Source organism: Dermochelys coriacea, chromosome 8, assembly GCF_009764565.3.
Source record: "Dermochelys coriacea isolate rDerCor1 chromosome 8, rDerCor1.pri.v4, whole genome shotgun sequence".
Lineage (NCBI taxonomy): Eukaryota > Metazoa > Chordata > Testudines > Dermochelyidae > Dermochelys > Dermochelys coriacea.
The window spans coordinates 26,202,433-26,490,790 of NC_050075.1; positions in this window are offsets into that span (position 1 = coordinate 26,202,433).

The window sequence follows — 288,358 nt, forward strand, 5'->3', positions numbered from 1 at the left end:
ATTAGAGCATTGATCTATTGTAACTTTGGTTATAGCATCTTTGGAAATGATGGGCACTCTTACTAGATAATTGGCACTGTTCTAAGTAGATAGAAATGGTGATTCTTTTAGACCTGGGATTACTGTAATCACAATTAAAAGAAATTGGGTGTCTAGGAAGACAATATAAGTCATTTTTATCAGACCATCTTGGATCTTTGTTCTGTCTGGCTTGCTCTGCAGACAAAGCTGTGTATTTCTATATGTAAGTGAATCTTCTCTAGGTCAAGTTATTCAGAAAAAGGAGAGAGACTGAATTGTGCACATGTCAAGAACTGAGAATCCCCTGCATTTTCTTTGAAGCTTTTGTGTACATGATGAGCTAGAATAACCTCCCTGAACTGAATTATCCTTCCATACTATGGTTCAGTGAATATCATTATATTTCAGCACAGCTTGAGTGATTTTTAATGCCAAAAACATCAGGAAGAAATACAAATGTTACAAAAAATATTGAAACAATACCATAAAAAAGCCCAGCATCATAAATACTTTACTTTGCAAGGTCTCAAAGGTCAACATAGCTATAGTGTGGAAAATTAAAATGCTCTCCGTGTGAATACCTTTGGGGAAAAAATGCAGTGGTTTACTCTAAAAATGCAAAATTCCATTCCCCAAATCTATTTGAGGCCGATTAACAAGAAAAACTATTTTCCTGGTAGTTGGAACTGATAAAGTTATTCACCTGTGATTATTCTGAATGTTCTCCAGTATAGTACTAAATACAATTTAATTAAAATTGAAAAACAGCGACAGCTGTCTTGTGCATGATGTACTTGTCCATACAAAGGAACACAGAGAGCACTCAGAAGTCAGAGGTTTTTATCAGAATAAAATCAAACATGTTCATAAGTGAGAAAAGAGATTTGTGACAAGCTTTGATGCTGGGCATCTCTCTGCAACCGTGTGTTTTATCCACATGCAGCCCTTGTGAATAGAACAAGAACATATGTAAACTGGATTAAGGGGACGGATAGGGAAGAAGCTGTGATATCCATCATACAATCTCAAGTGGATTTCAGCAACTACCCTCTATCCTGAGCTACCTCCTTGTAACTAGAACTAGCCTTTGCCCTGTACGTTTGAACAGCCTTGCCACTAATGGTGCAAGGGCCTTCTCCTTTGCAACTCCTGCTGTATTGGCCACCTTTCTCCATTCCTTTAATTGATTGCTGTTTCAAATGATATCTCATCTGAAAACATCTCTCCCTTACCTATAACTCTTAATATTTCTCTCTTTGAATTGTTATTTATCAGTAGCTGATAGTGGTCCTCTCTTGAGGTGGATAATGCTGTCAGTGTGGGTGCCTAAGTCATCCTCTCTGAGCTCTGACTTCTAAATATTGCAATGTTATTTAGCTTTCTTATATTAATTAATAAATACAAGGAGGCTCTTTTTTCAATCATTAATCCCTTATTCATATCTATGTAGCTTTTCAGCCTCCTGGCAGTTCTCCTTATTTGTTTTCAAAACATGGATCAAGTGGAATGAAGTGATATCAGCCACACCAGTTTACAGAAGCAATTAGTCTAATTTGTGTACATTGTTACCTCTAACACGTGTGTAGGAGTACTTGGACAGATAATGGTCAATAATAAAGATTGATGACCTTTTGGTGACCGCTGGTGGAACGGTTGAATATTACATTTGGATTCGTCCGCCCCCATATTTAACGGCCTATAATGTGCAACTGTGCCAAATGTCAAGATTCTTCTTTGAGTGCTGGTCCCTATGAATATTCCACAAATGAGTCCTCAGGTGGGCCAGAGCAGAAATTCTAACATAAGCATCTGTTGGCTCGCACATGCTCAGTAGCTCACTATGTGCTCCAGACCAAGGGCATAAGAGAAATGAACGTCAACGCCTCTCCAATTTCTTCGTACCACCACATGGCCTGAGTTGGAATCCCTTTGTCCACAGATTTCTACAGCTTTTACTATTATTACTCTGTAAATAAATTTGTAAGTAGATTATAGTTCATATTAGCATGGTTAGAGTTTTTAGTATAGATAGTTTCCCTCCCTCTTACTGGAGATTTCCTCCCAGCAGCTTGGGACTGTGCCTCCTGCCCTCGCTCCTTCTCAGTGAGTGACGAAAACCAACACTGTCTCTACTGTCTAGGAGAGAGGCATATTCCTGAAAAGTGCAGCATCAATTGCTGTTTTCCACCACAAACTCATGGAGTTTGTAAGCTTAGATTATGAAAATGCCTTATGAAGAAAGCTATGAAGCCTTCCTCTGATCTGGGTCAGGGAGATCCCCTTGTACATTGGTCCCATCAGAAGAGCAGTGCCCCTCTGAGCATGAGTTTAGGAGCAGAGTCTACAGCTGCTAAGCCCAATGACTCTTCTTGCTGGATTTCCCATAAGAATAAGGGGCACTCTCATGGTTGCAAAGACAGATCCCCATCCAGATCTGCCCATAAAAGAAAAGAACGTCCCCGAGCTTGTCCAGGCCAGATGAGCCTTTGCATACGGATATGATGGATCTAGAACTGCAAAAGACCCCAATCTGGAGAGTAAAACATGCAAAAAGGGGAATCCGTTGGTATCATTGGTGGCTCCAGCTCCAAAACACAAAGACTGACACTAACCAGCCTCACCTGGGAGTTTTGGACATGATTCTTCTTTGACACCATCCCGTCCTCCAAAGAACTGCCTGGCTACAACTTCCTAGGTCATGTCAGAACTGTCAGCCCTGTCTGTCAGAATGCCTCGAATGCTGGGTAATATGGACTCTTACACTACACCAGAGGATATTTTCCTCCCTTACCCACAGTCTCCTCTACTCTGTGGCCCAGTCCTTCTGAGAAACATTGCTTCATGGAGGATGAAACTGCATTGGTGTCACTGGAGACCTCCTCTGTCCCACTCTCAGGCAGGAGCATCCGTTCTCTGGTAGCATAGGCCCTACCAATGGAGACAGAGGAGTCATCAGACTCAGGTGCATCAGATGCTCCAGATGGTTTGTCATTTCCTCATGAAGAGCTGAGCCCTGATAAACAGTCAGGGAGAGTTGAGCGCCATTCTCCCAAGATATGACTTCTCACCACTGGTAACTGGTGCTGTGGGGTTCCTCATATCCAGTTGGTCTCTCCTTTTGGCCTTATTGAGACAGTGGGAACCCCTCTGGATGAGGTCCCCGATCAGTTCATAAGACATACCACAATTCTCCTACTTGGCACACACCAGATCCAATGGAGTATGAGGAGGAGGACATAGTCCTGGATCTGCAGGTACTGATGGCAGTCTCATCCTCATCTCCAGATGAAGCTGTCACTCCATCCTCACCATCTCTACTGGATGACTATAGGCAATACAGGGGATAGCCAATGACCTCCAGGTAACTTTGAAGGAGGTCCAGGACAACCAACATTGGCTCATGGATATTCTGTAGCCTACAAATCCAAGAAAGGTGGAGTTCCCAGTTTAAAAGGCAATCATGGAGCTAACCAGAGAGGTCTGGCACACTTCAGACTCATGTGTCTTCATACCTGAAAGGGCAAAGCGATGCTATTTCATCCCTGCCAAAGAGTTTGACTTTTTCTTCTCCCACTGAGTGCCCATCTCCATGGTGGAACATGCGGCAGTGGAAAAAGCAAGTTCTCAGCACTCCTGACCATCCTGGCTGACAAGGGCTCAAAAGGTTGGGCCTTTTAGGGAGAAAGGTCTTTTTTTCTAAAGTCTACAATTCCGTATCAGGCCTTGCTAGCAAAATATGACTTAACAGTTATTCCAGGCTGGCTGATTCCCCCTGACAGGGCCCAGTTTCAGTCTCCCCTTAGAGGAGGGCAAATTAGTAACTAAGACTTCCCTGCAAGCTGCTGTAGATGCAGCTGACACTGCATCCAGAGGCTTAGCTGCTGGCATACTCATGAGGCTGGAATCTTGGCTTCACTCCTTTGAGCTCTCCAGGGAGATCCAGAACACACCATGCATTCGTTCAGTAAGAAAATGGATGAGTCCCTTCACTCATTGAAAGACAAGTTGACTATGTGCTCCTTGGGGATTTACACCTCACCCCTGAGGAGGAAGCAGCAGAGAGACGTATAAACCAAGGCTGCCCCCTCTACAGGTTTTCCACCATCAACACCTAGCCAAGCCCCCATGTAAACAACAGAGGATTCAGAGACCTCAATTTTCAGCCATCTTTACTGCCACAACCTCTGCTTATTCCCAGCCCCCTGCTAAGGGCTACTTTTGATGTCATGGTCAAGATCTGCCCACCCACCTCTACCTCCATTATTTTTGGAGGACACCTTGTACTTTTCACTCAGAATTGGGACTCCATTACAATAGACAGTTGGGTCTGAGAAATTATCCATCAAGGGTTCTCCATAGGGTAGACTGGAGTAGATTCCATCTCTCTCCCTTCACACATATCTCATTCCCAGTCTCCTTCAGGGACCACTCTCTCAAAGTGATTATTCTCCAGGAGGCAGGCACCCTCCTCCTGTGAGGGACAATAGAGCAAGTGCCATCTCAGTGTCAAGGAAGAGGGTTCTATACTATGGTCTCCATGTCAGCAAATAGAAAAGGAGTACTTGTGGCACCTTAGAGACTAACAAATTTATTAGAGCATAAGCTTTCGTGAGCTACAGCTCACTTCATCGGATGCATTTGGTGGAAAAAACAGAGGAGAGATTTATATACACACACACAGAGAACATGAAACAATGGGTTTATCATACACACTGTAAGGAGAGTGATCACTTAAGATAAGCCATCACCAACAGCAGGGGGGGGAAGGAGGAAAACCTTTCATGGTGACAAGCAGGTAGGCTAATTCCAGCAGTTAACAAGAATATCAGAGGAACAGTGGGGGGTGGGGTGGGAGGGAGAAATACCATGGGGAAATAGTTTTACTTTGTGTAATGACTCATCCATTCCCAGTCTCTATTCAAGCCTAAGTTAATTGTATCCAGTTTGCAAATTAATTCCAATTCAGCAGTCTCTCGTTGGAGTCTGTTTTTGAAGCTTTTTTGTTGAAGTATAGCCACTCTTAGGTCTGTGATCGAGTGACCAGAGAGATTGAAGTGTTCTCCAACTGGTTTTTGAATGTTATAATTCTTGACGTCTGATTTGTGTCCATTCATTCTTTTACGTAGAGACTGTCCAGTTTGGCCAATGTACATGGCAGAGGGGCATTGCTGGCACATGATGGCATATATCACATTGGTAGATGCGCAGGTGAACGAGCCTCTGATAGTGTGGCTGATGTGATTAGGCCCTATGATGGTATCCCCTGAATAGATATGTGGACAGAGTTGGCAACGGGCTTTGTTGCAAGGATAGGTTCCTGGGTTAGTGGTTCTGTTGTGTGGTGTGTGGTTGCTGGTGAGTATTTGCTTCAGATTGGGGGGCTGTCTGTAAGCAAGGACTGGTCTGTCTCCCAAGATCTGAGAGAGCGATGGCTCGTCCTTCAGGATAGGTTGTAGATCCTTGATGATGCGTTGGAGGGGTTTTAGTTGGGGGCTGAAGGTGATGGCTAGTGGCGTTCTGTTGTTTTCTTTGTTGGGCCTGTCCTGTAGTAGGTGACTTCTGGGTACTCTTCTGGCTCTGTCAATCTGTTTCTTCACTTCAGCAGGTGGGTACTGTAGTTGTAGGAATGCATGATAGAGATCTTGTAGGTGTTTGTCTCTGTCTGAGGGGTTGGAGCAAATGCGGTTATATCGTAGCGCTTGGCTGTAGACAATGGATCGAGTGGTATGATCTGGATGAAAGCTAGAGGCATGTAGGTAGGAATAGCGGTCAGTAGGTTTCCGATATAGGGTGGTGTTTATGTGACCATCGCTTATTAGCACCGTAGTGTCCAGGAAGTGGATCTCTTGTGTGGACTGGTCCAGGCTGAGGTTGATGGTGGGATGGAAATTGTTGAAATCATGGTGGAATTCCTCAAGAGCTTCTTTTCCATGGGTCCAGATGATGAAGATGTCATCAATGTAGCGCAAGCAGAGTAGGGGCATTAGGGAACGAGAGCTGAGGAAGCGTTGTTCTAAGTCAGCCATAAAAATGTTGGCATACTGTGGGGCCATGCGGGTACCCATCGCAGTGCCGCTGATTTGTTTCATGTTCTCTGTGTGTGTGTATATAAATCTCTCCTCTGTTTTTTCCACCAAATGCATCCGATGAAGTGAGCTGTAGCTCACGAAAGCTTATGCTCTAATAAATTTGTTAGTCTCTAAGGTGCCACAAGTACTCCTTTCCTACCTTGCTTGTCACCATGAAAGGTTTTCCTCCTTTCCCCCCCCTGCTGCTGGTGATGGCTTATCTTAAGTGATCACTCTCCTTACAGTGTGTATGATAAACCCATTGTTTCATGCTCTCTGTGTGTGTGTATATAAATCTCTCCTCTGCTTTTTCCACCAAATGCATCCGATGAAGTGAGCTGTAGCTCACGAAAGCTTATGCTCTAATAAATTTGTTAGTCTCTAAGGTGCCACAAGTACTCCTTTTCTTTTTGCGAATACAGACTAACACGGCTGCTACTCTGAAACCTGTGATGTCAGCAAATATAAGAGTGTAAATAGGGTCAGGCGCAGTGAGGGCCTATAGGAACTGTCTAAACATATTGACTGGTCCCAGTACATTGCAGAAGTAGCCTGGAGGTATTAGTGCTCTTTCAGTCCATGGGCTGGAGTAGCAGTTTCAGGGTAGCTGCACTGCTTCATGGTGCATTAATCTCATGTTGGACTTGCAGATTACACTTCCCCAGCCCATCTACATTTCACCTTCCTCTAGCCTAATTTCTGACTCTTTATGTAGATAATGTCACCTGAGCTGCTCACTTGTTAAGTATTTCGGGCCACTACTCCAGAATCCAGCAAGTTTGGGAGCATTATGAAAATGAGGAGAAACCAGAATAGCTCTAGTATTGTTGCTTGTGAAAATAGCCACAATCCTTATTTATCTGCATTTGGCTCAATCACAAACTGTCTCTGAAAGCACAGGGTCATCACACTTTCCTATTAGGTAGACAAATTTGGTTAAAAATAAAGTTGTAGGATAGAACAATTTTCAGAAAAGAAGTTTTATTTCTCTTTTTATTGTCTGCAAAATATAAGGTAAGTTCGAAATGAATAGTAACTTTAATATAAAAGGGAATAGGAAATGATAGAAACGTTTATTGCCTGAGAAAACTCCATTTTGCCTTCACTTTTTACAGTAGTACATTTTGCAAACATTAGGAACCTTCCCTATCTTTTTAAACTCAGTTCTGTAGACACGCCACCTATATTGTACAATGAAATGGAGTTCAACTTTTTAAACAGTCCCTACTGTTTGGTGTAATTCTGTTGTCAGCAGGAATAAAATTTCCCACCAAGGGAAAGTAAAAAAAGTCAGATGCTATTCCAGAGTATGCCATCAACTGTATATACTGAGACCACTCTTTGCCGAGGCCTGTCTTGTTTCCTTCCCACATGGAGTAAAAGTGCTTTAGTCCAAAGCACATTGCTCAAAAGCTATTGACTGTTATGAACCAGAATCCAAGGCCGCTAAAGTACCATTTTGTCTCTCTTTACTCAAAGAAAAATTGCTTCTCTGATCTGGAAAATAGAGCCCTTGGTCACTTTTCAAAATGCCAAGACCAATGTTCAGGTTATAATAACTACCTCTTAAGTGAGCTAACTTTCATTTCTCATGGGCTTATTGTATATAAAAAGGTTTGTTGCCCATTGGCTGTATGGTAAAATTTAGAACACTGGCTTCCACACGTTTCTTTTGTACTGTATGAAATTCATTATCATCCTTTTAGATCATGGAGGGATACAAGCAGCTGCTTTGCAGTTTAATCTCCTTAACCATGGTAAGTAAACCGCTAGGAAAATATTAAATGATTGGAAAATACCATTGGAAATTATATGTGTAATTACTTGATAATGTCATGATGTTTGGGAAAATAAAAGCACTAAGTCGACAATGCTAACTTTATTTTTGATCTGTGGCTCAGAACACAATGTATGCTCAAAGGGGTTGACAATCACTGACTGATGGTCATTACTAATTTAATAAGCAGCCCTCAAAGCTCTTGCAGATACAAAGGGATCTGGCTTTACATGTGTAATATGCAGTGTGTGTGAAATACTTAGTGCTGTTCTCTTTGAAACCTAGAGGACAGTTATTAAAATTTTATGGTGCAAATTAAAATTTAAGATTAAAATACAAGATCAAAAGAATCAATTTTTTTCTCAATGCTATTAGGAATAAGTCTTTTGGAATAGAGCAGCTCAATGTCTTAATGTCATGTCCTTCTCCTCTGGAGAGCTAGATTAGAACTAATCATAGCTGACTAGAGAAACATATCTTTTTTGTAAAGAGAAGAACAAGCTTCTTTTACTTTTTAATGGATTATGCCATTGTAGAGTCATACAGTAGTGAATGAAACTCTGCAATCTGTGTGACATCTTTTGAAGAAGCACAGTTTGATTTGGGAGCAGAAGAGAAATGCAAGGTGGTGGTACTGTAAAAATCATGGAGGATGCTAAAATACGAAGGATGCTAGAAGATTTGCCTTACGACTAAAATAAAGAAGAAGGGTGGATCTACTACAGTAACTCAGTCTGATTAATACCCTGTTGCAGTGCTTAACTCTGTAAGGCTGTAGGCCATTAATATGTCTCCCAGTGTCAAGTTCAGTTGCTTTGCTACCTTGACGAATTGATGGTTCACAAGAGTGGCCTTACAGGAAAAGGCCCTGCTATATCTTAACTCCAAATATAAAACAATTCCCACTTCTGATTTATGATTTTCATTGATATGCTACATTTTCTCTATCTTTCACTTGTAAGGCCCCCTGATATTGTATCTAACTGTCACTAAGAACAGCAGCAGGTATGTTCCAAAGCCAATATCAGTGTTATGCCATAGATCAGAGGGTTAGGGGTGCATTACCAGCCCAGTGACTTCTTTTTAGTCTCTAACAACAAGCTCATCATGAGACTGATCCAAAGCCCATAAAAGTCAATGAAAAAACTTCCATTGAAGTCAACGGGCTTTGGAGCAGTTGAAGTCGATGGGAGCTGCATATGCATATTCAAAACTGGAAATCTGTTTTTGGGGTTTTTTTGTTTTTTTTTTTCTTCTCAGCTTGTAGCTGTAATGAGGCCAGGGCTGGCTCTAGGATTTTTGCCGCCCCAAGCCAAAAAATGTTTGGCCGGCCCCGCTTTTTTTTCTTGTCCCCCTGCCCCTGGCTCCGCCCCAACTCTGCCCCTTCCCAACCCCTTCCCCAAATCCCCAGCCCCGCCTCCTTGCCCGGATGTGCCACATTCCGCCCCCCATTGCTTCCTGGGCCTCACAACCCCAGCTCACCTTCGCTCCGCCTGCTCCCCTGAACAGGCTGCCGCTGCGCTTCTCCCCCCTCCCTCTCAGGCGATGGTGAGGCAGCGCGTTCAGGGGAGCAGGTGGAGCGGAGGGGGGGTGGAGGAACCGCTCCCCACCTCAGCTCACCTCCGCTCCACCACCACCGCCTCCCCCGAGCATGCCACTGCTCGGCTTCTCCCTCCCTCCCAGGCTTGCCGCATGAAACAGCTGTTTCATGCGTGGCAAGCCTGGGAGGAAGGGGGGAGAAGCAGAGCAGCGGCGGCATGCTCAGGGGAGCAGGCGGAAGCACATTTCTAGGGGTGGCATGGCCGGCGCCGGAATGCCGCCCCTAGAAATGTGCCACCCCTAGCACCTGCTTGTTTTGCTGGTGCCTAGAGCTGGCCCTGAATGAGGCTGAGCATACATTAAGTGAGCAAATTGTATCCAGAGCTAGGTTAAGGTCACAGTTTTTCCCATCATTGTCAAAAATACCGCCAAATATGTTGCATTGCAAAATTTCACTCATTTTGCACATTTTGTAGTGATATGCCTCAAACTCACAAACATTAGAACATTAGCAAAGCAAAATTTCACCAGTCTGCACCACCCATAAGATATTTGTTCATCCATTTGGGTAAATGTTAAAAAACCAATACTTGTTAGTTTAATTTTTTAATGCAAATCATTTGAACACCACTTTACATCTGTTCCTCTAAGGCTGGGACATAACCCGTTCGATTCTATTATGATGTTTTAAAGGATAAGGAAATTTCTGGATTAGCATCAAGTAAATGAAAACAATATGCACAAAGACTGATCAAACAGAATTAAGCCTTTCAAACTGTCTATATAAATCATCAAATTATAAAGCAGGAGAAAATGATTTAAGCTCTTGCTATTTCAGTGAAGAGCTTATCAAGAACTGGCTCACCAATGTGAGTTGCAGTATAGCATTAATTGAGCAGATTTGGTATAATCCAGTTCTGCATTTGTTGAGAGTTTCAGAATAAAGAACATTATCAGGGTTTCACTGGCAAATTCCTCGTACTGACAAGCATTTGTAATAACAGTAAAAGAAACAAACTGCATGAAACCATAGGCTACAAAATTCATTAAGATCCTTAAAAAATGAGACCTAGAGATTCCTCTTATCATAGAAGCCAAAGCCTGACCATCTGTGGTTATCAGTTTTTCAGACATGTGCATCACTGAAGCTAGATTGATGAAGAGGCAGACCAGACTGAAGAGAAAAAAATTCTCTTTTATAATAGAAAGGGAGTGGGGGATGGAGTGAGATTGAGTGAGAGAAAAGGAGCTAGAAGAACAAATAGGAAAGAAAAAAGTGTTGTCACTCTAAAGAGTGAGAATATAGAGGAAAGGTAGTATTGACAACAGGATTAAGATGGTTTCCAGGATAAACAGCCAAGAATCAGTACCTAAAATAGATCATACGGGGTTCAATTTTGCTCTCAGATATAAGGGTGCAACTCCCTTTAAAATTAGTGAGAGCTATAGATGTGTACAGGAGGACAGAATTGGACTCTATAAATGAAATTCACCCCAGAGAGGGGGACCCATAGAAAGCCTTCGACAGTATTTAGGAATTGTGTTAGCTATGTACTAGGGTGACCAGATAGCAAGGGTGAAAAATCAGGATGGGGTGGGGAGTAATTGGCAACTATATAAAAAAAACCCAAATATCAGGACTGTCCCTATAAAATCGGGACACCGGGTCACCCTACAGGTTTCAGAGTAGCAGCCGTGTTAGTCTGTATTCTCAAAAAAGAAAAGGAGTACTTGTGGCACCTTAGAGACTAACAGATTTATTTGAGCATAAGCTTTCATGAGCTATAGCTCACTTCATCGGATGCATTCCACCCTACTCTGTACAGGGCGGCAAAAAGACTGATGGAGCTATCATATGGGGCCCACTCTACCTGGTATTGGCCATATAAGGGGGTGCAGCTCTGCTAGTACAAGATAGTGCAGAGTGGGTGGGATCATGGAATGAAACCATTGACTCTTCACTTATACCCCTCTGAGATCCCTCTGTAGGGAGTGCATGGGGGAAGTGGATGTTATTCTTCCATAGGTTAAATAATGACCACAGAAGGGCTGCATTACAGATATGAAGCCTGCCCGTGGGTTGTGAAGAAAATTCCATCCCACCCAATCCTCACTTAGTTCCTGATAGCAGAGCCCAATTACTCAGGCTTTATGCAGGAATCAGTGAATTTCATCTTGTAGGTTTATATTTCATCTTCCTTTATAATTGTGCAATTCCATTGCCTTCAGCAGGTGAAGGCAAATAGGTGAAACTGAAGGCAAAATTTCCCCATTTATATTTGAATTGATCACAATGCTGGGGGCTAGTCATGTAAGCCAGCACAGTTGTTACTTAATGGAACCTTTTGGTTTGTTTGTTACTGTTGTTAACTTTGCTTGTTCGGATAAATCTGAAGAGCTGGAGTTACTAGATACAGTGAAGTGTCTAATGTTTCTTTTTTGCTCTTTGTAGTTTCTTTATACAATAAAATTATACAGAAAAATGTACAATTAGGTCAGCTTCTTTCTGCAGCATCATTTTTTCTATGCTCCCCATTGATTTGTTACATGGTATAACAAAAAGAAGACTGGATTTTGAAAAAGCCTGAGCAGCCATCAAGCTTATGCTCTAATAAATTTGTTAGTCTCTAAGGTGCCACAAGTACTCCTTTTCTTTTTGCGAATACAGACTAACACGGCTGCTACTCTGAAACCTGAGCAGCCATCTATATCTTCTGAGAATGTCTTGAGTTGCTGGAGAATCCTGGTGTCCTAACCAGTTATAGGGAAACTAGCATTTCCTCCTCTCTGCAGGAGAGTTAGGTTGGCTGGCCTTGTCCACTATCTGCCTGATGGTTCCCCTCATAACCCAGACCTCCCCAAAAGTGTTGTCCCTGTGCCAAGATGGGCATACAGACCAGGTGCAGTACCATCCCTTTGAACTGTTGTATGGAATCTAGGCCAGAGTTTTTCTAAGTTCAGGTCATGACCCAGTACTTGGTTGCAGCATGTAAGGCACAGGGTCACTCTAGTCAGCACCGCTGACTGGGACATTAAAAGTCCCATCGGCGGTGCTGCCCAGCTAAGGCAGGCTAGTGCCTACCTGTTCTAACACCATGCTGTGCCCTGGAAGCAGCCAGCAATGGGTCTGGCTTTTAGGCAGGGGAGCCATGGGGCTCTACATGCTGCCCCTGCCCCGAGCACCAGCTCTGCATTCCCGGCCACTGGGAGTGGGGGTGGTAGTGCCGCGGGCGAGAGCCACACAGAGCCACTTGCATACCTCCGCCTAGGAGCCGGACCTGATGCTGGCCGCTTCAGGTGCAGCGTGGACTGCGGTGCTAGGATAGGCTGTGCCACTGACCAGGAGCCGTTGGAGGTAAGTCCACGCCCCAACCCCATGCCCCAATCCTCTGCCCCAACCCTGAGCCCTTCCCAAACCCAGAACCCCTCACACCCCAAACCGCTGCCCAAGCCTAGATCCCCCTCCCACACTCTGAACCCCTCATTCCTGGCTCCACACTGCATCCCTCAGGCCCCAGCCCTGAGCCCCTCCCATACCCCAAACCCCTCATCCCCAGCTTTCTTGGGTCGCGGGTATCAACAATTTTCTTCAGATGGGTTCCCAGAAAAAAAGTTTGAAAACCACTAGTCTAGACACTATAATTCCTAGCTTCCCACACATGCTAGTAATATTTAGGTTTTGGAAAACCTCTGAAAACATGCACAGGGCATGCAACAATTACAATGGAAAACTGGGACCCAGCACAGACCCAAGCTGGCCCCATAATAATCTTATTGAAGGAAGTTCTGGTCTTTTAAAATCATCCTCTCCTGCAGGAAGAGTTTGTGTCTGTCACAGGCTCAGGGCTGTTCATTGGAATACATCATGCATGACAGGAAATCAGGCACATAGGGCTAAAAATTTGAGAGGGAATACTAGGAGGTCTGTAGAGGACAGGGGATCTTTGAGAGAGGTAGAAAATATGAGATTCTGGAAGCTGGGTAAGAGAGAATGAAGAGAACCTTTATCCCCATAGGAAATGAGGGAAGAGGGAGGAAGTGATAACCAGAGAATAGAAAAATCTCCCCCAAAGTGTTTCAGTTTTATTTAGCTTAGTTGTTGATGAAGTATAGAGAACTGTACTTTGGTGAAGACACAATATATATGGATACATAGATTGATTAAACAGTTGCTGTTCAATTAATTCACCTGCATGATAACTGAATTTTTGCTAGCATATTAAAACCTCTGTAAAGGCTCAAGAAACCATTAACCATATCTCAGTTGAAAAATTAACTTGTTTGAGAAGATACACAGTAGTTAACTGCTTTGATTTCAACTCAGTTAATACTAAAACAACACACATTTATTATTAATCAACATTTTAGAAATTGCAGAAAGATTTTCAGGCAAAACAAATATATTAAAATAAATTAAAAGTAATATATCTGTTCACCTTTCACCAGTTCTTCAGAATTTTCCATCTGACTGTTGCTAGTTCTTAAAAACACATCTATTTAATTAAATTTTCTGACCATAACAATCTGTCTTCCCTTTCATAGTCTTTCCAGGAATGCAGAAATCCAAATTGTTGTCATCCAAACAATTTCCGTTCCAACTGGTATTTTTGAACTTAGGTCATTTTTGGTATAAACTACTTTAAAAAAAAGGAAAAATTTCCCCCAAAATGTTTTTTAGAAGATGTTTTATTTTTCCTAACATTTTTTATTGAAATTTGTTACCATAATAATTATCAAAATATTTTATTTTTGAAAACCAAAGTTTGGGGAAATTTTGGTAACCATTTTGATAAAAAAATAGAAATTCCAATTAAAATTTTGATTAAAATTTCTCTCACATTTTTGGGAAAAATGAAAAATAGGTGAATTCTAACCTTGCAAAATGGAAACAACATTGTAATTTTAAATTTTTGTTTAAATAAAATAAAAAAAAAACCATCTGTAATTGCAAGATACATACTTAATAAACTCTAGGGAAGGAATTTGTAGGCAGATTGTTTAGTAGAAGATCCTTGGCCAGAGTGTCTAGACCTGAAGAAGGGAAAGTAGATGGAAGGAAAATGGTTGGTGATGGAGAAATACATTCATGAATCATCACTGCAGAGATTATATTTGAATCAGTGTAGCTAGATAAGATCTCTCAGAGACAAGGAGTAAAAAAAAGAGGAAAGTGCAAAGAACTAGACTCAGAGCCGTGCTCTAAGTAGGCAATTAAAATGTCAGAATCAAGTTAGAGCTAGAGAATGAGAATTTTAAAGATACAGTGTACAATGGGAGCAACTCCCATATATATTACTGAGAGAAGAAATGGGCTGGCCTTACAGCCTATTGTCTGAATTATGTCCAAATGACACACAAAATGTTTACATGCTTATGTAGTTGTCTTAAAAAGAGCAGTTCAATCAATATAGAAGATCAATATTGTGTGCTCATCTGGAGGACGGTAGATTGCAAAAGTTCACTGGTAGGATGAATTATATTCTAAATAATGTTATATTGATCCTTTCACATTGTGTGCATATCCCATCTTTTAAAAAATTGTATTGGGTAACTGAGATCTACAAATCAGTTCTAATAGATTTGAAATATTCTACTTTGTGTCGGCATTGTTTTAAATTGTATTAGAAAACCTTGAATTTTGAAAGAAGATTTTGGGCTGGATCGTAAGCCCATTAAAGAAAATGTGAATTTTTCCACTGAGTTCAATGAGGTTTAATCTTACTTGCCTTATGGAGATATAGGGCTGATCCAAAGTCAGTTGAAGTCAGTAGGAATCTTTCCATAGTCTTCACTGGGCTTTGGATAAATTCCGTGGCAGGGATAACATTTAATTTGATTCAGAAGCTCAGCTTGCTGAAACAGCAAATGGTGCCAGGTGGACATTACAATATGCTGAAAATGAATTTTCCATGGATAACTGGCAAAATAAGAAGGAAACCTAATAAAAGACTTAAAAGAAAAGCAGGTTTTATCACTCTAAAAAGAAAGTTATTTTGAATTAATTTGATTAAACAGAATATTTCATTTGACTGTTTTAATTTATTTATAAATCATACACACTGAGTAAATGTAATATTTGTAATACCAGTAAACTATTAAAATGTAATTTCTTTTCTACCCTGAGTGAATTATGTGATAGGTATAGAATACTTTTACTTTTTTTTCTTATTAGAGTTTTAGAATGTAATTATTTTCCAATTACTTGTTAATCTCTTGGGGTAAAATTTCTAAAAGCTTTAAGTGACCTAGAAGCCAAAGTCCCACATTCAAAAGTGATTTAGGAACTTAGGGTGTGATTGACAAAGATATTTAGGACCCAATTCTCATTGATTTCAATGACAGTATACACCTAAATAGTACCTTTTTTGAATCCCACCCTATGTCTCATTGGCTTTCAGTTAAACTTAGGGCCCTAAGTGCCAAGTCACTTTTAAAAATGGGACTTAATAGTCTATTTCACATAGCAACACAGCCTTGCAACGCTGAGAGGAGCAACATCAAAATACCTTTAAAAATCTGGGCATCAGCTCTAAAATTTAAAAAAGGATTTGTAATAACTTCTTTGAATTCTTCAACTACCACAGGAATTTACTTGTAACATTTCAGAAAATTTAAGTTCTATATCCTCAGCTGGTGTAAATCAGTGTAGTTCAATTGAGATTAATGCAACACAGCTCCATGCCTTGACCTCAATGCTGCTGCACCAATTTACACCAGCTGAGGCTATGACTGTGGGGGCACGGGTACAGTGCCCCAAGTTTGGACTAAGGAGATGAGAATAGTAATGTGCACCAAAGTGCTTTCCTGTAACTCACCCATGTGGATGCTGCAGGCACAAACTAAAAGGTCCTCAGTTGGTATTAATGTAGTCTTCAATTTGTTTGCATCTGCGTCCACACAGGGCAGTAACAGTACTTGGTGTGCACTGCTATTCACACCCCATCATCCAAACTGCGGGGCAATGTAGACATGCCCAAAGTCTTTTCCTTTGGAGTAAGTGTTGTAATTTTGGTAATGGTTGGTAAATTCTATGCCTCACAAAGAAATTTAAGACTCATTTCAATTGAGAAACTGAATACAAGGGTTAGTGTGAAGCTGCTAGTGATGCCGTCACAATGACTGTTCTTTTTAAAGAGCAACTGAAAAATGGCCAATATATATTGAAACATAGAAGAAAATTCTAAGTTGTCTATTGACTTAAATGGCGTTATAACAGGGAAGCTGATGAGTTTACAGTCTAAATAGACAGGACAGACAAAGATTTCTGAAGCATCAGCTCTGTTTAATTAACAAATAAATAAATCGAAATAGATTGATTGAGCTGTATTGCAGCACTGCACGGTGCAACATGTGGCAGTATAAATCCATAAATAGATCAATTCATAACCTGCTCAGCTAGCCACTGTATCCACTATCCAACTGATATGGCAGGATTCCAACAACACAAACAGATTGAATCAGTATGGGAACATCTCTGAGTATGACCAGTATAATCACAGATTCTAGTCTTACAAACACTGTGCCCTAATATCCATTAATGAGGGTAGTACCATTTGGCGGTAGAATCCCTTTACAACTCACATGGACCTTTTGCTGCTGCTTACGTGATTTGAAATCTTCTATACTCACTAATGACTTTAACATCTGATTATACTTTTAACAGCTGCTTTATTGATGCCTGATCTTTGCACACTGTAGCTCTCATTGGCATTGCAGTTTTGGGTGAACAAGATGAGTAACATGCACCCTGATGAAGACTGTGCGATACAAGGTTAGGCCAAGATTTTCAAACCTGACTAGTGATTTTGGGTTCCCAACTTGAACAACTGGAAAGTTGCCTGATTTTCAGAGGGTGGATGCTTAGCACTCTCTGAAAATGAGGCTCTTTTAAGGTGTCTCTTATTTGGTACTCCAAAAATTGAAGTATAAGTCACATGTTTGCACTGGAGCATTTAGTGATGTAAATAAGGGAAGAAACAGTGAGGAGGAGACAGTCTTTGTTTCAGTTTTAGGGGAATGTGTGTGCATCCAGACTTGCCAGACCGAGGGTGTATGTATGTGTGTGTGTCTCTACTGGATGGGCCAGAATCATCCAGCAATTGGGTGTGTGGGCACTAGTTGTGCTCATTAGTTGTTTAAAGCTACTTGGGTGATTTCCATTGTGGGCAAGCAGCCTGGAAAGAGAGACCCACAGTCACTTTCTGAGAATGCAATGAATGGATTTGGGGAGGAGGAGGAGTTTATAAATAAGATGAGTGGCAGCCAGAGTGGAAAGTTCACTGATGGAGCAGTACAGGGGTGAGATGGATCTGCTGTAAGAATTATGTTCCAAGGATTTTGCCAGTTTGTTGGATTAGACTGTGGGCTCCCTCCCCCACACCCACTGGAGAAAAGGAGGAGGAGGATGAGAATTTGCTGCAAGCTGTGGAAATTGCAGAGACTCAAAGGGAGTTTGAAGGAGAGAGTGGGACTGTCATTTTCCCCCAGATTTATGAAGCTGGCCTGTCCTACAGAGAGTTTGGATACCATTCCACAGAGACTTGGAAGGATAAATCCTCCCAGAGAAGAGCTCTGGAGGATTGCATGTATGTGCATGTGCATGATCATATTTTGCATTTGAACTTGTGATAGCAACAAGTTTGAAAAGTTTTGTGCATTGAAGTTGCAGTTTGAGCTAGAGATCAGGCTCTGAAGCCCAACCCTTATTACATAAACCTATTAAATAACTTATTAAATAAACCTCTCTCTTTTTAATGAAACAAACTTGTTTTACTTTTTATCTAAACTAACTCAGTACTTTGATTCAATTGAAGTGATGGTAAACAGCAGTCAAGATAACAAGCTCTTGTTTCTGTCTCTTTAAAGGAACAGAAAACTTAATCTTCTGAGCATGTACAGTGATGGGGCTGTACATTGCAGAGACACTTCTCTGAGGGTCTGGAGTTCTCTGATTTGGGCTGGGAGAACCGTGGGGAATTTACTGGCAAAGCAGACATGCTGGTTTGTCCTGCACTGAGTCGGAGAGGTTTAGACAGTGTCTCTCAGCCCTGGGTATCCCCAGTAGCTTGTCACAGAGCATACACACAGTAGGTCTCATCAACTTTAATGATATAACAATTCATCTAATAAGTGAATCAATCACTTGCCAGCTACTAGGAATCCTTTACTTAATTTTCTATTATTTCAATTTAATAACAAATCTTTGCCTTGAAAAAAAACATTCCTTCCTCTTACATTTCTGGTGTGTGCATGTTTTAGAAGATAATTACATATTGCAGTGAATGTTGCCTGTGTTCTACATTAGGATTATTACACGTGACCATGAAACAAGCTGATTTCATTGTTTTATCAGGGTAGAACTGGTCCTTATAGGGTCTTAACTATATGTAAGAGAAACAGAAATCTGCCGGGCACTCATCTGATAGGTCGTTTAAATGATATATTAATACCATGAGTCATATGTGTTCAAAATAAAGTATAAGTCCTTAAATTACAGAGCAGGGACAATTTTGGACACACAGAAATATAGTGAAATATTAATTGTATTCATAAAGGTGTCCAAGTAACTTTGAAAAGAAATATATTCTTCTTATTTGGATTTGGGGCTGACTGTAATCAACTTTAAAGTTCAACTGGTGAGTGATTTTTTCAACTTTTTAACTTTTCTTCCTTTATATCTATAATTGTAAAATCTCTATTTCTGTTATACTATCATGATAATTTATGTTCTTATTTTAATAAAATCAAAGTGGTCTGTCTAGCAAGGAAGCCAATTTTTTTGTGATTAGATTTTGAAAAGCAGAAAGGATATCTTATTTTATAAAGCATTCTGCGGATTCTAATGTTTGACTGTTAAAAACAAGAAAATAAAATTACAAAAATTCAAAAATAAAAACTTATATTGATTTTAAAGTATTTGAGAAAACAAATTCCTTTAATATTTAAGGACTTCTTTTTCTAGTAAAACTATAATACATTGAGATTATTTTACCTTTTGATGAAAAATATAAACATTCATTTGGAAGTTAATGTCATTATCACTGTATTTCTTTAAAAAAAAACAAAAAAAGTTATGCAACTGTGGGATTATTGACTTGGAGCTATGTCAGGGTTTCAGAGTAATGTTGTGTGTACAATTTATCTTATAAACAAGTAGATTTTTAAATCTAATTTAAATTTAATTTTAAAATTCTCTCGTGATTTTGAGATGAGTCAGATTCTGATCTTAGTTACACAGGTAACTCCTGTTTTCTCCTGATTTACACCTATGTAACTGAGATCAGTGATTATCCTACCATGTTACTATCTGTGCCATTAAAAATACTGCAAATAATCCTTTGCACTCTTAAAGTATCTTCCATTTGAGGATCTCAAAGCACTATACAAACATAAATAAATGGTGCTTCATCAATACCTTGACAACTGTTAAGCAGTAGTATCCCCATTTTATAGATGAGGGTGTTAAGTGGAAACACTTTTCTAAGCCCAGCCTAGAGGCTGAAGAGTGGAGTCGACCACTGCAGAGTGGCTGGCCCAGAGTGCCTTTCAAAACAGTGAAGATTGCTGAGGGAGGGTCTCTGTGAAGCCTCCAGGCAGAGCTTAGAATGGTGCTTGTACTTAACATCCTCATCTATAAAATGGGGATACTGCTGCTTAACAGCTGTCAAGGTTGTGATGATGATGTATGGTTTCCATCCAGCACATTGCACAAGTGGCTCAGTGAGGCTGCAACTCAGTCCCATGTCCTAGGCCAATGTCAGGGAATTGGATTTCTACACCTCAGGGCCCCTTATCATACTTCTTCCATGTGAAGCCTTATTATTTAGGGACATAGTCACACCTCACTATTTTGTGTGTGTGGCTAAGGATATAATTCCCTTCTCTCTTATAAAATCCAGCCATCATTCTTCTGTTGACCTAGCCATTGCCACTAAAGGAGATGTATTACCTACCTTCATGGGGAAAAAACCTCTTCCATTGATGTAGGAAGCGTCTACGCTATGGGCTCTACAGAAGTATAGCTTGTGTGCTGGAGGGCGGTGCTTCTGTAGCACCCAGTGTGTAGACAAGCCCTTATTTTCTAGAAATAAAAATCATTTTAAGGGCCCAGATACCTGAAGCTTTCTGCTTGAGAACATATTACTGAGGCTAAAAATACTTGCAAAACAGGGTAACAGATAACGCTAAAGACCAAATTTTATTTGACAGTGTTGAGATTTTTTCAATGACTGCACAAAAGCATTAAATGGGAATGGCCTAGTGACGGACATTGAATCAATATGTACCAGTAAGTTTGTGAAATCAATTTTTTTCTCTTCACATACACGAAAATTGATGCAGCCAATGCTGTGTAACTCCTATTAATTGCCCAGAGTGACACAAAAATTATCAATTACTTATTGACTTCTTTGAAGCAATAGGGGAAAAAAATGGCAATAGCTGCAAGGTTAACTGTGTAGTACCGAAGCATCCTGACTGAATGGATATGTAAATATAAGCACAGCGAACTGTTGAGAGCTGCAGAATTTGTATCTATCCAGCCACACACACATTCATCAGTAAAATTTTTACTAAAATGTTTGCTTTTGCAAGTAAATTGAGTAATAGTATTATTATTCCCTAAGTTTAGTGTGAAGGAAATTCATAAGGAAAACTATGAACATTGCAGTGATGTTAATCACTCACAAAAATGTTTGTAAAGAATTTAATGGTGACCGTATATACAGATCTGACATTTTGGCCCCTTTAATAAGAGAAGTATGCCTAGAAATAAAAATCAAATGTGACTGGTTGTTCTGGGCCAAGGTGCTCGAAGCACCACAGGCCTGGCAGGAGTACTCTGAGAAGAACGAGGCTTACACACAGCTGTGAGTTATTGGCTTTACTGAAGGTTAGTGACCCACCCACAATGGGGACTCCAAGCGTTGCAGTCATGGAGGCGGGGAACCCAGCACACCGGAGCTCTGCCTGGGACGGAGTCCAACGGAGGGGCAGACAGTCAGCGTTAATAAGCACTACACAAAAACAGCTCATGAATATAGAATTAGGTACTTCCCAAAGGGGGCTTTCCGCTACCTGGTGAAAGGCCATGCAAAGCAGCTGGGACCAGTCAATGGCCAGTTCCAGCTGGTTTCTTGTGTCCTTCAGTAACTTTCTATGTCCTACAGTAACCTCTCGGCTCGAGAAAGCGGAAGTCCCTAGCTAAGCCGTAACAAAGTTTACCGCAGTCCCTTATAATGGTGATTTGGGGGGATCAGTTTCTAGGTGCCCACCTTTGGAATGCTACACTTAAGGGCTCTGATTTTCAGAAAGTGCTGAATGGCTGCCTTCTGGAATTCCAGCCCTGTAAAGTATTTCAAGTTGGACACCTAAAATTACTAGTCCATTTTGAAAATCTCAGCCTTGGCCTCTTTCTGTCTCTCCTTATGCTCCCATTTCAGTCAGTGGTAAAACTCCATTTAACTTCAGTGACAGTAGAATTAATCCCTTCCTTTACCCCTCTTTTATCCTATATTTACTTTCCTCTTATGGTTTCTGTGTTTCAGATTCCCTTGGCCTAACACTATCTCCCTCTTTATTTCCTTCTGTTCCCATGCACTTCAACTTCATGAACTCTCTTTATTTTCCATGCTTTCTTTCCTCTTCCTCCTCCACAAACTGCTACTCCTCCACCTTGCTTTTGCTTTACAGCCTTTGGACTCTTCTAATTCCCTCCAAAATCCGCAGAGAACCATTGCATTGGATATTGTTGTCTGTAGTAAGAGTTAGGATAAGAAGGCAAAATGCCAAATTACCAGTAACTATAGTTTGGTCCTAATACAGTACTTCAGATCCCTTCAGATGTGTACGTGTACATATGAGTATAGAGAGGCTGTATTCACTTAGATTGCCTGACCTCCATACTTAAAAAAAATAAATACAATACAATCTGAGCTCTTCTCAAAAGAAGGATGGTCTTGTGATGAAGGCACGGGATCATGACTCAGGAAACACAGGTTCAGTTCCCAGCTTTGCCACAGCTTTTTTGAGATACCTTGTTTAAAACACTGATTCAGCTACACACTTAATTTCAACTTCAGTATCTCTTAAGCACATGCTTAAAGTTATGCATGTTCTTACACATTTTGCTGAATAGTAGTTTAAGAAAGTGTTTAAAACTAAAGAAATATTTATGTGCTTTGGTGAATCAAGGCCTCAGATATTGCCTCAGTTTCCCCACTGTAAAATGTGAGTAATGATATTTTATTTTTTCCACTCTTGTCCATTACCAGATTATGATTCCCTTACTCACATTGAGTAGTTCCTTACTCCACAAGTATTCAGTGGGACTACTTATGGCATAAGATATTATTCTTCAGGAAGAAGGGATCCCAATGTGTCTCTTAGCACTCTTTGTAAGGGTAATTACTAGCATGTTAGAAGCACAGTGGTTCAGATCTAATGGTTTTGAATGTTGGTAGAACTTCTGCCACTGCATACAATCCTACTCCTCTAGGTTTGAGAAGTGAAGAGAGCTCATTAAACTACTAAGAAAGGAAAAATGTTAAATATCTATATATCTATATATCTTCCAAGGCATAAAGAAAATGCTGTGGAATATTAGCTAAACATAAATGTGACACAAGATAAAAAGAAAGGCTGCAAAAAGCAAAGGGAGAAAAAGGCTGTGTTTTAGGGCTAATAAACTTTCCACTGAAAGATATACCTGACATTTCAAAGTGAAAGCACAGACCTACTTTTTGCACCTATAACAAATCACAAATTAACAGAGCTTATTTTGCAATAATAAATAATTGGAATTTCTAATGTATTATTCCACAGCATTTTTGTCATAAGAAATATTTGTTTTCTTTTGCTGAATACAGTTAAAAATCATCATTCACAGCCCCTCTGAGTCTAGCTAATCTTCTTCCTTTTATCTCTAACTCACTTCTAACACCTCTTTGAGGTAGTAAATCTATCCAATACCCTTGGTATGAATGCAGACAAGCACCTTGCAGTAAGTTCATCATACCCTCACATTTTCCCTGCTTTCTAGCATAGAGGCTACATTTCAAAAACTGGTTGAAAATAATCCTCTGTAATAGGATTTTAATGGTAACAAATTACGGCTAACCCTTCTGTGTAACAGTTAGACCATCAACACACAATCAAAGGGGATAATGTATTCAAGGGTAAATTAAACAGATATTTGTAGGTAATATTCTATGATGAATGAAATATATAATGGATGTGGAAGCCATTGATTAATTTAGGGCTCACAGCAGAGACAAAGACAGAGATAAATTTAAGCCACTTGAGACAAGCCTTTTTTAAAAAGGCTTGAATATATAAAATAAATAGCATAATCAATAATTTAAAGCAACATCAATAACAGATGTATAGGCAAAAATAGCAGCTCCACCTCCAGCTGTTCAGAGCATTGTACAAATAAAAAGAAAATTCGAGTTTGGTGGAAAAAGGACTTAACATATTGATTGCGGGGGGAGAAAGGAAAGAGCTAGAACCAAGAAGTGTCACGATGAGCTATTAGTTTTAAGGGTTGATTAGACAAGAGAGAGTTGAAGCTGAAAGCTCCTTCAACCTGCTGAACGCTTTTTCTCTTCAAAAGAAGCAGATTTTTAAAAAAGGGATACATAGGCATCTTTGGGGAGCCACAGTTGTGTAAACTTCCTCTATCTTCTGGAAAAACACTTTCAAGCACAGGACATTTTGGAGTAAATCTCATCCCACATTACATGCTAGCCAATGGGTAATCATAAGGTAGGTAATGGAATGGGCCGTTTGTCAACATTTTGCTCCAGTGCTCACAGTGGGCTAAAATATTTGGGTTTGCTCCAAATAGCCAAGCAAGGGGGCAGCAAGTTATGTTCTGGGGTGTGTACACAGCAGCTGGAAGGTGTAATTTTCAGCTCGGGTAGACATACATGCATTAGCTCTGCTCAAGCTAGTGTACTAATAATATCATTGTGAGTGGGTCAGCATGGACAGCAGTTGGACTAGATACCCAAATATGTACCAAGAGGTTATGTGGGATTGTACCCAGGTGGCTAGCTTGAGCCATCATCCATGCCACTGTAGACACACTGTTATTTTAACACTCTAGCTCTTCTCAAATGAGCATATATGTCTCTACCAGGACTGGGAATTACACCTCCCCACTGTAGTGTAGGCATATTCAGTGTGTCCCCTTCCCAATGTGTCTGCCTCCATCAGCTGTCCCACATCTTATACTTAGATTGTAAGCTCTTTGAATCAGGGACCATCTTTTTGTTTTGTATTTGTACAGTGCCTAGCACAATGGGGCCCTGATCCATGACCCAATGTACATACTAAATAATAATGTTGTGCTTTACCAGCAGTAGCCAAGGAAGCAGATTGTGAATCCCTTACTTCCACTGGAAAACAGTTACTCTCATGGGTTGACCTATTTGAGTCAATGGGACTACTTGTATTAGTAATTGCTCACCCATGGCAATAAGGTGTTTACAATCTGGCCTTCACTTGGATACATAAACATGAAGTTTCCTAGCACAAATTGTGCACAAAACTGCAGGAGCAAATTTAGCAGCCATTGAAAAATGTACCAGTTGAAATCTTACTAGAACCAAGGCATACATTTTTAATCAGAGTAATTAACAGTTGGAACAGTTGACGTAGGGATGTGGTGACTTCTCCATCACTTGAAGTCTTGAAATCAAGATAGGATGTATTTCTAACACACATATTCAAGCTGAAATAGCTGCTGAGGGCTTGATGCAGAATCCCTGGGTGAGATTCCGTGCTCTGTCATTCAGAAGGTCAGACTAGATTATTATAATGGTCCCTATTGGCCTTAAAATTTATGACTCTATTAATCTTACTAGAAATGCTGCTCTGATTCTCATTTACACTATGACCTGTATGTACCACGTTGGCAGTGTAAAACAGACGTAAAGTAAGAGCAAATGTAATATATGGCCACTTTAAGTCTCCTATGCACAGATAGAATAGTGTACAGGGGATTTAATATAAATAAGAATAAGGCCCACAGTTCTGGTCTATTTTCATGCTTCTCTTCAAATTATTTGAAAAATGGCTTCCCTTTCAAATCTCTCTCTCTCTCTCTTTTTTTAAAATCAGATTCTGGTTTCTTAAAATCCGAAACTAAAAATCACTCATTCTATTCTAAAGATAAGGGAAAAGCCACTGATGCATTTTTATCCTTGTTTTTATTCAGGGCCAATATTTTTGACCTAAAGATGAGCCAGATTTTAATCTTTTGTGCTTCTATTTCACTTTGAATCTTTCCCCAACTTTAAAAAAATATTCATACTTGCATTGTGGAGCCAAATTTTTCAGGGTGATCCTTGGTGAATAGGATTAAACAGCTGAGGTCAAACTACTTACTTAATCACTGTACATTCTTCATGCAAGTATATTTCATACACCATTCTTTCCAGTCTGAAGATTTAGTATTTTAAGAGAAGAAAGATGAAAGGCAAATATCATGACTTTTTGTATCCCAATGACCTGCAACTAGAGATGGGTTGCAGTCTAAATACTAAATTATTCCCTACTTTTATAGTATCTGTAGGCACTTGCAATATGCACCTGGGACATTCAGGACAGGAGGTTTATAATGTAATATCCTCCCAGGGAGCAGAGTTATGAAAATTGTCAGATTTTCATTTGTAAGTTAAGGTACTTCCTGATGAAAATTCATAAATTTGATCAAGAAGGAAAAGTACCATGTCTCCAGTGAGCAAAGATGTTGTTTTTTGTTCTTTGTGCATGTGCAGTTCCCCCTATTTCCAGTGGTAAATGGATGGTTGATGGTACAATTTCTTTATGGAAAAAAATCACAGTTTTCCACATCTTTGCCTCAAGCAAAACGTTGTCGTTTAACTCAAAGATAATCTATTAAAGATGAAAGTGTCCGTGTCAGTTTCCACACAACACCCTTCAGCAGGATGAATGAGCAGAAAAATAGCTGCTTCACCTGTGATTCCACACCAGCCCAGTATGCATATGTAGAGAAGGGTGAATCCACACCACCGTGATGTCATCCTCTCTGATCTCACAAGCTAAGTAGAATGAAGCAACAACAGTATTTAGATGCTGCAGGAAGTAAGAACTTTCTCTCTACAACCCCAAAAAAGCAGGATATCCACTTGAGGGCCCTCCTCATGGAGGCTGCTCTTCGTCCTGTGTCAGAGCCCCCAGCTTGGATCCCCCGCTGAGCATTTCGGCATCGGTGTGGAGTGCACCACCAGCGCCAGGCTCTGCCCGGCACCGTTCCACTTCACTGGTGGTGAAGAAGCAACAAAAGAAGAAGAGCCCCCCAGCACCAGAAGGGAAAGGGGCCTCAGGCAAAGAACCTATGTCAAGCTATGTGACCGCCCCAGGGCTTCAAGGGGTACCACTGAGGTCAGATCCCCCAGCCAGCCAGGTATCCTCCTCTTACTCCCAGCTTCTCCTTGGGCCCTCATTGCCCAAAGTGTCCCCAGCGGTTAAAGAACAATAGATACAAAAGGCAGGTAACCATTTTATCTTCAAGGGATGCCATTACAGGGAGTGAAGCATCTCTAATAGCAGATTGTGGCAGTCCCTCATCATACTAACGCTAGACATGAAAGCCAAGATTTTAAAATATGACTATTTGGGTGCTTCAGATTTTTGGGTGGCCAACTTGAGACCCCTCAATTTTCAGGAATTGTTGTGCATCCTCTCTCTGAAAATCAGGCTTCTATAAAGTGTCTCAAATTGAGCACCCAAAATCATTATTCACATTTGAAAATCATCAGTGAGGTTCATCTTGTTTCTTTTTCTTTCTTCTCACAGTTTTCAACTGTTTCCTTCTAGCCAGTTTTGTAAATATCTCATTATTTACAGATTTGGGAAGCAGATGTATTTCTCCTTGAAGCCAACTTGAACAATGGACCATTTCGTGGCTTGGTCATAAGAGTCTTCCAAGCAAATCGGTCTTAGTTCTTAGCAGACCTTCATCTTGAAACTGTCCATCTTTATGAATCTGAAGGCTTATAAAGGAGGTTGAACAAGGTGAGACTTCCATTTTATTTAAAATTACCTGGGTGTACCATTCATAGTTGGTATATTTTGAGAGATCATACCCCTCTCTTCCTATTTCAGTTTCTAATAATTTCTGATCTGTAGTTAGATGCAATTGAATTTTTTTGTCTTAAGAAATTTGAGTGAAATCCATGTGAGAGAAGTCCGATTGTGCAACAGCATTCTGTACAATTCTCTCCAGAACTCCAGTTCTCCTGACTGTTTTGCTATAACTATAATTTGCCTGCTCAGTGAGATCCCAGAATCTATAAATGTTAAATCCCAAATGTTGTGTATTGACAAGAGGAATAAGTACTACTTGCTGTATTCAGAGTATTAGATTATACAGAACTATGTAGGGTAATTTATAGTCTCTGTACTGTTCTTTATATACCAGGCATCCCTTCTCTCCTGCATGGGCACACTCACAGAGTCTCCATCTGGCCCATAGTTATCAGTTATGTATCCTGACCTAAAAAAATAAAAATTAGGAGCAATTTAACTTGTATTTCTGGGCAAATAGCTGGAGGGAGGAGGTGACTGGCCACCAGATGTCACATTTGTCCATGGTGAGACAGTACAGCATTAGATATCTCAGCTGGTGCAGATAACGCAGGAAGAGAGAGAAAGAGGTTTAACATTCAGAAGATCTTTTTAGGTCCTCACCTGGAAGGTGTAACATAGCCAGTGTTGCAGTTATGTGCTTTCTTTCCACTTCATTCCAGGTAGAGTCCTAGCAAGGGAGCTATGCTCTCCTAAATTTGTGTGTGGGGAGACCAGCAAAATTGGTTATATGATATTCTAATTGATACTGCTGCAATCGATGCAGCAGGGATCGATTTTGCAGGTTTAGGGAAGACCCGCTAAATTTATGGCAGAGTGCTCTCCGGTCGACTGCTCTCCGGTCCAGCTCTCAGAGAAAAGTAAGAGAACTCAACCAGAGAGCTCCTCTTGTTGACTCAGCACTGTGAAGACACCGGGATAAATTGACCTAAGCTACATTGACTCCACCTGTGTTATTCATGTAGCTGGATTAGCGTAATTTAGGTTGATTTACCCTGAAGATAAGCCCTAAGCAAGCAGGAGGTAGATTTTACGACAGCAAATGTGCCATTCAAATGTAAAAGCAGAATCTAACTGTATTTTGGTGTCTGTATCCAGGAGTGACAGCTATAAATATGAGCCACTGACAGATGTCGATATGCAAGAAATCGTTTTATTTTGATTGAATTGTATTTTTAGACGTTCCTAGACATCCATTCCTTAGACAAGAAGATATCACTATACATGCAAAAGAAAAAAATTTTGTATATCATATTTTAATGTTCCCTCTTTACTTATATCCTATATAACAGTGCAGTTAAACATAGCCTTCAAATACTATACATACTGCTGCAGTTAGAAGTCCTTTAAACATGTTAACACATGAGACTTGAAAGAGCTTTTTTTTAAAATTTGCTCAGTGGGTCAGGTTTTCAGACTGTTATGGAGACAGCTTGTGTCTGTAATCTGTTTTATGTGACATAAAGCACATCTCTCAGGCACTGTGTGTGAAGGCAATCCCATGTACATAACCCCTTGAAGGAAGTAATTTCAGCCAAATCCTGAGGTCCCTTTAATATGGATCTGCTGTCGTCTTGCCTGCAGACTTCGAGAGTTCTTCAGATTACAATCTTGTCTACAATTACTCAGGTGTCAGTTGGTGTGATTCACATTCTCGATATACATGAATATAGGAGCAGGGCTATTGGCTAGATATTCTCCAAGTCTGCAGTCCGAATTTTGCTTGTAAAGCTTGATGGAAACTCATATGTATCTTATGAAAGTCTCTTTGTCTAACTTATTTATGTATTATTAGAGATTTGTATTACTGTAGGCCCTAGGAGTCCTAGTCCCAGTATGCGCATTACTGTAGTATCCAGGAGCAATATCTTGTGAATTCCAGCCTATATTCAAACAAACTTACAGTTGCCACCATCTTGTTGGGCTCAAACACTGAGTATCATTATAACAATCTGCAATTTTGTTTACAAATATGCTACGTTGGTAACAACAGTGTTTCTCACGTCAGCTTACAAGTATTCCCACCTCACCAATTCCTCATAACTAAATACAACAATCCAAAAAGTTAAACAGGAATGGACAGGTGGAGAATGTCAGAAATGGATTCTGACGGGGTCTTGTGTTACTCTTACATGACTTTCCAGTCTGCTTATTGATGGATTAGCACAAACAGGCAAAATCCCTGGAATAATGATGCAGGCACGAGTTCAGTAAATAATAGAACCACGTTTATTTATTAGTGGAAAAAGATACAGAGCCAACTCCCCTCTTGCTGCTGGTGTTGCTGTAACAAAGCAATTTCCCTCACTCCAAAAGGCAGGAAACAGACCTACCCCTGAATGTCCTCTCAGAATTTCTTCCTGAGCCCAATACTAGTTGCAATATTTGTTATTTTTCTGAAAGCCCGATTCTTGGAGTCATGTAGTTACATGAGAATCTTTGTTTTGAAAACATGAACCCTAAAGGCTCAAAAACCAGAAGGCAAATGAAAAGGACCCCAAATAATTCCCTACTGAATTATTTTAGAACTCCCATCATTTTTAAGCTATGATTTTGTGGGCCTGACTTATAACTTTTGAATGCTCAGGGTTGGTGTTACAGTGAGCCAGGAGTTCCTTCTTCTATGGGAGGAACTACACCCTACAGGAGCTCTGTGCTGAGAAACTCTCATTCAGTCAGCCAGCACCATAACCCCATTACAGTACTTCATACGAAGGAGATTATAGAACCATAAATGACATCATGAACCGGATTCTCTTCTCCTGTTGGTGTTATACCAGTGTAACTCCACAGACCTCAGTGGAGTTTGTCTGGATTTACACTGATGTAAGTGAAAGCAGAATCGGGTCTTCGTAGTGTACCAATAAATAAACCTTGAATTTAGCTTAGTTTGTTAAGAAAACAAAAATAGAATGAGAAATAAATGGATATTTTTGAAGCAAGAATCATGCTCTGTGTCTCAGTTTACCCATCTGTAACATGAGTATATTAATACTTCACTTAAGGAAAAGTCCTGTTGAATTTAACAGAAAATGGTAACTGTACTTTTTTGAGTTTTGTAGACCTGTCTACAGAATTCAATGGAAAAAAATATTTCCATGCTGTATACTATAGGGAAAAAATATTCACTATTGAATTGTATAGGGGATTTTCAGTAGAACTCTGTTCAGTTTGTATAGATCTGTGTTGGGTTATTCTTAATAAATTCTATAGGATTTTTCCATCCAACTCATAGATGAGACTGAATTAATTAATATTAAAAAAGTTTGTAAACTGCTTTGAGATCCTGTTGTGGGGATCTGTGGGCCTTCCACACCACTGTATGACAGCTTTGGAGAAGCAGGGAAGAGAAGCCTATGAACCCTACGGGTTCAAGAACCACTGACTGTGCTGCCCACAGAGGTCCTGACTTTTGGAGCCTACTGCATTCCCTGATTGTCCCACACTCACTATTTAAGGCCCAGAGAAAACACCTGGAGGCTGTCTGTGCAACTAGGTGTATCCCTGGCTTGCTGCTGCAAACAGACCTTGCTGTGTAGTCCTGATTCATAGATACTAAGGTCAGAAGGGACCATTCTGATCATCTAGTCCGACCTCCTGCACAGGGCAGGCCACAGAATCTCACCCACCCACTCCTATGATACCCTTCCATGCTCCCGGTTTCTGACCCCAGTCAGTTCTTGGTCCCCCTCTCTGCTCCTGACTTCTTGCCTGGCCTCTGTTCCACTAACCCTAATTTAACTGACTCACTTGGCTCCCACCCAGTGCAGCTCTTTGACTTTGACTCCGACCTGATCCTGTGACATGACATTGGTACAGACGGCTGCTTCTGACCTTGACCCTTTTGACTGAATTTGGACCACATTTTCAAGTCCTGTCCAACCCAGGCTCTGGCCTGACCCGCATCCTTATAGCCAGGCTCCTGACACCTGGAAGAAAAGGAATGTGTATAAATATAAAATACTAATTCCTTGAAGAAAAGGAAAGTTACCTCTTCTGAAAACAACTGTGAGAAGAGACTCCAGTATAAATAGGGCATAGTGAAAAGGAATGATTGAATCAATTGTTCCTACTCTTCCTTCCCTTAAAATTGAATTTTTCATTATTTCCTAATAAAAAACAAAGCCTAAACCATTCTTCTTTTTCCTAAGACCTCATTGAAATTGCATATGAAAAAAAAATCTATACATAGGAAGCATCCACAGATTCTCTGACTGATTAGCATACTTTTAGACTCTTGTGTTTTGTGTCTTCTGTGGGTTTCCATTTGAAAGCAAAATCAGATGCTGTTTCTCAATTGAAGTTTAAACCTTATCGCTGTATTTCTTTAGATGTTTTCAAATGATGGCTTCGTGCCATTTTCCTTTTAGAGTTGTGGTGATATTATAATTTTGTTCTATTTCAGATTCAGTTTTCTCCTCATCAACTTGCATTAGCCTAGATTGATAGAGTAGAAAAAAATATAGTGCGCGAATATAAAATATTTTAGTCTCTCCAAAGCCTAAATGTGTTACTTGGAATGCTGTAAAAAGGAGTAACATTACTATAGAATAATGTACTTCTAAGTGGGTGGTTAGCATCCCTTCCATATGTGAATGTAACTCCTAGTGATAGTAACTGAGAATAGTGGGTGTTATGCATGTGTTTGGGGCATATCCCAGTAAACTATAATTATGTTTCATTACAGAATATTTTCAGGTAAAAAAATTGGCAACTTCTGCAGCAGAGTGGGTTATAGGAATGAATGCTTGCATCCAATTGAAACTGACTAGGTAACAACTATAGGACCATCCAGAAATATTTAAGATGATGAGGGTCACATTGTTCACCTAGCAATAATCTCCCTGAAACACTTCAGCTATTCATTGTTCTATACAGGAAGGAACATAGCTAGCAGGGACACTTTCATTGTAGAGGGAGAAGCAATGTCTCAGAAAGCTAGGGCAGTCCCATGGAGAGCTTTGAATTTTGGGATAGAGACACAACAGAACACTCAGGTAATGTGTGATTTGTGTGGCTAAACAAACAGGCTGCTGCATTTTGAACCTTTTCATTTTCAGGTTGTCTGGATTAATTCTTACAAAAGATTTGAAATAATAAAGCTTGGAAGACATGAATTGATGGATTGATGGGAGGTGTATTTGATAGAATGGCTTTCTATATATAAATCGACATGATTTCAACTTGGGAATTTTGGGTCTGTCAGGGCTATGAATGAGACCAATATCCCATTGAGAAGGGAGAATCTCCTATCCCAAGAGTATGAAGTCAGTAATTCTAGTTCTTTTAGAAGTCTAAAGGATATTGGACTTTATATCTTGCACTGACTCAGTACTGAATCTTACCCAACCGGTGCCTCTGGAAGGGGTAAGAAGGGTGAAATTCCACATTAGAGGGGAAAAGGAAGGAATATTTCTTCGAGATGTTTTAAAATAAATGGTGGATGCTTTAATTTGCTTAGTTGAGTGGAATGTTAGAATAAGACTCAGGGGAATGTGGAATAAGTAGGCAGTAAGGCAGTGAAAGGTGCATGAAAAAAAATTATCACATGATTCTGCAATTTCTCTTGAGGATTTCACCTTCACATGCAGGGGTGGGTTTGTGTATACAGAGAGAGTGAGTGTGTACATGTGATACAAGGTGTATCATTTATACATATGCGAACACATACATACTTTTGTAATTATGTTGCAAAAGTATATTTTAAAATATCATTTAAATAATAAGAAAAGTGTTCCTTTGCTATTTCATAAGTTTTAGAACATTTTCCTGCTTGAAAAGAAAAAACTTCCTCTGGCTTGCAGTAGCCTGTGAGTGTTGTCTTCCCATGTTAAGAAAAATTAAAATTCATATCAGCAATATCCAACCTTCACTGTGGTTAGTGAAAAAATATTCATTTGCATCTTTAGATGATGATTTTGCACCAAAGAAGCAGCTGTTGCCTGTCCATTGTGCTGGGAAAACATTCTTCATCTTTATTTATGTTCAGAGAACATCTTGTACAATATTTTTCTGTCTTAATTTATGACCTATAGCAATAATCATCATCAGTATAATGCACTAATAAGATTCATTATGGTTATTGCATGTTTTTGTAATTGCTGTCATAATCATTGTGAGGAAAAGTGTAAATATTAGGAATCAAGAATTCTAATATCACCATTCTAATTAATAGTCTGCGAGCACTTCCACTGTAAACCCAAGTTATGAAATCTTAATAATGGAATGATTTAAATTTAAAATTCAGTTGACGTTCCATTTGGAGATTTTCAACCTCCTATATGTTCCCCCTCCATATTCTTTTTTGAGGGCTGCAGCCATTTTTGAGCTAGAGGAAAACTGGCTGAATTTTGATAAACATGATTTTGTTAGTCCTTTCTTCAGCTAGTGTTTTCCATTAGTGATAAATTTGACTGAGATTTTCAAAGCCTCCTAGAGGATTTAGACACCATATTCCCATTGACTGAAATATTTGAAAGGCTGCCAAACATCCTACAACTTTGTTGTGCATGGACTTGTCACTGCATCTGGGGAAAGCTCTACTGGCTTCAGTTTATATAAAACACGTGTGTGCATGTGCGTGCGTGTGTGTGTGTGCTTGAGAGACGGGGTGAACTCACCCCGCACTGGACAGAGAAGGGTTAACTCCTCACCGTGGTCAAAGGAAGCTACGACCCCACATCCCTACTGGGCATGCTCCAGATGTAGCACCAGTGTAAGAGGAAGCAGACCAGCTCAGTCTGAGCTGACCACTGGAGAAGAAGGGCACTCCTTACTGGCTCCAGCCCAGGAACCCCAGAAGCCAGAGGCAGTGAGACCCAAGCGGATGTCCAGCTACCTGTGGATGTCCCAGGGATGTCTGAGTTACAGGGAGTTGCATTGGTCTAGACACCTGGAGATCCCAAAGATACACAGACTGCCACCAAGAAAAGCACAGTAGGAAATAGCCCAGTGGGGAACTAGCCATTGTCCTGAGGAGGGTCAGTGTGTTGTGGGTGGATCCCCACTGACCCAGTAGCGGACACACTCATCACTGACAGGGCTCTGGGCTGGGACTCAGTGGAGGAGGGAGGGCCTGGGTCCCCCTACTTGGCTGCCACACCCTCCCCCCCCAAGTGGTGGCCCCCTGGAGGGCAACTCTATTGACTCTGGCTGCTAGGCCATACAGCCCCACCCAGAGGGTGGCTCTATTGACTCCGGCCATTAGGCTGTACAGCCCTGCTCGGAGGGTGACTCTATTGACTCTGGCCACTAGACCTCAGTACCTTGTGAACCCAGGGTGTTTCTCTAGACTCGGGCCACTAGGCCTCACTGCTCTGCAGAGAAGGGCCAACCCCTTCTCTTGTGTATCAGGTTGACTATATAGATTCCAGACTAGGGACTGAATGGCTCAGCAGCAGTTCTGCAGAAAAGGACCTAGGGGTTACAGTGGATGAGAAGCTGGATATGAGTCAACAGTGTGCCCTTGTTGCCAAGAAGGCCAGTGGCATTTTGGGATGTATAAGTAGGGGCATTGCCAGCAGATCGAGGGACGTGATTGTTCCCCTGACATTGGTGAGGCCTCATCTGGACTACTGTGTCCAGTTTTGGGCCCGACACTACAAGAAGGATGTGGAAAATTGGAAAACGTCCAGCAGAGGGCAACAAAAATGATTAGGGGACTGGAACACATGACTTATGAGGAGAGGCTGAGGGTACTGGGATTGTTTAGAGAAGAATGAGGGGGGATTTGATAGCTGCTTTCAACTACCTGAAACGGGGTTCCAAAGAGGATGGATCTGGACTGTTCTCGGTGGTAGCAGATGACAGAATGAGGAGTAATGATCCCAAGTTGCAGTGAGGGAGGTTTAAGTTGGATATTAGGAAAAACTTTTTCTCTAATGGTGAAGCACTAGAATGTGTTACCTAGGGAGGTGGTGGAATCTCCTTCCTTAGAAGTTTTTAAGGTCAGGCTTGACAAAGCCCTGGCTGGGATGATTTAGTTGGGGATTGGTCCTGCTTTGAGCACGGGGTTGGACTAGATGACCTCTTGAGGTCCCTTCCAACCCTGACATTCTGTGATTCTATGATTCATTGGGCCATAGAGCCCTGCGAACCAGGGCAACTATATGGACTTCAGCCCTTAAGTCTCATTGCCTAGAGACAAAGGGCAGTTCGAAGGATGGGATGGACTCAAACCGCATGGGATAGGATCCTGCCCCCCACAGCACAGTGTGTCTGTGTCTATATATATATGGATTGAAGGGTATGTGTGCATGATAGATTGGCTTTCAACAGGGCTTTACATGAGTGCAGGGGTCAGCTCACAAAGTCATTTGTAGTATCAGGACCTATTTGTGTAACAAAAGTCAACAACCAAAATGATCAGAGATGCAATGGTGTTATTTTAATATTTTTAAAATCTATTACCCGCATCCTGATCCTGCAATCTCCTCTGCCCAGAGAACTCCCAGTGACTTTGGTGAAAACTCTGCATGAAGGTCCTAATCCAAAGCCCACTGGGAGTTTTTCCACTGACTTTGATAGGCTTTGGATCAGACTCTGGAAGGGAAGGTGGGGCTTGTGGGATTGTTCCTATAATGGATATTTTATTCTGTGTGGAGAGGAAGAGGGGGTTGTAAACAATTAACTTACTTAGAGTTTGAGCTTGGGTTGATTCAAGGTTTAGGACATTTCTTATTTTAACCGAAAACCTTTATCTTTGTCCTTATCTTTCTTTTTAATACTTGGATGTTTTTATTGACGCTTTCCTTCACTTGGCTGATAGGACTTCTCATGTCTTTTTGCCCTTTTTTCCTCAGTAAATTTTTGATGCTGTTCTATAATCCTGCCTCCTCTTGCATTTCAAAGTAGCTGGCCAGGTGCACAGGTGGGGATAAACTGCCTCACTAAAAAGTGTGAATTAACTCACAATTTATTCTCTGATCTGGTCCTGTGCAGTGCAGCTGCACACTGCCCCTCACTCAGCTTGTAGAGTTACAATCTAGCCCTGTGAAGTCAGTGGAGCTACATGTGGGCCCAATCCTGCATTGGAATCCACTAGTGTGCACCCTTGCACTTGTGTGGAGTCTGGGATCTTCAGGGACTCAAGAATCTTCACCAGCAGACTGAGATGCAGTCAGGGCTAATATGAGTCAGGGCTTCCAGGGTCAGTCAAATTTTATTTTGTCTAAAGGCTTTTTATTTTCCCTATCTACTAGAAATACTAAGACAATCAATATTTATTAGTGTCCCTCAGACACAATCACCGTCCTTGAACCTGCTTATTTGTCTTATTACCCTGTTCACTATTCCTTTACATGGATGAAAATCCTCCAGTCCACACTGAGTTTGAGGAAAGTTTTGGGTGCTGTGAGTATGCCAGATTGGATCCTTCAGTTCTGAGTTTCAAAATGCTTTGAAATCAATGAGCAATGCCAGTAAGATTTGGCCCCAAATTTTTAGAGCTATACCACTATTTATAAACAAACAAAAACACAGTTAATGTGTTACTAATGTTCTTACTTATTTTGTATTAAGGTGCATATATTTCCACAAGTATATTTACATACATATGTATGTACATGCCCTTTACTCTTTACATACCTATACGCTACAGTATATCTGTTCCCAGAATCTGAAAACTATATTTAGTACTGAACTGTAAAAGAAGAGGTCTGTATTTTCTTTGATCTCGTACATTACTCACATAAGATAAAAAAACATAAAAGCCAAAGACAGACAAACAGGAAAAAGGTAAGCCAATTAAACGTAAAATAAAAGGATCAAAACTCTTCAACACTGGAATTTGGAGAATATTCAAAAAGTATAAAACAAAAATATAGGCAGAAATGGCCTGTGTGAATGAGAATGTGATGCATAGGAGAAGAGTAATATTAAAACACAATTTTGGTGAAAACATCGAGAAATAAAATAGAGTGGTGACTGCTGTTCCCTCTTTTGTGAATATACAAAGACATCTGTGTACAGATATAGTCACTGATTATAATTAGTTGAAGATTTTATTTCCATCTTTTAAATGCAAATTAATAGTTTCTATGACAAAAAGAGTCCTTGATACCTCTTGAAGAAGGATTCAAGTAAAATGAATAATCAGTTGAGATGAGCAGCCAAAAGTTATAATGAAAAGATAGGCCCTTCTTTCCAATAAAGCAGACTAACACTGTTGAAAGATTTCAGAGTAGCAGCCATGTTAGTCTGTATTCGCAAAAAGAAAAGGAGTACTTGTGACACCTTAGAGACTAACAAATTTATTAGAGCATAAGCTTTCGTGAGCTACAGCTTAAGTGAGCTGTAGCTCACGAAAGCTTATGCTCTAATAAATTTGTTAGTCTCTAAGGTGCCACAAGTACTCCTTTTCTTTTTACTGTTGAAAGATAACACTAATTTCAAAAGACCCAATTCATTATGAATAGGTAAAAAAAAATCTAATCATTTTCAATATAATGCTTGGGTGCACATGGTTGGAGTCTGGGTTTTCCAATGCTAGGTGCTCACTTCTCAATTATTACAGAGGACTTAAAATTGATTAGTAAGTACTGTACAAAAATCTAAATTATTGTAACATTAGAACTAATTCTGTAATCATGTCTTTCAAATACTACCATGTACTTAAAAATGGACAAAAACCTGTGATTTAATTGCTTTTCTAGGAAGATAATTATCTTCATGAACAAGTCTAACTCATGTCTGATGCTCATTTGAATGAAGTATTTACAAAGCTGATTTTCTAACTTTGTTCTCTCTCTCGTATCTGGGGCGTGATTTATCTTTGTTTTTCTTTTTCTCATTTATCCGAATTTTTACCCCCTTTTTGTTTCACAGATATTGCAGGCAGTGTTGAACAAACCTCAGGTTTCAAAATGCACTGACTTAACTTCTTGTGCAGTTCTCGTTGGTTTCAATAGGGTATAAGTGAGTGCAGAAGTCAACCCTGTATGTTCTGAGGTTTGGGTTGAAATGCTTAACTCAGTTTATTTCAAGGGCTTGATCTTGCAAAGTACTGAGCATCACTGACTTCCATGAAAGGTGAGGGCACTTGTTTGAGGAGGTGTTCAACAATTTGCAGGATTATTCCCCAAAACCTCATGAGCTTGTGCTTTCTTGAGAGTTTTTCAGTACTTCTGGGATTATGATAGGCTGAAAATACCACAAGACCATCCTTCCTATTAGTATTTAGGTATTGCTGCTTCTAGTCATGGCAACAACCAAGAAGTGTGCAGCTAACATAAAAGAGAATCCAAAATGTTCAGGTTCATTCTTAATGTGTTTGATTTCTAGTTTCAGTCTTGGAAATGAAACAATGGCTCTACTTGGAAATGGTAATTATATTGTTTCAAAAGGCTTTCCCTTTGCCAAGTCCTGTATTATTCGGTGGCTGCTCTGCATATTCACTGGCATAAGGTTTGTCAAAATACTTTGTCCTCTGGACTTTTTTGTCCCCCAACAGAGGGCAATCAAGGAGACACTCTTAATCTGGGGAATCAAGACATATTGCTTTTGACAGTGGTTTTGAATGTGACTATTCAGCTGATAGTACTGAACGCTGAACTGCGATTGTCAACAGCCATAAAACTCTGTGTGTTAATATCATAGTTCAGTGAACCATTGCAGCTGTTACATATTTATAAAATACTACATTGTGTAACAGATCCACCTTTCTATCTCCTAGAACATTTACGGAAATAAGTATTGTTTCTCTTGACTGTATGTAATGATAAATTATGTCACTGCCAAGGGATATTCCAGTGTTGATCATTGTGCCTTTTTATTGTCTACAAACATATGGTAGGCAACTAGTCAGTGGCTGAAAAATACAATGGTTTACATGCATTACTAGACTTAAATTAGTGCCCAAGAGAATGAAGTACAATAGGCAGCAGACTGAATTATACTGTGCTGGTGATGACTGTGTATTCCACCTTTGAAGGTCTGTGACATTCGTGACTGAGGGAGTCATTGGTTGTTATTTTTCAAGTGAGATTTTTGTGTCCTACAATAATTTCAGCACAGCCCAAGCCAGTTCCATACCGTGAACACTCCAGTATATATATTGGAAAGACGTTGGGGTGAGACTCTGTGCTGCAGCTCTTACTGAACTCAAAGCCCAAGCTGGTGGTGCTGGTGGGGGCGGGGGAGAGGGAGGTTCTGAAGTACTTGGCTGATCTTGGGTTGCTCTCAGGATTAGAAAAGTCCCAGCAAGCCTGTAAATTATGGCAGCCTCTGAACTGCAGTATGGCCCAGAAGCTCCACAGGGCTTTGCCCTGCAATCAACATGCTCCTCCAACTCTGAACCTGCCCCCTGGCATGCCCCCTGTGACTGGGCTTGTGAGGGGGTCCTCAGAGCCAGTCTTTTGGCTGACTTCCACCATGCTTGGGCCAAACAAATCCTTCCCTTTCTGGATACTGGATTTTTTTAGGGCTCTTTATGAGGATGCAGCTCTTTTAGCTGGCTCAGGAGTGAGATAGACACCCTAGTTGCCTTCTCACCACAGGACAATGGCATGAGATATAATGTAGTTTGGTTAGGTTTGTACCTGAATAATTGTTAGCATTGACATTTAATTTGTTTCATGGCACATGCATAATAGTCACCTCACTAGCAAATTTACAGTATGATGCAAACTGGGTTGGCCAAATTAACACACAGGTGTATTGAGTATCACTGTAAAGCCGTGCATTATATAAAACAATACCTGATTCAGTGGACTATCCACATGCCTAAAGTTAGGCACATACTTAAATACTTTGCTGATTTGCAGCCAAAGCCCCTTGATGGGGCAGTGCCTGTAGATGGTTGGAGACAACTCTTAGAACCAATTTGGGTATAGTTGCTGGTTCTTGGGTACACCAAATCCTTCCATAATTTTTATAAATTGAAAAAGAAATGACTCTTGAGAGCAGCAATGGCAGCTGATATAATTATACTGATGAACTAGAAAAGCGAAACTGTGTGATGCAGTGATTTATGGACTGCTGCTTTCCTGGGATATTACAAAATGTGAGAAAAATCCCTTTATGACTATTAATCAGATTTTCTATGGTAGCCATTTCTGGAGATGTATTGTGTATAGATGGTATCTGGGATGGCCCGATCTCTGCAAGTCTGTCATGTTTGTTCATTTGACCTATTTGTTTTGGGAGTTACGGTGAATAATGAATTTTGGTGCAGGGTTTTTTTTCCCTAACCTGCCTCTATTATCTTCTCTCCTGTACTCTTTTGTTATAAATCAGGCATTATATAATTATATAGTTGTTTTATTTATATAATGTGATCTCTCAGTACCCTATTTTCCACACTAGGAAAGATACATTTGCATTTTCGTGTTAAGAGATTTCAGTGAAAGTAAAGTCAAAGAATGCAGATGTCTCTGTGGATGTAGCCCTTATTTTATTCATATCAGAATAAAAGTTGTAAAGAATTTACAGTCATGTTACAGTTATTTTTTATTCACCTGTTATCTTGTGTCTTGAATAAATTGTGAGCTCTGAAACAGGGACTGTCTTGAGTAGACTTATGTGTGTCTAGCACAATGGGGCTCTGATCATTGTTCAGAGTGTCCAGGAGTCGTCATGATCATCATCATAATAATAGTTCATAATTAGACCATTTTCTTCACGTTAGCATCTTTTTTACAAGTTCCATTGAGAACTCCTGGCCAGATGTCACAGGCTGTGATAAGAGGCATTGTGAGAATAATTTTCAGACTAACATCTGAAGAAACTGATGTGTCAGCAGTCACTCTCTGTCAGGGCAAGCCCTTTGCAGAGGATAGCATTGGTGGAATAGGTTCAGTACAAATAAAACAAGGTGAAGGATTATAAAGTACAAACTGTGCTCTTGACCCAAGAAGATGAGAAACAGCTAATGGTACAAAATTTTGTCTGATCCTTTCTTTAACATTTAATGCTCTGTCATAAGATGGAAAAGTAAAAAATGAGACTTAGTTTAGGTTACATTTCCCTAGAATCCTTACTTAGGTCCCAGACCAGGCAAAATTCCTAATGACTTCAAGAAAAGTTTTGCCTGGAAGACTGAGTCCTTTGTCTATGCTCTGATACTATGTGTCTGTCATGGGGGTCTCCCCAAAAATAACTAATGAGTGTGGTGGAGTATGTGTGACAGGAGACTAGTTATTTGCTCGACAGGAGGGGGGAGGGCAAAACTTGATGTTTCATTGTGAATCAGGTCAGTTTCACTGAGTTTCCATTGAGATTAATTTGGAGTAATGGAGCTACCATGAAATTGAAATTCAAAGTGAGCTTCCCAGGTGGCTCTTTGTGAGATCCAAATCCAGCATGTTGCAAAGAGAAATGTATGAGTTTTGCACAGTTTTAGGGTTTTGAAGTTAATTTCAAAGTGTAGTCCCTTAACCAGATTATAATGCTGCTCTTTGTTTGTGCATTTACTTTTCTAAATTTTGGATTAGAGGGTAGCTAGGCAGGCTAATTTATTTACTGACATAAAGTTGTAAATATGAGCCATATGATTTGTCATTCTTGTTCCATTATATTTTGGGGTTAAAAAAACAAACAGATCTATTTTGTAAAGTCTTGCCTTGTTTTTCCATTTCAGCCACACTGTGAATTCTAAAGACTTCAATCTTTTTATGTACAATTTAGGAAAAGGCAAATGCACCTGGAAAATGAGAACACTTTGCCAATGTGTGTGAGATAAACATGAACAACAATAAGTTAGCTCATTCATATAATAACACACCAATTTATATTTAGATATGAAGACACTCTGGTGTTGGAAAGGCCTCAAGTAGATTGGTAAACTGATTATGAATCCTGAAAATGTATGTCTAATATTTGCATTTCACCTCCACACCTAGCACAGAATGATTTCAGAATTCAATAAAATCCACAGCAAAGTTGTAGTACCTCAAACTTGACTATAAAGGAGGCTTTTTATGTGCAATTTCACAATCACTCAATAGGTAAATCGAACATATTTGATTTAGTTGTGCTATTTTTAAATTGTGTTACCTGACAAATTTAGTACAGAATAAATAATTAGATCATGCTAGGGTATTTATGATAATGAATGTTGCATTTGGAATACTTGAAGTCTTACGTTAGACAGGTAATTAATTTTTGATGGCTGTTTCTGACAGGTAACATTTTTTATCTTGCGCATAAATCTGTCCAGGAATTCTATTTCTGCTCTCAGCTCATATATAGTATATTACAAGTTGACTTTTAACTTGAGGAGTTGAGCAAGTATTTTATTTTACAAACACATGAGTTTTAAAAAAAATATTTCTGTCTAATTAGTTTTCTTATCATGCAACTTCATGTACAGTACAAGACAAGCCTATGGGCATACAAAATTATGGTTTTTTTCCAAACATCATTTTTTTCAAGAAACAAAAGACTTTTGAAGTACAAAGAAAAACTGTTTGTAATGTTTATTTAGGATTAATGGAGTAAAAATGAGTGAAATGGAAAAATCTGCCAGTTTGGATTGGATGAGTTTGACTTGGGTCTGTGTCTTTGAAATACCTTAGGCATATCATTTTCCACTTTAATTTCAGTAGGTAGGAGAGAAGCAAAGAGCATGTGAAGATGACTATAAAGAGAGAGAGAATATAAGGGTCTAAACCTGATATGTTCAGAACACCTTTCTTTCTCAGGAGGTGGTCTGCACCTCCTGGAGTTGGGCCTCTTGGTAATGATCCTAAGTGGTACTAAACATCTCCTACTCACTTCAACATTCCTATGACTCACAACTCCTGTGGTTTTCTGTTGGTACTGTGGGTGTTCAGCACACCCCTGAACCATGCCTTTCCCAATTTTCAAAGTTGCTGAGTACCTGCAAGCACAATTGAAGTTCACAAGAACCGGGAGAGAAGATCACAAGCAAATTGTTTATTACTAGATCTGCAGTGAAGATAATTCCCAACAGTTGGATTCATGGAGCCAACTTCTGCTCCCAGCTAGACTTGCATAACCCTTTTTGGATATTGGTCTCCACCTTCCAGTCAGCAAAAGTGCATAAATGTAAAAAAATAATTTTCAGTCATTTTGCAGAAAGCCATTTTAAAATATCATGTAAAGCTTGGAGCCAATCTTTGAGGTGGTTGTTGTAACTGGGAACAAAAATGAGAAAGGAGGTCATACAGAGAGAAGCTGATCATTACATGTCCTTCTAGCTAGGAATGGTTTGACATGGTATCTTTGGATTCAGCAACATAGCTCCTTATTCAATCACAGGTGGGCAATTAAGAACAGAAGAAGGTGATCCTTCCCTGCAACGGTTTAGAGTTCTGCTTCTATAGAGCTCCCGTCCCTTGTAGGCTCAGTAATCAAGGGCCTGATCCAAAGTCCAGTACAGTCAATGGAAAGACTCCCATTGACCTAAAATTGGCTTTGGGTCAGGCCTCCAGGGAGAAAGTAGCTGAGAATTTTAATAAACTTCTCTTCCTTCAAAATGTTATAGAAGGTACACAAGTTTACCATTGGGAGCTTGAAGAGTATGCATACAGGTACATGGAAGAGTAGGATATCTAAAAATAAGTCTGAGAAGGAGAAGATTATATTTATTATAAAGCAATTGGGAAATCCTGTGTGTCTGTGAATCAGGTACTAACTCTTTTTTCTTATCTGTGAACAAATAACTGGAGAAACACTGGGACTTCCTTTCCTGTGCGTTTTGCATTCCAACTTGTAAATGGAAAAGTCTCTCAAACTCATGAAACAGTGACACAACAGTGATATTACCTATAGGCTAAAATGTCTTCATTATGTTTCACTTAATCAAATTAAAGCTTTTTTAACATGGCTTTGAAAAAAAACCCACACAAACCAAAGGCAAAAGAACAATTAGCACAACTTCTCTGGGACCTTGAGCACAGATACTGTACTCTCCAAGATCACATGCGGTCAGAATTTACTGCCCTTATAGTCTGAAACATGAATATTTTATTCTAAATACTTTGGTTAAAATCTGTATCTCACGGTATGGTAGAATTTAATGAACGTGTTTTTCCCAATAATTTTATATCTTGTAGTGCTTTAGTGAAAAGGTGGTGGCACTTAATTCTCAGCTGTGTCAAGTAAATGTATAGTGCTGATTATTTAAATTGTACTTTGAATCACTAGTGCCATATCTCTGCAGTTAATTAACAACTCCTGCATCTTGGTTTCTTCATTGAACAGTTCTCCTAGATTTTGTTTCTGAATTTTATAACTCTTCCACTCACCATTTCTTCTAAGTTTCTAAGAATTGCTAAAAAAATTCAGAGGCAAACAATAGTGCAGAATGGTGATGGCGGACAGCAAATGGGTGGTGGAGGGGAGGTATAATGGGAACAGTTTCAAGGATAACTCAGCCATTAGCTGATGGAAAAATTGGTCTTCAAAAATATTTAGATGCTGAGGTGGGGATGACCATTTCATCCTAGTGCATAAGAAATAAGAAGTCCTGTTTATTGCTGATAGAAATTATGGAGGACACCTTGCATGGTACACTGAGAATTCAAAGCTATAGCTGACAAAACCTCTCTGGAGAAGTAGTAGTTGCCCCTCACATTTCTTTTAAACTTTTAAGGTGTCAGACCTGATCCTGCAAAGCTGTAAGAACGGGGGCTACTCACATAATAAAGATACCGTTGTGCTTGAATCTTTGCAGAATTGGTCCCTCAGTTTGTGAGACTAAATCAGGAAAGGACAAACTGCTTTGATTAAATAACTTTTGCTGAATCCAAATGGAGCCTTCATTAATGGTATGTGGTGGTCTCTTAGGAGAGAATGGGTGAAATCTTGACCAAATTGTAGTCAATGGCAAAATTCCCATTGCCTTCAGTGGGGCCCGGTTTTCATCCAGCATTTTTTGTGAGGCATTGGGTTGAAAGGCAGAGTGCCATTTGTCAAAATTTAGGGCAAGTTCATAGCTTGGATTGCATAGCCTGCCCACCCTGAGGTACAGCATAGTGGGAGGAACACCTTCCAGTGCCCTCCCATGCAGTGTAGTGAAGTTGGCAGCAGGGATGGGGAGTGGGTGCAGCTTTGACATATCGATAAGCCTGCACAGAGGAGGAAATCTGGAGTAGCTCCTACCTGGAGCCAGGTGGGAGCCAGCTTCCAGCTGGGACATCACTAATCACAGTTCAGTCTCTGGAGAAATGTAGCTACCTGATATTCTTCCTCAGGGATCTTGGTAATGCCACCTCCAGCCTAGAAAGAAGAACAGAGGAAAAAAACCCCGAATTTCCAGTTAAATAAAAACCAGTTTGAAAGAAAATACCCTGTTAAAATAAACAAAAAAACCCAACCTAGACAAAACTAAATGCATCTCTATTATTCAAAGTCTATTATTCAATGTCCCAGAGGACACAGCAGGTAAGAAACAGAAGTCCAAACAGCTGCCTCAGCAGATCAGAAAGTAAACAGCACATTCACAAAACAAACTCAGCCAAAAATTTCAGCAGGTTGGACAGAATGTTGGGCTCTTTTATTATTTAGAAAGATAACAGTCAGTGTGGTGGTCACAAAATGTATATTGGAAATTGCTGAGAGGATAGGCAGGGACAGAATTGTTCTAATCCTCCCATGCGCATCTCTCCAATCAAGCCTCCCACTGTCCCTTGAGGCCTGATTCTGATCTCACACTTATTTTACATCAATGGAAGGACTCTATTAACTGAGTTACCTCTTATTCACATCAGTGTAACTGAGAGCAGAGTCCAGCATTGATTGCTTCTCACTCATCTTGGAGAGGAAGGACTCACTGGGACTTAGGAGATCTGGGTTCAAGTCTCAACTCAGCCACAGGCTTCCTGTGTGACCTTGGGCAGGTCACTTATGGTCCAACCAAAAGTACATTCAAATAAATGGAAAAACGCCAATTGACTCCAGCGGGCTTTGGATTAGCCCCTCAGTTTATCTGGGCTTCAGTTCCTCTCTGCATAAAAAAGACGGTTGATAATACATCCTTTCCTCTACCCTCTGTCTGTCTTCTCAATTTAAATAATAAGCACGTAGGCCATGGACTGTCTTTATGTTTTTACAGTGCCCCCTAGACCAATATAAACTCAGTGGGACTGGCGCAGAAGTCCACCACAGCACCTATGTCCCCCTAACATGCAGAGAGAATAGCTGGAGCAGGCGTCAACTCTGCCAGCATTATGCCACCAAAGAGTTATTCTCCACCAGCAGAATGCTCTGCTAACCCTGACTTTCTCTGCTGGCCACTTAAGCCAGAATTAGGCCCCTTTCCATCATTCATGCAGCACATAGGAGCCTGAAGGAAAATAAGAATCTGGTATATTAATGGCATCACTTGGGACCACACAAGTTGTTTGGACTGGTAAAACCTTTGTAAATAGGAGTACATTTTGTGCCAGTAGCATGTGGTGATAGTAGCCGCACAGCACAAAATATTATGGACAAACTGTGGGCCATTTCTCAGAACAGTGAGAATTTGCTCATTTGAATGCTCATCATATCTAATAATCAATCAAATTATTTTAGTGCCTAAATGTGGATGTAGAGTCTAAATTCAGACACCTCTTTTTGGAACCACAGTGATAGCCAATCCTTTAGTAACTAAAAACTAAAAGTTTATTCATATAAAAAAAAGGGAGAGAATTATTAAGAGGTTAAAATCAAATCATATACATTACAGATGATTTCAGAGTTGGTAGATCAGAATAATAGCAGTGATGTTAAATCTGCTAGTTTGCAATGAGTCTCTCTGGATCATCAAAAAAGATTGGGGGATCATCAATCCTTTGTTCAAAGCTTCCTTTGTTAGAAATCATAGTCTGGAGATGTGGAGCAGGAATGAAGATCAAGAATGGTGTCAAAGTCTGCAATTTATACCTCTTAGTCCATGAGCATGGAAAGTTACTGGCACAAACATGGAGTCCTGGGTCACATGTGCCTTGCTGAGTCATGAGGCATTCATTGCCTCTATGCTGCTTGAAGAAACCTTGGGAGGGGTCCCTGGATTGTCCTTAATGGGCTATCAAGATGGCTAGCTAGCCTTGATGTAAATCTGTTTTGGGGGTGTTACCCAGAAATACATCAGGTTTGAGATAAAAACACGTAGCAAAGTTTCATAATGTCATATACAATGACAATACAAGCATGTAAACAGGATAATCATACTTAGCACACTATAACTTTTCCCTTACTATTTTACACAACGTACTTTGTACAAGATTTATCACAATTGTGCATCAGTGGTGATCCGTGTAAACATGATCACCTTTCTTTTATATAGCATCACATCAGATGTTCTAAATCTTTTATCATTTTTGTTGCTCTCCTCTGAGCTCTCCAATTTGTCCTCAGCTTTCCTAAATTATGCAACCCAGAATTGGACACACTACTCCAGCTGAGGCTAATACACCCCAGAAATGATATTAGCCTTTTTCACAGCTGCATCACATTATTGACTCATATTCAATTTATAATCCACCAGATCCTTTACAGCGGTACTACCACCTAGCTAGTTATTCCTCATTTGGTAGTTGTGCATTTGATTTTTCCTTCCTAAGTGAAATACTTTTCACTTGTCTTTATTGAATTTCATCCTGTTATATTCAGACCAATTTTAAAATTTGTCAATATCATTTTGAATTCTAATAATGTCCCCCAAATTGCTTGTAACCCTAATAGTTCTTATGCAACTCAGTCAGCCTCTGATAAAACTCAGATGGCAAAAATGGACAAAAAAATTCAATCATAATACCAAAAAGTAGGCCTGGCAACAACCAAAGAAAACCATGGAAGTATATGTGACAGACTTCCCCAGGGTGCAGTCAGGAACTGGGGTACCTCTGGCATACCAATCTGGGTCCCCTCTCACACTGTGAGGTGATGACAAGCTGCAGACCACTCCTGGTCCTGCACACACACACACCTTTACACAGGTGGGGACACACCCAACTGCAGTTACATGAAGGCTTCTCCTCAACCACTCCTGAGCTAACAATAAAGAGATTCCAACCAGCTCATCCCTGCAGCTCCACAACCTAGGACCCCAGAGCTGTACTGTCTTACCCTGGTCAAAAATCTGGCCAGTATAAGTTTGTTACTCAGTCCGCCACTCCCTCAAAGTGGAGAGGACAATGCACCAGTTTTTGTCCCTGAGCAGATTCCCCAAGCATTTCTAGCAAAACACACTGTTTTAGGTAAAAAATACAAAACAGATTTATTAACTACAGAAAGTTAGATTTTATGTGATTATAAGTAGTAAGCATACAGATCAAAGCAAATTACCTAAGAAATAAAACAAAATGCAATCTAAGCTTTATAAACTAGATAGGATTTGAATCAAGCTGTCTCTCACCCTGTTACCTAGTACAAGCAGGTTAAAATCACGAGTGGTATAGAGAAAGTAAATAAGGAAGTGTTATTTACTCCTTATCATAATACAAGAACAAGGGGCCACCAAATGAAATTAATAGGTAGCAGGCTTAAAACAAACACAAGAAAGTATTTTTTCACACAACGCACTGTCAACCTCTGGAACTCCTTGCCAGAGGGTGTTGTGAAGGCCAATACTATAATGGGGTTCAAAAGAGAGCTAGATAGATTCATGGAGGATAGGTCCATCAATAGCTATTAGCCAGGATGGACAGGAATAGTGTCACTAGCCTCTGTTTGCCAGAAAATAGGATTGGGTGACAGGGCATGGATCACTTGATGATAACCTGTCTGTTCATTCCCTTTGGGGCACCTGCCATTGGTTACTGTCAGAGGACAGGATACTGGGCTTGATGGACCTTTGGTCTGACCCAGTATGGCCATTCTTATGTACCTATGTTACAGCTTTTGCATTCATGGGCAGGAATTCTTCTGTCCCGTCTGGAACCCCCTTCCCCAGTTCAGTCTTTGTTGCTCAGATGTTGACAGATATTGTGTTATAGGGCGAGTGAGACCCAGTGATGATGTCGCTTCACCCTTTTACATCTTCTTCCAGCTTGCTGGAAAGGTCTTTTGCTGTGACATGAATCAAACAGTCTCCATTGCTGCGTGCTCACTCTGAGAGGTTTACATTGTTCACAGTTCCTGAGCTAATCCTTGTGAGTGTTTGTATTCTCCTCAATGGGCCATCAACACTGTTCGATCTTTTTATTGTTGAAAGACTGCTTCACAACATGTTTCAGTGGCACATACATAACAAAACTTCGTAACTTCATATACAATGATAGCACATACAATTTAACAGGACATTAATGTTTAACCGATTAAAACTTTTAAAATGATACCTCACAAGGCATACTTTGTACAAAACATATAATAATTATATCACCATGGTGAATATGGGGTACAAAGTGTCACTTTGGTGCACAGAGTATCACATCACAGAAATATCAGAGGAACATGTGAGCAAACACAAGAAGGGGCCATGCTATATTCTGTTTTCATAATTGAGTGGTGGCCTCATCTGCAGAATTCCAGATGAAATATGGATAATTTTAGGTCTGTAAATGCATGTGAATGAATGAGGATCCAGTTCTGCTGACTATCTGATCTTCCTTGAGGAAAGAATGAGAAGGTTTCCTAGCTATTTATTGTTATTGTCTGTTAATATGTAAGCCATCCACGTGCTATTATGGTCTGAACTTCAAAAGTGAGATCTGGATCTATACTTCCAAATTTTCTGGGATGGTCAGATCTGGGCTTCAGAATTTCTACCTATCCCAGGTAGAGGGGCAATCTGTGGCATCTGGGTCAAGACCAAAAGTGATTTCAAAAGTTCATTGTGTTTGGAGCCAATGTTTTGGCTCTGGTATGGCTCTGGTTCAGAAGTTGTGTTAAGTACTCAGAAATTCAGGTGCTTAGTTGAACTTATCTATACATCTTGAATCAGCAAACATAAGGTTGGAAATCTTGCAAGTGTGAGTTTGCTTATGAAATACCTGAGATTCACTGCCTGTCCCAGATGAAAAAGAAAAATACACAGGCATACAAGAGAGATTAAAATATAATATTCTATCTCTTTCATCTTTTTTTTTTAAATCCAGGTTCACCCTGCCACAAAACAAATACAGAAACAAAAGCTGCAGGTCCAGATTCTTTGTGCTAGAAAAACATCATCCGTTGCCTTCAGTGGAGTTAAACCAAAGCTTCATTGAGGACCAAATTATTTGCTGGTGAAACTCTATTTGTTGACTTCCGTATATGTCTACTAGCAAGGAATTTGGCCCTAAGTACAGATTTGGTTTATGAGGTAGATAATATGCACGGTCAGTTTTTATTTTATCTGATCTGGTTGGACCGTCCCCAATATTAATCTTATTAAAGCGTGCAACCACAACTACGAATATCGTTTTCTGCTCAATAATTTACATTACTTCCATGCTTCTAATCTTGCTTTTATGGTTGTATGGCATTTTGTTTTGTTTGTTTTTTAACTTTATGCATATGTTTACCCAAGAAAACAGGAACAGTCATCTTAGTTTTTTCTCCTCAGCCTCTTGTATAGTTCAATTACAAATGTAGACATTTAACATTGAGTTAAAAAATAGCATTAGCCAATGTCTGCTCTAGTGCCTTTTATTATTATTTTTCTGTTTTAATTTTAAACCATCCCTTTGAACAGCTGGAGGCTAACAGGAGCACAACTGACAAGAATTCAATTAACTCATTTAACTAGAGACCAGTGGTTGAATTGCTGGAAGCGTTATTTAGTGGCATTACAGTCCCTAAGCTTTAAACACTTCAAGATGAAATATGAGTAATCCTGTGCTATTTCCACTCTCTCTTAGATCTCTAGCTACAGTATTCTTCTTACAGCTTTCCTATTTATACCCATACTACTGGGGGAGGAAGAAGGAAAGAAAGATACAAATAAAGTAAAATAAGAACATCTATCCCAAGTGGACTCTCCTCTGCCAAAGAAAGTCAAAGAGCAAAATATTTACATGCCTTAATCCTTGTGTATATCTTGGTGTGCGCACAGGATTCAACCTGAGTTTGGGGCAAAGGTGGCTGTCTGACACCGTTGCTATATTTGGGACTGCCAGGAGCCACTTTGCTGCCAAGTGTAAATTAAAGCAGCCTCAGCTTGCTTTGACTTACATTGTCAGGTAGTTATCAGTGGTTCAGTATCAAACTGGGAGGACATATCTAGTGGGGTCCTGCAGGGCTAGTCCTGCATCTGAATACTATTCAGTATTTTCATTAATGACTTGGATAACCGAGTGGAGAGGGTGCTTATAAAATTAGCAGATGACACCAAAATGGGGAGGGGTTGCAAGCACTTTGGAGGATAGGATTAGAATAAAAATGACCTTGACAAATTCCAGAATTGCTCTGAATTCAATAAAGAGGATATTCAATAAAGTGCAAAGTACTTCACTTAGGAAGGAAAAATCAAATGCACAACTACCAAATGGGAAATAACTGGCTAGGTGGTAGAATTGCAAAAAAGATCTGGGGACTATAGTGGATTACAAATTGAATAAGAGAAAAAATATGATGCAGCTGCAAAAACGACAAATATCATTCTGGGGTCTGTTAACAGGACATATGTAAGACATGGGAGGTAACTGTCCTGCTCTACTTGGCACTGGTGAGGCCTCAGCTGGAATACTGTGCCCAGTTCTGGGGACCACGGAAAGATGGTGGACAAATTGGACAGAGTCCAGAGGAGAGCAAAAGAAGTGATAAAAGGGATAGAAAACCTGACCTACAAGGAAAGGTAAAAAGAACCTGGCTATGTGTAGAGAAAAGAAAACTGAGGGTGACCTGATCACACTCCTTTTTATAACAGCCCTTAACGTAATTTAAAGACTATTATCAATTATTCTCCATGTATCGTGAATGTAGAACAAGAAATAATGGTATCGAGAATGTAGAACAAGAAGTACTGGGCTTAATCTGCAGCAAGAGAGATTTAGGTTAGATATTAGGAAAAACTCTCTAACTATAAGGGTAGTTGAGTGCTAATTATACTCAATCACCAGTCGAAATTCTTGACCTCATGTTGTACAATTAATCAATCCAGATGAATGAATAGAGTATATTTACTAGAGCTGGTTGGAAACTGGAAAAAAAATTTGGATGCATTTTTTCTTTTGAGATTTTGTATTCTTTGAAAAGATACTTTAAATTTCCATACCCAAATTCAGGGGAAGGTTTGGGAGTCAAGAGTGGAGCTAGAACACTGAGATTCTATCAGACTAGCTCCCACCATCTAATCAAGAAATTACTCTATCAAAGCAACACTCCACTGCTAAATATAATTTTTCATCCAGGTCCCATTGGGCCAGTCTAGAACCTGAGTTTAAAGTTTTTAAATAACATTTAATGCTTGGCCTTTATTTGAACATTCCTCTAGGAAAAAATAAAGTCATCTCCAGATAACACAAAACCATACTGTACTCTATCACATTCCAGTGAGATAGTCTAGGAAGCTGGCAGTGCTGATAAAAAGTTAAGCTTCTCCTTACTTAAAAGAGCTGAACTACCTGTATAAATCTTCAGATGTGAAGGGACACGAGGAGATGAGTTCTCCAGTGTCTCCGATTAAATACAATAAATTAGTGGAACTACACTGCTGAGCTTTAATCTTGCCATCTAAGAAAAGTTTAGGACTTGTGTGAGACTATGAAATGTAAATGAATTGCAGTCTCTGACTACCCTGAATCTTAGTTAAAAAAAATATGGTAGAGGAAAGCTTCAGATAAAGCTCCAGGAAGGAACAGGTGGAGTTATGTGATTCACATTCATATTAGAGGCAAGGTAATCTGCAGGAATTTCCTTGTATTGATAAACAAGAATAACGATCCCAGTCGCAGCAGGTTGGTATATCAGAGGTATCCATGTGACTAGTTAATGACTGAAGTGCCTATATGTCTGGAGACCTCCATACTCTAATACTGTGAAAGGGAGACTCTTATCATCACCTAAAGTTCTGACTAATAAGGATGAGGGAAGAGAAGTGAGCAGCCCTGGTGCCCCCAGAACAGGCCCAAACATAGATTGGAACCAGAGCTTAGGTTGGCTGAGAGAGCAGTCCAAGTGCACAACCAGCCTGGCAGAGAGATCCAGACTCAATGGAGAGAGCCCTGGCAAGAACAGATACCTGGTGATGCAGTGGAGACTGGCACTCACCCCTCTAAATTCACACCACACCCAAGCATCAGTGACCCTGGCAACAGGAAAGAGGTACCCTATTTTGGACTTAAGGGCTTGAGACTGGAGTGTATTTTGGGCTATTTATTATATATATATATATATATATTTTATATTTATTATATATATATATACAAACCATGACCTATATCTAGAAATATATACATATATATATATATAAAACCTTATTATTGTGACGCACATGTTTCTCTGATTGCAAATATTCCTGCCAGCATTATTCCTGAACTCGTGCATCTTAAACACCATCACTTACTCTAGTCTTATACAGAAAGTTGAAAATTCAGTGTGTTCTGTTTCCAAGACAATACTAATCCCACTTCAAATCTAAAGGTTTCAGGTATAATTGAAACATCAAATTATGTGTTTTATTTGTGATAGGCTAATAATTATATACATACACAGACATATTTATGCACACTATTTATTTCTGTGTAAATTCCTGTCTTCCCAAAAGTAGTGGATAGAGAGAGAGATTTGGGCCTAATGGGAAGCAAGTGGTTTTTTTTCCACCCGAGAAACATGCATTGGAAACTGGCAATAGTTTAGCACACCAGGGTGGCTGCCCTACATATGTATATAGGCACAATCTCACTATACCTCATATATACCTCATTACAAGACTGATGCTCAAGCATGCCTTGACTCGGGGGGATGGTAGATGTAATGTGTTTGCTGGAGATGTATATATATGTACCACTGTTCTCCACTGGAAGGAATCCAACCTAATCTAATATTTGTGACTGTCTTGCCTTCTATTGGTGAATGTCTGGAGAGAGAATACAGGTGTGTGTTTAATACTACCTGCCCTGTTTCTACCACCATCAATTAATGGACATTCTCCTTCAACTCATATCACGAAGACCTATGTTGTCACCCTGGGGATCTGTACATATGGCTACACATGTGTAGAGTGCACTCACACGCTGAGAGAAAAGTACTTAAAGTTTAGCCATTAGAAATCAATTAATAAGGACATGAACACTCTCTTTTTAAATATAAAAGTGCAATATTTAGAGAAATCTGAAGAAACATTCTGGTGCAATCTCCCCAAATACCAATATATCCTTCATAACAACATCATCAGTCCCCAGTACAGCAGTACTATGCCCTTGTATATTTTCAACAAAGAACACTTAGCTGTTCCTTCTTCTGATCTTTAATATTGGTCTATTGGTTAATTTCATTTTTATTTCCTTTGGTTTTTAATTGCAGCATGTCCATCTCAGCTTTATGTGGCATACAGGCTGGGAATGCTATGAATGAGCAAAAGAGCACACAGTAATGCCCCCAGCTGCGAACCCCTTCCAGGGAGATTAAGTTTTCTTTGGAATCACTGTAGGCACCCAACAAGACAATCTGAATACATGCATGCCAAAATACCCTTTAGCAGAGCACTGGAGACTAGCTAATTAGAGGAACTTGTACAGCCCACAAAGATAATGAGGTTCCGCCTCTACTAGGGTTGCCAACTTTCTAGTCTCACAAAACAGAACACCATAGCCCTGCCCCTTCCTTGAGGCCCCTCTCCTTCCCCACCCCTTCCCCAAGGCCCCACCCCTGCTCACTACATTTCTCCTCCCTCTGTGACTCACTCTCCCCAACCCTCACTCACTTTCACTGGGCTGGGGCAGGGGGTTCGGGTGTAGGAGGGGGCAAGAGCTCGGACTGAGGGAGCGGGCTCTGGGGTGGGGTTGGAGATGAGGGGATTGGGGTGCAGGAGGGGGCTACAGGTTGAGGCAGTTTGGAGTGCAGGAGGGGGGCTATGGGTTTGGGGTAGGGGAGTTGGGTGTGGGGTTACCTAGGCAGTGGGGTGTGGGGTTGCCTAGGACCCAGAAGCAGCCAGCAGGTCCAGGTCTGAGGCCAGGGGGAGGGGAGCAGGAGGCTCCACGTGCTGCTCTCACCTGCAGGCACCCCTCCACAGCTCCTATTGGCTTGTTCCTGGCTAATGGGAGTGCGAAGCCAATGCTCAGGGCTGGGGGGGCAGCATGCAGAGCCCCATGGCCCCCTGCCTAGGATCCAGACCTGCTGGCTGCTTCCAGGGTACACGCAGCATGATGCGAAGACAAGCAGGTAGCCTGCCTTAGCCCCCCTGCCTTAGCTGCGACACTGACTGAGAGCTGCCTAAGGTAACCCCAACTCCCTACCCCAGCTGTGAGCACCCCCAAACCCAGAGCCCCCTACTGCACTGCAAACCCCTCATCCCTAACCCCAACGAACTTTTAATGGCCCGGTCAGCAGTGCTGACTGGAGCCATCAGGGTCCCTTTTCAACCGCGTGTTCCGGTCAAAAACCAGACACCTGGTGACCCTAGCCTCTACGTCCATAGATGGGACAAGCAGTGGAGCAGAAAGGACCTTACTGCTTATGGAGGCATAAACCTGTCAGAGGACTTATTTTCTTTTGAGATTCACTCCTCTACGTACTGGTTCTTTTAGTTCTTCTGATTGTCATGCCTGTACTGCTTCCTCTCTCATAGTCCATGCCATCTTCTGACAGGATTGCATTCCCATTACAAGTTGAACTTAAAGAGGAAGGCAGAGCTGCTCACCCTACCTACCAATGCAATTTTGTAAGGTTTTCCAATGTGCTGCAGGGTTTTTCCATTTTATTCCTAGCGACCTCCTCCAAGCAGGTGCTAAGTGGGCTCAAAAACTTTTTGTCCTGCCCCACTGTTGATTTATAGCATGTTCATCTTGGATTTCACATGGCTCCCTAATGAATATACATGCTGTGAATGAAAAAAGAACCAACTTTTGATTGCCAGTGATAAACATCTAGGCCAGGGATCGGCAATCTTTGGCACGCGGCCCGCCAGGATAAGCCCTTTGGCAGTCCGGGCCAGTTTGTTTAGTTGCCACGTCCACTGGCCTCGATTAGCTGTTCCAGGCCAATGAGGACTGCGGGAAGTGGCACAGGCCGAGGGATGTTCTGGCCACCACTTCCTGCAGCCCCCATTGTCTTGGTGAGGTGAACCGGGGCCAGTGGGAGCTGTGATTGGCTGAACCTGTGGACACAGCAGGTAAACAAACCAGCCCGGCCCACCAGGGGGACGCGTGCCAAAGGTTGCCAATTCCTGATCTAGGCCAAATCTTTGAAAAATAGGCGCCCAAAGTTAGCTCTAAAATCCATAATTAGGTACTGAGGTGTCACAAGCCCCACTGACCCCAGTGGGAGCTGGAGATGCTCAATGCATTTTAAATCAGGCAATATTACTTACATTGTGAGCTCTTGGTGACAGGGACTATTTTTGTGTTCTATTTCTGTTCAGTGCCTAACACAATGGGGCCCTGGTATATGATTGGGACTTGTAGGTGAAACCTCAATACAAGTAAATAATAATTATTAATAACAACAATGATAATATTGTAGGTGACTAAATACAGACTCAGGAGCCTAACTTTGAGCACCCAGATTTGAGAAGGCTGGCCCTAGGTACTAATTCTACAGCACCATTGAAATTAATAGGGTTCAAAGTGAGTAGCAACTACAGAATTGTGCCCCCCCAAAAGGAAAAGTTAAATGATCTTATTAACAAGAGAGAGCAGGAGTAGAAGTGTGTTTGGTTGATATTTCTCACCAATCTATACCAGCCAGCACAATATTCCTATTAGGATATACATTGCAAAGACAGTGCTAATAAATCTAGATTGGCTCTCAGCCAAGAAAAGTTATCACTCAAAGATCTTGGCTTCTCCTCAGGAAATAAAAAAAGCCTCATTCTTGTACATTTCTAGCTGCACAGTTTACATTAAATTAAAATATATGTTTCATCCATTTAGTAGACTGAATCATAAAAGCTGTATACCGCGGCACTTGCTCTTTGCTATGCATTTCAATAACAGGTTTGTGACTAGACCTGAATTTTAACTGCACTTCAAATATTTTTTTTAATTCATTACAGATATTTTATTTATTTTTTTAAAGTTGGGGTAAATAGTGTATAAGCTTTTAATAATTTCTATGAAAGAGGATTAAAGAGGAAAATATTGAAATTATATGTTTTCAGATTGGGAAGCATAATCATTTTGCCAGAACATGATTCAAATAACTGTCTAAATATTTGGAACATCTTCAAATAAAAATCTATCCAACCTGCTTTTGACATTTAAATTAATTTGAGCAGAAAACGTGACATTCAGTTCAAAAGAAGGTGTTAAACCATAGAGTACTATGTTGTTCTCTACCTGGAATTATAATTTAGCATTCAGACAGACTTTTGAATGTTGGTGCATTTTACCAGCTGCTTAGCTAGTCAGTCTAAGCCATCGAAACAAAATGACAATAAGAACTGTGCAAGGCTGTTTTCACTGATGGTGAAATCAGCAAAACAAAATAGATACAAGAACAAAATATGCAAATAGCAAGCTTTTTTCACCTCAATATCTTTCCAAATAGAAAATGCAGTGTCTGTAGCAGGAAATCCATCATTTATTCATGGAAAGACTCAAAGATTAAAAATTGTTAAATTCACGCAGTTTGCGCTTGTGTAAAGTGGGATGTTGTCCCTTTAAGAATCTTAAGTATAAAGGATCATCCTTTCTGGTGACATCATTTCGCTGCACATGTGGAACAAACATAGGTTCTAAAGATTCCATGGCCCGACACCAGTCTTTACAGTTATCATAGGGGAGAGATTTTCTGCTTTAAAACTTGAGCTACCTACCATATGAGCCAAAGGCAAATCTGTCAACCACATAGTTTACGTATGAGCTGAGATGGATGAAGCAGGGGGGCAATGACTAGAGGAGAAGTGATAGTGATTTCGTGGCAATTCAGACCAATTATGACATAAAGAATATTTTAAATCCTGTGTTGTGGCTATGAAGGAGGCAAAGAAATGTTCCTTTGTCTTCACTATAGCATCTGTGCCATCTTGCACTGTGGAACTGTTCCAGGTGGTAGGTAGCCTGGTTAATCTGGGCTGTTCGCATTTAATTATGGTGTCAAGGTAATCTTGCTGGTAGGAATTTACATATTACTTTGATGGTAAACTCGCTCACTCACTACTAGAATGACTTATCTACATCTGTACAGACAGAGTAATGACACAAGGGGACAAATGCTGTGTTTTTTTCCACTTGGGTCACAGCTGGTATTAGCATATGTTGGGAGTCATCACATTTTAAAGATGATCTGATCCAGCCACGCTGCACTCAGCAGAGGATGTGACAAGGGGGAAGCAAAAGTGGCTTTTAGCCACTTATACACTTCTCTGGTCCTGAGGTCCCCCCAACCCTTATGATAATCTAGAGCAGACTCCAGAGATTCTGACAGCCAAAATGACCTCCTTTCCTTGGCCATGCTCCCCAGGTCAGGGCCTAGGAGTGGGAGGTAGCACAAGAACTGCTGCATCACCCAGAGATTCCCTAAGAGAGAGACTCTCCATCAGCTGGCTAAGTTTCCTTTATAGCCAGTGTGAGAGTCAGGATCTGTTCATAAAGCTCCAGCTGTTTTGAAGACTCTGGTTTCATGGATACACCTGGTCAGAAACTGAAAAAATATTATCAGCAAAAAAATTCAAAAGAAAACAAATTTGCAGTTTTTGAAAACTCATTCCTTACCCTCGTGCCCCGAAAAATGACACATTTGTGTTGTCAGTTTCTCCAAAAACTGGAAAAATGAGAAAGAAATGAACATTTTCTATGAAACTTTCCATTCCTCCCCCCTCCAGTAAAAAAACAACCCATTTTTAATGGGAAATAATTCTTTGTTGAAAACTTTTGACCATCTCTACTTTGCTATTTCCCTTTTGGTGTTTTCTGCCATTGTTTAGCTCTGCTTACACTTGTAAATTCCCCCTACTCCACCTCCTGTTTTGTACATACCAGAGAAGTGTGCAGAGTTCTAGCACAAAATCTACCTGTGATAAATCTGCAAAAATTGCAGAGGATTTTTTTTTCATTATATTTCTGGTAAGCAAATGCAGGAATTCTGACTTACGGGGGACTCACATTTCAGAACAGGACAGTCTAATGGGAAAGAAATTCTGTCTAACATCAAAACTCAGTAACTCCTAGCCACCCCATCCTGGAGAAGTAAGATGAAGCTAAATATATATTAAAGATTACATAATAAAACCTGCTGCCATCAAACCCCAGAAACCTATTACTCACCTCCACTATTAGTAGGGATTTAGAGTTTAGACTTCATGCCATAAAAAGCTCAGATTTATTTAGCTTACTTGAGCCTTGAAGCTTGAGTGGGCTCCAATTTGGGGGATGTAAATTTTGCTTCCTTTTAAACATAAATAATGATTCAATTTTTAACACTTGTCATAACCTTTCCACTCCTTTTGCATACAAAGTGCTGAAGTACACATACTTGGTAGTGTTTCTAGTAGGATGCAGTTTCTGCACAGCAACCTCAAAAGAGCTGTCCCTTTGAAGGCAAATGCTTCACTTGCACATTCCATTTATATATGAGATGTGAAAACAATTCCTGCTCATATGCATGTTACCAAAGAGACTCACTTGTTAGTAAGCAATGGAATGAATGTGTGCTTAAGCCTGTGTTTCAAGGCAGTTTCCAGTACATTGAAAACATGTTTCTAGGGATGGATGCCACTATTTAGAGAGTTTTAATGTAGAAATGCAAAAAATAAGGTATGTAGAGAGCAGCTAATGTTTGATTCACATCACACTTCTTAAACAAGGCAAAGGGGCCCCTCCAACATAGGTAATGCTTGCTGGGAGACTAACATTGCCGGCCATTGGATGTCACTGTTGCTCTGCTTAACTCCTGCTTCTTAGCATATGCACAGCATGCCTCAAGTGGCACATGACCAGGATTCATCACTGAATTTGGTCCAGTGGTTGGATTGTTGGCGTCCCCGGCCCAGGCTGGGTACTGATGGGGAATGCGACGGAAAATCTGATCCATGTCCCCCAACTCCTGCTGAAAGAACATTTTCCTAATAGTGTTTCTTGAAGGCAAAAGAGAGAGAAATTGGCAGCTGCGGTTTTTGTTTGAGTTGATCAAGGAAAAATGTGTCAGGTTCATCCCTTATGTACCTTGAGGCCGATTGCTTAAAGTACCTTGAAACAGGAGGGGGAGCTTTCACTGCACCAGCCCTGGAGGGGGGAGCTGTTCCCCATGCCATGGAGAAAAGGGGGAGCCCTCCATGATCCTTCAGCAGAGGAGTAGGGAGGGAGCTGTGCTTCTTCTCCATTCCCCATTACTTTAATCCCTCCCTGTAGGATCCTGGCCTGACAGCTTGTAAAATATATATATAACAGGATCATTGCAGAGGTGACATGGCTACAGACTGGGGTTGAAGTAAGGAGGAATGGAGATTGGAGGAAGCAGAGGGAGAGCTCTACCTCCTCCAGGACTGGTACAGGGAGGGTTCCCCTTCCTGTTACAATTTTTTTTTACGCTATTGGGAATTGATCCCTTCTGCCTGTTGCTGGCATCCCAGAGGGCTATTGGGTTTACCCTTTTCCCAAAAGTGTTTGATGTTTGTGCATCTGGGCTCACTGGCTTTTCTTTCAGACTGGTTAAATGTTGTGCAGTGTGATTTTTGTATGGCACGCTGATGCCTTCTATAGGTGCCTTGCAATCTGATCAAAGCATATAAAACAACAATAAGAGTCATGGGAATGTTAAGAAGAAAGCATGCCAGCAAAGAGTGTCTCCTTTTTTTAAGGGCATGTGTGTGTAGATTTACACCCCAAAAATTAGAGCTATAAGAAAATGCAATAGGTATAGATAAATCTGGGCTCTTAATACAGTTGGCTACATTTTCCTTACACTTTTCAGTGGTGGCACTTCATTGAAATCAGCTTAGTTTTCCAATATATCTGAAAGGAAAACTTAGCCTATTATCCCACTACATCTTATTTGAAAAACGAATTCAAATTAGTTTGGAGCATTGTGTCTCTCAGCTAGGTTGGTAAATGAATATGTATGCGAAGGTGTCTAGTAGATCATTGTTAGGCCTGGTTTTATTTAACACCTTAATAATCTGGAAGAGAAGGTAAACAGCATACTAAATAAATTCACAGATGATATTAAATGTTGGAAGAGCTGTGAATACATGTGAGGTCAGATAATAACACAAAGAAAAGTAGAGAGGTTAGAAATATGACAGGAAATAAAAAGAGTCAGCCTGAAAGCATGCAGGCAAAGAAGCAGATATTTAATGGGAAGGAAGACAGCAATACTTTAAAGGAACTGGGAAGAGAGTCAATAGCATATTAAGTATTGAATTTAAAATGCAGACTGGAGGAAAAAAACTAATGGGCTTTTGGGAATTATACACAGAGTCATCAGGTCATAAATCAGGCAAATAATAGTCTTTTCTATAGCAATGAAGAAACCACCCCTATAATGCTTCCTTAACATTGCTAACTCTTGCAATTTTATTGCAAGTCTCACAATACTCTGGGTTATTCCCTTAAAGACACAGCTCTTAGAGTCAAATGATCATATGAGCATCTCAATTTTCATTAAAAATTAAGATTCTAGTTCCCTTAATTGAAGAGAAAAACTTGAAAATATGAATCCTAAAGGCTCAAAATCTAGAGGCTAATAAAAAGAACCCCAAACTTCATATGTTTTAAGCTAGTCTCGTGATTTTTTGGATCCTGATGTGTGAATTTTGAACATGTGGGGTTGGGCAGTACTGCTTTTTTCAGTTCTGGTCATCTCAACAATTGAAAGCTGTTGACAAATTGGAGGCAAGTCAGAAAAGATCAACAAAAATAATTAGGGAACTAGAAAGGTGAATTTAAGAAGAAAGAATTAAATAAGAGTAGTTAGCCCAAATTATGACTGTGGGGGAATATAATAACTATTTACAAGTATTTGAAAGGAATACACTTCAGAAAGGATAATGAAATGTCTAAAATGTCCAAGGTGGTAACTCAGAGTAATGGGATGACATTAAGCAATAGTTAATTTAGATGTAATAACAAGAAAACTTCTTTATCAAGAGGGAATGGTGAGTGGAGTAGACTCCCCAGGGATGCAATGGAATGACTGGCACTTAAAACTCAACCCTGAAGAGCATACTACTGGAAAAATCTGGCATGCACATGGAGATAGATGAGATGATGTCCTTTCTATTCCTAATTCTTGACTATGATGCTCTGAAGCTTTTGAGGTTCACACCTTACAAGTTGTCTTTCCTTTTTAGTGTCACACTGGTGTTTTTTCTAAAAAAGAAAGAACAAACCTTAAAATTAATATTATTGCTGAGGAATATAATGATACATGAGAGGCCAGTAATACAGTGCCAACAGGAGGTTATATATTAGAGCCATTCTTAGAAATATGTATTAAGAAATAGCCTTTAAAAACAGATGGATCCGGAAGTTAGAAAAGAGAGAGCTATCATAGTAAAATTACAAATTCAACTAGGCTTTGCAAAACTACATAATTAATTGGGAGAAAAGTGGCAATTCAAAAACAGTCTGGTAGAGAGACCAGATAATTGAAAACTGACATCTTGAGTCAACGGTGCAGCTCTATTGAGTGTTACTATCAGTATTTGGTCTCAAAAAAGAAGGAAATAGAACTGCTGCTTTCTTTTATAAAAAGAGAAGGTGGAGCTGAGGTGGGAGATGAAGGCTTATCTTTTTTTTTTGTAGAATTGTGGCCTTCACTGGCCTTGGTGTTTGGCATTGTGTGTGTGTGTGCGTGTGTGTGTGCAGAAGAATGAAGGAAACTGTCTAACAGCTGAAGTTGAAGTCACCTGCTGTGATGGGGCTAATTCTGCTACCAGGAAAGAGGTACTGACTGTTGCTTAAGAGACAAACAAAATAGAAGATTGGAAAAAGAATGATACTCCAGATTCTGCAAGTTGAAGAAGAAGGAGTCTGTGTGCTTCCCTAGTCCCAAATTAATGATGATCACCATCTGAAACATCAAAGCAACACAAAGTATTGTGTCTGTAGGCAGGTGAGTAGGGAAGATGGGGTTTACCTTAGGCTATATAAGGTAGGAGCTGGACCAGAAAGCTTGTATATTCAGTTTTCCCATAGATTTAGAGTTATGATCTCTGAATATGTATAATACAAATATTAGTTCCCAACAGAAATTAGACTGGATGATAATCTATGGGCCACGAGTGTCTGTAGAAAAGACACACTTTGGTATATTTTTTATTAATGTGTTTTTGTGTTTATAACTTTTCTGTCTGACCAAATTTGGACAAGCTGTTACCTATATGCGTGATCGTGTTTGAAAAGACCAGTTTCTAACTGAGATGGATGGTGTCTTTATCTGATTTAATCTGGAGCATCTTTGCTTTTGACCATGCTTATATATATATATATGGCTATATATATGGTTTGTCATGCTTCATGAAGGGGTTTTGTCTCTCTCATGGCAAACACAATTGCAATTAATGTGTCAAGTAGCCTGTTGCAATGGTATATGCATGTGTAAACAACAAGGATCCCACAGGTAAAGGAATGCATGCTGGATGTGGAATGGTTAGGAAGGACACTTTGGTTGCACCAATGAGGATTGCACTCAGAGTTTAAGCACGTTTAACTTTCTGTAGTTCTGTTGAAGTTGGTGGGCTTATGCTTAAAGTTAAGCACATGCTTAAATGCTTTATTAGGTTGGAGACAGGAATATTAATGAGTTGGAGCCATTTTATTGATGATTTATGGTTGTGTCAGATTCAGAAAGTAAGGTGGCAAGACAGTGTCTAAAGGAATGACCTGAAGGGTTTATTCTTCTCAGAAAGGTTACAGAAGAGGGAGAAAGGAAAAAAAACAAAACACCCAAGTAACTCTACAAGGAAGGATTACAATTAATGACTGCTGCAAGCCCCCAAATTGAGATCTGAATCCAAATGTCAAACATCTCAAAAATTAGAGGGTTTCAGCCTGGAGTTTTGGTGCAGCCAAATGGGAGCCATTTGCAACATTCAAATTTTGCAATTGTCTTGAGCCTAACTGTAATGAGTATACTGAGGGAGAGGAAATGCAATGCAAAAACATTACCTAAAGTCTACAAAAGTCAATGGGAGGCTCTTGATGCCAGTTGGATTGGGCTCATAAATGTTCAAAGTGAGGGTGATCCAGTTAAATTAAATATTAGGGGGAGTTGAACAGTTGAAGGGAGTAGATTTAAAAAAAGTGTTATACCTGCAAGATCAGCTTAAGATTGGCCTGTTATATTATTAAAGCATCATGTCAATGCACAATATCAGTGAAGGAGTAGGAAATGTTGTTAAACTACAAGGATCTTTCTGCTGCTTTTACTGCTTTGCCAATCATAGGATTCACATAGGTATTCAGTCCAGGCTGAGGGCTAGATATTATTTAACAAACATTGGGGCAATAATGTTTCATGGTCACATATAGATACATCCCAGCCATCAGCTGACCATACATTTGTGGCATAGAGTGTAAAACTCTTAAGGGACAAAATCTGATCTTATTTATTGCTAAGACTTTGTCCCATTGTTTTTACCTTCAGATGAAGAGACCACTTCATGGTTATTGAAAGGATAGCATTGTCTGGCTCAGCCAATTAGAGCATGTCTAACATTACATTCTTCAGAAGGTAATGAGTTACATACACCCAAACTAATAAATTAAAATCTATTGACCTGGTTTTTTTGGCCAGCACTGGATATTCTGTACCCATTCCTCTCAGTGCTCAGCACAGACCTCTCTGACTGTGTGGCATTCAAAGAAGATGATGCTGATGCATGAAACAAACAAATTGCTTGCTGTTGGGTCAGAAATTGCAACAACTCCTGATGAAAAATTGCTATGTCTATTTTATTTCAAAGCAACACAATACAGAAAATCTCCAGTCTGAAACTTTAATATGAATAGCCCATTCCTATTGATAATACAATGATTTTTCTCCCTCTACATTCTTTAAAATCCAAATAATAGCATGCAAATTGAAATATGCACCTGGATCAGAATGCTGTCAGATAACAACTCTCACTCTTGAGGACTATTTGTAAGCATAGAGAAACATCCAGAAAGTCGTAATAAATTGCTGTGGTACGCTGTTCTGGCAGCCGTTAATAAATCAATATGAAGGGGAGTTCTGAAGGGCAAAATGTTGCTGTCAGTGGGTGTCCGATTTAATTTTGCTCAAAATTAATATTTGGGATATGATAAGTGAGCTGGCAGAAACAGATTTCATGATTAATTCTGTAGAGTCAAAAATGCTTTGATGGCACTTTAATAGCAGCTTCACTGATCTCAAAGTCTCTGAAACTAGCTCATACGCTTGAGTTCCCAAATCATATTATAATACCCTTTTTGTTTGTTTATAAATAATAAATGAAATGTTAAAATAAATGTTAAAAAATGTAGGTTCAAATACTGCTCTCAGTTACACCGGTGGAAATATGATGTTGACTTTAATGTAGTTAATCTAGATTTACATGAGTGTAACTGAAAGCAGAATTTGGTCCGGGTTTATGAACATTGCACCCCTATGGAGAACAACTAGGCCCAGATCTGCAGTGGAAGTTAGGAGCCTAAGTACCTTTGTGGGTCTGGACCCTAGTGACTTAGTGACTTGGATGCCTAATTCTTTCCGCACTCATCCCATGGTAAATCAGGAGTCTATGGAGTTATGTTGGGGAAAGTGAGAGGGGAATCAGGGCCTATATTTTGTCATTAAATAATATTTGAAGACGAATTTGTGAAAGATGTCTAGTTAAAGTAGAACTTGGAATGTATAGGATCCCTGTTGTTTTTAAATCAACCATGATATTACTAAAAATAATAATTAGCACTTGTACTTAGTAAGAGAGACATTTCATTCATGGATCTTGGACGACTTTGTAAACATAGCTATTGGACAACACCACCATCCTGTCTGTCACTCAGGCCCATAACCTACATGCCATCTTAGAATTGAACCTCTCTCTAGGATCCAACATCAGCTATGTTTAAATCTTGCTGATTCTTTCTGCACAACATCTGTAAGATAGAGCCTAGCCCCACTCATATCCATTCAGAATACTCCTTCAAAGAACATTTTCCTAGCTCACTCCACTGGCCATGTCTTGTCTCTTTGTATCCCTCCACTGCCTCCCCCTTCTCTGTCAAACATAAACTGCTTGTTTTCACTTTCAAGTCCTGTCATCATGGTCAATCCCCACACTACCTATTCTCACTATCTATTGATGCTTGCCTTTGAATATGATGCCAGCCTCCACTTCCCACTTGTTAAATTTTCAAACAAGCACCTGTGTGTTTTTTCCCACGCTGTCCCACACTCTTGGGAGAAACTTTCTGTAAACATCTGAAAAACCATCTCATTATCCACCTTCAATCCCTCCTCAAAACTTTTCTTTGTCATGATGCCTACAAAACAAACTTGACAACAGTTAGGCAGCTGGTGTGCTGAAGCCACTGCCTGTCATGCTAACAATACTGTATCATTGTTTGCCTGTATTCCCCTGTCAGTTTGTGTATTTCTAACTGCTGTCTCTAGTTTCATATTTAGATTATAAGCTCCTTGGGGTAGGGACCATCTCTCTGTTTTTTGTGACCCTAACACAATGGGGTTCTGCTCCATGATTAGGGCTTCTAGGTGCTATGGTAATATAAATAATAATAAGGACTTACAACAGCCTTGTTAAATTCATGCCTTGGCACCAGGGGTGAAAGTAAAATGTGTCTCTTATCAGTACGGGAGGGCAGCTTCCCCCCTCCCCCCGGAAGGGGTGGGGCCTCGGGCGGAAGCGGTGGGGCTGGGAGTCAGCATCCCCCAGCCAACCCGCCTGTGCCGCCCGGGGCTCCAGCAGTGATTTAAAGGGCCTGGGGCTCCGGCCGCTGCAGCAGTAGCCACAGCGGCCAGAGCCCTGGGCCCTTTAAAATCACTGGCCCCAGGGTAGCTCCTCCTTTTGTCCCCCCTTGGCAGCAGCCCTGCCAATAGGGACCTGGCAGGGCCACCGACGGGGGCGGGGTGTGGCGCAAAAGGAGCAGCGACCTTAAAGCGCTGCTGCGGCAGCACTTTAAGCAGGGTCCTTTAAAGTGCTGCTATGGCAGCAGTTCAGGCCGGTACAGGTGGCCACTTTTTACCGGTACGCAGTACCAGCCCATACCACCTTACTTTCACGTCTGCTCAGCACTCGGTCACACTCTTTTGACATAACTGAGTGTTTTGAACACAGATATGGTGATTATTGTCATCAGTGGCACCTGATACCAAATGAAGTCAGACTGTGCCAAGTCAGACCACTTACATCATGCACAAGTGGGCAGAAAGCTGAACATATTTCTCAATGGTGAGCAAAAAAGCATGATTTGCACCCGGTCTATTTAGGCCTGATGTTGTATAGAACTCTCACAAATCATGACCATCTTACAAAGACAGCGACTAAGGTCAAAATGCACAACAGTCTGCTCGGAAAACTGGCCGGAATGACATTCAGCAGTTGAGTATTGCTCTCCACTTTGGGCTTGCTCATCTCACACAAAAATGATTGACATACAACTTAATTCCACCTTGCGTATTATTTCAGGCACGCTTAAATCTACTCCTCTTCCATTTCATCCAGTTCTCTGCAATATTGCTCTGGCCAGTGTTCACAGAGAGGAAAGCGTAGCAAAGCTCCTGACAAAATTGTGTAATATGCCACATCCACTGTTAAAGACTTGTTTAATCCACCACATGGTCATCTGCCTTCATATTGCCCATTATGAATAAGTTTACCAGGTGAGGAATTTATGGTAGAGGATATACGGTGAGCTTCATGGTTTGCAGAAAAAGTGACAAATAATTATTTTGTCTTGGACCTCACTCAGTTTCAACCTGGGTTTGATTTACCTCAAAGGCAATGGAGCCTTCTGAACTGGTTTCGTATAGGACATGGAATTTGTGCTGCACTCAAGTTTCAGTGGTGTTTTAGAGATAACCCACTATGTCAGCATGGGCACCCACAAACCACAACACATATTGTTGAGGATTGCAACATGACTGAACTTCCTGGAAGTCTTCATGCCTTGAGCATTGAGAGGAGCAGAGCAAGCTGAGTCCAATCTCACTTCCCTGATGCCTCTGTGTTCCTCTATCCCTGCACTTCCTTCCTCTCCCTCTTTATCTTTCTGGACTGATCAGATGTCTCCTTTTCTGACCCAGCCTGATGATCTAAGTAGCTCAGTCAGCTTTCTCCGGATGAACTAATTGGTATCCTAGAGATCAGAGTGCAGGTTCACCTGTTTGCTACCTGCACTCTGTCCCAAGTAGTGGTGTAAAGGGTGGCATACACTGGTCAGAATATGGGAGTAAAGCAGTCAAATTTATTTGGCATACCTATAGAATTCTGAGCTCTTGAGATAGACAACATTAAAGAACTTTGGAAAAATAAAAATGAATCAATGGATTGTGTGTGTGTGATGTATGTACACATGAATATTTCAAAAAGGGAGAGAGAACACATTTATATACACACATTTATGTAATCCAGATGAAAATGCATGCAGATGTGTAAAACATAAAAAAAGGATTAACTTCAGCAATGAAAATTACCCTCTTCATGTTTATGCATTTTTAAAGTTTAGAATATTCATAAGAAACCCTGGAAAGTAGCCATCTTGGTTGCTGTATTTCCAAGAGGTTAGGCTTCTTCTAATTAATAACGTAGGAGTGTTCGATGCATAGATTGCACTCTGTGTATTTGATCTGTGTCCTGAAAGTTTGAGGTATATGGTAGATGAGCAAAATGATTTTGAGAACATTTTGCTATTAAAATGTTATGTTAATTTGATCATGAAATGAACCAGTTTGATGGATTTGATATAATTTAACTCCCCTAGCTCATATCTATTAAAATTACTATTAAGGACCCAATTGTGCCTGACCCAGCATGGATTGGGGAGATGACATCTGCAGACGCAATCTCTTGAAAGAAGGAGCAGGGAAAAGGCAGTGTCCTGCCTCTGCCATTCTCATTCACTAGCAGAGCTGGCCCCTGGCAGAGGGGAATACATACTGCAGGTTTTCAAAGACCATGGCTATGATTCCACTTCCTTTATGTTTCCAGAGCCGTGAGCCAGAGTCTCTGCTGGTGTAAATTAACAAAACTCCATTGGCTTAAATGGAAACTAAGTTGACTTATACTATTTAAGAATCTGGCCATTTTTCTCTGCCTCAGACCAGTGTTTCCACAAGCTCCCTCTAAGGTGGTAAACTTCAGTTCCATTCCTAACATAGCCAGTTGCCAAAGATCCACAATCTGGCCCTGTAACTATAAAGACATCAGTAATTTAGATCCTTCAGAATCACAGCCAAACAGAAGACTTCCACTATTCATCTTGTTTCATAAAGCCATTAAGTAAGAACAATATAAAACAAGCAGCTGTATTGTCAGGCACCCAATCGCCAGCTGTCAGTCATGGAAAATGCATCATTAATTTCTGAGAGGTTTCTTTCTTGTATCTTTCAATGAGTGAAAAGGTGAAAATGAAAAATACATTCTCTTACATAACTGGGCCATTTTGATTATAAAACTAACCATAATTTTCTCCATGTTGCCACAGAAACAGGCTGTAGTTCTCTGATTCATTCCATTAAATTAATGCAATATTTTAATTTGAGACTGTTTGTTCGATGCAGGAACTTCAGAAGCAGCACTTTGATGTCTTTCTGTTGCCAAGGAAAAGCCTTTAATTAGGTCACCTAAACTTCATTTTCTTTCAGACTGTTCACTTTTACAATTCCCTTTTTCTTCTGCTTCCTTTGATGTTTCAAAATATATGCCAGTGATATTTAAGTTTATTTATTATGCATTGGCATTAAACTTTTGCTATTAACATTTATTCATACCCCTGAAAATTGATTAGTTAATTAAGTACAGAAGGCCTCATGGAAAGCTATTCATTCATCTTTCATTTAGTATTCTACATGCACACTGTACAATACATACATATTTTTCAGCAATAACAGCTGTTACTTATATGGAATGGATTTTATAACCTCCAATGTAGTGGCATTTAAAATTAAACTTTTCTTTTGTACTATTAAGCCCATCTGTAAATTAAAATAAACTTTGACTAATTCAGTAAAAGTGACCAGCTTCCCAGAACCAAAGCTGCAAACTTCAATGTAGAAGCTTCAGACTAAATCTGGGTGAATGTTGTAATGATCATTAGTGTCAATAAACTGAGTGAATACAATTGCACTGTCTTTACAGCCAGTTTTTATTCACTGTTTGGGAGCATTCCGAGAGACAGGGTTTTGTTGATATGCACGTTTGAGGGAAGCTAGTATTCACCTGAGTAGATATGTTCACATGTGGATACACATATTTGAGCTGGAAATGATACAAGTTACTGGCATCCAGTAAGGGAGCAGAAATAATACCAAGTGACCAGTCACATTGTTCTAATGGTGAAATTCAGCCTGTACAGAAGGACAGCCCAAGGTTTATGCATCAACCACATCTCCTTTAAATGCTCAAAGTAGGACTTCAGTGCATAGGCTTTGTGCAGGTGCCTTGCACTGGGTTCAGATTTACCCACTGTGAATATCGGATGAATACTTGCAATTAGTAGTTTGTGAGCCACCCAGTGGTTGAAGTTTATTTGCCTAAAGTATTAGCCAAACCATTGCATTTTGTACCTGCTGCAAAACATGCTGAAGTCAGTGGGAGTATATCCATGGACCGCTGTGGGATTTGGATCAGACCCTTTGTGGGCAAATTTATTAAAAAAACACTGTCTGTTCATGGGCAATCCATAAACAAAAGAAAGAACTAAATTCATCAGATAGATTGCTTATGGTGAATACTGTGAGTGCATAGGTGCTGGAACTAGGGGTGCGGGGCATACTGCCGCACCCCCTGGCTTGAAGTAGCGTCCATTATATATAGGATTTACAGTTCACTTCAATGGCTCTCAGCACTACCATTATAACAATTGTTCCAGCATCACTGTGTGAGCCCTTCCTATGGGCCAAAACTTTCAGTTTTCCAGCTATTCATCCAGTGAACCAACCTCTCATTCTAAACCTGGCTGTGTGTCTCTGTGTCTGAGTGCACAATGTTTTGATGTGATTTTGCTGTGAGTTGCCACCCATACCAACATTTTCAGGCCCGTCTTTTTTTTGTTTGTCCTAGATACTAATAGGAAATTTGCCTCATTAAATAAATAAATAAAATATCATTTTATTTCAGATCAGAACCACAAATTGAGCTATTTTCTTTTCTTTTATGATCAGGGATACTTGCTTTGTCACTCCAATTTTATATTGCAGTTTTTTTTGCATCGTGATACCATGATTGGAATGTGGTGGAGGTTTGTCCTGCATTTCGATTTGTCAATGAGCATTTTAAAAAAGAGACCTGTTTTTTTTGTTTGTTTTTTTTTTTTTAAAGATGCTCAATTTTCACCATGGAGTCATACAGAAAAGAGCTTTTCATATTCCCATTCCTTTGCTCCCTCTTCCAGAGTGTGAATGTTCCCTGCAGAATATTCCTCATTACTTCATAGATTTGAATAGCCCAGAGAGATGGAAAGCCAGTGGCACTTACCATGAATAAAAATGGAACAAAGAATAAGATCACAACATCATGTACTCTTGTGGAATAAGAGTTTTAGTTAGTGTGTGTGGCAAGCAAAAAGGATTGAAGTGTTGTGTGTCTGTGGGAGTTACAGAGAAAGCAAGAGGGGTGAAGGCAGAAAGTGTGATCATCAACAAAGTGCTGAGGATGGTATTTCTATAGGAAGTGTTTTTTAGTTTCTGAAAGCTACAGAGCTACAAAGGAGGGGAAAGGAGAATCCAATTAAAGACAAAAAAAGACATATTTTTGATCCCAATAGGCCACCCTTGGGGAACTTTTGTTGACTGTACCTGAAACTTGTTGCATAATTTGGTGCATTCTAAAAAGTGTGCTCTCCTCTGTCATTTCTATAGGACTCTTAGGGATCCGTGGCAGGAATGACTTAGTGGTACCCAGTTTAAAAGGAGAACTCGGACAGAAGCAAGAAAATAAATACGAATTTGGTATCCAATGTTAACAATTCTGTCCAGTACATCACTTGTGGATTTTGAAAAAGCTTGAGAAGAGTTTTTCTTGCTTTTCTTCTCAAACATGCTTTGGTGATACTGCACAAATGCGGTCCAGTGTTAAAAATATGGCTTTCTAAGTTCTAGAGTGAATTTTTGAAAAACATTAAATCTTGATTTAAAAATTGCCAATGATGGAGAATCCACTATGATCTTTAGTAAAAGTGCCAATGGTTAATTACTGTTTATCATCACTGTTTATCATCAAAAATATACATCTTATGTCCAGCCTAAGTTTGTCTAGCTTCGACTTCCAGCCACTGGATTGTGTTTCCTTGTACCTAGCTTACCAAGAGATCCAGATTGTTCTGTATCAGTGACCTTTCTTCTTCATTATTTACCATTCCCCCAATTTTTGTATCATCTGCAAACTTTATCAGTCATGATTTTGTTTTTTTCCAGGTCATTGATAAAAAAGAAAAGAAAAGCAGAGCCAAGAACTGATCCCTGTGAGATCCCCCTAGAAACACACCCGCTCAGTGATGAGTCCTCATTTACAACTATATTGTGAGACCTATCAGGCAGCCAGCTTTTAATTCATGTAATGTGGGCAATGTTAATTTTATATCATTCTAGTTTTTTTATCAAAATATAATGTGATACCAAGTCAAATACTTTACAGAAGTCTATTATATCAACATATTACTTTTATTAACCAAAGTTGTAATCTCATCAAAAAATGATATAGTTAGTTTGACAGATTCTATTTTCCATAAACTCTTAATTGCCATACATGCATTACCTTTGTTTAATTCTTTATTATCTGAGATTGGTATCAGGCACTCCATTATCTTGCCCAGGACTGATGTCAGACTGACAGACCTATAATTAACTGGGTCATCCTGTTTATTCCTTTACCCACAACCTTAGCTTTCTTCCAGTCTTTTGGAACTTCCCCTGTGTTCCAAGACTTATTGAACATCAACATTAACAGCCCAGCAAGCTCCTTAGTCAGCTCTTTAAAAAGTCTTGAATGAAAGTTTTCTGGACCTGCTGAGTTAAAAATGTCTAATCTTAGTAGCTGCTGTTTAACATCCTTCTAAGATATTAGTGGAATGGAAAGAGTATTAGTGGAATGGAACGAGCCACATGATATTGATTCTGGTTTTTGGATTGGCACGTGGTTAGGCGAGTTAGTAAAAACATTCTGGTTTATTTGCTTAGAGGATGTGGCTGCAGCAGGGAGAGGCTCTCTTCATTGCTCTCTGGTGCTATGAGGGGTTGGGAGTCACTTACTAAGTTGTCCCCATCATGGAAGAACAGCTAGGATATTATGAAATCTACCAAGAGTCCCTCCCTCCCATATACCTCCATAACAAACACTGAATGGGAGAATGATTCACCCAACATAGACACCAGAGAGAGGTAGTGGACCAATAGTCCTTCACTGTAAGAATGGGGTTTGTGTGGAAGCAAGAGAGCCTGTAGTAGGTCAGATATTTGGATACTCATCCCAATTGTGAGTCTTTTAAGATTCCTGCATTGCTATGTTTGTAGAGAGCCTGGTTTTATGTGCAAGTTAGCTACACGCTGACTGGATGACTAATAGGGCTGGACTGTCCATTGCCATGCACTTTGTGCAGTCATATACATGTTTGCAAGGTGGGTGTAAATTGCTACCATTCAGATTTGTGCAGCATCTTATACCCACTTCATAGTTACTTGTCACAGGTGTGAGTAATTGCACCAGTATAAAGACAGTGGAAAATCTGGTCCATCCTTTTGCTATGGTGAAGCTGGCTTGCAGGGTGCTGTTACCTATGATATGGTTAAGGTAAGACTGGTTTCATCATGCTTATTCTTGCAGTTTGGCTATCTTAATGCTGGAATTTGCACTTTAAATGTTACTCCCATTGTAGTCATAATATAAGTTCAGAAGAATCCAAAATACATTGGATGTACCGATGGGGTCATGGTGGGGGACAAGGCTATACACTAAAAAACCAACAGCAATAACTGTTAGTTCATACTTGCTTCACTTGCTACTGATAAGCTTAAGCAATTGGTATCTCATCACTAATAAATCACTAACAGCAAAGCATCAGTGCATCTGCACAACATAATAGTTCTTTCATCTTTCATGGAGCTTCTGTCATCTAATTGACACCTTTAGTCTGCAGTTTTTAGAAAACATGTTGCTCTTAATAAATGTTAACTAAGCATTAACCTGTCATTGATCTACAAGTGTGAACCAAGAGTGAAGCTGGCATGCTGTGTGGCATTTTAGACCTACATTTTGTGGGAAGGCCCTCTGATTTTTGCAGCTGTACATAGCAGCAAATTGGGGAATATAGGAGCAATGTTAACTAATTACAAAATAATTTGATAACTTACGGAGCTTGTAAGTAGGAGATACAGTGCAGAACAATTGGAGGGGCTTTCAGGAGGAGGTAGCTACAGGTTTGGCCCTGAGGTTGCTGGAAAAGCTTTGCTGGTATAGCTACACTAGCAAACCTTCCTAGTGCAAACATAGCCTCTACTGGCAAAAATGTACTTTTGCCATTAGAGCATATACTGGCTCCCCAAACTAAATAAATAAGTTATATGAGCACTGCAGAAAAGCATCTGCGGCTTATAGTGGATCACAAACTAACTATGAGTCAACAATGTCATTCTGTTGCAACAAAAAAAGCGAATATCATTTTGGATGTATTAGCAGGAGTGTTGTGAACAAGACACTAGAAATAATTCTTCCACTCTCCTCAGCACTGATAAGGCCTCAGCTGGAGTATTGTGTCCAGTTCTGAGCACCACACTTCTGGAAAGATGTGGACAAATTGGAGAAAGTCCAGAGGACAGCTACAAAAATCATTAAAGGACTAGGAAACATGACCTATGAGGAAAGATTGAAAATACTGGGTTTGTTTAGTCTGGAGAAGAGAAGACTAAGGGTGGACATGATAAGAGTCATCAAGTACATAAAAGGTTGTTATAAAGAGGAGTGTGGTAAATTGTTCTTCTTAACCACTGAGGATAGGACAAGAAGTAAGGGGCTTAGATTGCAGCAAGGGAGAATCAGGTTAAACATTAAGAAAAACTTCCTAACCATAAGAGTAGTTAAGCACTAGAACAAATTACAGAGGAAGGCTGTAGAATCTCCCTCATTGTAGTTTTTTAAAAACAAACACTTGTCAGGGATGGTCTAGATAATACTTAGTCCTGCCTCAGTGCAGGGGACTGGACTAGATGACCTCTCAAGGTCCCTTCCAGTCCTACATGTCTATGATACTTGCAAAAGCATTTTTTTTTTACATAACCGCATCTCCTTTACAAAAATGTCATAAAAACTAAATTACACCCCAAAAGGACATGATGTTACTGACAAAAACTTGTAGGGTATACCAGGCCTGCTTCCCAGTGACTCCATTGCTGTCATCAGTGCAGGAATTGGCCCAGGGGGAGAGGAAAGAAGGAATAGTGTTTTAAACCCATACTTATATTGCTCCTTTGCTGGGGTGTAAATTAGAGCAGTCTTCTGGGCTGATCCACCTTACCCTCAGCAGCCCATACTTCTCTCTTATCCTTATTTGGTCATTTACATTGCAGAGAATGGGACCGACGGTGAAGTGTAACATAAAAGGAAATAAGCTGATTGCAGCTATTAAAAGTGTCCTGTTTTTCGCAAAGATTCATTCCACTTAACCACAAAAGAAAGGCTTTTAATTAGACTTTTGAATCCCATTAGGAAAAACAAATACCAATACTTAACTGCTCATATATGACATGATGGAAAATTGCTAACATAATTAGATTTTTAATAGTGTTAATGACTCTTGTATCTTATTAATAAGAATTAAAGCTAATGCAATGCTATATGATGAAAAATTGCTACTGTCTGGTCTCCTATGGTTAAATCTAATACCAATCATGCCTATTTCTATAGTAAAAGATTTCAGTGTTAATTATGTCAGTTCATGAAGTCACATAGCACTATAGTATTTTATATCATCCCAGCCTAATGGACATTTGACTGGAATATTTCCAACTGATTCCAGTTAGCAGGCAGACTTTGGAGCACAGCAACTACTTTGGTTCCTGGGAGTATAAATTCTCCAGCAGAAATCAAGATACAGGTAAAAATAGAAGCCATGTTATAAAATTCTAATGGAGTCTACTGAAAGTTCTGTAAGGTGATATAACAAGCAGACAAGAGACACATCTGGATTTAAGAGGGTCGATTAGTTGGAATAAGCTTTGGAAAAGCAGCCAACATTTTTGGAGCATATCAAAATCAAATGGGAACTCTGAACCATTTGAGATTTGCCCATCACTAGTTTTGAATATTCTTGAGAAAATGTGCATGGCAGTCACCTTGATCATATGCTTCTAAATAAGTAGTAAGTTGCATCTCAAATTACTTCACTCAAGGCCCTGAGAGGTACATAAGAAGGATGAGCAAAATAACTTTGTCATTGATTTTAGTGGGTTCTGGATCAGGCCCTCTGTGCTTTATCACTCATGAATATTCATACCACACTGGTTAAACTCCCGAGGTCCTGTCCTGGCATGTACCGTGCTCTATACAAAACTTGGGAAGGATTTTTTAAGCAACATATCTCCTTTGGTTTTTCCAGGGTCCTAGTCAATAACCTGGAAGGAATACGAATATGTCCATAACATTCTGTAACACATTTGTTTCCTTTGAAAGAAGATACAGGACACATGAAGTCGTCCAATGGTTATTACACACAGGGTCCACAGTCAGTCTTTACATACCATCACCCAACAGTACATGCATTATTTTGTTTTGTAAAGTGGCAGTCCAATGCAGCTGCAGAGATGGTCAGTAACTATTTTTTGGTTTGTGTGTCAGATTTTTGTTTGTGTTTGTTTGTTTGAGTTTTGTTACTCAGATTGATTTTCAGTCTAGCATCTCTCTTGTTCTAGCACCTATCGTCACTTCTACTGTATTTCTTTGTGAAGGAAATTGCATACTGGCCCTTAGGCTGCATTTCATTCTAGCATTCAATAATAATGAACAGTGTAAAGATCTGTAATCAAAAGGTAAACATTCCAGCAATGTGTACAAATAACTCCTCAGATACTTATCCTGAATGACAGCAAGGTTAACATTACAGCAGGGAATGCTAGGGAAAACCTACTTGGTGGTAAGCAGACTCCTTTCTTTTGTTTTGCTTTTAACTGTGACCTGAACATATTCAGTTCATTAATCTCTCCGCATAAAGTTGAAGCAGAAGTGAGGATGTTTTAACATGACAGTTCTCTAAAATATATTCACCTATTCTGCCACTTCTCATCCTGATTCCCAATTAAGCAGTGGGCATCTGAGTATTCTAAGGCTTTGTCTAAACATAGAAGTCATACTACTTTAGTTATATTGGCGCAGTTAAAGTGATATGGTGATGCCCCTAGAGTTGATGCAATTGTAGTAAATCTCTATCCCAGGTTTGTTGACTTTGTCAGAAGTTTTTGAACATTTTCTATAGATCTGCATGAACTCAAGCCATGATTTCTTCCCTCCTCCTGCTCAAGTCTAGTCAGGATTGTCATGTGACATCGTGCTGTCCACACCAGCGCTTTCATCAGTGAAACTTATGTTGGTCAGCGGTGTGAAAAAAACCACACCCCTGACTGACAAAAGTGCTAGTGTAGACAAAGCCTAGGTCTCCTCACCTGTAGAGTAAGGGTAGGGCGTGGGATAGTGGTGAGGAGTGAGTTGAGCTTTGACTCCACCCTCCTCCACAATGTGCCAGCCATCATATCTGAGCCTGTATGGGGATGCTATAACTTGCTGAAGGTACAGGCCTAGAGCAAGTGGGGAAAGGGTGAGAATTGTGCATGGTGCTTCCCAAGGCTACTCCTGGGGTGGGGCAGTTTACACATCACCCCTTGCTCAGACTGGTGCATAAAGACACAGTCTTGCCCATAAAATCTTATTCTAATGTGTTATTAGTGGCTTTTCTTTAATGACTCTTCTTTCAACAATGTTTCCTTTGCTTCATGAACTACCTGTTTTATTTTCTGTAAAGCACTGAGATACTGTGGAGACAAGCATCTAGTATACATCAGACAGGCAGGCAGATCCGTCTGTGGTAACTTCTTTACATAACACATCCAGCAGAAGCAAAGCAAAAGCTGTCAAAATAGCCAGTTAATTGAGGTCAATCAATTGTCTCAGGCAGTGGATATAGATGATTCTTTTATAAGAACAGAGGGATAAACTGGGAGTCTCTGAGAAATCAGAAATGACATGCTACTTGATGTATTGCCATATGCCCTTTTGAAAATCGGAGAGATTGCTTGCCAAGATTTACTATTTGGTTGTTTAATTATTTTCCATTTCTCTAGCATAAGATGTTCTGAAAAATATTAGGTTTATCTGCTTCCTCTGGGTCAGATTTTACCCCATTACTCACCATGAGTAGCACCTCTGCAATGAAGAAACTTACTTTTTGGCATAAGTAAGTCTGGCAGAATCAGGCCCTTTATTTTTAGCTTGTCTTATACAGTGAAAAACCACTGAGATGAAAACATTTAATTCACTTGAAAACCTGTTGGTGACAGCAAAGTTACATTTAAGCAGCATGCACTCACACTTACAGGCAGCATCACTTTGATTTCAGCCTTGAACATTCACATGGAAGGATGGACACAGTTTAACAGATTTTCATTAAATTGCTTAATTACATTGATAACAAAAAGCACCTGGTTTCTTCCATTTATAAAGTAATAGTCTAACCCAATATCACCTCAGAAGTAAAACAATGGTGAGAAGAAATTGCAGGTGCCTGGAGAAAACAAATTGTGTTTCTTTCAAATAGGGGCAAAAATTCCTATGGATTAAAGAAGTAAGTAAAACCCTATATTTCGTACTAATTAACTATGAACTCCCTTGCCAAATGCACCAGTTTGTGAATAAAAGGCCATATCAATACATGAGATGAGTCAGGGCAGGTGTGGGTATAGAATATCATCCAATGCTTCCAGCTAAAACAAATTCACTCATTCCTTGAAGTTCATCTCAGTAAAGGATGCTTCTGGTTTCCCTTTGCTCCCTGCCTTACCCCAACTTTTACATAGCCCTAAAAGATCTGAGATGGTATCATCTAGAATGGAAGGATTCAGATCAGTTTGACTCTGTCTAGGCAGGATCTGGTAGAAGGGGTCTGACTGCAAGCTATTTTTGACCATTTTATGAAAACAGAACAAACAGCCTTATTCCTGGTCTCTTCCCTGTGCCCTCTTGTGCTAGATATTAGTGTAGTAAGACCTTACATATATCAGTAGGAGCCATTTTGTGGAAGATCCAGGCTAATGAGAGATTATGTGGTGGATTAGAAGTGGGACATAGCTGTATTGGAATGAAAAAATGGGTCATCATTACAGCAGTGCACTCTTTCCACGTTAACCACAACCCAAAACTTGAGTCAGATTCCAGGGTAAAATCCTGACCACTCACTAAAGTCAATGGGAATTTTGCCACTGACTTCAATGGCACCAGGATTTAATGCAAGAATAGACCTGGTCAGGATTTTTTTGGTGCAGTGTTTTTTTATTGGAAAAATGCTGATTCAATTAAACAAACTTTTATGGGGGTAAGGGTCTGTTCTGATACATTCTTTGACTCAATGTTTTTGACTCAAAAATGCTTAGAAATTTTCAGAATGTTTTGTTTCAACATTTTCAAAATTCTTGTTTTCTGGTTCAAATCAACTTTTCATTTAGAAATGTAAGCTAATTATAGTGCAAAACAAAAGTTCAAAATTGAAACAGAATGTTTCAAAATTGTCAAAACAAAACATTTCAATTGATCAGAGCCAATTGTTTTTTTTTCTTCATATATTTGATTTATGAAAAATTTTGATTTTGACTTTGGTCCTGATGTGGGATGGGAATGTTTTTCAAAACCATGAAAATTTTCACAGATGGGAAAACTTTCCTACCTCCCTCTGTTGCAGATCCTTTTAGAGAAATTGAACCACATTATAGGCTAAGTTTTGAACAAACCTGCAGGCTATTTCAAGTGAGCCTGGGATGACTTTCAAGAGAATGTAGGAAAGTTTATGGTATTGTTTGGAAAGTATAGTAGCCAGTGGTAGCTGGCAGTTTTGCTCAAACCCAAAGAATCAAAGCAAAACCAGGAAAAAAGATTAGTACCACACCCCTGAATGGTGACAGCTGAGTCTGACACAGCACTAGCTGTGGAGAATGTTGGGGATTTTGGCATTATTTTTATGAAATATGGGATTCACTTTCCCTATTTAATCTTGTTCTGCTTATTACCTCAAGGAGTAAACTTTATTCCCAAGACACTTGCTGGGAGTGGGAAATGCTTAGTAGATTAGTTTGTGTTTTGTAGCCATGGCTGCCGTTGCATGAGTAGACTACCAAGACTCATTAACATTTGAATAGATCTCCTTGGGCAATACAATGGGTGAGCTAAGCAATGGATTACCTGGTGGGGGACTTTGATCACCTGAGGAGGCTGATCAGGTAGACACCTGACAAAGGAATCCAAAAGTTATTTAAAAAACAACACCACAGGTCTCTCACCAGCCATTTTAGAGAGAGATGAAGGAAGGGCTCCAGGACAAAAAAGACATTCCATGATAGAGTGAAACCATGAGCTGCTGGGGAGTGGGGGCTGGGCACAGTAGAAGACCCTGACCAGAGACTACTTAAGGGTAGCGAGGAAATGGAGGTAGGGAATGGTATGTAGGTGTTATTGTTTTACCTTGACCTATATATAGCCTGTTCTCTCTAAAGAGTAATTGTGTTACAAACCTTTCCAAAGCCTGTGTCTGTATGCTTCAATTAGTACATGTCCCTGAAGAGAGAAACTATAAACCAGAGTGCCCACAAGGTTGGAACTCTAGGAAAGAGTGTGCTTAAACAACTGGGGAGTCTGGCACAGGTGGCACTAATATCAGGGTTTAGGCCAGGGATTAGCAACCTTTGGCCCGCAGCCCGCCAGGGTAAGCCCCCTGGCGGGCCGGGCTGGTTTGTTTACCTGCTGCGTCCGCAGGTTCAGCTGATCCGGCTCCCACTGGCTGCAGTTTGCCACTCCAGGCCAATGGGGGCAGCGGGAAGTGGCAGCCATCCCTCGGCCTGTGCCACTTCCTACAGCCCCCATTGGTCTGGAGCATCGAACCGCAGCCAGTGGGAGCCATGATCAGCCGAACCTGCGGACACGGCAGGTAAACAAACCAGCCTGGCCTGCAAGGGGGCTTACCCTGGCAGGCCACAGGCCAAAGGTTGCCAATCCCTGGTTTAGGCTGTTGAACCGCAGGGTCTCAGCTAGACAGACTACCTGAACCCTGAGAGTGTGCCTAGTAACCTCTAGCCAGAGGCAGTGCCACGTCTCTGTTCAGACTATATGATCAAGAGCACATAGGTTCATTGTCTGGGTACACCGCAAGAAGGACAGGAGACTTGTTATGGGTTTTAATCAGGCCTCAACTTTATTATATAGATGTCTGGGACTACCCAGCAGATCAAGTGTACAGTGCAGGCAAACCCATGCATATGCAAATCAATTCTCCAGGGCTTCCATCAGTCCCCTTTTATTCCATCCAGGTCCCCCAGCCGACCCATTTGCTTGGACCTTGCCATCCACCAGCCTCGTAAGAGGGTGAAGGAGGGCTCTGAGAATGGTCGGGGGGAGGGGAGGTTGGCTCCATACTGTACCAATCATAGGAGTCCCCAAACCCCCGCCCCTGTTCTGTTCCTTTATCCAGTATCTCCTTTTAAGACCTTTACCAAGGCATTTAACAGGTCGCTGGCTACCCTCCCTATGGAGCTGCCCATATGGACATAGAAACTTGCCCCACCCAAGTTTCGTACCTTTATGCACATTCCGGGGGATGGGGTGGGGTGTGAGTCATTGCTGCAAAGCTGACCACCAAGCACCTTTTGTAGCAGTTTCTGACCGCTTTCCTCTCCACAATTCCCACTTTCCCCCAACCACAAAGCAGAGCTGCCCTTCTTTGAGTAAGCCCAGACAAATTCTGCCCCCTTTAGTTGTGGTGCAGTCAGTGTGGGTGGGACCCAAACTGAGCAGCCTGGTGAGTATCCATTGAGGGAGTTTGACCAGGGCTGTTACATTAAGCAAGCTAGACTTAAATCATGGCCAACCTACCCATCGTCCCCTTACGTCCTAGAGTATTACCCTAGTGATGTTTTAAATTCAGTGGCATATGATAAATGTGCGAAGATGGCAAGGAAAATATGCAACTATACAAAGATTGTCTTCTCTGTGTGTGTGATAAAACTACAATAAAAATCTATCCGGCAGTACAAGGGATCATCTTATTTTATCCTTATCTGATAAGATATAACTCTAGATTATCATATGCATTCCCTGGAGATGAGCCATTCAGTTTGCTAGTAATCAGGCTACTTATTTTTGCAGTCTTTTTTCATTTTGTGGACAACTGCCCACATTTCTGCCAAATTATTTCACTAGGGGAAGTTTGCTGTCTATACTTAATGTGCTTTTCCAAACAGAAAATTGATATACGTAATTTTAGATTTTTTTGTTTTAGCAAAAAGTTATTTTACTGTCAGTTGAGGCTTTTTATTTCAAGTTGTACAAAAATGTGGATCCCACATCATGAAACTTTTGCAGCCAGGTTGAGGAATTTCAGGGAATTTAATGACCCCTTTTTTTTTTCTATTGTAAAATTTTGCCCAGATTTTGTCAGACTGAAAATCAAGTATTGTTTGGCCAATTTGAGTAGAAATGACTGTTCTTCTGCATAAAGGAAATTTTAAAAGTATTTTGTCACTACAGGTGGTCCTTGGACTTGCGACACAATTGTTTCCTGAAAATTGCATCATAAGTCGAAAATGTCGTAACTCGAATTTGCCATAGGAACAAAGTCAGATTCAGCATCATAAAGTCGAAACTGACATCATAAAGTCGAAACACAATGACAATTTATAAACATTGTAAGTGCCATTCATTGTAACTCGAATGTTGTAAATTTGAGGACTATCTGTATTTGGTAAACCAGGGTACTGCACTCGTGTGAGGATGAACTAGCTTGATATACCAGGTTTCTATATATTCTGATTTTTATGAGCTACCCTGTGCCACAGGGACTCAGTGCATAGTAATAGTGTTGTGGTGGTTGCTATCTCAGGAAGGAAATGTGGAACAAAAAAAATCAATTTACTCCTCCTTTGCTGCAGGGGGTAGAAATTTTGAATTTTGGAAACTTTTGATTGACATGTTTTATTCTTCCTTCATTTGTCTGATTTTGTTTAGACTGTAAACTGTTGAGGGAAGTGTTCTTATAAGACTGTAAACTCCACAGCTGCCTAATGGGCTGGAAAGTAGAGCTGATCAGAAAATGGTAAATATTAACCCCCCCACTTTTTAAATTGTTGTTGCAGAAATGTTTTGGGTTTTTGGGGAACGAAAAGCCAAAATTCTGAGTGTTTTCAAGATTAATTTTTGCTAAAAATTCAGATAAATCAAACTTTTTTTCAATTTCTTGTTGCCTAAATTTTCACAGGATTAATTTTGACCGGCTCTGTTAATCGTTCAAATCAAATTATAATAAAATAAATAATGATTATAGCAGATTCAGTGAATAGTTGCCTTGATGTTTTCTATTATCTCAGTTTTGAGTTCTTGCAGAATGGAATTACATGTCTTAGTTGCTTTTCATTTTTGCAATTTTGATTTGCTTTCATTTTGCATCTGAACAGTTACAATTCTGAGTCCTTGCTGCCTGTGTTAGCTATTTTAGCACTTTTTAAAGCACCCTATGGAAAGGTTCATTACCAAATTTGTCAAGCACTTTCTATCTAACAAGCTTTTCTTTTTACTGGATTTCTTGAGAGTGCTGAGGGTGACTTTTTTTTGTGATTGATTAAGGACCTTTTAAAAAAGCACAAAGTCTCTTTCTGTCTCGTTATTTACACTTGAGAAGTGGTTATTGTTTTTCCCCCACGCAGTTTGAGGCTGATGAACTGCTATTTTACTATCAGTGTAGCTTTTGTAATTACAATGGGATTTAGGTAGTTATGGTGTGGTGAGGCTCAGGGCAATGAGACTAAGGGCATGTCTATATGTACAGTTCTGCAGTGGCACAGCTGCACCAATGCGTCTGGTAAAGATGCTCTATGCCAATGAGAGAGAGCTTTCCCATCGACATAATACAACCACCTCTGCGAGTGGCAGTGACACCGCTTATGTCGGTGTAACTTATGTCACTCGGGGGGTGGCTTATTCATACCCCTGAGCGAAATAAGTTCTGCCAACATAAGCTGTAGTATGTATATAGCCTTATAGCGGGAGAAGGGAAGTAAAGAGATCTGTTAGATGAAAGCTTGGCTTAGGTGCTTAAAAGTACCACTTTTACCAAGACATACTGCTGTTAGCTCAAAAAACCCACACCTGGTTAATCGATAATCACAAGGAACCTCTCGCTTGACCATTGAAACTGCTTACTTAACAAGTTTGCTGTAGCTCACGAAAGCTTATGCTCAAATAAATTTTAGTCTCTAAGGTGCCACAAGTACTTCTTTTCTTTTTGCGAATACAGACTAACACGGCTGCTACTCTGAAACCTGTCTTTAAGGGACATGTCATTCTATTACTAATCTATAAATAAGGGGGAAAAGTTTGAGGAAATGGGACTCTTCAGGACTGGACTTTCTCTCTGAATGCATCTTGTGTTTCCCACCAGCAGCTGTGCCACTCGAGAGCCACACTCAGCTTTGGTAATTATCAAGGGTTGGGGATGTTATTACTAACCTGTGCGGATGTGTGTATAGGTGCTTGAGACTAAGTAAAGTTTAGCTTTAAGTGAAAGCATTCTTGTGTTGTCCTGTTTGTGCCAGCCATCTATCGGTCGGACAGCCATGTCTCCCCTGATTTATTTCCTGACACCACCTCGCACAGAGTAAAAGTTACCAAGAGCTTTGGGTTGAAAGAACCCCGGGTAACAAAACCTTTGAAAACTTGGCCCTGTTAGTCTTTAACGCAATCAGGATGCAACAAAAAGCAACTGTCTCTGTACTGCACCAGCATCCATCAGATAAAATGTTGGAACCCCCATCAGTTACACAGCATAAAAGAAATAAAGTAATTGCATTAGAATGTTGTCACAGGAAAATGAATGTCTCTGCCTCTCAAAAGCATGAATGTGGTAGTTGGAAATTGTCCTGTAAACATTCCGTTTCTTCAGCATTATCACTTAAACACATATTATGCAGTGTGCTTATTAAAGCTTTATTATAGGCATTTTAAAGCATTAGCACATTTTCTTAAGTCAAACTTCGCATGTTATTTGTATGGGGCATTTTGGATATATATAGCTTTCCCTCCCATTCCCCTCTCCCTCCTTTATCAAAGGTTTATAAATGAATAGAGCATTTAGTGGGATTTGCAGTCCTCATTAAATGAATGTGATCCTGGATTTATCTTGCCCTATGGGTAAAAGCTTCTTATTCTCTTCATTCCTCTGAAGAGTTGTTCAGATGGAACACATGACAGAAGAAACTGCCACGTTGGCAGAATCTGATTCCAAAGAGAGTGAATGTTTCTAATGGCTAGAGCAGGGGCTGGGAGTTAGAACTAGTTTGCTGCTTGGCACAGCTAGGCACCTGAAGAGCGAGGGCAGCAAAAGTGGCTCTTAGTCACTTCCTGTGTCCTGATCAAAGGTCTTGCCATGGGCCAGACTGATTCCCTGTGCAATTTAGAGCAGCTTAAAGGCTGCTCTAACAAGGTCTGGCTTACCAGTGAATTTCATCAGAGTGAAGTGTGCTCCAGTGCTATATTCTCCAGTATCTGGGATGCCTGCTTTCACCCCCTATCCTCAGGGGCCACCTGCAACAGCTTTACACCACCTAAGAACTCCCACATGCTGGAGGAATCTCCAGCTGCCCATTTAGTGGATGTTTAAGATCTTTTTGCATCACTTTGAGTTGACCCATGGATTCTAAACCTGATTCTGCGACTGACTGACTGCGTGACCTTCAGGAAATCTCTGTAGCTCAGTTCACCCATCAGTAAAATGCATTCAGTGGTGTATTTAGCTGTAAGACTGTTATGACTTTTCTGTGCACTTCACCTTAAATCCCAATGCACTCTACTGTCTACAGAGACAGGCAGCCATTTCATGTTCTGTTCAATGCAGACTAGTACAGAAAGAAAAATCACATGCTCTGCTGGAGAATAAACATGATCTTTTTGGTTGGTTTATTTTTTTAATCCAAAATGAAAGCTCTTCCTGTCTGAAAGTATACGCTTAGTTAATGTTTATGAACAAACAAAACTGTTAGTAAAATAATGAGCTAGACACATTTTATCAATTATAAAACACCACACAGGCCTAGTGAAAGCTTTTTTAAAGCTATCTAATATCCTCAGATGAAGGGTGCCATATACTAGTAAATGCACTGTGTTATTGTTGGAGAATGTGTATTCAGGAAGGATTCTTTGCTTTTAGTACAATTTTCACACCATGTCACTCATAGTGGCCTTATTGATGAAGAACGTAAGAGCCAGTTCTGATGATGGAAACAATTACTATTTAACTCGGCATTCCATGACAAAACTTTGAGCTAGGAGTTCTAAGTGATATACGAGGCCATCTTCGATAAAAAGCCCATCGAATATTTATTTGTCTCCTCAGCAATAACAACTAGCAATTGCTCTGAGGAAAAAATGCTGGAAATATGCAAGAAAGTGTGAGTTTTTCTTTGTAAGGTCTCTGACACTCGCATGATGGACAGTAAACTCAGTTACATTATTTCTCCTTTGTCTGAACCAGCATGTACCTCAGCCCTTACAGAATCTGTTCATGCTTATAATGGTTTTATTTTTCAAACTTAAATTTAACCTCCTCCTATTGTCCTCCACTTTCTGCTTATTTTCTTCTAGTATTTCAAAATTACTCCCATGGTTTGCATCAGCGTATTCTGCCATTTCTTGATCCCTTGACTTCACTTGTATTTGTTCCTTCAAAAATTCTCATAATTAGCAATGTCCTATTTTAATCTTTATTTAAACTTGTGACATTTCCCACATCCCTTTTGCCTTGAAATGCTTAAAAAAAAACACACTGAGACAGAGGAAATAAGCAAGTTTCTCATTGTGTTTTTTATCTATTGTATAAATTAATCTTTCTTTCTAACCCTGGCTAAGCTTACTTTAATTTTTATCCATTTTCATATTTTGGAATGGGAATTGGGAAAACTCTCAAAGGTTTTCATTCTCCCTTGCTTGCTATTGGTTTTTATCTTTCAACTTCTCATTTTTCTCTCCCCTTCCTTATTTTCCCCTTTGTGTACATCTCTCTCTCTCTGCACATTGTTTTTCTCTATTTCACTCTCTTCTTGCTCTCACTTTGTGTCTCTGCTTCCTCCATCTTCGTTTCCCTCTCTCTATTTTCAGCCTTTTTCTCTTCCCTTCCATACCTTCTCTCTTTCTCTCGCTCTTACCCACCACCATACTGATTTCCTTTTTCTCCCTCCCTGCTCCTTTTTTGTCAGCTCCCTGCCAAATATTCTCTTGCAGTCCTCAGCCAGTCTGTTTTTTCCCCCTCCCCTCCTGTCTAACTGACACTGAAGCAGCTGTGCATGAGACAGTGCCTTCTATAGGGGAGGAGGAAACATTGTATCTGGAACAAAGCAGTCTGTGATCAGGCAAACTGTTCAAAGAGAGCATGGCCACAGGAAAAGGGGGCTGAGTGTTTGAAAAACCATACATGCTATGACTCTCCCCTAACTACATATGGCTGGAACAGGCTCAAACAGTGCACAAGGCAAAGTATCTCATGGCTTCTTAGCGTTAATGTGTACATGGAGCAGCATGTATGTATAGTACCAAAGCTTTGCAGCTGAAGAAAGGCCAGAAATAAGGCGTGAAAAATGTAAGTATCAGGCCGGCAGTGTCACAGTAAGCAGGAAGACGAGAAAGCAAGAATGTTGAGTGATTCACATACAGGAAGTTGCGGGGTGGCGGAACCTACAGACCAGTATTGCAGGTGGAAAGGCAGACTGAAGCCAGCTGACCCAGGCACTTCCCAACAAGAGGTCACACACATAGCAATTTGATGCTGTGGGATATGTGATTCTGAATGTGTGTGCAGTTAGTAAACACTTCACCATTACCATGTGGCTGGGATTGTTCATGGCAGATACATTGTGCTCTTCCCACATCACTTGCCCCACTGTACCCCTAAGGCAGTTATTGTCCAGCCTGTGGATTTCCATCTGTGTTCTACTATTGTGACATGCCATTTACATCACAAGACAGATATTAGCAGTCTTGCTTCCTCTTTCCAGCCAGACACATGCCATCTGCTGTGTGTGAGTGCTCAATAACAGTTTGCAATCTGTGTCTGGTCACACTGTACTTTGTGCAGGAGAGCGCCTTCCATTTTGTGGTCTTGCGTATAGTTGAGAGAATGTAAAATATCAAGTCTAAGGAACTATGGATATCTTCATAGGACATTCCTGGTCACTTCTCCCTTGGCTTGATTTGCATTTGTTTGCATTGCTTTGTTGAATAGATGCATAACTGTATGTGGCATCCCCTTTGAAGGGGAGTCATGGGTACAAATTGCACTCCATTGTTCTTGCTCAGTGTTAGTGCATTTCTTCACTTTGTGAATGTTTTTTTTTATCAATATCTGGGAGGACTGGGATCTAATGTTTCCTGCACGGTAAAACTTATGGATCCAGATCCTAAGCCATGGCCAATTGTGCTCAGCGCAGCTGAGGAGAAGAGGGTGCAAAGATGTTCTTTTAGCCACAGTCCATTTATCCTGAGACCCTTAGCCTACAGGGGTATAAACTAGGACTGTTTTCCTCTACCCCAAGTGACCATTCCAATAGCTAGGAAACACCAAGGTTTCCATACCCTCTGTGGTCCATTAGCAGGGAGGAGAACATGGTGAGAGTAGCTACAGCAATTCCAAATCACTCGAGGATTCCCCTTGTAGAAGAAATAGTCAGATGGCCAAATAAGCCAGCTCTAGGGCTCAGGAAGAGGAAGTGAGTTGCCCCTGGGGCAGAGTATTGTATGACTTAGAAATTGCTAACTTCAGTAGGAGTTGCAGCTGTCTAAGACCCTCATCACCACAGTTTCTAAGCACTAAGGGCAGATGTTGCCCTTGTAAGCCTAGGATCATTGATTTCTTTTCCCCTTAACTATCTCCTCTGATTCAAGAAAAAAAGAGAAATATGTCATTCTAACTAGTGCAGCACGTATCCCAGCTTGATACAATATCAATGGACCAGAGAGGCTTACATCAAATACTGCCTTTTAATACGCTTATCAGCGCTTTTAATACCTTTCTTTTGTTCTACCAACTCAATACATGAGGGTGTGTAGAATATTTGGATTGTTTTAAAAAAAGATATTCAATGGCATTTAATGATAATTCACAGCACCACAACTGATATCTGGTATTAATAATGGTGTCCTGGAGGCACGCATTAAAGCTGCATTAAGTAAATAATTTCTTTAGATGGCATTACACTCAGATTTCCAATGTGGAGGCAAGATATTAATTAAGATAAGTTCTTGAGAATCATATGCAAGTCTTGTTCCCATTAACAGAAACGCAGGAAGTGCCGGCACTGAGTTGAGCTTGGAGATCTTTGCTCTACTGGTGCCTGTGCTTTGCTGTGTGCCCAGGTGGAGAACAGCAGAGCTTTGTTTCACTCTGGGTGTCAGAGGAAAGAAGCTGAGTGTTATGCTGGGATTTGTAATGGCTGGAATATTTTAAAAAGTATTAATCAACTTTCCCAAACTTGGCCCTTAAGCTCATCACTGTGGAATTGATAAATGATTATAAAGATGTCAAAGAGATACCCAGAACACCCACTGATTGAACATTCCCCATCCTCATCAAATTAAGCTCTTACAGCCCAACTACTGTAATCATGTGATAAAATGCTCAAATTAGGGTCATTTAATATAAAAAAACCACATTATGAGGAACTTCGTTAAGGATCTTTTTAGCATGTTTTCACATCCACACTAAGGGCATTGGAAATAATTTAATCATTGCCTGATTATAAGAATGTTAGAAATAATGGGATCATTGCCTTATCACATGTGGGCTAATTTGGAGGCTCATTATTTATTTGGCAAGCATCAAGCATCAAATCAATTTAGTCTTGATACTTGAGAACAGGAAATTCAAGATGAAAGTTGAAATGAAGATTAAGAAGCAAGATTAAACCTATTTAGTTCTAAGAAGAGCAGAGTCTGTACTCTCATGGTTATTAAGTGCAAAAGGGCAGGCATATATGCAAACAGAAGAAAAGGAAATACACAGAATTACACAGCAAAAAGCTACTGCATAATTAAGGGATTATATGTTTTTGGAGAAAAGATAACTATGAATTGTGATAATGTACTGAGTGCTGTTCTGTTTTAAGTTGCTAGTTATTATTATAACTTTTTTGCTTGTGGTAAAGAGTCTACCTACAGTTACAGTATGGTTCAGGTTTCCATATATATGCCAGTTTTCACATGCCTATACTTCGGTGAAAATGCCTCCTCTTTGGTTGGGTTGCAAGTTAAATTATTTTAATTTTTACTTTTGTGTAGAAACAGTTTGAGAAAAGTCCATTATTTCTTTCTGGAGTTATGGGAAAATAAGCTTATCCACTGTAAAACAATTAAGGCTGGGGTTTTCAAAGCAGTCAACGGGAGCTGGCCGCCCAACTCTCCTTTAACTTCAAATCCATTTGAGTCCTTAACTCCTGTCAACTCCTTTAAAAATCCCAGCCTATCTTCCTTTTTTGTATGTGCCTGCACAAGTTCATAGCAAACAAACTATACAAGATGAAGTTTCCCAGGTAGCTAGATCTCACTGATTCTAGTCTCGGATCAATCTGTAAAAAATGCATATTATAAATAAATAAAAGATTAAATGGTGGAGTTGTAAACAACTGAAAAATGGACTATGCACATATACAGTACAAAAGTTCCAATAAGGTTTAAGCTTGGCATGAGTAATTAAGCAAGAGGGAGGCCTCATTTCTTGGAAGACAGGATGAGGGAAGTAACTAGGTCAGCAGGCTGAAAATGGAATGTTTGTGATAAAATAAGTAAATGGGTCACTAAGCTAAAAGACAGAATGACTGAGCTAGCTAAGATAAGAGGGAGAACACCCTGGGAACCATTTACTAAGAGCAAGATAATAATGGACCAGAGAATTCATGAGTTTAAAGATGAGGTAAAGAGTAAAGTCAAACATGGACAGCATGTGGACAGAGCATGGTGTACAGGGATTGGTTCCTGCAAAGTAACTAAGCCAATCCCCAAACAAGTGTGTGTAATTTAATGTGTAAATGTATATAAGGAGAAGGGGGGTTCTATGTAATTTTGAATGTGTGGTATGCCCTGTACCCACTCCCTATGCTTGAGCCTGATCAATTCAGTTGTAGGTTGATTGTATACCAATAAAGAAACCTCAGTGGTGAGTTTGGAGTTGAGATGAGTTGTTGGGATCCAAGAGGATAAGTTTCCAGAGGCTACTGAGTAGATAAGATCTCAGAAGCCATCTCAACATATGATACTCTAGATCCTCAGGTGGTGAAATCAGCCTAGCACCATTGATTTTGATGGAGCTATCCCAATTTCTACCAACTGTACATGGCCCATGATGTTTTTAATAGGGCTATAGAATAGAGTAAATCACAGTAATATTATTTATTTTAATTATGTAGCTGTGTTTTTGTGCTGCAATTTTACTGAGGAATTCCCCTGCGGCATGTGGTTTTAACTATGCAGACTGTGGGAACAGATGGTAAAAGCTGTCTTTTGGGCCATGATCTTGCAAAAAATGTATATATCTATATTCCCCATAGAAAAATGTTGAAATTCATTTTTTTTACCAGTGCTATTGATTTGGTAGCATTTTAACCTGCTTGGCCCTTAGTTTACACCCATGTAAATGAAAGCGGTGAATCCATTCCAATTTTCTCACCATTGCCTCCTTTAAGATTGTTCACCTGCATTCTACCCATCACCTCCTACTGAGCCATTTGAGTATGCACAGTCCCTCTTAGGACATCATCAGATGGGTTGAGTCTCAGACATAAGATTTTACATAGCGGCCTTTGAAGCACCCTTGTGTAATACAGAACATCCTGTATGGTTGCAGAGCCGCAGGGTATTTTAATTTCTTCTATGGGCTGTGCAGCTCCAGAAATTTCTTTGCTTCTCCCTCTCCAAAATGTTGGATCTTTACTTTCTCTCTCCCCAAACTGCCCAGTTTCCCCCTGCCCTTTAGACATTCCCAATACTCTCCTTTCTGCAGCTCTCTTGTATTATCAGAGTTTCAGGAGGCAGTGTACAGATGGAATTATTTGGGAATGGAATGAGTCCCCTGCATATTTTATGCTTACTAAATTAATTCTATTTAATGCATGCTGGGGTCAGACAGCATTACTATTATTTGTTTACATTACTTGAAGGATTTATTTTGCATTAGTTTAACCTTCCAGAAAATGTGAAGTGTATTTGTGCCACTGCCCTTTATTGCCTGGAATCAGATTTGCTCCAGTGTTCATCAGTTTGTGATTGATTCATCTTCTAGTGGCTAATCTGAGGAGTGGATACAAGACCTGTAACCACCAATGACTAGGGGTTTAGAAGTGAAGTTTGGGAGGTTTTTTCTGTTATTATATGAGAATAGTGACCAGGGTGTCCATTACATATAATTAGGGACAGTATTTTTTCAGTTTGTTTGTTTTTCTCCCAAATCAGATGAAATAAATAATACAAAAACAATTTTTAATGTGAAAAATAAGCCTGTTTCTTTTAGAAATAAAGTATAGTATTTGTACGGTGGTAGCACCTTGTGGTGTCAATGCTGGGATCCTCCATTTGAATGAATTGTAATCTGAGGCATGCTCCATTTTTATTGTAAAAAATCAGAAGCAGTCATGTTCAACTGACACAACTGTAGTCAGTTGCCTATAGCTTCCTCACACATGTCCATTTGGGCTGAGGCTGTGTGTACAAAGCTTAATTTAGTTTTCACATTTTTAACAAAAACGATTCACTTGTATCCATTTCCCATAAGGTTAAATTGACCAGTAATTTCCTTTGTGTTGTTTTCTGAGATAAAATCTAAATCCTCCTGCTGTTCAGAACTCAAGCACCTGCATTTTGGGTGCTCAATTTAACATCCACATGATATATATTTAAATGATTAATAAATTTATTTCTGATATCGATAATGGCGCATTCACAATTAAAGTGGAGCAGCTACCAAGCTTGGGCAGTTACTTTTAAGATCTCCTTCTCTTCCATCTAAGTGGCCCCACTTCCTGAATGCAGACCTTCGCTGGTGACACTATCAAAGCCAGGTATACTGGAGACAGAGTAGAGCTTGACATCTTCCTGCAGAAGCTAGTAGAGTTGAGAGCTTCCTCAGGAGATCTACTGCCTGTTATCTCCTCCAGAGACCAGGAAGTAGAAACAAGGCAGAAACATGTTTCATTCATGGGAGAATTCCCAAATTTGGAGATAGGAAATAGGATTGCCTACACTGGGTCAGGCATACTGGTAGGAGGAGGGTTATAAATTGTATCAAGGAGGCTGAACATCCATGGGGGGAGAAGCCATTTAATTGAATAGCTTTATACGATGGTTGGAGATGTAGGGTGACAGAGCTGCCAAACTGAAGGCTTCTTCTCATGCTGAAGGTAGGAGTACCTGATAACAGTGTGGAACTGCAGTTAGTGACCACGGCTCTCCTTTGATGCTTCCGTAGAATAAATGGGCCTCTAGGCCTGCAGCTCCAAAAAGGGTTAAGGGGCCACTTTTCCCATCAGCATGTCCCCCCAACACCTTCTCCTCTCTCCAGCCTAGATGCTTTGACAACATATTTCCACTAGTTATGGGCCCCCTGGCTACCAGATGTTAAGGGTGCAGCTAGGATGTGTAATTATATGGTAAGGGAAAATAACTTCCCTGAGATGTAAAGAGAAGCATTTAGGAGCTTCTACAGGAATCATTATCACCAATACAATAAGCACAATATCTGTGTCTCATCAATGAAGTGACGTCAGTTGTCCTTTTCTGATCCCTGAGACAAACACCAGGTCAGTTCCCAATTCTAGATCTCAAATAGGGAGCTGAGGCACACAGAGATTAAGTAGCTTGTCCAAGGTCATACAGAGGAGATTGATGGCAAACCCAGGATTTGGGTCCAGATCCCCTGCAGCCTGAGCTGATGATTTAACCATACAGCCAGACTTCTTCCTTCAGCATTTGCAGCCAAGTTCCACTGCACACAGGGAGAGAGGAGAGACAGTGCTTATCTCCCTTGGTCTGTACTTTCAAGCCATCCACTTTTCCATCCTTCACCTGGTCCCTGCTTCCCCCCCTTGATAGGTTACAGATCCATGGAGGACATTTGGTGGGGTCCAGAAGCACTGGAGGGACATTACCACAGAAGCATTTGACACCCCCCCCTTTCTGTGCAGTTGTAGAAAGAGTCACACCCAGATTCTTCCTCATACATAGATCTCAGAGACATGATTTCTTCCCCTCCTCCTGTATTATGGTTACAGACATGTTTTCATAGAGCTACAGTAAATAAGGCTAAATTAATGCATAAAGAACTTCATTGCAGAACATAAGGAAATAGCATTTTTTCACTGTAGGGGAAAAAATGCAAATCTGTGTTATGTTTTACATGGAAACAGCATGTGACTTTTAAAAGTTTGTAGAAAAACATATATACCAGGGCAGAGCCTCTGTCAGTGTAAGTTGTCATAACTCTGTTGAAATCAATGGAATCATGTCAGTTTACTCCAGCTGGGGCTCTGCTGCATCAAGCTTCATGATGTGAAAAAAATAATTAGGAATGTTAGGTCTTTAAAAAAAAGTATGACAGCAGTTTTTTTTTAAAAGCCATTTCAGTGCTTTCTTGGTAGGATTTACAACATTTGAAACTTGGGTTCCAACAATTTCTGTTTCTTAGAAATGGCCTTTGGTAGCAGAGATATTACAGGTTCTCAAGCTTAGCACAATTTTGTTTCTCCCAAGTCACTTGTCACAAAAGATTAATGAAGCTTCTGCTCATCAGTACAGCACTTAGGAGCTTGGTTACCATTGCTCTAATATCCAAAGGTGCATTGCACTGTGGTTTTGAATTTCCTTTTTATGTTTCATTTCCCTGCCTTTTCAATTTCACTTTCTAACTGTCTGAGTTAATTTTCATTACTTCCATTTGTCTCTTCCAGTTAAAATCTCAATTTTTATTGCTGTCTTCTACCCCAATCCACTGGAGCATTGTTTAACAACAAAGCGGGTAGCATGCTTGTGTTCATCCATCTGAATAGTAGACCAATGTAGAATGGGGTTGTTGCTCTTTTATAACCTAAACCATTAACTGGACACTTTCCTTTTTTCCCCCTTGTACCATTGCTTTTATATACTTTATTGGTTTTGCTGAGAGAGTTTGACTCTCTCCATGTTCATTTGAGTTTCCAGGCTTTTTTATTTCAGTCAAAATACATTAACTACATATAAAGATATCCGTATCTCTAACCATATACTAACACTGCATAATACCTGGGGACCAGTAGTCTGAGATTCTGAGCATCCTCTAACTACGATGTCTTTAATGGAAGTTGAAGACACTCATTTCCTCACAGGATCAGTCTGTTGCTTGCAGCAGAATGTAGGTTTAGAAATATTAAAATATATGTTCATTATACTATATATAACTATATCAAGTACTAATATATATATAGTTCATTATCACCTTGATTCAGCAAATAAGCACAGGAGAAGTCATGTGGATTCCAGTGGGACTTCTCACATGCTTAAAATTAGGCACTTGCTTAAGTACTTAGCTGAAACGGGGCTTAAGACAGGGGCATAATTCTACTCTGATTACTCCTGTCTAAATCCAGTCACTCTATTTGGTCCCAAATAAACAATTTCATCTACTTCCTTGTTCAGTCACACAGCTCCAAGAAACAGAACTCTACTTCCTGCAACTTCTTAGAACCACCCTGAATTTAATGTATCAAGTATTTCCAACATATATACTGTACCATTCTGCTGTTTTATGCTGGGAGTGCTTCAAGCCCTCTTGCTTCCAAAATAATGGCAACAAGGAGAAGGAAAATCAGACACAGGCATTTAAAAAAATCTGTTGATTTGGGTCAATCACTGGCCAAATAGTTATCATCAGTGGGTGGGCAGTGCTTTGGTGACTGGTTGGTAATACATATTGTTGGGAAGGGGGTTGTTTTATAAACATGCTCAATTATGTTAGGATGGTTATAATAGAAATTATTGCATACCTTCAAAAATATTAAGTAACTGAGGTTGAAGAAAATTTAAAAAATGTATGAAAATATATGGCTTGATTAAATGATGTCTAATGGATATTTAAAATAAAAGGAGTAGGATATATTTGCACAAATATTTAGTGTGCATAATCAAAGCAAGGAGAGGACTTGTTTTAATTTATACAAGGGAGGATAACTGGGGATGAAATAAAGTAAAGGAAAATTTATGGTGGCATTAGGATAAATTTCCTAATAGTGAGATCTAGCAAACTGGGATGATCAGCGAAGGGAAGTGAATGGAATTCCTGTTGATTGAAATATTTAAAAGATGACTAAGAAAAAGTATATATCAAGAGCGAACAGCCCTGCACTGGCAGGTAGATGGACTGATAAGGCCTTTTCAGTTGTAACACCTATGGTTTGGCTTTACATTTTTCTGACTTTATTTTTTCTGATTTATGTTTTCCAGGTAGTACAAGTTTTCAGGAAGTGCATTTGTAATACACAATAATGATGGAGGTGAGCAAAAGTTTGGAATCCTATACTTCTGTGGAGTAAGTAAACATAGAGATAGTACTTAGTTCAGTTAAATGTTTATAGATATTGTTATAGCTGATACAGTATCTGTCTGATTCCTGCCACTTCTTGACCATCTACTTGTCTCTTTCTGATATGACCACCAAATGAATTTGAAATCCTGCTTTTGATGTTGTGAAGATGGGGGAGTTGTGGTTATGAGGAGGAAAACGAGATCAGGCACAGGAGATGGAGCTGTTAGCATTTGATGATAGTAGATGGCACCAGGGGTAAAGGGAAGCTTTTCAAGGAATGATGTTACAAATAAGCAACCCATAAACTGATCATCACAAACTTTGATACAGAGTTTCCGGGGAGTCAGGGGTCCTTCTTTACAGTTTGAAGGACCTATTCCTACATAGTTTCATTATAGCAGAGACTTTTGAGGGGAGTTTTCCACACGAATAGGGGTATAGGTCATCTCCCTTCATCACCCTTAGTGGTAAATCTAATATTTAGAAAACCCCAAAACCTGATATTGTTTTCAATTCCTAGCTTTGTCACATCATGGCCATGTGACTGGGTCACTCCAACATTGGCACATAAGCAGTAAAAGATGGGTTTACTATGTGTCCTTGGAAACTATGGATTTCATCACAAACCTAGAAAATTGATTAGAAGAAAATGAAGGAAACATTCAATACTATACCTTGGTTGTGATTGTCAAACTCTGTGGGAATCTGCTCAACCATTGGATTTATTACTATGAAGCCTGAAGTAAGTTGTCAGCAGATAATGGCCAAGTGGCTGCCTAGCAGGCTCTTCTGATATGCATCTCCTTTATGTTCTATTTATATCTTATAATTAAAAAATAAGCAACTCAGAGCCATCTAGATATCCCCAGAGCTGGCCAGTGTCATCACATGCTTTTACTGCTGTTTCCTCCACACCCACTGCCCAACCTTTCATATTGTGGGTTACAACCATTGTTGCATTTGCCTTAATTTAGGCCTCCCACTCACACTAGCTCTGTACGGAGCTCGGTGCAAGAATGGGGCCTTAGGTTTTAAGCTTTTTGAGGCAAAAACTGTCTTCTTACTCTGTGTACAGCATCCAACACAATAGTCCCTGGTCCCAATAAACCCTCCAAGCATAATTGTAATACTGATGTTAATAATTAAATAAGGTCAATGCCTCTTTCAAGACATTTGTTTTTACACCCTGTAGTAGCTTTCCCTATATTTTTTATCTTCCTGCACAAGAGACATTCTATTCTGATTTTTTTTATCTGATTTTCTATAATATTTTTTAAGGTCAACTGCATCTAAAAATACTTCTAAAATAATGTTACTGTGAGCTTTGGGATGTTGAGAACACATTTCTCTGTTCAGTTTTTTAACAAGGAATAAGAAACGGTATATTCCATTTCCAAGCTAAAAGGAGTAAGTGGTTATATTTAGTTTAACTGGTTAAAAAGTTCATGGTTTATTTTCTGGTGTATGGAGCTGGCATTTGGAAATTTCAGTTGAACAGAATTAAAATGGCACATTAAACAACTGACAAAAAGCTTGGAATCTCCTGTTTTCATTCACTTCTCTTTGCTTTCTTAGAGCACTGTTCAGTTTCATTCGGTAGCTGCTTTCTGTCTTAATCTGTTTGGCCACAAGAGCATGTAGAGTTCTGGGGGAATGACCTGTCTCATACCATAACAAGCTTGATCCTGTTACCTTTTCTCAGTTTGTTAATGGGAGTTTTGCCTGAGTGAGAACAACAATATCTGGCCTAAATTGGGTAATTATTTACACCATAACCGTGTCTCTACAGCAGAGTTTCATTCCACAATTCCTGGTTTTTACTTGAAATATTTTCTTTGTACAAATTGAGTGATTTTAAATCACCACATTGTCCTTCAACATTAATATTTTTTCAAGCGATTTTTCAGCCCTCTGCAAATGGAATTTAGCCTCGCTCAACTTCCAAATGTGCTAGAGCTGGAAGAAAGGCTTTTCAAAAGAGAATATACGGTACTTAGTGAGACAAGTTAAAATTTCACATTGGACTGTTTGCATGGCAGCAGGAGAGCCATTTAAAGTGCTTTTGCTACTTCATTTCCTTATTATGCTTCATTTGATGCCAGTTTGTGTTTGCTACTTCATCTCTAGGATTATTTTAAATTACTCTTCTCTCTCCCCATTTTTGTTTCATTCTGTTTACCAGCTGAACGTGTTTCATTGTAAATAGTACTTTCTTGCACTCATGTCAATGACTCTTGAATTTTCAAAGTGCCTATTAGAAGTTGCTTTCAGTTGAAGAGGTCACAACAATATCACAGATGCAGATTGCTACCCGATTAATACAATTATCAACTCTCAGAAATTATGAGCTGAGTGTTTGCATTTGAATACAGCTTTTATTTTAATGCATACTTTCAAAAGCATATTTAAAGGAAGTAAGTTTGAATAGAAAATGTTTCCAAGAAATGAGTTATATCTTTTGTGCAGATCAAAGCAGCAAAAACCATTTAACAATTTGTCTGTCTTTAATGAAATCTAATGGCTTTTTTGTGTTTCTCTAAACATAATAACTTTACACAAGTCTATTATTTGTTTTTAATGCTGCAAAAGCCAGTGTTATATTACTTAGTGTTCTTAAGACTCTTAAAACGAAGATTTTGTTTATGCTACATACACAAACAATTATGTTTAACAATTTGGACGTAAACTTGAATTGCCAGCCTTTTCAGCATTCTCACCAATAAAAACATTAAGCATGTCTATTAAAAATGTTTCTTCCATAATTTGTTTTTCACTAGTTTCTGGCTCTGTCACAAAAGCATGCTGTCTCTCTTTGAAGCTCATTTTCTGCAGACTGTTTAGCTCTGTGCTTTTTTTTTTTAAACATGTTCTGATTAGTTTGTCCCATAAACTGACCCTATAAAACCAAACCAAACCAGAACTTCCTTTCTGAGATCAATGAGAGAAATAGAGTTGGCCTGGAACTGGAGCTCTGTACAAGAGGGCTAACTACCTAATGTTCTACAGAACATAATGGGCCATTTCTAAAACTAATTTGAAGTCAGTGCTGTTGGATCTGGACCCTCATGTTTGAAAAGGTCTAGCTGACTCAAAAATGCCCCTGATCCCATCTCAGCAGCAGTGATGGGGATTTTATCAGACTGACAGAGAGTTAGCTAACTAGTCCCTAGTGAGGCCCAAGGGAGAGGGCTTATGCTCTCTGGTGCCTTTCCCTTCCTCATGCCTCAGAGTGCACATAAGAGTGTGCTTTAAGGAAGGGGAATGGCTTTTCTACCTCCTTTTGGCAAGCTGCAGGTGGTTGGGGGTGCTGATTGGCTCTCACATACTCTCCTCCCCTGTTTAAAACTGTTGTGTGTCTAGAAACCATCTTGACTCTATTGTAGAGTGACCAGGTATCCAGTTTTCAACCGGAACACCTGATCAAAAAGGGATCCTGGTGGCTCCAGTCAGCACCACTGACTGGGCCATTGACTGTCCGATTGGCGGCCCCACGCAGCAGGACTGGCAGGCTTCCTGCTAGCCTCCACATCATGTGGCTACTGGGAAACAGCTGGCATGTCCCCCCCTGGCTCCTAACCATGGGGCAGGCAGGGGGCTCTGCACGGTACCCCTACCCCAAGCACCACCCCCACAGCTCCCATTGGCTGGGAACTGCTTGAGGTAAGCGCCACCTGCACCCCTGACCCCCTGCCTGCGGGCCCCAACCCCCAGCCCTGATCCCCTCCTGCCCTCTGAACCCCTCAATCCCAGCTCAGACCACCCTCCTACACCACAAACCCGTCACCCCCAGTTCCATCCCACAGTCTGCACTCCCAGCCAGAGTCCTCACCCCCCCACACCCCAATCTCCTGCCCCATCCCAGAGCCCCCTCCCACACCCTGAACTCCTAATTTCTGGCCCCACCCCAGAACCCACACCCTTAGCCCAAAGACCATACCTCCTCTCACACCCAGAGTCCCCTCCTGGGCCAAGAGCCCTCTCCTGCACCTGAAACTCCTCAGCCCTGGTTCCAGCCGGATCCCTCACCCACTCTCATATCCCAACCCACTGCCTCAGCCTGAAGCCACCTCTTGCACCCTGAACACCTCATTTCTGGCCCCACCCTCGAGCCCGCACCCTGAGCTGGAGCCCTCACCCCTTCCCATACACCTCAACCCCCCGAGTCAGCCTGGTGAAAATGAATGAATGAGTGAGTGAGGGTGGGGAGAGTGAGCAATTGGGGGGTGGGAGGAAATGAAGTGAGCAGGGGTGGGGCCTCAGAGTAGGGGTGGGGTATGGGCAGGGCCACAGTGGAGGGGCGGGGCAAGAGTATTCCATTTTGTGTGAGTAGGCAGTTGGCAACCCTACTCTACTGCTGCCCTGTTCTCCCTCTGTGTTTGGAGTATTGCCAATCTATGTGTCCAGGATGCTGCTGGTCTGACCAGATCCCCTGTTTTGGGATCAGGAAGGATTTTTTTCTTCTCTGGGCCAAACAGGGAAGATGTACAGGAGATTTTTGCCTTCTTGGAGGTCCAATTGAATGTCAAACAGAGTCAGAATAAGAATTTTGAATGTTAGGGATAAGCAATGTTAATGGCAACTTGTAGCCAACATCCATAAAGACTGAAAGGGCCTGCTCCCAGAAGCAAATGCTAGTAAGAGACCCAGGATATTGCTTTTACCCTTTAGGGAGCAGTGGAGACCCTAAGTCTTCAGAGACTGAGATGCTCCTTTTGATACCCTCATTCCATTTTGCAGAGGGAAGGGTGAGAAGATTCAGTGATGGGCTGAGTCCCAGGAGTTAGGCTGAAGGGGGCCAATCCTGATTGATTAGTTATATGGTATGAGGCCATTTTATTCATGCACTTGAACCTATACAAAGCCTAGTATTTATGGGGTAGGGGTTAGCTTGCTAAGTTGCCAGTCTCTTTAAAATCCATCCCTGTTGTTGTGTTTCATTCACCTGCATGTCCTGATTAATAGGGAGGAATACAAAACTAAAGTCCTTAAAGAGTTATGCCTAGGCTGCAAAAATGGTTCAACTGAACCAAAAATGTGAAGGATTTTACAGATGTATATGGAATCTGTTTAAGTAAGGATTTATTAAGACTTCAGTTTAGTAAACAATTATCAGTGCTTAGTGTCAGATGAAGAAGAGGCACAAAGGAATATATTAATCTGTTTCTCTCTCATAGCATATAGATATACATATTAGATAATATAAGAGACTATCAGATAGGGAGAGTGTGTATACATACATAGATAGCATTACACTGGGAAATATGGCTAGAGAAACATAAACTGATTCAAAGGCCAGAACAAGAACAAAGAACAAGAACAAAGCTTGAGTGATTTGTGAGTTAGATATTTTTCTTCATTGCAAAAGAATTTTAAAAATCAGGAAATTTTATCTAAGCTTTCATGCAACATATACACAATATTATCTCAACTCACTTATTTTCATCCAGGGTATCTAGATGCAAGATTCAGTGTGGTAATGGAAAATGTGCAAAGAGTAAGCAGCTGATGCTACTGTAAATGTTACTGAGCTAATTTTGCCTGCAATGGTATTGATTTAATTTTTCTCATTTAGCTGATAGCATGACTCAGCTTAAAGAGACATGTTCAAAGTTATTAGTCTTCAACAGGTGAAGTGAATAGAGGTAAAAAAGAAAGACAAGAAGAAAGAAGACTTCTCTTCCCTCATGAATATAACAGGAATTTGGGACTCATTTTCATTCTCATCATGGGAATATTTTAAAATAGTTTGGAAATTAAAAATGAGGAATCAGGAAAACACTTTAGTTTACATATCTCTACTTAAGGGCAACATCATACTCAATTTACTCATGCAAATAATCCCTACTCACAAAGGGAGTCTTTCAAAAGTCAAAGGGACTCTTTGTGTGAGCCAAGATAACTCGTATAAAAATCCAGATTTGGCCCAAAGTGCTTGTTATGGTCCCTGGGCAGGCTGTCCCCTCTGAGAGTCTTCCCAGCCCCTGGAGTGCTCCCCTTTCAAGTCACTGGCCTGTGCCTTCACTTCTCTTTAGAGTGAGATCTTGGATCCAGGTGCTCTCTGACTGGGTCTCTGGGCTACACCCCCGTTGGTATTAACCATGACTACTTCAGTAGGTCTAACAATGTTTGACACCTGCAAGACTTTTCCTCTGGGAGACTGTGACAGCATCCACTTGCAGTGATATAGAAAGAACTTTGTCAAAGCAAAGCATGATTTAATCTGCCAATAGATTCACAGAGTTTAGAGAATTGGATTTAAAATAACAAAGGCCTACATTCATATTCCCTTACCTAAACTTAATTTCTCTAACCATAGGTTGGGAGGTCTGGCTTATTCCCTATCTGTGAGTTGGGAGAACCAGCCTACTCTGCTTGCAACGTTCTCCCTTGGTCATGAGTCTTCTCAACATGTCTGCTTTTTTCACTGACACGCAAGGCCACCTCTCTCAGCTCACTCTGAAAACCCCTCCTTTTCTGCCAGGGGCACCTTTGTAACCAGTCAGGGTCTTTCCCTCAGGCTTAGCCTTGGGAACAGTAAAACATCATTTCATGGATAGAGCCAGCAAGGTAATTCTCCCCAAGTTGATGACCCAACCCTGATTTGAAGGTGTGTACCTGAAGCTCTTATCTCTACGATTGTTTTACCTTTTTGCTCAGTTCTTTAACAGCCCCCTTTACAGCCTCCTTTTGATTTACCTCTATGCTTTGTTAGACAGCAATCCAAAATGTGAACAGGGAAACCGAATCTCATATAATACCAATAAAAATACAACATTTCCCCAGTTTGACACAGTGTTATCCTCTTACTAGCAAAAGAAACCTCAGGAGCAGCTGATACATTGACTTTAATGGTCTTTGAATCAGGCTCCTAGATCTTAAATGGCAACATCTAGATGAAAGCCTCCAAATTACCCATGAATGGTGATGCCAATTTTAAACAATTTTTATGTTCTTTATTTGTACCACTTTTGAATTTGCTTTCTTCAAACAACAGAGAAGTTGACTGACCAGAATGTTTGATAGTACAATGAATATTACATAATATTTCTTAAACCAAATTTTGAACTGTAGGTATTTGCACTAGAAATCAGTTATTAAGAATTTTGCTCATCCAGCCAGAGCACAGAGATAAAATGTAACATATTTATCCAATCAAAACAGGCAAACGTGCCGAGAAAAGTTAGGTTTCCAGTTACTGGAAGCAGCTTTCTCTTTTGGACTCTTTCTCATGGGGAAAGCATGGGATAAGTCTGGGGAAGCTGGGCTACTTCCCTTTTAAACTCACCCCCAGCACCGCTGTTCATAGTGACCTAAAGGCTTTGCTTCCCTCTAGACTACTGTATGTCTAGAAATTATTAAAATGGGAATGACTGAGTTAAGGCTGGCTTCGGAAGAACCATTCTGCTGTACTTATAATACTAGTCAGCATTTTTAAGTGTTAAAGACTCTGCCTCCAGTCTATCATCCAGAGAGGTAAAAGTGGTGGAGAACAGGCTTCAGGCACTAAGTGGCCACCTTGATCGTGCACCCCTGGCCATACATTGTTAAAATTATTAAATTATTATTTAATTATTAATTTATTATATAAATTAAATCAGGCACTAGAGCCTTTGCCGGTCTCTTCATACCCTCCAGGCTTTGCCTACTGCTAGTGCTCTTGCTTCTTCTAATTGTTGCTGCAGTAGCATTTGCCTCAACACTGGTTGTTGGGAGGACACCACATCACTTATCTGAAAACTAGAGAAGAATGAACCTTAAAAGGTTCTGCACATGAAAAGTCAGTGAGAATAAGTTTTTCTTTACCATTTCCTATGGGGTTCTGCATAACTTGCCAAATTATTTCTAGTTCAGTATGTCCACTAAGTGTGTTTACTTCTAAGCACTTTGTGTTGGGCAGTACTCTCCTAGCATCTAGTACATAAAACAATGGTAACAAAATGGATCAATGAATCAAACTTAAAGATCACCTGTGTTCTGGGCCACGGTGCTCAAAGCACCACAGGTCCGGCAGGAGTACTCTGTGAAAAACGAGGTTTACACACAGCTGTGAATTATTGGCTTTACTGGAGGTTAGTGACCCACCCGCAATGGGGACTCCAAGCATTGCAGTCACGAAGGTGGGGAACCCAGCACACCGGAGCTCTGCCTGGGATGGAGTCCGACGGAGGGGCAGACAGTCAGCATTAATAAGCATTACACAGAAACAGCTCATGAATATAAAATTAGGTGCTTCTTAAAGGGGGGCTTTCTACTACCTGGCAAAGGACCATGCAAAGCAGCTGTGTCCTTCAAGAACTATCTCCTACAATAACAAAGCAGCTGTGTCCTTCAAAACTCTATCCCAAAATAACAAAGCAGCTATCTATGTCCCACAGTAACCTCTCAGCTCGAGAAAGCAGAAGTTCCCTGGCTAGGCCATAACAAAGTCTTCCACAGTCCCTTACACTCCTCCCCTCGCTTTCTCGAGTGACGCTAAGGACCATGAGGATGCAGTGCGGAGGAAAAACCGCACACAGCACTGGGAGACTAGGCCATGACCGCAAAGGCAGCAAAAAATACAAGCCAAGAAGATAGAACGAATACATAGTCGCATCTATATTGTATTGGGCGGGACCCAAAGCATACAAATCCGTATATGTAATAGTCTTATCAATTGTCTTCAGTAAGGAATAGTGCTGGACTTGGGTCAGGTCTGTGCAGACGCTGAGGAAACAGGTCTCCATCACGGCACCCACAGCATACATACGCGGTAAGCAAAATGATGTCACATTAACAGTACTTTGGGCTAACACCAACCAGGTATTCACGCAGGAGATGGTAGCTCCTGCAGTGGTGATTATCATAAGGAGCGCCGCGACAAACAGGAGAGCGAGACCATGCGGGGATAGTCTTCCCCCTCCGGGAGTCTGTATGCCCATCCTTCCCCGGTGGTAAGGACTACGGCGGCTTGCAATTCCTGCTGCAGTACCGTCCATCACACGTTAGTCAATACTGCCACTCAGTCTCTCTCGGGGCGCTGTTTCTAGACCTATGGGAGGTAAAGGGAACAGATTACACAGGGCCTCCCCTCGCTCCCATTGCATCGGCCGCTGCATTCCAGTGGGCCTTGGAGGTTTTAGCCTTTGTGTGGGGATCTACATGTCGCACAGTCAGAGGGGCTCGTCGGGCATAGCGCAGGAGTTGCTGCCAGAGCGCCGCTCCCCACAGGGGCTGGCCTGCGAGTTCCCAACCCTTCGCCTCCTACGCTGTTATCCAGGTCCGGAGGTCCTTGTATAATACCCAGCTGGCCATATCTATCAATGCCAACACATGTTGGACTCCTCCCCTCGGCCAGTGAATCGCTAGGGGTACATAGGGGCGTCGGTCCCCCCGCCTCCCTCCCGTGTGTGGCCGCCGCAACACACGGAACGGAGGACCTGCCACGCCCTCAATATGGGCGCGGCAGTTTCCATTCAGCTGGTGGAGCAGAGGGCTCTGCTGGCTTGGTTCACTCTACACTCTTCTCCCCTTTTCCTCCGGCACTATGTTTGGTAGGGGGCAGCTGAATCCATCACTTATATAAGTCCGCCGTTGACTTTCCATTGATTTCCTCACGAGAGACACCAGCCTGCAAGAGATCTAGCCTCAAGGTCTTCCGGGGCACCCGCAACTCCCCTTTCTCCTGTCCCCTGCCTTGCTGCCCCTTCACAGCCCGTATGGCTCTTGGCCTCGCACCCGCCAAGGCGGCTTCCAATTGCATAAGGGTAGCTGCCAAGTCTCCCACGTGCCCATTCTCTGCCATGACGATGGCGAGGAGGGAAGGTTTTAACTCATCCGGGGCCAGGCATAACACTGTGGCTTTAATTAATTTTGTCACCGGTAGATCATCTGGCCCCATCTCCCCGCCCGTGGAGACAGGCCAGGCCATTCCCAATTGACGGAGGGCTTGCATCCCTTCCGGAACGGTCTTCCAGGGGCACGCCTGTGCCTCCAGCTCCCCCACCGAGGGGTAGGCCGCCTCCACTGCAGCCGCCAACCAGCGGTACAATGAGGGGCTTTCAATGTCTTGCCCCCCGGCCTGCGGCCATGGCGGGTTTGCCAATTGTGCACGTACCTGAGAGTCTTGCGATAGGACCCTCAACTGTTGAAATTCATAAGAAAGCAACAAAACCGTGTTACCTGCATTGTCCCAGACCCTCACGAGCCACTGCAGGATGCTCTCCCCGGGTTCCTGTCAGAACGTCTTCACGATTTCCTGCAACTCACTCGTTTTAAACATGCGGACAACTTCTGGTTGTAGGGCGCTTCTTTGCACCCACAACTCCCAGACCGGGCATGCCAGAGCCACCGCGGGAGACTCCTCCTCCCCCTTGTCCGAGGATGAGGAGTCCCAAATGTTCCCATCCCAAGTCTCGGGGTCCCAGGAGGGGGCAGCGGTCACCGTGTGCACCTGGGTGGTGGTTACCGGCTGCTGCTCACGCCTAAGGCGCCTTTTATTCGCTACCCGGGCAACCAACACTTCACAGCGTCATGTCAGCTCCTGGGCGCGCTCCACCTGAGAGGAGACAACTTCTTGAGCCACGGCCCGGGCCTCCGCCTGTGCCGTGCATTCCTGAGTTTTCCCTTCCAATGCCCGCTGTAATTGGAGCACCTCCTCGTCCTGGGCCCGGACGGCGGTCAGCAGGAGCCACCCTAGCTCCCCCATCGCCCGCCTCTCTGCCCCAGAGCGCCAGTTTGCTCGTAACCATTGTAACCCCTCTACCAGCTGCACGGGCGTAACCCCCGCAGTCTGTTGAAACTCCAGCCAATCCGCTGGGGCAGCCCACCCGGCCATAACCCGCGCTATCGGCCCCCAGCGCTCCATCGGGGGCCATCCTGGTATGCGCTGTAGGGACAGTGACGGCTTCCCCACTTCCCCTACCTTCGGCCAAAGCAGCATCGCTTCTCAGAGTACCCTGCTCGCTGTGCCAAATGTTCTGGGCCCCAGTGCTCGAAGCACCACAGGTCCAGCAGGAGTACTCTGAGAAAAATGAGGCTTACACACAGCTGTGAGTTATTGGCTTTACTGAAGGTTAGTGACCCACCCGCAACGGGGACTCCAAGCGTTGCAGTCATGAAGGCGGGGAACCCAGCACACCGGAGCTCTGCCTGGCACAGAGTCCGACGGAGGGGCAGACAGTCAGCGTTAATGAGCATTACTGTCACAAAAACAGCTCATGAATATAAAGTTAGGTGCTTCTTAAAGGGGGGCTTTCTACTAACAGGCAGCTGTGTCCTTTAAGAACTATCTCCTACAATAACTCACAGCTGTGTGTAAGCCTCGTTTTTCTCAGAGTACTCCTGCCAGACCTGTGGTGCTTTGAGCACTGTGGCCCAGAACAACGTGCTTGCTTCCTCTATGTGCTCTTTCAGATGGACTCCTTAATATTTTTAGATATGATACAAAAATGTTCCAATAACATTTTAAGCAAACCCTTTGTTTCTACTACCCACTAATCCTAGTTTAAAAAACACACCGATATATGAGCCTCATAAAACTTTGCATTTTTAGCCAATGGGCAAAGCTGGATAACAGTAAGCCATAACTTCCAAAGAGTAGCTTAAATGTATAGAAGGGCAGAACATCATTAGCTGACTCTCTGTTTTTATTAAATAGAAAACTTCAACAATCATTCAAACACTGATGAAATTTCATCTGCCAGTCGGCTCCACTGGCTAAGCCAGTGGAGTAAAAACATAGAGCAAATTGAATTTAATATGTTTATGCAGACATTTGGTCTGAAAATGGAGGGGAGAGAAGGTTTGTATTTAGAACTATAGCATCATCTTATTTTTTTATAGAAAAAAATTGCAATCTCCTGATTCATTGAAAAGTTAAAGTGAATCAGGCAGATGGAATTTCAAAGCGATTCTTGCCAGCTGCCTGGAACTGGACTGAGTATTGTATCCTCAGCTCTCAGTAATAACAACATTGGATGAAGGAGAAAACAAGTGACAAATGAGAGCAAAAGAAACAAATGAATATGATAGAAAAGGAGACAATGGTCTCCCTAAGTGCTGCATTGCTGCCTAATGCATGTAAAGCAAAATGCACTTTGGGACTGATCCAAAGTTTATCAAAGACAATGGAAAAAATCCCATTGATTTCAGTGCTGTCCCACATAGCACATAACATATGTCCCCTCCGAAGTTCTGACATTCCAAAGGTCCATATCATGCTTCCACAGAGTCCGCAACACAGCACAGCAGTAAAGAGAACATCACAGTGTAGACCTTTTCTCCCTCTAAGACGAGTTAGTGTATGGCAAGCTGGCATGTAAATCTATAGCTCGGTAGCATGCTGTACACTGTCTATATGGATCCTGCTGTCATGCACTCCATTTCAAATGGGAGTAGATCAGTGTACACTAAGGAACTTTTAGTGCATAGCAGCAAGGTCCACATGAACAGTAACGTGGCATACTAGTACATTGTAGATTTACACCCCAGCTTGTAACGCACTAACTTAAGTTGCTGTCTAGTCATAAGTATTTTTCCTAACATCACCTTAAAGAAAACAGGTCTGTGGATAGAGAAGATATTACTTATATAACAGCTGCTAATATGCTGCCTGTAGAGCAATTTTGAGGGGCTTATCTTTTTGGTATTTTGGTTAAAAATCAGGAGAAATAATGTGAATACAAATTTAAGGCTCCTGGGGATTTGTGGGCCTCAAGCATTGGTGTCACTTTGACCTCTCCTGTTCTCTGCCTGAGGCATACAGTAGTTTAATCTCCAGAGGACCGAAATGCTTTAGGCACTGTCTCTAGTGCATTAGTCAGCACTAGGGGGTGTAAATTCTAGTGCACTAGAGTGTCATGCATTAACTGTCCTGGTGTGTACCCTTCTAGCTCACATTAAGGTTTCCTAGTGCATATTAATGTAATATTGTTTAAAAATATACTACTTTAACAAGCACTGGGAACTTTCAATACATACCAGCAGAGTCGACAAAGTCCAGTTAGTGTACTCCTCTAGTGCTATGAGAATTTAATTCCTTTATTGATAAGACATCAGATAACAAGAGTCAGTTAGTTTATTAAACTAAAAATAGATCCACACAATACAGAAAGGTTAATATATTATCAATGTGGAAAACAGTCTTGCAGCAGTTACATCTCCACTCTGTTCCAAATTTGGGTTTTCTTTTGCTCATATTAATATTCTCCTTGTTCATCATAGATAGAAGATTCTACAGATTTTACAGACATTACACATCTTTCTTATCTAGGTTTTTACATAACTTTCCTGATGTCAGTAGACCGTAGAAAGAGCCTCACTAACTGTACATAGCAGACAATTCATATTTGGCAAACCTCAACAGAACACACATCTTATTTCTAACAAAATCTACACAAACAAAGAACAGAGGTCACAACAGTTAACTACTAGTAGATTTCCACAATAAACTTTTGCATGAATACAAGGCATTCTGGGAGTACAGTTTATATAGTTATATCGTTTATACTACTTAGTCTATCCCAGAATGCTTTGTATTTAGGCTAACTGTGACAACTAATGCACCATATAGACAAGCCTTTAGTATAACTAAAGTCATTGGGCTGAATATAGGGATGTCTGGGTGACATTTAATGGCCTGTGATATAGAAGAAGTCAGACTAGATGATCTAATGACCATAAACTATGAAACCTATGAAAATCTTTTACTTCTAGAAACAAAATGTATTGAAGGATCAGGTTTTAAAGCAGAAGTATTTGTTTCAAAATGGACAGTTCTGTATAGATTTTGATAATTTATCTAAGAAGCCAACATATATGTTAATGAATGTCAATTTATTCAAGTTTATCAGTTGCACCTTCAGCGCATATATGATCATGGTGTTTCATTCAGGGTTTGCATGATGAGTCAGACAAGTCCACTGGAACTTCAGTTCCAGTGACAATGTATGGCCAGGGGTGCACGATCAAGGTGGCCACTCAGGGAACCAACATTCAGGGGTGCCATATCATCACTTTGGGGGTACTAAAGCTCTGTTTTTTGCTTGTACCTTTTGAGTGGTTGCGGTGGTGGGCACCTCTGAAAACATTTTCTGCCATGCTGACAAAACACCTAGGGCTGGCCCTGGCCATGGCAGAAACTCAAGTTTCTCCTGAGCTGTGAAGACAGTGATTGATATTCTGTGAGCTGGTCTTTTATTTGCAACTTGTCTGGTAGTCAGGAATGAAATTATGGTGGGATGTAGTTTAAGGGAGCAGGGATGTCACATACTAGGAAGAGACTACCTGTGGATTAGGACCCACCTTCCTCAAATTTCTCAGGTGCTGAGATAGCCCATGCCCATTTTTCCCTCTGTTAAGCATACAGAAACAAGGAATAGTGTAAATAAACCACATTGTCATTATTGGCTCTGTTTATGGAAGGGCTATTCATGCATGTTCCTCTTTTGTCAACTAGACATAGTGTTCCAAATGGGAGAATTTATCCCACTGGCTACATGTGTAACACATTTTGGAATCTCCAATTCTTTACTCGGCAGTACGAACATGGACACTGGTTATGTTTCAGGGAAGTGGTTCTTTGGAAGTGAATTAAAATAAGATGAATTAAGGCCAGTTTCTTTCTGAATGAGAGAGTCCACACAAAGGTTTAATGTAGTTTAATCTACTTTAAATTCACACCTCTAGTTAATTCAAATGAATTTCTTTGAGTGTGCCCATTCAGACAAGCCCACAGATAATCAGGTTTTTAAATAATCTGAAGACGGGACATGCCACTGTTAGATCAAAGGACAGAACAAGTTTACAGTTAACTGGAATCCTGTTAAATAAGGTTTTACTGTATGCACACATGTCAAGTTAAGCCTACACTGTAACAGCTGGTAGGAGGAAAGGAAGGGGGCAGAGCTGTGAAACCATTAATTTACACCCTTTTGCAAATATATGTGAAATTGACCAATGATGAGATTACCCCATTTCCAACAGCACCAGCAGCTGTTAGTGGAAATTCCATATACACAGCAAAATCAGGAATCTGCGGACAGATTTGGCCTTGATAGAAACATCTCATTGTTTCTGGTGGAAAAGTAGATTTTCAAAATAAAATGAATTTTCCTGCCTGAAAAATGATTTTTAAAAGTTTTCTTTATTAATATTCAAGCTAAGTGCACTAGCAAAGATCTGGTTCACCTAAAATTAGCTTGCCCTAAAATGAGAGAGAGAGGGAGAGAAGTAGATTCTTGATAAGTTTATGGAGGAGATGGTATGATGGGATAACATGATTTTGGTAATTAATTGATCTTTAAATATTCATAGTAAATAGGGCTAATGGCCTGTGATGGAATGTTAGATGGGGTGGGATCTGAGTTACCCAGGAAAGAATTTTCTGTAGTATCTGGCTGGTGAATCTTGCCCATATGCTCAGGGTTTAGCTGATCACCATATTTGGGGTTGGGAAGGAATTTTCTTCCAGGGCAGATTGGAAGAGGCCCTGGAGGTTTTTCGCCTTCTTCTGTAGCATGGGGCACGGGTCACTTGCTGGAGGATTCTCTGCTCCTTGAAGTCTTTAAAGCACGATTTGAGGACTTCAATAGCTCAGACATAGGTGAGAGGTTTTTCGCAGGAGTGGGTGGGTGAGATTCTGTGGCCAGCGTTGTGCAGGAGGTCGGACTAGATGATCATAATGGTCACTTCTGACCTTAGTATCTATGAATCTATGGCATATTTGAGTTTTCCTAAATATTTACTATGGAGATGCCTAGATAATATGGTGATCTCAAACATATTGGAAATAGACAGATAGCATGCACTGTTCCTCAGATGGTATTGACTTTTTGGTCAGTATCATTGTGAAAGCAAGAGATGTACTATAGCAGAAATAGTAGTATGTTGTTCAAAATCAGAGTGTGCTGAGATTACAGGATTCACAGAGGTTTGGGAATTGAGCCGTTGGCTATTAATCAGAATAGTGAGATATATAACACAAACAAGGAACAATGTGTGATCAGCTTGATGGACAAAATTGTGTTGTAGTTCATTATACAGATAACTGGAATCCCTTACCAGACAATATGGACAAGAGAGACAGTACCCAAAAACCCCACCATGACCATTTTTCCAGCATCCGAATTCCCAGCTAACTACCTCTTCTTAATGTGCATATATTATGACTGAGATTTTGGAAGCTGCCTATGGGTTTGGATACTTAATAGCCATTAAAAGTAATTGGACTTGAGTGCCCACCTTTGTTAGGTGGCTTTAAAAGGCTCATTTATATATTTATACCCCCATTATACTGTATTATAGATATAAATACCCATACATTTCATATCATCACATTGTTGTTTGATTTATTCATAGATATGAATATCTAAATATCCTCTAAAAATAGTCAAGTGGAGCTGATGAAATATCTTTACAACATTTTCAGTACAGGGCAAACTTATGTATTTTTCACCTGGAGATAATTTTCCTCCTGAATCTGTAATGTGTACATCTCCAATGGATGGGAGATTGAAAGTCAAAATCAAAATACAGCTTGCTGTGCTGCTTGCACTGAAATGATTACTTAAATCATTTCTTGATTTGTGCATATTGCAGTTTCATATGTATATTTGCCTCTGCATTCCTGTAATTGTTCTGTGTCTGTGTGGGCTTGTACAAGTACATGTATCTGTGAATGCATATATGTGGGTATGGAGTAGCGCTTATATTCCATTTCTTTCATTTCACTGTCTTTCCGTAACCTGTTATTTTTTAATCATTAAAGTTAAAATATTTTCTCCTTGTCTTCTAGCTAACATGAAGTTACTGTTTATCAGAGAGTGAATTACTACTTTAATGTAATACAGAATAAGGGTGGTGTTGAGAGAATTGAAGGAGGAAAGGAGAATGTTTAGAGCAGATGTTTTGGTTTCCCAGAATTTCAGGGAGATATGCTTTCCATTTAAACTTTTTTTCATGTTATAATTCATTGAAAAGACAAAGATTAGAGTAAATTACATGTATTTTTAAATGCCTTCTCACTAAGGGAATTTATGCTGTCAAAAAAAGCAAATAAGCATTATTAAAATATGTTAACACAGTGCTTTCCAAAGTACCAGGTTTTATATAGTATCTTTCCCTTAAGGGCCTCCAGGAAAAATCACCATTATGTTGACAAGCTTGTGTTCATTAACTATCCTACAGCACTTTTTGATAGCCCCAGTGTCCTGGACAAATTCTATCTCAGGTAATTATATTCTGTTCTTAAATTCCAGCTCCCTTGCAGTTTTATTTGGATGTGATATTCGTTATCACTTCCTCCCCTAAACTGCTGTATACAGTGTTGCACAGCACTCAGTCAACCATGGTTCATTTCTGTTTACAAATGCAGCTAGTAAATTTCTTTTGGATGAAAGGTGGTATCGAATGCAAGGTATTTTTATTATTGTTATCAATGGTAGATTAACCACAGATTCTTTAATTCATCAGTATCTAGGTCACTTCATAGCAGGGAATCTTCAGATATGCTTCTGCTGTGCAATAATTTCTTCCAATAGTGAGTAGCTCAACTGAATGATCTCAGCCATCAGCACAAAAAAAAAAATCTTTCCTTTGACTTTACTTGGCACTGGATCAGGGCTTACAAGCAGGGAAGGGCCATCTCCTTAAACTTCAGCTTTGTATGGAGTGAGCCTTCCCTAAATCTGTAGGACCACCCAACTCATCGTTCTCTGTCTCCCAACCCCCTTGTGCCTGCTAGTAAGGCACAATAGTTTCCCTTCCAGCAATGCGTGGCACTGTGGGACTAGGCTGCCAGCAGTAGGGAGAGCTACACTGGGCAGTGCTGGTCATTCACACAAGCAGAGAGCATGTACCTGGCTTTTCAGAGATGCAGCTTAATCCTCAATGCTGGGGGGCAATTCTGCTGGATGGTGGAGATAGGGAGAGAGCCCCAGAAGGGAAAGAGCAGAGCAGAGAACTAGAGCGGAGTGCCACCATGTGTAGCAGGGAGAAAAAATGTTGACCTTTTTCCTTATTAAATAATCCTCTGAAGAAATATATAACTTAGTGAGGTATTACATTGAATTCAAAAGGTCTAAACAGTATGGCATCAATTTCTTATATAAGGCATGTGTTTGTTTCCTGATTAATTTGCCCAATTTCAGGCACTGTTTTCTACAATATATTATTTATTATTAATATTGCCATAGTAACAGGAAATCACAACCAGGATCAGATGCCATTCTGTACAAATTCAAAGAAATAGAACGATCTCTGTCCCAAAGAACTTACACCCTACATAGACAAGACAAGGGTGGAGGAAGGGCTAAAATGCACAGGCAAAATGATCAGGGAGCATAATGGGCAGGGTGAGAGAGCGTGGGCAAAAGAGGAAGGATTGTCCAATGGTTAGGGCACTAAGCTTCAACTTGGTTGATGTCAGTTCAATTCTCTGCTTTGCCACAGACTCCCTGTGTGATCTTGTGCAAGTCACTTAGGCCTAGATTTTCAAAGGTATTTAAGCATTGCTCCACTTGGCATTACAAGGCCTACATGACTGACTAAGGCCTCATCTACACTAAAAAATTAGATCAACCTAGCTATGACAATTAGGGCTGTGAAAATGTCATGCCCTGAGCACTGTAGTTAAGTTTACCCCCAGTATAGACGTGGCTAGGTTGATATGGATGTGGAAAGCATCTTCATTACAGTGCTATGGCAGCACACCTGCAGTGTTGTAGCTGTGCTGCTGGTAGTGTCTGTAATGCAGACATGCCCTGAGGCATTTAAGAGCCTAAGGATATGTCTACATTATGATAAAATACCTCAGCACCGAGTCACAGAGCCTGGGTCAGCTGACTAGGGCTCACGGGGCTCAGGCAGCAGGGCTAAAACTTGTATTATAGATGTTCAGGCTCGGGTTAGAGCTCACGCTCTGAGATTCTTCCCCCCTGCGGAGTCTGAGCTCAGGCTTTATCCTGAGCCCAAATGTCTGCACTTCAATTTTATAGCCCTGCAGCTTGAGCCCCAGGAGCCTGTCAGCTGACCCAGGCCAGCTGCAGCCATTCCAAGGGTCTTTTATCATACTGTAGATGTACCCAAAGTTTCATTGAAAGTCAATGGGACTTAAGCTCCTAAGTATCTAACTCACTTTTGAAAATGGTCATCTGAGTCACTTAGGCCTTGTAATACTGAGAGGAGCAATGTCTAAATACCTTTAAAAAATCTTGGCCTTAGTCTCTCTGTGCCTCAGTTCCCATTGTAAAATGGAGATCATAGCACTTCTCTTCCTGACAGGGGTGTTGTGAGGATAAATGCATCAAAGTATGTGAAGCACTCAGATATTACTGTAATGGGAGTCATATATTCCTGAAGACAGTTGATGGGGTGCAGTGATAAGAGAGGAGTGGAATGAAGAGGGACCAACCACTAGTGGGCCTCTGTGTTGTCTCAGGTTTTGCCCATGCAGAGCCAGTTGTAGGATTAGGACCAAAGGTTCTTGTTTATTGGTGTGAAGATAAAATGTATGTAGAATGTATAACTTATTATTGCTGTCTTTTAATATTTGAGAGGTTTGAGGGGAAAATATTTCTTGTATTTCTGAAAAATATATTCCATGGAGATCCATAATAATGTAATACATCCAAATACAACTCTTTTATATGCAAGGCTGGCTATTATTCTTAATTAGGTGTTTATAATCCATTTAACGTTAGTGTTGGAAGTCTTTTGTGGTGTCTTTGAGTGTCATGCCAGAACTTGTAGAGAGGTTTGTAGCTATAATGATTTCATATTGAAATGATAAATGAACTATGACTAGAAATCTAAATTATGCATAAAAACAAAACCTTCTTCAGGGAGGAAAAACTATCTCCTTACAACTTTGAATGCCTCACTCAGAAAATGGTATAACTACTTCTAAACTATATGACACTTTTTGCTTATCAAGGGTCTAAACTTTGTATTTTTGTTGTTATTGCTGTTGATTGAATTCACTTTTCCAGACTTCAGATATAATTTGCTAGAACAACAAAGTGACAGTGAATTCTGTTTTAACAAGTCCTCACCATCTTCCAGAATACCAGTGAATCAGCAATATAATCCTACTGTGTTGACAACTACCTTAGTTAGAACTACGTATTTAGAAATTGGTGCATGGTTGAAATAAACATTCAGTTTCCAATGGGTAACCTAGTAAAATTATTTCAATTACTTGTAATTTATCCAAAACTATGTGTGGGGTTGAGTTTTCACTTTGACGTCACATGAATTGAAATCTCTGTCATGGTGCTACATAGCACATATTCAGGGATGTGGTATTAGCATGTAGATAAGGTGAATGTGTTTCAGCAACATTTCAGTAAAACAAAAGATAGGTAAAACTCAACTTCTTTATCTTTCACAAATACAATGAGAAAACCTGTAAATGGTCAAAAACATACCCACAGGGAGTTCTATAGTGAAGTAGTACGTCTCTCATACACATTCATATCAGTGGAGAGGTATTATTGTTTGATATATTTTAGGATGTGTTATGTGAAAAAACACAATGCTACTGCCTCTAATGCCTCACTGATTAGGAATAATGATGTTGGGGAGGGACTTTTTGTGGACTATGAAGCTCTTCATTGTCCATTATAAAGAGAAGGAGAGGAAGGAAATAAATAAGACTAGCATTCAAGAAGCATGGGGCAACAGCCTGGATAATAGGAAAGGATTGTCAGGACCTAAAAGTTATGAGTGGTGGTCTATAAACACAAAAGTGATGCCCATAAAGGGCCAGATTCTGATTTCATTAACTCGGATCTAACACCAGAGTAATTCTATTGGAATTACTCCAGATTTAGACTGGTAAATGAGATTAGACTCTATCCTCAAAACTCATATAATCTTTGATTTTATCCAAAACCATGAATCCTTCTCATTTAAGGAAGTTTTGTTAATGTAAAATAAGATTGAAAATTGCTAACACCAATTGAGATGCATCAGAATTAATCCCTCCTGGCCTCTGCAACACATAATTCTAAAATCCATAGGCCTTTTACTTTGTGCATCAAAGGAGATTCACATGCACAAAATCTACTTCATTCATGTTATACAGAAGCTCATTGTCAGCTCCCCAAACAGTAAGATATCCTTTGCATTTAAGATCAGCATCTCCTTCAAGCCTTTCTGTCAAAATGAAAACAACCCTAAGCAAGATGCTATGGATCAATAGCTTGACAAACTGGCAATAGAAACAAGAGCTTATGGCTCATCAGAACTCTACAAATGGCTTGCTTTAGGGATCTGACCGGCATAGAGATGTATTTCAGAGTCCGAATATTAAAGAATACAACATGTTGGAGCCAGGTAAATAGTGTAACAAAATTTCTGTGAATGTTCATATTTTTAAATGAATTTACTTTGATCCTATCTGAGCAGTTTTTGTGTTTGCTTTATATAAATGTTAGTGTGATCAAATTTTACTAACAGGAATGCTCACCACAGAAACCAAATGTTAAGTCTGCACTTTTGAATACTCCTGGAAAGCAAATTCCAGCACTGATTTCCACCAGCGTGTGCACTAGAAACCTGATTACAAAAGGAACAATCATCCATTCAGGAAAAAAAAAAAAAGAAAATAACATGATCAATCCCAATTTCAGTTCTTTATTGTAAGCAACACAAGTCAAATTTCAAATTTCAATTAAAAAGCCCTACAGAGTAAATGAAATTCACAAAAAAATGTATGGTCAAGATTTTCATTTGTGACCAGTAGCTTAGAATGGAAAACCCAGACTCTTCATCATGCTGGTTCAAGACACTGAATAAGTGAAAAGGCCAGAAAGGAGGACACCTGTGTCCAGTATAAAAAAAGAACTTAATAATATTTTATACCTTAATATCTCTTGTTGGTAAGCACCAGGATTCTGCTGTGGGAGTCTTTCCATTGACTTCATTAAGTTTGGGATCTGTCCTTTATATGGTCCCAACTCCCAGTGAGTTCAAGAGAAGACACTCTCATCACTGAGGGCAAAATTCAGCCCCAAGTACGCTGGTTGCCACTATAAAGTTAGCATTTGACAACAGGTGCCAAAAAGTAGAATAAGATTACCACCCCTTTTTTCTTATATGTAGATTAGATTATAACAGTGATCAATTTTTGGTAATGTTTAATAAAGGTCTTTGAACCAGACCAGTATTACAGTGTGTGCAGTGGGCTGATGTGCCTCACCTTTGGGTGGTCCACTCAGTATATGATAAAATCTAATGATAAAATGCCCAGAAAGCTTTTATAAAATAGACAATTTGTTCTTCTCAAGCTTACAGAGATGAAAAATTATCCTTCATGCAAATGCTGGACTCCTCTACACTGAACCAGCGCAGAAGGTATATACTAGGATTTACTTTTCTAATTAGGAAAACGTGACTGATGTGGACAATTAAGATAATAAAATAGTTTTACAAGATAATTAATCTTTTCTTTCTGATCCAACCTGCCCCATCCCCATCTTGATCATGTTATTTACCTCAGATTTAAGAGTGTGTTACAGTGTAATTGGAGCCATATGCCATGACTGTCTGCTAGGATGAGAGATCAGGCAATTTGCATCTCATATATCCAGAAATTAAAAATGAAGGACTGACCACTTGATACTGCTGAAGTTCTTGAAATAAAGCCCGCGAGCTCAATTTGTCGTGGCTGCTAAATGATTCCACTCACCAGTTTGAATGCAGGATGAAATTCATATTAGAACATGGCATTGTAGTGAAAGCAGTAGAGAATGAATGCAAATATTTTGGTAATCCTTTGTTTGCACACTAGAAACTTAAAGGGTCCCTTTTGAATCAGAGAAACTTAATTTTAATAGTTAGTGGCATTGTGTTTGGCGCTGTGAAAACAGCTGCTCTGTTTTTCCATGAATTAATTGAGTTGACCTCTGTGTCTTCTTCAGTTTCACTTCTGGGAAGATGATCAGAATTGTGCACTGTATTCTAGATGCAACTTTGCTATTCCCCTATATAGAGCTAAAGTAATTGCCATCTATTCCACAATGGTGCGTGTGTGTGTATATAAACACCAACAAAAACAGAAAAACAAATTAATGGTGAAATAGCAATCAAAGAATATTTTAGCCAACTACAGGAAAGGAGAAATAGTGTTTTCAAAAGGCAGATTGATAGAATACCTTGCCTCTTTACATCTAGTTTAGAAACTACACGCCATCTAAGCTTTGTGAGCCTTGTTAAAAAATAACCTTCCAGGTCCATTTTTCATGTTCCTCATTTCTTGTTGAGATTAGTTTTGACTTGGGTGCCTACCCATAGGCACCCACATTTAAAAATGTTGGACTATGTGATTTCTGCCGAACTACTTCAATCTCTCGGGTAGCCATGTTTAATATTCACAGGAGCAATCCATAAGTAACATGTCAAAAATAGTATTCAGCAGACCTCTTTCTGGAAAAAAAGGTGATCTTTACTTCTATTACTCAAACTCTCTCTGCCTCAATATCCATTTTCTCAGAAGAAAACTTGTTGCACAGATACACCATACTTGCCTATTCCCCCTCTGACATCTTTTGTAAAGCATTCATTTTTTTTCTCCCTTCATATTATGTTGATTAAGTGAGCATCTTAAGTCCTCTGTATGTCTAATGCATTAAAAGCATGGGATTCAATCCTTTAATCATAAATGCTTAAAGGCAGAAGTCCATTCTGTCTACTCCAGATAGGTTATCAACTTTACTTTCTTAAATATTTTCTATTTTAGAATCTGAATTCCCAAAGAGAGTTATCATAGGTATTTGATCTGGCTGAGAGTGGCTCTTACACAGTAGCATCTGAATAAATTAATTCCCTATCTATAACACATCCATTTCTTCCATATATGACGTATGCTTTTAACAAGGAGGAAAGCATAAATTTGCTGCTGAACCAGTCTCAGGAAGCTCGATAGCATTTGCTGCTTGGATATAAAACAACACAGTCCATTCAGGTCAGATCATTTGAAAGTTCCATGAAATCAACCTACAGCAGAGTACATCCTTCTCTGCATTAAACAATGTGTCTTGCAACTGATAATCAACAGTCGGAATAGGTCTCAAAGAAGGAGGAGAAAAGAATGACATGTCGTGACACTTATTTCCTTATATATGAATACCTATATGTTATCTATATGAGTTAATTTGTATTTATAAAAGGGCTTTCTTTCAAGTGAAAGACTTAAACTATATCAGACTAAAATGTATTTTTACATGTGTTTTTCAGATGATTGTAGACACTTATCAAGCTATTTCAATGTTAGCAACTGACAAGAAAAGAAAGGGGAATGAATTAGAAGGGCCCACCCCTTCTACTAAGGCTGATTTTGACCTGGATAGTGAGGGATTGGAGGTATTAGGGTGTGAACAAAAATCTGGTGATGGCAGAGGGAGCATGCTGGAATCAAGAATGGCTCCTGAAGGAGTAGAGGAACAAAAAGAATGATGAGGCTTTATAGTATCATCGAAAGGGTGTCTTGGGAAGAATGAAGGAAGAGGCAGGAGGGTACAATCCAGGTAAGTCATCTGGGGCCTGGTCCAAAGCCCGCTGAAATGCATGGAAGTGTTCTTACTGACCGCTGTGGACTTTGGATCAGTCATGGAAGAGCTGAAATCAGAATCTCTGCCTCAGTATCTATCAGTTTGCGGAGAGCAAAGGTCTCACGATCTTTTCAGTCCTTCAGTTAATCTGACATTTTTCCTGATTCTCACTATCTCTTCCTGGTCAGATTTCATATGAGAATTATTTTCTGGTGTTCAGAATTTCATGGAATTTTAGCTTTTCTTTTTTTATTAGGGTATCAGAGTTTGAGGGTACATCAACACTGCAGCCTGATGCCCCGGGTATGTACTCAGGCAAGCTATGGAGCTGTGGCCATTCTGCTGTTTGTAGGCACTAGCTCAAGCAGAACGAGTGCATATATATGTACTTCAACTGCTGAATTACATCTCCCAGCTGCTGTGTAGATGTACAGTAAGTGTTTGTTTGAGCTTCTTATGCCCTTTCTTTCTCTTCATAACATCCAAAAAAATACCTCGCACAGAGCACTAGGATGATTTAGACTATTACCGCTTGACAATGAAATTTATAATAAAATTTTGCCCCCCTACCCTATTACCAGTTTTTACACAGAGCTCTACATTGATTCCTATGGGATATTCAAATTAAAAATCAGTCTCACTATATGGCCCTTTTCTAAGGGTTCTGTTACACAGGAAAAAAGTGACTTTCAAGGTTTGGGATTGGGCAGCTGGACCTTGGTGGCATGTTCATGCGGCTTAGTGATGGAAAGCTGTAATTAACCAATCAGCGCACTTTGAAATTAATAAATGATAAGCACCATGCATCATTCATTCAAATTAATAATAATTGTTTGTACTCCTATTTATTATTCTGAGATTTGCAGAGCCACCCTCTGCAAAAATGATCATGCTTCCATTCTTATGTCTCTCTCTATCCCTAGCTCAGGATAGATAATAGGCTTTCTGCACATTAGAAATGGCTTTTTATTCATGTCAAAGTTAATCTTACCGTAGCTAAAAATGGATTACCCACCATGGAGCCTCCCCATTGCCAGCTGGGAGCCAGTGCTCATCTGGCAAAATTCTCACTTTTTTCTCCTCTTCTTTTTACTGATCTCTGGAGTCCTTTTTCTAATTTTGAATAGCACCATGCAAATTTCAATTAACATTTTCTTTAAGGCAATTGTTATCCTTTGCTTAGTGTTTGTGATTTTTCCATTCTAACAAGATACAGGCAGGATAGCTGTCAATCAGACTAGGAGAGCCCTAGTTATTGGACTTTTGCTGTAGGTCATAACTGATATCTACATGTGGACATAAGTTAGGCAGTGGCTTAGTTTCATGTGACTTAAAGAGTAGAATGGGGGTGTGAAGACTGAATTCTGAGTCTCAGGAAAGGGAATTTCTCTCCAAAAAGAGGATTAAGGGCCAAACCTGTTGCCACTGAAATTAATGTCCAGGAATTGCCTTTGGGTTTTTTGGAAGCTGAGATTATGCCTTGTGAGCCCAAAGCAGTTCTAATGGCTGTTTGAATCTTTAGGCATGTGCTAAATATAAGAATATTTTAAACAATTCTCATACTACTGTGTCTCTTAAAGTCTGTACTGGCCCAACACTTTGTGAAAACATGGCAAGGCCCTCCAAAATAAATAGCAGCTAAATCCAAAAATCTTTGTTCCAGTTAAGTTTATGGAGAACGGTTTCCAGTGCTGATGTCCCTGGGAAATTGCAACCTTACTGAAGTACTTGTCAGCAGGCATTTCCACTTGATCAGTTATGCAACCTAAACACTTTTAGTTTACTATAATGTACCTAATACCAAGGCAGAACCACCATGAATCATTGTGAACAGTGATGATACTCCAGCACTGAGTAGAGATTAGATACCACATATTTTCATTTATTATTATTTACCAAAGATTGTTTTCCAAATATTGCTCACAAATCATTGCCAAATAGGAACATAAGAATTCCCCTACCAGATGAGACCAATGATCCATCAAGTCTGGGTACCTGTCTCTGATGGATGCCAGCTCCTGATGCTTCAGAGTAGGTGGCAAGGACCTCCATAATGGTCAATCAGGGAGAAGTCCACACAAATATAATCTCTGAGGCCTGGTCCCACATTCCTCACTTAGGCAAAAATCCCACAAAAGTGAGAGGGAGATTTTTCCTAAATTGAGAGTGGTGGATCAGGTCACTAATGAATACAAGTTTTACATCTGGTGCATTAAAAGCAGCAGCTGTAGCCTACTAACAAAGAAATTGTGATGGCCCTTGGGTGGTTACAGTACAGAGGTTGAGCGCAAGCAGCCTTCTCTTGCCCAGCTGCACAAGGGCAATGCCATACAGCAATCTCTTGGGAGTACATGAACTGCTGTGTCTCTGAAAAGAGGGTGGGGCTTTAGCCACAGCCCTATTTCCACACCAACCCATTCAGTGCAGCTGGCACACTGGGGTAGTATTCTGCACACAGAAAAAGGATCTGGGGACAGTGGATGAGAAGTTGGATATGAGTCAGCAGTGTGCCCTTGTTGCCAAAAAGGCTAACGGCATATTGGGCTGCATTAGTAGGAGCATTGCCAGCAGATCGAGGGAAGTAATTATTCCCCTCTATTCGGCACTGCTGAGGCCACATCTGGAGTATTGCATCCAGTTTTGGGCTACACTACAGAAAGGATGTGGACATATTAGAGAGAGTCCAGCGGAGGGCAACTAAAATGATTAGGGTGCTGGAGCATATGAGGAGAGGCTGAGGGAACTGGGCTTATTTAGTCTGCAGAAGAGAAGAGTGAGGGGGGATTTGATAGCAGCCTTCAACTACCCGAAGGGGGGTTCCAAAGAGCATGGAGCTAGGCTGTTCTCAGTGGTGGCGGATGACAGAACAAAAAGCAATGGTCTCAAGTTGCAGTGGGGGAGGTCTAGGTTGGATATTAGGAAAAACTATTTCACTAGGGGGGTGGTGAAGCATTGGATTGGGTTACCTAGGGAGGTGGTGGAATCTCCATCCTTAGAAGTTTTTAAGACCTGGCTTGACAAAGCCCTGGCTGGGATGATTTAGTTGGGGTTGGTCCCGCTTTGAGCAGGGGTTGGACTAGCTGACCTCCTGAGGTCTCTTCCAACCCTAATCTTCTATGTTTCTATGAAACCTTAGTTACAATTTTCTCAGTGCTCCTTTGGAGGCAGTGTGGCTCCATACAGCCCCACCTACAGAGACCTGTGAGTTAAATAACACCATCCAGCCCTTTGTGTTTTCCCACTGTCTGGTTTCTAATGCAACATTTTGTGCAATCATAAATTATGATGCAAATCAAAGAGGATCGTTTTATTTATGTTAGATTAGGGCAAGAAAAGTTTTCCTCCGGGAGGAAAGTGTCCGTGCAGAAGTATACATTATTTATAAAAGAACAAAAACTTTCAGAATGGTCTGGTCATTTAGCCTCAAAGTATATAGCGGTAACACATTTGTCAAAGGTTATTGTTTAAAACTTTGTATGTTTCTGGTATTCATTGGATGAACAGTAGATGAGGGGTAATGTTTTCAAAATTATCAGCTTTCAACCCAATCTGCCAAAGTGACTTTGGGGTCTAAATCCCATTTTCAAAAATGACTTAGGGTGTGTCTATACTGCAATCAGTCTTACTGCAGCACATGTAGACGTAAACAAGATGGCTTTAATCCAACTAGCTGGAATAACGCTAGCAATGAAGCTACAGCAGCACCACTGGCGGGATATGTCCTCAAGCAGCTATCTTCACTACTATTGTCATTTGAGCTAGCTAGATCAAAACTAACCTGGGTATTTCTGTCACACGTGCAGTCATACCTCTGATTTCAATGTAGACATATATGTAGGCCTTAGACTATGTCTACACCACCTTGCAGTTCAGACTACAGGGATGTGAATAGTAATGTGCACCAAAGTGCTGATCTGTAACTCCTCCATCTGGATGCTGTAGACATAAACTAAAAGGCTCCTAGTTCACATTAATAAAGGATTACTAAGAACCTTCTAATTCAGTATCCACTCAGGGGAAGTTACTTCACAGCACTTGGTGCATATTGCTATTCACACATCAATACTCTGACCTGTGTGGCAGTGTAGATAGGCATTATGTCTCACTGAAAGTCAAGGGGCACTTTTGAAAATTTTACCTGAGATATTGTTCTTTCTTTCTCTCAATAAAACATAAATCAGAGTCTACAGGTAATAGTATTCAAAGTATCTTTGCACTATGAGTAATATACAAATATTATTTCTATAATTGATTTATTCTAATCCTCTTTCAGCCACTCAAGAAATATTTTATATAACAATAGGAAATAAATACTAAAGGTGAGTGAAGAATATCGTCTTATTCACAAAACACAGGCATATATTATACATAAAACACAAGATTTGATAGAGGTGACTTACACAATAAGGCACAATGAATACAAAAACATGCATTGTGAAAACCAACTGCCATACATCATTTAGCTCAAAATCAGATGGGTTACTGCAGGAATGTTGTATGATTATTATTACTGTTGGGAATTAAACTACTCAGGTATATTTCTCACAAGGACCAGAGACTCTTAAAGGAACTATCTTTCTTTACTTCTGTTTGAGTGATTATATATACAGAGACACAGGTAGATCAATTTTCAGAGTAGCAGCCGTGTTAGTCTGTATTCGCAAAAAGAAAAGGAGTACTTGTGGCACCTTAGAGACTAACAAATTTATTTGAGCATAAGCTTTCGTGAGCTAGATGAAAAGTTTTGTAGCCCAATGGTTCCATTGTAGGATCCTGTGAAGTTTCTCAGGGGTCTGTACAACTGCAGAGACTTACCAGAATGGCCACAGTGAAGATAGCCACATTTGTTAACTGACAGCAGAGTGTATAGTCCATGTTAATAAATTAAATAATTCCAAGCAAGACAAAATGAGAAAGATGCAGAGGAAACATAAACACTTGAGTCTGCTCCTTCCATAAACTTACCGAAAGATTTGGTCAGGGTGTAAGAATATTGCTACATTATTCCTTATATACGAGAAGTGGCTGAGCTGTGCTGCTTGACATTTATGGCCACAGTGATAGGTGTTTTTCTTCCACATGATGGTATACTCAAGCCAAAGTAAATAAATTGAAAAAAGTGTAATATTAAATCATGGGTGTCACAGAGAAATATACAAGAAGAACATCGCAAACCAGGCTGACTAAATCCCCTTAAATATTCTCAGGAAATGGTCTTATTGCTGATTTAGGAGGAGGACTAGACAAGTTCAGCATTTTTACTGCAATGATGCACCAGTTGGAGAGTAATTAATTAACTATATCTAGTGACTCTGAGAGGCATCTAAACGTCTTGTCTCATAGTTACAAATAATAGCTTGGCAACTCTTGTAGTAGAGATCACTTGTAAATTTCTAAATTGTGTGTATATGTATTGCAATTTTTTCTCCTCATTCTCACTGATCTGCTTTTAAAGGATACAGGGCACTAATATGGATGTTATATATAGACCAAATGAGGATTAAATTTATAGCAGCACTCTTGGCTGCCCTTGCTGAATTGGCCTCCAGGACTTCCAAAACTGAGGAAGCACAAACAACCTCCCTAGCTGACCAAGACACGGTGGTTGTTTCTTTCTCTTCCCAATAAATGCTTTGGAACTTAAAAATCATTAGTTAGACAGCTACCAGAAAAGCAGAAAGGATTATACTCTTAATGTTTCAGGAAGATACTTCTCAATGTGTGTCATTCTCTGGCATCTCACTACAATGGGTATGGGATTTGAACCATTTGAGCTTACCATTCAGAGAGAAGAGCAATACCAGTTGGGCCTCCACTGGATCAATTTTACTAAAATAAACTACTTTTTGGGGTAGGGGGAGGGAAGAGTGCATGACTTTGCACTTAATAAGTGGTTAAATACAGATATGAGTGTATGATCTGATCAACCAGAAGGACTTAATAGATAATAAGGGTGTAATCTAAGTCACTATTGATTTATCCACCATTTACTTTGGAGTTACTCTGGATCCACTCCAATTGTAGTTAAACTCTTTTTTTTTTTAATCTTGTTTTTCTCAGTTGGAGAAAACCTTTATAAACTGCCATAAAACTTTTATCCAGTCCAAAAGATGCAACTTGTTAAAATCATAGCATAAATTGTATTTTCTCGAGCATTAAGCTCAGAGATTAATGTGATGGAAAATCAATAATGTGCTTGGCATGCAGCCTCATCATTTATTGATTTACATGTCATTTGTCTCCATAGAAAATGCAATTATTGCTTAACTACAATACAGTATTTTGCTAATAGGATACAAATATCACCACTGAGTATAAAGGTCATACTTGCATGTAAATGGTTGTCAGCCCAATCTTTCACTTGTTGCTGCTGCTATTTGACCAGGTTATTAACAAATAGGGGTCCCAGTCCTGCTTCTGTTGAATGAAGTTAATGGGAGCTTTGCCTTTGACTTATGGGATCAGGCACAAACCTTGGCTTTGATTCTCTGCTGTGATCTGGCTGCTTTGTGCTGCACAGTGTGTGTGTGTGTGTGTGTGTGTGTTGCACAGTGTGTGTGTGTGTGTGTGTGTGTGCGCGCGCACGCAGGTGAAGAAGTAAGATTGGAAAGATTTGTGGATAATGAAAAGGAGATTAAGTATACTCTTACAGACCTAAACATATGGTTTGAAAATGTACAACCTTAAATGTTGAAAGTCCATGCTTAAATACCTGACAGGAGGCTAATGCAAGAGTGCCACAAAAGGAAATTTAGTTCTACTAGGTTGCTCTGAGCCTCTCATGCTGATTGCTCCCCTGAAACTTGTTCCATGTTTCCGTTAATTTGTTGCAGTTCCTACCTGAGATAAGGAACCTTTTCAAATTGGCAGTACATGAAGTTATATTGTGGGATAGCAATCGAGGAGCACAGAAAAGAAAGGAAAACATATGTTTATGAAGCCTTTTTTCATTTTTAGGTGCCAAGATATTAAAATAAGTCTTTACAATGTGTTCCCAGGAGGAAAAGAAAAATATATCACAAAGAATCTAAGAAAGGTTGGAAGTTGGTCCTGTTTGACGATTTTGAAGTCCAGTTCCACATGAACTGTAAATAAAATCTGATCACTGTCACATTAGAATCATATGAACTCCATTAGCTAGAGTCCTTCATGTTTTTCCTAAGTAATGTTAGGTTTCAGAGTAGCAGCCGTGTTAGTCTGTATCCGCAAAGAGAAAAGGAGGACTTGTGGCACCTTAGAGACTAACAAATTTATTTGAGCATAAGCTTTCGTGAGCTACAGCTCACTTCATCGGATGCATTCAGTGGAAAATACAGTGCTTCGTCAGATGCATTCAGTGGAAAATACAGTGTATTTTCCACTGAATGCATCCGATGAAGTGAGCTGTAGCTCACGAGAGCTTATGCTCAAATAAATTTGTTAGTCTCTAAGGCGCCACAAGTACTCCTTTTCTTTTTAAGTAATGTTAGTAATTTTCTGACTGACACCAAACCACTAGATAGTCCACTAGATAGTCAGTAGCAGGGTTTTTTAGTACAAATCTAGTACAATTCTTAGACAAAATATTCCAGTCCACATCCATCAAGAAAACCATCCTAGATCTCCGATAGAAATAAACATGTATGAACATGGTTGTGTTTAGCACAGTTCTGACTAGAGCTGGCCAAAAATTTTTGGCCAAACCTTTTTTTGATGAAAAATGCAGATTTGTTGACACCAAAAGATTTTGCGAATGTGTCATTTTTGTTGAATTATTTTAGTTAGAACAAAAACACTGAAAAAATCAAAATGTTTCATTTAGACATTATCAGAATGAAACATTTTGATTCAGAATGACATGTTGTTTCAAAATTAACTCAAATTTTATTTTAGAAGTTTTAAAAATGCTCAGTCAAAATGAAATGTTTCATTTCAGGTTGAAGAAACATTGTGTTTGTCTCATATTGATTTTTTTTTCCTGACTACTTGGTTCACTGACAATTCCAAAAAGTTTCATTTTGGGGCAATCCCAACCTTTTATTTTTTTTTAACAAAAAAATGACGAGGTGTGCAACAGCTTCAGAAAAAATTCCAAAACCACATTGGAAGCTTAGTTAGTTTAAGGTTCTAACATGGAAACAAAACTGAATTTACAAACAGCTCAGCTACAGTATTTTGCTGTATCTGGATAGGCATTAACTTATAGAAACTGAGATTTATGCTTTCATTTTAGGTTTGTTGTGAAACTTTGTGGCAAAGGTGGTATAGTGTAAGTGATATGAGAAGTCTTCTGGGTCACGGATTGGCTGAGCATCCCTTCACATAATCAAGAAAGACAGCTGTGCTGCTAGTGGACAACTTCTCAGACAGACAGCAAATTCCAGTTTTCAGAAATACACCTCTCCCGCACCTTTAGTAAAGAAACTTTATAAGATATTCCAAACAAAATTGTTAAAACTGTGCAGACATCAAGACATAGGAAACATCAGATATTGAGACAGATTTTTGTTTCAATTTTTATCTTTGGCAAAATTTCTATCTTCAATTCATTGTTTGTAGGTTACTCTGAGATCATCAGTGAACATCTGATAAGTGATAAATATATTATATTTTTAATAATAATGTATTAATAACTTTGCTTTAGGACTTATGCTATTGGTGGGAATTTTCAGATAGAGATGATGACAATTCAAAAGTATATTTTTTTTAGTCATAAACAAAAAAACCCTTTCTTATTATTTATAAGTTGAAATTGTTACAAGTGATGTAAAATACATGCATCATAGTTCTGTCTATTGTGGTTATATTTTTAGCCTATTTTCCTGAAATTTGCCATTTATTATAAAGCAATTAATAATCCCCCAAAATTCCATTTAACAAAGTAAAAAATTTGCAAAGAAAAAAAATGCATGAAAACTATTATTTACCATTTGATGCCATTTCTCATAACAACAGCTTGAAGTAGGTGAAAATTCATTAATTCTATTAGTCAGATCAAAAATCACCTTCTAAATTTACTTTTTAAAAGGTACTGTTTGCACAGGTAAAAGATCTACAATTTATTTCTCTTTTTCGTCACTTTTACATATATTATCTCCTTGATTGTCCTTAGGTGGTAGATTATTTTTAAAAGAAACATTTATGTAAATTAGTAGGTCCATAAATGACTGCATGGTTCCAAATTAGTCTACACTAAATACCATTTTATGGAATAATTTGATCAGAAAGTGAATGCATTTACATATATAATCTTACACTAAATGCCATTATTTGGCATAAATTGATTGGAAAGAGCATGTATTTACATATAATCTTTAATAAATGAATTGAAACCAGTTCATTTTAACCCTTTGAACTCTCTGAGGCAGTGTACTGAATCTTAGTAACATGCACATTATGACTGAGGATCAATACATTTGTCCTGCATACCTTGAGTCCCCTAACCTCTCCAACCTTTGATCCAAGAGATATTTTAAACAGTTCCTTAGTATCGCCAAACCCATGTGTTCAAAAATCATCAGACAGGCATAAAAAAATCATGAGTTTCGCTAAAATCATGAGATTTAAAACAGTAACAGTATTGGGGGATTCAAAAGACTAACAATTTTAGCTCTAGAGGGGTTTGTATTTATTTTGATTTAAAAACCAGCAGTGTATTTTCACTCCCATGACCAATGCTGACCAATGCTAACCAACGCCACCCCCCACTTCCCCAAAATGTCACATGTTGCCAGAAAATTACAACCCTCATTCATCTCTGCCCCTTTCTGAAAGCCTCAGAGGATAGATAGCCCAGAGTTGTTGACCTATTTCAAAGCAAGGGTGGGAGGAGTTAAGTCCCCAAAGTCAAGAGCCCTTCATTTAAAACTCCCTGCCAGTAGCTCCTTACTTTAAATTGAGGGGGACACAGCCCGAGTGCCTGTGCTGATTCTAACTATAGCAGTATTCTAGAGAGCGAGAAGCGGTTCCAACCCCATTTGGGCTGTATAAGCTTTAAAAACGAACTCTTTAAACTCCATCAAGAAACCAATGGGCAGCTCATGTAGCTCCTTAAGCACTGATGTAGTGTGCTCCTGGCAAGGAAGCCTCCTTTGTAGGTGTAGTGCTGTATCATCTACTGGTTTCTATTTCCAGATAAATTCCAGGTGCACAGTAGTGTAAAGCTGAAGTGAGAAAAGTAAAATCCTTAAAGAGGTTTCCTACAGATGAGTGGATTTTCTTCTTTGTGTCCTCCTGTTTTGCCTGGACAGATATAACTATGCTGTTTGTCTCTGGACCATTTCAATTTCAGTTGTATAAATCTGATCAAAACAAAAAGGAATTCAGGGGGAGCCTGAACTTTATTTCAGATATATTTTTTTAATTACATCAAGCTCCTGAAGGCTAAGCTTGACAAAAAGAAACTCAAATCACAATCAGAAGCATATGCATGGATAGTAATGCCAGGGAAAAGAATTGTTCCTGATTCAGCAACTTGTATGTGAATGGACTGCTGAATTGCATGGAGGCCCAGTGACTTTGCTGACTCTGTGCGGGCTTAGCAGTCTGTCTGTATGCAGAAATTTGCAGAATTGAAGTAATTGTGAGTTATATTTTCATACACTATTTAGCACTGGAAATATAGAGAATAAAGGGAAATACGTTTCTAGTCCAAATGATTATTCTTGTTTATTCTTTGAAACTGTGGCTGCTTGATTGTAGTTTGTAGGGAGAATTTCCTGACCATTAAAGGCACAATATGAGCCTGACCAGGTCCCCCAGTATACCTTTCCTTGGGTATTGCCACGTCTCTCTCTCTCTCTCTCTCTCTCTCTCTCTTTCCCTGTCTCTCTCTTTCCGCTGAGAGGGGATATGCTTTGTTGTTCTCTCTCTCTTTGCTGCTGTTGGGAATGGGAAATTTTGTTTTTTTGTGGCAGGTGTAGGGTTAGTTTCAGGATTTCTTTTGCTTTAGCAGGCTTTTGTCTGCCCTCTGGGCTGACATGGCCAGGCCAAGGCAACAGAGACTTTAGTTTTTTGTGGATACTGTGGGATTAACCTGTTGTTGTAATGGTTTGTGGATTTTGCCTCCAGAGTTTGTCCCTGTGGAGGAATGAGCTCTAGTGTGGGGAAGGTGATTCGGTTTAAAAACGTGAGGTCTGCTTCCTGTATGAGCAAGACTGTTATTGCACTTGTTGCCATGCTTAACCTTCTTTGAGCAGGTGGTTGTGGAGGGGATTGTTGTGCACGGTGGCTTTGTCTCTCTAGTGCCCCTCTGATCAGATGCTGTTAAAGTCACTATCTTTAATGTCCTCCCCACCCCCTTTTTAGGAAATGAGCCACTGGTTGGTGACCTGGCAAGTTATGGTAAGATCATTAACCCTATTAGGAGAATTCCTTTGGCCTGTAAATTCCCAGAGGTTTGTCGTGTCTTATCCTTTCATAGGCAGGTTTGTATGATACTAAAAAATGCCTCCAAAATTTTAAAAGTTTCCCTGAAATAGAGGATTGGGGAGTGTGACTACACTGTGTTTGTTTCCATTGAGGACCTGGCTTGTCTTGTTGTGGGAATCTGACATGTTTAGTCCAGCAGTGCCCTCAGAAGAGCCTGGGAATGGTGACCCTGCATCTGGGAATGTTGGGGGTTCTGAGAGTAAAGTACAGAGAGGGGTGACTGTGGCAGAGACTAGGTCCCAACAGGCTCCAGATGTCTCTGGGGATGCTGGTTTTGAAGGGTTATTGCCCCCTTTACTACCTTGGGGAGACGGCATTACTGGTTCTGTGGATCCTGATTCTGCCATCTCTCGGCTTGAGCCTGCTTACAGAATGGAGGCTGAGCCTGTTGCTATAGAATCCGTGACCTTGGCTGAGGATTCTGGCTTGCTGGCAAAGCCCCAAAGAAAAAAAGCGGTCATTGAATTCAAAAGGGACTGCAATTACTGAGGAAGCTGTGAAGTGGCTTAGTTTGGTTAGAGCAATCGGGAAGCACACTGTTGAGGGTGTTGCTCAGGGCGGGTCTTTAGTTGAGGTCATGGAGAATTATCCCTGGGAATTCTTGCTAGTAGTTTTGCCCCCTTGGTTCCAGCAGCCCCCTCCCTCTGGTCTCTCTGAGGTTCTCTCCCCCCTACCTGATCCTTTTAGGTTGTAGTGACTCTGAGTCTGAGAGCATGGGAGGATGATCAATTCACATATTTCTTTGGTCTTGAACTCCCTGGGGGGGAATATGACCCAGAGACTATTGGTAGGTTTCTAGATAAGGCTAACGGGAAATGTGGAGTAGAGATGGCAGATTGCTTTCCTGACCTTAATCTGTTTTTGCTGTCTGCTCATATTTTGAGATATGTCTGTGTGTCTGAGTTTGACAAAGAAAAGTGCTACAGATTGAAAAAAACTGATGGCCAAAGTTTGTGTCTCTTTGACCAATGAAAATATAGGGGATTAATGGATATAGGAGAAGTTGGTATTTTTGTTTGAGGTTTTGGGCTTTTTTCTGTGTCTGTCTTTTTATTGTATTAGGGGGTAGCCGTGTTAGTCTATATTCACAAAAACAACAAGGAGTCCAGTGGCACCTTAAAGACTAACAGATTTATTTGGGCATAAGCTTTTGTAGGTAAAAAACCACTTCTTCAGATGCATCTGAAGAAGTGGTTTTTTACCCACAAAAGCTTATGCCCAAATAAATCTGTTAGTCTTTAAGGTGTCACTGGAGTCCTTGTTGTCTTTTTATTGTTTATTCTGAGTACTGGTCTGATGGATAATTTTGTATGTGGCTCTCTGAATCTGAATGGGTGTAGAAATATTAAAAATGTATGGTTCTTTCTGAATACATGTCCCAGAAAAAGGTGGACATCCTGATATAGTATGGAGAAGACAGTTTCTGGTGGCAGACTCTCTCCATCTAGCACGGTGAAGTGTATAAAAGCCCCTCACTGCGAAGAGAATGAGTGATCTCCAATGGATAATTCTTCACAGGGCTATTCCTACAAATGTCTCTGTGTATCATTTTGACTCCAGGGTGTCCATGTTGATGTCATGTCTTTTTTGTGACATGGAAGAGGCTGTTGTATGCTCCTTACTTGTTCCAGATTATAGCCATTATTTGTTTTACTTCAGGGTATTTTTCAGTTATTGTCCCTTGATTTTTTTCCTACTGTGTTTATTTGTACTGTTAAGTATAGATTTACAAATAGATCTATGGTATGCCTGGCAAACTCTATTTTGTGTCAAGCAAAGATGGCAATTTAAAAAAAGTAGAACAATGTAAATTATTTCATACTGGTGTTGCTGATTTAGTGTTTTTTAATGGTTTTATGACTTCATTTGAAGTTTAGATATGATATGCTTTTATATCAATTTATTCAACGGTGGGCTATTGGAAATGCACTTTGAACTGTTTGGGATGGGTAACTGTTTTAGAATTTGTAATTTATTTTCTTGTTTTTACTGTGTTTCTATACTGATTTCATTAAAATGTTTTAAAAGTCTCTCTTTCTCAAGTTTTATACTGCTGCCTGTACCATGGTGACTGAACATGTTCCATGTAACTTCAATAGCAATAGCACAGTCAGTGGACTAGTGGACTTTGTGAAATCTCTGGCACTTCTCCATTTTTTGAAGGTAGGGCTATTTATTTTATTGTATTTGTTGGTTTGTTTTTTTAATTTTTATAGTGGTTTAGAGGTAAAAGGGGGAGTCAGTGTTGGATATGTCATTCTTATGCTGCAAAGGTGTCAAAAACCCTTTGTATATTTAGAACTTATATTTATGTATTCTTCTTCCTTCAAAGAATTTACATATTCCTAAAGATTTAAAACAAAAAAGAAATAATTACTTAGATCCTCAGTTAATGGGGATTTGAGCCATCGAGGCTCAAACTGTTCATAACTTAGCCTAAACCACTGGGAAATGTTACTGATTTCATGGTTCGTTCCAAATTCAAGACAGATTGAATGAATTGTTCATGAACAGCGGTTAGAATAGATTAAAATAGGAGAAGCTCATGAATTTTGGCATGGTATGCTGTTGAGTCCTATTCTCCTGTGGCATTGTGATATTGTATCATCTGACAAAGATAGGGTAGAACATGGAAAAAGAGATGTGAAGTAATGTATTTTAAGGAGTTCATGTTCTCATGTAGGCCCATAAGTAGCTGAGCTAAATTATGAATGTGTGTGAGTGTGAGAAATTGTGTGTATTGGGCATTGGTGAGGGGGAGTTTGGATCTGAGAAAGGGTATATCCTTGGTGCTTCCCACATCCAAACATTTCTTTCTTCTGTACATACTGTTCGATTTTATCAGGATGCAGGGTTGTAACAGATGTGTACATGCTTGTGGGGGATGAAGAGCAGGAGAGGTGGTTAAGAATCAAGCACCATAAAGGCTGTGATTCAGCAAGATACTTAGCCACATGTGTAGCTTTAAACATGTGAGTTGTCCCACTAAAGTAAAACAGTGCTTGCACATCACAGTGTCAAAATTCTATCAATTTACCATTCTTAGAATAAGTCCACATGCACTTTCCCATTTTCTCAAAACTCATCCTTCATTACAACAAAAAGCAATGACAGGTTTTTTTTAATAATGGAGTTCACAGTTCCATTTATTACTGAGTCATTGGTTAGCAAAGAGTATAGCAAGTTATTTTACTGGTAATACAAGATAAGTTTCATTTTCATTGAATAAAATTGTTGGTTTGAAGTGTCTTAAATTCTTCTACATTTCATGAATTGCCCTAATGTATCAGAATTGACTTCACTGGAACTATTCACACTTAAAATTATGCACCTGCTTAAGTACCTGCCTGAATTGAGGCCAGAATTCTGAAGTATTAGATCAAAATCTTAAAAATACTCTTTATCTCCTAATACCAAACTAGGTTCTTCCCTCCCTTAAGTTATTATAGGAAACAATATTCAACTTCTGTCACCTCCCATTCCCAGCATATCACTCAAGCACCACAGCATATACACTTCTGTCCTCACATCAACTGATATAATAAATACTCTTGTAATATTTATTAAACAACATTTATTGAAACAATTTGTATCAGTTACTTACTCTGGGCTTGATCCCAACTCCCACGTAATTCAATGGGAATGGAGAGCACTCAGCACTACTTAGGACAGCTCAGCAGCTTGCAGAATTGAGCCCTCCGTCTCCATTGTTTTCTTCTTCTTTCACTCCTTTTTTCCCCTTTCTTCCTACAGCTGCCTGTTTGTTTTCCTTAGTCATTTAGCTTTCTCAGTTTTCCTCTTATTAACTTTTATTCTCCTCTTCCCTAATGTAATCTCTTTCTATTCATTTCTCTTCCTCCTTTTCATTTTTTGCTCGCTCCATTTATTCACCTCTTTCTGCAACAATTGTCCCTTCCTCCTCCTCTTGTTTCTAGTCTATTATCAGGAGGTGCCATAATTCCAAATAGTGAACATCAAAAAGAGAGAAAGCCAAGCATGAAAGAGGCAATGAAGAATCGGCCAGTTGTTAGAGCAGTAATCTTGGCTGTCAGGGAGGAAGTCAATGCCAATGACAAATTGCCAATACATGACAATTTAAAATGTAATAAATGAAGTTAACAAAGCTGCTCTACAGCATTGTAGATTTTTAATTACAGCTGGCATCATATCATTCACTGCAATGTCATGTTTGCAGCTGACAATATTTGATGGAGATGACAGCCAGCACAATTAGCAACCTAGGAGAATGCAATTTTTAAATGACACGGGTAAACATATTTCATTTGTTTATTTTATGTACAATGGAGCAAAACTTAGAAATTTGGCCCGTATAAACAAGAGTTTGCAGAAGTGATACTGTGCCCTGCAGTACACAGTCAGAATAAAAAGACTGTTTTAGAGTCATAGGGTATGTCTACACAGCAAAGAAAAACCCATGGCTGGCCTGTACCAGCCAATTCAGGCTTGTGGGGATTGGGCTGTGGGGCAGTTTAATTGCCATGTAGACTTCCAGGCTTCAGCTGGAGCCCAAACTCTGGGACCCTACTACCCTTCAGGGTCCTAGAGCCCAAGCACCAGCCGAGCCCAGATATGTACATGACAATGAAAAAGCCTTGCAGGCCAAGCTCCAGAAGCCCAAGTCGGCTAGAATGGGCCAACCACAGGTGTATACATATCCAGATGTTTTAAGGCCAGAAGAGACCACCAGATCATCTTGTCTGACCTTGGGTATATCACATGCCTCCAACACCACCCAATATCCACACACTAAACCAAAAACCAAAATTAACCCAAAGTAATTCAGCTGTCAACCTACATGTGATCATGTGATACAGCCTACTTCTTTGCAGAAGTATAATTGTGGCAGTTCAGTCAAAATAATCATCCTCTTGTTGCCATTTTGCCAGGGATTAAGTTTGCTAAAATTGAACTATTGGGGTTTGTGACGGACTTCCCTGAGGTGCAACCTGGAACTGGGATACCTCTGGCATACCAATCTGGGCCATGCTGCAGACCACTCCTGCTCCCGCAGTCACACAAACCTTTACATAGGTAGGGACACACCCAGTTGCAGTTATATAAACTTCTCCACAGCCACTCATGAACTAACAATAGAGAGATTCCAGCCAGATCACCCTCGCCACCCCCTGCTTCACAGCCTAGAACCCCAGAGCTGTACTATTTTGCCCTGGCCAAAAGCCTGGCTTGTATAGGTTTGTTATTCAGTCCGCCTCTCCCTCAAAGTGGAGAGGATAATATACCAGTTTTTGTCCCTGAGCAGATTCCCCAAGCACTTCTAGCAAAACATACTGTTTTAGGTAAAAAATACAAAACAAATTTATTAACTACAGAAAGATTTTAAGTGATTATAAGTAGTGAGCGTAGCGATCAAAGCAGATTACCTAAGAAATAAAACAAAATGCAATCTAAGCTTTATAAACTAGATAGGATTTGAATCCAGCAGTGTCTCATCCTATAAGCTAGTACAAGCAGGTTATAGCTTTTGCATACGCAGGGTGGACTTCTGTCCCACCTGGGACCCCCTTCCCCAGTTCAGTCTTTGTTCCTCAGGTGTTGTGTTATAGGGGGAGTGAGGTACAGTGGTGATGTCACTTCCCGCTTTTATAGCTTCTTCCATATGGATGGAACTTCTTTGTTTCAAGCCAAACCCCAGCACAGTTTGTGGAAAAGTACAAGCAAGAAGATGGAGTTCAGTATCACATGATCTAGTCCATAGGTGAGCAAACTAAGGCCCGCGGGCCACATCTGGCCCATGGGACCCTCCTGCCTGGCCCCTGAGCTCCTGGCCCAGGAAGCAGCCCCTCCACTGCTGTTCCCCCTACCCCGCAGTCTCAGCTCACTGTGCTGCCGGCGAAATGCTCTGGGTGGCGGGGCAGCAAGCTCTTGGGGGGCTGGATAGGGGGAGAGGGCTGGGCCGGGCCATGCCTGGCTTTTTGGGGAGGCACTGCCTCCCCTCAGCTGCCCTCCATACAATTTTGGAAACCCGATGTGGCCATCAGGCCAAAAAGTTTGCCTGCCCTTGATCTAGTCCCATGCCCTTGCATGCTTCAATGAGTCCTAGCAGCCATTACTGAAGCATCCACGGGAAAGATCATAAGGTGAAGATAAGCTTTTCCCATGGCCCATTGTTTTTGTTGATGGGCCATTCAATTACGATTGACTAGTCGATCCTGGAGCCTCTGACAGTCAATCGTGATCTCCAGTCACTAAAAGTCTGGCAGCTCAGCAGGGCTAAGACAGGTTCCTTGCCTGCCCTGCCTCTGTGCCATTCCTTGAAGTAGCCAGCACCTCCCTGCAGTGGGAAGGGTTCTCCCCACACTGTTCCTGCCTGCAAGCATCGTCCCTGCAGCTCCCATTGGCTGGGAACGGGGAACTGCGGTGAATGGGAGCTGCAGGGGCAGTGCCTGAATGAAGGAGCAGCTTGAAGAGCCATGTGCCCTCCTCCCCAGGGCATGCTGGCTGTTTCCAGGAGTGGGGTGTGGGGCTGGGGCAGGCAAGGAGCCTGCCTTAGCCCCGCTGTGCCACCGCCCAGGAGCCCCATCCTGGAGCCAATACCCCATATCCCCTCCTGCACCCCAAACCCCCTGCTCCAGTCCTGAGCCCCATCCCAGAGTCAGCATCCCATACCCCCTCCTGCACCCCAAACCCCCTCATGCACCTCAGTGTCCTGCCCCAGCCCGGAGCCCTCTCCGGCACCCAAACTCCCTCCCAGAGTCCGCACCTCCTCCTGCACCTCAGCACTGTGCCCCAGCTCAGAGCCCCCTCCTGCACCCAAACTCCGTCCCTGAACTTGCACCCCTCATCCCCTCCCTGCATCCCAGCCCCCTGCCCCAGGCTCAGCCCAGAGCTCCCTCCCACACTCCAAACCCCTCGGCCCCAGCCCAGAGCTCACACCCCTTCCTGCACTCTGCCCCAACCCTGTGAAAGTGAGTGTTACTAAAAATACATAAAGAAAAAATGAACAGCCAATGCAAAAAGCTGAATCTAAAACTTTTCTTAATGTCGCTGTGTATTAGCACAATTTTGAGGCTTCAGTCAATTGCTGCTGCAACCAGTGGAAGCTAGAAGTACCAGACACTGTGTCCCCAGCAGTGATCACTTCCCCAGCATAACACTCATTTTTGTTACCAGTTTGGCTATGGTACTCAACTCTGATCTATCTCTATTGCCCCAAAGGGCATGATTCTTAATTGCTGGCAGTTGTGTAGTCATTTTCATTTGTAAAGTGGGTACAAAATCAGACTTCTCCACCAACATACACTGGTGATAACAGTTTGGGCCCACTTTGTCCATCTGTAAAGGGCTTTGATAACTGCATTCTGCTGATATTTCTCCATCTTAAAGTAGTATGAATATTATAACTGATTCTCCTCTTTGTTACACAATCTTTACCCCATTGGAGTCAATGGAATTAGAGTGGGGAAAAACTGGTGTTCCAGAGTGGAGAATCAGGTCCCACATATAGAGGGGACATGCATAGGACACTAATTTGACTCCAACCACATGTGCTCATTTTTCTAACTCTTTTGGAGCCTCGCATAAACTTGGTTTAAAAATTGTTACCTCCTGCTCTAGATTAAATATATGTGAGATACATATTAAGAAAAAACTATGAGTCAATGACAACTCTTCAGTTTCTTAACATTTAACATAAATAATTGCTACACTATGAAGATTTAAATGGGGATTGCCACTCTTACAATTAATTCTGTTTCATCCTCCTTACTAATTGAAAATAGGCTTTTAATATAGAATACTTTGAAATTGGTGAGAAGATAGAACTGGAAATGAATTTAATTAACTACAAACTGCCCAAATCAATCAGAGTTTGACTGTGCCTTTGTAATATACAGAGTTCATAATACTTGGGATTTGCAATAGTGCACATGCCATAATTGCACAGTAATCATGCTTCAGAGTAGCAGCCGTGTTAGTCTGTATTCGCAAAAAGAAAAGGAGTAATTGTGGCACCTTAGAGACTAACAAATTTATTTGAGCATAAGCTTTTGTGAGCTAGAGCTCACTTCATTGGATGCATTCGGTGGAAAATACAGTGGGGAGATTTATATACACACACAGAGAACATGAAACAATGGGTTTTATCATACACACTGTAAGGAGAGTGATCACTTAAGATGAGCTATTACCAGCAGGAAGGGGAGAGGAGGAAAACCTTTTATGGTGATAGTCAAGGTGGGCCATTTCCAGCAGTTAACAAGAACATCTGAGGAACAGTGGGGTGGGGGTGGGAAGAGAAATAACATGGGGAAATAGTTTTAGTTTGTGTAATGACCCATCCACTCCCAGTCTCTATTCAAGCCTAAGTTAATTGTATCCAGTTTGCAAATAATTCCAATTCAGCAGTCTCTCGTTGGAGTCTGCTTTTGAAGTTTTTTTGTTGAAGGATAGCCACTCTCAGGTCTGTAATCGAGTGACCGGAGAGATTGAAGTGTTCTCCGACTGGTTTTGAATGTTATAATTCTTGACGTCTGATTTGTGTCCATTTATTCTTTTACGTAGAGACTGTCCCAATAGAGTTTGACCAATGTACATGGCAGAGGGGCATTGCTGGCACATGATGGCATATATCACATTGGTAGATGCACAGGTGAACGAGCCTCTGATAGTGTGGCTGATGTGATTAGGACCTATGATGGTGTCCCCTGAATAGATATGTGGACAGAGATGGCAACGGGCTTTGTTGCAAAGATAGGTTCCTGGGTTAATGGTTCTGTTGTGTGGTGTGTGGTTGCTGGTGAGTATTTGCTTCAGGTTGGGGGGCTGTCTGTAAGCAAGGACTGGCCTGTCTCCCAAGATCTGTGAGAGTGATTTGTCATTACACAAAGTAAAACTATTTCCCCATGTTATTTCTCCCACCCCAACCCCCACTGTTCCTCAGACGTTCTTGTTAACTGCTGGAAATGGCCCACCTTGATTATCACCATACAAGGTTTTCCTCCTCCCCCCCCTTCCTGCTGGTAATAGCTCATCTTAAATGATCACTTTCCTTACAGTATGTATGATAAAACCCATTGTTTCATGTTCTCTGTGTGTGTATATAAATCTCCCCACTGTATTTTCCACCGAATGCATCCGATGAAGTGAGCTGTAGCTTACGAAAGCTTATGCTCAAATAAATTTGTTAGTCTCTAAGGTGCCACAAGTACTCCTTTTCTTTTTAGTAATCATGCTAAGAGTGCACAAAATTTAGCACTGTGCTATGAAGGTGTGTTGGGAGAAATTGTCTTTGCTTTCACACATAGGCAGTATTGAGGCATGAGGGTGTATTTATCCATTAATCAAACAAAGAACTGCAAATTAAGGCATTTCTCCAAGTTTGGCAAGACTTTCAGATGCTAATAGCTGGAGAGAAAAACTATCTTTGAACTGAATGTTGAAGCAATTTTGTAATCATGTGGGTCCCAAGATGTTAGAGAGACAAGATTGGTGAGGTAATATATTTTATTAGACCAACTTCTGTTGGTGAGAGAGACAAGCTTCTGAGCTTACACAAAGCTCTTTTTCAGGTTTGGGAAACTTAATCAGAGTTTCATAGCTAAATACAATGTGAAACAGATTGTTTAGCATATGCAGTTAACACCTATTTCACGGGACAATTCACCTTGCAGTTGGTGATAAAAGACATTACCTCTCCCACCTGCTCTATCCAAGCAATCTGGCATTTCAAATGGTGGTGTTATTGGTACATCAGCTATGATGTTCATAGCATGGAAACCATAATCTCATAAGAAGATCAAGGAAAATGAAATCCCATACAAAACTGTTTTATAAAATTTCTGTAGAATTCTAGAAAGTTTATATGGAGAGGAAAGTGTCTGCAGAACACTTCTATCAGGCCTATTGAACCAGCTGTGTAGCTCTGTATATTTCCCACTGGAAAAAATATTGTCAGATGTGGGAAATAACAGAGAAATTCCCCCTTTATCTCTCCCCAAACAACCAAAGCCCGCAAATTCAGGCTTGGTTGGGAGGAGATCTGGTGTTGCAGGGATACCCGGGCTACAAAGACAGGTTTCAGAGTAGCAGCCGTGTTAGTCTGTATTCGCAAAAAGAAAAGGAGTACTTGTGGCACCTTAGAGACTAACAAATTTATTTGAGCATAAGCTTTCGTGAGCTACAGCTCACTTCATCGGATGCATTCGGTGGAAAATACAGTGGGGAGATTTATATATACACACAACATGAAACAATGGGTTTTATCATACATACTGTAAGGAGAGTGATCATTTAAGATGAGCTATTATCAGCAGGAAGGGGGTGGGAGGAGGAAAACCTTTTATGATGATAATCAAGGTGGGCCATTTCCAGCAGTTGACAAGAACGTCTGAGGAACAGTGGGGGATTGGGGGGGAAATAACATGGGGAAATAGTTTTACTTTGTGTAATGACCCATCCACTCCCAGTCTCTATTCAAGCCTAAGTTAATTGTATCCAGTTTGCAAATTAACTTAGGCTTACCCCCCACTGTTCCTCAGACTTTCTTGTCAACTGCTGGAAATGGCCCACCTTGATTATCACCACTAAAGGTTTTCTTCCTCCCTTCTCCTCCCCCTCCCCCCTGCTGGTAATAGCTCATTTTAAGTGATCACTCTCCTTACAGTGCGTATGGTAACACCCATTGTTTCATGTACTCTGTGTGTGTATATAAATCTCCCCACTGTATTTTCCACTGAATGCATCCTATGAAGTGAGCTGTAGCTCATGAAAGCTTATGCTTAAATAAATTTGTTAGTTTCTAAGGTGCCACAAGTCCTCCTCTTCTTTTTCTGGGCTACAAAATGACAGCAGATATGCCCTACTAGGATGGGCTCTACAGTATGCAGGGAGGTACGGCTCCTCATACAGCACTTAAAAATCTTGTTAACAGTGTTGCCAGTGCATGTGGAGCCTATCCATGTCCATAGAGGAGTGGGCAGGATTTTGCTCGCTGAGATAAAATTGTTCATATGTAGGCCATGGTTCACCAAAGCACTTATATATATGATTGACAGCACATGAGTGTTCCTATTGGCAGGACTATTCATGTGCTCAGAATTACAGACATGTAAGCAGGGTTTGAAGGCGCTCTCCTATGACATCTAGAAAACAACTGGGGGGAGGGGGAAAAACTTCAACAGCAGACCAAAGTGATCTGTTCTGCTGTTCTGAGTTAAACTTCACTTTAGTGTTGAATGCAGGGGTAATGAAATGTTGTTATCCTTATTGTGTGAGTAAAGGGCAGCAGGACTGTACTTAGCATCCCCTGATAGAGGGGATCACTCTAAACTAAATCTCACTTGCCAAGCAAGGGTTTTAGATGGCAAATCCCATCAAACTCAGAGGGGATTTGAACAAAATGATATTTCTGGGCTGCAGTTGGCAAGGAATGAAACTGCAAATACATTATATCTCTAACCTTGTAATTTTAATTAGGGTCATTCTCTCACCCATTAGTAGTTCTTAAGACCCTAGAAGATGTTACTTAACTTCCTAGGAAGACAATATTTGCAACTGCCATTCAAAGAGGGCCTGGAGGATATAGAGGTAGAAAAAAAATGTGATTCCGCATAAAGAAGTGAAGACAAATATTGTCACCTCTTCTTCCACTCTCCTCCCATGCGCGCGCGCACACACACACACGTTTGCCTTTGCTTGGGTACTTGATGTATAGGTATATTTGTTTTGTTGGGGCAGTGACAATGAACTTCCCCTTACTGTGGATGATCATCCATGCCAGTCCAGATGAAGGTCTCCATTTTCTACTCCTATATACATATAGAAGTTACTTACCCCTGTCTATCCAGATATCTAGCTAAGGTTTTTTTCCACAGTACCCAACAATGTGTAGTTTAAGTCCTGCACAAAGTTAAGGAGCATAAAAACACGTAACCCAACCCCCTTGGTTTCCACCAAGAAAAGTCTCATTTCTGACAAAGCAAGTGAGACTCTATGAAGTGTCCAAGCACCACAAATGCCAAAATAAGAGATAAGTGATTACTCCTGAACCCACATCTGTCACATTATGCAACAGAAGTGAATAGCCAGGAGACCTGCTGCGGATATTACAATAGTGAAAATACTGAAGATAAAGATCCAGCTCCTCAGCTAGTATAAATCAGCCTAGCTCTGACAAAGCCTCTGATTTTACAACAGTTGAGCATCAGCAACAATGGGTCATGTCTTCAGCCGGGGTACACCTTGGGTACCTGTCTACATTATGCCAACTCCCCAGGGCTTCCCTATTTGCAGTGCTGCCTGGAATTGCTGCAGTACTGAGTGCTGAAGTCCCACCTCTAACATCCCCTCCTACTCTTCCTGCCCACCCCCCATGCCAGGCTTGTGAGGGGATCCTCAGAAGGCAGCCTTATTGTGGTCTTCACTGTGCCCTTGCTGGGAAATTCTACCCCTGCCAGGATGGGAGCTTTTAGAGCATCCCCTTAGTGCCTCTCTGGTCCTTTTTCTGTACCATACAGGGGCTAGAGTGGGAGTAAGGATCTACTCCTAGTGTCCAATCCAAAGCCTACTGAAGTCAATGTGAGACTACCATTGACTTCCATAAGCTTTTCACTGGGGGCTAGAGTGCAGAATGCAGTGTATAAAAGCTGATGAGGAAACCTGTGAGATGAGATAATACTGATTAAGGGATTTAATTTGTTTCGGTATCGATGGAATAAGATTTACAGACTGACTGATTTAGGGGAAGCACAGGAATGTTTCTACTGTTTCATTGAGCAAATGTCTACATCACACTGAAAACTTTTGAAGTTTATTCCTATGAAACAAGTCAGGCATGATAAATAGGACACAACTGAATGAATGTGGTAGGGCAAAGAATTCCATAACAGCATCAAATATAACAAGTACCTGAGAGTATGTAAAAAAAAAAAGTAATGCACAAAACTTGAACTTCAAAAAGCAAAGAATAGAGAGAAAAGCAGATTGACTTAAAGAAAATGGACTGAAATCAACTTTTGACCAAAATTGTGGAAGGTATTTAAGCAACAGGGGGATATAATCTATGTTCATTCCAGCAGAATCTAAATGTCAAAAATAATCATGGAAGTCAATGTGTTTCAAAGCAAAAGGAAAAACTCTGTTATGAACAGACACACGGAGAAACAGAAAGCACTTAGTGTAAAGGATATAGCAAATGACGAAATTGGGTAGTTTAAACAAAAAAGATAAAGCAAGAGAAAATTGAGGAAAAAAATGTGTATCAGCTACCTTCCTACATTACAACTAAGATTTTAAAGTATGTACACAGCAGACAAACATTACAAATGGGAGACAAGAAAATTGCAGGGATGGTAAACAATGATTTTGTATGTTTCTATGCTTCCACCACCAATGAAAGGTTTCAGAGTAGCAGCCGTGTTAGTCTGTATTCGCAAAAAGAAAAGGAGTACTTGTGGCACCTTAGAGACTAACAAATTTATTAGAGCATAAGCTTTCGCATCCGATGAAGTGAGCTGTAGCTCACAAAAGCTTATGCTCTAATAAATTTGTTAGTCTCTAAGGTGCCACAAGTACTCCTTTTCTTTTTACCACCAATGAAATGTGTGACAGTGGTCTCACTCAGAAATGAGATTCACAGGAACAGAAAAAGATGAGACATACAACTGAAAGACTGAATATGCCAAGAATAACTTGATCAAATATTTGTTTCACTGCTTGTATAATGGAGAAAATTTGTGCTGTAATGGAAAATTAGGGTAAAACTGTGGGTCTACATGCATAAAGCTATCTTTTACTATGACAACTAGATAGACTTACCCTGTATGTATTGGGAACTGTTGGAGTTGTTTTTAATTTTGTAAATTGAATTTATTGCCCTTGAAGGTGCTGGGTTGATACTCTGGAGAGTGAAACCTCCCTGTAGAGAGCAAGTATAACCCAAATAACGACAGTTTTCTCCCACTCCACCTCACTACTGCTCTTACTAGTACTGGTACAGAAGCACCGACATGCTCCATCTGAGGTCAGGGCCCCAGTGTAATAGGTTCAGTATATCTATCTATCTAGTTATCTCTATCTATCTCATGACTTTGCTCAGGTTGATACACAGGCTCAGCTGGGAACAGAAACTGAGGAGCCCCAACTCCCATGCACGTGTCAGTAATGTGAAAGGGCAGCCCTACCTTTCATCAGCAATGAATGCTGAGGTGAGCAGAGAGGAGAGCTGGCTCTTCAACCCCAGAACCCTGGTTGGCTACAGGACTAAGCAGGAAATCCCACTCCTGACATCCTGCTACCAGCCCGCCTCTTGTTAGAGGGGTGGAATACCATGGCAGAGCAGGCTGTCAGCCCTGCCTAAGGATTGGTTAGGATTCCCCCAGAATTTTTTCCACATATTTCACAAATGTTTATGCACAACCGACCCCGCTTCATGTCATCCCCCCTCACACACACATGCCACTTCCCCTCTCCCTGCCTGCTCCCCTGTATGGGCACTCCCTGCAGCTTCCATGCTTGTAGCAGGCCTTGAGGCTGTTGCAAAGCAAGTCCTGCAGGCAGAGCAGAGGGGACACAGGCTGCTGGAATTGAGGTGGGGCTAGGCAGGGTCCTGTGAGGGAGCTCTGGTGCAGGAACTGACCACAAGGCAATGGTAAGGAGGAGCAGTGCTGTCTGCCCCACTGCCCACTCAGGTTTGCCCTGCAGCCATCTGTCATGATGGGGGTGGGAGGGCAGCAGGGCCAAAAATGAGTGAATGGCATTGTGCCCTGGTGCATGGGGGTTGTGGTGCCAATCAGGTTTGGCACCACCCACCTTCACCTTGCCTCCCCCCGAGTGATGGTGGAGGGGCCACAGGGCTAAACTTGAGAGGGCAGTGGGGCAGCCAGTGCTGCTTTTCTTTGCCACTGCCATGGGGCCAGCTCCTGCACCAAGCTTCCCCCCAACTTGGGGACCTGCTGGGTCACAACCTGCTTCCAGCAGCCTGAGCTCTGGGTGCCCCTGCCAATGGTATGCACTGTGAATAACTTGTGTATGGCTGTGAGCATCACCAATGTTGGTTGCAGGCCCATTGATTTGCTCTGGGCCAATCAACTGCTGCGGGGGCAATGCTGGGACAAAGCCAAAGAGTCTGGACGGAGCACACGTGTAATTGCTGCAGATATGAATTCAGCTAGAACTTGGGGATAGATGATAAGCCCACTGATAATTGTCTCATATTGCAGATGCCATGCCTGTGCTTGCTGAGTATACTGGCACTTCAGTAATGCAGACCAGCATGATTGTTGACAACAGGTTGGTTAGTTTTACTCAGAGCAAATGTAGTGGTACTGATAGTGTGAATGAAACCCATACCCACTTGGTGAGGTGCTCTGTGCCCTTCTAATGGTGGCTAGGCTTCATACAAAGGAAGGTTGATGAACCTGCTGCAGGCTTGCCTAACATACAAGAAGTTTTTAGCTCAAGCAGTAGAGATTCATGCTTCAAGATCTAGAAGTCCCTGGTTTAACCCATTCAGAGACAGGCATTACATGAACACTTGTGCAGTGTTGATAGTGAACATGTAGTGTGTTAAAGGCATGCCAGGAGTTGCAACGATGTTTGCAAAGCCAAAATTTTCTTGTGAAAACAAGACCTTAGTTTAAATTATCCAGGCAATATTTAGTGATATGGACACCTGCCCTTTAGAAACTGGAAAGAAAGTGCCTACTTATTTCACACAGGTCATCAAACAGCTGTCAGTTTCCAGGGCCAGATTTAAAGCAACGATCTAGGGCAAAAAGGCCTTTTATCTCATCATTTTATTTTTACACCGCAGCACCTAACTGAATTAAAATAAGCCAATTTGGCAACTTTCTTTTAATTATTATTTTTCTTAAAGATAAGTTTGCTGACCAGGCAGGTTCAGCAAAGTTCTCTAGAATATAGTCATCAAAGACTAATTGGCTATTTTAAAAGTAAGAAGTTAGAAGTGCAAGGTAACATTTGTGAGTGAAATTCTGGTTTCAATTAAGACAATGGCAAAACTCCCACTGGCCAGGATTCTACCTGTGAAAAAGCAGAGGGGGAACTGATTCAGGTATCTTAGTTGTCACATGTATGAAAGGCTCAAAGAACAAATGCTGGCCCTGACAGCATAGTCTTGAATATACTATAGTTTCTGAGAACAGGGACAGTTCAGTGAATTTGTAATGGGATTAGAGAGCATTTCATTCCTGATTTGAGTCTAGTTTCTGTGTCAGGAGGAATCAATGGTAGAATTGGGCCCCATGTGCACAGAGGCAAAGGAACTGGATGAAAAAAAAAAGTGCAGAGACCTACAAACAATGTCAGAATTCTTGATTTTTCATGAGCCCATGAATTTCTCCTGGGATCATTGGACATATGGATAAGATCATTGCAGGATTGTGCTGTAAGCACTAACGGTTCCATTCTTGTTACTGTGCCATTGTAACCCACACACCTTCTGAGTCTGGTGTTTTGTCCCATCTAGTGACACCGAGACCACTTAAAGAGAGAAGTAAAATGTGTCTGCTCTACAGAGTTCAATCCTTGAGGGGGCCATTTTGGGATCTGGGGCAAAAATTGGGGACTGGTCCTGCTTTGGGGTTGGACTAGATGATCTCCTAAGGTCCCTTCCAATCCTAATGTTCTATGATTCTACGATTCATGCACTAAGCTCCGGAGGTCCCCGGTTCAATCCCAAACACTGACAACCAGGGTCTGTAGGTGTTACACCAGCACTAGTGCTGCACTGATGCTGAGTGGCATGGTGGTGGACAACAAGGTGTTTGTTTTATCATCATGACTGCAATACCTCATGAAAATAGTTCCCAAAAGAGCCTGAAGTCCCTGAATCTATCAGGCTATGTGCGGAGAGCATGTTCAGTGATGTCACAAAATGGACACAACATTATGGAACACTGCAAAACCTTCACATAATGCTTACTGAACATATTCATAAATAGATTCTAACTTCATTTAAATATTAGCCCTCTACACCAAGCAACAGCAGAAGTGCTCAAAGAAACGGGAGTCCCTGCTGAGTTTCATACATCAGATGATTTTTCAAAAGCTGTCTTAAAAATGTCTGGTTACATTTTTTAAAATTATTTTTTCACAAAGGGAAATTAACTTTTCTCCACTTTTCCATAACTCCATTACTGGAATGTCTTTGCTCACACACCCTGGAAATCATCCTTCAGCAAAGGTAAAGCAGAGGACATTTAAGTCCAAAAAACCCAAATGTCATAATGATCATTTGAAAAGGGGTCTCCTCTGTAAACTGTGTAGGGTCTGCGTACCTCCCAAGGATTGCCATAGAACCTCTTTTGCAATCTTTCAATAAAGCAAGCACAATCAGTCCTTGCTGTGTGCATGAATGAGTTAGAGAATTCTCCTCCCACAATTGAACAGTTCTGACCTTTAAAAAGTACAGTGGTTGTTTTTGAAAAGGAACATTAGTGCCTCATTATTCATAACTGACAGGTTCACCTGACCTAAAATTAGGAGAGCTATAATGTTTGCTGAAATCTGTAACGCATTGCTTTTTAACATGTTCAAATATATTAATCAAAAATGACTTTATAGTACGAGTCCTCAGAATTATAAGCAATAAGGACTCATACAGAATGAGAATGGCATGGCAGAAAAAATTATATATATTTTGAACTTAAAATATATGCCAGTTTTTCTCTCCCAAACTTCTCCCCTTGTGGGATGCTAATCTGAAACAATTACTGTGCAAATGCTTCCTCTAATATAGCTCAACCAGCATCACACTAGGGTTGCTGCTTTCTTAATGAAAACAGCATACAGCTATATTTTGCATACTTTATAGGAGTCTTTTCCTTATTGTTTTAGAAAGCAATTGTGGGATGTCTTGCAAAGCTTTGCTAACTTAGATTCTTCAGTTGACCTTGCTACTGCCTCTCAGAGATGCTCCTAAGGGAATTCTGCACCAAAAAATGAAAAATTATGAACACAATATTTTAAAATTGCGCACATTTTATTTGTCAATAAATAAATCGGGTCCAGCATGGCAGTGGGGAGCACAGGCCACTGGCTGCATTGAGATGGAGATCAGCCTGATGCCGTCACCTCCCCCAGGTTAGAGACTCAGCACTGAGGCAGCACCTGGCTCCGACACATTGCAAAGGCTGGGCCTACCCCAGAAACACCCCGGGCCCTGCCTTTCTGTGCCAGGTGCACCAGGTGTGGGTGGGCTGGCTCAGCTCAGCTGGATCCAAGTGTGCAGGGATTTAGGGTGTATGGGGTGAGAGGTTACTGTGTGGGGGCAATCTGGGTGTGGGCAGTTCAGTGGGAGATGTGAATACACAGGGGCTTGTTGGGGGGTTCTGGGTGCAGGGGCAATGGGAGTCTATAGGGGACCCTGGTGAAGGTGGTTGGGTCTCAGCAGAGTGGATCTGGGTGTGGGGAGATCGGGCTTGGCCGTATGTGGGGGCATCTGGGTGAGGAGGGCTCAGTGGGGGGTTCTGGGTGCTGGGGGAGTGAGGCTTGATGGGATGGGGGTCCAGATGCAGCTGGTGGGGCTCATTGGGGTGGGAGTCTGAGTGTGGGGGGCTCATAGGAGGGGTCCAGGTGTAGTGGAGTAGGGCTTGTCAGGGTGAGGGTTTGATGGGCCTTCTTAACGGGGAGCTCCAGCTGCTGCCAAGGGGCCACTGCATGCCAGGCTCCCGCTTCCTCCTGCGATTCCCCTAGCCCCTTTTCTTCTCCATCTCCTACCCCTCACTCCCACATTCCTCTCCCCGCCCTATTCCACTCCCCTTACTTCCCCCACTACCTCTTCCCCCCCAGCCCTCACCACCCCTTCCCTCATTTTCCCTACCCCCCGTTTACCCTGCTCCACCGTGAGTACTCACTGTTGCACAGAAAACAGGAAGGCTCCCAGCACACAGAAGAGACGCACGACTGACACTAGCCAGGAGGAGGCATTCAGCTGTAAAGTCAGCAGAGCTGAAACCCAGCCTCCTTAAGCTGAGCAGTTCCGTGCTCGCAGAAATGATGGGGGCGAGGAAGTGGCACGTAACCCCCATGTGCCATCTCATGCCTCGTCTCTGGGAGGGGCATTTTCCCCCAAAAACTGTGCCCATGGTCGTCCCCCTGCCATTTTCTACAGGGGAGCTCAGGAATTCTTCTGAGAGGGGGGTGTTTTCTGCGGGCACGCAGTCCCGCAGAATCCCCCCAGAAGTAGAGAAATGGGTTTGCTACAGCAACAGAAGACCCTCTTCTGCTTTCATAATAAGTGTCTATATTGAAAGTGCTATAGTGATTCTAGTGTAGATACATCTTTAGTATTACCTGCTGTCAGGTCTAATACAGATGCGTAATGCATCATTTGTTATGGGCAGCTAAGTACCGAAAAAAATCACAAATAAGAAATTTTATCTTATCTTTTATCTGAGATCAGCCACAGGTCACACCAAGGTCATCTGAGCTAGCCAATTCTACTGATATTGAGCCAAGAAAATGTCCTTAAATATGGTTATGTGGAAGTCAAATGCAAGATTGTCCTTAATGCAAATGTTCATATTGACACTGAGAAGATACTGTTTTTGGTCATGGGGCCATTGTAAATTGTACTACTAGGGCATGTTGAACTCTGGGCTCACATTGACTGTTACTGGCAAAACAGCTCTATATGGAAAGTGACCTCATCCACACACTCCCAGAAATGGTACCAGTACTTCAACAGCCCTCTGACAGGAGACTGTGTTCTAATGATTATTAATATAATCTGTCTACCACTTTTACAGTGTTTTAAGGTTTGGTGAAATTACTTTACTCCATTGCAGAGGCTGAACATCTATGTAGTTATGAATAAAAGTGGTTAGGGTAAAAGCCTTTCCCGATCGATTACAGGCTGCTCACGTTGATTAAAACAATAAAACTCGAATATTGTATCATGTAAAAGTCAGAGCTGAATGAATGGAAGGGAGTGCACCTCAGGCACCAATGCTTAATAGTTACATTTCCCCAGACACACACACAAATGCAACCACTTGCAGCATGTAACCATCTTTATAGGTCATTGTTTTCAACCATATTTATCTTATATGTTAGAGTATTTTGCTGTATTCTTGGCTGTCTTTCATTTCAACCATAGAAAATGAAAAGAGAAAAAGAAAAACAAAACAGCCAAATGTATTTTTTTCTAGTTCTGTACAAGTAAATGGTAGTTCTTTGTACTGTAGATCAGGGCTTCTCAACCTTTTTCTTTCTGAGGCCTCCCCAACATGCTGTAAAAACTCCAAGGCCCACCTGTGTCACAACAACTGTTTTACTGCATGTAAAAGCCACGTCCGGTAGCAAGCTGGGTAATTGCCTGGGGCCCTGCGAAGCTCAGTTGCTCAGGCTTTTAGATGCAGAAGAACAGTTGTTTTGTGGGGCCTTTGTTCTTTGGCTTCAGCGCCCCCGGCAGTGGGGCTCCAGAGCGGCGGGGCTTCAGACCCCACGGGGGGGATGGGACTTCAGTCCTCATTGGGTGGCGGTGCTCCGGGGCTTCAGCCCCCGTGGGGCTCCAGGGTTGTGGGGCTTTGGACTTGTTGGATCCCCTAAAACCTGTGGGGGGCCACAGATCTGTGGTTGAGAACCACTGCGGTAGATCACTATGTTGTGAGAATACATCAGAACAGCAAGACTATTTTTTTTCAAATTATAGATCACCCTATTTACATCTCTGCCTAATCTCATATTCTCCTTTAAATTATAAATTTCCTTAGGCATGGTCTAAGCTAAGGGAACTGTTGGAATGTATTTAAGTGATTTTATTAGCTTTAGTGCAGGATTGGAATACAATTTGGATGTGTTGGAGATATGTGTATTCAGTGGTACCTCCCTCAGGATTTATCTGTTTTAATGAACATTGAGAGAGAGAGAGAGGTAGTTTATGTGATGTAGATTTTAGTAGAGGCAGTGAGTTTCTGTAGTTAAAAGATCTGAGTCATCATTATTTATTATTATTTGTATTGTAGGGGTGCCCAGTAGCTCCACTGAACTAGATACTGTACAAACAAAACAAAGAGATGATCCCTACCTTCATATTTTTTGTCTTGCTTTTCTATCACATAAGGGAATCAAAGACAAGGCTCAGGCAGCATAGATCAGAATCCTTTCTTCTCTTCTTTGTTATGGCAAACACTCTGGAGTATGATAGAAGATAATATTTCAATGTACGTACTTAACCACATCAACCCATGGGTTTCTGACATGAAGAATTATGGGTTATTGGGCATGTGGCTAGTTTTGATTTTTGGGGGCCATTTTATTTTTGAGTGGGATGGTCTATCACCCTAGTAAACTTCATGATCTTGGAGGAACAGGTATTGTAGCCACAAAATAAACATTTTCTTTGAGACTGAAAATGAAGCGCACGGGTTAAGAGATGGTTTCTTGTGCTGAATGGACTTGACTTTCATGTTCAGGTCTATAATTGTGTAGTTCAAATTTGAGGATTTAATTTAATAATTTTTGGCTTCCCTAATAATAATAATTAATAATGGTGAAGATTTTTTGCTCATAAAAGAAACCAAAGAGGCTCTTCAGTACCCTTTTCTTTCTTTTATAAGGGTCCAAATATGCAGTCAAATATTGTATAGAGAGGAAATGTTAAGAGAAGAGGTGTACTATAGTTCCTCATCATTGCTTGGAATTATAAAATAAGCCATCCTCTTTAAACAGGGCTGGATATAATATAACAAGCATACAGATACCTCTGTATAATATGAAGATTGAATTACTGTAGCACTTAGGTGGGTTGGTTTGTTTTTTAAATAAAATTGCCTTGGGGAGCTGTCAGCTTTAAGATGTATTTCAATCCCAAGACTTCCTTAATTGTGATTTACAAAAATTATATATACACAATTGAAGCCAAGGAGTCCAGATCACTTACACTATCACATACTATATCAGTATCAATGTCTTTATGATATTTTCACTACTGGTTTGCTGAAGCAGCTGCAAAGCTGCAAATATGTTCGTTTTTTTAATTGGCTTCTAGGTAGATAAAATTGGTTATACATCTAAAGCTGCTACTGATGTATAAATCATTAGTTAGATTACAATTTAAGAGGAGATGCTACCCAACTTCATGAGATACTGTGCTGTTTTATAGTTGAATACTTCAAATAAAACCTAAATAAGATTTGAACTGGACCAGCGGAAATGATGAATTCTCTAAAGAGTTATGCGTTGGGATAGAGGGTAATTTTGACGTACTTGGAGAGTATATTATCATCTCCAATAATTAATGCAAATCAAGCCAGCTATTTGAAAGCTATATCTATAAAAGTATAACTCTCTATTCTTAACAGATGAGAAGCATATTTTAAAGGTCCTTGTTAATACTAAAAGGAAATAAATTCTTTTTAAAAAATTTCTATGCTTTTCCATAATTTTCAGCCAGGGAAAAGTAAGTGGGACTTGTGAGGACTCGGGTAAGGGCCACTGTGAGTGTATTGCGGTCATAACATCTGATCAGGTCTAGAGATGCAGTACCGAGTTATAGATGTGATGGGAAAAGTTGGGGATTGGATAAGCAACTCAGGAGGCAGCAGCAAATAGCTGGAGAGTAAGAGAGCCGATCTAGTCTCACATTCAGGCAAAACACCAGAATTCTGCATTTACGCCAATGCAACAATCCATTCCCACTCAACTGAACAGAAAGTGCAACAGTGTCTGTTTCAGTAAACACACAGGCCTTTTCTGCTCCTGCAATACTTTACCTGTTTTAAATAATAGTCTAAATGCCTTCAGCACTGTACACTCTCATGTGGACCAGCCTCACAGATCTTCAAATCACACTGTAAATAAATAAATGCCATCTTAATATGCAGCAGGATTTTGCTGAGGCACTTGCAGCATTCCTGGCTCCACATTTCTCCCTTTCCCTGGGCTACACTTACTAGGTACAACTGACCACAAAGTAAAGAAATTAGAAGTTAATTAATAATCAATGTAATACTTTAAATCATAGCTAATATTTGAGCAATAAATATAAGTGACAAATTCCTTGCTCCCTTACACCCTGTGGAACCCACTGAAGTTAGAGTTCCACAGAGTTTGTGAGGGAAGATTTTGGTTCATTGTTTGCTCTGAATTGTATTAAAAAAAACCCCAAGCCCTAATAACTGTTCTCTAATGCTTTCTCTCAAGTGGGGGAAATTTGATCTGCAACTGTATACAAAATGGGAGTCTTTATAATGGCTTAGATTAGAAGCTAAACTTTCCAAAATTAGAAGCTGCAAAAGGTTAGAAGAAGTGAAGCCAACAGTATGTTTTCCCATCTCGAAGGAAGGTGTAGTGTACCATAGAGATACAAATGGAAAAGGAAGTGTTGCTGAAATTATTGTATTTCTTCCGAAAGATTAAGCAATTTTAACAATCCCTATCTGCTCATGGGACATACTAAAACTGCATCTTGGAACAAGCTTCTTTTATTTTTTTTATGTCTTTTGCTATATATTTAAAGACATGCTATCTGCTTAAGAGCCTTTGGAATGGTGGCCAAAGCATGAAGGGGCATATGAATGTTTAGCATTTCTGGCATGTAAATACCTTGCAATGCCGGCTATAAAAGTGCCATGCGAACATCTGTTCTCACTTTTAGGTGACATTGTAAATAAGAAGCGGGCAGTATTATCTCCCCTAAATGTAAACAAACTTGTTTCTCTTAGCAATTGGCTGAACAAAAAGTAGGACTGGGTGGCATTTTCCACCAAATGCATCCGATGAAGTGAGCTGTAGCTAGCCATCACCTTCAGCCCCCAACTAAAACCTCTCCAACGCATCATCAAGGATCTACAACCTATCCTGAAGGACGAGCCATCGCTCTCTCAGATCTTGGGAGATAGACCAGTCCTTGCTTACAGACAGCCCCCCAATCTGAAGCAAATACTCACCAGCAACCACACACCACACAACAGAACCACTAACCCAGGAACCTATCCTTGCAACAAAGCCCGTTGCCAACTCTGTCCACATATCTATTCAGGGGATACCATCATAGGGCCTAATCACATCAGCCACGCTATCAGCCACGCTCGTTCACCTGCGCATCTACCAATGTGATATATGCCATCATGTGCCAGCAATGCCCCTCTGCCATGTACATTGGCCAAACTGGACAGTCTCTACGTAAAAGAATGAATGGACACAAATCAGACGTCAAGAATTATAACATTCAAAAACCAGTTGGAGAACACTTCAATCTCTCTGGTCACTCGATCACAGACCTAAGAGTGGCTATACTTCAACAAAAAAGCTTCAAAAACAGACTCCAACGAGAGACTGCTGAATTGGAATTAATTTGCAAACTGGATACAATTAACTTAGGCTTGAATAGAGACTGGGAATGGATGAGTCATTACACAAAGTAAAACTATTTCCCCATGGTATTTCTCCCTCCCACCCCACCCCCCACTGTTCCTCTGATATTCTTGTTAACTGCTGGAATTAGCCTACCTTGCTTGTCACCATGAAAGGTTTCCCTCCTTTCCCCCCCCTGCTGCTGGTGATGGCTTATCTTAAGTGATCACTCTCCTTACAGTGTGTATGATAAACCCATTGTTTCATGTTCTCTGTGTGTGTGTATATAAATCTCTCCTCTGTTTTTTCCACCAAATGCATCCGATGAAGTGAGCTGTAGCTCACAAAAGCTTATGCTCTAATAAATTTGTTAGTCTCTAAGGTGCCACAAGTACTCCTTTTCTTTTTGCGAATACAGACTAACACGGCTGCTACTCTGAAAAGAATTCTCATTGACTGCAGTTAGATATTTCTTTTGAATTCTCTTGAATGGGATCTCAATTCTTTGAACTACAATATGGATAAAATGTGTCTATAGCCTGCTCAATAATGACAGATTAATGCAGTCCGTCCTCTGATAATTTGCTTGTCACACTGAACATTTTGAAAATGTCTTTCACTGTCAGGGATTGATTCTAGTAATCATAACCTACCAGATGGCATGAAAAAGACACAATAATAACTGGTGTTTATGTTATTACTCTACCAATACAACCCACTCATTGTTCTACAAAAGTTAAACCATAATTTGGATTATCAATACAGTTATTTTTGCTTTAGTTAAGCGATTGATTCCTTTAATATTGCAGAATGGAAAAAATAAATTTCTTACAGATCAATATACAATACTCTCTTCCCTTGCTTCAGACTGTCCTGATAAATACTTTTTTTAAACTGCATATCTAAACAGATCCTACAGATTAGATAGCAACACAGAGGCACTATTATATGCTGAATATTACAATTTTCTTTGGTATTTTCTAAGCTTTACAATATATAACAGCCATCATATTGCATTACAGTTGTTTAATAGGTATCAAGTAATTTGTTCACTAAAAGGAAGAAGATAGCCCTATGGATGTAGTTATAACATGTTCCACTGAGGTTAATCCCGAATAGTTTAAGAAGGAGCTTGAAAACATCCCATGTTGGGAATCAGACTAAATGAAAGAGGGATAAGCAATAGTAGCTGAATTCCAGCAATGAAGGCTGGATTCTGAGAAATCAATGGGAATTTCAGGTGCTTATTACCTCTAAAACTTAAGTCTTGGAAATGCATAATAGGAATGCTATCTCAATCTAAGTCCGACTCAGTTCATGTCATTTTATCAGTGACTTTACCAAATGCACCAAGAAAAACATTTTGTTTTCCCTATTATGGACCAAATTTTCAGAGGACTCAACTCAATCTTTTATTTTCTGTTTTCTGTGCTGGCTTCCGAATGGTAAGAATCATTTCAGCTTCTTTAAATGGTTCATTCTGACTGGGAACAAAGTGAGTGAACACAGATTCAGAACAGTCTTTCCTATTTTATTCAATTCACAAAGGACTAAATCCTGAACGCTTTACTCAGGAAAACTTCCCTTGAGTTCAGCATGACTTTACCAAATATAGGCTGAGTAAATACAGAGTAAGCAGGTAGCATATGGTCCGAACAGTAAATAGCTCCTATTCTCTTTTAAACTGTGTGAAGATGATGGCAGAGGTAGCCGCAAAGTTTATGTAAGCTACCCCACCTTCAGAACTCCAGCTATGGCACAACTCTGGATTCAAGTTCTTAAGTCAAATTGCTTTTTTCTGTGATCCCATGATATCCTGACCTCATGTCTACTGTGTGTGACTCTGTACATATCTTTCATGCATCCTAGACACATTCAAAAGTGCTTTTATGTTTGGTCTGTCAGTCAGATGATATGTATCATTGAAAGCCATTACCTCAACAGGTGTTCAATCAGATGGATTGAATGTCTAACTGGAGTTGCTTTGTCTGAGATTCTCTGGCTACAAAAGCGGAGCCATTATTACTTACATGTGAAAGGAACTTTTGCTGTGCACAGTAAGCCGGCCAACTTGTTTAAGAACTCCACCAATGTGCCTGAAGTGGATTTTTAGTACAACCCAGTAGACATTAGAAAGGTCCTCAGCTCTATCCCTTTTGTTTAACCCTTTTGCAATAAATCTCTTTTCAGATATGCATTTGGATTAGGTTATTAGCTTCATTTCTTTGACCCCTCTGTTACAATCCCTTGCTTTGGTTTACTGGAAAAGTGAGGCATAATCATAATATCAAAGATATGTCTATAAGGGATTATTTTATTTTGTTTTTAATGTGGTGTTGTGTTTTTTTGAAGAGTTCTTTATTCTTGGGAATTGGAACTTACTGAGGTTGGCAAAAATGGCACCTCTAGTTATGAATAATTCCCATGTGTACCAATAATTCCCTGATGTAACTTGACATACAACAAGGTCTACTCCCTTTACCTTTCAACTCTGTCTGATAAAATTCAAGGATGGATGATGGAAGCTGTTCACCAGAGATTCGAACTACACAGCCTCTCTACCTCTTTTTGCCCATTAGGATCATGACCAAATCCTTCCTCCTTGAAAGCACAACTGCTACTGCTCCATTGCTATATCTAGCCCCAACTCCCAGTTCAATGCTGCCTTAGAGGCTTCTGCAGTTCCAGAGACTGGAGAGGAACATTCATAAAAAGATGTATTGGGAAAGGTCAGACTGTACATTTCCTGAGCATTATGTTCATTCTGAAGAATAATGGTTTCATTTAGATTACTGGGGTTCTGCAGTCTTATCCCTTATTTTAAAATATGAATTTGACAGGGAAAAGCCATTTGTCAGAGTACAGTAAATATGTTTATTTCCATTCTCCTAAAGGTTTGAGGGATTGAAAAGCTGAACTGCTTTTGCTGTGGCTTTTCTATTGAATTTTAATTATAAAATTAAAACAAATACAAATTGATAATAAATACCCCACAAAACAATCTCTCCACTCCAAATTAGGTTTGGGGTTCTTCTATATATCTTATAATCGCAGCAAGTTAGGCAAAGACAGATAGAAATTTGAATGAAATGTTTCATCTTGCATAACAATGCAAATTAGAGTCTAGTCAAATATAAATAATTCTAACCAACTTTCCATGCCTTGGTCTATTAATCAATATTGGGTTTATATATTATAATCCATAAACTGCTTCCACATATCTACGACAGGTTTCAGAGTAGCAGCCGTGTTAGTCTGTATTCGCAAAAAGAAAAGGAGTACTTGTGGCACCTTAGAGACTAACAAATTTATTAGAGCATAAGCTTTTGTGAGCTTCTGTAGCTCACGAAAGCTTATGCTCTAATAAATTTGTTAGTCTCTAAGATGCCACAAGTACTCCTTTTCTTTCCACATATCTATGTTTCCTTTCTTTCTAAAGGAATCATTCTTATAGATTTGTTTTAGCCAAGCTCTCTCAGTTCTGAAAATAACAAAGGCCAGCATTGCCTCTGATTTAATTCCATTACTTTGGTGAAGTTTGAGTTAAATCCTGGCTCCCATTGAAGTCATTGGTAGTTTTGCCATTGGATAAAATTCTGGCCCCACTGAAGTCACTCTATTTCAGGGTTTTATATATAGCCTATTAGCATCATATGTAAGGTTCTGATTCAGTAAAACACTTAAGCATTTGCTTAATTTTTAGCATGTGCTTAAATCCATCCCCATTATAGCAGTGTGAATAACTGATTTTTCACTTCTCTAGCCATATCAAAAAAATCAAAAAGAAATTCCTTTTTGAGTTGACCAAAACAAATTGTTTTTGAAATTTTTGGGGAACCAAAAGTAAAAAATCCATTCTTTTCAGGGCAAACAAAAAGTTTTGTTTTGTTTAAGCTTTATTAAAAATTTTCTATAATTTAAATTGAAGCAATTTTCAGAACCGTCATTTTCTAATTGAAAAACTGAAATATTTAAAAAATGTTGAAGTGAAATATTTTAATTTTTTTTCTTTTAGGTTTTTTACTGAAACAGTTGTGGGTGGATTTGACACAAATTTGCAAAATAGTTTTGTGGGACCAAATTGGCATTTTTCTGATGGAAAAAATGTCGCCTCCCTCTAATCCCCATTCAGTAATGCATAAATGCCATTGATGTTCAGAATCTAAGCCATGTTGATTTTAAAATGCTTTGTTTGTGTGATATTTGCCTTCTCTCCCTTTCAGTCAACACATCAAGGCAATGAGCAAATATTTTCATTGTCCCTCTATAACATATCTATCTTCCAGCCTTATTTTGACAACACTGCTAAAAGTCTTGTCCAAGCTCTCATCATCTCCTACCTTGATTAGTGCAACTTGTTTGCACTACATTTGCATCACTCCGGTCCACTCAAAACACTACCCCCTATATTATCTTCCTTGCCTGTCATTCTGACTGTCACTACATACCATCTTAAATCCCTTTGCTGTTTCCCCTATTTTTAGTGCATCAAATTCTAGCTTCTTATCCTCATCTTTGAAGCCCATCAGTACCCTGCCCTGTCCTATTTATCCATGCTTCTATTATATTGATACCACTGCTCTTTCCACCCTGCCAGCTTGTACACTTCTGCAAACATCTTCATGGAATCATAGAGACCTCAGTAGGTCCAGTGCCCTGCACTGAGGCAAGACTAAGTATTATCTAGACCATCTCTAGAAGTTGTTTGTCTAACTTGTTCTTAAAAAGCTCCAATGATGGAGATCCCACAGCTTCCCTAGGTAATTTGTCCCAGTGTTTAACTCTTCTTATAGTTAGGAAGTTTTTCCTAATGTTTAACCTAAATCTCCCTTGCTGCAATTTAAGCACATTATTTCTTGTCCTGTCCTCAGTGGATAAGGAGAACAACGTATCACCCTCCTCTTTATATCAGCCTTTTATGTACTTGAAGACTGTTATCATGTCCCCTGCTCAGTCTTCTAGCCTCCAGACTGAACAAACCCAATGTTTCCAATCTTCTCGTTGGTCATGTTTTCTAGACCTTTAATCATTTTTATTGATCTCCTCTGAACTTTCTCCAGTTTGTCCACATCTGTCCTGAAGCATGGTGCCCATAATTGGACACAATACTCCAGTTAATGCCTTATCAGTGCTGAGTAGAATGGAAGAACATCCCTTGGCCCACGCCGCTTCCCGTTGGCCTGGAACAGTGAACCACAACCAGTGGGAGCTGCGATCGGCCGAACCTGTGGACGCTGCAGGTGAACAAACTGTGCTAGCCCACCAGCAGATTTCCCTGTTGGGCTGCGTGCCAAAGGTTGCTGATCCCTGCTCTATGCCATTATTCATGCCTTCTTTCATGTTGGCCATATGACTGGACGGTCCTCTCTGAACCAGTCTATAAACTTACTCTCTTCTCAAGACCTACTATTACTGCACTGTCTACAAGAAACTACCAGATTTGCAGCCTGTGCTTACAGATAACTAAATAACTATGCAAAGTGCAAATAAATGGAGAATCAAGCCTGGAGACTCAGAAAATCACAGTCTCCTGTCTTTTGGCATCTGGTAGTATTTGGCATATATTCAGTCCTTGAAGGAGACTTTTAAAAGAAAAATCATGGGTAGCCCTGAAAATCAGGGAGGGGTAGGAAGTATGAAAGAGGTCACTGAGATTTGTTTATTTCAAGACTGACACTTGAAACCTCGATATTCAGATTGCTTGGCACTTTATTTTATTCTGTTGTCTTCTAATCGGGGTTTTATACCCTGCCCATCACTGTAGAATTTGGGCATTTATTTGAGACTTGCAAAACACTTCACAAAATTAAGTGGGCTTTGTTACACCTAAATTCTGGATGCTATTTTACAGTTAGATCAACTGTGATACACAAAGTGACTTGCCTAAAGCATCACAGAGATCAATGACAGAATTAGAAGTAAAATCCGGGAGTCCTGACTCCAAGCTCCTGCGCTAACCATTAGATGACATATTGTCTATAAATATATGATTAAAAGAGTATTATAGTGCATGTCTCTACTGAAGAAAAAACCCTCCTGGAAACTATTTAAGAACTCCATGGTGGCATATTTTTTTTAAATTGCAACTAAAGATGAATTGCCTGAAATCTTTATCAGATCTGTTTTCATTCCTAAAACCATGACTTGTCCAAAATAAAATATTTAGTAGACTGAAAAATGAAGCCTTGTTTGTCTCAGTCTTGTGTATGGGAAACCTACAAACTATGATCAAGTAGAAAAACACAGTTGCCCAATCTGACATTAAACCCAGGGAGAAGCTCTAGAATGCTACCAGATGCCACTTAATCTACCATTCTAATTAGAAAAAGGCTACAGTGCTATATGTATTTAGTGTCTTCTCTCTCTTTCTTCCTTCATCCATCTTCAGCTTCTCACCATAACAAAGATGGGACCAACCTGCCTGCTTCTTGTTTACAATGTCACCTGAAAATGAGAACAGGCGTTTGCATGGCACTGATGTAGATGGCATCGCAAGATATTTACATGCCAGATGCACTAAAGATTCATATGTCCCTTCATGCTTCAACCACCATTCCAGGGGACATGCATCCATGCTGATGATGGGTTCTGCTCACTAACAGTCTGAAGCACTGCGGAACGATGCATGTTCTAATTCATTATCTGAGTCAGATGCCACCAGCAGAGGGTTGATTTTCTTTTTTTGGTGGTTTGGGTCCTGTAGTTTCCACATCAGGGTGTTTCTCTCTGAAGACTTCTGAAGGCATGCTCTACATTCATCCCTCTCAGATTTTGGAAGGCACTTCAGATTGTTAAACCTTGGGTCGAGTGCTGTAGATATCTTTAGAAATCTGATATTGGAACCTACTTTGTGTTTTGTCAAATCTGCAGTGGAAGTGTTCTTAAATCAAACAACATATGCTGGGTCATCATCTGATACTACCCTAACACAAAATATATGGCAGAACATGGGTAAAATCATGGAGCAGGAGACATACAATTCTCCTCCAAGCAGTTCAGTCACAAATTTAATTAACACTTTTTTTAAACAAGCATCATCAGCATGGAAGCATGTCCTCTAGAATGGTGGTCGAAGCATGAAGAGGCGACTTTAAACAAACTTGTTTATCTGAACAATTGGCTGAACAAGAAGTAGGACTGAGTGTACTTGTAGGCTTTTAAAGTTTTACATTGTTGTATTTTTGAATGCAGTTATTTTTTCTACATAAATTTACATTTGTAAGTTCAACTTTCATGATAAAGAGATTGCACTATAGCATTTGTATTAAGTAAATTGAAAAATACTATTTCTTTTGTTGATCACTTTTATAGTGCAAATATTTTTAATCAAAAGTAATATAAAATGAGCACTTTGTATGCTGTGTTGAAATTGAAATCAATATATCTGAAAATATAGAAAAACATCCAAAATATTTCATTTGGTTTTCTATTGTTTAACAGTACGATTAAAACTGCAACTGAGCACAATTAATTCTTGTAATAGCAATTAATTTTTTTAGTTAATCACATGAGTCAACCACCATTAATCTACAGCCCTAGAAAAAATAGATTGGTTGACCATATTAAAAAATTCTTACAATTGTTATTTTGAGAAGCTCTAGCGTCTGTGGGAAAAATATAGTATGTGATCATATAATTGAAGACTATCATAATTTATATCCAGGAGGGGGCTGAAGTAAGGTTGATGGAAAAACCTTAATTTGGGCACTTCTTAACAATTGCTTGACTTTACAACCAAGCCAGTAAACTACAAGCCAGTTTTCACTCCTTACAGTTGAATAGATTGGAAGAACTGCTAGTATTAAAACAGCCAAATTTTCCATAACTGTTGGTATTACTAAAGCATAGGTTACACTAAAGATTTAGTATACACTGATAGCAAGCCCTAAGTTAATAAATTATAAAACATAGTATCCTTCTTTAAAGTTTAGTTTTCTGCTGTAGGGGCTGCTATCAGAACTTGTCAGATGGAAGAGACATTTTATCAATTTCTTTTCCTTCCAAGCTAGAGAAAGTCATTAAAATATATTTGAGATAATTTGAAATGGTCCAAGTAGCCCTGTAGGCTGACTGGTAGCACATTTTTTTATAACTGTATTTTAAGCCCCTCCAAACAAAATATATATATTTATTTGTGACTCTGAGGACCACATTATCAGTGTAATAATAATAAGCATTCCCTGTTTAACCTGCTCATACAACAGAAGACAGTAGGGAGGAATGCAGGAAAATAGGACTCCAGAGCTTATCAACTTTCAGCTGTCAAACCTTTTATTCATCAAGGTTTGGTAGTTTCTGGACAAATGCACTTTGGTTGAAATCCTATTTCAGAAGTAAAGCTTTTAAGGTGAAATATTTCATTTCATCACCATGAAATAAAAGAAAAAGAAAATATTTGCAACAGCAGAACTCCATAAGCAGCATCTTATGACATCAAAAAGTGCAAATAACAGTTTGACTGCCTCTACTCCTGACTTTCTTTTCTCCATAACCACTGTCCTCACAAAAAAAGAAGATACAAGTAACATACACTAAGAAAAGCTGTTCTTAATATGTTGGTCAAAACATTACATTCCTTAATGGTAGTGAAGTTAGAATTTTGTCCCAGACACCACAGGGAGGAGGCCAGAAGACTAGAAATGTGGTTTAACTAGGCCACACATTTATTAAGTAACATCTAGGAACTGTCCAACAGTAACTCATTCACTGCCAATTATCCTTCTGTTATCCACACCACCTAGGGGAGGGCTGCCCTCAGCCCTCTACATCTTTAACCTGGTCCGAGTTTAGTTGCTGGGACCCCTCCTGACCTCCTCCCCCACCCCTTCTCCTCTGCAACAGTGTGGCCTGTTCCTTAAGGGCTGGGCAGGATAGGCAGTGAACAGCCAGCCCTGTTCTGGTGAAAGGATTCCAGAAAGCAGGTGATGGGAATAATCAAACCCGGCTAAGCAGCGTCAGGTGACTGCATCTGAAAATTACCAAGTAGGGGATATAGATGAGGGCTTCAGTTCCATTTAGAAGCTTGAACCCAGGAACGGGCTAGGAAACACTCTACTGTAATTATAATCCAGGTTGCAGGCACTGCCACGGATGACTGAGTAGTTGGGAGGTCCTATGGAAATCCTAAGGCTGAGGGGAAACCTTGACCACTAATCTGCCCCCAACCCATATTGGAAGCAAGATAATTTGTTTTATGTTGTCACTCCATATTTTCTTTTTCGGTGTTGGACAATACATGGAAAAACTTGGGTTCATACAGCCAGAGCAGGGTGAGGTAACAGTAGCAAACCATTTACATGGTCAGTGTAACCAATGTTTCTGTTTGTGAATTATGCCCTGCAAGCTTTGATTTTTACAAATATATCCAATATCTGTAGTTTATGCAGATGTATTTCAGTCAATGGTTGATTTACAAGATATTTGTTAGACTTATGTCTTCAACTATTTGCCATGTTATTTATGGTGAGTGCTCTAACCACTAGGCTAAAGGTTATAAGGGAGGCGACACTGGCACCACCACCATCTCATCCTCCTCTTCCAGGCATTTTCTGAATCTAGCCTCATTAGCTCCTTTTCAATCTGAAACATCTTTTGTCAACATTTTTGATTCACTGAAGTTTTCTGGCATTTTATTTTCCAATTTTTTCAGAACCATCCAACAATAGTAATACTAATATTTCAAGGGGAATCTGCAAATTCAAGTAAAGTGCAGAGCACCTAGGATTCATTTAACATTGTTGGCAAATTTAGTCAGTAGGTTGGCTGTTAGTATTTGGAATTGGGCATTATATAAACATTGTTTAAGTATTGCTAAGTTTCTGTTGGGAAAGGAAGATGTGGTATTGGGAACTTACCTTTTAGTGATTTAGCTTCCCAGGCATAAGTCCTAGAGGGGTGCTGCAGAAACCCAGGTTTTATTATGCAGAGGCACTTGGAACTGCATCACTAAATAAAGAGGATCTCTTTCTAGTATTGAACACTACATTCAGACCCACTTTCTTCCTCCCAGAGAAGTCCACCTACAATAAAGCATGCGTGATGCTTCTCAGAACACCCAAGGCTGTGAATCATCTGGTTGCCATCTGCCTTCAGCATGAGGGGGTTCTTGCATGTGCCAGCTGGTGTTACTTCCCTAAACAACCAGTCTGTCAGCCACTTAAGCACTCTTCTCTGGGTTATGCCAACCCTGCCTTTGCAGGTCGACAGTAGATGTATTCCAGCCTGCAAGTCCCTTCAAAGTGTCCCCTTGTGGTATCAAGCCCCCAGTCAGTAGATATCAACAGAAATCCCAGATACTTTACCCACAAAGATACAGCATACCCCATTTTACTAGCTTTACCTTAGCCTGCTGCTCCTGTATCACACACAATACTTGAGTTTGATTATAACAAAAGAAAAGGAAATTTAAGAAAGAATAGAGATTCAAATAGAAGCAAGTGTGATGGAACCAAATAGTGATATATAAAACTCAAACTAGGACCTACATTTAATATTTATCTTTCCTATCTAGTAAAGGAAATTCTCCTCTAGAATTCAGTCTTTTGCAGGTCTTGCTTGCCCCAATGAGCTAAGACCAGCCTTTCATGAAGCACCCCCACACATCAAAGTACCTCCTCAGTGAATAGATCCTGAGTATGTTTCTCCACCTTGTGACATACTGAATCAATCTTGTCTTTATTCACAAATAGGGTGGTCCCCTTATTGTTATATCATTCGTTTTCACTTCCAAGTGATTTTGATGTTTATAATTTGTCTTTGATGGTTTTACATTGACTTTTCTGGATTGGTACAGAGGTAGATAATTGTGCAATACATTACATAACCAGCTAGCCAATGAAGGGTAACTCCCTCCACTTGAATGGGCCATCACTGAGACAAAGGATTCCCTAGTGACCTAACTTTCACTCCAGTACCATCAGGGCATAGTTATCAACACATTATCATTTACCATATTTAATATTACATAAATATTATCCATACACACATCTCACAGTGATTCTAAATATCTGAATAAGTTATAAGCTTCTATCAGAGGCCTCACATGCTATCTGTTGCACTCACCTCTTTGAGCAAACCCAGAATCCAGGTGTGGTGCTGCTTCTCTTTTCAGTTCCTAGCACCTCCTGCAGGCTGTCTTCCCAGCTCTGTGGGTCTTCTGTGGCTCAGCCCTCTAGCCAGGTCACACAGTTCAAACCCCTTCCAAGATACAACAGATTAAAAGAGAAGACTTTCTTGACCCTCAAGGTCAATTATAAATAAAATGGTTTCTTACCTTTCTGGGGCTTTAATTCTCTCTCCCAAATCAGCAGGATTCCTCCTAAACTCCTGTTGCTGTTTGTGGCCAGCAGTATGCCCTCACCTTGTTCTTCTGGGTGTGGCCTACAGAGCATTTCTCCTCACTCTCTAGGCTCCATCCAGGTACTGCCTTGCTAGCAGCAGGCAGAAACTTTTATTTCAGCCTGTTGCGCCTTGATTGGCTATTGCTGATCATCAGCCCCAAATGGATGCTCCTGAGATGCATTTTTAGGCAAGGCCTACAGGTCTAATACTCACTGCTCTTTTCCTCTCAGAAAGCCATTTCCTGGGGCAGGATGTCGTAGAGCAGCAGGGCCTTCAGCAGTGGGTTGTGAAGGCCAGATGAACCCCATCATGCTACCCTTTCTTGATAGTGAGTTTTTCAGGTCTGAGATAGGAGTTGCTTGTAAAGAATAGTGAACCCTCCAGTGGGCCTGTGTGTCTCAACATACCTGGTAGTAAAAGTCCACTTTACTCTGACCATGGCAATATCCTTCATTCAGAGGTACAAGCAGTTCTGGAGAGTTGCTGATTTGGTGAGTGTGCCTAATGTGCGAGATCCAGAGAATTCTGGAAGAAAAATAGCTAATGCCTGTCCAGCAACTTAATCTCCCCGTATGTTCCAAATATTGAAACATCTCAGCTACAAAAGAACATGTAATAGAAAAGTAGTATTTGTGGATGCCCAGCAGCTCTCGTGGATTCCCTCTTACAAAGCAAAACAAAAGTGCCAATTCAGGAGGGTATGGCTAGATAGCTATCACAAAGAAGTCTCTTTGAGGGGCCCCATTATGTGTACCAACACAAAACCTTGAACAGCGGACATATACAGCACACATTGGGCCATAATTATTTCCAAATAGGCACCTATGCTTTTTTTAAATCCCTAGTCAAAACAGTGCACGAAACTGGGCACATACTAACGACTGAGATATTCATTTAGATGGCACTGATATTGATTCTGGCTCTAGTGTCCTTGGCATTATGTTTCTTGGCTATTATCACGCTTTACAGTGCAAAAAGTGTTTATTGCTTTGCAGGGGGAAAAAGGATGAACTTATATTATTCCTATAAAACTCTCTAAAGTCTTAGGACATCAGTGCACTCCACTGTTAATGGATGGAGATGAATCTGCTTGATGCTGCAAAGAAAATTGCGGACAGTATTCCATTGATCTGTGAAAAGTAAAATATTTAAAACAGCCATGAGTTGCACAGCAAAAATTAATGTGAGCATCTCCAAGGTATGAGTGACAGCTGTTGGCCCATTTGACTTCATAATGCTGCTTTGCAAACCTAGACATTTCTTCTTATCCTATTTGAATTCATAATGATAGGTAAACTTCAAACAGCTGCTGAAAACTAGGCCGCAGAGAAGCCAAGAAATCTAATCAGCAACATGTGTGGGAATCATCAGAGCAGATGAAACTTGTGTATACCTATAGAGAGGAAATCATTGTATTACACCAACAGGACTTCTTTTAGAAAAGAATTGGAGGCAACTTGACGGAAGTATTTAAAATCATGAAGGCTATAGTGAAAGTTGATCACAGCTTCCTAGTGAAAGCAAAGTATGAGGGGAATCAAAACACGAAATTACTGACAAGTACTATTAGAATAAATGAAAGGAAATACTATTTGCAACTGGACTAGATTGTGGCTTGGACTGTACATTTATTCAGGCCAGTAAGGCGGACTAATGAACCTCCACTTACACCCTTGCATGAGTTACCAGACCTTCAGCCTGGATGGGGTAAGAAGATGCTGTCACAACCATTAATTACTCACAATGTGGATCAGATGAATTGAAAGCATATAGAGAGGGGTAAGGAAATTGGTGGAGCTGTCCCAATGTACTGGTTAGAACAGCTAGAGCTGATGCTGGGGTGTCAAAAATTGCTGTTAGTATAGGCAGTTCTGAAAGGAAAATTCCAGCCCTAAATAGATGTAGATGTAGATTGCAGTCTGGTATTTTATGCTCACATTCACAGACAAACCCAGCTACATGCTAGTTTGAAAAAATGCATGGCTTTATTGCAAAGATTGATCAAGAATAGATCAATGCCTCCCCAATACACTTTCTCTCTGGCTCAGCTAAACGAGAGGGAATTTATAACACTCTCTTTTTAAAGACTGACATTTTACAGTTTTTCTGCTTTCATTAAATAAAAACAAACTGCAGACCCCTTTTTGCAAGTAGAAAGGATTCAGTTCTTAATGTTGCCTGTATAGAATACTCCTTAAAAGTGAATTTAACTTGATTGATTGGCATTGCCCAATTCCATTTCATTGCATCCCCTAAAGGATTGAAATCACAGACTGAGACAAACAAAAAATACCAAGCTCATCATGTTTAAAACTGCTTTTACAGGCTCTCTCCTCTTCTTTGTTGCCTCTTTCCCAGTCACTGCACACTGATAGGCTGTAATTGCAGAATGACCGGGGAAAAAAAGCAGTGGCAGTCAGGTTTGCTGTAAGTTTTGTGCTGTGTCTGAAAGATTTATGTCCTGATTAAAAGAACCTTGATTGAATTTTGGGATAGAAAATCATTAAACCCTTAAAGTTTTACATTGTTTTATTTTTGAATGCAGTTATTTTTTCTACATAAATTTTGTAAATTCAACTTTCATGATAAAGATATTTCACTACAGTATTTGTATTAGGTGAATTGAAAAATACTATTTCTTTTGTTTTTTACAGTGCAAATGTTTGTAATCAAAAATAAATATAAAGTGAGTACTGCACACTTTGTATTCTATGTTGTAATTGAAAATATATTTGAAAATGTAGAAAACATCCAAAAATATTTAAATAAATGGTATTCTATTATTGTTTAACAGCGCGATTAATTATGGTCAATTTTTTTAATTGCTTCACAGCCCTAATTTTTTCCTAACTTTGTTCTCAGAAATGGCAGAACCAATTTTGCTGAAACTTAAAAAAAAATTAACTACAGGTTAAGCATAGGCATCATCTCCATCTATAATCTAAGGAGAAGAGGAGGCCTAGAGTATTCATGGAGTTGGCTCAGGATTAGTGGGCTGAATTGTACCAGAGACAAGTTGCTATAGTAGATAAGCTGTTGTGCTCCAGGAGATTCTAAAAGACAGTCCCTATACTGGAGACACAGTCTGCCAGTATATAGTGGTGCCTCAGATGGGTATGCGGTGGGGAGGGAAAGGTTGGCTTCTTGAATGCTTCCTTCATTCAACCACACAATAGCTGGGGCAGTCTGACCCTTAGCTTAAAGGAGTCCATGGCTACATGTTAAGTATTTCTGGGGTGGCATTTTAAGACTGAAGCCTACATTTTTATTTTCAGGATTGTGGTGGTGATCAATAGTACTTCCATTATTTGATAGACATTGGCTGATACAGAAATGGAAAAGTAGAGTTTCCAGCTTCCATGACATGTGGCTTGTGAGATGAAGATCAGTGGGAGATTAAGGCAGTTAGCTAGCAGAAGAAGGCAGGGAGGGAGGTGTGGGTTTTTTTCTTTCTTAACTTTCAGGTACTCTACAAGGAAGAACCCACAATGAGAGGAAAATGACCAACACGCTGCTAGCTCTTCCTCTGCCTGCACTTGTGGGGGTCCCTGCCAGACAGGCATCCTGACTCTGGGTCTTCCACCCAGTCCTTAGTCTTGACTTGCTGGGAATGCAGCCTGTGTATTTCTGCTGATGAAAGCCTGGCAGGAGAAACTATCCAGTATGAGAGGTGGCTGCTGGTGTCCCTCAGGAAATAAGAAAGAGAGCTCCAGGAGACGATGGCTCATCTGTGTAGTGTCCAGTAGCATGAGGACTTCAACATGATGTATGTAAAAACATCTAGAAATGAGGATGCTAATTAACCACAGACGACTACATTGGTACCAGAGGAGGGAAGAGATTGGCTGTTGGCTACCTTAGTCAGTAGGCAGTGTTCCACCACTCACCCAGATTCCTGTCCATCATGATCAAGGAGCAGTATGCTGTGCCGGCCAAAGGAGGTAAGGAGCAGACTCCAGTGGCTGAAGAGGAGGAGCTGCCAAGGTTGGAAGGCTCTCAGCCACCACATCCAAGAAGAGGCAGAGTAACATGCTTGGCAGGGGATTTTCTTTGGAATGTGTTGGAATTCCCATCTGGCTGACCTGACATGATGTCCTGGGAGGAGTGCTATCTGCCTGGAGCCTGCATCAGAAATGTTATGGAGAGATTGCCAAGGCCAATCCATCCCTTTTACCCCTATCCTATCCACATGGGCACTAATAATACTGCCAGGTGTGACCCTGAGCAGACCAGCAGTCACTACAGGGCTCTGAGAGTGAAGGTGAAAAAGTCCAGGGAGCAGGTTGTGTTCTCATCCATCCTCCAGGTTGAGGGTACAGCCTAGGCAGGGACATGCTCTTCCTGGAAATGAATGCATGCCTCCGCAGATGATGTTGACAGAAGGGCTTCAGCTTCCTCAACCACAGGATGCTGTTCTGGGAAGGACTGCTGGGATGAGATAGGGTCCACATGATCAAGAAGGGGAAGAACATCTGCACATATTGATACCTCAGTCTAGTGAGGAGGGTTTTAAACTAGATTCAAAGGGGGCAGGTGACAGAAACCCAGAGGTAAGCATACCTTAACAGAGGGCTAGATGTTGGGAGATGGGTGGGGAGACATGGAAAATTACAGTGGGGTCACAGGAGCAACATGAGGGAAATTAGTATGGGAATCTGCTCAACATCTTAGCTGTCTATACACAAATGCAATGTATTGGGAATAAACTAGAAGAACTGGAAGTATTAGTGCATAAGATAAATTATGACTTAATTGGCATCAAAGAAACTTGGTGGGGTAATTCTCATGATTGGAATATTGCTACAGAGGAGTACATTTTGATCAAGCAGGGGAAAAAACAGGTGGCGTAGCATTGTACATCATGAATATTTACACTTGTTCTGAGGCCCAGATGGAGGTGAGAGGCAGACCAGTTGAAAGTTTTTGGGTAAAAATAAAAAGGATAAAAAAAACAAGGGAACATGTCATGACAGAGGTCTACTATAGACCACCAGATTAGAAAAAATACCAGAAATATGCAAAACATAAGATCTGGTAGTAATGTGGGACTTTAACTACCCAGACATCCATGGTAAAAATAATATGGCAAAGCACAAAATTTCCAATAAGTGATTGGAATGTGTTGAGGACAAATATTTTTTTCAGAAAATAGAGGAACTAACAAGGGGAACAAACATTTTAGACTCAATTCTGACCGACAAGGGGGAATTGGTTGTGATATTGAAGGTGGAAAGCAATTTGGGTGAAAGTGATCATGAAATGATAGATTTCATGACTGTAAGGAAAGAAAGGAATCAGCAGCAGAATAAGGACAAAAAAGCAGAGTTCATCAAACTCAGAACTGGTAGGTAAGATACCTGGGAAGAAAATCTAAGGGATAAAGTAGGTCAGGAGAGCTGGCAGTTTCTCAAGGAGACAATATTAAAAACAACCGAAAACTATTTTGATGGGAAGAAAAGATAGTAAGAATAGTAAGAGGCCAATGTGGCTGCATCTGGAGCTCTTTAATGACCTGAAAGTCAAAAAGGAATCCTATGTAAAGCAGAAACATGAAGTACAAGAGAATTGCGAAAGCATGTAGGGACAAAATCAGAAACTCTAAGGCACAAAATGAGTTCCACCAAACAAGGGACATAAAAGGCAATAAGAAGAGGTTCTTTACATTAGGAGAAAGATGAAGGAAAATGTAGGTCCTCTACTTAATGGGGAAGGAGAGAGTACAACTGATGGCATCAAAAAAGCTGAGGTGTTTAATGCCTATTTCGCTTCAGTCTTCATAAAAAGGTTACTGGTGTCCAGATACTCAACACAATTAATATTAAGAAGAGAGAAAGAACACAAGCCAAAATACGGAAAGAACATGTTAAAGAATATTTAGATAAGTTAGACTTATTCAAGTCCAAAGTTACTGGAACAAATGATTAAACAATCAATTTGTAAGCACCTAGAGGATAATAGGGTTATAAGGAATTGTCAGCATGGATTTGTTAAGAATATATCATTACAAACCAACCTAATTTCCTTCTTTGAGTGGGTTACTGGCCTGGTGAATAGGATGGAAGCAGTAGATGTGATATATCTTGATTTTAGTAAGGCTTTTGACACAGTCCCACATAATGTTCTCATAAGCAAACTAGGCAAATACATCTAGATGTATTTATTATAAGGTGGGTACACAACTGGTTGAAAGACTGTACTTAGCGAGTAGTTTTCAATGGTGCACTGTCAAACAGAGAAAGTTTATCTAGTGGGGCCTCACAGGGGTCAGTCCTGGGTCTGCTACGATTCAATTGGATAATGGAGTGGAGAAAATGCTTATAAAATTTGCAGATTACACCAAGGTGGGGAGAGGTTGCAAGCACTTTGGAGGACAGGATTAGAATTCAAAAGGATCTTGACAAATTGGTATGAATTCAATAAGATGAGATTCAATAAAGATAAGTACAAAGTACTTCACTGAGGAAGTCAAAATCAAATGCACAGCTATGAAATGGGGAATAGCTAGCTAGGTAGTAGTTGTGCTGTAAAGGATCTGGGAGTTTTAGTGGATCACAAATTGAATCTGAGTCAACAATGTGATGAAGCTGTGAAAAAGGCTAATACCATTCTGGAGTGTATTAACAGTAATGTTGTATGTAAGACATGGGTAGTAATTGTCCCTCTATATTTGGCATTGGTGAGGCTTCAGCTGGAGTAAAGCATCCAGCTTGGAGCACCACACTTCAGGAAAGATTTGGACAAATTGGAGAGACTCCAGAGGACAACAAAAAAAAAATGATAAAATGTTTAGAAAACCTTTATGAGGAAAGGTCAAAGAAACCGGGTACGTATGGTCTTAAGAAGAGAAGACTGATTGGGACCTCATAACAGTCTTCAAATTTGTTAAAGACTATTATAAAGGGTATGATGATCAATTGTTCTCTATATCTGATGAATGTAGGATAAGTAATGGGCTTAACGTGCAGCCATGGAGATTTAGATTAGATATTAGCTAAAACTTTCTCACTATAAGGAGAGTTAAGCTCTGGAATATGTTTTTAAAGAAGGTTGTGGAATCTCTGTTGTTGGAGGTTTTTTAAGAAAAGGTTAGACAAACACTTATCAGGGATGGTCTAAGTTTATCCAATCCTGCCTCAGTGCAGAGGCTGGACTTGGTGATTTCAAGGTTCCTTCCAGACTTATGTTTCCGTGAAGAGCTTTTGAAGAACTAAAGGATGTGAAAAACTTACCAGGAATAAGTCTCTGGGAACAAGAATAAGTCAAGTCCAGCAAATCATCAACATTGGGATAATAAAAAGGACCTAGAAGATGGGTAAGGCCACAGATGAAGGCCTCTGTTTTGCAAATACTTATATATGTGCTTAACTTCAGACACATGAGTATTCCATTTGACTTCAGGATTGAGTCCTTCTTTTGGATCCTGGGAGTTATTTCTAGTGGACAGAACGGATTGGTTAAGTACAAGTTCTTTTCAGATTTTTATTTATATCTTGCTTTAATTTCCTAAAGAGAACTATTATTCTATCTCCTCTTCAAAATAGAATTATTATTTGATCTAAAATTAGTGGCTGATGACCATTATGCTCAGCACTTTAGAACCTCATTACATTCTCTTTTTCACTCCTCTCTACTTATTTTGGCTTGCACATTGATTTTAATTTCAATGTAAATCTCATTTAAAATGTTTTAACATTTTGTTTTTTTGACATTTTTCCAGAAAGGAGAGCTAGTGAGAGTAGTTTGGAGTTGATCTGGACATCCTAGAGAATCGCACACAACAATTATAGAACAGCTATTCTACAATCTATATACATAATTATTTCTATAACAGAGATGAGACATTTGCCTCCTAAACTAGAAAGGAAATATCTTGAGCTTCTGAAGGTCTGTATGACTTTCTCCCTTTGATATGGGTAATAAACTTCTCCAGGATTTACTGAGCTGGTTTGCCATTGCTAGTGATTCTCCTGGGGAAGAGAATTCCTTCCTTTCAGGGGAAATTTTGTCTCGTATCATAAAGTATCAACAATAGCATTCAATTTAAACAAGGTAACTGATTCAGCTGTATGTCAGTGCCTGATGTCTATTCACACACAGTGAAATGATGAACAAACAATCTGAACTAAGTGAAATCAAATTCAGTGAACAGCTTAATTTGTTCTTTTCAGTAGACTCCATACGTTCACATAACAAAGCCACAAAATTGAGGATTTCTCTCTCCTATGCATGAGGATGAGACACCTTGCAATTTTGGGAAAGAATACTGAGAAAGTGAACATTTATAGGTGGGAGACCCATTATGTTCAGTGGCAAGATGTCGTGGACCAAGGCATAGGGGGTCAGGCCTAGTGGTTGGAGCAGGAGTCGGACGCAAGGAACCAGAGCTGGGGGTCAGAGACAGAGGCAGTGCCAGCGGTGGGTGTAATAGCCAGGATCAGGAATAAGGCAAGAATCAGGAGTCAGGTGAGAAGGCAAGTTCTGATGTAGCAGCCAGCTAGGGATCCACCTAGTTGCTCAGACAGTTTCCTGTGCTTTCTGGTTTAAATAGCGAATCTGAGCTAATCTGAGAGGCTGGATGTCTCCTCCAATTGGGAGCTTCATGGGCACTGCCTATGGTGAGCTAGGGTCCAGAAGCCATATTTCCCAGTGGTGCCAGTGAGCTTCCAAGTGGTGGCTGTGGTCTGAGGACTGCCTGGGGTCATGTGATCTAATGAGAGGGACCCTAAATATTTTTAACCTTGTGCTTTTGGGGTGGGTTTGGGATTTGGGAGGTAGCTGTCATGGGGTGATGGACTTTGTAGTTTACCCTTGAGGTCCTGATTTAAGAACATAATAATGGCATACTGGCATACTGCCATAATAATGGCAGACCAATGGTCTGTCTAGCTCAAAATCCTATCTTCCGACAGTGGCCAATGCCAGGTGCTTCAGAGTCAATGAACAGAACAGGGCAATTTGTGGAATGATGCATCCTCTGTCATCCAATCTCAGCTGTTGGCAGTCAGAGGTTTAGAAACACCCAGAGCATGGAGTTGTGTCCTTAGCCATCTTGGCTAACAGGTCCTGTCCTCCATGAATTTACCTAATCCTTTTGTGAACCCATTTTTACTTTGAGCCTTCCCAACCACCCTGGTGATGAGATCCACAGGTTGACTGTGCATTGTGGGAAAAAGTATGTCCTTGTGTTTGTTTTAAATCTGCTGCCTACTAATTTCATTGGGTGACCTCTGATTCATGTGTTATGTGAAGGGATAAATAACTCTTCCTAATTTACTTTCTACCCACCTTCTTGATTTTATAGATCTTTATCCTATTTCCCCCTTAGTCATCTCTTTTCTAAGAGGAACATCTCCAGTCTTTTTAAACTCTCCTCATCTGAAAGCAGTTCCATACCCTGAATCATTTTTGTTGCCCTTCTCTGCATTTTTTCCAATTCTAATATATTTTTTTTTGAGCTGGGAAGACCAAAACTGCATGCAGTATTCCAGAGTTGGGCATATCATGGATTTATAGAGTGGCACTATGATATTTTCTGTCATATTATCTAGCCCTTTCCTAATGGTTCCTAACATTCTGTTAGCTTTTTTAACTGCTGGTGAACATTGAACAGATGTTTTCAGAGAACTATCCACAGTGACCCCAAGATCTTTTCCTTGAGTGGTACAAGCTAATTTAGACCCCTTCATTTTGTATATATAGTTGTATTATTTTTTCCAGTGTGCATTACTTAGTACTTATCAACATTGAATTTCATCTGCAATTTTGTTATCAATTTTGTGAGATCCCTTTGTAACTCTTCACAGTCAGCTTTGGATTTAACTATTTTGAGTAATTTTGAATTACTTTGCCAACTCATTGTTTACCCCCTTTTCCAGATTATTTATGAATATGCTGAACAGCACAGGTCCCAGTACAGATTGGTGGGGACCCTGGCTACTTATCTCTCTCCAGTGTGAAAACTGACTCTTTATTCCCACCCGTTATTTCCTGTTTTTTAGCCAGTTACTGACACATGAGAGGACCTATTTTGCTTAAGGGCCTTTGGTAAAGGACCTTGCCAAAGGCTTTCTGAAAGTCCAAGTACACTATACCAACTGGATCACCCTTTTTCCACATGTTTGTTGACATATTTGGATGTTCAGCTGTGGCCCCTGCATCTCATAGTCTACTTAATTGTGGCTGTGAAGATGGAATATCATTCTCATGACCTGGGGATATACTTGTTTGATCAGGAAATCCTGACACCACCAAGATTGAGTCCAACAAAGCCACTTTTCAGAACAGAACCACCCTTTTAGCAACCCCTTAAAAACATGTGTATGTAATTTTGTTCAACCTGTAGTTAAAGTTACTGGGTGGGATTTTCAAAAGAGCTTAAGAGATTTAGGATCACATGCCTGTTCGAGTTTCAATGAGGCTTGTGCTCCTAAGTCACATAGGTGCTTTTTAATGGCCCTCCTCCCATCACCTCTATTAGACCAACTGATTTTGCTGGTCCCTTATGTGATCATATAAAATATGTTTCATGTTACATGTGAAATCATGATGATTTGGAGAAGATTTGCATGATTTTTCCCTGCAATCAGCGTATTGAAAGTGATGCAGAACTCCTAGGAGAATAAGGAGAATAAGAGCCTCTAGCAGAATATTGTGATTGCTGTGCTCTAGGAAGCTGCTGCTTCTCAGATTGCTCAGCACCTGGGTTAAAATAAGCCCACAGATAATTTGATAAGCACATCACCTAATGTGATTCAGAGTGAACAATTTTCATATTAATGGCTTTCTCACTGTATTAATGAAAACACAATTCACCATTATAATGGGGATATCACTTAAATTGCACCAAAATTGCTAACGTGAAAGGAGGCTGTTAATAAAGTAAAACTATTGTACGCGCTAATGACAATCCTATTGTATTAATGATTTTTATATTAGCAACTGTTGTATTACATTAGCAACAATTGAACCAACTCACTGATGTTATAGTAAAGTAATTTATGTTCTACGACTTGTCTCTGGTATGAGAAGGATTTGAGAGCAAACTCTTTTCCTGTGGGATTTCTAGGGGGATAACAAGGGTTGAAAGACAACACGGGAGTAGAAAGCAGTAAACATAGGTTCTAGTCTTAGCTTTGTTGCTGATCTGCCATGTGATTTTTTTTAAATTTTTTTTGAGTTACTTGTGCTTCAGCTTTCCCTTCTGCTAAATAGGAATTATACTAACCAACCATATTTATAAAGGTTTATGCAGGATAATGTTGTATCTTCCTTTAAAGATAGGAAGCCACATATTTCTGATTCACTTAAACTATAAGAATGGAGTTATGCATCCTAATCCCATAGAACCCCAATAGGATTTGTGTGCTAACTCCCACAGGCATTCATCTGTACCTATATCCCAGCCTACATTTCATGCCTTCTTCTGAAGTTCTTACTCAGAAAAACTCCCAGTGACACCTGAGTAAGGACTTAAAGATTTGGTCCTCTACTGTAGTTGGGAAATGCTGTTGGTACTGTAGCTGTCTACCAAATGGTGGAGTACACTGTGATTTCAGCATGGTATTGATCTACTGATTATGTATAACTGCCATTAATATTAATGGATATTTAATATATCACCTGTGAAACAGAGTCTTAGAAAGGGGGGGAACACTTAAAAATTACTAAAACTATGCCATCCTTTATAGAAATGTTCTGTTTTCTAATCAATCAATAGGGCACAAGCAGTTTCAATACAAAGAGGGAGAGCAGAACTTGTAGGCATCATGCAGTTTGACATCATTAACTTGTTATAAGAAGATACACTTGTTCAATTGTTGTAGCACTCATGCTATACATTTACATTTTCTGGAACTTCTCTAATAATGTGTAACTTGTTTTTCTGGGAGGGATTCATGTACAACACTTTCAAAAGTGACCAATGACTTTGGGTGCCTCATTTTGGACAGTCCAGTCTGAAGTTAAAACCTAAACATTGGGACACCCAAAGATATGAATCACATTTGCAGATCTTTGCACAAGAGTGCAACCAAGCACCCAGTGCACTTAACATGGGATTTACAATTAATTAGACTGGTTCAAATTATCAAAATGTTGATGAAGTTTAGTCATTGAATTTTTATTTTTCAATAGGGGAAAAAAGAGAATAACATTTGGGAAAATTACCTTCCATTAGAGCAGGATTGGATCCCAAAACTTGATCATAAAGCAGTAGATTAATAGTTCTGTGCTATATTGGTTCTTATTCCACACTCATCATCATAACATCTAGGTATCTGAGCACCTTCCAGTGTGCATTAAGCAACATGATTAACACCTGTTGTGTTTGTTCTCTCATCCTCTCCCCAGGGAGATAAGTGTGTGTAGTGGAGTGTTTTGTTTTGTAATTATGGAAGAGAGGGCCAGCAGAAGGTCTATACACTACTGAAGTCTTGGTTAAGCTGTCAAAATGGATCGTGAGACCGAGATTATTAAAGTGGAAAAAGGGGGTTAGGTACCTAACACTGTTTTGTGTCCTGTTGGTTCAAGATAGTTATTTTAGGATTGTGTCTAAATGCGTATTCTGAGGTGGAGAGTTTTGCCTGGTCCCTTGGGGGCCATTTTGGTAAGTTAATAAAGAAGCAGTTATTGAAACTGGCCCTGATGTGCTGTGCTCCCTACATACCATGAGCGGCTGTAACAAACATCCATTGAAATTGAATAGAAATTAGGCCTATCTCTTAGGTACTGTTGAAAATCCCACTCTCAGTGCAACTCAACTGATGCATAGAGCTTTGTGAGGACATTCTACACGAGTGTAAATTCACCAGTATGCATTCAAATCATCCTCTGAAACATGCAAAGCTGTAAATAGTAACAATTGTGACATGTTATATTCACATATATATGAATATAAGTGTTATGCTATATGAATCGCTAAGTTTTTCAAATAACTTTCTCATAACTACAGAACAAATGTGACTTCGGTGTATTCCATAGCTTAGTTTTCAAGAAAATGTGTAATATTTTTTCCTTATGTTATTTTGAAACCTCAGAAGTTAATTACTGGAGATAGTTGGATTATTTTTCTTGCTTATCTTTATTCTATTGGGACTACACATAATTTGCATGTAGCACCATAATATGAGTCCACTTCAGATACAGTCAATTATATATAAGTCTATCAACAGATATTTTATTATGGGAACAATGGAGACAGAAGGCTTGTGCTTTGTGATGAATGTAGATTAGGAAGCGGTCACCCTGACATACCTAATTAGTTTTAGAATTTTAAATTAATAGATAGTATGCCCCGAAGGCATCCATACATTTAGGCTGAGACTGCAGGATATCTGGTCCAGCTCCCATCTGCTTTTGTGAGCAATGGCATGGCTTAATGCACTGCTTATATAGTGGCATAAGATACTATGGCACAACTAAGTCACTGTAAAAACAAAATTTGCATAATACTTTTGTCATACTACATATATTTCCTTTTGGAAACATTTGTGCTATTAAATTATTATACAAATTCCTAATAAATGGATGGCTCAAACTGATATATCTTCAGGTGCCCTATGAGACCTAAATAGATGCTTAAACCAAGATCTCAGTAAACAATTGATGCCAGAAAATCTAGGAGTATGAGATGACTAGCATATACTGTTATACTCACATACTACTTAATGCTATCTCAAAATAATTAAATTCAATTTGAACCAAAAGACATTTTTACTGCCAAGCACTGAATTCAAGGTTCTATTCTTGTGCTCAAACAGCTGGTAAATAACAGGAATATGCAAATCAGGTACCAAAAAAAGTGATTCGGTCCAAACCTTTACACCAAACTTGAAAGAAATCCAAACCAAACTTTTTCTGAGGAATTTGGCTAATAGCTTTAATTTGGCTAATATCTGCAATGCATCTGCATTTCATGGTTTTGGCTGCCACTAGGACAGACAGATTATGAGGAAAGTTATTTTAAGAGATACCAAGATAATGAATGTGGTATAAAAACTTAGATTGAGGTTTGCTTTAAGTTTTTGAGCTTGTTAACTGAAGAATGCCAATCTCATGCCAACTGACTCATGCAAACTTTGAAAAATCCCATATAAAATGAAATAAGCAAGTTTCACTAAGCTGTCTTTATTATCATGGTGGTTTTGATTCAGACACACCAGGAGCTACTGGAAATCTCGCACCCAGCAAGACTTTTTACTGATTACCTATGACTGATTTCTTGCATTTTCACTTACACTGCTGTAGATATTCATTAAAACACCTTTACTTGAGAAAACATAACTGTGAGTGCAGGTCAGTACAGGTAGACCCAAACAAACCTTTCATTCCAAACCTAGGAGCTTGGACAGGCTTACTGAGGTCTACAAACCACGTGAACTGGGCTGACTTTCAATGTAACTTCAGTTAGGTTACCAGTTCAAGTGGAAAGCGTGTAACTGGGTGGAATTATGGAATTATGCTGGTTTTTTTTCCAAAACCCATTGAAGTCAGTGGAAAGTCCCATTGACTTTAGTGGGATTCAACTTAACCTAATGATCCTAAGTAATTTATTTATTTATAATTGGTGAAAAACATTTTAATTCACTTTGAGAATAATGCAAAGGAGCCTGTTTTAGTATATCAAAAGCCGAGGGATCTACAGGTTGAAGCATCCACATAGTATTAACTCATTTGATTGTGCTTTCCCTTAATATTGTCAATCAGTGGCTGTTATTACTCTAAATGGAATTTATGCCAGACAGTAAGGTTCCTAGACATCCAGCCTTTTTTGTGGAGATAATGTCAATGGAATAAAATGTCACTGAATAATGGTTTCCTAATGCTACATAAATGCCAAGGCAAAACCAATTTATTTATTTTATAATCATCTGTTTTATGGAAAATAAATGTTGGCATGAACCCAAAATGTTTATTTCCAAAGTAGAATACATTGATCCTGTGACAACCTCCTTATGAGGACTTTACTTCCATTATTATGCCAAATGATTGGTGGGTTGCACGTTGATTCATTTTGTTCAATGGGAACTGGTGCAGTTGAGTGAATTTCATACGGTACTAATTTAGTTGAATTCTGATCTATCCTTCATTGCCTTTATTAACCTTCTGTCCTTCTCTGTGACAATTTCAAAACAACACCTTCTTGTTTACAAAATTGTCATTGGCCTTAATGCACACTTATGTTTACCTCTTCCACTGCAGATTCACCCTGCTCCTCCATTGTTAGCCCCTTCATCTCATCTTCATGACTTGCCTTGGTTTGAGGGGAAAAGGGTCTCTCTTTCACTGTTTTGATGCATCTATTTGAAACTCTACTGTGCCACTTCAGCTTTACATTTTCCTACTTACCAGTGAGGTACTGGCAATAATATATCACAGGGATCCCATAGAAAATCCATTATACCCTATAATCCATGTTAAATTCCCTAAACCAGAGTATGTGTGCTGTAGCAAAGAGGAGTGAGGAACTAGGAAATATATTCATTTATTTGTCCTTTTAGTAAAAAACATGCCCTCATAACCACAACCAAGGATTGAGGTGGAATAACCTGGTAAACAACTTTCTATAAAATGACACCGGAGATGCTTATACCTTGTTCCAGAAACATACTCCAATTATATGAAAGTACAGCCCAGTGTTAAGTTTATGTGGTTTGAAAGGATGGGTAGCGGGAGAACACTAGAGACTGCATAAGAATTTACACAGCTATATCTTCCCACAGGGAATCATATTTGAAAACACATCGCACTTTCTGTCTTCTGGTCCAAAACTAACACATTTATTCTTCAGAAGGAATTTTTTTTTGCAAGTCCCAGGGATAAATCATCCTTAGTAGAGATGAATTAAGAGGAGAGCGTTAACTCCACCAGAGGCAGGTAAATAATTCCAATTCTCCTTCCAAAATGGTGGTGAAATTTTAATAAGAGACTTCTGCAAGTTCCCAAGGATCTCTTCCACCACATCAGTGCTGTTCAGAGAGGTATAAAATTGACTTTAAACCTCCACCAATTCACCCTTCTTCTATTCTTCCTTCATTGGAACTAGTCTGCTTTAATGATACATACCTTCCATATTTTTCAGAACTGTGGGTCAAATTAAGCTGTCAGCTACAGGATTGTAAATCTAGATAAGGTCTATTGACGCCACTGAATTTCTCCAGATTTACACCAGTGTCACCACAGAATTTGAACTCTTGTATTTATTTATATTTTATGTAACAGATGAAAAGTCAAAGATTAGGAAGCATCCACAATTACACAGAGTGTGTGAGAATGAAAAACATACACCATAGTGCAAGAACTAAACAACACCGTGAAGCTATCATTTTAAAAGTCAGCTTTTACCATCTTTTAACTTGCCCCATTTTCTTTCATTACTTTTCCCTTTCTGCCTGTAGGAGATATAGAGCACCAAACTCTGTTGCATCTCCCTGGGAACTGTTTTTGTCATACTTTGTATAAAGGATGCTATGTATATAGTGCCTAATTACGATTTATTTGGTACTAGCTCACAGTGCCCCTGCATACAAATAGCTCCCCAAATCTGGGGAAGTTGGGTCCTAATTCTCAGATGCTCTAGATTGGGGTAATTGTATTGACTTCAGCTAAATCAATTTAATTTATATGTGCAGACAATCTGGCCCTTGATCTTCAGAGCTAATTTCTCTCATTATAATGAGCCAAACCAAAACCCTTCCTTCAAATATCTTTAAGCTTTAAGGAAATTCAGATCTAGGCCCCTGAACCAGGAGAGCATATGCTTAACTTTAAGCACATGAGTAATGACATCCCTCTTCATCAAAGCAAATGAGCATGTATTTAATTTTAAGTGTTTAAATCCCATTGAAAATTAAATTAAGCATATGCATAAATGCTCGGCTGACTAGGGATGGGATTAGATACATGCTTAAATGCTATGTTGAATTGGTAACTATATTAATTTCACAGTTCAGGGTCATCTCTAGTCCTAATAAAGAATCAAAGTTTACCATCTGGTCTTGCAGGAGGATAGCTAAAACTGTGCTCTTTCCTCCTTTCCCCTGTAATCTCAAACTCTCCTATCTGTCTATTTAAACCATTTTTCACCACCATTTCTAATCCCTGGCCCTGTGAATCAAAACCAGTATTTCAGTTATTTCTAAAGACAAAATACAAAGGAGAAAGTCACTAGCCCATTCATGAAAATAAAATAAGTTTTTTCATTAAAAAATGTTTACAATATTTATATTAAAATTAGCTTCTTTCACTCCCCAGTGAAAACAAAGCTTTTATACAAATGAAATAATCACGGGACTATCTCTTCAACCAAGATGGCTAGTGGGAGTATTTTATAGGAGGAGCTTGATATTGGCCAGATATTTAAATTAAATAAAGACAACCACAGGGAGAAAATACTGGATAATAAAGGCTCTTTTTTTCTCATGGAGAAAGGCATAACAAGAGCCAATAGCTAAATTAATGCCATACAAATTCAAATGAGAAATGAGGCCCACATTGTTAACAGTGATAGTGATTAACTAATGGAACAAACTACCAAAGGAAGTGGTGGATTGTCCAGCTCTTAGGGGTCCTCAGATTAAGACTAGATGCCTTTCTGGAACAAATGCATTAGGGCAAACACAAGATACTGGACTCACTACAGGAGTACATAGATAAATTTTTGTGGTGTGTGGTATACAGAAGGTCAGACTAGACAATTTAATGGTCCATTCTGGCCTTAAAATCTACAAAAGTGGGATTTACAAAAGTGCCTGAACTGGCTAGGTGTCTAACTCCCACTGAAATTATGGGGATAATCATCTAACTCTTCGGCAACTTTGTAAATCCCACTCAGTGCCTATCTGCATCTTTAGGTGACTCGATACATTCAAAAATCTGGCCACTAAGGTACTTAGGCACCTGCATCTTAGGTTTAGGCTCCACTGCCATCCACAACTCCTGTTGAACCCTGTAGGAACCTAAACCTACTTGGCGCTTAAGTTTTCAAGGTTCAAGTTTCCATGGTGCTTATGTTTCTGAATCTGAGCATGTGAATTACTACCTGCCTTTAGGTGTCTCGGTGCCTATCTCCCACCTAAGATACAGAGTGATTCATGAACCAGGGGAAGATAGGTATTCAGCCACGAAAGTCATGTGCAGGGCCTGATTTGGTGGCTGTGTTCAGAGGCTGCCTTCTGGATCAGATCCCATTCAAAATCCAGCCAGAGGAGGTGGTTGTGCTACCCACCTTATATCTTATAGGCCAGTGATTAGAGCATTCACTTCGAAGGTGGGAGATCCAGGTTCAATTCTGTTGTCTTTGCTGGAGGGGGAGAAACAATTTGAACAGGCTGCCCATTGCTTGGGGTGGGGAGTGGGGGTCTAACCAGTTAGCAATGGGATATTACGATGTGGTGCTCTCTCAGTCTCTCCCGTTGAAGCTGTTCCACTGTGGATAAATAATGAAAGAGTGATTGGAGCAGGAAGAATGGGACCCTGGGTCTCCCACCTCCCAGCTGGATGCCCTAACCACAAGACTATAGAGTCAGTCTCACCCTGTCTCAGTTCTGACTGGCTGTATGGAGCAAGGCAGGCATCTAACTCATTCCTGCAAGAAACTACTTAGGTGCCAAAATCACCTGATTCCAGATGATGTGTTCCCATTCATGTTCACTAAGCAGAGATAGGTGCCTCCCTGCAGCCCAAATTTAGGTGTCTATGAGAGCGGGGTGCTGCTTAGCAAACATCCCTCCTCAGCATCTTCCATTGGCTAGTTTAGGTAGCTCCTTGCCTACCATACATTTGTGGATTGCATTCTAAGGCACCTGTCCCTCCCTAGTCATTACATAGGGGGCCTAGACACCTAACTCAGGCTTTGTGGATCGCAATGTTGTTCCTGTGATTTTTCTAAGTGCCTAAAAATTAGGTACCATGATGCTCAGTGTTGGAATGCCTAAGTCCCTTTGTGGATCTGGGCCCTTGTAACTAAAGATATTTCTAACCTTTTTATATAGCAAAAAAATCATAGCTCTGTGTTTACTGTACTGATATATAAAAGCCCAATGACAAAATAGTCTGAAGTCGGAGTATTTTTTTCAATATTTGCCAGAAAGTTTTTGGCCATATCTATACAATACAGAAAATAAATTCTATTTTATACCCATTATAAATAATACAGAACTGCAAGGAAAGATGTGTAATAAAAATGAGATATCCTAAAGTATAACAGTACTGTTTGATATAGCAATGATATTGCACACTAAGAAAAAATGGACTACATTTTTAACATCATTGCAGTAAGTATACATTTTTCATTTCAGTCACAGTTTCTTGCTGTTCCAAACATGCTATACAATCTGAAGGGATCTGGGGAATTAATTAGGTGCATTTCATTCCTCCTTTGCCTTATCCGCTCAATTCCTTTAGTTTAGGGAGCTGAACACACCAATGACTGATAAGCCATGAGAGCCCTATTTACTTTGCAGAAGGTTCTGCAAATCCTATTGAGATGCTGGCCTGTGTTTAAATTTTCTTCACTCAGTCCTTGAGATGGTAGCATTTGACGGTAGCCCTTAAAATCAAAAGTAGCATTACACTTGGAAAAACAAATGGAAGTAGATTAATAAGAACAACAACCTTGGCAACTTCATAGCAACAAGCCTCTTGTATAGCCAAGTTTACTAATATTTCCTGTTTAATTAGCAGTGCATCAGAAGAGACACAAACCATTAATTATGATTTGCAGTATGAATTTGACCCATTCCACTTATTATAAATAATAATTATAATGAGGTATATTTGAGAAACTACCAGAGCCTTCATTTCTTAAAATGTGTAGCTTTAGCTGCTTCCTTCTAGCGTACACAGAGATAGTGCAAAATGCAACATGGTACCATGTCTTGAGGACACAATCTATCTGTAAGTGGGTCAAATTCATCCTTTGGATCACTGGATTTTAATAGTCCAATCCAGTTCTCATTAAAGCCAAAGAAAGACTCCCATTGACTTTCCGTGGAAGTTGGATTGTCCCCGTGTGCCTAAACTAGTTAACTGTGTGAAAATGGTATCCCTTTTGCAATAATTTTCACTTCTGTCATTTTAGTTTTGGAAATCAATGGGTGCAAAAAATAAACCAAATGCTTTTTGGGGAGACCACAAAAATGGCAGCTTCAAGCCATCATTAATCTGAAAAGGAATGGGCACATGTGTGCATCCCAACTGTGTTTTTGTTATGATATTGTCTTTTATGCATGCAGCATATTCCCTCTTTCATTGCTCCACGGGCAAGCTATCTAGCATATTTCCTCTGTAGGGTGTGTACACTGCACTACCAAAGAGGCAAATAAATTTGAAAACACATACCCTCATGACTTCCATGGGCTCCCCATCCAATTCAATTGACCATGGTAAAGGCTCTTATGACTTTTCCTGCAGCATATATTGTCTCCTCCACTATGCCAGAACCTTAGTTATGTGCATCGTAGGAAGTATATATTAACTGAAGATACGCATAACCATCTGGGCTGATTGTGAAGAATCAGAAGGCAAATTAAATCTCTGAAAGAGTTCTCTCTGGAGACTCCTTGCTTTAGGTGAAATTACATTCCTTGAAAATTCATCTAAAACCTTCCTTGCTCCTCCCCCGCCTCCTCGGACTTTATTGCCACAGTTCTGAAATGCTAGGAGCTTTCTTAACCAATGCAGAGGCATTAATATATTCACTTTCATCATCACAATGAAACATGACAAATTTTTCAATATGGTTAGATTCAGATTAGGTTGTTACTGTAGACACAGTATTAGAAGAATGATTTGTAAGCAACTGACTGGCTTTTCACAATTTCTGACATTACATATGCAAAATAGGTTGCCTGATAAATGTGCAAAACAAAAGTGTGTATGAAGTGTATATTAATGCTCTGCAAGTTGAAAGAGGCATTTCTCTAGCAAAGTTTGATCTTCATTCTTATTGTGCCAATTGACAGTTTCTCCCACAAACAAAGCTCAGAACCTGAAAAACACCTCTCTCTTCTTATTGATCTTTCCATTGAGCATGAAGAAGCATTTTTATCCGGTGGCCCATTAATGTGGCAAACACTTAGACATTTATCTAGGATAAATCTAGGAAAGAGTAATGATATCATCTGATGTGCTTTATAATCACCTGTTTGATTTTCCACATTTGAAACAGTGGTCCTCCATTTCCTTCTATTACCTCAAGTAAGGCTGAGATTAATTATGCCTTCCTAATTTCCTTAGTTTTATTACACTTAAATAGCAACTTCAAGTGTTCAATGTTATTGGTTACCAGTGTGCATAAATATGAGGCAACAGTAAAAGTACTGGTACTTTACAGGGATGAGATAGCCTATATAGACTAAAATCTGAATTGCTCTGCTATTGTATTGCATTCTCAGTAACTTTCAAATTATAGTGCTCACTGATAACTTCTAGTAAGTGGTCACACATCTTTAAAAATCTGCTACTGTACTTGAGACATTTTTTTTGAGTATTTCAAGATTTGCAACAAGATACAGCTACATATACTGTTTTAGCTGTAGGTCTCTGCTTATCATTCCATCTTTAGGGTTACCATGGCTAAATAATAAGACTTTCCCTATGCAACACAAAGAAACATAGTGAGGGTCCAAGTAGGAAATAATTTATTATGGCTTTTGCAAACAACTCTGAGGAAATAGGCACCCAACTCCCATTTAATGTCAGTGGAATTTGGACAACTAAGACCTTAGCTTCCAATGGAAATCCCAGCCTTAGTTTCTGCATAAAAAAGATCTTACAAATTTGACAAAATATGCATTCAATCAACTACTGCTCTGAGCTAAGGAGTTCCTTACACTGCAACCAACATCACCGTTGACACATCATAGCTGTATGACACAAGAACAATGGAAAGAAAAGCAATTGCCCCGAGTTTTGAGACTGTATTAATTATGATGAGCTTATCTTTCGGATTACTTTAGGTACAAATACTACATCTTGTCTCACTAGCTTTTGCAAAGGGGCGATTTAGTAATTATAGTCAAAGCCTGATATAGAGAAAACTGCAGTTGTGTTTTACAATAAAAAGTAGACAACTCCAAATCTCCTCTTAGATGTTATCCTCCTTTTAAGGCTGGATCTAAATGGGAACGCCTTTTAATTTCAATGGTGTTTGGATCAGGTCCTTACTAATGTAGGGTGAAATTCACCCTGTACAGCAAGCCAGCAAATAAATAATAATAATAAATAAAGCGTACACACCACTGAAGTCCCACTTAAGCTAGAGAAATAATGTTGGATTGGGATTAAAGTATCCCGTAGGCCTTGTGCTAGCCCCTGCTGTAGTTAGTAATTTCACCTGACATGAATAAGGGCCTGATCCAAAAGCCACTGAAGTCATGGGTAGCGCTGCTCCAAAATTTCCCAGCCAGCAGTGGCGGATTTCGAATTAGTGAGGCCCTGTGCGCAGCTTCATTTTTGCCACCCCACCTCCCTCAGGACCCAGCCGAGAAAAAGAACATTCTCTCTTACTCTCCCACATTTTTCATTCTTTTTTTTCATCCTCCTCCTATATTATAAGCAATGGGAAGTAAATGAAAATAAAGTGAGGAACCTTGTTTGGGACAAGGGGTTGGTGTGCAGGACAGGGTGTGGGAGACGGGCTCTGGGAGGAAGTTTGAGTATTGGGTGCGGGCTTTGGGCTGGGGGCAGGGGGTTGGGGCATGGGAGGAGGGGTGTGGGCTCTGGGAGGAAGTTTGGGTGTGGGCTGCAGACTCTGAGCTGGGACAGGGGGTTGGGGTGTGGGCGTGGGCAGGAGGGTGGTGCTTACCTTGGGCGTCATGGCTCCCAAAGTGACCAGCACCCCCCCCCCCCGGCAGCAGCTCCTAGGCAAGGGTGGCAGGGGGTCTTTGCATGTCGCTGCGCACAGGCGCCACCCACGCAGCTCCCATTGGCCACAGTTCCCAGCCAATTGGAGCTGTGGAGTTGGTGCTTGGGGTGGGAGCAGTGCATGGAGAAACACACACACATCCCTCATGGGCCGCAAAGATATGCCAGCCACTTCTGAGAGCAAAGCGGCATGGAGGGAGGGAGGCAGAGCAGGCAGGGAGCCACCTTAGCCATGCTGCAGACAGTCTCTGCGCTCTCCTTGGGGTGAGGGGGACAACAGTTCTCTGTGCACTGCCAGGGGCAGGGGCAGCATGCGTGGCGCTGACTCCCCCTCTCCCCCGGGGCATGCAGAGATGTTCCAGCAGCCGTCTGATTCTGGAAGCAGTGTGGGGCTACCGGCCATGGCATGCACACAGCCTGCCTGCCTGAGCCCTGCTGTGCCACTAGGTGGGATGCGGGGACAGGTTGTCAGATATTTGTCCTGCATTTTGGGGGCCCTTCTGTCATTGGGAGCCCCATGCCACCACATGGTTTGTTTCACGGTAAATCTGCTCCTGCCCAACGGAACATTTTTCTGTTGGAAAATGCTGATTTGATTCAATCAAAACATTGTGTGGGAACATGTTTTTTTGTCAAATTGTTCAACAGAAATCAGGCAGATATCCCTGACTCCTCAACAATGTGCCAGGCACACTGCTGCAGATCTGAAAGCCTGGCAGCCTTTGGAGCCTCAGCCACAGCTGGAACTCCGAGGGCTTCCAGAACAGGTCTCTAGGCAGCACAAGGACCCCGATCAATTTCATTTCGAAAAGTCAAAACCAAAATATTTTGATTTTTTAAAATGACATTTCAGAATGCTCATTCTGTGAGAAATTTCAGAATGCTGATCATTCATTCTGATGCATAATTATTTGATTTATTTAATTCTGGAATTTCCCATGGAACAGGAATTCCAGTTTCTCACCAGCTCCTAATCGTGTGTTTCTGCTTGTGATTGGGTGCACCACTAGTTGATTGCACACTTTTCAAAACTTGCATTTCTAAAATGTTAATAACTTTAAATCACATTGAGACCTGAAAATCAATTCAAGTTTGAAATAAATGAATTCAGTAATGTTCATGCTTTAAATGTTTAAATCTGGCACTTGGGAGGATGTAGGGACTGGAAATGTGCCTGCCCCTTGCATGGTGACCATAGGTGGGAAGATTCCTTAAGCAACTCTCCCACTTGAACACTTGTACCATGGGCCAAAAGCAATCTGGTTCTTTAATGTAGCACATAAAAACAAAGAGATAAAGCCATACTTCTGTATTTAACTGTAACATTTGCATTTCCTGACTGTCAGGTGTGTTACTGTCCCACCTTACCATAGTACTAACATGTTTTTACTTTTTTTTATTAAAAATATCAGATTAAATCATCTTTTCAGATTCAAATGTTTATAAATAGCTGAGCAGATCATTAATTCTACTAGAAATGCCCAGCCGTTATGAATTAAAATTGCATCAAATGTTTTTTAAAAGATCTATGCACTTCACCTTCCCCCAATTTTTATTTTATAATAGCAGTAACAACCTCAGCACAAGGTGTTTCCTTGGGGTTAATGACCAGTTGAAGTTAATGGCCCTGAGCTGCACTTTGGGATATCAGCTCCTCCCAGTTGGTCATTAATTCCCAGGAAATGTCTTGTGCCTTAAATTATCATTGCTTAATTAGGTCATTATGAAATTGCATGTTTATGTCAGTATCATAGGAGACCAGAGATGGGCAGGTGGCTGCAAAGATCAGCAGTGTCATAGCAAAATGACCCCAATTTACACAAGTATGAAAGTTGCAGGGAATTGGTCTAGCTGATATTTTCTTCTTAGACTCTGTGGGCCTAATTCACTATTGCATTCCTCCATTTTTATACTGGATTAAAGTAAAAAAGAGGAAAAAAAGTGGGAGTCAGTGGAGTTACACAGTATAAAACTGAAGTAATGCAGTGATAAATCAGGTCCTAAGGGCTGTACCTTCTGCCTTTTACCGGAGAACCATACTTTTCCTGTCACCTTTCCCACTGGACTTAAGAATAATATGGTCCTTGAGACAGCACAAAATGGCCCTTTATTATATTTTGTGTGCTTAACAAACTTTTTCTTGATTTTGAAAGAACCTTTTCATGACAAGGTGGATGCAGAACTGATAGAGTCATAATTAACCTGTGGAACTATTGCCACAAGAGTTAAGTAGAATTCACAGAAAATTAGCCATGTATATGAATAATGAAGCTAGCCACCACTACATTAGAAAGTTTCTGATGTTGATGGGCAAAAACCAACAACTAACTTCCTGGAGTTAGTCTGAAACTTCCATTATGGGGAGGCTGTTCCATAATTGTCAATTATGTGTTTTCTTGCTCCTTCTTCTGAAGCATCTGGTACCTATTGTGACAGGATCCCCAGGGTGCAACCTGGGATTGTGGGTCCACTGTGCCCCATTAACTCTCCAGCCTGGGCTGTGTCTCATGATGTTTTGCTAGTGACAAGCAGCAAATCCCTCCAGGCCCTGTTATCACTCAGCACAGCAGCATGTGGAGCTCCACACCCAGATAGATTGCATGAATGCTCCCAGAGTCACGCATGAATCACACAGAGAAAGGCACCAGCCAAATCCCCCCATCTCCCAGCACTGTACCTCAGGAATATACCATCTTACACTGCTTAAGACAAGCTGTGCAAATTTATTAATAGTTTCGCCACTTCATCAATGAAAAGTGGATATACACTAGCCTTTGCAAACCTGAGCAGATTTGCCACACACTTCATACAAACTCACTGGTAAAGAAAAACAGTAAAAGACGTTTATTGATTATGATAGATTTTAAGTGATTATAAGTGATAGGAAAAAAGTCAGACTTAGTTACCAAAAGAAAAGAAAATATAAGCAGACAGTCTAAACACTCAACCTTATTAGACTGGGCAACACCTAGGTTAGGCAGTTTTTCTCACCCTACTGGATATTGCAGTCCTTAATATACAGGTTTGTCCCTTAAATCTGGGCCAGTGCCCTCAATTGGAGCCTTCAGTCTTCTTCTGAGTGTCTTTGTTGCTTGCAGCAATGGTGGAGGTAGGAGAAAGGCCAAGCAATGGGTCCCTATGTTCTGTTTTATACCCTTAGTCCAAGTGCTTGGAGAATACAAATCCAGGCATGTCTGGTGGGCACTGCTGAGTCACCAGGCAAGATTGAGCAATTCCCCTGGTGTGGCATTATGCAGGTGAGTCATTGAATTGTAATTCCTCTGCTGGAAAATGGCTGGTCATGTCTGCTGTTCAGCACCCACCGAGGCACTGATTACCTCCCTTGTCATTGTCTCTGGAGAGCTAGTATCTGGATACCTCCCAAACCCACAGCATATTTTAGTGACAACCATACAACACAATTCTCGTAACTTCATATGTAATAATGATATACATATTTAGATAGAACAGTGACTTTCAGCAGATCATAACCTTTCCCCGATATGTCACATGGCCTGCTTTATTTGCAATATCACAATTATATATAAATGAGGAATATGGGAGTTACAGGGTGCTCCCCCAAGGTATAGAATGTCACACCTATCACCAGTGGAGACAAGATACTGGACTAGATGGGCCAATGGTCAGCTCCCAACCACCAACCCATATGAACATGTCACTACATACATGATTCCTTAAAGAGTGGTACCTTATTTTGTTTTGTGTTTTCAGAGTGACTAGTATAGTAATCCACCAATCAAACTCTGACCGTTTCAGCAATCAGGTCAATTAATTTTTCCCTCATGATCGTGTTAATCCCTTTCGTCTTACGACTCATTGTATTACAGAATTAGAATTGCTAGCAGCCTGCAATATGTTAAAAATCAAGACATTTCAAGCCATGTCTACAAGATGGTCTGATACATGCAGGAATTGTATTAACATGTGTTACACAAGAGTCAGTTATGCATGGTCCAGTGGTTACAGCACAGGATTGGAAGTTAGGTGGGGCCAGCTCCTCAGCTGGTGTAAACTATTTCTCAGTGCTATGCTGATTTTTACCAGCTCAGACTCTGAGCCCAGGAAATGTGAAGCATTTTCATGATATCTCACTGACTTGCTTTATGACTTTGGTCAAGTCATTTAACTCTATGCCAGTATCATACATTTCAAATGTGGTTGAAGGTGAAGTTCAAAAGCTTTAGAGGTTCAGTACTATTTGGGATAAAACCAAAATTAATGACTTCTTTCCTTAAATCATTATTATTATTATTTATTACTCATCTACGTCCTGGCGTTTTAGGCTTAGTGCATTACTCTGGTTGAGGGCTCTGGACAGAAGGTACTAGAGCGCTGCAAAGTGCTAATATTATTATTACACAATTAATTATAGATTTTAATACAAGTTATCTCTTAGACTTAAATCCAGTTTTAACATATTTAAATCAATAAAAAGGTTAAAATGTGCTAGTTAGTGTTAAGGGCCAGATTATATTCAATCCAGCTCCACACTGTGTGAGCATTTCATTCAGTGGCAGCAGGATCCTTACTCTGCAAATATTCTGGTTGATTTCAATAATTCCACTGATAGAGTAAGTTGGTGAAATTCACCCATGTGATGAGAGTCAGCAAAGGGCTTAAGTATCACTTACGTCCTACTAAAGTGTTCAAAATAGGGATTGAATTAGGTTTAAGTGATACATAGGCCTAGTGAATGTTAGGATATAGATATTCAGGCCTGTCTGTAAAGACCTATACTCTAAGAAGTTAGGTGTATTCTTATCACTTAGCTAGTTATGGAGATATAAAAGAAAGAATCAAAATCACTGTCTGCCGGTGTAAGGTCCTTCTCTTACTGTGACAGTCTGAGGCCCTGTTCTTAGGCTAAGGCCTTTGGCTAAGCAGCAGAGGCAGCCATAAGCTGGGAAGCGAACGGTCACATCCTTATATTCCAAACTAGTCACATTGAAATAAGGCGCTATTGGGCTTTTAGGAATACAATCCTGTCCTGATAATGCCTATCACCTCCAGAGAAAGGAAAGATCCTAGAGGATTTAAAAGGAAGTTTAGTTTGATAGTTTTCTGTTCAGTAAGAACTCACTTATCAATAGACACAGCTGGGAAACCCTTAAGTCTTTATAGATGTAGTTGTGAAATCCTCACTTCTGTATTGTTTTGTCATTATAGTTCCCACTTTGCTATTGTTTATTTGCATGGTCTCTGTCTGGTTCTGTGATTGTTTCTGTCTGCTGTACAATTAATTTTGCTGGGTGTAAACTAATTAAGGTGGTGGGATATAATTGGTTAAATAATCATGTTGCAATATGTTAGGATTGGTTAGTTAAATTTCAGGAAAATGATAGGTTAAGGTATAGCTAAGCAGAACTCAAGTTTTACATATATATCTGCAGTCAATCAGGAAGTGAGGGGGGAAATAGGAACAGGGAATGGGCGTGGGGAAATTGGAATCATGTTTTGCTAAGGGGGAATGGGAACAGGGACACAGGTAAGGCTCTGTAGTGTCACAGCTGGGAAGGGGGACATTGAGGAAGGAGACTGGAATCATGCTTGCTGGAAGTTCACCCCAATAAACATCGAATTGTTTGCACCTTTGGACTTCGGGTATTGTTGCTCTCTGTTCATGCGAGAAGGACCAGGGAAGTAAGTGGGTGAAGGAATAAGCCCCCTAACAGTGAATTTCACCCACATGGAGTAAGGATGTCAGAGTCTGAACCTAAACATCTGGGATGAGGTTCCCCCCCCCCAAAGTCTGCCTAATTGCCCTTAAACTCAGTGAAAACTAGGCATACAGATCCCCTTGGCAGCTTTGAAAAACTCAGCCTTGCTGTATAATACTTGACCCAAGACTCACACTGGACCCAAACAAAATCTTTTTGGAGATTCATTCTTCCTCCCCCTCTCATTTTTATAACTGCACATGCTGACTTCATCTGGTAGCAAAGGTCAAAGTGCCCTGCCACTTTGAGAAAGGCTGTTCTTTGAGCAGATCTTGAGCTGGGATAGATTGTTAAAGCCCCATTGACTTTAATGGGGCTATTACAATATACCCAAGTGGAGGGTCTACCTCCTTGTACTTGAGACCCAGGCTGAAGTAGCAAGTACTGGAAATAAGAACCTTTTATAACAAAATTTCCAGTTCAGTGATTAGGCCAAAGTGTTTCAGATAAGCATTGAGACTGCTGGTTGTTCCTCTTCTTAGTACTGAACTTCTGACCCTTTTGAACTTCTCCTATCACTGTAATTGAAAAGCATGTGTGACAGGGTCATGCCAGAGGGCTACAGGAGAGTGATAGAAGGCAGATATATTAGCCCCAGATTAAGCAGGTCCCTTTTCCCTCGGTAAGGTAACGGGTGGTTCCAGAACAATCAGGAACTTGCTGGAACCAATTAAGGCAGACCGGCTAATTAGGACACCTGGAGCCAATTAAAAAGCTGCTAGAATCAATTAAGACAGACAGGCTAATCAGGGCACCTGGTTTAAAAAGGACCTCACTTCAGTCAGTGAGGGGCGCCTAAGGAGCTGAGAGTGAGAGGGCGTGATGCTGGAGGACTGAGGAGTACAAACGTTATCTGGCATCAGGAACAGGGCCGGCTCCAGGCACCAGTGTTCCAAGCAGGTGCTTGGGGTGGCAGTTCGAAAGGGGCGGCAGTTCCTCCGGCCGCGGCGGCAGTTCGGTGGCAGCTTCTCTGCACCCCCGCTGAGGTGGCAAATCGGTGGCAGCTTCTCCCCTTTGTGGCCGCATGGCAATTTGGCAGCAGCGTCTCCCCTTTGCGGCCATGGCAGCAGTTTTTTTCACTGCTTGGGGAGGCCAAAACTGTAGAGCTGGCCCTGACCAGGAAGAAGACCTTTTGGTGAGGATAAAGAAGGTGTTGGGAGGAGGCCATGGGGAAGTAGCTCAGGGAGTTGTAGCTGTCACACAGCTGTTACAAGAAACACTGTAGACAGCTGTGAACCAGAGGGCTCTGGGCTGGAACCCGGAGTAGAAGTGGGCCTGGGTTCCCCCCATCCTCCCAACTCCCTCTTGGATACAGGAGGAGTTGTCCTGGATTGTGGGTCCCACCAGAGGGGAAGGTCCCTGGCCTGTCCCTCGACCCACTCGGTGGATCAGGAGATACTGTGGGGATTGTTCTCCTTCCATTCCTCATGCTGGCCGGTGATGAGGTTAGCTGAGTGAACGGCAGGTTTGAGCCACTAGCAAAAGTGGCCAAACTGAGGGCTGCCATAAATATCTGAGGCAAGCAAATCCACCAATAAGCGCAGAACCCACCAAGGCAGAGGAGGAACTTTGTCACACATGATATCAGCAATACTCGTGCAATCCCGAAAATACTAGGAAAAGCTCCGTCCTGCTCAATGTACACAATATATAGTATCTTTTATTGATTTAAATAAAGGATTTGGGCCACATTCTAATCTTATTTAACCTAAGTAATCCCACTAACTGCAGAGTGGATTCTTCAAGAGCTTGGCTCTATATGTGTCAAAGTTATGTGATCAGTTTTAATAGGTAGAGGTACAATTTGAATATATGGCATGTAGTGCTTGAGTAAATGTGGAGAATAGTGGTTGCATTCAATTGTGAAAAAAATACTCAAGTATATAGGGCTGATATTTTCAAAGGGACCGAAGGTAAAAATTTCAAAAATGACTAAGTGACTTAGGAATTACTGATTGTCTGTGGGTGTTAGGGCCAGATTATTAAAGGTTTTTAGGCACCAAAAGATGCACATAGGCACCTAGCAGGATTTTCAAAAACACTTAAGCAGGCCAGATACCTATTTCCCATTGATTTAAATCAATGCCCCAAACTGTTAAGGGATTTTTCAAAAATCTCACTAGGAGGTCATCTGCATTTTAGGCACCTAGGCCTAAATACCTTTGAGGATCTAGACCCTATATGCCTTTGAAAATCTGGCCTTTAGCTGTAGTACAGATATACCTTTCAGAGCAAGCCTCCCAGCCTGGGTAGACTTATCCTAGCAGAGCTCGAGTTAGTGTGCTAAAAATAACAGTGTGGATGCTGCGGCTCAGGCTGGAGCTCAGGATCTGAAGCCCACCCAACTCCCTAGGCCTGAGCCACAGCATCTACACTGTTATTGTTAACACACTAGCTCAAATCCCACGTGCACTAGCCTGAATCTCTCTACCCAGCCTGGGCTGGCTCCCAGCTGCCATTGGATTTAGGAGACTAAGTTACATTGAAAGAAAAGGAGTACTTGTGGCACCTTAGAGACTAACAAATTTATTAGAGCATAAGCTTTCGTGAGCTACAGCTCACTTCATCGTATGCATTTAAGTGAGCTGTAGCTCACGAAAGCTTATGCTCTAATAAATTTGTTAGTCTCTAAGGTGCCACAAGTACTCCTTTTCTTTTTGCGAATACAGACTAACACGGCTGCTACTCTGAAACCTATAAGTTACATTGACTAAGCCTTTCAATGGGACTTAGGCTCCCAAGTAATTTAGTTGCTTTTGAAAATGTCCCCTCAAGTTCCGTGACTTTGAAAATCCACGTCTGTATCATTAGCCTTAGACATATTCAGATGGAACAAGGGGAGGGAAGAAAAAGCCTTGATAAAACATTTTGGAACCATCTAAATGGGTCAGTTCAGGTTTGGGTCTAAGAATGGTCAAATATGTATAGGAACATGTTTTCTGAACTGGTTCAGCCATCGCTATCTGAAACATAAGGCTATATCTATGTGTGTTAAAACTGACATCACAAGAGGAGAAGAGGGTTGGTTTTAAAAGGTCAGGATGATAATGGTACCTCCAGTTTTGTTTTCCTTTCAGGTTCATTGTGACTAAACAAATCCTGTTCTATTCCTGTTTGTTAGTTTAATGTTTTCCACATCTCCATTTCCCCTAAAACCACACTCATAGCTATTAGTGGATTGTTGTTTTCCAGAACTATAACAATTAACAGAGCAAATGTGCAAAGAGCTGGATGTAAATCAATCCTGTATCTAAGACAGTGGGCTTGTAGATTGAGATTTTCATATCCCCTAAAGCCTTCACAGTAAAGTAATTTCTGATTATCAGGAAGGGTGTTTTTCTTTTTTTAAAAAAAAAAAAAACAACAACCAGACACACATACCAAAATGCCTCAGCTACAGAAAGGGCACAATCCTTTCCATTGAATTCAATGGAAGTTGGATCAGACTCGCAGAAGATTTTTTGTTTTTAGTTTGGAGTTAGGGTTTCGTTCAGATGTTCAAATAAGCACCCCAAAATCTGGCTGCTTTTCTGTACTTCATCCAAAAAATAATTGTATCCCAACCTAAGTCTGCAAAATTTGGCAATACACCCCATGACCACAGGTGCTGTCATGAAATTTCAAGTGTATCCGGATTGGGCACATGGCAGGTGTTTTGGCTATTGAATATTTCTGGATGGTTTTAAATCAATCAAATATTTCATAAGCACCAAAAAGTATGATTGGGGAATAACTGGACCAGCTGATAAATACAAGCCTCAAATATTCTGTAAGCATTGCTGGTAATAATAATAAAAACCTAGTACTAACATTGAGTGTTTCAAATCTGGGTGACAATTGTTAGATGGGGGAAACTGAAGCATAGAGAGATTAATGACTTGCCCAAGGTTATATACAGTAAGTCAGTGGAAGAGCTGAGAATTGAATCAATTCTGACTCCTAGTCCAATGGCCTGTTCATTGAACCATGATGCCTCCTTCTATCCAGTCTCTTTTCCTTCTTTGTGTTTTGTGTTACTGTTCTTCCTTCTATGGATTGTTTTGATGGGTCCAGGAAGAGTGGAAGTTCTGCCTCTCCAGAACTTATTCCCCAGATGTTTCAAGTAAAAAATCATCAATATATCTATCTACTAGAGTTCCTCAATCTCCTAAGGCTTTGGCAATAGAGGCTGACTGGACGGGGAGGGGAGAGGCCTGTAGCTTTTCATTCAAACTCTAATAGCGGCTGTGAAGAGTGATTACAAAGAAGTGCATGGGCATACCTCTCTCGGTGTACTGCAATGTTCTGTCATAGAATGCCACAGCGGTGAGGGGCTCCAGTCAAGGTAGCGAAAGGGCTCAAGATCCACATGTTTGTTCACTCAGTGCCCCTAGTACCCTGAACTTCTGATGTAGAGAGGCTGGGGCAGGAGGAGAGAAGAGGCTGCACAAGCAATGAGTTATTTTCTTTGCTTTTGGATTCTTCAAATACTGGGAATTCTCAAGTTAACATTTTTATTAAATGTCATTTCTACTTTAAATTCACACTATGTTTTACAAACATAGCTTGAGAGCATTCCTCCCCCTAAAAGCTTGAAATCTGAGTTAGACACAACAAACAGACAAGACAGGACACAGAACAATGGGGTTTTAGACACAAAGTTGCAAAGAGGAAATTCGAATGGATGTGCCTTGCCAAACACTGCCTGCAAGCTATCTTAAAACAAAAAGTGGGTTCTCAAGGAGAATTTAATATTGGTTAGGATACAGAACAACTTTCCATTATTACTAAAGGAAGAGATGACCACATGTGACTGGGACCAAAAGCTTTTTCTATTGAAGAGTGGATATGAGTATAATTTGAATCAATGCATTGGGATCTTTTCAATGTATATCTATGATTGACATGTTTTTTCTTGAATAATTGTTGGTACACTGTTAAAATTGGTGTTACAGTTTATTCTTATTCTGGTATAGCGTAATTATTTTGACTATAATGGAAGAAATCCTGTCAGATTTTTCTGGATGGAGAGCCACCGTTTCATCTCCCCTTTCTTTTATTAATTTCCATTAGGCTGTTTTTGATGATGATGTTTCAGGGTGATTAAAGGATTTTTTTACCTCTCTCAAGTAGACTTACACCAGCAATGCTGTAAATAACAGTGCAGGGATATTTTGTTTTGCTTCATTTTGAACTTTATGAATGGTCTGCAGTGGTGCCCAATGTGAATTTCAGTGGGATTTGGGCTCCTAATTCCCACAGGCTCTTTTGAAAATTCCAGCTAGTACCTTTAGTGGTAGTGGCCTTATGTCCTATATAGTTCTTTGGTTTTTTTCTTAAAATGATACCAACATACTGTTTGGTTCAGTTTCACCAGTAGAAATGAGCCCAGCTTTGGAGAGGACATGGTATCAGTGTTACTTTTTTATACTGGTTTGTCTACTGTTAGTTTTTTTTTTTATATGCAGAGATGTTTTTTTCTAAATGACAACACTAGGGCAAATTATTTTTGTGTGTGCAGGCCAGGAAAAGTGCAGATGACTTTTTTTAGATTCCATCAACTCCTGCACCAATGAACTTCAACATCTATTAGGATAGCACACAGCACAGCAGAACAGTACCCCAGTATCCATCCTGACTACACTCCACTTCCCTTTGGAGAACTAGCAGTTGCTTAGACTACAGTATTGTGGTTGTATGGTGAGGTCCACCAAGAAGTGAATTGAGGCCATTTAACTTAGGACCTTTCAATGTCCTCTAATGATTTCCTTTTACTCCACACAAGGCTGGCTTCCAATTCAGGCCTCAGAGCCAGCCCAACATTTTAAATGTAGTACCGTATCCCCCCCTCCTGCCCCCCATGTCTCCATAGAAGTGAAAAGGCCAGAGACTAGTTCATTGAGCTGTACTTCAGTGGCTTTCAGCCTGCAGGCAAGGCCTCATTGAAAGTAAGCAAAGAGTTCTGGTGGGATACATAAGTGTCCTCTGATTTGAGGACTTCAATAGCTCAGACATAGGTGAGAGATTTATTGCAGGAGTGGGTGGGTGAGATTCTGTGGCCTGCATTGTGCAGGAGGTCACAGATAATCATAACGGTCCCTTCTGACCTTAATATCTATGAGTCTATGAGTTGTGGAGAAAATATTTAAAACCCAACTCTGCTGTCACATGCACCAGTGTAAATTGGGAATAATTGTATCAGTGTAAAGATGGGAATCACAGGCCCTAAGTGTACTGTTGAGTCAACTGTTCTCCATGTCCGCTGAAGGTAGCACAATTAGTAATTAGTTTAATCTGCAGCAGGGGAGATTTAGATTAGCCATTAGGAAAAACTATCTAACTATAAGGATAGTTAAACTCTGGAACAGGCTTCCAAGGGAGGTTGTAGAATCCCGTCTCGGAGGTTTTTAATAACAGGTTGGATACGCACCTGTCAGGGATGGTCTAGTTTAATTTAGCCCTGCTTTAGTGTGGGGGACTGATTTTGGTGACCTCTTGAGGTCCCTTCCACTCCTTGATTGCTATTATTCCATGAGCTCCGGACCTGGGAATATTCAAATACAGGATATATTATAGCTGTCAACTTGTGAGTGATGGATCAAAGGATGTGTTCAGTAACAATCTGCTGACAAGTCTCTCTCTATAGGAAGGAATTACAAGTAAAGAATATTAGTTTTCTCCTTCTCTCCCACAGTTATGTACTTTCAGTCCGTTGTAATAAAAAGTAACCTTTCTTCTAACAGGACTGTCATTTTGTATCTAATTCTTCCCTTATTTAATGTCATGCTTGTTGTTTTCTCCTTCAGCGTGATAAAAGCAAAATAACACACTTTCACTAATTACATTGCTGCATTCATGCTTCTTGGTCATATCACCTCGAAACATCAGTTCCTCACATTTTAAGAAACAGAATTCATTCCACACTTTACTTCCTAATTTGTTACAAGTCCTAGGGCTGCAGGATTTATAATGTGACAAACAAAGCACCCACTCCAAACCCCCCATAGTGTGATAATTAAAGAATGCTAAAGGGAGGTAAGAGATTATTGTTAAGGTTCAATTGATTCCATTTTGGGTGGTCCACAGACACTGAATACTTATAATCCTTCATAAACAAACGTACATGAATGCAATAAACTTGGCAATTATTTAGAGAACGCATTGAGTGTAATTAAGAAAAGAAAACGTGATTTAGCATTTTGCATAATATCTATTCATAAAATGCCATTTCCTGTAACAAAAGAAAACTATTCCTTTTGAAGGAAAATGCAGATTTTATACCATTACAGCTGCATTTTTTTGTAATGTGGTTGTGTATATATATATGTCTTTAGCTCAGGTGCTGGCAGCTGTTCTTTTACCAATAGCTATTTATGGGCTTATATAACCTGGATGAAATAGGTTCATATTAAAGCTGAAACATAGCACACAAGGACACTAGAGTGGCTAACAATTTTTCCTCTGTTGAAGTTTAAAACCTAGTGTCAATGTTTGTACTAGTAAGTTATGTGACTGTTAAAAATCAAACATACTTTTTTCTCCATTCATTTTATTTTACATGTTTTTGTCTGGAAAGTATCCATGCTCCTCATTTCTGGACTTTGATTTATTTCAGCAGATGCAAAACTAAGAGAGAATTTTTAGTGAGACTCTCCCCCCCACCCCCAATTATAGTTGGAACCGAGTTGAGATGTTCAGTATTGCCATATGTATATTGTTGTATTTATATTGATGTTCTCATCATATTGCTTCTTTGTTTTCTCTATGCATGCACCTGTAGATCACCATTTTTGGAGTATTATTGCTCTCAGACAGAGGACTTTAGACATAATCCTGCTTCCAGTGAAGTCAGTGGGCGTTTATTTATTGACTTCATTTGGAGCACTTTGGGCCCTTTGTTGAGGCTGTAAAGTCAAACTGTTTTCTTGTTGAATTAGATAGAGCTTCCAGCAACTGAGGATCTGACTCTATATATTCAGGTACAGGATGTGGCTTTTAAAACATGACCCTTGTTGTGGGGCATACCAAGGGGCTTTGCTGACCAGAAGGGAGTTCTTGATAGCTCAGCCAGAATTGTTCCTCTGAAGGCAGAAGAGTTAATCCTACAGCAGCAGCTCCAACTTCCTTTGAAAAGATGCAATTCCCATCCATAACTGGCCATTTTTGGCTTCATTGTTGCTGTCTCTCCTTGCTCCCTTTAGGAGGCTAGCTCTACTGATGACTATCAGGAAGCAGTGCCTCCCTTCCACGGTGTGACTGTGTTCAGCCTCAGCACAAAGGCAGAAGCTGCAGGGAAAAAATCTTTGCTCTCCACTCCACCCACAACAGATCTGCTCAGGGCCTCTGCTCCATGTTTATCTCTGGGATTATAGCTCAGTGTGTATATGTATTGAATAAGCCATAAATGCCTATATAAAATATTGGTTTAAAAGTGAAATGTTAATGTGTTTCAGATGCCTTTGTGTTGTTTCTATTCAGGGCTGACGACTCTGCATTCATTTAAATGAAGATGGACTGTGGAATGCAGATCTTCACATGTATTGTGCTGCATTCTCTTGGTCTAACCTTCTGTTGCTTCTGATTACAAAGATGGCCTTGAACAAAGTGAACTAATCACAGCTGAATTTACAGCCATGCTGACTGAAGAAATAACACCAAGAAAACTTACATGAATGACCCCCTTTTATTTCAAGGAGGCACTAACGTTCCAGTTTGATTTCTAAGGCTAGTGTCTGTCACATTTACGGAATCAAGGAGAGACTCACAGAATCTTTTTACTTTGAAGATTCTTTCTTCGATCCCCTTATCTGATTCTTTCCTTCCTTTTGAGCCTGATTCAACAAAGTATTTAAACATGTGCCTATCTTTAAGCACATGAGTTGTCTGATTGCTTGTATTTTACTGAATCGGGGTCTTTATCCTGTGTGGTCATTCTCTCTAATACCCAACTTCCTGTCACATTTCTCTGAGTCCCACAAACCCCCTGGCACCTTATGCTTTCTCTCTTCTAATGGTCCTGCTTCACATTCTGCAGCTTGTACAGCCCTTATAATGGAAAACCTGTAATCTATCAACATACTCGTGACATGGAGCTGCTGTCTACACCATGAAGGAGTGGTGCATAGCCGACTGCAGAATCTGTGCAGTACAGCAGTGGAACATAAAGGCAGATCACCATCTGCAGGGGAAAAATAGTGGTAGATATTTGAAACCATGCGATAAATAATGAGCCAAACCCTAATGACCTTACGCATTTTTTATTCTTCACTCAATAGTCTTTTTGCTAAGACATGTCTAAGGATAAACTGAGTGAGGATCTTAGTTTGATCCATTATTTATTTTAGATAGTTATATGGAATATTTTTTAAATAAATTGGTTAGGAGAAATGCTAAGTTGACAGAAGCAGCAAACAAAACCCAAAGAAGAGAACATTTCAGACTGATGCTGAGCTGAATTCACACTCCTCTGTCTTTTCCCTTAGAGTCAATGTCAGCCTCAATTTACAATGTCCTGATTTCTCTCAGTTTGTGTTATAACCATAACATTATTTCTATGTGATTTATAACTTTATTTAAGACAAAAAAAATAATACTTACTTCAGTACCACCTGCCATTTCAGATATCACCTGTATTTCAAAAAGTGAGTTCAGTTGCCTATATAATATGCTGACATCATCAAGTTAAAAGGGGTAAATTAAAATCTCCCCGAAAGCTAAACCTCTGTCTCCTGGAGGATTTGTATATCATTCCATGATAGTACCCTAAAGGAAAAACTACTTCTGCATGCTAGAGACCTTTCAGGGGAATGTAAGACAAACTGCACTATAAAGAAGATTAAAGATTTTGACTGGAAGGTTGGTGGCTAGAAAGCAGTTCTGAACCTATTGGATAATTTTGTTTGAACCACTGAACTATGGTAATTAGAGTTACTGGGAAAGAGCATTCATATTTTAAGAGACCAAATTGCTGATTCTACTATGCTGTTTGCAATATGCACTGCTGATTTTTCCTTGGTTCAACAACATGCATCATCTCCTTAAGCAATGATGCTTTTTCATCTCATCTAAGGGTAAATACTGATGAAGCAAGTGATAAGTGAAGTTACCCTAATTTGCACATTGCGCTCCAAGAAATGAGCTTTATAAAACATAACACCGTGTCAACTATCTTCCTGTGAAATATCTGGCATTAACAAAGCAATTAATAAAAAGCACAGTTAAACATCACCCCAAATTTTCTCTGTTGTGTTTTTGGTTATTTGTGATGGGAGTTGAATTAATGACATGTTTTTTTTTCCCCGTATCCTCCCATTGATCTTCTTCTAACTTGGCCCTTTTGAGCTGGTAGAGACCATGGTTTTAATGTCACTCGGCTAAGCATTGTTTCCAGAACATGCTACTCTCAGCCAACCAACGTTTTCTGATTCTAAATTCTTCCTGGAACTACCTCTTTATGAGAGATAGCTTTATGGGCCTGAAACATCAATGCCCCGTGGCCATTTTAAGTTACCTTTGCCAGATCAAAATAGTTGAAAAGCAGCTGGAAGGCCTCTCATGGGAAATATAACTGAGGTACGGCTATCCCAGCAAGCACAAGGCTGAGTGTGCTGGCTCTGAGTCCCTCTCCACACACATACAAGAGGTGAGCTAAAGGAGGGAGGAACCATCACTGGGCCTCAGCTCAGCACAAAGAAGACACAGCTACCTCTTTCCAATCTCAATGCCACACTCAGCACCAGTGCAGGAATGAATCACAGCCAATATTTTCAAGGAAGACAACACTCAAGATGGATCTACCTACAATGTGGACATAAGTAAGTCAGGCAAAATATCTTACTTTGCCACATGACTCTGTAAAAAAATCCTTTATTTGGAGGAGCAAGACATTTGCTGAATCACACTTGTGGAGCTCATCTTCAGCTTCATTAATCTAGAGCCTGGAAACCTTGAATTTCTAGCTGTCCTTCAGAAAAGGAGTTTCTCTTGTACTGGAACTCAGTATTAATCAATGGAGTCTCCTCTGCAGAGCACAAAGTCCCATTTAGGATAGGTCAAATTTGTAGGCTCCAGAACTGTATGCCATTCTACTTTACTATGCTTTAAAAGAAGGGGGAAAAACAACAAATTTGTTTTGGATTTTTCTTTTGGGAATTTTCTCTTTATTGTTTATATAACAGCATGGAAGGCCTAGAGGTTCATTTTTCTCATTAAAAGAGACATTAAATGTCTTTAAAAACCACATTGCAAATTGTAGCATAACAGGTGATGTGTCGGTAGTAAATTGTCTGTATCATGATCACATTGGGTATTGCAATTTACCTGTGTTAACTAAAGTGACCTGTCTTCAGCACTGGTTCTCAGTATTTTTCCATCTGGGAACTACAAACAACTCGCATTCCACTCAAATCTCCTAATCCTTTGTGGCACAAAAGGTTGTGTGATTTGTGTCAAGGCAAGAAGCCACAGACTTCTTAGCTGTTGAAGTGGGGAGTACTGGTGCTGGTGGGGTGTGCTGAGTGCTGACTGGGATGTGGATCCTGGCTTGGGTTAGTGGGGGGAGGTTGTTATTAGTATGTGTGCTTCCTGATCCTCAGCAGCACAGTTCTCAATTGCTTCTTAATGCATTGCTTCCCCCGAGAGCTGGACACTGTACAGATAGATAGGGAACAGGAAGAAGGGAACGATGAGGAGCTGCTCAGTGACTAAGTATGTGAGAGGTCAGAACAGAGGTAGCAGCAGAGAAGGGATAATGAGCGCTTTTTCCCCTTCTTCTGATCATGCTACTGCTGGATCCTAGCAACAAGTGATTTTGCAACTTCTCCCTGCCACCCAATCAGTTTGATGATGCCCAGTGGGCACACCCCTCTGACTCTGCAGCAGGTTACGACCCCTCCCCAGGTGAAATGCCCTGGTCTGCAGCATATCAAATCTTACTTGTGCAGATACTGTTAGGACTTGAGATACCATGAGCTGCAGATATATGCAGCACAGCCAAATGCAGCTTTAAAATGTATACCTGATTAATATTTGCACTTTTTGAAACAGGGAAATGCTTTAGAGGAAAAGGTAGTTTTTGTAGGTATGTTGTTATAATTTCATATGCAGGCACTGCTCTGCAATAGCCAAAAATATTATTTCCTTCTTGAAAGCAGCTTGTTGTTAACTATTCTTTTATTACTTGGATTGCAGTAGCACTCAGAGACTTAATCTGAGATCAGGGTCTCTTTATGCTAGGCACTATACCTCTAGATCAGGGATTGGCAACCTTTGGCCTGCGGCCCCAGGGTAAGTCCCATGGAGGGACGGGCTGGTTTGTTTACCTGCTGTGTCCGCAGGTTCGGCCGATCACAGCTCCCACTGGCCGTGGTTGCAACTTCCCCTCTCCCAAAGTAGCCTATATTGGGCCAGTGCAGCCTCATTAGCGGGCAGTGCAGGCTGGAGAGGAAGTATATATGGCCCTGTCTCTGTTCTTATGCTGTGTCCATCATCATGTTGTCTGTATACCTTTTAATTAGTGAACACAAAAAGATCTCTGGGCCTCTTTCTCCTTTCCCCATTCCATAGGGATTTAAAAAATAATCCATGTTTTTCATGGGGTTACAAAGAGAAGGACAGATTGAAGAAGTGGGGTTTACACTTCATTCTGAAAATACTGAGATTCATGGCCTTTCTCTTCTCTTCTGGAAGTGAGTTCTCCATTCATGGACCAGTCACCAAAAAAACAGTGTGCTGCTCATGAGTCTCACCCTAAAGCTGCTAGTTTCATTGTACTGGACTGTAGCTGTCATGGGAAGTCATGATCACACAGGGTGAGGCAGTCTCTTGGGTAACTTGAACCAAGCCTAATGGAAGCTTCTGAACATGAGGGAAGATCAAACCCTTGAATTTGACCCAATATTCCATCAGAAGCCAGTGAAGAGAGCAGGACATTGGTATGGTGGGCCTCTCAATGGTTAGTGTTGCTTCAGTATTTTGAAGCAATTCATAGTGCCATCCTACCGGGATATGGAGCTGGTTGTCATTTGCTCATTGGTGACATTTTAAGTCAGTGCTGCCTTGCCATCTCCCATAGCAGTTTCAGATACACCTCAAACAAGATGGAGGAGAGGATAGTTCCTTGTGGAATCCCATAGGTAAGCATATCCCACAAAGCCAGTGGATTCAACAACACAGCATATCCTGTCTAGTAGACAATTGGGCCAGGATGCTATCTCACACTGACTGAGCACTAAAGCAGAAAGCCTGCAGGTGTGTAATGGTAACAGTGCCTGTCCTCCCTTAGGGTGAGTTTTTCTCTAGGGCTTAGAGATTCTTAACTGCCACAGGGAAAGGGAGTTCATACCTCCTGTGCCTACGTGATGGCTGCCAGGTTAGCTTTGGAGGTGAAAGCATCTGTCTCCACAGTTTTAGGTAAAATCCAGCTTGTGTAGCTGGTGACTGTAACAGAGTCATATTCTCTGTGGATGAGAGTGGGACATGAAACACACATTGACCAGAGGTTATACTAGTTTCACTCAATATGATCCAATGGGAATTTTATCTGCAGGATTGCCACCCCTGTATTCATCTCTATCAGTTTCTTAGCAGTTTTGAAGCTGTATCTGTTACAATCAACCAAATAAAGTCTATTCCAAATTTCCACAAGACTTTGCAAGTGCCTGCAGGAATTTTCATGAATATTTAGGTGAAAGTAATTCAATATGATTGAAAATGCCAGATAATTTCTGTTTGTTATTCTCACCACTACCCTCAGAAGAAACAGGTAAGCCTTCTACCTGGTCTGCTGGCTCCTCATTGGTCCATATCGCCTTCTGGCCCCTCTAGGCCTCTGGAGGACTAAGTCTTTTTGGTAGCCCCAGTGAGTGTGAGTGTGAGTGTGAGTGTGGGGCGGCGGGGGCGGGAATGACAGGGTGCTTATGTCTCCAGAAGAAGGCAGACAAGGTCTGATAGACTGTAACTCCTCCCTAAGGTAACTCCACTAGTTTCAGTGGCATTCTGCCTGGAATGGACTTCTCCAAGAGAGATAAAACTTTCAGTCCTTATTCAAGGTCACATTGACTTCAGTAGAAGTGTGGCCTGGTTATACGAGGTGAGGATTAGAGGATATATCATGTTTCAGAGTAGCAGCCGTGTTAGTCTGTATCCACAAAAAGAAAAGGAGGACTTGTGGCACCTTAGAGACTAACACTGAATGCATCCGATGAAGTGAGCTGTAGCTCACGAAAGCTTATGTTCAAATAAATTTGTTAGTCTCTAAGGTGCCACAAGTCCTCCTTTTCTTTTTGAGGATATATCATGTCCTCCCATGTCCAAAATTTCAGAAGGGCCAACGTTAGGTAGAGAGCTCTGTTGACATGGAGCTGTATTGTTGCATGGAATTATCCAGTTAATGGGAGTTTATGAGGCTCAGATCTGCCTCACTCTTGACAGAGTTAATGAGGTTTGTGGTCCTCCAGGGAAATCCTACCTATCTTGGATCATCTAGGGAAGGCTGGAGTATTCGTGCAAAGTCCAGGATCTCAGTGCTACTCCTCAGAGCAGAAGGGCATGCACCTGCGCTCTTTAGCTGCACCTGAACCTAACAGTTAAAGTACATGGAAACAGATTTGGTGCTCTCACTGCACCAGTCAAGGAGGAAGGAGACCTATATGGAGAGTGCTGTTCCCCAGGCCAAAGGGAGGTGAGAGCTCTCTCTTTGCAAGCAGCAGAGGAGGAGCTGGCCTCCCTGTTACTTTAAGCCCTGCTTGACTCATAAACCTCTCTCAGGAAGGGGTTGATAGAGCAGAGGGGACTCCACATCAAAATGTCCACAGTCTGTTACATGGATAAATTCCCAAACGTGAGCAGCAATCCAATGCTGTATAGAGCAACACTTCCTGGTCCCCTGCCCCAATCAGACATTTCCTTCCAACCCCTTCCCTGCTGTGTACCATGCTTGGAGTATGAGGGATGTGGAGGCAGATGGTAGATTATTAAATGAACCCAACTGCCCACATGCCTTTCCTTTGAAATGTTGGTAAAAATCCTAATCCTTTTATATTCTATTCAGCAAATCAGCAGACTAAGGACTGCAAGCTTTGCACCAAAGTACTAATTATATCAGCTTATACTTTATAAAACAGAGTTCAGGTACAGGTGAGAACATGCTGCAAGAAAATCTCAGACACACATGACAAGCAAAGAAGACAAGCTGACACTTGGAGAAGAAATAGACAAGTCACAGCTTATTGGGCAGAAAATGTGTGGGAGAGAGTGTGCACAAAGACTTTTTCTTATGGTTGTTCTTATTTTACCAGTATCACATCTGATTCAATTGTTTCTGTAATATTATAAATAATACACATAAAATAACAAAACAGTGGCCACAGTGTAAACATGGCTCTGAGTGAGCCTTGCCTATTCTAGTGTTGGTGGGGATTTTCATCTGATTTTTTCTATTTTACTTAGTTTAATCTATTTTCGGGGTTTATATTGCCTCTCTTCCCCATAGCAGCGAGGTGCCTTCCACATAAAATCAATAGAAATAGCAAAGTTCCAAAGTCCCCATGGAGTCTTGGCTCTTACCCTTTTGGGGGTCACAACTTTGCTTGTTTTAATTTGTTAGTGTTTTGGTTGATTGGTTTGTTAGTTACAGGTTTTTCTATTTATTTATGTATTTTTAGGGGTGTGTGGGGAATTTGGGTAGACGTGGAATGCATGGGTGTCGGGTTATGCTGCTCTCTGATGTGATCATGCATTTCCTGTTCCAATAACATGCTATATGAAGGATCTGAAGGGAGAATTTGGACAATGTTTTTTGTCAAAGGTAGGCAAAAGGCAGCAGTAACCTTGTATGTGCAACTCATTATATTTCATGGAGTGAAGTTCAATGTAAATCTCAAGCTGAATTCCAATATTCCTTTGGTTTTAGCCAGCCCTAAATTGCCCTCTATTTGCTACATTTATTTAATTAAACTTATAAGGAGTGGCTCATCAGTCTTCCCTGGCATTCAAAACATGAATTGCTAAGATGAAAGATAGGTAGATAAATGTCAATGGAGCAAAGAGAAAGCAATCGAAGAATTCTTTGCTCATCTTCCTTTGTCAGAAAGGAAATATTTCTTTCTAAAAATAATAGAACAAGCCAAAACTGTGTTTGTGTTGATGCTTAAATCCCAGCCTTTTCATTTCTTGGAGTTCAATCACAAGAAGATTACTGATTTGTATAATTAAAGTAAAATGTGGACATTGATGTAATATGTCCTTCTAGGGGACTGACAGTGCCTATGATTAGAAGTTGGCAGTAGGACACATGTAAAATGAATGCAGGTAAGCTTAGGTGTTTTTTTTCTTCCTTGTCTACTTCTCAGAAATGCCTCAAATTGACACTAATTTGATAGTTTCAACTCCCAAAGCCCCTGCAGACAGTGAGGGTGGAATGTAAAAGAAATTCTCCTTGGTGTCAGTCAGTAACTTTTTCTTTTCCTTATGTTACAAAAGGTGATTGACGGGAATAGAAACACTGCGCCATGCTACAATGGTGTCTACACTGCCTAGATTGATAGGCAACCACTGGATTTTTTTTTCTCTTTAATTTTGAAAAGCAATGATAATGAGCAAGATGCAAAGAAGAGTTCCTTGATAGATTTGTTTAATAACAGGTTTTTTTACCTGAATGATAAAGAGTACCATAGTAATATACATTCAAAATGTTAGCCCATTAACCAAAGTTTCTTTCGTTCTCTCAGTCTCACACACACACACAGATTTATAATCTGGCCCCATAGGTTGAAAAAAATAGCTGACAGTGAGATATAGGATTCCCAAACCTACAGACTCTAAGTTCAGCCACTACCCACTCTACTGATATTAATGTGTTAGTGTTTGTACAAGGGTTTGAAGGGATGCAGTTTGATTTGCCTCCACCAGCACAGGGTGTGTGCAACTTGCAATCACTCCATTGCTCAATGGGAGAGTGGGGCGTGCTGCCCCTCAAGGAGGATTCTCCACTGGGAGCGGTATTTTTAACTTTCAGCTATTTCTCTACAGAAGCCTCTCTTTGATCAGCACATTCCTCCGGCACTCTGGCCATGCTCCTTTCTCCAGTCAGTGGTACCTTTGTAATAGTAACCACATTTGAGTCAGGAACAGATGTCACATGAAGATGAATAACATCTGCCATGTGGGATGCACACTTAGGAATAAAATAATTTGTCTAACCTCAAGAGGTGCTGAGGAAAACATACAAAGGGCACGTTGTCCACTCTGACCTCCAACCTAGGTGTCTATTTGTATGATTTATTAATTGATTAGAACAGTTTGCAGTGGTTATTTTTGCTCATGCTGTTGAATATTGTTATTTTCTCCCTCTCCTGAAAAAATAAATAAAACAAAGGCAAAAGTGACTTCCTTCAGAAAGTTGGCAACATTAACAACCTCCTCCTAAATGCCATCCATGCCACCAAACTGGTGCCTCCTCTGTATGCATCAACAACCCACACCAAACAACAGAATTGCTGACTGCCTGAAATATTTATAAGACATTAGACACCCCTCATGCACCCCAAACTCATTGCCGAACTCATCCTTTTCATTCTCACCCATAACAATCTTACATTCAACAACGAACACTTTCTCCAAACCGTAGGAACAGCCATGGGTACTCGGATGACTCCCCAATATGCGAACCTGGAGGTCCCTCTTGAGAAAGAATTTCTGGAAGAAAGACCCATGAAACCAATGATATTCCTGAGGTACATCAGTGACATTTTCATCATCTGGAGAGATGACCTAAACTCCCTCATAGTTTTCCATGACAACATCAACAATCACGGCCATTCCATCAACCACTCTTTAGGACACTCCCACAACAGCATCAACTTCCTGGAGACCTCAAGATTTGGCTGTTTATTCTGAAATATGTGTGTTATTCAATGGCTTGTGCATTACCTCCTTGCTCATGGTTATCACTACTTTAGCTTCCTAATGTTCTGCCAAATCCTGAGGTCCTCACTCAGGTCTCACTCAGTCAATATTCATGCAAAGCTCTTGTTGACTTCAGTAAGATTTTGCTTGGGCAGGGGCCTCAAGATATATTAATTTACTTCAAAGAATTGTCTTTACTCATGTGAACTAGGGTGGAGGATGAGAGTGTAAGAAACCCCCTACTCTTTGCACCACACACACAATGATCAGCTACAATCACAGTCCATCCTAGTGCCCACCTTAGCTACAAGTTTCCATAATGTGGGAAGGATGAGACTAGGCTCCTGCCCTATCCTCAGTCTGCAGCAGCCAGCAAGCCAGGCACACAGGGAGGAGCCGATGAACTCATTGAAGGGGTGTAGCAGCAGATGCACGTCCCTGTGATGATGAGCACAATACCTTCCAATGCTCCTTTCCCTTATGCAGTAGTGTTCATAAAAGGCACAGATGAGTCCTTGTTGTACAGTATGCTGCAGAGCAGATTGTCTACCTCAGTGGTTCTCAAACTAGGGCTGCTGCTTGTTCAAGGAAAGCCCCTGGTGGGCCGGGCCTGTTCGTTTACTGGCTGCATCCACAGGTTTGGCCAATCGCAGCTCCCACTTGCCGTGGTTCACCCTTCAGGCCAATGGGGGCTGCGGGAAGCGGCGCGGGCCAAGGGATGTGCTGGCCACCCTTCCTGCAGCCTCCATTGGCCTGGAGCAGTGAACCGCAGCCAGTGGGAGTCGTGACTGGCTGAATCTGCGGATGCGGCAGGTAAACAAACTGACCTGGCCTGCCAGAGGCTTTCCCTGAACAAGCGGCAGCCTTAGTTTGAGAACCACTGATCTACCTCATTGCTGTCTGCGTTATTTATTGTTTATCATTATACTGTAGGTGAATATGTCCACATGAAAAATAGTTGCAAATATATTAATTAGAAAGCTGAATTCACATCCAGCAAGAAACTGTGAATAGAGAAAAAAGATCCACGTTTTCTAGTATACACTCCAGGGAAGATTTGAGACAGAGTCCAGCTAAAGCATGAAGGCCACACCCCACAGGCTTTATTCAGGCAAAGTTTCTGTTGAAATCCAATGGAAGTTTGTTGGGTTAGTCATTTTATAAGGTAGTCCAGCATGGAGTGTGCTAGTGCATGCTTTTCTCCACTGCTTCTGAGGGCCCGAATACTACCAGCAGCCCTTTTATCTCAACCTGCGAAGTCTTCCCCCAAGACCTCCCTGAGCTGCCAATCTTTTACTAGGACCTCCTCAGGATTTGGAAGGAAGCTAATCTCAGCAAGCAGATCAGTAGTTACCACTGAGGGGGAGGACCTCCTCACAGAACCCCTGCTACACAACCTCCATCCCCATTTGCAGGTGGCAGAGTCCTCTTGGTGCACCAGACTTGGAGTTCTCCTGGACTATAATTGGAGGGACTGGGTGGACCCTGTGGCACTCGGCCAGCACATGGGGCTGTCCACCTTCCACGTCCCCTGTTGTGTTCTGCAGGAAGAGAGAGTAGCCTTGCCTCCTACTTCTCCCACTTTCCTTGAATAGGCTCTGTGGGATGGTGCACCCGCTGACACCTGTCCCTCCAGAACCCATCATGAGGCTCCCTATCCCACAAGCCTCCCCACCTACCCCTGACATGCCACCTGAGCTGGTTGCATGATATCCATCCAGTCTGACTCTGAACCATGCCCAGAGAACATTTGTATGTGCTAGTGCTTGACACCATCCACTTCCTTGTGTCCTGCCCCAACAGCAAGTGGCGGGACCTGTTGCTTCTAAAGGAGGGTGAGGAACTCCCGTAGGCCAATCTGTACTCCATTATGCTTCCATGGGTGTGTATCAAAGTGGTTTACAAAATCCCCTGACACAGGTTTCTTTTGTAGGAGGAAGGAGACTCTGGCACACATCTGTCTAGGGCAGTGATGGGCAACCTATGGGCTGCACACGGCCCGTCAGGGTAATCCATTGCTAAGCCGTGAGACAGTTTGTTTACATTGACCATCCACAGGCACGGCCGCCACAGCTCCCAGTGGCCAGAAACGGTGAATCACGGTCACTGGGAGCTGCAGGCGTCCGTTCAAATGTAAACAGTCTGGTGCGCTGCCAGCAGATTACCCTGATGGACCGTGTGCGGCCCATGGGCCACAGGTTGCCCACCACTGAGGTGAGGTGAGTCAGGTTGCAACCTCTCTTTCAGCACTGCCAGAACCGCTTGCTGGGTCCAGCTACCCTTTTCCCCTGCACCTCCTGAGCTATTCATACCCTATCCATAGCCTCACAAAATCGTGGAACATCCTTGTCAACCTTATCCTGACACTGGACAAAACAGTCATCCATCGCACCAGGAGGAGGAAGCTGCATGAGGGGTATTCTGCAACTGTGGGGTCTATTTCTGTTCCCTTGTTTGGTCACTTCTTCAAGCAAACTTCCTCTGGGCATTGTCCACTGACTATCTTTGAAGAGCAGTGAGTGCTATCCTGGATTCTCTTCTTAGTGTCCCCGTCCTGTTCCTTGATCTTTCAACCTGTGATAGATGCTAGATATATAAGCTCAAGGCTAATTAAGTTGTGGTTCCCTGTAGATGAGGGAAGATGGCTGCAGGTTAATTGGAGCACCTGCAGTCAATTAAGGCCCTGTTAGGAACCTAATAAACCCCCCTGCATCAGGCAGACTGAAGAAGAGGAGGAAGGAGAAAGGACTGGAGGTGTGTTGAGAGATTTGGAAGACCTGAGAATTGGAGTAAGGGAGACACTGCCCAGCAAGACTTGCTCCCCCCCACAACATCTAAGTCTGAGGGTAACCCCACCTAAGCGGGATGAGGGTAAGAAACCCACAGGGGTTGAGAGGGGTTGGGACTCAGAGTGAGGAGCAAACCCAGACCCTTCCCCTGCTTCCCTCCTCTACCACCTTTCTGGGCTAGTAATGGGGCCCTCAGCACCCAAGAGCAGGGGCAAAGGATGGCATCTTAACTCCCTGCCATGAAAAGCGCATGACCTACCAGACTAAAATTGGCCATCTTTCCACAAACCTTAGACCTCAATCCCATTGTCATTTTCTCCTTTGTTGTCCCCCGTAATCAACTAGAGCCTGGATTTAGTGAACTTTCTATCCCTTAGTTGACGAGGAGGGCCTTTAGGTTTGGGTAGGCCTATACCTGCCTGTTTCCAGTACTTCAGATAGTACAAATCTTCCAAATTCTCCAAAAAATGAGGCAGGGGTACTACAGACAACAGTCTTTTTCACTACACTTCCCAGATCCATGCCTAGAGCAACTCAACCCTGTCTAGAGGCAAGGTCCTGTGGGAAAAATGTATGTGATGGTGTAATGACTATATCATAATGTATATGCAGAATGGTACCAACACTGGAGGGAGATGAGACACTTTGCCAGTGGGTTTCACAAATATTTGCTGACAGTGGGGGAATGATGAGACATTAGAATCTTGGATTCTATTCCAAGCTCTGGAGTGGAGAGTGCTCTGTTGGACAAAGGCTCTTCTGCCCATTCTCCCAAAGATTGGCTGCTTGTTCCCTGTTCTGTTCAACCCACCCATCTCAGTCCTGTCTCTTCTTTATCACAGACTTCTTGTCCCAGTCCCATTTTCCTCACCTAACCAGTCCCAGTCTCTGCTCTTCAGGCTTCTTATTCCAATCCCAGACTCCTTGTCCAGCACATGCTAGTCTCACCCCTTGAGACTTTTCACTCCCAGTCTTTCCCACACTCCAAGGTTCCAGTCTCCTTTCCAAGCCATTCTCAGACACCCTCCCCCCACAACCCCACCTCCCTGGCACCTTGTCCTCAAGCTATGTGCCCAGCTAGTTCCAATCCCCCCCTGGGCTTCTTGTTCAATCTGTTTCTCTCTACCCCTGGCCTCTAGACACCTCCACTTCCCTCACTGGGTCCCAGTCTTCCTCCCTGAGCTTCTTGTCCAAATGTATTTGCCCAGCCAGTCCCAGTTCTTTCCTCTGCGTCTCTGCTTCTCGGCAGGGCTGTCTGCCCTTCTCCCCACTTCCTTCCATTCAGCCTGCTGATTCACAGTTCCAGTCTTTTTTTCCCCCAGCCTACCCCCACACCAACTCACAGTCCAAGTTTCTCTCCCTACCCTGGCTCCTTGTTCCAATGGGCACCCCACACTACCCCCGACACACTTCTTCCCTGATTCAAATCAGGGAGGTTGCACCTCAACATTGCCTATGACCAGCCTGTACATACCTAGCATGGTAAATATCAGCCCAAACAGTTGAGGTGTGTTAAAATTAAAAGCAACTGAAATCAGTCTTATAAAGGGATATGTTGGAGAATGTAAATAATAGCCCCACCTATATTATGTGTGTATAGAAATATATACAGCGACATATATTAACATACAATTTTCTTACCTTCTGAATTCTTAAGGCTTGAGAAAGCAGAGCTGGAATTATTTCTGCTGTATTTGTTTCAGCTGCTGAGAAGGGGCTCAGTTCATCTTTGCAGTTTCAAATCTTCTGTTAGTTGATCAGGGAGTGGTGTGTGTGACCTCAGTCACAGAGGAAACTGACTCTTCTGCTTCCCTGGAACAAAGGTGAGTGCCACACTTATGCTAAGAGTTACTCAAAGGAGACTAAAGAACTATAGCAACAGAAAGGAGAAAACAAAAGACTTCAACTCCTCTTTGCCCCCACTCCCCCCAGCAGCTCTGTCACTCAAAGATGAAAACCACAGAGGAAGGAACGGATCATGCTCTGATGCCACCAGACCATCTGCCATCAAAGCAAAACAAAGAAAATAAGTGAGATTAAAAAAACAAGCACAAACTTCAGACTAGCTATATTGTGCTGGCTGGGCCTTTTATTTTGCTCCATGTGACCAGTTTTCAGAGATGTTTGCAAAGGGAAAATTTTGATAGTATTTTTCCAGTTTATCCAAATACCTCTGAGGCAGGATTTTCCTACTGGTCACTATTAGGCCCGTGCAGGTTATTGGCTAGGTTGGTCCCCAAGTTCTCACAAATGGCATTTCCTCTTCATTCAGTCTGCAATGGAAGTGGCAAGGGTTTCACCAACAAAATTCTCCTGATCTGGGGAAATCTGACAGACAAACACTTAAGGCTCATGTTGCCACTCTGCAACTATGACCCTCCATTCCCTGGACACCTGACTCCACACAACCATCTTTCTTCTTCATGTAGTGTCCCTATGGGAGCTCTACTTAAAGTGCACTTTAGCAGTGTCCATTCAGGCTGTGCATGTACTCTACATATCATTGTTCTTGATGGCATTTTTTATAAAGGGCTGCATGGGCGATCCTTCTCAGCTGCCTCAGCCTTGGACAAAGTTTTAATGTGTCTGCCCTGAGCATGCCTCAGCTAGATTATTTCTGCCTAGTTGCTAGTTTTGGTTTAGTTTAGCTAAGTTTGGTACTATAAAGGATTTTTTTTTCTCCTTTCTCTGCCTCTGAGGAGGCTTGCCCCCTTTGGAAGGGGTTTAAATGGTGCCTCATTTGCCAGGAGGTCATCATTGCATCCCCATAGTAAAAAGATTGGTGACCACAACTTCTGTTGCTTTCCGGAACCTGTGCTCTCAATCAAAATATTTGATATTAATATATCAGCACAACCTAATAAAGAGGCATCAGGAAAATCACTGATCTGCCCAGCCAGCTGGGTGGAAATCTTACCAATGTTGGATCTTGTTTTAAATTCACCTCAGCTGGCAGTGTAAAAGTGTCAGAAGTTGTACTCTTGTACTGGTGAACTCTAGAGTCAAAATTGTAAATGGTGTCCATTAATTTTCTGCCCCTCATTTTCTGGGTGTCCAATTTAAGACAGATAGGCCTGACTTTTCAGAGATACTGAGAACTTGAAGCTTCCATGGTCTTCAGCTGGAGTTCTGAGTATTCAACATCTCAGGAAATCAGGCCCAAAGTGTTTCAAGTTGGGCACTCAGAATCAGTAGATGCTTTTGGAAAGTTTTGGGTTACTCCAAGTGAAACAGCAGGGACATTTCTGGACTGATCAGTGGATCACAGGAAGTTGCATCAAGTTTTCTTTCAAGACAAAAGCTCCAAAAGCTTTCTCATTCTCTGTGCAGTACCTCTTTCCAGAGGGTCTCAAAATACTTTACAAGCATTAATTAATGAAATCACATAGCTAGAATTGGGCATCTGATTCTCTCTGCCTGATTCAATAGAAGGATTTGAATCAACATCTCATCTCCCAGGTGAGTGCCATCAACACCAGGCTCTAGAGTCACTCATGCTTTCTCTGTGGTCCAATAAGTAGTTAAGTATTTCTATAAAATAGAACAGTTACAACAAGAGAGGCTGAGAACAGAGTAGCCTAAAACCTAATGGTTAGAGCACTCACCTGGCAGAAGGGAGATTACAGTTCAACTCCCTGCTCTAGAATGGGGCTTCAAACCTGGGTCTCCCATATCCCACATAAATGCCCTAACAACTGGCCTAAAGATTATAAAGGGCTCACTTCTGTTTGCTCCAGCCAGGGAATAAGCCATGAATTCATTGGATGAGCAATTCCTACTTGTAGGTGAATGGCTTATACGATGGAGTAGATGGTTGGCAAGGCCTATTACAGTAGCCAGGGTAAAACTACATATCTTAGAATACAATTAGGAATTATTCACCTGTGCAAAATAAGCAAATTCATAAATATGAAGAATAAAGAAAATTATGATCTTAAACCTGCTGCTCAGCAATTTTCCTTTGAAGACCTTTCCAAGAAAACAAAACAAAAAAAGGAACAGGATAACAGGCATACAAACAAAAAACCTCCACAGCCAGTTACTAAGCAGAGCACACAAACAGCTTAGTAGCTTTTCCATAAAAAAGCTAACCACCTCCATTGGATACTGCAAGAGTTTTAGAAAATTATTTGTTCATAGTGCAGAGCCAAGACTGGCTATTTGCCAGAAACTCCAAGGTTGTTGATAAGCTCTGATATTGTCTTTTATTAAACCTAGAGAGAGACTGTTGTATTTTACTGGTGATAATAGCAGGCAGCCATAGAGAAGGTGCTGAAAAATCAAAGGTTCAAATCTACAAATGACAACTGGATTCGTCTATTGGGTGATGAGTAGGACTGACAGAGTGATTGAATACGAGTTCGGTTGGAAAAATCAGGTTAACCTGCTATGATTAGCTTTCCATTAATGTGGCATGGTTTGATTTATTATACCACCTAAAGAGTAGAGCTATTCAGAAGTGGATAACCCTAACAGTTAATGGCCAGATTAACTAACGCTGCTCCAGAGACATTAAAATTTAAACCTCATCGCACCATCCTGGCTCCTTGCAACATGGAAGGATTTATTCAAAGGGAGGGCTTGTGTTGATAATGCTGTTGTCCAAACCAGTTCTCTGTTAAGGGAGGTAGCTTTGGTTTATGTCTGGTGCCCCACAGAATCATTTCTGTCAATGCTGTACAGGGGACGGGCTGACTCACCTACCCTTGCCCAGCACTAGCTTCTCTTTTGGTCAGCACTGCCTCCCTACATGGAGTGGAATCCTGGTTGCATTGAAACCAAAGGGAGTTTTGCAATTGATTTCAGTGGATCCAAGACTTCACAAATGTCCTCACATAGAGGGGAGGTTGATGCTGCTTTCTGCTGTTGCAAAAATGCTCCTTCCCTCCTGCAGATATTCAGCTTCAGAGGGGTCCTTCACTAAGATTTAGGCTCTCAGAAGTTGCCACAAACCCAGGGTGTAAGTAGCTCCAAATGATTAGTCCCCATTCATGCTTTGCAAATATTGAAAAATGTTTTATTTTGGCTTCAGACCTTAACAAGATGTTTCTCCAACATTCTGTTTCCCTTTTTTTCAGAGACTTGAGAGCAAATCCTTTGGTTTTTCTGCATTTTTTTTTTAAATTTCCTGTCTAAAATGAAGAAAGTCCCAGGAAGCTACCACTTTTTCTTGGGTGATCTGAGCTATTACACAGATGTTTTAGATAGCCATAAAATGATGCATAATGAGTGTTTTGCATTTCATGTATGTGAAGGATCTCAATAGCTCAAAGGCAGAATTGTTCTTGATTTTCTAGGTCTTTCACACTCTAGGAATAGCCAAGCTATTACAAAGCTGTCAGACAACCTATGTAATTGTAAAAACCCACTTACAGAATGTTTCTCCATAGACAGTCTCTTTTTTTAGATTATTTATTATTAATTTCAATAAAGAAACAATGACAAATACAAAAGAGTAAATGACTTATAGTTTGTATATGTTACCAAATATCACATTTCATGGGATAGCCAATAAAAGTAGGTAATTACACAACTTTACAAATTGTCAAAGCTACAAGTCCAGCCAAAACAAAATCAGACAATATTACACAGCTATAACATGCTAGAGTGGAGGTAATAATGACAATTATAAAAAAAGACATACTCAAATATGCAAAAAAGGGAAGAGGCTTAGAGGAATGGGAAGGAAAATGTAGAGGTCAGGTGAAATGGAAGTCTGGCATTATTTGATCTATTTCAGCATTCTTTATCCAAATGTGTCAATGGGTCCAAATTTCCTCCAATTCATATAATCGTGTTCTACTTTGAAAAGCTACATATTCTCTTTTAAAACAAAATGTTCTTCTTTATTAAAAGGAAACACACAAGTATTTCCAAATGAAATTTTTTTTTTTTGCTAAGAAACATTTTCCCCGGATTTAATCTATTTACCTTACTTTATGGTAAAACACTAGTATTTTGTAGGAAGTCTATTAGTATCTTTTCCTGGATCAAACTTTTAAATCTTCATCTGTAATGGATTTCAAACTGTCCAGCAGATTGGCTATTATAATATTTGAAGTGTACTAAGTACAATTTAGACAGTTGTTATGCTTGTGTCTATAGAAATACATTAGGTTGGTAGTGTAATATCCCTTGGCTTATGAAAAAGTCACTCTACTATAAACTGAAAAATATTGAGTTTCAGTACAGTGTTTGAAAGACCAGACACAATTGATTATATGGATCAGTAAATATACAACTCAAAGGCCTGATTCTATATTCTTCATTTACCCCAAATGCTATTTTAAGCGACTGGCCATCTTAAGTGCATGAAATATGCAGGATTGGATGCAAAATTATCTACCTTCCCTCCTTTCTTTGTGTGTTTGAAAGCTACCTCTTAGCTTTAAAAAGACTAGTGCACTGGCTTCCAAATATAGCCCATTATTTTCTTGAGAAACCACACATACATCAAAAACTGACAGATGTATGTATCTGATTGTGAGCTTTTATTTTGATGAAGATATGCTATAAAATTACCTTTTATATATAATGTATATGACAAGAGCCTAAAATTGATTGTAAATGAAGAGAGAGAAAAGGACAAATAAAATGAGCAAATTAGAACTAATCTTGAGCCAAACCCCCAGAACTGAACACCCTAGAATAAATCTAATGTAGGTTCCCAATTAAATTTACCTAATGTTATCGTAAGCCAAGCTAAACCCTGGATTTGCACACATCCAATCTTGGAGGTATTCAAAACTGAGCACCAGAACCAAATTTTACAAGTTGAACATCTCTTTAAAAGAAATTTCAAAAGTGAGATATAGGGTCCTTGAAACCATGAACTAGTACTTTCTAAGTAGTTGGCTTGCCTACTCAAAGACCCTTAAAGCACAAGTGATGATTTGAAGAACAGGGACTATGATATAAACAATGCTGGCCTATTTCAGGTGAGGCACTATTTTCAGTAAATCAGGCAGTGGAATTAAAAGGGAACCCCCACCATGCTTCATTTACTTCTGTTTTCAACAGATCTCCAACTCTGGAAGTTTAAAGTACTGTCAAATCCATTCTACATCAACAAATAAATCAGTAAACTACTGGTGCCTGCCGGAAATCATGTAGAGTTAGTTAATTATCCTCTGATTTGAAATGGAGACAGTGCAGCAGATCAGAGCGCAGAAGAACTGTTGGGGGTATCCTAACTAGACGTTAATAGGACTCTGTTACTTGTTGCATGCACTATATTTGCCTACTTACACGCCTTTTATATTCATTGAGAAGCAGGAAGGTGATGTACAAGCGAAAAAAACAATATTAAAAAAAATGCATTATGCAGTTATAATCATCATCATCATCATGAACAAACCAACAACAACAACCAAAAACCACTACAGTGGGAGGTACCAGACTGTTCCTGTAGATGAAGGGAAAGGTCTAGTAGCATGCACAATTAATATATGCAGCATCAGTCTTTCATGTAATAGTATCCACTTTGGAAGCAGTGACACGGACAGAAAAGATATGTAGAAGCAGTTCTGTTTGTCATGCTGTATGCCAGTCATGGGGCAAACATCAAAAGGTGAGCAGCTTAGTTCTGTTTGCCCATGAGCTGGGAAGTTTACATCTTTATTATAGGCAGGTCAGGTAGCACTGCCTATTACTAAGGTTGCCTGACACTTCCCATTATAAGACACTGTTTTCAGTTGCTTATAACTATACCAATGTTTAATCATTTGGGCTGATTGTGTCCACGCCAGGTATCTGCCTCAGGCTGAATATTTTGGAAATTTCAGATAAAACAGTTCTTCTGTGTTTGAGAAGGGGGCTAGCAAAAATTACCTTGTTTTACCCATTTTTACCTATTTTTGAGACCTTTTCTTTAACTCACATAGTATTTTTAGTTCCCTGATTGCCAATTAGTGGCAATTATAGTAACTATTTTGTGAGGTAGGCCTCTAAGGAATGGCCTGAAGCTACCAATTTATTTCATATTTGCATCAGTAGCCATCAGATTATAGTGATTTTAATTCACTACTGAACTCTTCTAGATTCGAAGCAACTGAATGTATCCATATCTCATGGTCTATTGCTACTGTGGGCATACAATCCCCCAAAACAAACACTTCTTAACTCCTAAGGCTCCACTGAATCTGATATTACTTAAATCAGAAATTAGTGTTAAATGAGTGGAATGAAACAGATTTGAATTAAGGGCTGGGAAGAAATGGTTGAATTACTTGTGCATGTATTTATCAGATAAATGTAGCTCTTTTTCTGTTAATGAATAATGTGCAGATGAATCCTGATATTATTTTTTAATTTACAGTTGTTCATAAATAATTGGTGTGAGTATATTTGAGTATTTGGCGTTTTGGTAAACTCATCTCTATGGCTGGGATTTCCAAAGGAGCCAAGGGTTTTAGGCGTTTTGGACTTGATGAGGCTTCTTTGAAAATCTCAGCCTGTGGGTTCTAGTTGCTTGTGCCACATGATAGGTCACTTAACTCACATAGTATGTTTCCATTTTCTGATGGATGGATGGGCCTTCTTTATAAAGAACTCCATGTGGTGTTCGGAACTTATTCATTCTTAGTGAATCTGGCAGTCATGATGCTGGCAAACTGGGTGCTAGCTCATGCCAAGGACCCAGGCCTCACTGAACACTGGCAAATGCATAGCTGGCAACCAGCCTGGCTCATCTGTTTGTTAGTATTGTCAAGGTAGATATTAGAGTTGTAAGAATGTTTTTGGTGCTTAGATCTTCTGAACAGCTTGTAGGATGCTGCATCTATTAGTCTCACTTATCTGTATCTCATGTTATAAAGCAATAGCAAAGGTTTGCATTATAAACCTGTATAACTGTGTAACTCATAAAACAGGAAAGAAGCCTTCTCTAATGCAAATACTGGCCACCTTCAGAAGATGTTAGGGCCTGCCCAATTAGAAGGCCTTTGAAGCCAAATGAGACATCAAAAAAACAAAGACTTTGTTAATTGCACTCCTCACCCCCTCCATGAAGAGGAGACCTGCAGATGAAGTCATCCAATCAGTTTGGGCTCTGGGGACAGGAGGATAAAAAAATCCCAGAAAAGGAGAAACTTGGCCTTTTGCTGCTTGGATTCTAAAGGGTCAAGAAACACTAAGCAAAAGCAAAAGACCCCCAACTGTTAGACCTGAGTTACCCCTAAAGGATATATGGAGTTTGCTAACTGTAGAAGTTTATCTTTTAGAATCTAAGACTGTAACTCATTCCAGTGTATGTTATCTGCTTTATCCTTATAAATAACTATTTTATGTTCTTTTCCTAGTGAATAAATCTTTAGTTAGCTTATTACAGGATTTGCTACAAGTGTTATCTTTGGTGATAGATCTAGGGTACAATTTATCTGGGATGAGTGACTGCTCCTTTGGGACTGGGAGAAACCTGAATATTGTTGTGATTTTTGGTGTAAGGGACCATCTGTCACAAAGACAAGCTTGCCAGAGTGGCATAATACAGCAGAGTGCCCAAGGGGCTTGTCTGTGACTCCAAGTTAAAGCTGTTATGGTGCTTTAGGAATTCATACTTGTTACTTGGTTGGTGAAATGTAATTAGAGAACATACAACCAGTATGGGGTTTGTGCCACTCCGGACAGCATGACAGTAGTGAATAATGACAAGAGCTTTTCATTAGTGGCCATGTAAAGTACAGCTAGTGAGAAATATTTGTAGGGCAGAAGCAGTCAAAGCAGGGACTGTGGCACTAGGAGGTGGGGGGAGGGGCAAATGGGGCCCAGCCAGGGCCACCCCTCCCCCCAGCACTGCTCTGGACCCAAACTGTACAGTAGAGAATCCCACACACATTCTGGGGGCACTTCAACCCGGGTGTTGTCTCCCCTTAACCCCCACTTTGTTGGCTTGGTAAAAAGCTGCAAAAAGGAGCCAGCCAGAGATTCCAGCAGGGAGGGGGTAAAAGCAGCCAAAGCAAGGACTGTGGCACTGGGTGTGTGGGGGGGAATGGGGCCTAGCCAGGGAAACCTCATCCTCCACCGCCGCCCAGGACCCAAACTGTGCAGGAGTTACCCCCTTCCCCCGTGCGTGCATGCGCACGCATGCACGCACACACACACACTCTCTCTCTCTTTGGGGCACTAGGATCCAAGCAGTGTCTCCCCTCCTCCCCCACCATGTGGGCTTGGGAGAAAGCTGCAGAGAGAAGTCTGCCAGAAACTCCAACAGAAGCAGCCAAAGCAGGGTCCTCTGGTCCTTTGGAGAGTTTTCTACAGTTTTGACTGGACTTCCTCTGCCCTTTGCTCCTAGCCTCTCTTCCATTACAGTCTCTTTACCTCCGTGTCTCTCCCCTTCTCTGTCTCCCGCGCCCTCTTTCCCCTCAGTACCCCCTCTTCTTTCCCTTTGGCTGATCCCCTCCTAACTGAACCCACCCACATATCAGAAAATGAATTGTAGAACTAACATGCCATTTGCTGGCATCCCATTGTTCACTGTGCTTGCGTGTTCTACTCCACTCCCCACCCTGTGTCTGCCTTGTCCATTTAGACCAGTGGTGGGCAACCTGCGGCCCACGGGCCGCATGTGACCCATCAGGGTAAGCTGATTGCAGGCTGCAAGACCTTTTGCGGATATTGACTGTCCGCAGGCCCGCACCACTTCCTGCAGCTCCCATTGGCTAGGAACGGTGAATCGTGGGCACTGGGAGCTGTGGGAAGCAGTGAAAATGTAAACAAACAGTCTGGCAGCCCGCCAGAGGCTTGCCCTGACTGGCCAGGTGTGGCCCATGGGCTGCAGGTTGCCCACCACTGGCCTAAGACCTTCCTAAAACCTGACCCTCTTTCTCCATTTTCACTCACCATGCTACAGACCCTACAAGAGGATGGATCAGGATCAAACACTGGAAGGGGAGAACCAGGAGACTGGGCACTTTTTGCATCAGGTCTCCTGCCCAGCAGCTGGACTTCCACAAGGAAGTAAAGAAGTAAAATAGGTAAAATCGGGAAAATTTTGTGGCTTGTACTAAGAAACTGCACAGGGATCCAGCCAATGTGGTGTGGCTCCTGCAAATACAACAGAGCAGCATAAACGAAAGGAGTACTTGTGGCACCTTAGAGACTAACAAATTTATTAGAGCATAAGCTTTCGTGAGCTACAGCTCACTTCATCGGATGCATCACGAAAGCTTATGCTCTAATAAATTTGTTAGTCTCTAAGGTGCCACAAGTACTCCTTTTCTTTCTGCGAATACAGACTAACACGGCTGCTACTCTGAAACAGAGCAGCATGGAGGCATAAATCCTCCCTACAGAATAACTCTGGTCTTCACTAATCTGGAGTGTCCTTTCCCCAGAGATTCCGAAGGCACTCAGGATCGAAAGGCCTTGACTTCTGTGAACTTCATAGGGCCTCAAACCATTATGCCACGAGGGGAGGCTTGATAGGTGCTGGAGATCTTTATATCATTTTCCTTCCCTGTGGGTCCTCTCAGTAGCTCATGATATTAATGGGGGACAGGTTTGTTTTTGTTTTGTTTTTTTCCTCTCAGATTTTTCTGCTGGTGGGATAGGGAAGGAGGGGTCTAGCTTCAAACTGAAGTATTGTGTATGTCCTAAAAATACTTTATTTACAAAGAATTTTGCCATCAACTTGCCAATAGTAGTTAGTATTTGCAAACTTTATAATAATTCATTATCTGTATATTTATCAATTTACATTTCATACATAATGCTATAAGTACTTACTTTTTGCAAGTTATTCATTTTGGATACTGTTTGCTAAACTAGTTAGTGTTCCTGTTCATAGTCAGTTTCACTTTCAGTTTCCCAGGGACTAGCACAAGGCGATTGTGACCGGGTTTCCTGCACAGCTGGGGAGTTCTTATTTCCATATTTTTTTTCCAATTAAAAATAAATAAATGTTTGTGTTTCTATTGGCTTGCAAAACTCTTTAAACAACTTACAGTTTGGGCCTAGCTACATTATATTGCTGTGACTGAACTTATAAGGAGGGACAATGTTCTGTGGAGCGTGTTTAACAATATATGGGGATAGTAAGCGTAAGTTACTTTTTTTTACATAGACAAGTAAAAGGCATTGATCATGTCACCTGCAGACAATCTGGTTGCCTTGTATAGAAGAGGGGTGGTCCCCCACAAAAGTTATTGGTGCAAGTCTTCAGTGAGGAAAGCATGATGAGTTTGTCCGGCTGCGTTTAAGGCTTGTCTGCATGCTGAAGAACAGCACAGCACAGCACAGCACATCCTTGCAGCTCTTATCTAGAGAGTGGTGTGGTGCTCCAGTGAAGGGCTTTGTCTTTATTCACAACACATTCCTGTGCCTTGGCAGGGGAGGAAACGGCACAATTGTCAGTTTGTCCTCTCCCACCATCTGCAGAATAAACTGAATGCTAACTCACCGTTGGGGGGGGGGGGGGAAGGGGAGAGAGAGAGAGAGAGGGATGTTCTGTGGCTCATTCATACATTAGGTTTCTCTGCAAAGGCAGAAGGCATAGCATCAGCAACCTTGCAAGCAGTGACTGTAACTGTTCCCATTAATATGGTCCGAGACTTTGAGGAGCCAATTTATTACTTTGCTTGTAACACTTGAGCTTTGCTGAAAACTGGAAGTGCTAAGCGCACCTTTGCTTCTAATTTATTTATAAAGACTTGCATCTTTCACAGAACGAACCTTTTCAAGCAAGAATCACCCAAGGCAGGTAAGAAATTTATACATCTATGACACCTTTATAAAGTGATGTACATTAATGATGATTACTTTTTGATTCAATGCCTGGCTGTTATTGAACACTTAGAAGTACTGTGGGTGCTTATGTCATGCTACGTTTGAATAAGTTCATTTCTAAGAAAATCTGCAATATACTTTGAAGATGATTTAAATCTTTGCTCGGCACTAAAGATCATGTTTTTTTTTATCTTAAAACTTAAACTTCACAGTTAAGGAACTTGAGCTCAGAATGTGATTTGAGATGCATTGCTTAATGTCTATATTCAGTATCTATGGCTTTACTTATGACCGTGTTTATAACCATTAATTTCTTAGGTACAGTACCCTAATGTAAAATATAATGGCTAAGTGATGACTTTAACTTTTTTAACCCCTACTCCACTACAACCACTAATGGTCCACTTAACCATGATAGTTTTGAGAGTTTAGTCATACTCATCCCATTTGCAGAAATGTGTGTTCTCGTCATCTACACATGACAGAAGTGACTTTTATTATGCACAATGAGCTGTTTCATAATGTCATCGACTGCAGGTGGGCAGTTTTAAAAAATAGTGAATTAACAAGTTAAGATTTTATATATTGTATCTTTGAAATATTTCAAACAAGAAGTAACTTGGCTATAATTGGCAATCAATTAGATGATTATGCTGTTAGTAGTTAGGTTAAATGGTAACTTTTTTTTTTGCACAGACTTTAACAAACTTCCAATAAATGAATAATATTGAGAATTTTATATTTTGAAGCTAAGAGTAAATGAGTGAAAAAATTGGCAAAGGTTTTGACTTTCTGAAGTTTATAAGGATGATAATTTCTAATACTTTAGCTACAGGCTGGATATATCCTTGGATGTCACACCATTCTGGGAATTCTTTGTGCTTAAGATAAAAAAAAAAAGTTCAAATGAATCACTACTGTATGACAAGAAGAGACAGCTAAGGAAACTGGAAGAGGATGGATAATAAAAACTGCTCTAGGGACATTGAACATTAAATTTAAATGTCACTTATTCCAGTAAGTGTCTAAATAAGTCTTTTCTCAGTTACTTGCTGCCAATCTGTAACTTTCGCATTTCCAGAACTTTCTAGTAACACACCTTTCACTTTAGTGCTGTTTCTGTCTAATTATTTCACACAAGACTCTCAGATATACCCATCTAAAGACATTGTGGTGACACTTTTATGGTTCTGGTTTAACTTTGACATGCCATTAATAATGAAGACAGGATTAAAGCAAACTCTAGAAGCGCACATGTTTGGGGATTGTATCTAGCACTGAGTTACTGTAAGAACATAAATCTTGCATGGAAGAATTTTCTGATACATATGCTGTCTTTTGACTCTTTTTTTTTTTTTTTTTAAACTAGCTTTAGCTTCATAACTGTGTTTCACTCCATGGGCAGTCTGCATAGTGTACCATAGAGCTTCACAGGAGGTAGGCTGTGAAGCTTTTGGGATTGGAGGGACACCAATGACTTTCTCCAGCATGCTGTCACATGACCTAAAGGACTGTCCTATTAGAGAGAGCAAACTTGGAAGCTGTGGTGAGAGATACTCAGGTTCAGCTTTTCTACAAAGTTGAGAGAAAGGTATGAGCAGAGTAACTGTAGTGACTGGAATAAATCAGGGGCCCAATCCTTCTCCCATTTACATTACTGGGAAAAACTCTAATTGGCTTCTGTAGGAGCAGACTTCAGCCCACAGTACAAACAAAAGGTGGTTTAAAAAGATAAAGTTTGCAAGTTGACGAGGGTTTCCTTCCCACTCTGCAGAGCTCTGTGTGGAAGGCAGCGATAACGGTGCAGCCAACACTTGAACGAGCACCTTTAGCTGGTGCAAGTTGGTGTAGCTCCATTGACTTCAGTGAAACGATGCCAATTAACCCCAGCTGAGGATCTGTTCCCCTAGTGCAGAGTGTGTGGATGAGGGTTTGCACATGTGGATGGGATGCTAGTGTTCCCAGTAGTATTGAACGCCTCAGTGGGATAATATTGGGGCAGGTTAGGGATATACTGATGGGATCAGGACCCTAGTATCTGTGAGGAATACAGGCTAAATGAGGAGCAAGGCAAGGACTGGTCCATAAGTGCACTCTTACAGAGCCTCTGGACACATGTCTGATTCTCAGTTACTCTGGTCCTGCACTTGGGTGGCGATGGAGAGGAAGCACAGGAGGCCTTTGCACATCCCAGGACAGAGGCTAAGGTAGTGTAAATTGTCCTAGATCCATTGTAATTGACGGATCTAACCCCACACCATGTGGGGCCATGCAGGAAGCTATAGCCTATGCAGGAGGGTATAACGGGCTATGCTACTCCTGGAAATGCTGTTCAAATTTGTTCTCTGCTTCCCTTGGCTCCCTATGACCCCTGAGAAGCGGAGCATAGCCGAAGTGCTGTGTACTTTGGCTCTTCCCCTCAACAAATCCCTAATTGATCCCCAGTGCTGGGTGCATGGGTAATGCACAACCATTAGGGCAGCTCTGTACTGGCCAAGAAGGCCCATGAGTAGGGGGTATTTTCAGGGGGCCATTTCTGCCCACTTTACACTTTGGGAGCATAAAGGCATCTTAAAGGATCTTTAGTGTGACTAAAAATTAGTGTGCCATCTCTTGCCCTACCATGTTACAGCAGAATTAATGCTTGCTGTCCGTCTCCAGGATAATATACTTTCCTCAGCCACCCCAGTCTGGTTCAGGCTCTAGGAGCTCTACTTCCATCTGTATAATTGTGGCATTTTTTCTGCAAAGTGCTGTGGTAGACTGGTTAGTCAGCAAGGACCCTTACAAATTCCTGTCACTTCAAGGTTGGCACTGAGCAGCTTGAGAACAAATTTCCTCTCCTTCCCTATATACAAAAAGTCCAAAGGATTTGTCCTTTTTTGTTGAATGTATTCTCCTTTTAGAAACAATAGTTTTCCTTACCAATACGTAGCAAGACATGAAGAGAAAACTGGTTTACTTTGAATGTGCTGGTGATACTGAGGCTGTCTTGTTATGATTATAAGAATATCTGTTTTCTAGTCTCTTGTTTGGAAGGTAGGTGAGTTGTGTGAGATTTTTGCAAACTGCTTTACAACATGTCTCTGTTACAGTCTGCTGTTCAATATCACCTGATTGTCTGTCTGCAGTGGTACTCTGGGCTTTGTAACTCATATACACACAGAATTCTGCAACCAAAATATCTGTCCCTTCATTTCCAGGTTATAGGAAGGAAAATAAAAAAAGCTCTGACTTTCCAGTTAGCTTTGCACTCCGGTTGAAATTTGAAGCTCTTTAGGAATGGTCAGCCAATCGTAATGTGTGATTGGAAAGAGTGGCACTTTTTTTCGCTCAAATAAGGTGACCAGACAGCAAACGTAAAAAATCTGGTAATAGGAGCCTATATAAGAAAAAGACCGCAAAATCAGGACTGTCCCTATAAAATCGGGACATCTGGTCACCCTACACTCGAAAGACTTCTCTCTCAAAGAGAATGTTTAGTTCATTGAAGACTAATGCAGTCTTTTATTGAATTGTTTATTGAAGACAAATACAATCAGTTCCCTTCTGTCAATTATATTTTTCATCAACAATACTCACATATTTGATTTAAAAAAAAACTGTGAAAGGGCAAGCTTGCTCTGCTCATGCGTAAGAGTAGTCCTGTATAAAGATGATAGGACATCTCCTGAAAGAAAGCAAACTAGATTTGTACCAAACTAGATTCAGAGGGGTATTTAAATTCAAGTAACTTAAACCAAAAAGGCTCTCTTAAGCAGCCTACTTTAACTTCCTCTCTTGTTAGCTGCATTCCCTGCTGCTCCACATTGTTTCAGTGCCTCAGTATGAAATTAAACCAATCTAGACACCAACAGACTCAGTGGGCCAAATGTAAAGTGATGTAAGTTGCATGCTTGTAAACAGGTGCATGACTAAATGAGTCAAACTGATTGAGTCTTAGTATAATGTAATGGTGAAGTGGCCAGAAGATGCAAATGTATTAGTTTAGACTATCTCAGATTCACTATAAATTTAGCTTCACAGCTGTAGTTGATCTCAAATGGTTAAAGAGTCTTCTGGTTGGTCCTCAGGATACTTTTAGTCTCAGAGTGAACCCAAAGGAACTCTAACAGGCACCATAAGCAGCAGAACTGAACTCAGCAAAGGATTATGTATATTCCAAGTCAATTTAAGTCTTGTTACACCAGAAGAGGTGAGATTTTCGTGCACTATTAAAAAGAGGCTGTATTATTACTCTTGGTATTTTCAGAAATAAAGTTTTAAAGCAGAGAGGTGAAATAGTGAAAAGCAATGGTTGTGTGTGCACTAACTAGTTTTCATACTGACTTTCATTATACAGTCAGTAAATATGGATCTGTAGCACATTCCTTACTCTTGCTATTAAGCATTCACTCCATACACTGTGATGGTACTGAAGAAGCTGTTGTAGTGAATGTTGTGAACATGTATTAAGCATTGCCAACCTGAAGCAATGGGGAAATGAGTCAGGCACCCCCCAAAATCATAAGATTGGCATAAAAATCAGGATTTTTTTCAAAAGTTTTTGACTTCTATTTAATTTGTCTCTTTGTTTGTTTTCTTTTTTTCTTGGGGGGTGCACTTGAGTCACATTTGCAAGCTTTTCTCCACAGTCATGAGGGCAAGAAATTTTTTTTTAAAAGAGAGGATTTTTTTCACCTAATCACATAACTTTATGAGCTGTGGATTTTAGAAAAGTACCGTATTAAATATCAAAAGAGTTGGCAACATTGTGGATAAAAAAAATAATGCATAAGACTCAGAAATCTTACCAGGTTTAGTCACATAACTGGTGCAATGAGGCTGTTGTCCTTATTGCATGTTTGGAGTCCACAAAGACTTCTCTGTTACATACTTCTATAAATTAAAGGGAAAATAAGTCACAAAAACTTTAAACTCTTATCTGATCCCAAGGGATGGAGCAAAAGTTATTGGGAGAATATTTGGCAATTCAGAGTTTTGAGTGCAGCCTCTACTGCAGAGAAAGGGATTTGTAGCCATGAAAAGGATGTACACCTTATACTGATTCAGTGTAGCTGTAACCATGTTGGTCCCAGAGTATTAGAGAGACAAGCTGGTTGAAATATCTTTTATTGGACCAACTTCTGTTGGTGAGAGAGAGAGAGAGAGAGAGAGAGAGAGAGTAGCTTTCAAGCCATGCAGAGCGAAGAAGAGCTCTTTGTGGCGCGAAAGCTTGTCTCTCCAACAGAAATTAAGTCTTCTACATGAACCTTCTCAAAGAAAATGAAAGCCCCTTGGGGCAGCCAGGTAGAATCCCCTTTTCCACTCTGTTCCTATCCCTACTCCAGGCTCCACTCAGAAGCCATACTGACATTGGAGAGCTGCGTGTGGCTTCATAATTCTCTTCTGTCTGAATGTGGAGTAGAAGCTACCACATGGGAGTTAATGCTGTTATGACTTTGTTGAGAAATGAAATGCAGAGAGAGCCAGCAAGGCACTGAATGTTCCTCAACCCCCACTGACTCCAGTGCAAATTAAAAACACGCACAGGAGGAAATTAGCACTTTGTAGGATAAGATGCACAGTTTCCTAGATGAGAGTAATACATAGGGTGGCCACATCCCAGCTACTCCCCCTTCCAATGTGACACAGATCTGAATATGGATGTTGACTCCAGAGAGCTTCTGTGGGATCTGAGCTCATGGATGACAACTCTGTATTGGCTCATCTCTCCTATCTCTACTACTGGTGAAGGGTTTGGTTCAGAAATTAAAGTTTGCTGCTTTGATTCTATCCATGCCATAGAGTGGAAGGATTACTTGACTTTGCTTTCTTACAGCACTAATAAATGCACATGCCTCAATATGAGAGAGATGAGTCAGAGGAACTTGAAATACAAATATTTGAAAAAAAAAATTAAACTCTGTGTGTTCAGAGATGATGGCAATGAGTGTGGTATAAAAATGACAGATGGCACCCAATGTTGTCATTATATTAATGGCTTGATTGAATGCCAAACACAAGGCAATTAAGACACAGTTACATCAGATGGGGATCTAACCATAGCGCCACTGAAGCCAATTTTTACCACCCGAGTATCTGATCCTGAAAGGGACGGCTAAAATGTAATAACTTATTGTTTTAATTGGTGCCAATGAAATAGGTATCGGTTTGTTTATGCCTTGATACCCCCAATGCAGCCCTATCTGAGCATCTCCCAAGTATGATCAACTGGTCACCTAGAGTTGCATACATGTCTTCACAGAATTTAAATGCCATTCTGCAACCAATACAATGTCAGCGAATAAAGAGGGTTTTTTTTTTTCTGTCATGAACTTTCTTTATTTGATTAAAGGGTTCCTGACATTTTAGAAAAATTCTTTTCAAATTAACTCTCCGTGTTTTCCTTTAATCTGCACAGGGAAATATTACTTGCTTTAAGGTTGTTCTGAGACTGAGACAGACTCCAATTAATTAGTTGCTGCTGACAGATAGATATACTGTAAATAAAACCCACAGGGTTCCTATATGAAGATTAATTCATTTCCCACAAAAGAAATATAGAATCACTATTTCTCTGTGTTTGCATGTGCATGTGTGCACACACACACATGTACATATATAGAACTCAAATACCAGCTAGTCATTTAGGGAAAGTAAAAATTACTAGTTGCAATTAAACTGTATTTTAATACTGCAGTATATGTCTGAACAGCTTGATACTATTATAACATGCATGACGATAAACAATTGGCTTTGTACCATGATTAATCTAAATAAGCAATTACACCTTTCTCTAGTCTTCTGAATGGGAGTATTTCTGCTTTATTATAAAAAATTTAGGGCCAGATGCTCAGCTCTGTTGGGACCCCTTTGCACTGCTCTGACCTGCGTGGTTTCTTTCTGTGTGCACTGAATGCCCAGGTAATGCAGAACTGATATAGTGGGTCTTCAGTGTTCCTCCTAGCTCCTGGTGTAGGAAGTATGGCCTAGGAAAGGGGCGTGTGTCCAGCTTCAGTGGTCTGAGCTGCTGGAATGGTCTTTTGGGGGCCACAGTCATCCAGGCACAATTTTAGAGCTGATTTAAATTGAGTTGGAGGCTGAATTGGCCCTCAGATGGCCCTAGGATCAGGGGCATGGGTGGAAGTAGGTATGGAATAAAGGTTACATTAAGGCATTTTTATACCTCTATCTTCCTTGCCACCAGATGGGCACTATGCCTGTAGTTTGTAAATTGGAACTTTTTGAAATAACTATACAGGTTAAACAATAATATTAGCTAAACTGTTATTTAAATTAGGATCAGATTAAATTGATACCATATATAAAGCTATTTTGTTGGAGGTTCTAATAAGCAGCTCATCTCCAATTCACGCCATAAACTTCTAAAACACAAACTTGTGTATACTTCTCTTACAATGCACTAAACAGATGGAGGCTCATCTTCATTTCCCCACCTTTTTAATACTCATCACAACTTATAAATGATGATTTTCTTCCAGTAAGAAACATGTGGTGAGTCCAGATGTTCAAACAAAATGATTCCCAACAGGTCTGCAATACAGGTTAATTCAAGAATGGATATGTCTAAATACACAGAACAAAACTTAAAATAATTTTAAATGAGGATGTAGGGTGTGAAATGCAGTAAAAGGAGAAAAAAGGAGCTGGAAACAATAATTAACTGCTGGCATTGTTTAAAGTCTGAAGACCATATTCTGTGCCTTCTGTACAACACGTTATTGTTCTGAGTGAATCACATATTGTAAAATGTAGGTGATAAAAGTAATCAAACAGCAAATTATTAATATCACCAAATCCAAGAAAATCCTACTATAAAACATTAATTTTGTTCACTTCTTTCAAAAAGAAAGTTTATTCAAGATTTCTCAAGAGAGCATGTAAATGCTTTCCAGTTGAATGTTTTGGAGTCCAAAGCAATTTCATCAAATTTATTCTGGTAGCAGTCAACAATGACTCTGGCTAATAGCAGAAACTGGGATTTAACATCCTTAGCTTGATTAGTTTGATATGTCAATTGGATTTTGGCTCCTAAGTGCCTACATTTGTTTTGAAAATGAGATTTAGGCTCCTGAATCAGGTATATATTGCAATACTGAGCACAGCAATGCCATAATACCTTTACAAATGTGGACCTTACTGCTGGCAACTCACTAGCCTGGCACATTATCTTTGTAAACTCTATGGGTTTGGTACCAAAATATTCTATTGAAAATTTGATCCTCATTCCAGCTGGAGCCTGGTTTAGTCTTTGTAAATCAGCTTCACACAATATTGCCATTAATTAGCTGAATCATCTCTATTGTCTGAGAGCCTAATCCTGGGAGCCATTGTGTCCTTGTGCATAGGACCCTCAATTCCCATTTAATTCCATAGAGTTTATGGCGCTTAGCATCTTGCAGGTTTAGGCCCTAAGCCCTGGTCTACACAAGGAGTTGAGGTCAAATTTAGCAGTGTTAAATTGATTTAACCCTGCAACTGTCCACACGACAATGCTTTTTTTTTTTAATTAAAGGGCTCTTGAAGTCTATTTCCTTACTCCACCCCCGACAAAGGGATTAGCGCTGAAATCGACCTTGCCGGGTCGAATTTGGGGTACTGGGGACGCAATTAGACGGTATTGGCCTCCGGGAGCTATCCCAGAGTGCTCCATTGTGACCGCTCTGGACAGCACTCTCAACTCAGATGCACTGGCCAGGTAGACAAGAAAAGGCTCGTGAACTTTTGAATTTCAATTCCTTGTTTGTGGACAGTGTGGCAAGCTGCAGGTGAGTGCAGAGCTCATCAGCAGAGATGACCATGATGGAGTCCCAGAATTGCAAAAGAGCTCCAGCATGGACCGAATGGGAGGTACGGGACCTGATTGCTGTATGGGGAGAAGAATCCGTGCTATCAGAACTCCATTCCAGTTTTCGAAATGCCAAAACATTTGTCAAAATCTCCCAGGGCAATAAGGACAGAGGCCATAACAGGGACCCAAAGCAGTGCTGTGTGAAACTTAAGGAGCTGAGGCAAGCCTACCAGAAAACCAGAGAGGTGAACGGCCGCTCCAGGTCAGAGCCCCAAACATGCCGCTTCTATGATGAGCTACATGCCATTTTAGGGGGTTCAGCCCACCACTACCCCAGCTGTGTTGTTTGACTCCTTCAATGGAGATGGAAGCAACACGGAAACAGGTTTTGGGGACGAGCAAGATAGCTCACAGCAAGCAAGCGGAGAAACCGGTTTTCCCAACAGCCAGGATCGGTTTCTCTCCCAGGACCTAAAGCCAGTGCTCCCCGAACCCACCCAGGGCTGCCTCCCGGACCTGCCAGGCAGAGAAAGAACCTCTGGTGAGTGTACCTTTTAAAATAGTATACATGGTTTAAAAGCAAGCATGTTTAATGATTAATTTGCCCTGGCATTTGTGGCTCTCCTGGATGTACTCCCAAAGCCTTTGCAAAAGGTTTCTGGGGAGGGCAGCCTTATTCCGTACACCATGGTAGGACACTTTACCACTCCAGGCCAGTAGCACGTACTCGGGAATCATTGTAGAACAAAGCATTGCAGCGTATGTTTGCTGGCATTCAAACAACATCCGTTTATCTCTCTGTTATCCTCAGGGGAGTGATATCTTTCTTAGTCACCTGGTTGAAATAGGGTGCTTTTCTTAAGGGACATTCAGAGGTTCCCGTTCCTGCTGGGCTGTTTGCCAGTGGCTGAACAGAAATGTTCCCCGCTGTTAGCCACAGGGAGGGGGAGGGATGAGGGGCTAGCCACCTGGTGGGGGAAGGCAAAATGTGACCTTGGAACGAAAGCACATATGCTATGTATATAATGTTAACAGCAAGATTTACTGTGAAAGTGTACCCATTGTTCTATAAAATGTCTTTTTAAATACCACTGTCCCTTTTTTGTCTCCACCAGCTGCATGTGTTTCAAGGATCACAGGATCTTCTCCTTCCCAGAGGCTAGTGAAGATTAGAAGGTGGAAAAAAATGCACTCACGATGAAATGTTCTCTGAGCTCATGCTGTCCTCCCACATTGACAGAACACAGACGAATGCATGGAGGCAGACATTGTCAGAGTTCAGGAAAGCACAAAATGACCGGGAGGAGAGTTGGCGGGCTGACGAGAGTAAGTGGCGGGCTGAAGAGAGGGCTGAAGCTGAAAGGTGGTGGCAGCGTGATGAGAAGAGGCAGGATTCAATGCTGAGGATGCTGGAGGATCAAACTAATGTGCTCCAGCATATGGTTGAGCTGCAGGAAAGACAGCTGGAGCACAGACTGCCGCTACAGCCCCTGTGTAACCAACCACCCTCCTCTCCAAGTTCCATAGCCTCCTCACCCAGATGCCCGAGAACATGGTGGGGGGGCCTCCGGCCACCCAGCCACTCCATCCCAGAGGATTACCCAAGCAACAGAAGGCTGGCATTCAATAAGTTTAAAAGTTTAAAACTTTAAAAGTGTTGTGTGGCCTTGTCCTTCCCTTCTCCATGACCCCTCCTACCTTGGCAGTTATCTCCATATTTGTGTGATGAATTAATAAAGAATGCATGAATGTGAAGCAACAATGACTTCATTGCCTCTGCAAGTGGTGATCGAAGGGTGGTGGGGAGGGTGGTTAGCTTACAGGGAAGTAGAGTGAACCAAGGGACGGGGGGTTTCATCAAGGAGAAACAAACAGAACTTTCACACCGTAGCCTGGTCAGTCATTAAACTGATTTTCAAACCTTCTCTGATGCGCACCGCACCCTCCCATGGTCTTCTAACCTCCCTGGTGTCTGGCTGCGCGTAACCAATGGCCAGGTGACTTGCCTCAACCTCCCATCCTGCCATAAACATCTCCCCCTTACTTTCACAGATATTGTGGAGCGCACAGCAAGCAGTAATAACAGTGGGAATATTGGTTTCACTGAGGTCTAATCGAGTCAGTAAACTGTGCCAGGGCGCTTTTAAACATCCAAATGCACATTCTACCACCATTCTGCACTTGCTCAGCCTGTAGTTGAGCAGCTCCTGACTACTGTCCAGGCTGCCTGTCTACGGCTTCATGAGCCATGGCATTAAGGGGTAGGCTGGGTCCCCAAGGATAACTATAGGCATTTCAACATCCCCCAATGGTTATTTTCTGGTCTGGGAATAAAGTCCCTTCCTGCAGCTTTTGAAACAGACCAGAGTTCCTGAAGATGCGAGCATCATGTACTTTTCCCGGCCATCACACCTTGATGTTGGTGAAATGTCCCTTGTGATCCACCAGTGCTTGCAGCACTATTGAAAAGTACCCTTTGCAGTTTATGTACTCACCGGCTTGGTGCTCCGGTGCCAAGATAGGGATATGGGTTCCATGTATGACCCCACCAAAGTTAGGGAATCCCATTGCAGCAAAGCCATCCACTATGATCTGCACATTTCCGAGGGTCACTACCCTTGATGTCAGCAGATCTTTGATTGCATCAGCTACTTGCATCACAGCAGCCCCACAGTAGATTTGCCCACTCCAAATTGATTCCCAACTTACTGGTAGCTGTCTGTCATTGCAAGCTTCCACAGGGCTATTGCCACTTGCTTCTGAACTGTGAGGGCTGCTCTCATCTTGGTATTCTTGCGCCTCAGGGCAGGGGAAAGCAAGTCACAAAGTTGCATGAAAGTGCCCTTACTCATGCGAAAGTTTTGCAGCCACTGGGAATCATCCCAGACCCACAACACTATGCGGTCCCACCAGTCTGTGCTTGTTTCCCAGCCCAGAATCAGCATTCCACGGCATGAACCTGCCCCATTAGCACCATGATGCCCACATTGCCAGAGCCCATGCTTTGAGAAAAGTCTGTGTCCATGTCCTCATCACTGCGCTGACGTTTCCTACTCGCCCGGTTTCGCTTTGCCAGGTTCTGGTTCTGCATATACTGCTGGATAATGCGTGTGGTGTTTAATGTGCTCCTAATTGTTAAAGTGATCTGAGCGGGCTCCATGCTTGCCCTGGTATGGCATCTGCACAGAAAAAAGGCGTGGAATGATTGTCTGACGTTGCTCTGACGGAGGGAGGGGCGACTGATGACATGGCTTACAGGGCTGGCTTACAGGGAATTAAAATCAACAAAAGGGGTGCCTTTACATCAAGGAGAAACAAAAACAACTATCACACAGAATGGCCCCCTCAAGGATTGAACTCAAACCCCTGCGTTTAGCAGGCCAATGCTCAACCCACTAAGCTATCCTTCCCTCTGGTATTTCAAGTAGGACTGAATCTCTATTAAAGTTTTCAAGGTGCCCCTGACAGACCTCACCAAAATGATTGTTGGCCATTGATTTCACGGAGGGAGGTAGGGAGGAGCAAATGAGTACAAAACAAATCTGGTCTATTTCTTGTTTTGATCCACTCCATCTATCTTTTACATCTTTGGCTAGCAGCAGACGGTGCAGTAGGACTGCAAGCCATCCACATCTCCTGGCTGCTCGGTAGAAGATGGTGTAATAGGATTGCTAGCCATCCTCATCTCCTGCCTGCTCACCATAAGATGGTACAATAGGAATGCCTGCAGGACTAAAGAGAATGACCTGGTCAAGTCACTCCTAATTTAGTCCCTGTGCCTACGTCTCCCCATGCGTTCCTGACCGACCTTACCGAGGCGGCCAGAAGCACCTCAGACACAAGGACGATGGTTTTTAGGCCTATTGCACCTTCTGCTGCCACAAGGCAATGGATTGCTGCAGGATCAATCCCCAACTAAATCATCCCAGCCAGGGCTTTGTCAAGCCTGACCTTAAAAACTTCTAAGGAAGGAGATTCCACCACCTCCCTAGGTAACGCATTCCAGTGTTTCACCACCCTCCTTGTGAAAAAGTTTTTCCTAATATCCAACCTAAACCTCCCCCACTGCAACTTGAGACCATTACTCTGTGTTCTGTCATCTGCTACCACTGAGAACAGTCTAGATCCATCCTCTTTGGAACCCCCTTTCAGGTAGTTGAAAGCAGCTATCAAATCCCCCCTCATTCTTCTCTTCTGCAGACTAAAAAATCCCAGTTCCCTCAGCTTCTCCTCATAAGTCATGTGTTCCAGTCCCCTAATAATTTTTGTTGCCCTCTGCTGGACATTTTCCAATTTTTCCACATCCTTCTTGTAGTGTGGGGCCCAAAACTGGACACAGTACTCCAGAAGTGGCCTCACCAGCACCAAATAGAGGGGAACGATCACGTCCCTCGATCTGCTGGCAATGCCCCTACTTATACATCCCAAAATGCCATTGGCCTTCTTGGCAACAAGGGCAAACTGTTGACTCATATCCAGCTTCTCGTCCACTGTAACCCCTAGGTCCTTTTCTGCAGAACTGCTGCCTAGCCATTCGGTCTCTAGTCTGTAGCGGTGCATGGGATTCTTCTGTCCTAAGTGCAGATTCTGCACTTGTCCTTGTTGAACCTCATCAGATTTCTTTTGGCCCAATTCTCTAATTTGTCTAGGGTCCTCTGTATCCTTTCCCTACCCTCCAGCTTATCTACCTCTCCTCCCGCTTTAGTGTCATCGGCAAACTTGCTGAGGGTGCAATCCACACCATCCTCCAGATCATTTATGAAGATACTGAACAAAACCGGCCCCAGGACCGACCCTTGGGGCACTCCTCTTGATACCAGCTGCCAACTAGACATGGAGCCATTGATCACTACCCTTTGAGCCCGACAATCTAGCCAACTTTCTATCCACTGTGACAAAGCTCTGTCCTTGCCTCTGTGGGTCCCGCGTTTCCTGGAGGATTTCACTTGCCTCAGAGACTCACTGTGACCCTCCACATAACCCTTCTCTCTCTAGAGACAAGGGTCACAGTCTACTGAGCCATTTTCATCATAAGCCAGTGAGGGAGATGAGGAGAAGTTATTCTTCCTTGCACAGTCTCTGTTGTCTCCCAGTCTCAGTGATTAATCAGGGGGCAAGGGGTGGGGGAACCCGGGCCCACCCTCTACTCCGGGCTCCAGCCCAGGGACCCTAATAGTACCAGCTATTGTAGCTGACCTTTTAGAAACATGACATGTACAATTCCCTGGGCTACTTCCCCCACAGCAGCCCTCACTTCCTCAAGCTCCACTTCACCCTTACCTCAGGGCTTAATAATTCCTTTTCCTTTACTATAAAACTGTAAATAATAGCTCAATTTTTATTTTTTTGTACAGCCAATCAAGCTTTTATGAGACACACAATATTTTGAAGGTCTTTCATTTTTTATGTTTTTTATAATGTTTGAATGTCTGCTATCATTAAAACATGCATCACAGAAGTCCTAGTACCTTTATTTTGTTTTCATGAGGCCCATAGGAGGCAACGAGACTTAGTCATGCTGCAGGAAACTAAGAGATCTCACGGGCATTACAGCCAAGAATGGTAAAACCAATCAGGAAAAAGTAATTGTTATCCCAGATCTTAAACTGGCCCAATTCTGTAATGCTCAATTATATCTTCTGTGAGATTGAGTTTGAGATTTTCAACAGCTGGTGATCTGGTATGAATCACTGACATTTTAAAACTGTATGAGAGGGATCCAAAAACTCATTCACATACTTTCCTATGACAGGTTTCAGAGTAGCAGCCGTTTTAGTCTGTATTCGCAAAAAGAAAAGGAGTACTTGTGGCACCTTAGAGACTAACAAATTTATTAGAGCATAAGCTCACGAATGCATCCGATGAAGTGAGCTGTAGCTCACGAAAGCTTATGCTCTAATAAATTTGTTAGTCTCTAAAGTGCCACAAGTACTCCTTTTCTTTATAATTTCCTATGAAAGAGGTTTGCTCTCTGATCTAAGGAAACAACTTTTAAAAATGCCATAATAGGTCCAAGAAGTTCCCAAAGTAAATTTAAACTCTAATAGTCTGAAATGAGAAATCTGATTAATAAGGATGTTTTTGAACAGAGCAAGAAAGGAGAAATATTTGCTTTGAATTTACGGCAAGGGAGAATGTCTGGGGAATGTGGATTTGGATAAACTACGATAGAAGTCAAGGAAACAAAAGGTGACTTTGAAATATTTTTACGACTAGGCTATTTTTAGCACGCACAAATCACTCTCTGATTCCAAATAAGTCTGAGTAATGTTTGCAGGTTGGGAGAAGCAATCAGAAAAGGTGGTGAAGGTGAAATGTCTACCTTTGATGCAGGAAATTCATCTGCCATTTGCAATTCAGGGTCACATCCTGTGAGTTCTGTTAGGTCCTGAGTTTTTCTTGGGAGCTCAAACAGCACTTGTAGCAAAAACATATGTTCTTATCTACACTTGCTTATAAAAGTAAGCTTCCTCTTTATGGGAAGAGAGGACCTTTCTACCATCCAGGGTGGATTGATATAAATCATGATTTAAATCACTGAGAGAAATACTTTGATTTTAATCAACTTTTTTCTATTTGTACTTCAATTATCTTCTAAAGAGAGCTGCATTCTCATTGGTTAATATAGCCATTAAAACATGCTGACTTACAGCTAAATAGAGCCTTTACATTAGATTTCGTATGTCTTTTTGCTATATAGGAAGGGACACTATAACTATCTACATTTATTTAATCAATTATATAACTTAATATTTCCAGATTCTTATTAAATGTACATTTTAGTATGTTTAGAAAATGGTGAATGGTATATTGCTTATTTACTAAACTTTTTCTCATGATTTCTCAAGCTGCATTAGAATTGTAACAAACTGGAATTTAATTAACACGCAAAACAGCATATAAAATATATTTTTATTAAACAAAACTAACCCTTAATACGGTACTTGACCTACTGTGCCATGTTTATAGAGTTTGACCTCAAAAGTTTGATGTGTTTCCCCTGATTCTTTCTCTATAGCAAAGCAGCCTTTTGATGAAAAGTTTTGATAGAGGTTTACAGATTCACCATATTCATTTTTTATTTAAGTGTTTTAAGAGATTCTAAGTTTAGGCCTTTATATATTCTGCATTAAATTTGATTTTTTATTTTAAACAGGGTTATATCTTAAGCAGTAAATTTACTATAATTTAAACAGCAAAATAAAACATTTTTTTTTAAATCACCGATTTCTTTATCCACCCTGCTAACATCCCTGTTGCCTTCACCTCAAGATTGGACAAGTGTAATGTGTCTATGTGTTGGGACCACCCTAAGTGAAACCAGTGCAGAAAGAGGCTATGTTTGCAGTAAATATTGTTATAATTTTATGTACCTATCTTAGGTACTTCTATGGCCCATTATCATAGTATCTGAGCCCATCAATGTATTTATTCTCAGAACAATCCCCATAATGTAAGGAAAACGGATCCACAGAGGCGTTAAGAGACTTGCCAAAGATCACACAGGAAGTCTGTTGTGGAGCAGGAAATTGAATCAGGGTCTTCAGGGTCACAGGCTAGTGCTGTAATCGCTGGTCCAGCCTTCTCCTCAGTAACAACAATCCTTTACCATTGAAATCCACCATTTCATGTGATTAAAATAACCTGAAAGGCTGCATAACAGCATTATTACTGAATTGTATGGGACACAATGAAACCCTCAGCAAACACTGATGGCCACTGAGGAATGGAAAACCACAATCATCTCAAAATGTACATAAATAGGGAAGGAGGGGTCCTTCATTGGATCTGTTGTGCATGTGATGGCTGGAAGGGGGATCATGTGCTAAAATAGTAATTTCAGGCACAAGTGGTAGGAATGCTGAAGGTGATACATGGTATGTGATCTATATGTACCAAGAAATCTAAGCCTTGCAAGTGCCCTTCAATAAATTCAGCTCTACAAAGCGGTGATGATGAGACTGCAACGAGAAAAAAAATCCATTAATCCATGAATCCATCCATTGATGCTGAAATTCGTATTGTTTGCAGCCTGACTTACAATGGCAAAAACCATGTGCAGTCACTACAGTTCATGTATTAGCCAATGGTTAGGGAAGACACTAGCCTTGGATTGGATTACTCGTCAGCGAAGCTATATAAGCCTCCAGTATTCAAATATTAAATGCATAGTGAGAAAATATTGTTAAATGTCTTCAGAGACTACAGGGTAGGACCCAGGGACAAGCCCAATAGGACTAGTTTCTGAATACACCTATTTACAAATGCAGTAACTTGCTTGTCTGCCAAAACTCCAGCGGGAAGTGTGTGAACTAGACATTTCCTGTTCCTACCTCTGTTATTTCTAGATTTATATTAATAGTTAAATGTGTAAACATCTGAATAACTAAAAAAGTACCTGCCAATTTACAGTATCAGTAGCCAACAGATGCAAAATGTTGAGAATTTATCAATGTGAGAAGACTATCAGTACAATAAGGAAATATCACCTGTAACTGGAAGCAAAAGAGCTGTCAATCAGTGAAGTACCTGAAGGCATACATGTGTGGGAATTCCACAGGACACTAGCTTTTCGTATGATGTAACAGGGGAGCTTCTGCTATGTTCTAGATGTGCGGTGGGTCAATGAGGAACACTTTATTAGAAGTGCTCCCTACCTAAGCTGATGCCTCAGCTTTGTATTTTCCACTCAAAAATGTTTAACATTTTGCTGTACAGAAGCAATTTGATTAAAAAAAATAAGGTCCTAGTTATAGGATCTCTAAAGACTCCCTACAGCTTTGCACCACAAATACCCATTTTCTATGAAACATGCTGTCAGTGATTACATCCGTCATCCATATCCTTGGTTTGATTTAAAAAGTAATTCCTGCTTTCCACAAAGGATGGTAAGAAATAGTGCTGCCTAGAATAAGGCATACATGAGAAAAGATAGTCATTTCATTTAGCAATCTATTTATCATATTTGTCACTTTCATCATAAATATCATCTAATTTCTGTAGAACAAGCAACTTCAGAAGAACAATACTGTAATTTGTTAGATTGTGCCATTTGGGAAAAAATGTTTAAATGGCTAACATGAGTTATGACTTGTATATGAGTGTACTGTTCCTGGGTTCTAAGATTTAATGTGACTAGCTGTTCAGAAATTGAAAGTTATATTTCAGAGACTCAAAATATGGGCTCTGGTTGTGTGTGTGTGCGAGAGAGTGAGATTCGTGATCAGATTATTAATGTAATGAGCTATGCTCACCAATGTGATTGGTGAAGACACAGTGTAATAGTTTTCTGTTTATGAATGGTTTCTCCATGCCAATACCATATTTACCTAGACATGGGAAATATCAAGAAGTTGTGTACTGACCAATTGCTAAGCTGAACTTCATATTCTTCCTATGAATCCAATAAATCAACTGAATTTTATGGCAGCTATTCTTTTAGATAGGGCAGACTTGAACAAAAGATGATTTTCCAATAAAGCTAGTCCTCCTTTGGACACTTAACTATACAGCTAGTGTTATCTAATATGAGTAGACAATTTTTTATATGAAAGTAGTGAATAAATTACAGAAGCAAACAACTGGGGCATTTCTAACACGGCCTACAGTGTTAGACTTTAACAGATGTACTGAAATAGCTGGGGCTTGTTCCTGATCCAGCATGCTGATGTAGATGGAACATGTTCCTAGTACAAGTGAGGCAGGTAGGAATTTAGGAATTGCTATACTGATGCACCACAGTGATTCATCTAATCCACTATCCTGCTTCTGACAGAGTCTGATAGAATCAGATAGTTCTAGGGAAGATGCACTGCACCCTGTAATGGACAACTGTGGTATTACCTGCCTTTAGGGGAAATTTTGTTCCTAATTCCCAGCAGTTAGTAATTCTTTCATGTACACTAATGCAACCTCATTGATCTCTGGATTGACCCTCAGTTCCATTATGAATTACTAGTTATGCAGCAGGGGCATCTGACATCCTATCAAAATATTCATGGCTTCCAGCTAAAAATGTCAAATTATTAATAATTGTCAAAGCCCAGTGAATTCCACAGCTCACTGCCCCCAAATTCTGCAGCAAAGCCTTTCCTGTGGCAGTCTGCAAAATCTATGGCAGTTCCAGGTGACTTTTTTTAACAATGGAGATTTTTACTGAATTAAACATGAAGATGAATAATTTATTACTCCTGGGGAAATTCTGCACCAAAAAAATAAAAATTCTGTGCACAATATTTTCAAATTCTGCATGTTTTATTTGTCAAAATAACACAATATAATCACACCAATTTCAATTGAAGGAGAGGGAAATAATTGCTGGGAAGGAGCCTGGGTGTGAACTTGGAGGGTTGTTGGATATGGGACAGGTTTATATGGAGGGTGTGGAGGGCCTGTTAGGGAGCTTCCCCCATGCAGACCCTGGCTGACCCCTAGACCTCCCGTTCAGTCAGGCCCATGTGTCCCTCCATCCCCACTCAGACACCCACTCCCCACATCCCCATGTGGTCCTGAACCCCCTTCCCCTGTCACGATGTGTCTCTGTGCCCCCACTCAGCCACCCCATATCCTTATGTGGCCCTGCACCCCCTCCCCCATCCCTACATGTCCCCTGCATGCCCTCCCCCATCACAATGTGGCCGTGCACCTCCACTCCCATTCAGCCCCTGCCCCAGTCTGTCCTCCCTCATTAGCCCTTATGAGCCCCTGTCTGACCCCCCAACACCCCACACTGTCTGTCTCTCCAACCTGGCCCTACAGGTGCTGTGAAGAAGACTGCAGGCTCTTTCTCTGCCCTAGGGGACTGGGAGCAGCTGCTATGTTCTATCACCACAATGCCCTCTGGTGGGCAAAAGGCAGACCTGCAGAAGTTATTTTCTGCTGGAAGCTGCTGCTGTGTTCCATAGCCACAGCACCCTTTCATGGGGAAAAAGGCAGAACTGTAGCAACTTTTCAGCAGAAGCTTTCTTCTGTGTAAAAAATTAAAAATATGCATGTCTCATTAATTATGAGCATGCACAATGGCACAGAATTCCCCCAGGAGTAAATAATGCAATCTGTAAAGCATCTTTTTTATTTATTTTTATATTAAAAACAATTAATTTTACCCTGTCCCTAAACTTTCAGATTTCAGAGTGCCACAGATTTTTCTATTGACATTGCAGAAGTGGTCAGAGGAAGATGAAGGTTCTGGTAACTAAGTAGGGAACATTTGGGCCTTTTGCCACATTGGAAGACAATTCAGGGCTCTAGGATGAGCATATTGGCTGGATATTTTTGCTAAATGTATCAGTAGTAAATAGTTAAACTTTGAACTGTAAAGATGATTTAAATATAAAGTTTAAAAATCCCACTGAGATGAATGGAACTGTAAATGTCTCTTCACTGAGCTATAGTTTCAGGCAATCTGCAGACTCTGGTGGACATTACTGGTTACGCTATGTTTACATTTAGAAAGTTTTCTTAAATGACTACATTTTGCCCCTGATTATACACACTAACTTGCATACATAACTGGTGTAGAAATTTGGGCCCTCTCATCTGAGGACTTGTTGTTCCTAACCAAAATAGGTTTAAAACTAACCAAAAACTGATTGTAAATAAAATGCTTTGCTTATTTTATGATAGTACTGAAGGTAATATTAGATTTTCTTTCAGACAAAAACATAAATTATCCACTGAATGACAAGGAACAGCATCCTTTCCTGATCCTTATCACTAAATATAGACATTTCAACTGGAAGTTAGACTGGTTAGTTTGTCTGTAATAGCTGGGTTTAAACCAGAGTTGTTTGTATTGATGAGTTCAATGAGTCCAGTGTGTTGGCTGTTTTGAGAGCATATGTGAAATAAGCTGGGACATCTTTGTTGGAAGTCTCAGGTGAGACACAGGTCAGGGAGGCCAAATGACCTCCTTCACCCTTCTATAGGGTCCCTTTAGGTCAGACTTGTGATCCATTAGCATGGCAGTGTGGGGAAGCTTATACCGCCAATCTTGTATCACACAGCCTGCCATTCTGTGCTAGGTCAGATCCTGCAATCTTTTTGAGCAAATTTTTTTGATTAATTTTTTTTTTTTTTTGCCACAATACACACTATGGAGATCTCTGAGTGAAACTTCATCCCTTTCCAGAGAGTTAGGCCAAGGCCTAAGCACCACATTAGTCCTATTTAAACATTAGAATTTCACCTTTTGTGAATAATCAATAGAGTTGACTCATAACTTTATGTCAAAAGTCCCCCCCCCATAGAAAATGGCTTTTTGACAAAACCAATATTGTCATCAAAATTTTTCCATTTTGGTCAAATATTTTCAGTTTTTGGTGAAAGCCCCCCAAAACTTTTTTTTAAAGGAAAAAAGTAATTTCCAGACTAGCGTTATTAAAAAGGGATTGTCCATCTCTATGGGTGTTGGTTTCGCAACTATGCCCATCTGTGGTCACTGCTAAGTGTCTGCTACTGGCACCTTATGACACATGATTCCTTGCTGCTTTTCATTTTTGTCCCCCATAATTAGTTCATCCCCATTTCTTTCTGGTCCTTCTCCTCTGAGGGAAGCAAATATGCTGGCAACTATTGCTCATCAACATTCACTGCTTGGTGTCCCCTTCTGGTTCCCTCATTCTAACCCTATGACTTTCAGCTACATCCCTGTTTGTGTGTGGTGTGTGGGGTTTTTTTGTTTTTATCCCCTGTATTTAGTAAAATCCTGTTCCTGTTACTCCTCATACTTACACTAATCCTAGGATACAAAGAAGCTGACAGCTATGCTCATCTGGGTTTCTCTGCTTGGTGTTCCTCACTTGCACTTTCCTACTATGCCTCTCATATTGCACCATCCCCTCCATGCTACCGGCTTCTTTTTTCTCTTGTCTATTCACTTATCTGAGCCTAATTTCTCTGTGGTCCCTCTCCTCCATTTGAAGCGGCAACTCTTGTTTCCCCATTGTGGGACCTTTTTCAAGGGCCTTTGTTTTTTCCCAAAGGAGGCTAAACCAGATGGCCATTTTTGAAAACATTTGATTCATTCTTATTTAAAAAACAACAACAAATAAATCACAGAGGAAGCCAGAAGCTGATTATGTTTGTGCTCCCTGGCAGTGGTTAACATTGAGACAACGGAAAGATTGAAGCACTTAAACCTTATTTGGTGCTTAAGAGACCTCATGCATAACTACCAACCACTCGCACTCTTCTTTATCTTGTTAAGAAGGAAAACGAATAGGGTCTATAAACAAAGAAAAGTGTGTGTGTGTGTGATAGTTTTCCATAAAGAGCCACATAGAGAATTAACTCAGGAGAGTGCAATAACTGAACAACAGTGGCTATCTGTCATGGTGGAATTAATTATTTATCAATTATTACTCAGAATTTCTAATATTTTATCTTGTATTCAAAGTTTATTTTTTCTAAGGCCTAATTAATTTTTTCTTCCCACTAGTTTAATTAACTGAGCTGTTGGATTTTCTTTGACAGGAAAAACCTATTCCCTGAGATTTATTGCACTGTGTCCCTGGGTCCTGTGAAAGTGCATGGGAGGGGACAAGGCGCCAGCTGCTAAAGCAGTGCTTCCACTCCTCTGAGTGCAAGGCAAGTGCACCTGTGTGTGTGTCACCTCCCAAAAGGACTGAGAAGGAAGGGACCACAGAGATTTGTGTCCACAAAAGGAGGAGCACTTTGCACTTTCCTAAGAGATGGCAAAGCAGCTGTGCTCTTCAGGAGTACTGTACAGTGTCTGAAGCATAATGCCTTCTATCCATCCCTTTGGGATGCTATAGATCTACCTGCCTCATACTCTAGGCTGGACTTTAATGCCACAATCAAGCCTTTAATCTTAGAATCATAGATTCATAGAATCATAGAATATGAGGGTTGGAAGGGACCTCAGGAGATCATCTAGTCCAACCCCCTGCTCAAAGCAGGACCAATCCCCAACTAAATTATCCCAGGCAGGACTTTGTCAAGCCTCACCTTAAAAACCTCTAAAGAAGGAGACTCCACCACCTCCCTAGGTAACCCATTCCAGTGCTTCACCACCCTCCTAGACCACTCTCTTACACCAAATTGCAATTTTATTTACACAAGTGTAAATGGAGATACTCCAGATTCATTTACATGTGTAATAAATACAGTCCATTTAATCAGGGCCGGATTAACGTTTTGTGGGCCCGGCACCAAACATATGTGTGGGCCCCTATGGGGGCAATGGAGCTTGGTGCGGGGAGATTGGTCCCCAGAGCTAGGGGCTGGCCAAGGAAAATGGGGCATGGTGGGGTCAGCCCTGCTCCACCCAGCCCAGTGTGAGGGCACTGTTTACAAACTGGCAGACACTGGCCTACCAGACACTGTGTGCCTCTTCCTTTGTCTTTGATAGTAACAAAAGGGGAAAAAAATCACCAGAAAAAATGAACATAAACAAATGTAGCTCATCATTTTACTCATAGGTCAGGTCATCCTGGTCACCTCCTGCCACCTTGGCATGGTCTCATGACACTTAAATGTAAGTGCTTCCTTTATAAATTAATAAGTACACTTGCTAATTTTTGTTCTTATGTGTGAAGACAAAAGTCCATTAAATGTTTTAATCCAATCAAACAAATTCACATCTTGAATTGTTGACAGGGTTTTTGACAATGACTGATTTGGTTGCCCTTCTTGCATTAGTTACAGGAAGGATTGGAGGTTTTCAGGAGAATAATTTCATAAGCATCAAACTTTACCTTTTAATCTACTGCATTTCATTAAACATGTTTGGCCAGTATATCTGATTAGCAGTAATCCTTCAAATGAGTATTCAGGCAGAAATGAACATTGTTTTTTCATGGAGAGGGATCTTCCAAACAGTGGCTTCATTCAGAAGTTCAAGACTTGAATTTTTTTCCCCACTGGTGATAGGAAAATAGCAAGGAGTGGTATGAGGGTGAGAGTGTAACAGAGAGGATGGGTAAACAAAATCTTCTGAAAGTGATCATTTTCTGGCAGAAAAAAGATGAGGTCCTGGTCCTGACTGGAGCTTCTAGGCCCCCATTGGAATATAAATGTTCAGTAATAACTCAAGCTGAGTTTGAGTCAGCCTGCTGGTCACATCAGAACTACTGTCACCTCAAAGCTCCTGGGTGGCTCTGAGCTTAATTCCATTTGGTTAGCAGGATTTTAGAGAAAGTATTAGCTCTGTTCCTTAAAATAGATAGGAATTTTCTGTACTTTCTTCAGAGTAAATTCCCAAACCTGTTTTAACAGTATTTCCAATTTCACGTTATTTAAGTATTCCCTGGTAATATAGAGTCCTCTGGTGATTCCAAGCCAACTTCTCCATTCCTGACCTATGTGTAGGGGGCATAGCTATGGGAAAGATGACATGATCCAAATCCTTATGGCTGGCAAATCCCCGACTACCATAATATCATCCTGGGAGGGATGGAAGATAGCCTATAATAGAATAGATTTTGGGCTGCAGTAAACTACACTGAGGACTGGACTGGCATCACCATAGCTCCAGAATCACAGCAATGCAAAAGTTCTTTGCAGTTACCATGCTGCCAGTCACTTTTGTTTTCCCATCTTTTTAAAATATATAAAAATGAAGTATCCCAAGAGCAGGATGTATGTGTGTGTGTGTGTGTATATATATAGATATCTATATATATACACACACACACACATACATCCTGCTTTTGGGATACTTCATTTTGAAGTGTAGAATATAATTCATCAGTTAGCCAGCCACTTGGCATGAGCATTTTCTTTTATTTCAAAACATTTTGGTAATTTGCCATAACTATGCTTTCTGTGTTTTTGTTTTTTCGTTGTACTGATGTTACTGACTTGAGAAATGCACAGTTCACAGAAAGAAAAGACAGATTAGCACAGTGAAAACAACCATGTGGGTAAAATTTAATTAAGTGTATTATTTCCAATTAAACAAAGCACTTAAGCATGTGCTTAACTTTAAGTATCTGTGTAAATGGGACTTTAGCACATGCTTAAATGCTTTGCTGAATCAAGACTGGGGTTTACAAAACATTTTTACCACTTTCCTATGATTTTTACTGAGACCTGTATTTTCCCTTTGACACAGAGTAAAGTTAAAATGCTACAAATGAAAAAAAAAAAGTTGGAGTGGAGGACACCAGACTGGCAAAGACACGTTCATTAAAAACAGATTAGCTAAAACCAGACTCTGATAATCCTGTAATCAAAACTTGATACACAAATCCATGAAAATGCTAAGTGAGTGCTGTAAGAAATAGATGATTAATTTCTTTTTTCTTCAAAATGCTGAGTCTTAGTGAGAAATTATATTTCTCATAAACGATGATTTTCTTATATTTAAACTGTCTCCTTTGCATCTGCACAGTATATAGAAAATACAGAGATAATTGATAGTATGAAGATACAGCTAGTCCCCTGAGACAGAGAACCTCATAATACAAACCACGTGTCTGTTAGCAAATATTGCTTCAACCAGCAGATATTAATGCTTGTGGATGAAACATTCCTTTACCCCTCTAAATGGCTAAAATATTGTGGTGGTAATCATGGATTTGCCTGTGCTAACTAATGCCCAGATAGAATACACATTGATATTTTATATCACAGTGGGAATCTTTTTATTCCTCCTGCTTAATAAATTTGACTGAGCTTCTCAAACATCTGAGGTGGAATGAAGAGGGAGGGAGGTGTGTTTTGTCTGAAAAATTTGCAAAGATTCATTACTAGGGATTACATTTAATTAAATACAATCCAGAGCGTGAAGCTATGTGATTGGTGTGCTTAATATGTACAAATTAAATCTCCTTCTGGAAATATACTAATAAAAACAATGAATTAAACATCAGGGTCCAGATATTTTGGTTTATTAATACAGTGTAACCCTATGTAGTGAACTCCAATTTGCTGAACACAGATGTTGCCAGTAAAATAATTAGTATAGAAAATGTGAATCCACCAGAATATCAACTGTATTAAATATTGAAGTTTAACAAAGATTTAATATCTTATTAAAAGTTAGGTAAAAGGATTTGTGGAAGGAAATGTTAGCCAATTTTATGGCATTTCACATGATTAAACTCTGGAGAATGAAACTCACTGTACAGCAACAGTGCATGTAAAAGTATACATTGAGGAAGAACATGCCTTCACCTTCATTGTATTATGTTTATTCATTTGAATTTTTTTTCAAGAAACTACCCTTTACATTTAGGAATCCTGCAGTCGAAGGGGGAACTGTGAGAGGACACTCTAGCATCTCCAAAATCTATTAGAGCAACAAAAGCATCTTGGAATAGTGGACCACATCTTAACAGAAAGATAGTCTTGTAGATCTAGTTGTGGTCACACAGACCACATCTCCTCCCAGTCATGGGCACACAGACCAGTTCCCCTCCAATATAACATCCCTGTGGCAACTGTAGCAATTGCTGACATGGAAGAGTGATATTAGGAAAGTGCTGAGTGTATTTTTAAGAGTCTCTTATGCCACAAGATTGTTGCATCCTTTTGGAAGGAAGTTAAGCTCCTTGCTAATTGCTGAGCTTTGTGAGTGGTGCAACTCAAAGAGAACAGCCTGTGGGATGCTTGTGGTAAAGGTAGCAATATGTCACTGTTGCATCTCTGAGGTTACCTCTATTGACCTTATGCTGTCTTGGGGAATTTGGTCTTGATTCTGGCTCCTTTAGGTCATGAAAAGGATCGAGCATGAGGGCCATTGATTTTTTTTAATCATCATTTTGTCTTCCATTCTTACCTGTTCTGCTTCTCTCTTTCCTCCTGATCCCTGGCAGATGCTTCTCTGCTGCCTGGACCTCTTCCCCTTTCTTCTCTGAATATATGTCCTGTTTTCTGATCCTCTTCTGTCCCTGAATATGTTTCCCAGCCACATGGTCCCCTTTCGCCTGGACATGCTGCCAAGGCACTTGGTCCTCTGTTCCCTGGGACACATTACCTGAATGGTTTATTCCCTTCTCCCTGGGATATTCTGTTCTTCATGGTGGCTAGCACTTCCCATTCACTTTAGCTTCTACTGTCTGAGGTCACCTCCTGTTTTCTCCTCTTTCCTTCTTATGCAGCAGCAAATCCCAGCAGAACCACATCAGCTGGCTCTGCTCTGTTTCCAGCTAGCTTTTACAGATCTCCAGTGTCTTTGCAATGAAGAGCCAGAATGTCTATAAGAGAAACTGAAACACAGAAAAGGGGCTTAAGCAGGCTCTATGAGCTCATGAAACACCAGTATGTGTTTTCAGATCAACATCTGGAAAACACTGCTCTGGCCTCTTCTGTCTTAATCCATCTATGAATCAATTCCTAATAATCTTTTCATCTCACACATTTCACTGGTCAGCCAGCCTGTCTGTATAGAGCAGACTCTATTAATCAATAGATGTTGGTGACTTTGCCTATATTTAAGGTGATGAGGCTATTGCCGAAGTAGCAATAATTATGAATGGTGACAAGTGTGTGTGTTGGGATGGGACATAGCATGTGACTCTTTTGAAAGGATATATTATCTTAACATATCTCTTTTAAAACTCTGGCAGATTTGCAGGCCAAAGTGATGGGATCCAAACAAGTTCTTGCTAACATTGTGGGGGAGAATGTCACAAAGGCACAGTGTATTTAGCAGAAGTATTGCCCAGGGGAGCGGTTATCAGTGTAGGGATGCTATAAGTATGAGCATTAGCATCAGCAAGCATTAAAAGAGGAAGATGAGGAAAGTTATAGATGCTAGGAGGATGCAGACGTAAAGTTTAAAAAGATGTAGAAGGAAATAGATGGTTAGAGAGAAGTCTTAGAAGAAAAGATGTGTTAGAATACATTAAACAGAGAGAAGAGGGATGATTCTGTGAGAAGCTGGGGGTGGAAGGTTGAGAGTACAGAGGCAAGACTTAAATTATGATAGAAAAGGAAAGAGATAAACATTATTTAGGAATCATGCTACAAAATGTGATCTTCTTGCACTGAAATAGACATTTTTCTTATGCCAAGCAATGTTTCATCTACTTTATTTTAATTTTAGAATATGGTTTTTCATCTTGAGAACATCTGAACTTTGAGTCTGATTCTAAGGCATGAATCTCATCCATATGACTTTTAGACTCTAAGCTGTCACTCCTCTGAAGCTTTATCTGCAGTTGTAATGCTAATTTGGTCATCTTGTATATCATGGATGACAATGAATTGCTATGGAGAGGTAGTTTCAAAAAAATGTGCCAAACCCTAGACTGCTTAGGGGAAAATGAAATAGAAAGAATTAACTTAGATCCAGTCAAGGTAAAGCCATAGCCCAAACCTTGCCATTTGGCTAGGTGGTCTGGAGTGCACAGAAACAGCTGCAATGAATTGGCCCTAAAACAGCACATTCAACTCTGAGAAATCCCAGGACAGAGATTTAGGAAAGTAAAAATGTATTGCTGGCAGGAATACTGATTAACTTGGAATTAAGCTGCATTGTTATAAGTATGGAAAATGAGCCTCTGAAAGAAAGCACCTGAGGCGTTTCAGCTTGTACTGGTCTGTTTACCGGGACAAGAAATTATCAGATGAAATTCCATAAATTGTCCAGGTGCCAACTCTACTGCAGCATTTTGAATAAACCTAGCATGTCAGTTTCCAAATACTTTCTTTTAAGCTTTTGTTTCCATTACTGTTTCCTAGTCTTAGTAGCATCAGTATTTTCAGCAGCTAGTAATAGGTGAAACAACTGGAATCCCCCTTCTAGGCGAGTGACTCTGTCCTAGCTTCATATTACAGACAATGGGTTAGTTTGCTAACTTTTGATCATTCCATCTCATTTTGCATGCTATTAGCAAATTTGGATTGAAGTTAAGGGTCACTAATCAGTATTACAGATGTTTCCTGGTTTTAAAGATAGAAAAAAGCATTTGATTTGTATTTTTATGGTACTTTTGGTTTTTTAAAAATATCTTGATACTTTAACAATGGAGGAAAATTAACCTCTGAAAACATTGTTAAAAGTTTGACTAATTCCTGTGCTTTCGTGTTCCCAGCAGCATTCTTGGTTTAACTGGGTTAGCAGAAGCAAACGTGTGAACTACAAGGGGGGCATGAGGAAAGGTAGGTGTAAGGATAGACACATCATCAGATTGCTGCTTGCACCTCTAGCTGTTCTGGAGTTCTCAGAAATGGTATGGATTAGTTTATCATTTCAATATCCTTGCTGAACAGCCCGATTAGCTTAAAATATTCCAAAAGGGATTCCTTCCCCTGTCTCTCTTTTCTGCCCCACTGAACTTCAAGTTTTCCAATGTAAGGAAAGAAATACAGAATGGTCTGAAAAAGTTTTTGATTGTGGAAATTACGGTGATTTAGATGTATTTAATGCTTCAGACTTCCACTAGGCCTTCTACTGGCCAAGTTATTACATGAATTTTGTTTTTTTTAATGATGTTCTCACGCTGCTGTTTTCTGCAAAGGGCTGTAAAATGCAACGGCTGGAACTCTGTGCTGTACAGCACACAAGGATGTGTCTGGATTCCTCCCCGCTGCAAGGGTCTCTAGTCCCCACCAAAAGCCAGAACAGCCAGGAACTGCTTTATATTACTCTTTCCTACCGCTATATGCTGCCTTATTATTCCCCTCTATTTGGCGCTGGTGAGGCCACATCTCGAGTATTGCGTTTAGTTTTGGGGCCCCCACTACAGAAAGGATATGGACAAATTGTAAAGAGTCCAGCAAAGGGCAATGGAAACGTTTAGGGGGCTGGGTCACATGACTTATGAGAAGAAGCTGAGGGAACTGGGCTTATTTAGTCTGCAGAAGAGAAGAGTGAGGGGGGAATTGATAGCTGCCTTCAACTACCTGAAGTGGGGTTTCAAAGAGGATGGAGCTCAGCTGTTCTCAGTGGTGGCAGAAGACAGAACAAGAAGCAATGATCTCAAGTTGCAGTCGGGGAGGTCTAGGTTGGATATTAGGAAAAACTATTTCACTGAGAGGGTGGTGAAGCACTGGAATGGGTTACCTAGTGAGGTGGTGGAATCTCCATCCTTAGAGGTTTTTAAGGCCGGGCTTGACAAAGCCTTTTCTGGGAAGATTTAGTTCGGGTTGGTCCTGCTTTGAGCAGGGGATTGGACTAGATGACCTCGTGAGGTCTCTTCCATTCCTCATCTTCTATCATTCTATGGTCAACCTGCTCTACAGCACTGAGAATCCCAATATCTTACCAAGCTACTTTCCTCTTACCTGACGCTATGCACCCTCCTATCTCCAGTACGACCCCTTTACCATGGCTTGCAAAGGGGTTTGTGCATGGCAGACCACAGTTGTCCTACACAGTGCCTGTATCAGGGAAATTTACCCAGCCTCAGCTGGCTGAGAGGCTTCTGTGGCCCACCCATGCCACAGCAGCAGCGTACATGAGCGATAGTGGAAGGGAGAATCCCTCCCCTTGTCTATAAGGCAGTCAAGCATAATTCTGACTCCTTTTATATTAAATTTTGAAGCATATGGATCTGTGATATACTTAGGGTATGTTGTATATAGCACTCCATTTATAAGTACCTCGAGCCTACTTTCGCTTTTCAATGACCTCTTATAGGAATATTTATTTCCCAGCATGCCTTTCTGGTATTGGCCTTTTAAATCTGGCAGAACCAAGTAGCTGCAGCCCTACAGTAGATATTCTGTGGTTGACTGTGGCTTGTTGTCTCTCCCTGTATTCCGGTTGGTTAATACTGAACTTCTGTTGTGAATTCCACCTCCCCACTCCCCTTCCTGAGGAGATGGCACATTCTCACAAGAATCAACCAAACCTTTGCCTCATGTGACAGTTTAGTCAGTCCTAATAAAACCATTCTGAGGCGCAAAAGGGCGCTATCCTTCCCAAGTTTTTGTGCAAAATGAATGGGAGATCTGAATGTGGAACAAGGGTAGACTTTGAAACTTCTGAGGCAAAGGAAGGTAAGGTGAAATATTGCCACACTTGAGTTACAGTCTGAAGTTTAAGATTCAAGCCTGTTTCTAGCCACAGTTTAAAATAATCCTAATATTGTACTATCCTGCCAGCAACCAAGCATGCCCCCTATCCCCCAGAAATCAAAAATTTTTGCAATGAGCCCTCCCTTTTAATGTACCTTCTCTAAATTACCATATGTCTAAGCTAGGACTTGTTCTAACTGCACTTCTTGTGGGAGGAGGAGAAAAGATGATGAAAACACTTGTTTGCTCTTTGAGAGGAGATCTGTAACATTCTACCCTTTTGATACCTTGTTTGTAGCCCAACAGTAGTTTCACTGCCTTTCCCATAAGGTCATTATGATGTTTAATCAGGTACTTGCTTCATATTTTGCATAAAAGTCAATGGCAAGAATCTCCTAGTCAGTTATTTGTGGAACACTTTACAGATTCCGGAGCTCAGTGTCATCTGAATAACCATTACTCAGGTTGATTGCCATTCAGAAGTTTTAGGAAAGGTTTTCCATGCTAATTACAAACTGAGATGGTTGTGTTGTAAAATATAAAAAATAAGTAGAAACCCACACAGCTCATTAAATAGATCTACTGACATTTAAGATGCTACTTCTAATTGTCCTTTCATTTTCAAAGCAGCAATCTTAACTTCTAAATATACAGTTTAGGGATTTAGAGCCCAATCCTGCAGATCATTCAAGTAGTCCCATTGCATTACTCCATTCTAACATTGGTGCAACTCTACGTAAATGAATGGAGTTATATTGTCTCCATGCTCAGTTGTTTCTAGGACAGAGTTACTTACTACTTTCAGTAATGACAACAAAGAAACACAGATGTGTGAAAGTCAGTCCACTGACCACATTCTCCTGTAATGTCTCTACATTTAGCATCCATTATCAAGTTGTCTGTCTTTTTCCCCCAAGGCACTGTACATTAGTCAGCTGATGGAAGCTACTTAGAAATCCTTTTTATTTATGCATATGCTAAAGGTAACTTCTACTTTATATAATTGGGATTGCATGAGCACCACTGTATGCTTAAATGTAGGAGAAATACAGATCTTGGACCTTCAAGCTGCTCTCTATGGGTGGACCATTGTGTTCCTGCAGAGAGCAACTGCCTTCCCTGGAGCTCCAGAAGGGTGAAGAGGTGGTCCACAGGACCTTACAGGATTAGGGCCATGGAGAATAGTTGGTAATAATAATATCTACCTCTTTTATAGCACTTTTCATCGGTAGGTCTCAAATTGCTCTACGAAGGAAGTTAGTAGCATTATCTTCTATTTTATTGACGTGAAAACTGAGTCACAGAGAGCGAAAGTGACTTGCCTAAGGTGACCTGGAAGGCCAGTGGCAGAGCCAGGAATAGAACCCAGCTCTCTTGAGTTCCACTCCAGTGCTTTTGCCTCTAGATCAATATGCAAAGATCTAACAGAATTAAGAATGGCAGAGAATGCAGTGACTGGCTGGCACAGCACCCAAAGCCAGTTATCAAGGAGGGATGAAATGCCACTTGTCTAGGCACAGTGACAGCTGCACAGTTAGCTAGAAGGCAGCCTTCCCATACAATATTTTTATTACTATTTTAAAATTTATTTTTCTTCTAAATGAAGACAGATGTCTCTTAAAGGCAGAAGTGAACCAATTGTCAGTGGGGATCTACAAAGGTGAGGTTTTTTAGTGAAATTGTACTCTTATAAGGTGCTCTCCATATTGAGATGTAACAAAAAGGCAAAAATGATGACATTGTTTTTAAAATTGCTGCTTCAGCTCTAGTGAGACATTATAGTTTAGCTAATAAGTGCTAGGAGTAATGTTTTGCATAAATATTCCACAATATTGAGCAGATTTTGTATCTATAATTAGAGCGTTGATTTACACACAGACAGAATTAATTAGGGAGTAATAATTGTACTGTAATTTTTCTATTATAATCCAAGATGAATGATCCTGTTAAAATCAAAGGTGTGCACATTATTTTATTAGCTTTCTGTAAAACATAATAAAATAATCCAATTTGGGAATGTTTTACATGTTCTTATAAGCTATGATGGGCATGCTTTATTTCTTATAATCCATATACTATTGATCACCTAAGTACAGGTAGAGAATCTGGCAAAATCAAGACCACCAAAACTTTTGAATGTGGGTGTTGTTTTGATTCACCTGTAGAATGACCAATTAAATCCTCACTAGCCTATGGGAGGCTCTTTCTTTCACTGTTTTCAATGCTCAAAGGGTTACATTCACCTCTGTGTACTGGGTCCACATGAAGTCTAAGAAGCATGTACATCTGACTTAAATATTCAGAACATAAGTGGTATATAGGACCTACATTTGCCCGCTGTAAAAGGGTGAATTTCACCCACAGTGAACAGGAATTTTGACAGCATGTTCTGGCTGAGGAGAACAAGGAAAAACTGAAACAAAATTTGACAGAACTAAATAGAAAATTAAGGGGAACCCTTGTTGATGAAACAAAAACCAACAGCATGAGAATCAAGGACATGAAAGATCCCATTAAACTACTTGTAAGAGTCAGGTTGCTCCCCACCCCATGTTCCTGGTCAAAATTTAATGGCCTGCCTAAATTTCCCCTTGCAGATTCAAATTATTAAAATTGCTTTCCTCACTCCTTCCCTTCTGGAAGTATTTAATAATGTTGCTATGCCTTGTTACTCATCAGTTGTGTACCACCAGGAAATTTATGGGCACTTAACTGGATAGTGGAAGTGAATCCAAGATATAGAAGATGAGATGAATTTTGAGTAAAATTTCAAATAAACTTGGATAATTCTGGTTTTGGAGAAGCATTTGGAAGATGGAAAATAATATTTTGTCCATCTAGTTGAATAGTTGAATAGCTTATATTAGTTTATATAATAATTAGCTTATAACAGCTTCTGTTAATTAATCATACAAAGTTTGGTTATATTCAAAATATGGCTGTATTTGAAATTCAGGCATATGAAACTCAGAGGAAAGAAAAACAAGTACAATGAAAATGGTAAAATTGAGTGAAACTTTACTCACCACTGATATTCCATGTATACCCTCTCATGCATAGACACACAAATCTAAAGCAAAATTCTGACTTTGAATCCTATAAGCTGTGTTTCATGGCAAGGCATGGAGTGCTAATGGCTGAGTGGAAGATGCTTTTGTCACTCATCCTGCACAGTGCAGGATGGCTTTGGGGAAGGCTGGGTTTTGTTAGAAGACAGTAGGATACCTCTTCTGTTCTTTCCCTACAGGCTCTTGCCTCTCCAATTCAATGTTGTGCAAGGTAGTAAACAAATTAAAATCCATGCATTGACATTTCACATATAGGAATGCAACTTTGCCAGTTTTTTTCAACTTCATTGAATTTGTTCTTTACAATCACTTATTAGTGAAGTAACATAGAACTACTGCCATAATTAATATCAATTCAGTTATCTGGGAGACACAATTCAAAGTGACCATTATTTGAGTAACTTTGATTTTTCTTCTCTGCCTTCTGGAGGCTTTAGTAAAAAGCTGTTTAAATTTCTGTGCTTGAAGACGATTGTGTCCTGGGTGGAATTGGGTGAATCTTTGTTACTAACATTTGCCAACTTCTGTTTAAACAGAACAATCACTTAATTGTTCATTCCTGACTCCCTCACCATCCAGTGCCAGGAAGCTCAATGCAGACATTCTAGGCCTTGATCTAGTATCTTAGCATTGGAACTTTAGATCTCTGGAAGGTCTCTGCCATTCACCATAGGACAAAAAGTAGAATAATATCTCAGAGAGGAAAAAAAAAACTAGAACAGAATAAAAATGTCCAGGTCTAGCCATCTGACCATGCACCCCTTTTCAGGGATGGTGAATGCAAATGCAATTTTAATGTGATGGTACATTGGTATAAAAAATGGATACATAATCCTCATTCATATTCAGAGCAGTTTGCTTAGCAGAAGCCCCATTTTCAAAGGTCTGTGCCTAAACTGAACACACAATTACACATGCATTCCTTACCCTTGAAAAACTGAATTTGCATGTGATAGATATTTGCATGCAGTTACCCATTTCATGCAGCTATTTTGGGAAGTGCACATGTAGTGTGTGGATGCAAGTTCTGCAACGGAAGCAAATGTAGTCCAAACCTTTCAAAATTTGCCTTAGATGTCCATCCTTTCCTTCTTCTACCCACTTTTCTCTTCACCCCAGCACATTATTGTTTCCTAAACTACAGACACTGCGATAAAAGGGCTGCCATGCACTAATGTGTGGTCACCATTACAATCTTGACATTGCTACTTGCAAGTAATTCATGTTACTGTGACGTGTATGGTCAGCTAAGCATATGGATATACTGGGTGCTCCCTGCTAATTCTAACAAGGCTAGAGGCCAAATTGTAAAGACACTAATGGTGAGCACTCTAGTTCTACAATTTTTGCACACCCAAGATTTCCATGTAGCTGAAAAGAGGCATGATCCAAACACTACTGAAGTAAATGGGCTTTGATTTAGGCCTTAGATGTCTTGGGTGGGAGCAAGGAATCCAGGAGCAAGCCCTTTATTTTGTAATTATGTACTTAAACTTATTAATGATGCACCTTTTCAAAGGGTAATGCAGTAGTCATTCACAATTCAGCCGTTTACATTTTAAAAAAAATATGCCAATGAGAGGCACTTCCATTTAATCACATATCCATTACTTGATACATTTGGAGGTAGCATGCTGCTTGTCTGGTAATGGGACCCATGTCCCAGTCCCTTCATTGCAATGGTGAAGGGTGCCATATGAGATTATTCTATGGTCAAACGTTTTCCAGTTTGACTTTAATAGAAAAATCGCTAGCAAGTACTTAAGGTACGATTGTGTGAGCCTCTAAGAATGCATGCATGTGGTTTCTGTACTTCACCCTTAATTCAGGTTTTGAGAACTGAATGTAGTACTAGAAATATGGATGTAATTTACTAGTTGCTTCAAAACAGTGATGAAATGCAATGTGGTATAAGAGCGATATATTGGGCAAGTCAGTCATAAATAATAAAGAACACCTCTGAAGGTCAACAGATTGCACTTGGCATCAAATAGTTGATAACATTATGAAAGCTGTTTAAGTTTGGATTTAAGAATGTTATAAAATTATTTTCCTAAAATATAATTAACCATACCTACTTATGGATTCCTTTTTATTTCTTAAAAGTGAATTTAGTGCTGATGTAAAGTGTCAGACTGACAGCACTGAAAATAGTCATGTTCCATCCCGAGATATACTGCCAACCTCCTCACATTCCACAAATGCTATGCCTGAGCAATAGAGGAGAGGACTATATCAATTGTCCTTGGCTCTGTGCTGAGAATGCTAACAATGACCAAGATTTTCTAAACATTAGTGAGTAATGCACCCACTCTCAGGAAATAAGATAGTTTTTAAAGGGTGTCTTAAGATGGACAACCAAAATCGAGGCAACCATCATCACTACTTACTTTGAGAACCAGTTAATGTTTGTTTTTACGGCAGAGGACTCAGTACACAAGAAACAAATCTGGATTTTGAGGAACTCCAAATATATGTATTGTATTTGATGTGTTTTAGATCTGATGTTTTGTTCAGCCCATTCCAAAATGGGACTGCTCCCATGGTTGGAAATAGCCACATGGTTAAGACCAGACTTTAAGGGTACTTTGGCACCTAAAGATGCAAGATAGACACCAAGTGGATTTTCAAAAGCACCTAGCCACCTAACTGTCGCATCTTTAGGTTCCTAAATACCTTCAAAATCTGGCCTGAAGTGCTTCGCCAGGATCAGGGACTGCAGGCTCAGCATTTTGTGAGCACTCCATAGCAAGAGACAGTCCCTATTCTGAAAAGAGCTTACAAACTAAATAATGTAGTTAATGACCTTCTAGGGACATCTGTCCCAAAGAGTAACCCCATGCTCCAGCAGCCAGTGTTGCTTCATTTCTTCATATAGGCTGGGCTGTCAATCTGACATATTTTATAAGCAGTTAATGCAGATATTAATTTCACTCTAGACATGAGATAGCTAAATAGTAAAGATTTTAGGTTACTACTGATATGAGTTTAATTAAGTCCAGTGACATAACGCTGAAAGGGCAGAGCTGTCATGGTAAAATATATATCCTTGTGACCTTTGTCTACTTTTTGATTATTTTAATGAGTCTAAACTGAAAAAAACCTTTCCTAGATGAGCATCTGCTAAGAATCCATCCCCTTGCATAGCCAATGTTGTGTTTCACTGTGTGTGCTATACATTACATCAAATTTTAAAAAATCAAGTTTTATTGATTCACCAAAACTTTTTGCTATGCAGTAAAATATATTTTCAGTCATTATATGGAAGATAAAAGGTAGCTACAAACATAAATATAATGTACTCTTCACTGACATGGAAATGCTAATACACTTATGGAACTTAGCATAATTGAACCATTACATAGCAGAATGGGCCAGATTCTTAGGCCTTGTTATGTTCCCTTTGCATCTTCAGGGAGCATTAAGGGGCCATAATCCAGCTGCGAATCACAAGCACAGGATTCACCTGGAGTAGGGAAACTCCCTGCTGGCACAGCTATACTCTGATTGCGCCCTTCCAATACAGGATATGTATGTTGGGCATGGTGGAGCTATGCTATATCACATCAGTTCTCCACTGGTGTAAGACCCATAAAAGAACCTATACCAATGGCATACATTAGTGCTCCATGGCAATATGTCTAAGTGGCATCAGTCTGGGTTAAATATTCATTGACTCCTGGATGCCCTCATGGTTCATAGTTTCCAAACAGGGCTCTGGTAGAGTACAGAATCTACCCCAATATGTATATAGCAATAATCATGCAGTGATATGGCAAATGCATGGTTTAGTACCATCATTGGATCTAGGAGCTGGATAAACTCTACTTGTTTACAGAAAGTAATTACCCAGTAATTGGAAGGTAAATTATTAGCTCATACTTCACTTACCTGGTATTTTATGGAGTAATGGAAAATTGGTTAAATTATTTATTTAAATGTATATTTAGACTAATCTTTTCAGGCCACAGAGGCTTGGCTCCACACAGGGTTTAGAAGCCTGAGTTGGATGCCGAGGCTCCATATATAGTGCATGGGGGGAAAATAGGCATTTGAGAGATGCTGATGAGAGAGATGCATCCTAAATCCTGCCCCTCTGTGACATTCCCCAGGGTGCAACCTGGACTGCTGTGCCCCTTTAGCTCTCCAGCCTGGGAGGCCCTTTACACTGTTGTGCTGATGAAGAGCAGCCCCTCCAAGATCTGCTCACTGACAGCTACCAGCATGCAGAGTCACTCCCAGCTGAGTAAATGAATGCTATGCCCAGCCATTCATGAATTACATACAGGGTGACACCCATATATCCCTCAGTCATATGTCTTGTACTGCTCAACAGCCCACTGGACAGTACAAGCTCATAGATAGTTTGTCATTCCAACAATGTGCAATGATTAGACACCAGGCTAAGTAGAGGTTCCCAAGCACTTCAACAAAAACACACTGGCTTAGATAAAATAAAACAAGTTTATTAACTAGAGAAAGATAGATTGTAAGTGATTATAAGTGATAAGGCATAGAAGTCAGAATTGGTTACAGAAGACATAAAAGGATAGCCAGTTAAGTAAATGATAGCCCACTTGACTTTGTTGATACCTGTCTGGTGTTGCCAGTCTGTCTTTGTCTTTGAAATATAGTTTGTGGGTATTATACAGACTTACAACATATTTCAATAGCAATCATGCAGTAAAATCTCATAGCTTTACACATAGCGTTGCAGATATCTTAACAGAACAATGATATTCAGCAGATTATGAGTTTTCAAATGATACCACACACAAGGCATACTTTGTACAAAATATAACACAACCCTATAAAAGTGGGGTACATGGTATCGCACCCTGTCATGGAGTTTGGCTCCTAATTCTGAGCTTCAGGGAAATATCTCTCTTTGCTTGTGACCCACAGCTGGGAACCTGTCCTGGAAGCGAGGTGGTTTAGGTACCTAAGCCATTTCTTGCAAAAAAAAGCTTAGGCACACACCTAACTCCTCATGAAAGGGAGTCCAGCCTCCCTTATATTGTTAGACCAGTGACCATCAGACAGAAGGGGGAATTGAACCTAGGTCTATCACATCCCAAGTGAATATCCTTAGCACTGGGCTAAAGGTTATTTTGGGGGGCATGGGGGTTGGTCATGAAGCAGAAGCAGCAGTAGTATCAGGAAGTAATGGGTGGAAGTTTTGAGAGTTGTAATAGTGCCTGAATATGGGACTTAGCTACTTAAATTCCTTTTCTGGATCTGGGCCAGACTTTCCACTACTCTGTTTTGTAAAGCACCTAGCATACTGGATTCCTGTCCTTGGTTGGTCCTAAGGCAATGCTCTTAAAAACATGATAAATAATAGTATGATGTCATATTCGTAATATTTTCTGGAGAGAGGAATTGGAGGTTTGGGAAATTTTTGAAGATGAAAATGATCAATGAAACGTGAAAACTTTTATCCTATTTTACAACTATGAAATTGAGGCTTAGAGGAACTATATTACATTCACAATGAGATATGGCAAGTTAGGGTCAGTAAGATTTGAATTTCTGCCTCAGTGTGCCAAGGCCCATGCTTAAGCCATTAGATCATGGTGCCTGCCAGGCCAGATGTGTTATGCCTCTGACTCCATTTCCTTACTTGTAAAATGAAAACAATGATATCTACCTGTATCAGTTCTTATCTGAGATTTCCTCACCATGCTATTGGAATACATGTGGCCGAGGCTCTTATGAAGTGGACTTCAGGAAAGCAGACTTTGACTCCCTCAGGGAACAGATGGCCAGGATCCCCTGGGGGACTAACATGAAAGGGAAGGGAGTCCAGGAGAGCTGGCTGTATTTCAAGGAATCCCTGTTGAGGTTACAGGGACAAACCATCCCGATGAGTCGAAAGAATAGTAAATATGGCAGGCGACCAGCTTGGCTTAATGGTGAAATCCTAGCGGATCTTAAACATAAAAAAGAAGCTTACAAGAAGTGGAAGGTTGGACATATGACCAGGGAAGAGTATAAAAATATTGCTCGGGCATGTAGGAAAGATATCAGGAGGGCCAAATCGCACCTGGAGCTGCAGCTAGCAAGAGATGTCAAGAGTAACAAGAAGGGTTTCTTCAGGTATGTTGGCAACAAGAAGAAAGCCAAGGAAAGTGTGGGCCCCTTACTGAATGAGGGAGGCAAGCTAGTGACAGAGGGTGGAAAAAGCTAATGTACTCAATGCTTTTTTGCCTCTGTTTTCACTAACAAGGTCAGCTCCCAGACTGCTGTGCTGGGCATCACAAAATGGGGAAGAGATGGCCAGCCCTCTGTAGAGATAGAGGTGGTTAGGGACTATTTAGAAAAGCTGGACGTGCACAAGTCCATGGGGCCGGACGAATTGCATCCGAGAGTGCTGAGGGAATTGGCGGCTGTGATTGCAGAGCCCTTGGCCATTATCTTTGAAAACTCGTGGCGAACGGGGGAAGTCCCGGATGACTGGAAAAAGGCTAATGTAGTGCCCATCTTTAAAAAAGGGAAGAAGGAGGATCCTGGGAACTACAGGCCGGTCAGCCTCACCTCAGTCCCTGGAAAAATCATGGAGCAGGTCCTCAAAGAATCAATCCTGAAGCACTTAGAGGAGAGGAAAGTGATCAGGAACAGTCAGCATGGATTCACCAAGGGAAGGTCATGCCTGACTAATCTAATCGCCTTTTATGATGAGATTACTGGTTCTGTGGATGAAGGGAAAGCAGTGGATGTATTGTTTCATGACTTTAGCAAAGCTTTTGACACGGTCTCCCACAGCATTCTTGTCAGCAAGTTAAGGAAGTATGGGCTGGATGAATGCACTATAAGGTGGGTAGAAAGCTGGCTAGATTGTCGGGCTCAACGGGTAGTGATCAATGGCTCCATGTCTAGTTGGCAGCCGGTGTCAAGTGGAGTGCCCCAGGGGTCGGTCCTGGGGCCCGTTTTGTTCAATATCTTCATAAATGATCTGGAGGATGGTGTGGATTGCACTCTCAGCAAATTTGCGGATGATACTAAACTGGGAGGAGTGGTAGATACGCTGGAGGGGAGGGATAGGATACAGAAGGACCTAGACAAATTGGAAGATTGGGCCAAAAGAAATCTAATGAGGTTCAATAAGGATAAGTGCAGGGTCCTGCACTTAGGATGGAAGAATCCAATGCACCGCTACAGACTAGGGACCGAATGGCTCGGCAGCAGTTCTGCGGAAAAGGACCTAGGGGTGACAGTGGACGAGAAGCTGGATATGAGTCAGCAGTGTGCCCTTGTTGCCAAGAAGGCCAATGGCATTTTGGGATGTATAAGTAGGGGCATAGCGAGCAGATCGAGGGACGTGATCGTTCCCCTCTATTCGACACTGGTGAGGCCTCATCTGGAGTACTGTGTCCAGTTTTGGGCCCCACACTACAAGAAGGATGTGGATAAATTGGAAAGAGTACAGCGAAGGGCAACAAAAATGATTAGGGGTCTAGAGCACATGACTTATGAGGAGAGGCTGAGGGAGCTGGGATTGTTTAGTCTGCAGAAGAGAAGAATGAGGGGGGATTTGATAGCTGCTTTCAACTACCTGAAAGGGGGTTTCAAAGAGGATGGCTCTAGACTGTTCTCAATGGTAGCAGATGACAGAACGAGGAGTAATGGTCTCAAGTTGCAATGGGGGAGGTTTAGATTGGATATTAGGAAAAACTTTTTCACTAAGAGGGTGGTGAAACACTGGAATGCGTTACCTAGGGAGGTGGTAGAATCTCCTTCCTTAGAGGTTTTTAAGGTCAGGCTTGACAAAGCCCTGGCTAGGATGATTTAACTGGGACTTGGTCCTGCTTTGAGCAGGGGGTTGGACTAGATGACCTTCTGGGGTCCCTTCCAACCCTGATATTCTATGATTCTAAGTTTACTTAGATAAGGTATATGAAGTGCTTCACATGGGGTTCATCATTAAAAGTCTGCATTTATCCATTTACCACACAGTGATATGTGAGAGAATGCTGAATGTCCCCACATTTAAACCATAAGCATGACAACATCAGAGATATTCCTGTGTTGAGACATGTGGGCTTTTAAATAGCAACCAATGAACATGCAGAAGTATTACAGACAGATAGTGGTCCAGCTGAGATGAGAATACAGCACTGCCTGGTACTTAAGATAGTACTCATTCCTTTAGTCTCAAAAAGAAAAGGAGTACTTGTGGCACCTTTGTTAGTCTCTAAGGTGCCACAAGTACTCCTTTTCTTTTTGCGAATACAGACTAACACGGCTGCTACTCTGAAACCATTCCTTTAGTCTGTGCAGCTTTTCAGTAGCTTCATCTGCACAGGCACACAGCAACTCACACATTTTCAAAATTCACAAGTGTGAATGTTGGAGAGAAAAGGGGTGGGGATGGGGTAGTTCTCCTAAGATTGGAAATCATCCAAGTGATAAAATAGTATAAAATTGTGCCAATCCTACAGGTTTGCAAACTGAGAAACAGGCAAACTTCATTGAAAATCCTTTCACAATGAGTATTTAACCCAGGTCTAATTGTTCATCATCTCTCTTTGATAAGGTAAAATGTGACTATGTGGGAACTGAAATTCTGCAGCACTTGACATGATGTAATGAATGAGATGTCAAACTCCATTAAGGAACTTTATTTCTTCTAGGAAATAAGGAAATAAGAGGAGAAATTGAGGCAAACTTTCTGCTGCAGTGTGTACTTGGTAAGCAAACTCTACTGCAACTGAAATGAGACATACAGTTTATTGTACACCTTAATTCCTGAGGAGCTAAAAAAAAATCTTAAATCTCCTAAACAAAGCTGAGTTGTCAAAGTGCCTTCTTCCATAACATAACCTGACAGTGTCCAAAGTTATGAAGACAGACGGAGCTTGAGCTGAGACCAAATTTTCTGAACTTTCTTTGGCCTTATACAAGCTTTTCCAGAAGTAAATAACCCGAACTGTTCATGCTCAGAAAAACAAAAGCTCTTCTCAGCTTTAATTCTAATGCTATGTTCTTTGGCATAAAACAATCCTTTTGTGATTTACTGTACCAATAAAAGATGCTCATCTCATAGGTTTACTCTAATCACAATTCTCCAGAGGATTTGACAAAGCTCGATCTATTTCTGGGCTTTCCCAGAGCGCAGGTTTCACAGCTTTTTGGTTATCATCCATGTAGTGTTCCAGTTTGGGTTTAGATCTCAAAATTGTAAAAAAGTCTTTTTGGTGTTTACTTTGACTTGGTTTAAGAACTATATTGTTATGAAATGAAATTGTCTGAATTTTCAGACTCAGTTGATCCTTCAAGATTCTGTACATGTAAAACTTGCCTGTAGTTCTCATAATTGGGTTGCTTAGGTATGTATTTGTGTTTCTTTACTGAATATGATTCTGCAGTAGTATGTTTTTATCTGTGCAATTAACAGAGCACAGATGCAGGCCCAGTTTTTCTGAATGTATATTGGAGACTAGGTTTTAAAAATTTGGCCTGCAAAATCTAAATTTATCAGAATGTTCAAATGCATCTGTTCTTAGCTTTAAAGGCTCTGAACCTTTTTACAGTATATCCAATTTCAAAGATGAGCACCCTGGTTATTTATAGTGTATGTGGAGCAGCTATGATAACTCTTCTATTGGAAAGATCCTAATAGATCTGCAGAAAATGTCAAGACGAACAATTGTGGAGGAGAGAGAGCTAGGAGGCCTTTTTCTGGGCTCAAATTTGTTCTGTGTCTTCAGTTAACAAAGTGTGTGTGTGCGTGAGTGAAAGCATAACAACAAATATAAACAAAAATTCTCATAAATTTTATCCTGACCAAAAAAAAGAAAGTTTCTTCCATTCAAATGTGTTTGTGCCAATCAGATTTGTTGTGTTTCAACTATGGTTATGAGATTGGCAACCTGCTGCTTTTTAATGGATTAATCACCTTGTCATTAAAATTCCTCAAGATTGCAGGCCAATATCTGCAATTAAAACCACCCCATAAAGACTGCAGCAAACCATAAAAACTAAGAATGTTCACAGTAAATCAATAAACTTCCCTAGCTCAATAATAAAGCAATTTGGGTACCTGTATGAATATCCAGTCATCACCAATTTACTGTATCCTCACAATAATGCCATGAGGTAAAGATATTTACATAACAAGGCATATAGTGACTTGCCATGTAACAAGGCATATAGTGACTTGCCCAGAGTCACATAAAAGTCTGTGGCAGAGCTAGGAACTAAAGCCATATCTCTTGCATCTCAGTCTCACCCCCCGCCCCTTCAAGATGATTCTACCTTATCCATTGCTGCAGGCTAACTAAAGCACTTTATCCTTGTAGTGTTTGGAGTTGTGATTATTCATCGGGATTTTGGCAGTGGAGATTGCATTATGGATATCCACCTGAGAAATGAAAATTCTCTTAATTTCTAATTTTTTTTAATTTGAATTTGTCTAAGTAATTTTGTCAGCTGTTGAGTAACATACATTTATTTAGCAATTCTCTTAAAAGGCATACTGTTTAGTAACTGCTATAGATTCATCTAATGTCCAGTTAGTGTAAATGCATATAACACTGTCATCACAATATAAGAAGGAAGTAGGAAGTGTGAGAAATCTCTCAAAAGGCTGTTTGGTTAATTTATAGAATCATTTTGTAGACCTAAGGAAATTTTGATAAGGTTTGAATAGCTACCCATTTTGGGGGTGATTATCCAGACAACTGCATGGACTTGATCCTTCAAAAGGATCCATGCGGTGTAAAGGCCAATGCGGATCTGATTGCAGGATCAGGCATAAACCTTCAGCCTCTTGGAAGTTCTTCCACCAATAATATAAACTCCTGAAAATATGGACTAACAATGGGAATGTTGAAAGACCAGTAAGGAAAATGTTGCTGTTAGAGCAAAAATTGCATAGCTGCAATTTATTGGTTACAGGAGGCTAGGTCTTCAGTTTTAACTTTCTAGAGAAATTTACAATATTATTTAAAGTGTCCTAATGTAGGTGCTTTGCAAGCAAATAGAAGAACACAATAAAATAGGTACCATTGATAAAGAAGGGCAGATTAGATGCTGCAAAATACAAATCTGCGATTAGTGAAATTTAATAGGTGTCTTGTTAGTTCCACTTTCTTTCCTCCTCTATCTGATGATGCTTCAGTGAGGGGAGAAGTGGGATTTAAAGACCCCTCTGAAGAAGGGTGTTCTGGCAAGGAACTTGAAGAATGTACAGAGATGTGTCAGGTTCAGGTGGGAAGGCATTCTTGGCTTAAGCATCTACCTGGAAGAAGGCACAGAGGCTGGGATTTTCAAAGGAGCCCAAGGGAATTAACAACCATCTACAATAGAATTTCAATGATATTTGAATGCCCTACTCCCTTAGGTTTTGAAAATCCCAGCCAGAGACATCAGTGGGAGAAATGCACAGAAGCGGAAGAGTCAGCCAAATTATACAGGGATTTAAAAACTAAATTTTAAAATCATTAGCCAAAGAGCAGACATTAAAGAGTTCCCTTTCTCGCAAGGACAGAAAGAAGGGCCATTTTTCTGTTTCTGAGGTTAATGAAAAAGATACAAAGACCTTGAAATCACACTTTCTCTGGTTTAAGGTTTTAATTGATCCAACCCCAATGTGAGCTTGTCAACTGAAAAGAAAACATTACTGCAGCTTACTCAGAAGTATGATACCAGTTTTGAATGGTTTCCAGAAACTTGCCACCCACTTAAATAATAAAAGTAAAGGAAACAGAGAAAAAGAGTTGCTTGGCATCTATTTTGTGTGTGTCTGGAAGCAGATCACTTTCTTTACTTAGATGCACTATTTCAAGCTACAGTGAAACGCACACATCACCCCTCCATGTTACACAATTCCAAGCTTTCCTGGAGAAAAGGTTTTATTTAACTGAAGTCCTCATGGCTGGAAGGTTTTGGATATCATCAGAGACCTTTTGGATATTAGGGTAATATAAAGTGCCCTGAGATCCAGCTTTTCCTTCTACAGTCTGTGCTGTTCCTGTGATTTCTGCAATCAGGAACAAAATATATAGTTCAATTTGATCCGTGACCCGGATTTAGCGATAGCAGTGAAAGAAGGAAGCCATTTGCAATCCATACTAGTGGCCTGTTTCTGCAGGTAGTATGAAGAGTATTTTGAAGGCTAAGGAGCCAATTCATCTCTGCATCCAAGCTGAGACTGGTATAATAATTAAGATGATTTTGCATCTTGCTTATATAGGGATAGTTGGGAGATTGTTCTGACCTGTGCTAGGGTCTGAACAATCTTGAGAGCAGTTTCAGCATCTAACAATGGCTGATGAACAGTGCCATAACCATCCTCCAGCTCTCTTGAGTATTGGAGGACTGGCCATCCACTGGGAGAATGCCCTCTTGGATCATGAAGTAGTGGCTTTGTGTTCCACCAGCCTAAAGTGGTAGCAATGCCTCAATTAATTTGTCTCCATGGTTATACATATGAAGGCAGCTTACAGAGTTAAATCAGAATGCTGTATATGCAAACACTTGTCTGGTTTCTCTAAATTGCACAGAAATATTGAAGTTAGATTCACTTATCTTGTCTAGCTTACTGCAGCACGTCTGTCCTGAATTAGCTCTCAGCCAAGGAGACCAACATTAATTTGCTGACAGGTGCGAGGGTGTCAGTTCATGATGAAGTACCTACTATACTGTGTTGATCAAAAGATTACAGCTTTCATTTATAAATACAAGGGAATGAATGTATTGATGGCATTGCAGTTACTTACCATCTCTTGATTTCATACTGCAAACTAGCTGTATGTTTTAGATATTTGTTTTCCTCATCACTCAGAAGGAGATAAACTAGCAAATGCAAGGCTGGATTCAAGTGGGCATGTAGCACTAGTCTTTTGTATTCATAAGAAGAGCTATTTTGTGCATTCACTTATTCCCTCTGGATTCTATCCACTCCCTTAATATAAACATTATCCCAACATATATATGTTGTTTGTGTACCTATATATATACATATGCTGGGATAAATACAATATTAGAAACATAACTGATGGCATGGCAAGAATGAGAAGGGGAACCCTAATGCATTTTGATGGCTGTGCTCTGTTACATAGTAACTTTGGAATGAAATAAGGACTTGTGTTAACATGACCCTAGGAAAAATAAATAGATCTGACAGCAGCCACCTTACCTATAAAGAAAGAGAGAAAAGTAGCAACATACAGAATGTATACCTCTTACTAATGATATTTTGCACTTTTAAACTGCCTTTCCTTCAGAGTGCAAATAACTTCCTCCAAGGTGCAAATAACTTACAAATAGAGCTGGAGAATAACTGATTTTTCAGTTTGGTGGCCATTTGGGATGACATTTACTGGCAAATACTGGATAAACTCCCTTGAGTAGAAAGCATTGTGCACCCTCAAGGTCTATGCTACCTACATGCAGCTCCCTCGATTTGCATAGAATGCAAGAAGCAGCGTGGAAAATCACTGCATTTTGAGAATGAACTCTGGTGTCCTACATTCAGACTGTACCAGCTTTTCAATAAATATGTGCTGAAAATGGAAACTGTGTTCACTTTGGAGATGTTGTCCTCTTTTTACTTCTTCCCTGACCTCTGTGTGTGCATATAAAATTAACCTCAGTGCAGTTTCCAAAGGACAGATGTGTCCACCATAACCACCAACCACCAGAATTTGGCAATAATAGGCAACCTTAATCCAAATCTCAAACTGGTGTAAATCACCATACCCACATTGGGTTCAGTCAAGCTATGATAATCTACACTAGCTGAGGATCAGGCCTTAGCTCTCAGTCTGAGCACAGAGGCCCAGAAGAAGAGGGCTGTGAAATTCAGTAATATCATTTTGATGGGCTTTGTTTTAGTTTCTGTCTGCTGGAAAATGAAAAGGTTTATGAGCCACTTAATTCCTCCGCCTCCCTTTAGGATTTTAAGATGAAATTCATTCTGATAGTATGTCTACATAATACCCTTTGCACAATACAAGCTCCTCAGCAAGGCTGCACCTGTGAACAGTGGCCACACAGGTAAAGGCCTCTAACTTTTGTGTGCCATGGAGATAGTCTCTGAACCAACCCACATATGCTGGTTTAGCCTTGGTCTACACTAGGAGTTGAGGTCGAATTTAGCAGCATTAAATCGATTTAACCTTGCACCCATCCACATCATGAAGCCCTTTTTTTCGACTTAAAGGGTTCTTAAAATCTATTTCCTTACTCCACCCCGACAAGGGGATAAGTGCTGAAATCTGCCTTGCCGGGTCAAATTTGGGGTACTGTGGACAAAATTAGATGGTATTGGCCTCCGGGAGCTATCCCAGAGTGCTCCATTGTGACCACTCTGGACAGCACTCTCAACTCAGATGCACTGGCCAGGTAGACAGGAAAAGGCCTGCGAACTTTTGAATTTCAATTTCCTGTTTGGCCAGCGTGGCAAGCTGCAGGTGACCATGGAGAGGTCATCAGCAGAGGTGACCATGATGGAGTCCCAAAATCGCAAAAGAGCTCCAGCATGGATCGAACTGGAGGTACGAGATCTGATCACTGTACGGGGAGAGGAATCCATGCTATCAGAACTCCGTTCCAGTTTTCAAAATGTCAAAACTTTTGTGAAAATCTCCCAGGGCATGAAGGACAGAGGCCATAACAGGAACCCGAAGCAGTGCCGCATGAAACTTAAGGAGCTGAGGCAAGCCTATCAGAAAACCAGAGAGGCGAACAGCTGCTCTGGGTTAGATCCCCAAACATGCCATTTCTATGATGAACTGCATGCCATTTTAGGGGGTTCAGCCACTACTACCCCAGCTGTGTTGTTTGACTCCTTCAATGGAGATGGAGGCAACACGGAAGCAGGTTTTGGGGACAAGGAAGATGATGATGATGAGGTTGTAGATAGCTCACAGTAAGCAAGTGGAGAAACCGGTTTTCCCAACAGCCAGGAACTGTTTATCACCCTGGACCTGGAGCCAATACCCCTCAAACCCATCCAAGGCTGCCTCCCAGACCTGCCAGGTGGAGAAAGGACCTCTGGTGAGTGTACCTTTTAAAATAGTATACATGGTTTAAAAACAAGCATGTTTAATGATTAATTTGCCCTGGCATTCACTGCTCTCCTAGATGTACTCCCAAAGCCTTTGCAAAAGGTTTCTGGGGAGGGCAGCCTTATTCCATCCACCATGGTAGGACACTTTACCACTCCAGGCCAGTAGCACGTATTCGGGAATCATTGTAGAACAAAGCATTGCAGTGTATGTTTGCTGGCATTCAAACAACATCCGTTCTTTATCTCTCTGTGTTATCCTCAGGAGAGTGATATCATTCATGGTCACCTGGTTGAAATAGGGTGCTTTTCTTAAGAGGACATTCAGAGGTTCCTGTTCCTGCTGGGCTGTTTGCCAGTGGCTGAACAGAAATGTTAGCCAGGGGAAGGGATGAGGGGCTAGCCATGTGGTGGGGGGAGGCAAAATGCAACCTTGGAATGAAAGCACATGTGCTATGTATGTAATGTTAACAGCAAGGTTTACCATGAAAGAGTGTACCCATTGTTCTATAAAATGTGTCTTTTTAAATACCACTGTCCCTTTTTTTTTCTCCACCAGCTGCATGTGCTTCAAGGATCACAGGATCTTCTCCTTCCCAGAGGCTAGCAAAGATTAGAAGGTGAAAAAAATGCATTCGAGATGAAATGTTCTCTGAGCTCATGTTGTCCTCCCACACTGACAGAGCACAGACGAATGCTTGGAGGCAGACAGTGTCAGAATGCAGGAAAGCACAAAATGACCGGTAGGAGAGGTGGCGGGCTGAAGAGAATAAGTGGCGGGCTGAAGAGAGGGCTGAAGCTGAAAGGCGGCAGCGTAATGAGAGGAGGCAGGATTCAATGCTGAGGCTGCTGGAGGATCAAACTAATATGCTTCAGCCTATGGTTGAGCTGCAGGAAAGGCAGCAGGAGCACAGACCGCCCCTACAGCACCTGTGTAACCAACCACCCTCCTCCCCAAGTTCCATAGCCTCCTCACCCAGATGTCCAAGAACTTGGTGGGGGGGCCTCCGGCCACCCAGCTACTCCATCCCAGAGGATTGCCCAAGCAACAGAAGTCTGGCATTCAATAAGTTTTAAAGTTTTAAACTTTTAAAGTACTATGTGAGCTTGTCCTTCCCTTCTCCACCACCCCTTGTGGTGCTTCTCTCCTCCTGTGCTACCTTGGTAGTTATCCCCCTATTTGTGTGATGAATTAATAAAGAATGCATGAATGTGAAGCAACAATGACTTTATTGCCTCTGCAAGCGGTGATTGAAGGGAGGAAGGGAGGGTGGTTAGCTTACAGGGAAGTAGAGTGAATCAAGGGGCGGGGGGTTCATCAAGGAGAAACAAACAGAACTTTCACACCATAGCCTGACCAGTCATGAAACTGGTTTTCAAAGCTCCTCTGATGCACACCGCGCCCTCCTGTGCTCTTCTAACTGCCCTGGTGTCTGGCTGTGCGTAACCAGAGGCCAGGCGATTTGCCTCAACCTCCCACCCCACCATAAACGCCTCCCCCTTACTCTCACAGATATTGTGGAGTTCACAGCAAGCAGTAATAACAGTGGGAATATTGGTTTCACTGAGGTCTAACCGAGTCAGTAAACTGTGCCAGCGCGCTTTTAAATGTCCAAATGCACATTCTACCACCATTCTGCACTTGCTCAGCCTGTAGTTGAACAGCTCCTGACTACTGTCCAGGCTGCCTGTCTACGGCTTCATGAGCTATGACATTAAGGGGTAGGCTGGGTCCCCAAGGATAACTATAGGCATTTCAACATCCCCAGTGGTTATTTTCTGGTCTGGGAATAAAGTCCCTTGCTGCAGCTTTTGAAACAGATCAGAGTTCCTGAAGATGCGAGCGTCATGTACCTTTCCCGACCATCCCACGTTGATGTTTGTGAAATGTCCCTTGTGATCCACCAGTGCTTGCAGCACTATTGAAAAGTGCTCCTTGAGGTTTATTTACTCGCCGGCTTGGTGCTCCAGTGCCAAGATAGGGATATGGGTTCCGTCTATGACCCCACCACAGTTAGGGAATCCCATTGCAGCAAAGCCATCCACTATGACCTGCACATTTCCGAGGGTCACTACCCTTGATATCAGCAGATCTTTGATTGCATTGGCTACTTGCATCACAGCAGCTCCACAGTAGATTTGCCCATTCCAAATTGATTCCCAACTGACCGGTAGCTGTCTGGCGTTGCAAGCTTCCACAGGGCTATTGCCACTTGCTTCTCAACTGTGAGGGCTGCTCTCATCTTGGTATTCATGCGCTTCAGGGCAGGGGAAAGCAAGTCACAAAGTTTCATGAAAGTTCCCTTACGCATGTGAAAGTTTCGCAGGCACTCGGAATTGTCCCAGACCTGCAACACTATGCGGTCCCACCAGTCTGTGCTTGTTTCCTGAGCCCAGAATCGGCATTCCACGGCATGAACCTGCCCCATTAGCACCATAATGCCCACATTGTCAGGGCCCGTGCTTTGAGAGAAGTGTGTGTCCATGTCCTCATCACTCTCATCACCGCGCTGACGTTGCCTACTCGCCCGGTTTCGCGCTGCTAGGTTCTGGTTCTGCATATACTGCTGGATAATGCGTGTGGTGTTTAATGTGCTCCTAATTGTTAAAGTAATCTGAGCGGGCTCCATGCTTGCCATGGTAGGGCGTCTGCACAGAAAAAAAGTACGGAACGATTGTCTGCCATTGCTCTGACGGAGGGAGGGCGACTGATGACATGGCTTACAGGGAATTAAAATCAACAAAGGGGGTGGCTTTGCGAGAAACAGAATGGCCCCCTCAAGGAGAGAACTCAAAACTTCAAGGATAGAACTCAAAACTGTATTTAGCAGATGGTTGATTTCATGGAGGGAGGGAGGAGAAAATGAATACAAAACAAATCTGGTCTATTTCTTGTTTTGATCCACTTCATTTATCTTTATACATCTTGCTGGCAGCAGACTGTGCAGTACAACTGCTAATCATTGTCATCTCCTGTGTGCTTGGCAGAAGACGGTGCAGTATGACTGCTGGCCATCATCTTCTGCTGGCTGCTGATTAAAAGACAGTGCACTGCCGGTAGGACTGAATCACCATGAGACAAAACTTAAAAGGGAAATGACCTGGCTGAGTCACTCCCATGTTTGCCCAGGCACCCGGTTAAAAGAGCACCCAGGACTACATCGACGACGGCTACCAGTCATACTGCACTGTCTGCTGCCAAAAGGCAATAAACTACTGCTGTGTAGCAATGCAGTACCACATCTGCCAGCACCCAGGAGACATACAGTGACAGTGAGCTGAGCAGGCTCCATGCTTGCCGTGGTATGGCGTCTGCACAGGTAACTCAAGAAAAAAGGCGCAAAACGATTGTCTGCCCTTGCTTTCATGGAAGGAGGGAGGGAAGGGGGGGCCTGACGATATGTACCCAGAACCACCTGTGACAATGTTTTAGCCCCATAAGGCATTGGGATTTCTACCCAGAATTCAAATGGGCAGCAGAGACTGCGGGAACTGTGGGATAGCTACCCACAGTGCAATGCTCTAGAAATCGACGGTTGCCTTGGTACTGTGGAAACACTCCGCTTACTACATGCACTTAGAGCATTTGTGTGGGGACACACACAATCGACTGTATAAAAACACTTTCTACAAAATCGACTTCTATAAATTCGACCTAATTTTGTAGTGTAGACATACCTTAGAAAGACGTATTCAGGGCGGGGGGGGGGAGTAGTGGGGAGTGGGCCAAATTATCTGTGATCACACCAATCCAATAGACCTAATGCCTCATGTAAGTGGTATGAAGGGCAGAAGCCATTATTCCTGACAGATGGGAGTGAAAGTTGTGCTTTATGTTGGTAGATTTCAAACCTCTAGCCCCCGTGTCCTCCATACTTGAGCCTTAGTGCTTAAACATAATTTTAACTTTTCAGAAGAATAAATAATAAAAAAAATGAGGCTGGAATCTGTGGCGCCTTCAATGCCAAGATGTTTCTCTCTGTGTGATTATATAGTAACCCCTCAGGATAATGATTCTCTAACCACTGTGGTACATTTTATTTACACTCCACAGTTATGATTTTGTGTTAAATCTACACTCATCTTGCCACTGATACATTTGAACTCCTACTCAGGGGATTTCAGAGGTTGTTGTTACGCAGTATAACCTCTAATGACATATTTTTTTCTACAGACTATTGATTTTCCAGTTATTGTTGTCATCCCACATGTGTTTTTCAGAGACCTAGGGCATGATCCAATTCCCACTGAAGTCAATAGAAGAACACCTATTAACTTCAAAGGGGAGTTAGATTGGCTCAGTAATGAATGTTGTCATTTTCTTCTGAGCAAAATATTATTTAGACCCAAACATATTAACCTAGATCCTGCTTGTCCTACCCATGTAGTCTGAGGATGCCATGGCTGAAGCCAGATAGACATATTTAAGGGAAAAGTGGGAAAGCAGGTGTTGCTGTTGTCATCCAGAAGGGTAGAGAATAGAGAATGACACTTTATGAGACACTGAAACTAACACTCACACTGGCATATGATTTTTATTGTGGCTGCCTTTTTTTTCTTTTTCAAATTTTGATGATAACCTAATTTACCCTGGTGGAGGGAGGGGAGCTATTTTGTAAGATGGACTCATGCTAGCTCCTGTTGGTAATCTACTGGAAGGGAACCCATTGCAGAAGGGATTAACTGGGCTGAAAGCATAGAAGTTCTGTGATGATCCTGACCAGAGTTAGGTTGTCCACTAAGAGTTACACCAGATTGGGGATGTTTTAGGAAGAATGGGACCCAACTAGGGCTGCCTGACAAGAGGAGGTCAGACTAGGCCACTGCCATCCTGAGGCAAATGGGATCAATGTAACTACTGTGATGACAATACTTTAGATAGATGGATAAACTTACTCTGAGAAAGTTACAGGATAATAACACTTATCAATAAATGATTCATCCATAACCCCTCATAATACCAGTAAAGCGTTACATAACATACTGTCTTTGTTTCTATACACTTCTCAAGTGTGAAAGATCTCCATCCCATAACTTGAGGGCCAAAGCATGCTCACCTTACCTGTACAAATAATTACACTGTAGTTCTTACTTCCAGTTATATTAGATACTCATGTAGCTGGAAACTTCTTCCCCAAGTAAATTCACACTTTCATAACACTTACTTGATAAACTCACTGCAAAGAATTATTTTGAATGTTTGGCTCTCTCTCTATGCATAAGTATTACTGACATTACAATTATAAAATACCATTTCTTTACACTGTACAAGTATATTTGCCTTCTGAGAGGTCTTATACAGCATTGGATTATGGCTAACACTAACTCTTCCATAAAGCATGTGCTTTATAGGGTAATAAAATATACTGTAGCTGTTTTAGAAAAAGAAAGAAAAACATTTTTATGGTTAGCAAGTGCTTATCGAGTGTGATTATTATTACTTTGTTTCATACTATATGCTACAACAAGTCTCAAAATGACAAGTACAAATGTGGAGGAAAATGCATACGTTCCATATGTGTAGTATGTATACACACGACATACATCATACCACATGGGTTGCTAATTTTTAAAACAATCTCAGAGTCATTTGAATGCCTTTAACTTGGGAGGTCATAGCCAAAACAAAATTCCTGTTGATTAGAGCTGGTAAGGAAAAAAAATCAAAACTTTCTGGACAAAAAATAGCTTTTTGCAGAAGTTGAAATTTTCACCAAAAAATCAGGTTTCCTCAAAATGTTTCAGGTTTTTGGCAAAAAAGTTTTCATTTGCATTGAAATTGGTCACGACAGCAAAAAATTCCAGACCAGCTCTAATGTTGAATAGTTTTCCCTCTCTTATGCCCGTAATAGCAGAATAAAGCAGTTTGGCTAAAAAAATGGGAGCCACTGTATGCTTCTAGTCTATTCATAATTCCAAATGTGCATGCAGGTATAAAATGGGGTTACAGCAGTATCTAAAAAGGATCCATTTCCTACCTGCTGCATGTCTACAGCCACCATAACTCTCTGCTGATGAAAAGTATCAATCAAAGAGCTCAGTCTATTTAGTTTGATAAAGAGATGATTAAGAGGTGATTTCATCACAGTCTACAAGAACCTACATGGGGAACAAATATTTGATAATGGGCTCTTCAGTCTAGTAGACTGTCAAGTCAACTAGAAAAAGGGTGGTCTAACCTAGTGGTCAGAACAGACATTGGGAAGAAAGGACTGGATGAGAGTTGGAGTCTGTAGTTGGAAGCTGGAGCCAAAGGTCAAACCAGAAGCCAGGAGCTAGATACAAGAGCTGAGGGTCAAGCTGGAGATGGTAGTCAGAAGCTGGAGCCAGAGGTCAGGAACTGGAGCAAGCAGCGTAGCAGGCAAGGAGGGGTTCAAGGAAGGGGCAGAACCAAAGCAAGGCTGGATGCAAGACAGGAGCAGCAGGAATAGGGTAACATAGGAGCAGTCACAGAGGTGGGCATGGCTTAAGTTGCTGCTGGCTTAAAAGCCGGCCTACTGGTCTCTTCAGTCAATCAGGTGGCAGGATCAATCGGGCAGCCTGTTGCAGACCAGATTGATGAGGGTGCCAGGAGACTGGCTTTGTTGCAGGCCCTGGTTCCTGATACAGACAAAGACATAACAAGATCTAGTAACTGGAAGATAGGTTGAGACTAAAATAAGTGCAAATTTTTCACAGTGAGAGTGGACATTTGGAAATATTTACCAAGGGTCATGGTGGATTCTCCATCACTGGCAATTTTAAAATCAAGATTGGATTTTTTTAAAAAAAGATATGTTCTAATTCAAAAAGAATTATTTTGGGGAGCTTCTATGGCCTGTCTTATACAGTCGGTCAGATTATATGATCACATTGGTCCCTTCTGGTCTTAGAATCTAGATAAGCATCGCTCTAGAGAAAAGTGCAGCACCCTAGGGTGTTAGAAGCTCACTTTCCCTCACAGAAGCAGCTCCCTATCCCCTGTCAGCTGTGATGGGTCACGTGATGACAATAGATCTCTCTAGAGAGTGTCTTACACGTTTTAAAGTGGGTAAAGAACTTTACAATCCTCCTGAATAAATGGTCCTGCATAAACATAAGCTACTGTCCTTCCACTATAAGAGTGCTAGGAGAAACTTCATATTTTAATTTCCAGTTTTTATATAATGCTAGCTTTGATTTTAAATGTGACATTTGAATGTCTGTGGAAGGCAAAAAGCTGCTATTTTTATGAGTAGCAAGTTGTGTTTTCATGGAGGAATGTACTGTACATACATCTTTACTTGTGTGTGCTGAAGTATAAAGCACTATAGGGGTCCCACCAGCCCAGTGCTGCTCTGCTCTGAAGAGCGAAAAGACTTTCTTTTAAACAATAAATTGCAGTTTATTTTTACTTATGCTGTAGGAAAATCACATCAATAGAGCTTGTTGGGAATTGAAGATTCCATTCCAGGGGAAAGTCTGGCAGGGGAACAGGGGGTTGTAATTGGGGCAAAAGAGCTAAAATTTCAAAAATTCACTCGAAACAAAAAAATTCTGAAAAATTTCAGTTTGGGATGACTGAAACATTTTATTTCCATAGTGTCAATCTTTGGGTTTTATTAGTTTCATTTTTATATTATACTAAATATTAAATATTCTAATTCACATATATAAATAAAATATATCAACTTCATATTTGAATATAATATTAATGTTTAAACAAAATGAATCAAAATGATAAATTTGAAACAAAATATTTCCACTCTTTCCCACTGAAAAAATTGTCAAAATTGACATGCTCCATGAAACACGTCAATGAAATGATTTTTCAATTGAAAATTGTTCCATCAATTTTTTTGACCAGCTCTCCACCTCAGTATTTCAGCACTCCGTGACAGATGGATGTCCTCACACTGAAACTTGTGCAGCGTTTTGGGGATAGGGCTGCTTACCACAAAAGGGAAAGGAGTAATAGGGGACAATGGAAAGAGAGCAAGAGAGCAGCAGACTGTGAGGTCTTGGCTATTTAACAAAATCTGCTAAAGACCTTCCTCTTCTTGCAGCCGTTCAGGAAGCTGTGCAGCACAGTATATTTTAAGGATTTAAAATATTGTAAAAGGCCTTTCTTATGCCTAGAAGCAGATTCCTGAATTACATGTAGATCAGTGAATATACATTAACCTCCTACTGGCACTAATCTGGCTCTCTACAGATGTTGTATAGACACATCTGACATTCCCAAAGCAGATCTGAAAAAGTGCCAGCATGGAATGAAACTCCCTGGGGCTTCAATCTGAACCCCTTGACTCTAGAGGAGAATTTCCATTGTCTTCATTGGGCTCTGAATCAGGCCCTTAGTACTGGTTTTGCTCATGCCTACTAGTTGCTCCTCACCTAGCTGGCCATTCCCAGTCACTTTGCTGTTTCACCAGCATGATTAAGATCAGCCCTGCCCTTGCCCATAGCTGACACAGGCCAGCAACGCTAAAAGATGGTGGAGATGTCCTGACTCCTTTGTTCTTGTTGCTGGATCATTTGGTTTTTCAGGCTGCTGTCTCCCAAGCTTCCCTTACTGCCC